Here is a 288358-nt window from a genome sequence, read left to right on the forward strand (position 1 = left end):
ATAATGTTTCTTAACTCTGAGGATAAAAAGACCTGAAATTAGATGCACTTCACATACTTTGGTAATCTGCCCCATATTCTGCGCCATGATGTGGGATATATATTGCTAATTCGGTGATTATTTCTTTCGGGGAAAACGAACTTTGAAAAAAGCACAGTTACAGATAAGTGACAACTTCTGTGCTCTATGAAGAGAACCTGATGATACTGCTTGGTGAAGATGTCAAGGGGATTTAATCAGTTATGGAGCCTACCCTTCAGAGCGATTGATTTTGGGAATCCCAAATCACATCATCTCTGGTCATTATTGACATATCAATCATCACTATGATGTTTTCTTTTTTTCTGCTGGAAGCAACCAAACTGGAAAGTACCATGTAAACATCAGCGAGCTAAGAAAAGCTTCTTGAACATTCATATGAAAGTCATTTTGAAGTAATTAAGACAAGAAGACCAAGTTCTAAGTATATCAGAGACTCCTATTTTATAATTTATTCCTTCTTAGCTAGAGCCTCAGAATGGCATTGTTGGGTTGAAGACTTCTAATACTCCTAATTTTAATAAATGCTGTCAGATCAATTTACAAAAAGTAATTCATGTTTCTTACCAGGATATATTAGAGTCAATATAATGTTTTAAATACTTGCTATTCAATGTGTGATCCAAGGACCAGCAGCCTTGGCATTACCTTAAAAGTTGTTAGAAGTGCAGAATCTTAGCCCTACTCAAGTCTGACTCAGTCAGAATCTGCATTGTAATAAGATCCCTGGGTGATTCACATATACTTGACTATTTGAAAATTTCCATTTTTAATCACTTGCAACCTGTGTTAAATTGACAGGGGTTGTATTGATGAAATATCTTCTCTGGAAGGAGAATTAAGAAATTGGTAACGGTAATTGACTCTTGGGTGGGACATTGTGGGACTGGCATAGAGAACTGAGATGGAAACTTGCTCATCACCATACAGTCTCATAAGCTTTGAACTTTTCCATGTGCATGTATTATCTAAATGAAGAATATTTAAGAACACCCTCTTACAAATTTAACGACTACTTTCCACCCACAAATCTCCAGGGACATGGTTGCCCAGTGGTTCCACGTTTATTCCTCACACACTCCTGCTGACTTTGTCATGTTAGTGGCCTCCAGTTTAACAGCATGATGGAAAAGAAAAACTTTCCAAGCCACACAACTTGCTTTTTGAGGATATGAAAATGTAATGATGTCAGCAGGGGTTTATCTGACAAGGGAAACCTCGACAGGGCAGACAGTGAGTCAGTGTCATGGGGGTACCTTTGAACTTTTTCTGTAACATCCCCATAGTCTGAACTGTGATCATCACCCCAGTGTTCATGTTGCAATAGTATACAATTCCCCCACAAGAGAAAATTGCACTTAAAGTGTTGTGACTGATTTAACTTCTTGAAATACAAGAATTCTTGGGTTTATTGTAAATCAGAGAGCTGGAAAGCTGGTTTGGAACATCTCAGTTTCAGAGTTCACACTGGATCTGCTGGCACCTGGATGCCTGCAGGTTTCAAGAAGAATGGGAGGCAGCTTCATCTTGGGAGGTTAGAAATGGACCATCCTCACTGCCCTCTTGGTGCCTGGAATCTTCTTGTGACAAGAATCCCCTTTTCCCTCAATGATCCATTGTATATAGTGCAATGTGTTTTTGGGAAATGTTTCATACAGGCTACAGTGAAAATATATGGAAGTGTTAAACAGACTCTGAAGGTTAAAATAAATCAATCTTTTAAATCTAGTTTCTCCAGATTTTCTCACCTTGTGGGTCTAACTGGCTTTATAATAAGCATGGTAATTTAAAGTTCTCTGGCCCTTGAATACACCTACTCTCAGGACCACCAGCCTCCTGAAAAATGTTGCCCAGGTATTTTGGAGAACTTTTGGGAGGGTGGTGGTGGTTTTTACATATGCTCACAAGTAAACCAGGTGAGCCACCAAAAATTATCCATTTCTTACTTTTCACTGACTTTAGCCCCTTCCTCTGAGCATCACCACTCTTTTCAGGAATTTCTTTCATTTTTTTTTTTGCAGACAGTAAGTCCAGAAGGCTTCCCTCATGGCTTAGTTGGTAAAGAATCTACCTGCAACGTAGGAGACCCCAATTCGATTGCTGGGTCAGGAAGATCCGCTGGAGAAGGGATAGGCTACCCACTCTAGTATTCTGGCCTGGAGAATTCAATGGACTATAGTCCATGGGGTCACAAAGAGTTGGACACAACTGAGTGACTTTCACTTTCACAGTAAGTCCCCTACATATGCACAAATTCTGTTCTGAGAGTGCATTCGTAAGTTCAATTTGTTTGTAAGTTCGACAAAGTTAGCCTGGGTACCCAACTAACACAATTGGCTATATAATTCTGTACTGTAATAAGTTTTAACACTTTTCACACAAACAATACATATATGGAAAACAAACACAAAAAATAAAACATCTTTAATCTTGGAGTATAGTACCTTTAAAAGTACAGTCATATAGTACAACAGTTGGCCTACAGGGACTGGCACACATGTTTGAATCTTTGAAAGTTTGCATCTTTGAAAGTTTGCAACTTGAAGGTTTGTAGGTAGGGAACTTACTGTATCTCCTTTCTTCTAGTGGGCATCTGTCTCCAGATGTATCTGGGACACTGGAGTCCTGGCAAGTGTGGGGAGTGGGAGGGGTTGAGGCTGCAGGGTTTTCTTCTTGAGCAAAGAACTTAGTCTTCTTTCGGTGTTATTCTCCCTTAGAGGCCCTGTGTCCCAGGGTTCTTGTGAAACAGCCCTTTTAGCTTGTCCTTACAGTTCCCTCTGTCTTGAGTTCATGGCCATTTCATTGTTATTGAACCTAGTTTCTCTAGCTCTTTCTATGTTCCAGGTACATTTTTGTCTTAGGATTTTATCTTCTGCCAATGGGTTTCTGCCTCCCAGAAACCCAAGTTTATGTTGGGGTTCCTGCTTTATCCTCAGTGGAAACTCTACGTTTCCTCGTGAGAAACAATGGTTTATTACCAGGACCTTTCTGGGATTTGGCTCTATCCTCAGTAGAAACTCTAAGTATCCTCATGAGAAACAATGGTTTATTACCAGGACCTTTCTGGGATTTGGCATCTAAATAAGAGGTTTCCATGGCCAAACAGATGCCACCTACTCCATTCTCTAGGAGCTTCTGGGATAGGGGGCCATCCAGCTGTTCAGTTCTGGGTTCCATGGGAAGGCCAGTTCTTCCTACTCTTCAGCCACTTCTCTTGCCCTCTCTAGCATGGAAGTGGCGATGTTCCATCCTGTGTGGGAGAGAACTGCCTCACTGCCTCACAGAGAAGCTCAGGGAGAAGAGATTGTGCTCTGTCCTCCGGGCCCATGGTGCTTCAGAGCTGCTGCTGCATGTTCAGCTCAGTGGTGGGGATGTTTGGTGTTGGTGGGTGGATGCGTGGGTGCTGGGGTGGAGGTGAGGAACCAGAGGATGGGAGGAGAATGGGGGAGTACCTTTGCCCACAGCGCCCCTAAAATTCATAATGAGCTTTTCAAAGCATAAGTTTTATTTTTATACAGTATTATTTAATTTCCTCAAAGAGTGAAGGTGGTGGCAATAAAAGGGGACAGGCTGACATGGTGGGCATGGAGAATACCTCTGACCCTGCTCTTCTGTCTTTGGGAATTTCTGTGAAAAGAAGGGGGTGCCTTACAAAGTGAGTCTGCAGCCAGTTTCAGGAGAGACCCACAAGCTGTGGTTTCCGGAACGACAGTGTGATCACAATTGATACCTGCATTGTAGTAATCACCACTTCAGTGGCCTTGCCTGTTCCTAGACATAGGGGGAGGGGTGGCGACAGGAAGCGGTATTGGTTCTTCCATCTAGATTTAGTCTTGCAGGTGAAGTTGAGAGTTAGGTAAGAGGTGCATGACTAAACCACCCCCTAATCAAAAGAACCTGTGGGCAAATGCTGGGGAGGATGGCTGGAGGCTTTGTGTGCTTCTTCTCAGGCCTGCCCTAGTTCACCACCTCCAGGTCTCGTCAAGGCTCAGCCTCATCTATCTCATGCATGTTTCTCTTCCACCATTCCATGTCTAGCATGGATAGGAGATGCAGGCAATAAGAAGATGGGCTGCAGAGAGGGTTGTACCTCTGATTGCGGTCTAACCCTGCATGCCTAGCTCAGGACTTGCAGAAGGACCAGCTGGAGAACCTTGGTCACTTACTGTCTTCCTCCTTCAGATTATTTTATCTTTTCATCCACATGGTTGGAGTGTCCACACAAGCTGGGTGGGACTGTGTCAAGGCGGCTGTGTATGGTTGGGCAGTTTCTGCACTGTGAAAATGCAACCAGCTGAGAGAGAATGGGGCCTGGGCTCTATTAGCCCTGAACTAGGCCTGCCATGAAGCTGTGTCAGGCTGCAGGAAGGGATGTCTCCTGCATGGTGCCTGGTGGAGAGTCAGATGAAGGTGCTGTCACGAGTTAGTGGTGGCCCTGGGTGTAGGGTTTAATGGAAACTGTGAAGCGTTGAGTTTGGCAGCAACCTCCATTCTTGCTGCCACAACCAATCCTCTGATGCGCTTGAAGAGACTACCTCTAGGAATTCTGATGGTGGAAAGCTGAGGCCACGGACCACACACATGGCTCACGAGGGTAATCATTTAGCTTATACAAAATTGGCCCACACAATGTTTTAAACTATTTGAATTAACAGTCAATATTTATAATGCAAGAGATTTTGCATTCGGATCGGAATTCCTGCCTTCCCATGGCACAGCCAGGGGGCATGTGGTTGCAGGCAGTTAGGGTGTGACCATCCTCACCGTGCCCCGTGGGCTCTCCAGCACTGAGGATGAGACTTCACTGATGCTTATTATAGTACTTGTGCTCTGTTTCCTTGTAGTAGAATTAAGAGACAAGTGAAATCTACCCTGGGCTGTCTTTGAAAAGCGGGAACATTAAAGGTAGACTAAGAAGCCACTTTCAAAAAATTCTGTTGACGTACTTTTTAGATACCTGCCAAGTCCCTCGGGCATTTGTGATTGCACCCTGCACTGTCATGTGAAATCATCTCATAAACACATAATAAAAAAATTGGAGAAGTTCCCCGAAAGCCCATGCTCCTTCACTGGGCTGTTACATTAAGCGCCTAGGCCAACAGAAGCAGCTTGGCTTATCATGACTCCTCTTCAGTGGAGTTTAGGTTGGGAGGTGTGTTTGGGGGATTTACCTGTCGCTCTGATGGCAGTTGGATGGCATCACCGACCGGATGCACGTGAGTTTGAGCAAGCTCTGGGAGTTGCTGATGGACAGGGAAGCTTGGCATGCTGCAGTCCATGGAGTTGCAGAGTCAGACACAACTGAGTGACTGAACTGAGCTGACCCGTCCCTCTGCCCTCAGTGTTTGTCAGAATGGAGGGTTTTCACCCTCTTGCTGAGCTGCGGGGCTAGCTGATGAGTGGAACACACAAGTCCAGGTCAAGTGTCAGATAGAAAGATACTGTGGTCAGAAATATGGAATCTAAATGGTGGGGCGGGGAAGGACAGAGAAAATTCAAACACAGGCAAGACAAGCCAGGTGGCCACAAAAAAGTCAGGTATCTAGGTCAATGGTGTCAGATTTCATAAGCCAAGTCCCCTGATGGCCAAGTTCTGTTTGTAGGGAGGTGATGCTCAAAGGGCAGAGGGCTGAAGAGACCAGTTCTTAGCTGAGGGGACCACTGGGAATTTGACACCCGTGTTCATACCTTGTGTTGCCTCTACCCGACCCACACATGGCAGAAAAGTAGTGTGGTCCAAGGGTCAAGGGCAAAGACCCTGAAAACTGATTCCTTCCCTGCCAGGTAGGAATCCTAGCCTCTTAGCAATGCAAGTTCTGTGAGCTCCTTCCCCTCTTTGCCCTTTATTTCTCCTGTTTTATAATGAGGATAGGTACATATCTATTTTATAAGGTTACCTATAGAAGAGAATTGAGTTAATTCTTAGAAAGTGCTTAGAAGAGTGGCTGGCACATGTCAAATACCCAAGAAGTACTTATTACTACCAGCTTGCTGTCTTTCCCACCTACCTTAGGAAAATGCAATATTCAGAAACATGGTTATCAGCTTGGAGGAAGTCACGCTCTGAAAGAAATGAGAGCAGCGTATATTTAGAGTCACTCCATTCAGAAAGGAGATGTGAAGTTCTCCTGGAGAGTGAGAAGTTAGGAGATGGCTTCCTATTTGGGGCACTCTTCCTGCAGACACTTGTGCAAGGAGCCTGGTGGCAAAGCCTCTCCTTGATTTACAGGAGCTTTACCATGAAAGGGGCTCAAACGGTGGCAACATGGGTGGGAGAAGACTCAGCCCTCGCCTGCGGGAGGGCATGGCTCGGTTTGCCCTATGCAGAGCACAAGGATGCTGTGGTTTCAGCCTGGTTTGTGGGGGCACAGCCAGGTGAAGCTGCTTCAGACAGAGCTCAGTGTTGCTGTCTCCCTGCGGTTAGCATGAAGTGAGCAAAGACACAACTGCCTGTGCTTGGTGCTCAAGAGCTCGGGGTGCTGCTTTGAGCCCTGTGCGGCCCTTCTGGGGCTTTGAACTGTGGCCACAAGACGCTAGTGGCATCTTTTTCCAGATTTGTTTTGACGCTCACTCAAAAACAAGATTTCACTCTGTCCTTCTGACAAGAATCTGACAGGGAGTGTGCTTGTAGATTTGTTTAGCCTGGCGCAACAGACTCTCTGGTGATGCCTTGAGCAATGGAGGATGCTCTACGTCTATGCGCAGAAAACTTTGGAGGCAGAAGAAGCTGTTCCAACAGGCAATGTAAATTTGTTAGTAAGTCCAGTTTGCCAGCAAAGTAGAAGAGGAGACAGAATAAGGTGCAAAAGGTGTTGGATGTAGGAAGTCTTTTGTTTAGAGAAAAAAAGGAGTAGGAATGGGGGAGGGGCCTGAAGGAGCCCAGATGGCGGGGGTTGCTGGGCTGATGTGCTTGGAGTTAGACTAGGCTCCCAGTGCTAAAAGGAGCTGACTGTAATAGAAGTCCTGGCTCTCATTAGTTTCCAGAGTCCTTCGGCCTCTAGCAGATGTACCCTGATGTCAGGCAGCCTCCCTTCTCCAGAGCTGCAGGGGGCCACTTGAAGAGGAAAGTGAGCCTCCTATTACACACACACACACACACACACACACACACACACACACACACACACAAATAATACTGACAAGATGAAATAGGTTCTCTCCACAGATCTAGAATATGGAGCATATAAGATTATAGGAGGGCTTCCTAGGTGGTGCAATGGTCCAGAATCCACCTGCCAATGCAGAAGGTCCAAGAGATGTGAATTCGATCCCTGGGTCTGGAAGATACCCTGGAGGAGGAAAATGGCAACCTAGTCAAGTATTTTTGCCTGGAGAAAGGAGCCTGGTGGGCTACTGTCCATGGGGTCGCCAAGAGTCAGACATGACTGAGCATGCATCCAAGCAAGATTATGGGAATATCTTTACTGTAAAAAGTTACTCTCCACTTGCTAGAATTTCTGTTAAAGGAGACATTCCTTGTCATTCATTAATCCGTTTCATATTTATTGAGTATCTAATATTTATTATCTCATATTAATAAGTATGAGAAATGTTGAGGGAAGCTGTGTAAAATTGAGTAGAAAAAGATGATAAGCATAGAGAGATAGAATCAGACTCTAAATAACATCCTAAGAAGTGTGGAATAACATCGCAGAGAAGGCGATGGCACCCCACTCCAGTACTCTTGCCTGGAAAATCCCATGTATGGAGGAGCCTGGTGGGCTGCAGTCCATGGGGTCGATAAGAGTGGGACACGACTGAGCAACTTCACTTTCACTTTTCACTTTCATGCATTGGAGAAGGAAATGGCAACCCACTCCAGTGTTCTTGCCTGGAGAATCTCAGGGATGGGGGAGCCTGCTGGGCTGCCATCTATGGGGTCGCACAGAGTCGGACACGACTGAAGCAACTTAGCAAGCAAGTAAGGAGTCAGGGGGAAGGTTTTTCAGCAAAAATGAGATGTGCTTAAGTAAGGATTCAGGAAGATTATTTTGGGAATTATGTAGAGGCTGGTTTGAATGATGGAGGCTTTGGGAGAAGATATGAAAATAGGGGGTCAAATGAATGCTATTTCTAGAGTCTAGAAGAATGATTTGGAGGGATTTTGAAATAGGGTGGTGAGTGGGCATTGAAAGGAAAGGAGAGATGTGAGAGATGTTTGTAAGAAGTGATAGGTAGCGGGAGGAGAATGAGAAGGGAAGGATGGAGCCCCAGTTCTGAGAATGGGAGTCATCCTTCTGGGAGATGGAAATTGGGGTAGTACAGCTGAGGACCTGATTCAGTAGAAAGAGAATTGCAGTCAGGGTAGGTCAAAGGGGTCAAATTCTAAGTTCCTGTCACAGCCGTCAACTTCCCTGCTTCTTGGTGCCCTTCATCTGCCAACACTTCTTGTAATACGGAGCTTGTAGTTTCTCATTGTCAGCTGCAATCTGCCACTAGTATTGACCCATCCTGGGGACCACAGAAAAGCTACCTCAGCTGGACAGCTTTTCAAATAGTTTGGAGATGGCTCCTTTGTCCCTTACATTGGAAGCTTTTCTACTTAAGGCTAAAGCTATAGGGCTTTGAATTTCCTCCCTTCTGAGCATATGTATCAGTTCCTCTGCACAAATAAATGGTGCATGTATTCAAGTGTGTGGCTACAAACTCTACACAGAATTGCAGGTGAGGTCTAACCAGATCTGATCAGAGGAAAATCAGCATCTGCCTTCCTACCACTGATGCTCTGTGGACACCAGATTATTTGGGGGACTCATCACACAGCAAATTAGATTCAATTTACTTTGACTAAAAACCTTCTGCTTTTTATTTTTAAACACTGATAGGTCATACTTCCTCTATCTTGGGCTTGTGCAATTGGATGTTTGTACTCCAGTTGAGCAAACTAGGTAAGACAATGGCTTTGGGGGTTCTTACTGGGTTCCTAATCTATAATTTACAAGCTTGTGACTTTGGGAAAGTTATAGGATCTCTCTAGCTGTTATTTTCATTATGTATAAATGTCCATCTTAAGAGTACTTACTTCACAGTTATGAGACTAAGTAAGATATTGCCTGTAAAGCATTCATCACTGTGCCTGACTCACAGAAAATTTTCAATAATAATATTAGCCATTATTATCTATTGTTACCATTATTGATCTTCTAATTTTGTTATTGGCTCCTCTTTTTCTTATTAAACATGTATGTGTGTGGGTATGCTCAGTCACGTCCTACTCTTTGCAACTCTTTGGACTATAGCCTGCCGGGCTACTCTGTCCGTGGGATTTTTCAGGCAAGGTTACTGGAGTGGGTTGCCATGGCCTTCTCCAGGGGAGCTTCCTGACCCAGGGATCAAACTCACATCTCCTGTATTTTAGGCAGATTCTTCACCCACTGAGCCATCAAGGAAGCGTATTAAGCATTATTTAACTCAAATTTCTTCAAACATTGTGCCAACCACAAGTATAATTCATATGAATTCTCTCTCTCTTTGATTTCTTTGTTGAAGGTTTGTATCACAGAAGTGAGTAAGACAGACATGGTCAGTTTCTCCTGTATCTAACTAGTCCCAGTCCACTGAGGGAGAGGGAAAATGAATAATTCACGTTATGAATCTTCTGTGTTCACTAAACTCACTCCACCATCACACATTCACTTGTCATTCAGTCCTTATTTGTTTGCCTTGTTCCCAAGGATATCATGAAGATGTCACGGATAACCCTGTAAAATGCCACATTCTTATCCAGAGGAGAGCAACTAGGATAAGACTCAGATTCATCTCATAGGAGCAAGAGTTGGAGGACAGAGTATTATTTAGAGCCAAAAAAGAGGAGATAGTATAAATGTAGATACTGAAGAGGGTGACAGTTTGGTGGGTGAGTTGGATGAGGATGGAGAGAAGGTGGGCCTGGGTGGCATGAGCATCCAAGGAGGCCAGTCTTATGTTGGCAGGAAATGATCCTGGAAGTAGCTATTTCAGGCCATGCCAATACCTCCTTGACCTATAATTTGTAAGAAATGGTAGTCCCCTTTCATGTTTTTCCCATTAATTAATCTAAAATACCAATTTTTTGTAAAGAGAAGGGAATGGATCTTTGAAATAAGTGGACATGGACAGCTAGGCAAGAAAGAGGAAGCTATCCAATCAGGGGAAGAAAGAGAATAGAAACTATGGTTAAGTAGTGCACTTCCCCAGCTTCTCTGCCATCATTCATGTTAGATGTGTGGAAACCAATGGAAGTGGTGAAGGAGGCATTTTATGCTTCTACCATAGGTTAACAGTCATTCTGCTTCCTTTACCATCTTTTGCCCAGCTGATCCCTTCACTGAGATATCACTAGTGCAATATTTATTTTAGAAGAGAACAGCATCAGCCTCCCTTCCTTTTCATAGGAAATGCTATAACATTATTTTTTTAGACAGTTTTAAAATGGGTGATCCCTGGATTTTGTCATCTAACTTACAGCAAAAGTGCAGTGATGTACATCAGAACCATTGTCTGGTAGAAAGGTTGGCTCAGCTGTTCATCATGTGACAGATGGCTTCTTAAAGGCTGGCTTTTCAAGACTGGTGTTTGGGTTGAATGTCCAGAGTCCTGAAATGGACAGCCTCCTTTGGGAGATTTAAAATCAAATGAACTCTTTAGTTTTGAATTAGATGAGGACTTGCAGGGGAGCACAGGTTCTATCATGGGAGAGGGCAGACGAAACACCAGGGCAGATGAAAAACCATGAGTTTCCAAGGAGGGAGAGTGAAGAGCCTTACTGCCTCAGGGTCCCGAGACCAGGACACATTATGTCACCTTTTAAGTGGACAATATCCTTGTACTATATGGTAGGATTACATTGGAAACCATCTTCTAACACCTTGACAACAGAATACAAGAGCATATGTTAGAGATGAATTTAATAGGGTTATGTGAAAATACCTGTACTTTAGTTTTTTTTTTTTAAATGTGGGCTCTGTTAAGATAAGTGAAAAGGTGATTAAAGCACATGAAACAAGGACTTAGAAGTTTTAGTTACTTGTAAATTTAAGTCATCAGTTTCTTTTGGTCATCACAGACTCCTGGCGTGTGTGTGTGTGTGTGTGTGAGTATGTGTGAGTGTGTGTGTGTGTGAGTATGAGTGTGAGTGTGTGTATGTGTGTGTGTGTGTGTGCACGTGCACATCCATACACAATGGGTTTGACACTCTGGGGTGGATTAAGAGGGATGCCATGGTGGTGTATCCAGAAGAGAGCAACCCAGATCAGAGACTTCAGAGACACCTCAGGAAAGCAATAGCTGGGGAACATGGTGATGTGGAAGGCAAAAGCGATACCAGATGGTTTGAAGATGGTTGGGCATTCACTAGAATTATGAGACCTGAAAGGCCCTCGGGGAGAAGAACTCCTGGAACATTCTGGCAGAATCCCATGCAGCCTCTGGTTTGAGTGTGGAGTTCCGCCCTTGCCTGCTCTGGAACCTGCACAATGCAAGAGCTCTGTTTACATTCATCTCTAGGTCATCTTCCTCCCCCAGGTCCGCTCAATCCCGATGATGATCGGAGTCTCACATGGCGGCAAATGCCAACCTGGGAGACCTTTGTGGGGGTTGCTCTCCCACTGTTTAGATGAGATAATGGGCCTCAGGAGGGGAATTCTGCCATTTCCTCCTTCACACTGTGCAAGAACATTATTACGGCAAGAAATTATAAGGAAATAAACAAGGAATTGCTACAGAGCCATTGTCTCTGCTTTTCATTTCTTTCCATTGCCATATAATGTTGCCTTGTCTAGTTCAATCTTTAATAAAAAGTGGATTAGTTGACTGCCTGCATCCTTGTCACAATATGTTATTTGTTTGAATCCTATTTGCGGATACTCTTCCATTTCCTTCTCTAGAATAACTAGAACTACATTTGAACCAACTAAATTGAAATTGTGAAATCTTTAGCTGGGTTTCCTCTCCACCTCCCAATCTTCTGTATCACCACCCCTACCCCCATAATCCTGAAGGCAAGGGTTCTGGGAATGGAACTGACAAGAAGCAGATTTAGGCAATGTGTCACTCTCCAGAAATAGAATACCATTCTCACTGGTAATTGAAATCGTCTTTGAATCACTCAGTTTTAGTGACCAGTCAAGATGTGATCTGCCTACACATTCTGCACAAGTGTATTCTAATGCAACTTAAAGTTGGCTATGCTTTTAGTCTTAGGTTCGGGAACATAGCAATAAAGAAAATTCACAACATCCCTGATTTCATGGAACTTAAACCTAGTGGAGTGATAGACAAACAAGAGTAAACATACAATTTATCAGTTGTTGATAAGCGCAATGGAAAAAAAAATTAAAGTGGGTTTGAGATGTATGGGGATGGTAGGTTATTTCTATTTTGTATTATGTGTTGAGGGAAGGCCTTACTGACAAAGTGTCATTTGAACAAAGGCCTGAAGGAAACTGGGACAAGCCATGAAGATATTTGGGAGAAAATCACTCCAGGCAGAGAGAAAAGCAAGTGCAAAGGCCTTGAGGTAGGCATGTGTCCTCTGTGTTCCAAAATAAACAATGCATACTTGTTGCTTATGAAGAGTGAGCTGCGGGGAGAATAGTGGGAAATGAGATCAGAGAGGCAGCAAGGGGTAAGATCCAGGTGAGGACCTGGATGAACCTCTGCACGACATGGGACTCTAATAGAAGGTTAGAGCAATGGGGTGACTTGAAGGCTCCCTCTCCTTGGCTTGGATATGTTGAGTCTGTGATGATGATAAGCCATCCAGGTGGTAATCAAGTCCACAGCAAACTTCTCTCTAGAAGTTTGGATTTCGGGGAAAGAAGATGGGAATAGAAATTTCAACTTTGGCCTCATAAAGTCTTGGAAAAGGATGAGTCTTCCAGGAATCGGCTGTGGATAGAGGAGGCTGAGTGCTGGGGCCTTCAACTCTTAGGGGCTGAATAGAAGAGGTGTGTGTGAGGTCCAGCAAAGATTCTCAGAAGAAGTAGCCAGTGAGGGGACCCAGAAGGGTTTCAAAGAGGCACAGCCACTGAAAAGAGCATTATTGTTCACTTTGCGGAAATATGGATGGACCTGGAGAAGGCAATGGCACCCCACTCCAGTACTCTTGCCTGGAAAATCCCATGGACGGAAGAGCCTGGTAGGCTCCAGTCCATGGGGTCGCTAAGAGTCAGACACGACTGAGCAACTTCCCTTTCACTTTTCACTTTCTTGCATTGGAGAAGGAAATGGCGGCCCACTCCAGTGTTCTTGCCTGGAGAATCCCAGGGATGGGGGAGCCTAGTGGGCTGCCGTCTATGGGGTCGCACAGAGTCAGACACGACTGAAGTGACTTAGCAGCAGCAGCAGAGGTTGTCACACTGAGTGAAGTAAGTCAGACAGAGAAGGAGAAATACTGTATGACGTCTGTTATATGTGGAATCTAAAAGAAATGATACAAATGAACTTATTTACAAAACAGAAACGGGCTTGCAGACTTAGAGAACAGACTTATGGTTGCCAGAGGGGAAGGGATAGTTAGGGAGTTTGGGATGGACATGTACACACTGCTATGCTTAATGGATAACCAACATGGTCCTTCTGTATGGCACAGGGAACACTGCTCGATGTGGCAGCCTGGATAGGAGGGGACTTTGGGGGAGAATAGATATATGTGTGTGTGTGGCTGAGTCCCTTTGCTGTCCACCTGAAACTGTCACAACATTGTTAATGGCTATATATTAATAAAATAAAAAGCTAAAAAATACAACAAAACAAAATCACTTTCTTGAGATAAGTATCACTGAATTAGATTCACTCATTTACACAAGTAAAGACTATCATTGTACATCAATCTCTACAAGACACATATTCTATTAATTAAGGACTATGCATAGACAACAGGATCGTGACTATACCAGCAGCTGAGACAACAGCCTTTTCTTTGACTGGTGAGACACACCTTGGGATTTTACGGAGCAAGAACTATTAATACAAACTGTATGAAGCCATGCTGCCCTGATTTGAGCTTTGGGAGAATTTTTAATGTATTTGCCTAATGCAGATACTTCTCACAGGGACACATCATGACGTAAGTGCTTGTTTACTTTTGAAAATACTGTTTTGGTGTCTTCTGTTTTCAGAATCACTTCAGAATGCATTCCTTCTTACTTTGGATTTTGGCTCAGAAATTTAAGGTTTATTACAGAATATTCTTTGAATTAAGGAAGGAGGACTCCCTTTACAGTGCCCCTCATAGGCTGGTAGGGGCCATTTCTTCACTTACAATGACAATGTATACAACAAACACCATGTTTACATGGGTTGTTTGGAAGATTCATTGCCACTCCTGTGCCTTCATTTCTTTTCCTCTGTAAGTCTTGAAGGAGACCTCTCTTCATCACTTCCTTGTACATGCTCACTCCTTTGGAGAATTATCTTAACATCCTAAGAGAAGAGATTCAAAGAGAAGTTACAACTCTTAATAAATGAATTAGAAGTAATGATTATTAATAATATGGGTTTCAATATGTGGCAGGATTAAACAGTGAGTTTTTATTTTTTCCTTTGAGAAAATTGTTCTCTAGTGTGAATCCTGCCTTGCAACTTATTAATTTTGCCAATGGAAAGATATCAAAGATCTTAGAGACTTCATTTCCCCATCTAGTAAGATCTAATAATAGAGATGTCTTATTAGATTAATTAGATAACATTTGTAAAAGCAATTACACAGTTCTTGTTTAGTTGCTAAGTCATGTGTGACTCCTTTGTGACCCCCTGGACTGTAGCCCACCAGGCTCTTCTGTCCATGAAATTCTCCAGGCAAAAATACTGGAGTGGGTTGCCATTTCCTTCTCCGGCAATTACACAGAGTTTGGCACAAAACGGGCAAGGCAAAACATTATTTCCCTATTAATCAATAAAAAACAATACTCATCTTCTATTAAAGGAAAATTCTAATGCTAAATTAATCATGTTTACAGATTTGTAGACTTTTAGAACAGCAGATTATTTTGAGGCAGGGAATTATCCCGTTTTTTTTTTTTTTTAATATTAGGGATAGAATGATCTGTTTTTTGTCCACTTAAAATATCCAACTATGCTACATTTTAAATCACAGATGTTTATAAAATAAATTTAAGATATTATCACAATGTATTAATAGAAGGGGTTCAGTTCAGTTCAGTCGCTCAGTCGTGTCCAACTCTTTGCGACCCCGTGAATCGCAGCACGCCAGGCATCCCTGTCCGTCACCAACTCCCGGAGTTCACTCAAACTCATGTCCATCGAGTCGATGATGCCACCCAGCCATCTCATCTTCTGTCGTCCCCTTCTCCTCCTGCCCCCAATCCCTCCCAGCATCAGGGTCTTTTCCAGTGAGTCAACTCTTCGCATGAGGTGGCCAAAGTACTGGAGTTTCAGCTTTAGCATCAGTCTTTCCAAAGAACACCCAGGACTGATGGACTGGTTGGATCTCCTTGCAGTCCAAGGGACTCTCAAGAGTCTTCTCCAACACCACAGTTCAAAAGCATCAATTCTTCGGCGCTCAGCTTTCTTCCCAGTCCAATTCTCACATCCATACATGACCACTGGAAAAACCATAGCCTTGACTAGACGGACCTTTGTTGGCAAAGTAATGTCTCTGTTTTTCAATATGCTATCTAGGTTGGTCATAACTTTCCTTCCAAGGAGTAAGTGTCTTTTAATTTCATGGCTGCAGTCATCATCTGTAGTGATTTTGGAGCCTAGAAAAATAAAGTCTGACACTGTTTCCACTGTTCCCCCATCTATTTCCCATGAAGTGATGGGACCAGATGCCATGATCTTAGTTTTCTGAATAGAAGGGGTACTAGCTAGCATAAGGCGAAAATGTAAAATTACATTTATTCAGTTTCCAGGTTTTTTTTTTTTTTTTTAGGGAACTATTCAAGAATATAAGTTTCTTTACTTCAGAGCTGAGTTCCAAAAGTTTCTATTTGATTGTAGTCATTTTACTCATGAAAACATGAATTAGTTCGGCATCTGAACAGAGCCCTGCTGAGTGACACCCACATGGCTGTATCAGTCACTGCCAGGAAACATAGTGAATCATTTTCTTGAAGGAGCTTGTTCTTTAAAAATATAGATCTCCCACAGCTGAAGGGCAATCTTGGGCAAGTTAAGTGAAAAATAACAGCTGCTTGCCATTGACCTTTCTCGTCCTACCCTCCACAGTACTTACTGACAGGTCTTCTTTGCAGAGAATATTATTTGTAACAGCTATTGCTGACTAGTGACTATTTACTTGGGGATTAAGGAATGAGTTGACCTGTGATTATTTGACACTCCATAGCATGGGGGAAAATTATAAGCTCTAGATATTTCAATCAGTCTTGGCTAGATTTATGGCTGAAATCAAGGGCCATAATTTTAAGTAACAGTGGAGAAAAGGCTGAGAGAGTCTAGAAATGTTTGGCATGGGTGCCTCGAAAATGCAAAGCGCTGAAGCAGCCATTGTATTTTGTTATAAACATAATAGAGGCGGTTGGAGTGTATCTTAAAGTCAGATACCTTGAAGACTGTGTCCCCTCCAGGTACATTTATATTTATAGGTCCTTTGCCCTCATGTACTCAGGTCCTGACTCATTTGTTTCTAAGAAATTCTCCTGTGACATTCTGACTTTAACACTGAAAGATTTATTTTTATCTCCTAGTGAATGGAACCCTTGATATTAAGGCTATCTGCTGGATGTACAGGTTTTGTTAAAAGAGACTCACATTTTATGCAGCATATGTGTGCATCACTAGAAACTACCTTTGGTGAGTTGGTGCAGAAAATCCAATGTCCACTTACACGCGTAAATCTACTTATTGGAGGAAATTGACTTTCTTCACTAACCACCCAGTGACGGTGTCCTCAATGATCTTATTATATTTAAGCAAAGCATTTTCTTAAGAATTTAGGAACCTTCCTTGAAAATAACCTCTCTATATAAAAATCTGTGAAAGAAGAAGTTAAATAAATGAGCTTGAGTTGAATAACTATAAAATCCAAAACAAAATATGGATCTTCTGAGTTGTATTTGACCACATGTGGATTCCTGGGACTTTGGTTTGGACCCCTTGTCATCATGACACTCTGCAGTGAAAGTCTCCTTTCTTTCCAGAGAGCAGACACCGAACTTGGCAGATGAAATGCCGGCTTTTAGTTCACCTGTGAATATTTTGCATGGGTCAGAATTATTTCTTATGCACTGCAACCACCAAGAGGCCGGCAGTAATAATAATAGTAATAAACATTACTCTGTAGTGTTAGTCACTCAGTTGTGTCTGATTCTTTGCCATCCCATGGGCTATAGCCTGCCAGGCTCCTCTGTCCATGGAATTCTCCAGGCAAGAATACTGGAGTGATCCAGGGGATCTTCCTGACCCAGGAATCAAACCAGGTCTCCTGCATTGCAGGCAGATTCTTTACCATCTGAGCCACCAGGGAAGCCCCTACTATGTAGTGAGGGCTTTCTGTCTACCAAGTACGGAGCTGAGCACTTTGTATGGCTTAAGTCATTTACTCTGTACAAGGACCTTGAGAGGCATGTTTGAGAATTAACCGTATTTTACAGAGAAACCAAGGCACCACGGGGTCACTTGCCCAAGGTCACACAGTAGCTATGAACCCAATCAACATGGCTCCTGAGTCTGCTCTCCTAACCACAAAGCCAGGCCACCTCTCCACAGGAGCAAAAAATAACACGTATCAAAATAATTACCCAAACTGGTCTTTTTCATATGTATTTTAAAATGTTTGCTAGTTCCAAACACGAATCTTGTAAACACAGGGCTGTTGGGTGACAACCTTTACTTCCCACTGTTTATAACAGCAAACAACATTTTAACCCGAAAAACCACACTCTAGTTTTTGCTCTACTTATCTTGAAAGATCTTCAAACAACATCACTGTGGTTAAAGTTCATTTTAAAAATGTGATCTATTTACTTGCACATGGATATCTGGAGCAAAAAAATTGATGACAGGATGAGAGTGTTAGTAACTAAGTCTTCAGAGATTTTTTTTCTTTTCCTTTCTTCCTTTTCTTTATTTGCTTAGTAAAAATGAGAATAGAGCATCTTACTGGAAAGGGAACCTCTTTCCTTTTCAAGCATCACATTTAGGTTTTTCAGGTCAAAGGCTCAATTCTCGTCGGAATGGTGCCCCGACTAGATTCTAGCAGGTGGTTCAATGTCCTCTCTTCAGATTCCAGGGTGGAGTGATGACAGGGAGGAGAGATGAAGGACCAGGACGGGGGAGGTTTGAAGAAGCTGACTTTGCAGAAGCGCCCTGGCAATGAAGGAATGAACCACTGGACAGCTAGACAGACTGACAAGCTCTCTTTCTACTATTAGGGTGTCAGGTGACATTCATACTCTGAAGCTGGAGGTCAGAACAAGCTCCAGCTGTGGGGTGAGGGTGGGGGGAGGGAGGGCAGGTGCTCTCAACCCAAGGGGTCTGTGCACCAAGCAGGATTTGGGGAACGTGAAGAGATCTTTTTGGTCATCAGTGCATCAAGGTGCTCCCGGAATATAGTGAGCAGCAATTCAGAATGTCAGACGTTCTGCCATGCCAGAGTCGGTCCTGTGCTATTCAAAATGCCAGGAGTATTTCAGCTGGGGTGCACGCTGATAAAACTCCTTGCTAAATAAGAGAAATGCACAAAGTAATAAGAACCCTGCTGACTCCAGCTTTCCCTGAGGATCAGAATCCATCTTCAGGGGATTGATCTTCGAAGGCAGTCAGTCATCTATTGCGGGAGTTTTTTCTTCAGGAACGTGCCAGATAGAATCGTCTCTGCAAAAGTCAGTAATAGTTAGACATTCTGGCCAGAGTAAAAATGTTCCCCAAATCATCCTGACTTTGCAGGGAGTTCTTCTCCCATAATAGGAGGAAGTGATGGTGGAATCATTTTAGGGTCCTAGTTGTTGTTGGTAAGATAAGGTAAACCCTACTGCACATTATTCTAAGGAGCTGAAAATTATTTTGCTGGTTTAAAATGGGGGGTTTTTTTCCCTGAAATGTGGAACAGAATGTGTAGGATGAAATGCAGTCTAAAGAGATGGGCTTCTGGAACCCACCTCACATAGAATGGTGGTTGCTCAGATGACAGAAAAGGCAGGGATATCCCTCAATTGGTGGACTGCCCCCATCCTGCCTGTGACAACCATGCACCCACTCACCCACCTCTCTCCACCTCTTTGTCTAGTTCTGATGTGTGCTGTTCCCACTAAATCCAGGGTGACACTGATTTATCCTATTCTCATCCTAAGTGGGGAAGAAAGCTGGTCTTTATGAGTGAGAGTAGGAGTGTAAGATGCTAAAAAGGAACCTGTGACATATGGGTTTCATTGTGAAGAGTAGACGTTTGTGGGATGTATGAGACAATTACTTGGAATATTGCCAACCACATATCCAAGTATTTTGGGCCTGTTTAAATAAAGAGACCCAAATAATTTTACAAAGAGGATGGTTAATTGTAAAGATATAATGATGTGATATTGTTAAGAGGGCTTCCCTGGTGGCTCAGTGGTAAAGAAACCATCTGCCAATGCAGGAGACACGCGGGTTCGATCCCTGGGTTGGGCAGATCCTCTGGGGAACCCACTCCAGTACTCATGTCTGGGAAATCCCACGGACAGAGGAGCCTGGTGGGCTACAGTCCATGGGGTCACAAAAGAGTAGGGCATGACTGAGCAACTAAGCAACAACAACAACGATGGTTAGAGATAAGGAAACATTTCAGTTCAGTTCAGTTGCTCAGTGGTGTCCAACTCTTTGCGACTCCATGGACTCCAGTACACCAGGCTTCCCTGTCCATCACCAACTCCCGGAGCTTGCTCAAACTCATGTCCATCAAGTCGGTGATGACATCCAACAATCTCATCCCCTGTCATCCTCTTCCTGCCTTCAATCTTTCCCAGCATGAGGATCTTTTCTGATGAGTCAGCTCTTCACATCAGGTGGCCAAAGTATTAGAGAATTCAGCTTTAGCATCAGTCCTTCCAATGAATATTCAGGACTGATTTCCTTTAGGACTGACTGGTTTGATCTCCTTGCAGTCCAAGGGACTCTCAAGAGTCTTCTCCAATACCACAGTTCAAAAGCATCAATTCTTCAGTGCTCAGCTTTAGATCACTTGCATCTTATCAAAGTGAAAGTGCTTTTATCAAAAACTCAGCTAACTCTCTGTAGTCCAATAAACCATTAGCAGAAGCCAAATAGGGAGACTGCATGCTATTAAGTGTGTGAGGCTTCTGAGAAGGTTGTAGCAACCTGCCACATTCTGAAAGGTGGTCACCCCCAGCCTTCCGTAGCCCTAGCTGTTGGGGACCCGGCACTTGCCAGGTAGATGCACATTCAGCATGTGTGGTTGATGTGCGAGGTGATGGTGTGAGCTCTGAGCCCCAGCTCTTCCTCTCTTCCTTCCTTTATTCTGCTGTCTTGGTCCAGCCTCTCTGGGTTTGGTCCTCAATGTTCCTACCCTGAACAGTTTCTCTGATGGAACCCTTATCCCTTCTTTCAGAAACATGGTCACTGGATGAGTTACAGCAACAATGTGTACTGTGATGAGAGTTTGGTGAATAAATCAGCGCTTGGCTGGGGATCAGGGTCTCCTTTGTTCTCTTGCGCAGGGGGATTCTATTCCCCATGCTCTTCAATCATAGGCCAGGGTCATTCGATGGCTGGAATAATGCAAAACATGAATATAGCCACCCATCCAGCTTTTACTGCCATTTACCTCCAGCCTTCTGTGGTAGACTCAAGGCCTCAGAGTCCTGGTGGAGCAGCTCTATGGTATTATCCCTAATATTGGCAGGCCTATTGGTGGTACTAATCATATTACGCATATACTGGTAGTGCTAACTATCATGGTACCCGTGTACTGATAGTCACTTCTACTCTGCCTGAACTCACTGCCTTGCGGTATTGAGGGCTGGCCTTTTTGGCCTGATGCTGTTACCAGCTTAGCTTCCCGAGACCCTGGTCTAGCCTAGTCCAGCTTCTTCCCTCCTTCTCTTCCTCCACGCTTGTTTTATCCCACCAAGCCCTGAACCTGAATTCAACCACGTTAAGACAATCAAGAAAAACAGTAATGATGAACCTATTTACAGGGAAGAAATGGAGACGCAGACATAGAGAATGGACTTGCGGACACAGTGGGGGAAGGAGAGGGTGGGAGAAATTGAGAAAGTGGCATTGACATATGCATGTGTAGATATGTGTATCATGCGTAGAGTAGATAGCCAGTGGGAAGCTATTATATAACAGACAGCCCAGCCTGGTGCTGTCTGATGACTTAGAGGGGTGGGATGCGAGGGGGGAGGGAGGCTCACAAGGGAAGGGATATACATATATATATATGCATATATATTTATATATTATATATATATAACAATGCAACATTTATAAAGCAATTATCCTCCAATAAAAATAAAATAAAATTATAATGACAATTTTAAAAAAGACTGTATTAGGATCTTTGGGTAATACTCACAGGGATCTTATAATCTGGATAACTTGAAATCAGGTCTTGAATAAAAGGATGCTTCAGAAGGACAGCAACTTCAATTGGCTCTAAGTTCTTGGAACCTAGGTCCTGAAACACTTTTATGAAGTTCTTAAAAAGAAAAAAAAATAAGTTAATTAAATCTATGATCCTGATGATGCTAAAAATGATTTTATTTACTAAAGGAATCATCATAATTTCTACACGTTGAGACATTTCAGGAGAAATTCTACGACCATACACTCAAAATTGATGGAAATTTTCGTGGGTATAGGTTGTCTCTTTAATGAAAGAATCCAACCAACCTCTAAATAAATGTTCTCTAACTTTTGGTGGCTGGCAAATCTGTTAGCGTCCAGTACTTCATTTCCTCCTCGGAACACTTGGAGTAATGTTTGCATGGAAATCATTTCCGTATTTGCATTTTCAGGGATTTCTTCTTCCTTTTCCTCCCCATCCTCTTGTAATTCCCTTTCCTCACTCATAAAGTTGTCCTCAAGTTCAGGATATTCCTCAATGGGACTCATATCAGTAAAGGAAGAGGTCTGTGGAATTAAATAAAGAGAAGATGAAGTCTTTCCAGTAATAGAGATATTTAGAAAACACCAATTTCATCCTGAACTTTTCATGCCTCGAGATGGTAATGCCTACTGGCATGCTGCAGTCCGTGGGGTTGCAGAGAGCTGAACACGACTTAGCTACTGAGCAACAACCGCAGACTAGCTAAACAAAGTCTAAAGATAGAATTTGCTAGACAATAAGACAAGTCTTTCTTCCTTCTCCAACTCAGAAACAACTTCAAGAAGCAGCAAAAGTGGTTACCAACTGGGAAGGGTGGGGGAAGGTAAATTAGGAATTTGTAATTAACACATACACATGAATATATCTATAAAATGGATAACCAATGTCCTACTGTATACTCAATACTTTGTAATAACCTATGAGGGAAATGAATCTGAAAAATATATATGTATGTATAACTGAATCACTTTGCTGTATGCCTGAAATTAACACAGCATTGTAGATCAATTATACTTCAATAAAAAATAACAAAGTAAAAAGAATAAAAAGAAAAGAAGTAGAATATGCTGGCTGCACTGGAAATCATGTCAAAGTTCTAGACCAATTCTGCTGGTACTTGACAGAGGCCTTAGTGTGGGGTGAGTTTTATTTACTTTCATACATGCTTTTGCTTATCACTCTTTCAGATATACAGTGCGTACTTGTACTAAGTCCCCTCAGTCATGTTCCATTCTTGGTGACCCTATGGACTGCAGCCCACCAGGCTCCCCTGTCCATGGGCTTCTCCAGGCAAGAATACTGGGGTGAGCTGCCATTTCCTTCTCTAGGCGATCTCCATCCAGGGATAGAACCTGCATCTCTCCTGCAGTCAGGTTCTTTACCACTAATGCCACCTGGGAAGCCCCAGATACATTGTATTACTCAATAAAAGAACACTGAAATGAATTGTGTGACTTCTGTCAAACTTTTACACATGAATCTAGATTTTGGACAGGATTTGCTTTGGAAACTGCAGTCTAGAGGTTGTGGCGGGTTAATTTCTCAAGTTTGATAAATTCTGAGAAACTTTGGGGCCTTTGTGTGGACACTGGATGTTAAATTCAATGAGGCATTCAGAAAGTAAAATAGAAAACAGATTGAATACAGACAGATTGGGATTCATATTGCTGCTCTTTGAAACTTGGCCAAGAGCCATGAATTTAGATGCTGGCATTCTGAGCATGGGAAAGAGTAAATTGTTTCTGATATCAGAGAAGGCAATGGCACCCCACTCCAGTACTCTTGCTTGGAAAATCCCATGGACGGAGGAGCCTGTTAGGCTGCAGTCCATGGGGTCGCTAAGAGTGGGACACGACTGAGTGACTTCACTTTCACTTTTCACTTTCATGCATTGGAGAAGGAAATGGAAACCCACTCCAGTGTTCTTGCCTGGAGAATCCCAGGGACGGGGGAGCCTGGTGGGCTGCTGTCTATGGGGTCGCACAGAGTCGGACACGACTGAAGTGACTTAGCATAGCATAGCATAGTTTCTTATGTATCAAAAGCCTGAAAAATATTGCCTACCTTTTGACCCAGTAATTACTGATCTAGGAACTGATTCTAAAGAAATATTCATGTGCACCAAGACTTTTGTATACGGATGTTCATTCTGTGTTACTTAACAGCAAAAATAGAAAACCTATGATTCCAACAACAGGGAATGATGATAGTATCGGTCTGTGATGGAATGCTGTGCTGCTGTGAGCATTTTAGCTTAGAATGATAGTGAAAATGACAGTGAGAAAACACTCATGGGATAAGTGCAAAAGGGAACAAAATACAAAAAATAAACACACCAGGGTCCTCATTTCCTTATATATCTAATACTTATTAATGAAAATGAAGAGAAACAGATAAAGAACTGACAGCAGTTACTACCTCTGATTGGTCAAACAGGTGACTACTTTTTACTTTATTTTGTACTTTTCAAGTTCTCTACAGTAGATTTGTATTTATAATATTTATTGTAATAAATGTGTGTGTGTGTTTCTAATGATGAGGTAATAGATATTCAATGATTTGCCATGAAAAAATGAGTGTTTTCAGAATGTTGACTGGCCCGATATCATAGAACACCTGAGGGCTGGTTCTCCTTTATTCTGAGGAAGGAAAAATGCTAATTTAGGCTTAAAATTAGAAGAGGGTGCCATTGCCTGTACATACTCAATTCAGTAGAAGCATTAAGTGCATAGATCATACAAGTTCTTTCCAAACAGCCACTGAAGCCCCATGTGTAAAAACACTATACCAGGGCACAGAATTAAGCCTCCGGTCATTGTAAGCCCCTCTGAAGGATGTGTAGGGGTGGAGGGTGGTCCAATGGATATAGGTTGCATTTGGCCTAGTTCTGTGTGGTTACCTTGCTTTAGTTGAGTTTCTGTATCCTTTGCTAAATTAGAAATTTAATCTAATCTTGAAGTTCTTGGAACTGAACATATCTTTCTATCTACTCTTCCTTGTTTATCTGTCTACCTATCCAATTAGCTTCTTCTCCATTTTAAGCAACTGCAATATTGATTTACTTGGCAGAAATGTGAAACTGACTTTTTTGTCTCTACCTAGGAAGCTTGGGCGAAGTAGGCAATGGCACCCCACTCCAGCACTCTTGCTTGGAAAATCCCGTGGATGGAGGAGCCTGGTAGGCTGCAGTCCATGGGGTCGCTAGGAGTTGGACACAACTGAGTGACTTCACTTTCACTTTTCACTTTCATGCATTGGAGTAAGAAATGGCAACCCACTCCAGTATTCTTGCCTGGAGAATCCCAGGGACGGGGGAGCCTGGTGGGCTGCCGTCTATGGGGTCACACAGAGTTGGACACAACTGAAGCGACTTAGCAGCAGCAGCAGCAGCAGGAAGCTTGGGAATCATCACACTGGCTTCCCATCAATAATCCCCTGGAGAGACAGAACATTGAGTGTGGTGAAAAGAACAGTGTTGAGACATAGAATGTCTTGCTGATAGTATGAAGAATGAATGAATTTCTATTCAGACAGAAACTGTAGGTGAGCACATGATGAACTGGGATGGATGAGCAGGCGATACCAAAATTAAAGAGCAAGAACCTGGTCTCTCTTCATCATTTCTGGAACTAGAGAGGGCCCAAAGTCTCAAACCCTTGATATTGTCATCATGGGATAAATGGATTTTTTAAAATTTTAGCCAAAAAATAACAAATTAAACATCTGAATGAAGAATGTCATTCAAATGGCATTATGTCATTAGGTCTTATTAGGTCAGAAGATATTTTATAAGCATTTGCTAGTTTTGCTCTTTAAGGGGTTGGACAGAATAGATTTAGTGATTCGGTGGGAAGGGAGGGAGTGAAGGGAGGCCAAGATCAGAACCCAAGGAGCCAGCTCAGTCTCCTGGCGGGGCTGCAGGGTGTGCACGGGAGGAGGCGCTCTCCAACAGACTGCGATTGTGGATATGGATGGGTGAACAAAACCAGACACGCCGGTTTGGAGAAAAGCCAGGGCTTCTGAATGAGCAATTATTAGAGGCATCAAAACTCTGTGTGAGTCACATTATTGTCTAAGCAGCAGGCAGACTGTGGGGCTGGCAAGCACTTTGTCACACTCTCAGAGGCAGCCCTTGAGGACTCCCAGCAACATGTCCTTGGAATGGTGCCTGAGTGTGCATTTCTACCATTCAATCTGTTTAGTTCCCCACATCTCAGAGGCAGAACAGAAGGTCAGTCCTCCAGACTAATGTCAACAAAGCATCAAAGAACAGAATGGGAGGATCATTTAAGTTATTTGAACCCCAAGGCCTCAACCCACCTGTCAAGATGCTTTAACAAGACTCTCAAAACGTGGGCAGTTCAAGCTTCTAATTTACTAAATTACAATATCATAACCCCGAATCCCACAGGCCAGGATGAACAAACATCAACTTCTTTGATGTTTCACATTGACTAGTGCCTGCTCATGAGTGCTTGGCTCTCGAGCTTCTTTTAAACTACCCAAAGAAGCTGTGGATTTAAACAGGAGGTCTGTGCCACACTGAATAAACCAGCATGTAAGGAAGAATACAGTGAGGAAGAATGAAACATCGGGGAGATTTCCAGTTGTTTATTTGGAAAGGAAAAATCGAGATCTGATTAAATGTCTTGGGAGTAAACACAGACCTGTTAACCTGTTAGAGGCATTGTTTCTGAGCAGGCTCATTTTAACTTCCTGGGATCAGGTTGCCCAGGAAACCAGAACACAGTTGGAAAGGGCACAGAGAGGCAGCAGGATAATTGGAGGCAGGATGGTGAGAGCTAGGAGGAGGCAAGAATCGGGAAGGCGGTGGCTCCTGTATGCCAAAAGCTCCTATGCTTCACTCCCAGCCAGGAGCAGGCTTGTGTGTGTGGCATGTGACAGACCTGCCCCCACCCTGGTTTCTTCGCTGCTGTGCAGTGGTTGTGGGAGAATTCTTGCACAGTGTCCTTGGACTTCAAAAGAGTTCTTAAGAGAAGTAACCCAGGGAGCTGCTTCCTGGGCGAGCTCCGGGGTCAAGGCCAGAAGGGATGCAGACTCTTACGGTGCTTGTGCTAGCTGGCCTGGGTGCTACCCATTCAGACAGCTGTCTGTTGCTATGGCAACCGTTCTAGCACAGGCTGCCTTTTCCTGGTTTTTCTGGTGACTCAGTGTAGCCTCCGGGAGAAGGAAATGGCAACCCACTCCAGTATTCTTGCCTGGAGAATCCCAGAGACAGAGGAGCCTGGTGGGCTGCTGTCTATGGGGTCGCACAGAGTCGGACACGACTGACGCGACTTAGCAGCAGCAGTGCAGCCTCCGAATCTGCTATTACTTCTGCCACTTGAATGTCTGCTCTCCTCTTCTGCCTCAGAGACGGGAGTCCACCCCTTCCTTCTCTCTTCCTCTCTTTCTTCCCTTTTACCAACACTCATGGAGAACTTGTTATGTGCATTGCTGAGCACTTGCTACTTCAGAGGACGCAAAGAGGGGTAACAAGTTGTCTCCAGTGCACAGTAGAAATAACAGCAGTAGGAGTCACTAGATAAACCACCCCCTGCTTGCATTACTAGCCCTGCTTCCCTCCTGTGCTCCCTACAGTCTGTTCTATATGGGCATCCGTTTTAAATGAAATGACGCTGCTCCAGTGCCTTCTTATCTCATCTCTTGGCACAGCCAAAGCCAAGGTCCCTCCAGGGGCCTCAGAGTCCTCTCCTCATCACTGTCCTTTCCTGCTGCTCTCCTCCAGCTCAGTGCTCTGCAAGTGCTGACTTGCGGTTCTTTGGCATGCACCAGGCACGGCCCCACGTGAGGTCTTTTGCATCCACTGCAGTCTTCATTTAAATGCTCTTCCTCCAGAGGTCTATCTGCCTGGCTCTCTTGCTCACCTCTCTGGGCCTTTGCCTATAGGTCTTTGCACAGAGACACCTTCTGTGAAGACCCTATTTAACACTGCAACTCCTTCCCAGACTCCTGCATTTTTCCCTATCTTCTTTTTCGTCTGTGGCATTCATCACCATTTGATTTAGCCTTCACTTTACTTGCTTTATCCCCAGGTCAAGGGTAGTTCCAAAGTCACCAAGGTGCTGGATAAGTAATTGAGTAAATGCCTGGGTGTGTGGCATGGTTCTGTCTTGCCAGAAGGGATCTGAATATAAATGGGGCCCAGGTGAGGGAGTGCTCAGTGTGTCGGGGGAGCTTCATGAATGAGCTGGTGTAGGAAATAGGCCTTGGATACTGGAGAGGCCTTGAGCCTTTCGAGATGAGCCGGCAGGTGCTCCAGGTGGAGGGAACAGCAAGAGCAAAGACACAGAGGGGGCAAAAAAGAAGGCACAGACCCCTCTTTGGATCAGTAAGGCCCCATGCTAATCTGTCTTTTATCCTGTGTTCCCTCTGTGTTCGGGCCATCATTCCCTCGTCCTCCCATTCTTTATTGTATGGTGAAAGTGAAAGTGTCAGTCACTCAGTTGTGTCCTCTGTCCATGAGATCTTCCAGGCAAGAAGAGTGGGTAGCCATTTCCTTCTCCAGGGGACTTTCCTGACCTAGGAATTGAACCCGGGTCTCCTGCATTGCAGGGAAATTCTTTACAGTCTGAGCCAACAGGGAAGCCCTGTATGGGTATGGGCAACTGGATTTGTAACCCTTGCAGATCACAGGACTACACAAAGGGTATAATTTACAAAGCTAATAGTGAGTTAATTGTTCCACTCAATGAAATGTGTTTACTGAGCTCTATAGCAGTAATTCAGGTTCAGGAATGCAGGTTTGAGGATGCAGAACAAGACAGATGGCCCTTCCCTGACCACCGGGGGCCCAGAGCCCAGAATGGAAGCTGACCATGTAAAGCAGTTATCTGTGAGGGTTACTGTGAGGCGGGAAGCGCAGGGAGCTATGGGAACGCAGGCAGGGTGCTGCCACCACTCCAAGTCAGGGAAGGTCTCCTAGAGGACAGACATTTCATAGAGATCTCAAGGTAGGTCATGATCCATGCCAGAGATGGGTGAAGGAGGCGCAATCCATACCGAAATGCAGAAACACCCCTGCGTGTGTGCGTGCTAAGTCATTTCAGTCGTGTCCAACTCTTTGCGACCCCATGGACTGTAGCCTGCCAGGCTCCTCTGTCTATGGGATTTCGCAGACAAAAATACTGGAGTGGCTTGCCATTTCCCCCTCCATGGGATCAACCCAGGGATCAAACCCGCAGCATCTCTGTCTCTTCTATTGGCAGGCACGGTCTGTATCACTGGCGTCACCTGGGAAGCCCTGGGAAAGCGGCAAAAGCAGTTCCAAGTAAAGGCAGACGGCATCTGGCTTGTCATCCATGTGGGAAAATGTAAGCGGCCCTCCTATGGTCTAGGAAGACAGCATTCCCGAGTGGGAATAACAATAACTCGTTGCTGAGCTTTGCGTTGTTGAGTCAGTGTTAATGCTGCATTGACAGAGCACTGGGGTGAAAAGCCCTGAGCTGTCAGCTTCCTAGATAATAGTCCAGCCTCGCCCTGGTCCTGATAGAAGGGGAGGAGTTCCTCCTGGCCATCTGCCCAGGGCTGACATTTGGAGATGAGAGGGTCTATCTATGTCTTTTGGGATGTGAAAGCTATCATAGGAGCTTCCCATTTTTACTCAGAGAACCCAGCATATTTTTTGTATGAAAGGAAAAGAACTGCGGCTGGGATATCTGAGGAGTCTGGACGCATAGTATCCCTCTGCCCTCCGTATCCACAAAGAAGAACAGAGGAAAGTGTTCCACCATGAGGGCCACAGCTCCCCTCACAAGGTCTGATGCAGACTAAAAAGTCAGAGCAGTGGGCACCTCATAAGTCAGTACCCTATTCTGAGACTTTTCTATCCGCCCTGCCCCCCAACAAAGCCAGGGAATGTTAACCCTTTATAAATCTACGGTGGGATGTGAGGTTTTATTGGACATTAAGGCTTTCTGTCCTTGGAGGCAAGTGACACAAGGATTGCCTATGCACCTTAGGTGCCCGAGTTTGGGCCTGAAACCCTATCAAGTGTTACAAACCTGTGGTATATGTTCGAAGGTTGAACTTGTTTTACATAGAATTTCCACACGGTGTGACAAACAGCCTGGATGAATACCCAGTTCATTCTCATTTATCAGGATTAGCACTTCATGCAAAATAAAGACTGTCCCCGACAGAGCAATTTTGGTTCCACCGAGAAACTTTGAGCAAATTTTGGATTTTACTACCAAAGCATTTTTTTTGGAGTGTTGGCCCCAAGTTCTTAATCCAACTGAGTAAGGCCAAGTCTATCCAAGACCTAATAAAGCAGTGTGTGAGGAAAAGTTCAGAATCTTCTGGGATCCCCTCCAGACCCCAGCGCTAGTCCATTTCTGGAACACAATTACCTTTTCTGCAACAGGATGAGGCATTTCAATTGGCTGGAAGACGTGAGTCCCAATGGCTACGCTGAGGGCCCTGTAGACCCCTTCTGTACTGTCTGGATGGCAAGCAAAATAAAGCAGCATCTGCGTGTAGTCAAGTTGGGGTGGATCCTTCTCACAGTCAGCAAACAACCTAAAGAAAAACTGTCACACAAAAAAGAATTTCAGCCAGAGAGAGAACGCAAACCATCGGGTAGAAAGTGGATGCACGGGCAATGAAGAATCTCTCCAGGGGTTTTGGAATAAGGTCATTTTCTGAGGACTGAATTACTAAAACTAACATGTAATGAATGGTATTAACTGAAAAGTAAGCTAAATATTAAAAAAAAAAAGTAGGGCTCTAAAAATTCTGATGTTCTAATGAGGTAGGTGAACCTGGAGCCTATTAGACAGAACGAAGTAAGTCAGAAAGAGGAAGACAATATCCATGTGTATGTGTATACACGTACATATATATATATATATATACAGGAGACACAAGAGATGAAGCTTTGATACCTGGGTCAGGAAGATCCCCTGGAGTAGGAAATGGCAACCCACTCCACTATTCTTGCCTGGAGAATCCCATGGATAGAGGAGCCCTGTGAGCTACAGTCCATGGGCTTGAAGAGACAGATAAGATGCGTGTGCTAATTAAAGTGGTGCATATTAGGTAGAAAAAGAGAGCAAGGACCCGTCTGTCCATCCTAGAGGAAGAGTGTGCTCATCACTGAATACCAGCTTTTTCAGCAAGTCTCTCCCACAACCTGAATGACTGAGCTTCCAGTCAGTTCTAGACGCATTGGCTCATGCATTTGACAGCATGAAGAGTTGGTGCTTGGGGATCTAATATCATCCTCTGGGGCCCGGCAAAGCCCAGGCCAAACCTTGGGACATACAGGCCACACCTAAATACCTAGGGACTTCTGTTCCGGGAGGCGACTGGCTCTTCTCAAACATGTGTGTTTAGTAAACTTTTAAAAATGTAGCCTCTAATTAAGTAGATGGTTCTGGATGTTTGTGGGAGACCCCCATTTGATTCCTGGGTTGGGAAGATACCCTGGAGAAAGGGTATACCCACTCCAGTATTCTTGGGCTTCCCTTGTGGCACAGCTGGGAAAGAATCTGCCTGCAATGTGGGAGACCTGGGTTTGATTCCTGGATTGGGAAGATCCTCTGGAGAAGGGAAAGGCTACCCACTCGAGTATTCTGGCCTGGGTTGCAAAGAGTTGGACACAACTGAGCGACTTTCACATTTTCTTTCTTTCTTTTCTGGATGCTTAGTAGATGGCCTAAGTTTCTTCATGTTTAGCAAGCTCCTGGGTGATTCCGAAACTGCTAGTTCTGACCTACATTTTGAGAAGCAAGTATCTAGATCTAGAGATAGCATGTCATTCTTTAAAAAAAGTTTTTTAATTGGAGTATAATTGCTTTACAACTTTGTGTTGTTTCTTCTGTACAATGTGTGTCAGCTGTATGCCCTCTCTCTTGAGGCTCCCTCTGACCCCTCCATCCCACTCCTCTAGGTCATCACAGAGCACCAAGCTGAGCTCCCTATACTACACAGCAGCTACCCACTAGCTATCTGTTTTATACATCATGTCATTCTTTATTACTAGCAATCCTTACAACTATTAGCAAATTCAATTAGACATCCATGACAAATTGGAAAAATAAATTCCTGATATTTGACAAATCTAATGCAAATTTAAATAAAAATAACTTTAATAGGAAAACACTAAAGTCTAAAGCATAGCACACACTAAACTTCATAGCATAAAGTTATGCTATGAAGCAGAAAAGAATTTTTGAGGTCAATGGGCTCTGTAAGCTCAATCATTCAGTCCTACCTTAATCAAAAGTTCACTGAGTATTTGCTGCAATCAGGCACAGAGCCAGGCTCAGATGGTCAAGCAGCCTTAGATTTTTCAAGAGTCATGATTCAGCTTTTGGGTTCCTTCAGGACCTTGTATTTATTTCCTCTTCCCACTTGTCACTGGAATTCCTCAGGGATTTCCAGCAGGACGTGGGGTAGAAGGGTGTTGACACCAATAGATAACCATGGCATTGTCCTTTCATGCTTATCTTCCATTTCTTTCATATGAATCCTTGACGTTTAGTATTATTTCCACTGAAATGCTCTTGAAAATGCTATGTAGGTGCAACACATTATTTCTATTAACAAAGAGGCTGAATATGATATATTGAAGGAAGATGTGAAAAAATAAAGTGAACTGATATGTGAACTCCTTCTCTAATTACACAGGCTTGATTTTAAATCAGTGGATGAGACATGTAAAAAAGGTAAGGCCTGCTATATTCTTAAGATCATTTAAAATGTTGTTATGGGAAGAATTCTAAGAAGGCTTTGAAGTTTCCCACCCCCTGGAGTACATATATATACGTACATGTGAATACATATACATTGAATACATCAGGTCAGATCAGATCAGTCACTCAGTCGTGTCCGACTCTTTGTGACCCCATGAATCGCAGCATGCCAGGCCTCCCTGTCCATCACCAACTCCCGGAGTTCACTCAAGACTCACGTCCATCGAGTCAGTGATGCCATCCAGCCATCTCATCCTCTGTCGTCTCCTTCTCCTCTTGCCCCCAATCCCTCCCAGCATCAGAGTCTTTTCCAATGAGTCAACTCTTCGCATGAGGTGGCCAAAGTACTGGAGTTTCAGCTTTAGCATATGTACATACATATGTGCATACACATGAATACATAAGTACATTGAATACATATCTTGTATAACCCCTTCCCCTTGAGTGTGAAGGATTTTAAATTTGATGAGAAAGTCATTCCCAGGAGTAAAGGCAAGGAGATTCTGCAGACAATTAAGGTACTTAATCAATGGGTTTTGAGTTAATCAAAAGAGACCCCAAACTTGGGCCCTGATTTAATCATGTGAGGTGTTTTAAAAAGGACTGTTTTTAAGGAAGGTCTTAAGGCAGAGATTAGGGATTTGAAGCCAGTGAGATGCTCTCCTGTTGGTGAAGAAGCAAATCTCAAACTGTAAAAAGGCCATGTGGCAGGGAATAGGCAGCCTCTTGGAGTTGCAGTTCTCAGTCCTATAAGATAATTCTGCAGCAGCCAGTCCTGGAACCAATCAACCCTGTGTTTTGATGGTAGAACTACCTAGGCTTCCTAAAGGATTGGATGTGAGAGTTTGAAAAAAAAAAAAAAGGAAAAGAACTGGGGATGACTCTAGGGTTTGGGGCTGCCCAATAGAAAGGTCAGAATGTCCACTGACCAAGAGGCCGAGGGCTCTGGGTGAGGGCAGGGCAGCAGGGTGGGGAGATGGGGGGTCAGGGACGCAGACTCGGATGCGGGAAGTTGGAAATGTCTGCTAGAACATCCAAGTGCAGAGGTCCAATAAGCAGCTCTGTTTAGGAGTCTCATGTTTGGGAGAGAGGTTTGGGGTTGAAATAGACTCTTGGGATTTGTCAGCAAATAGTATTTCAAAACACAAGTCTGGCTTCAACAAACGATAATAGTCCAAGGTCCGCTGCACGGGGAAATGGAAGACTACTTCAGTATTTCTGAACCCCATAAACAGTAGGAAAAGGCAAAAGAAATGACACCAGAAAATGAACACCCCCGCCAGGTCGGTAGGTGTCCAACATGCTCCTGGGAAGAGAGGAGAAATAGCTTCAGAAAGAATGAAGAGGCTGGACCAAAGTGGAAATGACGCCCAGTTGTGGATGTGTTAGGTGGTGAAAAAAAAGTGATGCTGTAAAGTATGATATTGCATAGGAAACTGGAATGTTAGGTCAATTGTAAATTCCAAGGTAAACTGGAAGTGGTCAAACAGAGATGGTAAGAGTGAACATCGACATTTTAGGAGTCAGTGAACTAAAATGGATGGGAATGGATGGATTTAATTCAGATGATCATTATATATACTACTGTGGGCAAGAATCCCTTAGAAGAAATGGAGCTGCCCTCATAATCAACAAAAGAGTTCCTAATGTAGTACTTGGGTGCAATCTCAAAAATGACAGAATGATCTCGGTTCATTTCCAAGGCAAACCATTCAACATCACAGTAATCCAAGTCTATGCCCCAACCACTGATGCTGAAGAAGCTGAAGTTAACTGGATTCTATGAAGACCTACAAGACCTTCTAGAACTAACACCAAAAAAAGATGTCTTTTTCATCAGAGGGGATTGGAATACAAAAATAGAAAGTCAAGAGATACTTGGAGTAACAGGTAAGTTTGGCCTTCGAGTACAAAATGAAGTAGGCCAAAGGCTAACAGAGTTTTGCCAAAAGAATGCACTGGTCATAGCAAACACCCTCTTTCAACAACCCAAGAGACAGCTCTACACATGGACATCATCTGATGGGCAATACCAAAACCAGATTGATTACATTCTTTGTAGCTGAAGATGGAGAAGCTGTATACAGTCAGCAAAAACAAGATCTTGAGATCACTGTGGTGAGCCATCAATTTCAGTGAGATCATCAGCTTGTCATGTCGGAAGATGTGGAGAAGAGATTATGACCAAAAAATGTGTGAATCTGAGCATGATGAATTAAACTGCCTTTTCTCAGGATACTCCTGTAAATTTTTTACAACACTTGGTATTGTGTGGCCAGCTGGGAAGCCAGGACGTGGCTGAGCCTCATCAGTTATAAGGAAGTGCACTGTCACTGTGAGGAGACAAGGATGTGACTGCAACACACACGTGTCTCAGGGGTCCTTTTTTGGATGTAAAGAGACCTTTCACCCAGTGCCTGGGACTCATCAGAACTCATGGACAGTGACAATGACCTGTATCCAGGAGCCCTGCCAGTCCTGGATCATAGAGAATACAGGTGACAAGCAGGAGAGCTGGGTGTGGCCCTAGACTTAAGCCCTCTTCTTAAGCCCTCTTAAGACCATGCAGAAGCCCTGGCAGGTGAAAGAACCTCCAGTTCAAGGTCCTACGGTGATTCCTGGCAGAATTGGAACATAGCCCAGGGTTCCTGACCCTTAGAATTCCTATTTATGGGGTGTTTTCCCCCAATTTGGTCTTTACTATTCTAATAATGGCCAAAAAGTAAACTTATTATTTTGTTTTATGTTTTCCCTTTGTGCAACTTCTTTAGGATGTTAACCATTAAGGGTTGTTTCACCAGGTAGGGTTAGCATGGTTAGCTTCTGTTTAGTTGACACTTACATAGGGCCTACTGTGTGCTGATCACTGTTCTAAAAGGGCCACATATATGAACTCATGCTGTACAACAACCCCAGCAGCAAAGGATGAAAATAAAACCACGGCACAGAGAGGTTAGGTAACTCCATCAAGACCTCACAGCTTGTCAGCCATGGCATCTGTGCTTCTAGTCCCAGTTGAAGGGTGCTGAGATTTATGTAATGTTGAGCATCCAGTCTGTGGGACAGAGAGGCATGGAAAATTCCACTCCCTTCTGCCCTCTGGACACTACACACACACTCTCACACACATCTGTCAGCCATCCTTTGCCCCATTATTGTTCAGCTGCCAAGTCATGTCCGATTCTTTGCGACTCCATGGACTGCAGCATGTCAGGCTTCCTGTCCTTCACCAAGTTTGCTCAGACTCACTCTCCATTGAGTCAGTGATGCTCTTTAACCATCTCATCCTCTTTGCCACTTTTTCCTCCTGCCCACAATCTTTTCCAGCATCAGGGTCTTTTCTAATGAATCTTCCCCATAGAGCACATCTTTCTCAGACTTTGTGGTCCTGCCTCTACCCTCCCCTGCACACTTTGTTCCAGCAGTTTGGGCAGCAGCAGATGGGAGCCATACTCCTCCTTGGCACCCAGAGGCCTTTCTGGCTTCCCTGCCTTGCAGTCCTTAGGGCTGACCAGCATAGGCTGCCTCCTGCTTTCAGCAGCTCCATGAGCAACTGAAAGGCTCTGCTGTGATGGACATTTCTAACAACTTCTCGCAGAAAAGGAAAGTGCTTTGTACTTGACATCCTATTCAGACTACTGGCCTCTTCCCACGGAATGAAGAACCTATTTCTATATAGATATGCTTTCCAAAGCTTTACAGGAGAATTGAACTCAGTCCTCGAGTTATAAAACAATCAACAACAACCAAAACAAAAAGCTGCCCCACAACTGCCAGCCTCATGTTTTGAACTTTTTTGGTAACTGACCCCTTTCTTTCACCTGCTCTCCTGCTAGCATCTAGCAGAGATGCTTGAAATATGCATCCAATGGAAGAGAATTGCTCATTTTCATGTTACAACAAGTTGTGTTCAATTTTGCATTGTAATTTTACACTAATGGCTGGCTGAATTGATTAATCAATACACATAGCTTGCTGTCGTGTCTGAATCTACCGTTCAATGTTTCTCATATCTTATCAAACTTCATTGTGTTGGATATAGTTTCATATTTTTAACATTTATACTGAAGTCAGAATAGTTTTCAGATTTTAAGATCTTGTATACTATTGTGGCCTCAGGGATAGAAGTTAATGATAGAAGTTAACGGCCAAAGTGTTCGTTTAGGATTTTCCATAACATGATATGAAAAGCCCAAATGAATTTTTTGGCCAACCCAATAATGATGATAATATTTTTGATGATAATAATAATCTGATGGGTATGCAAACTCTTGGAATGTTACATGAGTTAGTCAAAATCAAAGAGAAATGAACGAAGGCACATATGGGTAAAAGGCAGTTCTTATCCAAAGCTTTTACAATTGTAAGGACCTTTAGTGAAGAATATGCTCAGTAACAGCTGATTTGCTAGATGAGAAAAGTGAAGCCCAGAGAGCTTAAGGATATTGTCCAAGATCACACAGGGAGTTAACAGGAGGACTGTTTAAGATTTGACCCCTGCCTCCTCTCCAGACTTCTCTGTACTGCAGCCTCATACTCAGTTGCTTGGTCTTGTTTGACTCTTTGGGACCCCATGGACTGTAGCCCACCAGGCTCCTCTGTCCATGGAATTTTCCAGGCAAGAATACTGGAGTGGGTTGGGCATTTCCTTCTACAGGGGATCTTCCTGACCCAGTGATTGAACCTGAGTCTCTTGTGTCTCCTGCATTGGCAGGCAGATTCTTAGTCACTAGTGCCACCTGGGTGAATATTAAACTCTACACTTTGGGAATACATTAAAGGAACAGGGGATGGGGATGGAGTCTAAGACTAATTACACAAGAAATTGATCAATGTTACTGTGATATGGTGCCACATACACATTTTAAAAAAGACCTCAGTAATTACCTCTATAAGATGCTCCTGCCTATTGAATGGCAGGGGTTCAAGAGGATTTTCTGGAATTTTGATATCTTCGTCTCCTGTAAACCACAGGCCAGCCTACACAAAAAACAAAAATAAGAATCATTAAAGTTATGCTGAGATATAATTGTTGCTTTCAGAGCCACAGAGGTTGAATTGATCTTTGCAAGATGTCTAGAGCAGAGGTCCACAAAGTAAGGTGCAGAAACCATGGGGGTGCTGAAGCAAATTCTAGAAATTCCATTCATGTGTATGAGATCTCATTCTTTTGTAATAATTTTTTAAAAAATTGATAATGTATAGAATGCATTAGTGCAGTAGTACACAGGAATGATTTATAAATGAAAACCCACAGGCCAGGGCACCAGCTGCACTATGATTATGCTGTAACTATTGGAGTGTGCAGTGAAGCTTGGAGGTCCTCACCCTGGATGTGGATGGCACAGCAGTATCGTGGCTCAGACAATAAAGAATTCACCTGCAATCAGGAGACCTGGGTTCGATCCCTGGGTGGGGAAGATTCCCTGGAGGAGGGCATGGCAACCCACTCCAGTATTCTTGCCTGGAGAATCCTATGAACAGAGGAGCCCGGCAAGCTACAGTCCATGGGGTTGCAAAAAGTTGGACATGACTGAGTGACTAAGCACACTCTGCTGGTGTCTGTGTCCTCCGTCACACTGCACGTGTCCTGTCCATGTTTGTATATGTCTTGGAGCCTAGTGTCCTGCTGGGGCAGGTTGTTGGTGTTGGAAATCTTGGCTGAGTGACTGACTGACTCAAGAGCTCAAGGACCGATTTTGGAAAGACAGCACTTGTCCTCAGCCCATGTCTGACACTAATTACCAAATCCCTTGATTGCTGTCTGGGCATGCCTTGCCCCTCTCCCCCTTTCCCCCACCCCACTGCTCCCATGCTGGTGTAGAGCCCTGTTGCCTCCATCATGAGCTGCTCCAGCAGCCTTTGAGCTGTCTTCATTTCCAGTCTCTCTCTTTGTTTCAACTTAGACCATTTGACTACCAATTTTCCCTAAACTTGATTCTTGTCATGTCAGCCTCTACTCAGAACCATTTCCTTTTCTTGCTGTTTTGCTCACATCATTCCTCCTCCAGGTGATTACCTGTCCACCAATGTCAACCTGCTTATCTCTCCAGACCCAGCTTAAATTACACCTCCTCAGAGAGGTCCTCTCACCTTTGTTCTCTCCTCTGAACTCCAGTTTGACTTGTTTATATCACACATTTGGGCATTCAGTATGTTTTGGGTTGCCTCATTCATATTTGCTATTGAACATCAGGTATTACTTCCTTGGGTTCAAAGAATGTGTCTTGCCAAGCTTCCATATGGCAAATACTTCCTTTTGTTCCTAGGTCTTGCTCCCTTGCTGTCTTCCACACTGACAACCTACCCTTGGCACTGCCTACTGCCAAGAACCATTGGCAGGTCTAATCTGACTCTGGCCTATGCTTTGTGCCTTCTTTCCTTCCGAGAATTACCTGTGCTGGGAGAGAAGGCTGGAGTGGTGCTGGGTAGCTTATAAGAGGATGCAGCCTCCAGAGGTGGAGACTGGGTTTTCATTTAGAACAGAAGAGTGCTGGGTGGGAGATTCTGGCCATGCATAAGCGTGTGAGGGAGAAGATCCAGGAGAAGCTAGGGTCCATCATGGGCTCAAGGTTTGAATGTAAGTGCTTTGCTTTGCCCAGTGGCTAAACTGTTGACAGTAAGTATCACTCCATGGGGGCTTCCCTGGTGGCTTAGATGGTAAAGGAACTGCCTGTAATGTGGGAGACCTGAGTTCAATCCCTGGGTCAGGAAGATCCCCTGGAGAAGGGCATGACAACCCACTTCAGTATTCTTGCTTGGAGAATTCCATGGACAGAGGAGCCTGGTGGGTTACAGTTCATGGGGTCAAAAAAAGTCAGACATGACTGAATAACTAACACTTTCGCCTTTACTTCACCACTCCATGGAGAATAGAGAGATGAGGAGCACAGTTAACATTCATGCTTTGGGACATGATGGAGTGACAAAGCTCAGAATTACCTCCTGCCTAAAAAAATAAGAAAAATGAAATATATGTGTTTATATATATATATATATAACAATTATTTCAGACATTAAACAACAAGCAACACAGGATGGTGATTCCTGAAATAAGGAGAACAATGAGGAGCCCAACTATGGTTCAGTCTACAGAGCCAGGGGAGGCATCCAAATCGAACTGGGATGTCCTGCTGGGCTGAGAAGATAGACTTGGATTTGAGGGAAGGGCAGCTTCACTGGTAGCTCAGTTGGTAAAGAATCTGCCTGCAGTGTAGGAGACCTGGGTTCCATTCCTAGGTTGGGAAGATCCCCTGGAGAAGGAAATGGCAACCCATTCCAGTATTCTTGTCTGGAGAATTCCATGGGCACAGTAGCCTGGCAGGCTACAGTCCATGGGGTTGCAGAGTCAGAGACGACTAGCCACTAACAACACTAACCACTATGATGACTATTAATAGAATTTTCAGGGAAAAACACTAGAGGTGCACAGAAAGAGAAGGTGAGCCCTAGAGATGTGCAGAAAGATCTCCTCAAGTCTTGGCTGAGAGCTGACTTGTGCAGATGTGTATGGAAAATACCAGAAGTGGGAGAAAGAATCACAGGAAGGGAGTAAGTTTAACAATTCCTAAAACTTACATAGGGCTGGGACTATATTACCACCAGGGAAAATGTGACCACCAGGCAGGGAAGGACCTTCTGATGCATAAGGTATTGAGTAGTGTCCCCAGGAGGATACTGCCTGAGTAGTGGGCCCAGAATGTTGTTATTTAGTGGTTCAGTTGTGTCTGACTCTTTTGTGACCCCATGGACTATATAGCCTGCCAGGCTACTCTGTTGATGGGATTCTCCAGGCAAGAATACTGGAGTGAGTAGCCATATCATCCTCCAGGGGATCTTCCCAACCCAGGGATCAAACCTGTGCCTCCTACATTGGCAGGCAGATTCTTTACTGCTGAGCCACCTGGGAAACCAGGGCCCAATTAGCCCTACGATAAAAGGCTGTTTTGGACCCACCCTTACCAATCTTAATGTAACCTTGAAAGGATAAAACTGATTGCACATAACATTATTGCATGCCCAATAATATTTAAAGGCATATAAAATTGGGCACTCAGCCATATAAAATTTGTAACATGTGGCATTCCATACAAAGGCATTCAAAAAAGCCAGAAAATATAACCCATAGTCAGAAGAAACATCAATTAATAGGAACAAACACAGCAATACATAGATGATAGAATGAACAGACAAGGATGTTCATTTAGGTCTTCTAAATAAATATGCAGAGTACATCATAAGAAACGCTGGGCTGGAAGAAGCACAAGCTGGAATCAAGATCACGGGGAGAAATATCAATAACCTCAGATATGCAGATGACACCACCCTTACGGCAGAAAGTGAAGAGGAACTAAAAAGTCTCTTGATGAAGGTGAAAGAGGAGAGTGAAAAAGTTGGATTAAAGCTCAACATTCAGAAAACGAAGATCATGGCATCTGGTCCCATCACTTCATGGGAAATAGATGGGGAAACAGTGTCAGACTTTATTTTGGGGGGATCCAAAATCACTGCAGATGGTGATTGCAAGCCATGAAATTAAAAGACGCTTGCTCCTTGGAAGAAAAGTTATGACCAACCTAGATAGCATATTCAAAAGCAGAGACATTATTTTGCCAACAAAGGTCCGTCTAGTCAAGGCTATGTTTTTCCTGTGGTCATGTATGGATGTGAGAGTTGGACTGTGAAGAAGGCTGAGCACCGAAGAATTGATGCCTTTGAACTGTGGTGTTGGAGAAGACTCTTGAGAGTCCCCTTGGACTGCAAGGAGATCTAACCAGTCCATTCTGAAGATCAGCCCTGGGATTTCTTTGGAAGGAATGATGCTAAAGCTGAAACTCCAGTACTTTGGCCACCTCATGTGAAGAGTTGACTCATTGGAAAAGACTCTGATGCTGGGAGGGATTGGGGGCAGGAGGAGGCGGGGACAACAGAGGATGAGATGGCTGGATGGCATCACTGACTCGATGGATGTGAGTTGGGTGAACTCCGGGAGTTGGTGATGGACAGGGAGGCCTGGCGTGCTGCGATTCATGGGGTTGCAAAGAGTTGGACATGACTGAGTGACTGAACTGAACTGAACTGAACTGAAATAAATTTCATTTGTTCAAGGAGATAGAGGGAAAAATTGCATATGATGAAGAGAGAAATGAAGGATATAAAAAAGATCCAACTTAAACTTCAAGAAATAAAAGTATATTTCCAATGAAAACACACTGGATTGTATTAATCACAGATTTGGTGCTACAAAGGAAATGATCAGTGAATGGAAAAAATGGAGGAGTCGAAATGAATACAAAATAGAATTAGAGAGAAAATAATGAAAAAAATAAATAAAAGAATTCAGGATCAGCAACTTTGGGACACACATGTGATTGGATTTTGAAAATGGTAGTGGGGGGAGTATGAAAAAAAACTTCTGAAAAATTTCCAAATTTGACAAAAACTACAAACCCACAGATTCAAGAAGTTCAGTGAGCCCCAAACAAAATAAATGTGAAGAAAACCACACTGAGGGACACAATAATCAAATTGCTGAAAACCAGCAAGAAAGAGGAAATATTAAAAGGATTCCTTTTCATCCGCAATTTCTCTACCATCAATTACGTATCCAGTTGTTTCAACACATAGGAATTTCCCCTGATTTTTAAAACCAAGAATTCATTCGGTCACATAAAAAAAAATATAATAGATGTATTTTAAAAATTAGAAAGCTGTTTCAAAGTATTTCACACAATAAGAGCGCCAGAGAAGAAAGAACCTAATTAGAGAACAACTTGTGCATGTTAAAAAGTTGCCCAAGAAAATTTTGCCGTGTGAAATGGTACACGTGAACTGTAGGGTTGGGTTTAAATTGATCAAGCAGGGTTTAGTCAACCACATCCTGCCCCGCTGGATAATCAGGGGATTTCTCCTTGAAATGTGGAAATGTCCCTTTGTACTCTCTTGCTAAAATATGGCCAAGGAATTTGAGGTTTACTTTTCCTTAGAATAAGGGCTGTGCTGTTTGGATCCTAGAACATCTGACTCATTAAACCTGTGATAACATGCATTCTTACTGAAAGAAGGTGAGTCGAGAGAGTTCGCCATCAAAGAATTCAGCGTGAGTGTGACTAGACACCCACACACGAGAGGCCAGCGTGTCACAGCTGCCTGAGGGCTGGGAGCAGAGGCAAGGCAGTTTCACGCTCGCGTGGCTCAGCCCAGGTACACAGTCAGAGCAGCTTCACAAACCCTGTGTCTCATTCCATTTTAGAAGCTGGGGAAGTCAACACATTCTCAGGTGGCAGTTGTGGTGAACGTGCAATTAGTCAAGAAAAGAAAAAAATAAAAAATAAAATAAAAAGCAGAGTAGAGAGTCTATCTCTCTCTCTTTTTCTCCCCCCAGGGAACTTCATTTCAGCAATGCAATTGTACTATTTGGCTATTCTAAGGTGACATTTTCCACAAATCATAACATTGCTGAAGCAGCTGTTTTGGCAGTCCCATAAAAGAACTCTGTATTGCGGTGTGATCTGGCAAGTGCTGGGAATATGTAAGTCACATGGGGAATCAAGTAGGCCTCTCCAATGGCTTCTTTGTCGTGGGCTTTCTGAGGAGTGGGCACTGGGTAGGCCAGGGGCGAGGGAAGAGCTCAGAAATCAACTGCTCCCAGAACCCAGGTGGTGTTCTGATATGTGTATTTGAGTTTCTGTTTCATGCAGCAGTCAACTTTCTCTAAGAAATTCACACCTTTGGTGAAGGAGCTTTCTGGTTTTACTCAGCACTTGTTGGTACAAATTACCAACACCTATGTTCAACTCATGTTTATGCAAAAAGATGTTTAAATGGATATCCTGTGTTCACTGGCACATACTGCCAAGAGTGAAGGTTGGTACTTTCGTGACTGCGCGCTTGTTAAAACCCTAAGCCAACAAGTTTTGCTCTGCTGTTTGTGTTTTTACACAAAATCATCTTTAGAAGTTGTAAGTCCAGGTCCAGGACAGTGAAAGAATTCACAGATTGCTCTACTTGGGAAGTAAGTCAGCCCGGTCAGTTATGTGTCTTTGTTCATCAGCCTTGAAGAACCTCTTCAGTGTGCCAGTGCTGTCTCCGCTGGCTCAGCTGTCTGAGTGTGGGAATGTCAGGGTTGTCTATGAGCACGTCATCCATTAATTGAGGAAGAAAAGAGAAGCAGGAAGAGATGTGATCTTTCAGTGGTGAAATACACAGGAGATACAGGCACTGAGAGATTATCACCCTGATTCAAAATCAGCACCTTATGAACCTTTCGTGTCTACCAGCTTTGCGAAGTGGTGGGCACTAAGATAAATTTCTTTGCTGTTGTTCAGTTGCTCAGCCGTATCCCATTCTTTTGCAATCCCATAAACTGTAACCTGCTAGGCTCCTCTGTCCATGGGATTTCCAGGCAAGAATACTGGAGTGGGTTGCCATTTCCTTCTCCAGGGGATCTTCCTGATTCAGTGATTGAAGCCGGTGTCTCCTGCATTGGTAGGCAGATTCTTCGCCACTTTAGGGAAAGCTTGAATTCCATTAGCAGACACAAATTAAGTCATTTACACCCTTCTTGGTTATGGTATTTCATTCTAACTCACTCTCTTCTTACTCAAACTTCTCAAAAGATGAATCGACTGTCTTATCGTCACTTCCTAAAGAACAATTTATTCCATCAATCCTCTGCAATCTAGATTCTGTACTCTCTTCAAATTGTTCTGGTGAGGGTCACAGTTATATCCTATCTGCAAATCCATTGGCCAGGTACCATGTTACTGGATTATCCATCACTTTACTCACTTCTCTCGGGTGATCTTATCCATTCATAACTTCAACATTTGCCTGACTTCTGCATCTGCCATATCAGGTGGGACATTTCTGCCTGCATTTCCCACAGACATTTCAAAGTCAACTTGTCAAAAACCATCTCATCATTCAGCATGCTCATGATCAAAGGGAAAAAAAACCAAAAACCTGCCCTTTCCCTGTCTGTGTTAGCTGTAACTGTTGTTGCGACTCGCAGAGTATTGGGTATTGGGCATTGGGCTGATTAAAATCTCTGCAGGCGAGTCTAATGAAAAGCCAAGGTTAAGAACTTGGGAAGAGGACAATGATGTTTGCTGTGATTTCTTTAAGAGCCCTTAGCTCTGCAAGCAGTTTGGACTTTTTCAGACCCTCCCTTTCCCAGGGGGTGAAGTGGGGGTAGGTGGGAGCAGACTTCTGCCTAGGACCTGGGCAGTGCCTGTGCTGCCTCTGGGAGCCTAAACATGGGCCATAAGACCTGGCATGGTGAGATCAGGGAGTAATATACTTCTTAGGTCAAAAGTACTCTGATAGGATTAGTGCCACCAGGGGCCAGGAGTGACCTGCTTATACTGTTCGTAAGTGACGGTGCCCAGCTGCTCCGCATCCAGGGCCTTGAACCTCTGCAGGGTCTCCAGAAGCTCCTCCTCCAGGGGGATGGGCCAAGGCAGCGCTACTACTAACAAGAATTTCCGCCAGTCCACGGACTCCGAGTTTGTTACCAACAAAGATGCTAACTCCTGCAACTAGAAGAAAACAGGAAATGCCATTGGGATATTTGTATGATTCTCTTGTGACATTCTACCTGCTTGCATTTCATAGTGACAGGTTCTGGCAAAGGAGGTAAAATTTTTAGCTTGGTTAATACGGTCAGAGCTGACTTGCTCCCTCAGGTCCTATGAAGCAATCCATGCCAGACAGAACCTAGAGAGTGTTTCCATTTTTGCTTCCTTGACATTTGTGGGTTTTGCTTACTGTTATACAAGGAACTGGATTTCCCAGGTGGCACTAGTGGTAAAGAAACCGCCTGCCAATACAGGAGACGCGAGAGATGTGGGTCTGATCCCTGGGTTGGGAAGATCCCCTGGAGGGCACGGCAACCCACTCCAGTATTCTTGCCTGGAGAATCCAATGGACAGAGGAGTCTCGAAGGCTGCAGTTCACGGGGTCACAAAGAGTCAGACATGACTGAAGTGACTTAGCACACACGTATGCACACAAGGAATTAATGTTTGTGACCATAGTACACTTCGTACCTTTCCAACAGAGGTGGAATAAAGATGATATGAATGTGGGAGGGCTCGACAGCTTGTAGGGAAATATTCTTTAACCGTCTTGTTTTCTTAAGGAGAAGAATATGATGAAAGCAAGCCTGAATCATCTACTGTTACTTGTTAGGATCACTCCATCTGGTAGTAATAGATACTAACTCATTGGCTGACCCTCACAGTCTCTGTAAAGTTTCACTGACTGTCAGCATCATCACTTGTTTTCAAATACTGTGCCTGAACATACTACATGTCTTAACTTGAAGTTCTTTCATTGGTTTATTCGAGTTTATTGGCTGCCTACAATGCGAGAGACCCGGGTTTGATTCCTGGATTGGGAAGATCCCCTGGAGAAGGCAATGGCAATCCACTCCAGTACTCTTGCCTGGAAAATCCCATGGATGGAGAAGACTGGTAGGCTACAGTCCATGGGGTCACAAAGAGTCGGACACGACTGAGTGACTTCACTTTCTGCTAAATGTCAGATACCGTGAATGGACTGGTTATTTTAAAACTATTGACTTATCAATCAAAGAAGAGAATTCTCAAGGCTTGAAACCCAAACAAAATTGAAGCTTACTTCAGGTTGAGTGAGGTTCATCCAACTACTAGGAAAGTTGTTTGTTCCAAGGTTCAGGGTTACCAAATCCAGCAGAAGGTCAGCAAATGCTTTATTTCCTATTATACCTACAATACAAGGAGAAATATTTTTTGGTGTTATTATATGATCTGTTTCTTTTGCTAAAAATTGAATAAATAATGGATATTTGTATAATCATTTTATTTAAAACTTCAACCTTTAGAGAAACATTAGACATTTTGAAAATACAAAAATATTAATCAATTTTCCGATTCTCTTTCATGGTTGTTTCTCATCTAAGTCAACATGTCTTTTTTGGCTTAGTGATAACTCATTCCAGACTGGGTAAAATACTGAGACTTTATATTTTGGTTTGGAGTCTTCTTTGACCTTTTATTCAGAATAGGTTGAATTAAAAAATAGTTCATTATTCCTATTATTATTTATATTATTAAAATGAATACTATTATTATTTACAGTAATATTCGTTATTCCTGTTAGTTCCTAGTGTAGGCCACTAGAGTACAACACTTTGGCAAATATGGGATAAAGGTGTTTCAAACGCATGCATATCACCACTGTGATCAAAATAACACATTTATCCTCATTTTGCTTTTTTTAGATCAGAATATATTCGTTTGGGTTAAATTTAGGGATATTTGAATTACTAAATTACTGGGTTGGAAGTGCTAATTTAGTTATTTAATTGGCTCAAACATTCTGATATATTTTATAAAAGGTCACTAATATTTCGAAGGCTTTTGCTCTTAAACATGAATCTACTTTACTATGAGATATTTGTTTAGTCTGTTGCTTATTTCAAATTTCATGCACATGCATTAAAAAAGAAGTAGGAAAGCAAAAATAAGTGTTTCTGCTTAAAATAATGTCTAACTCCCATAGCAGAGGTACCTTCTAGAGCCAGGAGACACTCCTACATGTATTAGGGTAACTGTCAGGTCCAGAGTATACAGCTATTCTTCTTTGTTTAGGAATAAAAAGAGTGGAATAGGTGTAGAGTCTCACATTTTTCTTCCTATATCTAAGTTTTTAGCATCTCTCAAGTCCAACATGAATTTTATTAATAATTTCCTCTAACCTTTGGGAAAATGTAGTAATCATTTTAAAATTTCAGTAGTTCATATAAAATACACAAGGTTCAGATCTGGAAGGTAATTTTCTGTGTAGCAAGAGTAGAATATTTCTTTCTTTGATGCAACTGGCCATTCAGCAGGTTGTTCAGAAACAGATTCTCTATCCTTTTTGACCAAACCTGAATATCCAATTTTATAGAAATGAGAATAACTTCCCCAGGTAGTGGAATTTTTGGTAAAATGAGCTTTGTATGATACTACATTGGTTTTCAGATAAGTTAGAAATAAATCATTCATCTTCCTTAAAATGAAACCAGAAATAAACTCAATTGAAACCATGAAGAGGCTCAAAGTATTTAAAATTTCTGGTAGATTTGTAAAATAGTTCCACTGTCTCTAATATCTATGGCACAAGCAAAGTGTTCTAAGAAAATACTTTCAGCTCACATAGATATTATTTATCTGGGGACTTTAGTGTGAAATGCAAAAACTATTTTGATCTTTGGCCTTGTTTCTTAAATGATCAAGGCATATAATAATATGACTTTCACATATAATGCAGTAATAGAAATGGATAAGCTTACAAATTTTGTTTACAGATTAAAAAAAAAAGAAGTTCTTTCCAATTGGCCCTAAGTTACTTATCTAATGCAGCCATCCATTACAATTATCCAGAAAAAAACAGTTAATTGTAAGCCAGGCCTAAAGGCACTCTTGATCATAATTATTGTCCGGTTACCCTTAGAATAACTCTCAGAAAGACGACGACAAGATAGTACCATTGCTTAGAAGTATACACTTCACCCAAAGAGTGTGAAAGAATGTGCGAATATAGGACTAGAATTGGAAGGTTTGGATTTTTGCTTTGTATGTCTGGATGATGCCAAATGCCTTTTGTGTTTGATGTGAAGACTGGTGACTTTTAAATTTCAGGTTTTTGAAAACAGTTCTTTTTGCTAGGATCAATGATGAGGTCGATATTTATCACATTACTAGTCACTTTCCCCAAGGCTTTCTGAGTTTGATGAGCAATCTGAGTTAGGTCTTGTGTCCTCAGTTGAGGATGGTGTTCTTGTATTCCATAAATGAATGGCTTTCCTAGGGTCAAAGTTGTTAATGTCTGGAGAATTCAACTGAATGATCAGGAGATCCGTCATGCTGTCAGCCTTGACCTTGGCATGCATTTGGGACCTGATGCGCTTCATCTGACTAAAGCCGCGTCCTGCCTCAGCTGAACTTGCAGGCAGGCTTAGCACGAGGTCAATGAGTGTCAGGATGTTTGGATACTTGTGTAAATAAACAGAATTCACAAAATCCCAGGTCAGTTTGCGAATGTTCTGAAATCTAGGAGAAAAAAAATAAAAACTGTGAGAGATGGAGACTCCTAAGTTTTACCCCAATATTTATAAATCAACTAGGTTACTTATGCTTACCTAGAGTAGATCTCCAATTTCAACATGCTCCATTCTGTGTCTACTTGGTCAATTTTCACCTTGGCTGCCTCTAATACTGGTTCATAATGTGCAATCAGGATGGCCACCTCTTTTTCTCCAAATTCTGCAATCAATATGCCAAAGAAAAAGTCACACATCTGACAGACATGTGTACAGACGATCAAAGAACAACAGAATCGGAGCCAGTATTCATGGGTTACCTTGATTTATTTTTGCCGGCCACAGTTTAAAGCTTCCAATCATGGTTGCCTTCACCACATCTTGGTTGGCATCTCTGAAACAGCCTCGCAGCTTCTTGATAAGATGTGTTAAAACCATGTTTCTCACATCAGAAATGTTTCCCTTTCCTCCTAGGCAGTTACCATGAAAGTGTGTGACTGAATCCACCCCACGTTCTTTCGGCCCTGGTCTGGGAGGGGGGAAAAAAAATGCCCCAAGAGATGATTACATGCAAAAGCTTCTGGCAAATGGTTTCCCAAGTCCAGCTGTCTGGTTTTGATAGACTCTCAGATCATCCTGGACTCCTCACCTTGTCTGATAGATTTGGAGCATTTCCAGTGTTGACTCTAAGGTGGCAAATATATCAGCAATTGAGGAATTTCTGTTCTGACTGACGTGGGACAGTATGCTAAGGACATTGACGACATCCAACAAGAAATGGACAAATTTGACGACGTCTGCCTGGAGGAGAGACTCCAGGAGTTCTTTGGCTTTCTGATGACTGCTGTCACTTCTGCTTTCTTCTGCCTGTAATACAGGTTGGGAATAAAATAGTGGTTTATCTTTCTCAAAATTATCTCAAATTGCTCAATAAAAGTATTTTTTTTTAAATTCTGAAAATCTGAAATAGTACCATATTTCAAAATTACTTACTGAATGCAGCTGCTGGACAATTGCTGGATATCCCTTGAGAAAGTTCTGGAGGGCAGTCTGCAATCCCTGAAGCCACCTCTGGCCGCTGACTTGAGAGGGCATCGCAGGTCGAAGGTGGAGGCCCTCGAAAGCAGTTAGCAGAGCACTCCTGTGAGCAGGAGAATCGTGATAGAAGCAGTACATGCTATGAAGAAGGTCTTTCACAAGGTTGTAGAGGGGAACGTTCCGGAACACCGCCTGGTAAGATAGTTCGAGGTGATGGGCAAAGCAGTAAACAGGCAGCACACCTGGCTGGATTTCCCTTAAAAGCAGGGCCACCTCGCTGCTGTTTTCTCCCTCTGAACCCGGAGCTCCATCACTTCCAAAACCCACCAGTTTCTTTGCCCAGTCTTGGTTCGACAGCCGAAGTTGAAGATTTCTCTCTAGAGTTTTCTCGATGGCATGTTTTATCGCCCGGGGCTCCTTCTTCTCCACGGTCTGTACCCCGACGATTTGGCAGTGCACTCTCCCTGCGCGTGCAAACTGCACATATACGAGTTGAGCTTCCTCAACTGAACTGGCTGCAATCCCATCACTGAGGACGGAGAAGAACTGACTTTTTTCTAACTTCTCTCTTAGAGCTCTCCGTTCCACTTCAGCAATAAAGTACGTAAAAGTTCTGGCCGATTTACTGGTTCTGAACACCGGGCCAATATCAACTCCCTTCATATCGTCCAGCGAACACATCCAGAGGAAGTCTTTGAGGGGACGTCCGGTTTTGGCGATGGCGTGGCAGGACCGGAACAGGTTCTCCACCCTGCCGAGGGTCACCTTGCTCATGGTCCTCACCATCAGCTCCGTGGTTGCTCTGCTCCCTGGAGAACCACTCGTGGCTTCCATGAGGGACGCCTTGGCGTGAGGCTCGCTCAGATGATGCGCGTTGAGAAATTCAGTCCTGAAGTTATCCGTGCCATAAAAAAAACTCACCTGATTTCCCTTTGATATCACTCCATGTTTACGACACAGGCCACAGAACATAAGATTTAGTATCTCATCGTATACAAGCCAAGGGTATTTTTTAAGCCAAATTTTCAAAAATTGATTGTTCTTCTTTGGGAGGTAATGGTCAAGCTTCCGAGGCCTTTTCTGCTTCTTGGTGAATCCACTCACATCGTCTGGAGGATCCCTGCCTTTAAAATAACTCCATGTTGTTATTTTAAGTAATTTCTGATGCCTACGGGCAATTTTAATTCCTGTCCCCCTCTCTGAACTTATTATTTCTAGAACAATCCTAGGGAGGGCTTCCCACTTACCAGGCATTTTGAGTAGTGCTCCAAGTGCTTTGTATCATTTACTTTTCATCACCCAGTATCCCTATTTTATATAGTTAAGAAAGTGGGTCAGTTACTAGTACTGATAGCCAGTTTGTGGATTAAAAAAGCTAAGGCACAGAGAGGGTAATTAATTTGTCCAGTGTCACAGTGGCCATCCATGGTGGAGTTGGGGTTAGCTAGCAGGTGGTCTTACCTAGCCCCCCACTGTTACACACTACATATTACAGGTTTTTCCTGTGGGTGAAGGATGCTATGGTCTCCTTCTCCCTAGAACCTGTTTCTCCAGGCAGGAGAGGGGCATGGTCTTTTGCTGTTATTGCCTTCTCTGGGTGAAAACACAAGAATCACAGGATACGTAGGGCCTTGCCTCTGCAGGGTTTGCTTTGGACACCTCTCCCCTCCCGCCTCAGCTCTACTTTCTCTGGCATTGGTTGGCTGCTACAAATAGGGGGTCCTAGTGGGAAGCTGTTGTATAGCGCAGGGAGCTCAGTTCAGTGCTCTGTGATGACCTAGAGGTGGGTTGAGTGAAGGGAGGGTGGGTGTGGAAGGGAGGCTCAAGAGGGAGGGGATATGTGTATACTTATAGCTGATTCACCTTATTGTACAGCAGAAACCAACACAACACTGTAAAGCTATTATCCTCCAATTAAAAATAAATTTTAAAAATTTACTGATACTAAAAGAAGTTATACAGTTTAGATTTTACATTTAGATCTATAAAAAAAGGGGGGAGGGCATCCTTCCTAGATTATTTTGCAAAGGAGTTGTACCTCATCTTTTTCTTTTCCCTTAAGGTCTAATTTCTGACACTCATTTATCTGCCAGAGAGAGGAATATGTATTTATCTGGACAGAAGGACAAAATAATTAAAATCACACAAAACTCCTAAAATACATTTCTTCCTAAAGGCAGAGAGCCTAGACCAACATCTCTCTCTCCTCCTACAACTTCTGTGAAACTCCTGGTCATGAGATTACATTGTCCTATTTCACAGCACAATGAAACTTGGAACATGTGCTTGTGTGACTTGATACTAAAATGACTCATGTTGACACACACACTCAGTGTTTGCTTCAGGTTAAGGCTTTAGGGTCCCAGGCTTTCCCTCCTCAACAGACAGAACCACCCTTCTTCTGTGCTTTGTCACGTGCCAGATGACTGCTAAGCACTAGGGAGATGTTCAAGAAAATAAATCTCCTTTCCTAATTGATCTTTTGGATCTCATGTCTCTTAACATCTTTAAATTGAAAACCTTTGTCAGTCTGCTTCTGTCTCCTACTTTATTGGCCTCTAATTTATATTTTGCCTTTTAACCAATCCTTTTGCAATTGTTGTTGTTAAAACAAATCCTTATTTATGTATTTATTTTTAGATCCTAAATTTTCCTGTTTTCATTTAAACCTAGTCTCCTTATAGCCGGGACCCACTGCCTCCACTATCTTTCGTGCAGGTTGGGTAACTTTCAAGCTTCCCACACTAGACCCTTAGCGCCATGCTGGCTGCCTGCTCTACACACGAGAGAGTTGGTGAATACATGAACAGCTGCGTGAAAAAAGCAGACTCTGGCTGTTGAATGAAAAGACTAACTTTCACTACTAATTTAGCTAGTTTTCATATCATTAGCTTTCTGGCCAGATTTTCCAGAAATGCTATCTTGAATTCTGAGCACACACTTTATCACTGGCCACATGTAATTCTCCGGCTTCATGAGACTACATTCCCCCTGAAGAGACACCTGGAACTGTGCCCACAGACTATTCTACCAGGTCCAAAGGCTTCTAGATTTACTACTGCATTTCTGTGATGTGACTCGAGCGAGTGGAAGGAGTTTCCAGGCTGAGTGCCACACTCCTTCTTGCCCTAATCTCTAGGACTTGCCACCTGCTTAGATATTCCTGTTAATAACATCAATCCTTTCTTCTACCTTTTCTAAGAAGCGTGAAAGTGTTGGTCGCTCAGTTGTCTCTGACTCTTTGCGACCCCATGGACTGTAGCCCACTAGGCTCCTCTGTCCGTGGAATTCTTCAGGAAAGAATACTGGAGTGGGTAGCCATTTCCTTCTCCACTTTTCTAAGAAATTTTTCTGTATTTCTTGATTTGAGTAAATGTCAGACTAATTTACTTTTCAGATCAAAATAGGGAGCTTATTTCTCTGCAAAGTATAGTGTCATAGTTCTAGAATTTTCTCAGACACTAAGCCTGGGAAAACCCACACAACTGTCTAGTTTCTCCTTTCAGGGAATCACCAGGTGCCCTTACTCTTGCTTCTAGGTTAGCTGAGGCTTTCTAGGGAGACAGTAGTGTCTGCTGCTCTCAGATACAGTCATCCTCCCTCCAATCCAATCTCCACATCCTTTGGCTCTAAATGTTTTTGATAATTCTCTCCATTGTGGCCTTTGGGGGCAGCCTGAGGCTTCACGTGGGCTTCCCAGGTGTTGCACTGGTAAAAATTCGCCTGCCAGTGCAGGAACTGAGGGTTGGGAAGATCCCATGGAAGATAAAATGGCAACCCACTCCAGTATTCTTGCCTGGGAAATCCCTGGCGGGCTATGGCCCATGTGGTTGCAAAGAGCCGGACACGCCTGAGTGACTGATCACACAATCTTAAGATTTCACAGCCTGACCACAAGCTCTTTGTGGCCCTCATTTCCTGGCTTGTCTGTTGCCCATTCCCTAAATAGGTCATGCAACTTCAAAATCTCAGTGTTGATTCCATTTTCTCCTGTGCCTAGAAAACTCTGCCCCTGCTTCTCTTCCTGGAAGCTTCTGCCAGAAGTTTCCCATGGACTACATCCTTTGCTGACCCACACAGGAGAAACAACTACTTCCTCCTTGGATTCTTGTAAAAACCACGGAGCTGGGTGATGGAGCTCGGCCACTACAGCCTAGACTTCCTGAATTTGTGCCCCGTCTCTGAGACCAATCATTGACTCCCAGGGTCTCCAAGAGGGCGTTGAGAGGGACACTTGTCATTTTTTAAAACAAAGTTGCAGGCCTTGAAAAACTAAGCACTGCCTCTCTTGAAGAAGGAGTTGAGGGTACAGAATTTGCTGAATAGTGTTTCTCTGGATAGCCTCTGAGCAGAAATCAAAATAACTATGAACCAAATCTCTATAAGATATTACATCAAGTACTGATGAGCTTACAAAGAAAAGGAGTCCTTATGGCTTAAGTGGGGACACTGGAACATTGCTAAAGTGTTCTAGCTTCAACAGACTCCAAATTGCTTGCATTGGAGAAAGACTCTCTTTCTGATATGCTTAGCACTTGATGTTTGGACAGGATGTAACTACCCAGAGCTCACTCGGTACATAGCTGAATGTTTTTGGTTTGGAGGCTTACAGTCCCCAGGGAGCTGCATACCTCAGGGTTCAGTTCCACCTGGTGTTGTGAATTTTCATTTCTTTCTTTTTTTTTTTTCTGGAATCGTTCTAAGATAACACTGTGTTCCTATGTGTTCTGTCACTTAGTCGTGTCTGATTCTGTGACCCAATGGACTGTAGCCTGCCAGGCTCCTCTGTCCATGAGATTCTCCAGGCAAGAAATCTGGAGTGGGTTGCCATACCCTTCTCCAGGGGATCTGGGGAATTGAACCTGTGTCTCCTGCGTCTCTTGCATTGCATATGTATTCTTTACCCGGTGAACCACCAGGAAATCTCTGAAGGTACCTCTTAGGGCATGTGCACCTTCAGGATACCGAGCTTACATTCTGCGTAATAATACGCAGAGTTTGTATCCATATTGCATAATGTTATATATTACATAAGAATATAACATTACTGTAATTATATTATTAAGTGATAATGGCTTATATCACACCTGAATTGCACATCCAGTGTGCCAGACACTTTTAAAGCACTTTATGAGCATTAATTACTTTAATGGTCATAACAGTGAAATACCCCATTTTTCAGATGAGGAAAGTGTGACAAAAAGAGGTTAAATAATTTGCTCAAGATCATATTACAGTCATTTGACATGAGGTGGAGTTGGAAAGAGCTGTCTGACTCTTCTTACCCACGGATGGGTCTTCTTCCTCATCCAGCCATGGGTAAGAAGTGAATTAACGTGAAGATGCTTGAGTAGGGGCTGACACACAGGGCTCGACACCATTCCAATATTGACTTCTGTCATAATTCAGAAAATATCCACAAAATCCATTCTGTGCTGGGAGTATGCTCATAGGAATGATCCCTGGGACAGGCAGTAGAAAGAAGGTCCTGAAGATTCAGGCTGTCTTACTGACTTAAGCTGCTCCTAAAACTTTAAGTATAGATCTTTGTTGGATCTTTGTTGGGTGGTAATAAAAATGTTAGCATGATAAGTCCTTTAATTACATTTTGCATAATTTTGTATGATTATCACATATAAGATCTTTTTTTTCTGGCATATTTGTGACAATCAACAAATGGTATTTTATGTCTAATTACTGCCTTTATCAAAGGAGATTTAGAAATATGACACATGCCTAATTTGATGAGGAAAGCAGGGCTGAATAAAAGCATGACAGTATATTACACACTTTTAATTTTCTGTTATTTTCAGTAAGCACTATCTTAATGACTTAATTTTCATGTGGATAACCAGTACTCAGCAAAAACTCTTTAAGCTTTAGTTCTTTCTATTAATATTTTGATACTAGTTGTTCACAAGTATTTATTCAGTCACTTGTTTTAATGAAAGATTATCCATTTCACTCAATAATTTTATTTATGTAGCATAATTAAATGTAACAAAGTGTAACTTAATGACATTGATAGCCCTTGTAAATTTGCTAAAATACTCTTACGACGGGCCTAGTAACATAATGATTGTTACGTGCAAATATGTATGACTCTTATGACGGGCCTAGTAACATAATGATTGTTACGTGCAAATATGTATGTTTTTTTCCTAGAAAAGATTCATCTATTCATCATATTTTAATATATTTCAGTGAGCTTGATGCTTGCATCTTAGATATCATAGGTTGCATTGGACTATGTGAAATAGTATAAGAAAATGCTCACATTTCTTGGCTTAGATATAACAGCAATTTTCAAGTTGAAGCAGGAAGTTTTGTAAGAGCCCACATTTGGAAAGTTACTACTTTCAGCCAGTTGCTCTATATTTTCAAAATGGTTATCACTTCAATTAAGAGGGTCTTTTGAAATTGTAGATTTTTAGGGTAAGTGTCATGAGAGGTATCCTAAAAGATTTTCTAATTCTTGAAAGGAATACAACAAAAACTTCATGTAAAAAACAGATCAATGTATATCTATTAATAATCATTAATAACAATTAATGAAGAAGAAAGACTTAAGTCAGAGAATGTTTTGGGTGTCAAAGGAACTGGGAGAAAGGGCGAGTGGTAATTAACTTCTAAGATGTCATCAGAGAACCTCTAATTCTGTGACTCTGGGATACAGGAAATAGAATGATTATTATTTTGTCTTACCTTTTATACATGAGCAAAATGACAACAATGAATATTATTTCTGTTGATAGACCGCCCGAATCTGCTGTGTTTCACATGAACTTAAAAAGTGCCATATGCAACATATATTTTTTCAAATAGTATAACTGAGCTAATAACAAAGAAAGGGTTTAAACTTTTTGCTTATAGACCGTAACTCATTTTGAACCATCGAGATCTCCAAATCCCATGGTATTATATAGCTTTGTCAATTCTGTGTCAATTATAACTGTTGTTCTTAAATCTGGATAATTCTCCAGCACAGATGGTGGAGGTGGTTCCACAGAAAGAGTTGGTCTCTGTATGTGTTTTCCTGCAGTTCATACAACTGGGGAAGGAGAAGCAGAGAAGTCCCTGACCTTTCCATGAGCATCTGTACTCAAGCCTCATAGCTCCATGGTTTCTGGTGACTGTTCCCCCAACTTTAAATATCCTCTGTATCCTTGCCATCTAGTCACTCTTTACTTCTTTCAGTTCCTCCCTCCAAGCTGTTTTTCTGCAGTTTCCCTGACCAACCTCTTTGCACACTGATTCTCCCTTGTTTGCATTCTTGAGCACTTTGTTTTTTGTTTTGTTTTGATCAAGTTCAGATTTTGTTTTGGAAAGAATCTATATAGAAGTTTATATTTTCTTCTTCTTTGGATGCCTTTTCAAATCATGCTCTAAGTCCCTAGGGCAAGTGGTTTTCCTTTTACATCTACTTTTATACATACATACATATATATATATATATGAAGGAAATGGTAACCCACTCCAGTACTCTTGCCTGGAAAATCCCTTGGACAGAGAAGCCTGGTAGACAACAGTCCATGGGCTCGCAAAGAGACGGACACGACTGAGCGACTTCACTTTCATATATTATATATAACTATCTCCTTCTTCCTCTACCTCCCTTTCTTTCTTCTCCCTCCCTTCCTCTTCCTACCATACTTTGAGAACTGTTGTACCCTACCATACTCTGAAAATAGACAGTGTATCAGTTGATATCTTTTGGTCCAGTTTCTAGTGTTAATCTAAGACATACACATGTCAAGTTATAACTGATATTTGTAATTTATTTATTTTTTTACTTTTTGGCCACTCCTTGCGGCAGGAGTGGACCAGGGATTGAACCAGCGCCCCCTGTAGTGAAAGTGCAGAGTCTTAGCCACTGGACCACTAGGGAAGTCCCTGTAATTTATTTTTAAACTTTTAGTTGAAATGCAAACTCTTGATTTTGAGGTTGGAGCCAAGAATGTTTTACGGCTATTGTGATGAATGTAAAGTCTCTTCTGAAAGGGACTATGTGTGGTTATAATTTTCCACCTACTCAAATGTCCCCCAAAACTTTAAATTTTGACCTGCTTCCAGTCACCCTCATTTAGAATTAAAGCAAATTATATTTCATATTTGAATTTTTATAGCTCTGTCTTATTTTATATATAAATAATAGTCTGGATAAAATAAAAAGCAAAAGCAACTTTGAAGAAGGAAATATGTAATAAAAAGACCTTGTAAGCCCACACAATGGCAAAGAGGCTGGAATCTGCCTCACTGAAGGAATTTCATGTGCTGGCTCTATAAAATTGAGTTTTTTTTTTTTTTTTTTTTCTTCTGTAGCTGCTGATGGCCATACTTTGGGGCCTTCTGCTCCCTACTCAAATGCTGCCAACCTGAGTTGCTGTGCCTTTATATCCTGGAGGTGTAGACCCACTCAAGCTGATTAGATGAGGTGACACTTCCCAGGGTAGGGGACTACCCAGGGATACAGTGGGTACATCTATTTCACCCACTGGGCTTAGCAAGGAAGTCTTTAGGCTTAAAGTAAAGCAATACTCTCTTGACTAATGAGATCTAATGTGGTTTTCTGGAAATACTGAACTTAAAAAAAAAAAAGTGAAGTACAACCATCATGAAAGTGAAACTGTGTTAGTAATGGACAAAGGTCAGCTGACTATTCTTAGGAAAAGCAAATGATTTTCTAGTAAGTAGGAGATTTTGGAAGACAAGCCTCTTTATGTGAGGCAACTTGGTTCAGTGAGAAGGGACAAGACCTTTGAACCTGAAGTGTCCTGAGGGATATGTGACCATAGGCAAGTTCTCAACTGCTCTGCCACTCAGTATCCTGACCCATAAAACGGAGATGATGATCCTCCATGTTCTGTCTGAATTATGTGTGCTGTCAGTTGATGGCACTCACTGCTGAATATCTATAAGTAGAAACATCCAAAACTTAAAAAAAAAAAAAGCCTGTGTAGGTGCTAGAGTCATAATAATAAAAGGTGAAGGAAATCAAGAATTTGTGTGCAGAAAATAATGTGTCCACTTACATGTGAACAGATTAATTAATCAATTGATTAAGCAAGTATGTGTTCACAAAGGTTCTGCTCTTGGTCTACAAAACATTGCAGGAAAAGGCATACATAAATGGGAAGTTCTCTACTCCCTGGTCTCCCTCCCTAGACTAGTTGGGGAACATAGAAACATAGCTCATAATCCCAGTAAATTCCCAATGAAACTTAAACTTGAAGGATGCATGAAGGCTGCTTCTCAACTACCAGATGAAGTAATGCTCATTGCCAAATGGCTACCAGGGGCAGGGAGAGCAGGAGAGGAGAATTATCAGGGATGAGAGTCGCCATACCGCCAAAGTGTTAGACACTGTTTTGCTCTGTTTAATTCAGATCTATGTTGTATGAAGCAAATACTAGATAAACTAGAATGAAGCAAGGGCTCGTTTCAGCACCACATGACCACAGAAGGCTGTTTTACTTGTGGACAGGTGATTGCCTTCCTGGTTAACCTCAAACTTTTTTGTTTTTTTTTTGTCCTCTTTTCACAATAATCACTTTTCCTACCTTTGGGCGCTATATCTAAGAACTGATCCCGGAGGTTGTCCAGCTGCTCGATGGTCAGGGTGCCGTTTTCCTCCTTTTCCACAGGTGGAGGGCGTACCGGAGGAGGTGGATCTGGAAAGACTTTGATATCGCCATTAATGAAGAAGTCTTCTTGGTCTAAATAAAGTTCATTCTGAATTTTGGTTGATGTTTCAATGTGATAGCGAGCTACCCCAGTTAGTTTTTCCACACTGAAAATGGAAACATGAATAGGTTTATCCTCATTGAAAATACTATCAGATTAATAGTGTTTTCTTCTTAGACATACACAAAGAGTTAACACATTAGAAAATATAGCTAAGTTAGAAAATTCAGTCTGCATGTTTAAAAATTATAATTTATTCTCAAGTCCATTTGTACAAAGGCAGGGTAAAAATAAATAAATATAGATTAGAAGTAAAATATATGCTCATTACCGGGCTAATAGTCCCACATTTTATACAAAACTGAACAAAAAGAGATTCCATTAAAATGATTTTACTAGTATTAGGCAAGATTATGTCAAGAGATATATTTCATTCTAAATATAGACCAGAATAAGGTTATATGACAGAAAATCCTGTAAAATATGACTATTAGTATAACACATTTATTTGGAATGAGGACAAGTTGTGTGTAAAGTGAATTAAAGTTGATAATGGATTTCAAGAAAAGTGGCTTTTCTCCAACTTTATATCAAGGAGTTTGATGTGACCTAAGACCCATTTGACAGAATGGACTCTGACAAGATAGCCCGTTGAAATTGCTTTCCTATGTTTATGGAGAATAACGTTGTTGGTATTGTTTAGTTGTGTCTGACTCTTTTGTGACACAATGAACTGTAGCCCACCAGGTTCCTCTGTCCATGGGATTCTCCAGGCAAGAATACTGACATGGGTTGCCACTACCTTCTCCAGGGAATCTTTCTGACCTAGGCACTGAACCCACATCTCCTGCATTGCAGGCGGATTCTTTACCACTGAGTCACCTGGGAAACCTGGTGAATAGTAATTCCCAGCTAAATCACATGGTATAAGCAGTCACAGTTTGGAGCGACTGTGGTGCGGTGGAAAGAACCCTGGAAGCTGAGCTCTCATCGTACACCTTCTCCAGCCCTGGGTCCTTGAGTTAGTGATTTAAGCTCTCCAATTTCCTCATCTTTGCAAGGGAGCCCAAAATACATAACTCCATACCTTATGGTTATTAATGTGAAATCACATAGAGCATGGATTTAGGTTTTCCTAGGGATTATAGTTAGGAGAAGGCAATGGCACCCCACTCCAGTACTCTTGCCTGGAAAATCCCACGGATGGAGGAGGCTGGTAGGCTGCAGTCCATGGGGTCGCTAAGAGTCAGACAGGACTGAGCGACTTCACTTTCACTTTTCACTTTCATGCATTGGAGAAGGAAATGGCAACCCACTCCAGTGTTCTTGCCTGGAGAATCCCAGGGATGCCGGAGCCTGGTGGGCTACCGTCTATGGGGTCGCACAGAGTCGGACACGACTGAAGCGACTTAGCAGCAGCAGGGATTATAGTTCGGAGAAGGCAATGGCACCCCACTCCAGTACTCTTGCCTGGAAAATCCCATGGATGAAGGAGCCTGGTAGGCTGCAGTCCATGGGGTCGCTAAGAGTCCGACACGACTGAGTGACTTCACTTTCACTTTCATGCATTGGAGAAGGAAATGGCAACCCACGCCAGTGTCCTTGCCTGGAGAATCCCAGGGACAGGGGAGCCTAGTGGGCTGCCATTGCACAGAGTCAGACACGACTGAAGTGACAGCAGCAGCAGCAGAAGCAGCAGGGATTATAGTTATGGGTCTAACTAAAGGATTTACGGGGTCGCAAAGAGTCGAACATGACTGAGCGACTGAACTGAACTGAAAGGCTACTTTAAAGGCCAGAGAAGTTTTATACAATAACTAAAATATCACTGTAATACAGAAAGAATCTTACATCTTGCAATAAAGATTGAACATGGCAGAAAAGTGCATATTTAATCTGCTTTTATATAACTCTGCTGCTGCTACTGTGTCACTTCAGTCGTGTCTGACTCTGTGTGACCCCATAGACGGCAGCCCACCAGGCTCCCCTGTCCCTGGGATTCTCCAGGCAAGAACACTGGAGTGGGTTGCCATTTCCTTCTCCATTTATATAACTCAGGAACACCAAAATAAACCTCCCCCCCAACAACAACAACAAAAAATCGTATTAGTCATTTTCTTTCAAAAGACAATCTTGAATTTAATTCCAGTACACTGTATTTGTGAGGTATTTGTGAGTGCCCATATAGTAGGTATCATCTAGGTACTTTCTGCTTGATGGCGTTTGTGGGTGGGGCAGAGAAGGGGCACTGGGTTAGGAGGGACGCCAAGTGCATGCAGAGACCCAGCCAGAACCAGGGTATCAAAATAAGTGCGCCATCTAGTGGAAAGTTATGAAGAGTACCCTCAAAAGGAGGGTAGGGTAAGGAGAAATGCCAGGAGAATGAAAAGTGGGATTTGAAGTTGAAAGAGATCTGATAGGTCTCCCTATTCATTTTTTCTTGCCACTTGAGGATTTTTGCAAGAACCAAAACCAAGAGCATAGCTGAACAGTACTAGGTTTTCATTTCTTGTGGCCATATTCAGGTATCAGAGAGAGACATACACACAGAATCCATCTGAGAAATAGGCATGTCAGATAAAAATAAGCATTTACACTTAGTAAATGTGCCACAAGGATGGGCGCTGTGAACCCTAAGAATGAAGAAGGTATGCTTTCATTTGTAAGTGGCAGGCAGAGATCAGGACTGTACATCACTGTTCTATGAGTTAAGCATGATGGCAATGAGGTGACCAGGCTGAGGGGTATGTCTGTGCGTGTGTGTGTGTGTGTGTGTGTGAGAGAGAGAGCTACTTAGATACAAACAATGAAGCTGAGGATTTTACAACAGAACTTTCACAATGAGGCACGCACTGGAGAAAACAAACCATAACAACCATCTTCTAGCTGGCCCATGTTGCTTCTAAGAACACTTGCCGTTTGTATTCTATGTATGCCGTGACTTCCAACTTATCAGTAAATGTTTATTGCAAACTGTAGTATGGCCCAGAATCTAGCAGAAACCTCTAGAAGAGCCTGGTTGGAGTGTTTTCTTTTACAGATGAGGCTTGTGGGGTAGGAGGTGATTAGGCGTGCTGTAATTTGTGGACAAGGAGAGAGTTCCCATCTCTTGGTCTCCTGACTGTTGAGGGCGTTTCTCTCTGCTGAGCTGCTTTCTTACACCTTTCAGGGGAGAATTAAGAGGATGAGATGCTCTCTAAGGACCTGTACCTCCCCATAAAGAACAATGATCGGTCACAGGTCTGTTTCTGCTCTAGACTACAGTTCTGTTCCTCACTAGAAATGAGGATCTAGAAAGTCTTTAGAATCTAACAGAAAAGTAAATTGGCTGTCACAAGGCAATCAGCCTAACAGGGAAAGCATTCCTGTAAATGCCTTCTCCATCTCCTGCTCACTGGCCCTGACTAATAAGAAGCCTGGCATTGGAAAGATATGAAACATTATATCATGTCTAAAGAATAATTTTAAATTGCTTATATGTTTACCTTGTACACTAAGGTCCTCATGGAGCAGTGGGAAAACCAAACTATCATAAATAATGTGCAGTAGTGCCCTTTAATACATGACTTAACTGTGGTTAAGAAGCAACACAAGTGTATAGGTGATTTCCTAAAAGGTCAAAATTCTATTTATAAATGCAATTCACATTTGTAAACATCTTAACATTTTTTTGGTCAATTTTGGTCTTCAGGCATTAGCAAAGTAAATACTCAAAATACTTAAAATGTCATGCAGTTCTTTACCTGGCCATTTCATTCAAGTACCTCTCACCGAGCCACTTTTCCATGAGTCTATATACATCAACCGCCTTTATTACTAACTCTTCCAGGAAAGCCAATGCTTTTACCTTTATCAGTTCAAGTCGGAACTGTGTAGCTATCTCTATTTAAAAAAGAGAAATAAAGATGTTTTTAATGTATTACATGGCATGAACTTTCTGATAAACCAAATTCAATTTTGAACCAATTATGCTTTAGTTTGTGGAAATTTTGGCACATCTTTGATATACCAAGATGGATAATTAATAACCTATCCACCTTGGAAACAAAACAGCATGTGGTAGAGTCATTTGACAGTTTACTTAAACCAAAATTGTAATTCAATTTTACATATAATTGCACTTTGTCATATACCATTTGATAAATTGGAATGGGAAAACAGAAATAGATAATTTCTGAATTTTAAAAAGGGGGAGGCTAACTATGTCTCTTGATCTCTCTTCTTAGAACCTTGGGGAGACGACACCATATTCTTCAGCGGAGGTGAGAGGAGGGTGAAGCCCGTGGTCCCAGGGCCTATTGATATTCTCGGCACACGGTGAGGTCTGTGATTTCCCTCTAAAATATCTGTCCAGTCTTTCTTCTTTGCTTTTTCTATTGCCACGTTTTGACACTGATTTATATCTCGCCTCCACTACGGCAACCACCTCCACCCTGCTTTCTCTAAGTTCCCTTCCCCACCTCAAATCCAAATCCACCAATCCCAGAGTGACCTGTCTCACCTGCACACATGCTTCTGAGCACTTTCTGCCCAGAATTCTTTACTAGCTCCCAGTTGCCATAAGGGAAACGGAACTTTCTGGGCAGCGCCTATGTGACCCTCCACCTCCCAGATCCAGAATGTGCCTCAGACTCCACAGCTACTCCCCTTCGGTGGGTCGCATAGTTCCCCTCCCCAATCTGTGCCCCCATTGTCCCCTGCACACATTTCTCACATTCTTCTTGTTCAGCTCAAGCATGAATTCAACCGCATGGAAGTCTTTCTTGACTTCCTGCTTGTGCCCTTTGTCCTGTCCACCGAGCTCCAATATCACAACATATTGTAAGTGATCATTTGCAGTTCTGTTCCTATTTTTTTTCTTTTGATGCTTTGTGTTTGTGTATATATGTGTATATTTTTTTCACCTACTGTAGGACTGGCATACAGTAGAAACTCAGAAAACCTTTATTGTGTAAATATGTGAATTAAGCCACACTAGGAACCACGTACGCAATGAACTGAAGGATGACATATACTTAGCCACTGAAAGCAGATGTGGGAACAGGCAATGTGACAAGCATGTGTCTTGACTTCCTGTGTTCAACATCCTTCAGATTTTACTCTTGAAAATAATAAAGCAGGTGGTAGGATGATGAAGAGAGGGGAGAAAAGGAGAGAATCAAAGGATGGAAAGTATCTTTAGTAGCTAATCGTCATTGAGTAGTTAATGGGTCCCAGCGTATCCAACACTGCATTTTTACAGTTTTGACATCTAGTATATTGACCATGGCTTCTTTCCAATGAGGATACTTTGGTTCAATTTCTTGATCTTTTCAAATTCTGTTTTGAATTGTATTATAAGACACTTGGAAGAGCCAGGAGGAGTTTATGTTGTATAAAATTGTCGCTCTCCATAGAGGAGGCCCTTGAATGTTATTGATACGTCACTAACTCTTCCATGGGGTCTACTCCCAAGAGCTCCCTTTCAGGACTGGTTAACCTTTAGTCAGGGTTTACTTGCCTAATGAGATGCCTAAATTATTCTTATTATATTATAGAAGCATAACCTTAAGCCTTCTTTCAGCCTATAAGATCACACCAACTTTAAAACATTGCTTCTCTTTTTTGACTTTGAGATTTTAATTACTGCTGATTGCAGCCATGAAATTAAAAGATGCTTACTCCTTGGAAGGAAAGTTATGACCAACCTAGATAGCATATTCAAAAGCAGAGATATTACTTTGCCAACAAAGTCCGTCTAGTCAAGGCTATGGTTTTTCCAGTGGTCATGTATGGATGTAAGTGTTGGACTGTGAAGAAAGCTAAGCACCGAAGAATTGATGCTTTTGAACTTTGGTGTTGGAGAAGACTCTTCAGAGTCCCTTGGACTGCAAGGACATCCAACAAGTCCATCCTAAAGGAGATCAGTCCTGGGTGTTCATTGGAAGGACTGATGCTGAAGCTGAAACTCCAATACTTTAGCCACCTCATGCAAACAGTTGACTCATTGGAAAAGACCCTGATGCTGGGAGGGATTGGGGGCAGGAGGAGAAGGGGATGACAGAGGATGAGATGGCTGGATGGCATCACCGACTCAATGGACATGAGTTTGAGTGAACTCTGGGAGTTGGTGATGGACAGGGAGGCCTGGCGTGCTGCGATTCATGGGGTCGCAAAGAGTCAGACACGACTGAGCGACTGAACTGAACTGAACTGAACTGATGCTCTCCTAACCTCTTCCCAAATTCCCTTTTTGAGATCCCAGCAGACAATCATACAGTAGTCAGATCTAGTTTTCATATGGTTGCATGAAAACAGCCAAATGAGTGTTATGCCTTTCAGTCAGTTTGCTTGTGCTTCATAGACACAAAGTCAGCCAAGGGCTGCTTGCCTACTGGTCTATTTTCTACTCAAAATATCATAGTTCTTTCTAATTGCTACCTTCAAATTGCAGGGCAGCAAGATGCTCTTCCTTTATTCTGAGCTTCAGTTCGTTTTTCACTTCCACTTCCTCAGTCTCTTCTGCTGGCAATACTACAGGAGCAGCTTCTGTCATAGGTGGGGATTTACCTGAAAGGGTAATGAATTATGCTGAGTTATCTGCTAATGGGCAAGTACACACACAGGGTCTTGGATAAAATGCATACAAAGTGGAGTGTGTAGAGCTATACATGTCTAGTGATTTGGGAAGGAGAGACCCCGGGCCACACAGTGTGAGTGATGAAACATTAATAATCCTTCCTTGAGAATTCTCCATGTGGTATCTGGCTGGACACATATAAAAATGCCCCATTCATGTAGCATCATGGAAAGGTGAGATATGTGGCTAGTGCAGACATGATCACAGACTCCAAAGAGGGTTCAATTTAGAGTTTGGGGACAGAAATTAGCAAACCCCAAGATTGTGCTGGCCACCTGGAGAAACAACAGTCTTCAAAGGATATTTGCACTGACCAGTGTTCCCCAGGTCCTCATCAAGAAAGACCAGAGAACAGCCTCATGCAGATACAGTGGAAATGTAGCCTATGGTCAAGAATCTGTAATTCACTTCATTTAAAAAAAATTAATTTATTTATTTTAATTGGAGATTAATCACTTTACAATATTGTAGTGGTTTTTGCCATACATTCACATGAATCATCCATAGGCGTACATGTGTTCCCCATCCTGAACCCCCCTCCCACCTCCTTTCCCATCCCCTCCCTCAGGGTCATCCCAGTGCACCGGCCCTGAGCACCCTGTCTCATGCATCAAACCTGGACTGGTGATCTATTTCACATATGATAATATACATGTTTCAATGCTATTCTCTCAAATCATCCCACTCTCGCCTTCTCCCACAGAGTCCAAAAGACTGTACTTTACATCTGTGTCTTTTTTGCTGTCTCGAATATAGGGTCATTGTTACCATCTTTCTAAACTCCATATATATGTGTTAATATACGGTATTGGTGTTTTTCTTTCTGGCTTACTTCACTCTGTATAGTAGGCTCCAGTTTCATTCACCTCTTTAGAACTGATTCAAATACATTCTTTTTAATTGCTGAGTAATATTCCATTGTGTGTATGTACCACAGCTTTCTTATCCATTCTCCTGCTGATAGACATCTAGGTTGCTTCCATGTCCTGGCTATTGTAAATATTAGTGCTGAAATGAACATTGGAGTACACGTGTCTCTTTCAATTCTGGTTTCCTGGCTGTGTATGCTCAGCAGTGGGTTTGCTGGGTCATATGGCAGTTCTATTTCCAGTTTTTTAAGGAATCTCCACACTGTTCTGCGTAGTGGCTGTACTAGTTTGCATTCCCACCAACAGTGTAATAGTGTTCCCTTTTATCCACACGTTCTCCAGCATTTATTGTTTGTAGACTTTTTGATAGCAGCCATTCTGACTGGCATGAGATGGTACCTCATTGTGGTTTTGATTTGCATTTCTCTGATAATGAGTGATGTTGAGCATCTTTTCATGCGTTTGTTAGCCATCTGTATGTCTTCTTTGGAGAAATGTCTATTTAGTTCTTTGGCCCATTTTTTGATTGGGTCATTGATTTTTCTGGAATTGAGCTGCAGGAGCTGCTTGTATATTTTTGAGATTAATTCTTTGTCAGTTGCTTTGTTTGCTATTATTTTCTCCCATTCTGAAGGCTGTCTTTTCACCTTGCTTATAGTTTCCTTTGTTGTACAAAAGCTTTTAAGTTTAATTATGTCCCATTCGTTTATTTTTGCTTTGATTTCCATTACTCTGGGAGGTGGGTCATAGAGGATCCTTCTGTGATTTATGTCAGAGGGTGTTCTGCCTATGTTTTCCTCTAGGAGTTTTATAGTTTCTGGTCTTACGTTTAGATCTTTAATCCATTTTGAGTTTATTTTTGTGTATGGTGTTAGAAAGTGTTCTAGTTTCATTCTTTTACAAGTGGTTGACCAGTTTACCCAGCACCACTTGTTAAAGAGATTGTCTTTTCTCTATTGTATATTCTTGCCTCCTTTGTCAAAGATAAGGTGTCCATAGGTGTGTGGATTTATTTCTGGGCTTTCTATTTTGTTCCATTGATCTATATTTCTGTCTTTGTGCCAGTACCATACTGTCTTGATGACTGTAGCTCTGTAGTATAGTCTGAAGTCAGGCAGGTTGATTCCTCCAGTTCCATTCTTCTTTCTCAAGATTGCTTTGGCTATTCGAGGTTTTTTGTATTTCCATACAAACTGTGAAATTATTTGTTCTAGTTCTCTGAAAAATACCTTTGGTAGCTTGATAGGGATTGCATTGAATCTATAGATTGCTTTGGGTAGTATACTCATTTTCACTATATTCATTCTTCTGATCCATGAACATGGTATATTTCTCCATCTATTTGTATCATCTTTGATTTCTTTCATCAGTGTTTTATAGTTTATCAGTTTATATATAGGTCTTTGTTTCTTTAGGTATAGTTATTCCTAAGTATTTTATGCTTTTTGTTGCAATGGTGAATGGAATTGTTTCCTTAATTTCTCTGTTTTCTCATTGTTAGTGTATAGGAATGAAAGGGATTTCTGAGTGTTAAATTTATATCCTGAAACTTTACTACATTCATTGATTAGCTCTAGAAATTTTTTGGTGGAGTCTTCAGGGTTCTCTATGTAGAGGATCATGCCATCTGCAAACAGTGAGAGTTTTACTTCTTATTTTCCAGTCTAGATTCCTTTTATTTCTTTTTCTGCTCTGATTGCTGTGGCTAAAACTTCCAAAACTGTGTTGAATAGTAGTGGTGAGAGTGGGCACCCTTGTCTTGTTCCTGATTTTAGGGGAAATGCTTTCAATTTTTCACCATTCAGGATAATGCTTGCCGTGGGTTTATCATATATGGCTTTTATTATGTTGAGGTACATTCCATCTATTCCTGCTTTCTGGAGGGTTTTTATCACAAATGCATGTTGAATTTTGTCAAAGGCTTTCTCTGCATCTATTGAGATGATCATATAATTTTTATCTTTCAATTTGTTAATGTGGTGTATCACATTGATTGATTTATGGATATTAAAGAATCCTTGCAACCCTGGGATAAAGCCCACTTGGTCATGATGTATGATCTTTTAAATATGTTGTTGGATTCTGTTTGCTAGAATTTTGTTAAGGATTTTTGCATCTATGTTCATCTATTGGCCTGTAGTTTGCTTTTTTGTGTGGCGTCTTTGTCTGGTTTTGGTATTAGGGTGATGGTGGCCTCATAGAATGAGTTTGGAAGTTTACCTTCCTCTGCAGTTTTCTGGAAGAGTTTGAGTAGGATAGATATTAGCTCTTCTCTAAATTTTTGGTAGAATTCAGCTGTGAAGCCGTCTGGACCTGGGTTTTTTTTTTCTGGAAGATTTCTGATTACAGTTTTGATTTCCATGTTGTGATGGGAAAATCTGTTAAGATTTTCTATTTCTTCCTGGTTCAGTTTTGGAAAGTTATACTTTTCTAAGAATTCGTCCATTTCCTCCAGGTTGTCCATTTTATTGGCATATAGTTGCTGATAGTAGTCTCTTATGATCCTTTGTATTTCTGTGTTGTCTGTTGTGATTTCTCCATTTTCATTTTTGATTTTGTTAATTTGATTCTTCTCCCTTTTTTCTTGATGAATCTGGCTAATGGTTTGTTTATTTTATTTATCTTCTCAAAGAACTAGCTTTTAGCTTTGCTGATTTTTGGTATGGTCTTCTTTGTTTCTTTTTCATTTATTTCTGCTTTAATTTTTATGAGTTTTTTCCTTCTACTAACCCTGGGGTTCTTCATTTCTTCTTTTTCTAGTTGCGTTAGGTGTAGGGTTAGGTTATTTATTTGATTTTTATCTTGTTTCTTGGGGTAAGCTTGTATTGCTATGAACGTTCCCCTTAGCACTGCTTTTACTGAATCCCATAGGTGTTGGGTTGTTGTGTTTTCATTTTCATTAGTTTCTGTGCATATTTTGATTTCTTTTTTTTGATTTCTTCTGTGATTTGTTGGTTATTCAGAAGCATATTGTTTAGCCTCCATATGTTTGTATTTTTAATAGTTTTTTTTCCTGTAGTTGACATCTAATCTTACCACAGTATAATCAGAAAAGATGTCTGGAATGATTTCAATTTTTTTTAATTTACCAAGGCCTGATTTATGGCCCAGGATGTGATCTGTCCTGTAGAATGTTCCGTGTGCACTTTAGAAAAAGGTTAAATTCATTGTTTTGTGGTGAAATGTCCTATAGATATCAATTAGGTCTAACTGGTCCATTGTATCATTTAAACTTTGTGTTTCCGTGTTAATTTTCTGTTTAGTTGATCTATCCATAGGTGTGAGTGTGGTATTAAAGTCTCCTACTATTATTGTGTCACTGTAAATTTCCACTTTCATACTTGTTAGCATTTGCCTTACATATTGTGGTGCTTATATATATATATAGTATATATATATATATATATATATTTGTAATTGTTATATCTTCTTCTTGGATTGATCCTTTGATCATTATGTAGTGTCCTTCTTTGTCTCTCTTCACAGCCTTTATTTCAAAGTCTATTTTATCTGATATGAGTATTGCTACTTCTGCTTTCTTTTGGTCTCCATTTGTGTGAAATATCTTTTTCCAGCCCTTCACTTTCAGTCTGTATGTGTCCCTTGTTTTGAGGTAAGTCTCTTGTAGACAGCATATATAGGGGTCTTGTTTTTGTATCCATTCAGCCAGTCTTTGTCTTTTGGTTGGGGCATTCAACCCATTTACATTTAAGGTAATTATTGATAAGTATGATCCTGTTGCCATTTACTTTATTGTTTGGGGTTTGAGTTTATACACCTTTTCTGTCTTTCCTGTCTAGAGAAGATCTTTTAGCATTTGTTGAAGAGCTGGTTTGGTGGTGCTGAATTCCCAGCTTTTGCTTGTCTATAAAGCTTTTGATTTCTCTATCATATTTGAATGAGATCCTTTCTGGGTACAGTAATCTGGGTTGTAGATTTTTCTTTTCATCACTTTAAGTATGTCCTGCCATTCCCTCTGGCCTGAAGAGTTTCTTTAGAAAGATCAGCTGTTATCCTTATGGGAATCACCTTGTGTGTTATTTGTTGTTTTTTCCTTGCTGCTTTTAACATTTTTCTTTGTGTTTGATCTTAGTTAATTTGAGTAACATGTGTCTTGGGGTGTTTCGCCTTGGGTTTATCCTGTTTGGGACTCTCCGGGTTTCTTGGACTTGGGTGGCTATTTCCTTTCCCATTTAGGGACGTTTTCACCTATTATCTCCTCAAGTATTTTTTCATGGCCTTTCTTTTGTCTTCTTCTTCTGGGACTCCTATGATTTGAATGTTGGGGTGTTTGACATTATCCCAGAGGTCTCTGAGATTGTCCTCATTTCTTTTAATTCTTTCTTCTTTTTCCCTCTCTGTTTCATTTATTTCCCCCATTATACCTTCCACCTCACTTATCCTATCTTCTGCCTCAGTTATTCTACTGTTGGTTCCCTCCAGAGTGTTTTTGATCTCAGTTATTGCGTTATTCATTATTGATTGACTATTTTATTTCTTTTAGGTCCTTGTTAAACATTTCTTGCATCTTCTCAATCCTTGTCTCCAGACTATCTGTAACTTCATTTTGTTTTCAAGATTTTGGATCATTTTTACTATCATTATTCTGAATTCTTTTCCAGGTAGACTCCCTATCTCCTTCTCTTTTGTTTGGTTTGGTGGGCATTTATCATGTTCCTTTACCTGTTAAATATTTCTCTGCCTTTTCATCTTGTTTAGATTGCTGTGTTTGGGGTGGCCTTTCTGTATGCTGGAAGTTTGTGGTTACTCTTTATTATGGAGGTTCCTCCCTGTGGGTGGAGTTGGACGAGTGGCTTGTCAAGGTTTCCCAGTTAGGGAAGCTTGCATCACTGTTGTGGTGGGTGGAGCTGGATCTCTTCTCTCTGGAGTGCAATGAAGTGTCCAGTAGTGAGTTTTGAGGTGTCTATGGGTTTGGTGTGACTTTTGGCCACCTGTATTTTAATGCTTAGGGTAATGTTCCTGCGCTGTTGGAGAATTAGCTTGGTATGTCTTGCTCTGAAACTTGTTGACTCTTGAGTGGAGCTTGGTTTCAGTGTAGGTATGGAGGTTTTTGGATGAGCTCTTGTCAATTAATGTTCCCTGGAGTCAGGAGTATTCTGGTGTTCTCAAGTTTTGAATTTAAGCCTCCTGCCTCTGGTTTTCAGTCTTATTCTTACAGTAGCCTCGAGACTTCTCCATCCATACTGCACCGATGATAAACCATCTTCTTTTGAAGATAATGGGCTGCCTTTATGGGTGTCTGGTGTCCTCTACCAGAATTCAGAAGTTGTTTTGTGGAATTTTCTCAGCGTTCCAATGATCTTTCAATGAATTTGTGGGTGAGAAAGTGGTCTCCCTGTCCTATTCCTCCACCATCTTAGGACCACCCCCCCTACTTCATTGTTTTTTAACTAGTACTTAAGTACGAGTACTTCAGAGATAGTCTATGAGAATTAGAAAATAAGGATTTGCCAGTGTTTGCCTGAGAATGTACCCATAAGAAATGGCAGTGTGATTCTAGCTGCAAGCCCAGCTTATACAATTCTGCTGCATCACTTCAGTCGTGTCCGACTCTGTGTGACCCCAGAGACGGCAGCCCACCAGTCTCCCCTGTCCCTGGGATTCTCCAGGCAAGAACAGTGGAGTGGGTTGCCATTTCCTTCACCATATACAATTCTACTTAGTTCAATAAATCTTTCTTGAAGTTCTGATCTCAAGGGGTTCAAATTTTGGGAAGAAGACAAATATTAACAAAGAAATTGTAATTAGATGTGTTGCATCTTATTTGCAGTAGTGGATGTGAGTATAAGTTACAGATGAAAGAGCCCTTAATCTCTCTGGGTTTCTGTATTAGCATCTGTAAAATTAGGAAATTTGACCCAACTAACTATTCCATTAAAGTAAATTGAATCATTTTCTTCAAATGCTGATTATTTCCTTTATGTTCACCGTTTGAGACAAATGAGGGTCACAAGTTCTTAATTGTAGTGCTACTCTTTCCTCTGTTCCAGGGGCCATCACCTCACGCTTCCCTCATCCTCAAGGCTTTGTTGTAACTCCCACTGTAGATACCTGGATGGACTCCACCCAGGAAGCACTTCCTACTTCCTCAGATGGAGTGAGATGACTGTGCTCCCCAGGGACCTCTTTTTCCTCTTTTTCCTCTATCTTAAAGAATTTTAGGCAGGAAGAGGCCTCCAGGAGGTTAAGTTAAACCTGAGATCTGAATTAAACCTACGGGCATGGCAACCCACTCCAGTATTCTTGCTTGGAGAATCCCATGACAGAGGAGCCTGGTGGGCTACAGTCCATATGGTCACAAAGAGTAGGGCATGACTGAGTGACTAACACTTCCTCACTTTCACTTCAAGCCTGAAATTTACACACACAGAACTAGCTTTTGGGCTTCCCTGGTGGCTCAGCGGTAAAGAATCGCCTGCAATACAGGAGATGCAAGAGATGCTGGTTCGATCCCTGGGTCGGGAAGATCCCCTGGAGAAGGAAATGGCAATCCACTCCAATATTCTTGCCTGGAAAATTCCATGGACAGAGGAGCCTGGCAGCCTACAATGGTCCATGGGGTTACAAAAAAGTTGGACACGACTGAGTGACTAAACTACCACCTGTTGCTTGTAACCCTCTCTTGATTAAGGCAGCTACTATCAGTCCCCTTGCACATACTTTTCAGATTGCACAGTGTCATCTTGGGGTTCTTTTCACATGTTTTAAACTGTCTTTGAGATTTATTTCACCCTGAATACACTTGGTTATGTGGATAAACAACTTAAAAGGGGCTGGCATGGAGAATGTTTGCCAACTAACATTCAAGCTTACAGACACCTGAGTCTCTAAATAAAACCTAATGAACAGCATTCTAGTAGCTCAGAGGCTCATGTGCCTGGTTAAGTGCTTATTTTCCACCAAGGAGAGGTTAAGCATCCATGGTTCTGGATGCTAAAGCTGCGAATACCTTTTCCTTTTTTGTCCTCTTTTTTTTTCTTGGGTGGTGGTGGTGGTGGCGGAGGCTCCTTTTTCACTTTTTTATTTGCAGCCGCCTGAGGAAGTTTTTCTTTTGTTTCTGCTGGCTGGTTTTCTTTTTCTTCTTCCATGAGCCTCTGGTGAATTTCAGCAGCCACCTGGTTGTATAAGAGCAATACTTCAGTACATGCAACATTTATGAAAGATGATAACTATTTGGATTGAGTCATCACCCAATGTCATTGAAACCTCCTTTTACTGAAACAACCATGCCATGTATTAAGTCTTTACAGAACACACTTTGATGTTTCACTTAAATGGGAACCTGTCTCTGTCCTGAGATGTGGCTTCCTGAGGCCATCTGTGTGGCAGCCACTCACTTTCTCAAGCCCTGCCTGCCATGTGTCTTTCTGTTTCCTCATTGCTGCCTCCAAACCTGGAAAGCTTCAGAGTCGTGCAAGCATTTCTTTCTCAATCTCAGACCTATGGATTGAATGCTCACTATTTTTCCAAGTTATTTAACTTATATGCAGAGTTCAGTTCAGTTCAGTTCAGTCACTCAGTCGTGTTTGACTCTTTGCGACCCCATGAATCGCAGCACGCCAGGCCTCCCTGGCCATCACCAACTCCCGGAGTTCACTCAGACTCACATCCATTGAGTCAGTGAAGCCATCCAGCCATCTCATCCTCTGTTGTCCCTGCCTCCTCCTGCCCTCAATCCCTCCCAGCATCAGAGTCTTTTCCAATGAGTCAACTCTTCACATGAGGTGGCCAAAGTACTGGAGTTTCAGCTTTAGCATCATTTCTTCCAAAGAAATCCCAGGGCTGATCTCCTTCAGAATGGACTGGTTGGATCTCCTCGCAGTCCAAGGGACTCTCAAGAGTCTTCTCCAACACCACAGTTCAAAAGCATCAATTCTTCGGCGCTCAGCCTTCTTCACAGTCCAACTCTCACATCCATACATGACCACTGGAAAAACCATAGCCTTGACTAGACGGACCTTTGTTGGCAAAGTAATGTCTCTGCTTTTCAATATGCTATCAAAGGTTGGTCATAACTTTCCTTCCAAGGAGTAAGTGTCTTTTAATTTCATGGCTGCAGTCACCATCTGCAGTGATTTGGGAGCCCAGAAAAAATAAAGTCTGACACTGTTTCCACTGTTTCCCCATCTATTTCCCATGAAGTGATGGGACCAGATGCCATGATCTTCGTTTTCTAAATGTTGAGCTTTAAGCCAACTTTTTCACTCTCCACTTTCACTTTCATCAAGAGGCTTTTTAGTTCCTCTTCCCTTTCTGCCATAAGGGTGGTGTCATTTGCATATTTGATGTTTTTGATATTTGTCCTGGCAGTCTAGATTCCAGCTTGTGTTTCTTCCAGTCCAGGGTTGCTCATGATGTACTCTGCATATAAGTTAAATAAGCAGGGTGACAATATACAGCCTTGACGTACTCCTTTTCCTATTTGGAACCAGTCTGTTGTTCCATGTCCAGTTCTAACTGTTGCTTCCTGACCTGCATACAGATTTCTCAAGAGGCAGGTCAGGTGGTCTGGTATTCCCATCTCTTTCAGAATAGAGTACATTACATGGAATGCCAGGCTGGATGAAGTACAAGCTGGAATCAAGATTGACGGGAGAAATATCAATAACCTCAGATATGTAGATGACACCACCCTTATAGCAGAAAGCAGAGAAGAACTAAAGAGCCTCTTGATGAAAGTGAAAGAGGAGAGTGAAAAAGTTGGCTTAAAACTCAACATTCAAAAAACAATGATCATGGCATCCGGTCCCATCACTTCAAGGCAAATAGTGTGGAAACAACGGAAACAGTGACAGATTTTATTTTTTGGGCTCCAAAATCACTGCAGATGGTGACTATAGCCATGAAATTAAAAGACACTTGCTCTTTGGAGGAAAAGCTATGGCCAACCTATACAGCATATTAAAAAGCAGAGACATTACTTTGTTAATAAAGGTCCGTCTAGTCAAAGCTATGGCTTTTCCAGTAGTCATGTATGGATGTGAGAGTTGGACTATAAAGAAAGCTGAGTTCTCAAAAATCGATGTTTTTGAACTGTGGTGTTGGAGAAGACTCTTGAGAGTCCCTTGGACTGCAAGGAGATCAAACCAGTCCATTCTAAAGGAAATCAGTCCTGAATATTCATTGGAAGGACTGATGCTGAAGCTGAAACTCCAATCCTCTGGCCACCTGATGCAAAGAACAGACTCACTGGAAAAGACCCTGATGCTGGGAAAGATTGAAAGTGGGAGGAGAAGGGGATGACAGAGGATGATATGGTTGGATGGCATCACCGACTTGATGGATGTGAGTTTGAGCAAGCTCTAAGAGTTGGTGATGGACAAGGAAGCCTGGCATCCTGCAGTCCATGGGATCGCAAAGAGTTGGACATGACTGAGTGACTGAACTGAACTGGACTGATTCTTTCAAGTTCCTGTTATCTCTTGGCTTTCAATCTGGGGCATTCCCCTAAATCAGTGTTTCTCAATCTTTTTTTTTTTTTTTTTAACATTTTATTTAATTTTAATTTTATTTTATTTTTAAACTTTACAATATTGTATTAGTTTTGCCAAATATCGAAATGAATCCGCCACAGGTATACCTGTGTTCCCCATCCTGAACCCTCCTCCCTCCTCCCTCCTCATACCCTCCCTCTGGGTCGTCCCAGTGCACCAGCCCCAAGCATCCAGTATCGTGCATGGAACCTGGACTGGTGACTCGTTTCATACATGATATTATACCTGTTTCAATGCCATTCTCCCAAATCTCCCCACCTTCTCCCTCTCCCACAGAGTCCATAAGACTGATCTATACATCAGTGTCTCTTTTGCTGTCTCGTACACAGGGTTATTGTTACCATCTTTCTAAATTCCATATATATGCATTAGTATACTATATTGGTGTTTTTCTTTCTGGCTTACTTCACTCTGTATAATAGGCTCCAGTTTCATCCACCTCATTAGAACTGATTCAAATGTATTCTTTTTAATGGCTGAGTAATACTCCATTGTGTATATGTACCACAGCTTTCTTATCCATTCATCTGCTGATGGGCATCTAGGTTGCTTCCATGTCCTGGCTATTATAAACAGTGCTGCGATGAACATTGGGGTACACGTGTCTCTTTCCCTTCTGGTTTCCTCAGTGTGTATGCCCAGCTGTGGGATTGCTGGGTCATAAGGCAGTTCTATTTCCAGTTTTTTAAGGAATCTCCACACTGTTCTCCATAGTGGCTGTACTAGTTTGCATTCCCACTAACAGTGTAAGAGGGTTCCCTTTTCTCCACACCCTCTCCAGCATTTATTGCTTGTAGACTTTTGGATCTCAATCTTTTTTGTTTGTTTTTCATTACTGATTGTTTTTATGTCCATTTCTCCTAATTACATTCCCCTCCATGAAACCTGAATACTGAAGAAGTGTACCTGCCCATGTACGTTATGTATGTCTGTGCTTTGTACATAAAGTTAGTGAGAATCTGTCTTGTTCTTCAGTCAAGTTTTGGGAGTCCATGCCCTGTATTAACTGGGCTCACCGACACTTGAATCCTGGGCTCCCATTCTATTCTAACACTAGACATCATCCCAGGAATGTACAGTGTTCATGGAGGATGACCTGTCCCCCAGCTAACCATATTGCTGGTTCTTAACTTTCTCTCCCTGGGAGACTTTGAGCTTCTCTCCATATCTGTACCCTCCTCCTTTCACTCTCACAGATTTCCTGGTATAAGAGATTAACTGTGTGGTCACAACAAAACAGCTGATGAATGGGGTGGGGTGAGCTGCTGCTGGGACCCTCCCTCTCCCTGTTCTGTGGGCCTCAGTAAAACCTTGTCTTGGGGCTTGTGCAGCTGTGGCTGTGCCTGCAGTTAGAAAGATCGAAACTTTCAAACCATATTATCTTCCGGATACATGCCCAGGAGTGAGATTGAATTTGAGAAAGTATATGTGTTAGTAGCTCAGTTATGTCTGACTCTTTGTGACCCCATGAACTATAGGCCACCAGGCTCCTCTGTTCATGGAATTCTTCAGGCAAGAATACTGGAGTGGGTAGTAGTGAAAGTCACTCAGTCGTGTCTGACTCTTGCGACCCCATGGACTGTAGCCTGCAAAGTTCCTCTGTCCATGGGATTCTCCAGGCAAGAATACTGGAGTGGGTTGCCATTTCCTTCTTCAGGGGATCTTTCTCATCCAGAACTCAAACCCAGGTCTCCTGTACTGCAGGCAGAGTATGTGTATATATATATATATATATATATATATATATAACTTTGCTGCACACCTGAAACTAACACAGTGTTGTTAATCAACTATGATCCAAGGTAAAATAAAAATTAAAAATAAAATAAATTACAAAAGAAAGACTAGACCTGCTAAAATTTGTCCAATGGCTACTGGAGAGGTGAAGGGCATTTATGGGTATCAAACTGAGAAATGAAAGCTGAGACAAGGTTTTCAAAGTTTTCTTTCTCCCTTTCACACACACATGGTGTGTGCCCCACACACCATGGGGGTGGTAGGAACAAATGGTTGAAAACTTAAAATCTCAGTAAGGCCATCCACGGAATTTGTTTATAATGTTCTTACTGTGTCCAAGTCTGATGATATTTCTGGGGAGAATTGGGTTAGGGTCCTGGAGGAGAAAGGGGAAGTTGTATAGAGGTGAACAGAAAGATGAAAAAGGCACAATCTACTGTTTAAGCGCAGGCGGCTGCAACCAGCGCACTAAGCGTGGCTGAGAGGAGCTACCCCACGTCCGAGGTCAGGGGCAGAAGCCGGGAGGACCCCATGCCCGAAGGGCGGAGGCCAAGAGGAGTTACCCCACGTCTGAGGTCAGGGGCAGTGGCCGAGAGTGCCAGGCTGCGACGGCGCAGGAACGGTCGAGAGGAGCTACCCCTGAGGTCAGGGGCGGGGCTGGGAGGAGCTACCCCACGCTCCAGGCCAGGGGCGGCGGCCAGGAGGACCAACCCCACGTCCAAGGAGCCATGGCTGTGCGGGTGCAGGAGGGCCTAGAGGAGCTATCCCACATTGAAGGTCAGGAAGGGCGGCGGTGAGGAGATACCCCTCCTTCAAGGTAAGGAGCAGTGGCTGCGCTTTGCTGGAGCAGCCATGAAGAGATACCCCACGCCCAAGGTAAGAAAAACCCAAGTAAGACAGTAGGAGTTGCAAGAGGGCACCAGAGGGCAGACACACTGAAACCATACTCACAGAAAACTAGTCAATCTAATCACACTAGGACCACAGCCTTGTCTAACTCAATGAAACTAAGCCATGCCTGTGGGGCAGCCCAAGATGGGCAGGTCATGGTGGAGAGATCTGACAATGTGGTCCACTGGAGAAGGGAATGGCAAACCACTTCAGTATTCGTGCCTTGATAACCCCATGAACAGTATGAAAAGGCAAAATGATAGGATACTGAAAGAGGGACTCCCCAGGTCAGTAGGTGCCCAATATGCTACTGGAGATCAGTGGAGAAATAACTCCAGAAAGAATGCAGGGATGGAGTCAAAGCAAAAACAATACCCAGCTGTGGATGTGACTGGTGATTGAAGCAAGGTCCGATGCTGTAAAGAGCAATATTGTATAGGAACCTGGAATGTCAGGTCCATGAATTAAGGCAAATTAAAAGTGGTCAAACAAGAGATGGCAAGAGTGAATGTCGACATTCTAGGAATCAGCGAACTAAAATGGACTGGAAAGGGTAAATTTAACTCAGATGACCATTATATCTACTACTGCAGGCAGGAATCCCTCAGAAGAAATGGAGTAGCCATCATGGTCAACAAAAGAGTCTGAAATGCAGTACTTGGATGCAATCTCAAAAATGACAGAATGATCTCTGTTCGTTTCCAAGGCAAACCATTCAATATCACAGTAATCCAAGTCTATGCCCCAACCAGTAATGCTGAAGAAGCTGAAGTTGAACGGTTCTATGAAGACCTACAAGACCTTTTAGAACTAACACCCAAAAAAGATGTCCTTTTCATTATAGGGGACTGGAATGCAAAAGTAGGAAGTCAACAAACACCTGGAGTAACAGGCAAATTTGGCCTTGGAATATGGAATGAAGCAGGGCAAAGACTAATAGAGTTTTGCCAAGAAAATGCACTGGTCATAGCAAACACCCTCTTCCAACAACACAAGAGAAGACTCTATACATGGACATCACCAGATGGTCAACACCGAAATCAGATTGATTATATTCTTTGCAGCCAAAGATGGAGAAGTTCTATACAGTCAGCAAAAACAAGACCAGGAGCTGACTGTGGCTCAGATCATGAACTCCTTATTGCCAATTCAGACTTAGATTGAAGAAAGTAGGGAAAACCACTAGACCATTCAGGTATGACCTAAATCAAATCCCTTATGATTATACAGTGGAAGTAAGAAATAGATTTAAGGGCCTAGATCTGATAGATAGAGTGCCTGATGAACTATGGAATGAGGTTCATGACATTGTATAGGAGACAGGGATCAAGACCATTCCCATGGAAAAGAAATGCAAAAAAGTAAAATGGCTGTCTGGGGAGGCCTTACAAATAGCTGTGAAAAGAAGAGAAGTGAAAAGCAAAGGAGAAAAGAAAAGATATAAGCATCTGAATGCAGAGTTCCAAAGAATAGCAAGAAGACATAGGAAAGCCTTCTTCAGTGATCAATGCAAAGAAATAGAGGAAAACAAAATGGGAAAGACTAGAGATCTCTTCAAGAAAATTAGAGATACCAAGGGAACATTTCATGCAAAGATGGGCTCGATAAAGGACAGAAATGGTACGGACCTAACAGAAGCAGAAGATATTAAGAAGAGGTGGCAAGAATACACAGAAGAACTGTACACAAAAGATCTTCACGACCCAGATAATCACGATGGTGTGATCACTGACCTAGAGCCAGACATCCTGGAATGTGAAGTCAAGTGGGCCTTAGAAAGCATCACTACGAACAAAGCTAGAGGAGGTGATGGAATTCCAGTTGAGCTATTCCAAATCCTGAAAGATGATGCTGTGAAAGTGCTGCACTCAATATGCCAGCAAATTTGGGAAACTCAGCAATGGCCACAGGACTGGAAAAAGTCAGTTTTCATTCAAATTCCAAAGAGAGGCAATGCCAAAGAATGCTCAAACTACCGCACAATTTCACTCATCTCACACGCTAGTAAAGTAATGCTCAAAATTCTCCAAGCCAGGCTTCAGCAATATGTGAACCATGAACTTCCTGATGTTCAAGCTGGTTTTAGAAAAGGCAGAGGAACCAGAGATCAAATTGCCAACATCCACTGGATCATGGAAAAAGCAAGAGAGTTCCAGAAAAACATCTATTTCTGCTTTATTGACTATGCCAAAGCCTTTGACTGTGTGGATCACAATAAACTGTGGAAAATTCTGAAAGAGATAGGAATACCAGACCACCTGATCTGCCTCTTGAGAAATTTGTATGCAGGTCAGGAAGCAACAGTTAGAACTGGACATGGAACAACAGACTGGTTCCAAATAGGAAAAGGAGTACGTCAAGGCTGTATATTGTCACCCTATTTATTTAACTTATATGCAGAGTACATCATGAGCAACCCTGGACTGGAAGAAACACAAGCTGGAATCTAGACTGCCAGGACAAATATCAATAACCTCAGATATGCAGATGACACCACCCTTATGGCAGAAAGTGAAGAGGAACTCAAAAGCCTCTTGATGAAAGTGAAAGTGGAGAGTGAAAAAGTTGCCTTAAGGCTCAACATTCAGAAAACAAAGATCATGGCATCCGGTCCCGTCACTTCATGGGAAATAGATGGGGAAACAGTGGAAACAGTGTCAGACTTTATTTTTTGGGGCTCCAAAATCACTGCAGATGGTGACTGCAGCCATGAAATTAAAAGACGCTTACTCCTTGGAAGGAAAGTTATGACCAACCTAGATAGCATATTCAAAAGCAGAGACATTACTTGCCAACAAAGGTTTGTCTAGTTAAGGCTGTGATTTTTCCTGTGGTCGTGTATGGATGTGAGAGTTGGACTGTGAAGAAGGCTGAGTGCCAAAGAATTGATGCTTTTGAACTGTGGTGTTGGAGAAGACTCTTGAGAGTCCCTTGGACTGCGAGGAGATCCAACCAGTCCTTTCTGAAGGAGATCAGCCCTGGGTTTCTTTGGAAAGAATGATGCTAAAGCTGAAACTCCAGTACTTTGGCCACCTCATGTGAAGAGTTGACTCATTGGAAAAGACTCTGATGCTGGGAGGGATTGGGGGCAGGAGGAGGCGGGGACAACAGAGGATGAGATGGCTGGATGGCATCACTGACTCGATAGATGTGAGTCTGAGTGAACTCCGGGAGTTGGTGATAGACAGGGAGGCCTGGCGTGCTGCGATTCATGGGGTTGCAAAGAGTCGGACACGACTGAGTGATTGAACTGAACTGAATGTTTACCTTCAAAGAAGTTTGCTGTCTTGTGGGCAACACAGACCAGCGCTCAATTCCTGCGCTCTCCAGATCCCTGCTGCAGAGTCCCACCACGCTTCACAACTGTGCATCGGCATGTAACTGTCCTCAACTGTTCTGTATGTTAGTCACTTAGTTGTGTCTGACTCTTTGCAACCCCATAACTGTAGCCTGCCAGGCTTCTCTGTCCATGGGATTTTCCAGGCAAGAATACTGGAGTGGGTTGCCATTTACTTCTCCAGGGAATCGTCCCGACCCAGGGATCGAAACTGGGTCTCCCACATTGCAGGCAGACTCTTTACCATCTAAGCCTCCAGGGAAGCCGTCAACTGTTCTATGGCTGTTAATTCTCATCTCCACTCTTGAAATGGGCTGAGAGTTCCCAAGAGCTAAGTCAGCCCTGCGTCTTTGTTTTATCCATAGCTTTTAGCATCTGTGTTAATACTCATAGAAGATGCTCAGGAAAGGCTTACTGATTGACAGGACTTCTTTTAAAACAACCATATGCTACAGAATATATCCACAGCTTCTGGCGCAGTGGTCAAGAATCCATATGCTAATGCAGGAGCTATAAGAGATGCAGGTTCTATCCCTGGATCAGGAAGATCCCTTGGAATAGGAAAAGGCAACTCGCTCCAGCATTCTTGCCTGGAAAATTCCATAGACAGAGAAGCCTGGTGTGCTACAGTCCATGGAGTCATGAAGAGTTGGGCATGACTGAGTGACTGAGCACACACACACACCCACAGCTCTTTCGGTATTAGCGGAACATCGAAGGGATGCAGAAAGGTTTCACAGAGCAAGGCAGTTTTTTTTTGGTGTGTGTGCATGTGTTTTTTTAATCAGATGCTCTTTTGATAAAAATGAATTTCATGATATATACTGTACTTTCAAATTCTTGGTAAAACTGTTAACATTCTCCCCTAAATTGCAAGCAATTCATTTTTGAATCCGTTCTTGCAAGGCACAATAAGTTAGTAATTTCCTTTAAAATTGGATTTTTCTCCTCTGTAAACAGCCTTGTGATAATGGTGACGGTGATTATCATTATCTGCATTTTCCCAGTCCACTTCCCTCAAATACCTCTGGGTCTCTTTCAAAAATTAACATAATTCACAGTATACCTAGTAATCTAGCTTGTAAGGCTGAAGAAACTCTAGAAATAATGCTTTGACATAGTGGGCGTTAAACATGACTAGTTTCTTTGAAATCATTGCATACCTGCTAATTAGAAGAAAGTTCTGCTAAAAATTAACATAACACACTAAGTGGATAGCTCTCAGTAAAGCTGCTGTGTACAGAAAAAGCCCAGGCTAAAGTGCTGTTATTTCAATTGCCCCGATCTCAGCTGGTCCTGTTCTCCCTGTATCACTTTATTGAATCAAGCCTTTCTTATTTGAAACTCAAAGTTCTCTTGTGTGTGTTAGTTGCTCAGTTGTGTCTGACTTGTTGTGACCCCATGGACTGTAGGGGTCCAGACTCCTCCATCCATGGAATTCTCCAGGCAAGAATACTGGAGTGCATAGCCATTCCCTTCTCTAGGGGATCTTCCCAACCCAGGGATCGAACCTAGGTCTTCTGCATTGCAGGTGGATTCTTTACTGTCTGAGCCAGCAGGGAAAGTTCTCTTACAGTCATTTAATGTCAAAATCATTTGGAAGTCTACTAGAAATATAAAGGGCTTCCCTAATAACTCAGTTGGTAAAGAATCCACCTGCAATGCAGGAGACCCCAGTTCGATTCCTGGGTCAGGAAGGTCCACTGGAGAAGGGATAGGCTACCCACTCCAGTATTCTTGGCTTCCCTTGTAGCTCAGCTGGTAAAGAATCTGCCTGCAATGCGGGAGACCTGGGTTAAGTCATAAAATCAGGATTCAAATGTAATTATTGGGAATATTAATTACTGAACCATCCTTCCTCCTATGCTTTCTGTATGGTTTTCAAAAATCTGCAAGCAAAGTAGTACAGTTTTAAACAAATATCTTAACATAATGATCTATTATATTTAGTTTCCAAAAAACTTTCATATTCATTATTTCATTGGATCTTTTCAATCATTCAAGAAAGGCTAGGTAGAATGTCTCCCATGTTACAGATAAGGAACTGAAGACTCAGAGAGGTTAAGTGATTTTCCTGAGATCACACAGCTTAACCAAGAGGTGTGGCCAGGGCTCTTGGTGCTGTATGATACTAAGAATCTAATATTTTAAAACTTATTTTCCTAGATAATTTTAGTGGGATGCATAAGACTTATAAATTATATTTATGTTCAATTAAATGAAGAATAATAATTAATCAACTTCTCTTTTTAGAACTTCTAGATCTGGTTTCCTACTCTCTGGTGCTTGGTGGTTGTGGTCTTTGCAGGCTACAGCTCATTGCCACTGCCATCAGTGTCACTAGCATAGCAGCCGAAGCATCTCAAGAATGTACTGAGGACTCAATATTGTGTTAGATGTGGGCATTATGCTAGGTGTAGCAGACACAGAAAGTTTTAGAATTGTTAAGTATTCAGGAAAACATTAATGAGATAAAAATTATAAACAATAACCTAGACAATAAGAGTCAAGAGTAGGAGAGACAATAACTTCTACCAGGATTGGAAGAGCATATAATCACAGAAGGTTTGGGCTTCGGGAAACAGACAACTGATTGGTTGGTAATGAAGGTAATACTAAGACTTAAAGAAAGTGTAGGCTGAATTCCTGACTTAAAAAATCTGGCCCTATTGGGTCCCATTCTTAAATGGCAAATTTGGCCTCTCTGTTTCTCTTATTTCTTTTAGGAAAAAAAAAAAAAAAAAAACTTCTGGGAGATATAAATGTATATTGTGAACATTGTGTAAACTTTATATTCATAGCATATTACCAACTTTGGAATTCAATGAATGGGTGTTACTAAAAGAAAATGTAATAACCAGCATTGCTTACCATGTGAGATATCGCCAAAGAAGACTGCTGCCACGTATCCATCACCATCTTCTCATCAGCCTCAAAGTTTAACTCTACACTTTCCAGCGTGTAATCGATCTTGCCCTTCAGGATGCTTTTTGTTTTTGGTTTGGATAAAGCTGACTCTGGAGAAATGGATCTTCGAGGAACCAGGGGAATTCTTTGGAAAATCAACAAAAAAGAAATATAAAGACTTTAACAGAATTCTAATTTTGTGGCCAAGCAACTCGGTAAATTCTGTTCTCTTGTTCTAAGAAGAACCCTTTAGATGGAGAAAAGACTATGAAAGGCTGTATTCAAGTTTTTATGATCCAGAGACTCTTATTAACAAGAGGAAACTAGAGACAAGCAATGCTAAAACATAATCTTTAGGACTAATTCTTGGTAATTATGAGGAAGGCAATTTTATGAAGAAATTCAATTTTGGAATTTATCTGGGATATAAACTTCTGACAAGGAATAAATCAGTCATGAAAAAGCAAATCAAATAGATTTGAGCATCACTTCTTTAATATGACTAGCACTTGGCTTCCGGAAATGAACAGTTAAAAGCGGGATATATTATAATAGATGTGAGGTCTGCAAGGGGTGTCTCACCGAGGTTTGAGAGCTCCAGCATCCCTCCCCCCACCTTGAGAATGGATGATGAACTGTTTTGCAAAGTGCTGTGAGAACACAGAGTTAAGCTTTCCCCCTGCTCTCAACCATATTGCTGCTGCCCCTGTGTAGAGATTTTAGAGCTGCCCCTGGGAATATCCAATCCCTGAAGGATCCCAGGATCTCAGAGGCCAACTGCAGGCAGTGATCCACAGATCAGAATGCTTACTGTGACTGGGATCCTGCTCAGTGATAGAACATAGGAAGGGCTTTCAGCGTGGGCAGAAAGGAGCTCTCAGGATGCCTTGGCTAAAACTTGAGAAGAGCAAGCATTTAGCTTGGCAGACTCAAGTTGCTGGGGAATGGAGCAGTGATGCAGAAAGCTGGCTGTGAATTTTTGCAAATCACTGGCTTGGTCATGTTTTGAAGCATCAGATGAGGTTTTCTGAAGCTGGCTCTTTGATTATCACAATGTTTGGAATTTTGACAGTACACAGTACCTATGGAGGCCATGTGTTTATGACTCAGTACCCACCTACCCACAAGGCCAGCTGACACTTCAATAATCAAGTAATGCTCAGTCTCAGTCACTGAGACATATTAGATTCATGTGCCTAATCAGTTAAGGTAAAGGTTGTGTGATTATCTCTAGACATTTAAGATGGGGCAACAGGCATTTCTGAACACCTTGCTTTGGAGGACTGCAGTGGCAGCATATCATTTGAAAAAGGAATCTGGGTTTAGAATTCATCTACTGAGAAAAATTCTGGTCTAGCCAGTTCTCTCACTATCAGTAGATATTTCAGTAGATATTAACTGGGGCATGTCCCTTGACTTTCTGAGGCTCCATTCCTCTTGGAAGAATACAAATATAATAATAATATTATTACTATTGTTTTTATACATTATTTGTTATTAGTTAATACCATTATTATTACTATTAGGTTGTTGGAGGAATAAAATAGACAAACTATGGGAAAATGCTTGATGATGTGCTCATTTCCCTACACATGTTAAAGAGACTGGTTGACTGGTTGGTTGGCCGGTTGACACATCCATTGGCTGAGAGTTCCAGGAGATACTTACAGCAGTGACTTGAGGTTGAGATTGGTGTAGAGTAGTTTTGCAGAAAATAAGAACTGGCTGTTCTTTTGCTCATCTCATTCTACTAACCAACATTAACAGCTTCCCCATTATGCCTGCCCTGCTATTTTGTGCTAAGAACAAAATGCACTGCTACTGGGGACATTGAAACTTGGCCTCTCTTGATGACTCTTGATGGTTCATATATCTTTGGAAATTTTCTTATTGTTTTTAATTGCAATGTTCTCTTTCAGCACTGGCTGAGTTAAAACATTGATCTTGTATTTGAGTCAAAAAGAGGGTACAGACTTTCCTTTTTGTGTTTTCTTGCTTACGCATGGTCCTGACAGGGACATGATGGGACTAGATGGAAGAAGCCTACAGAGAAATGGGCCTCAGATCACTGTGGAATCCTGTTGTGCTCAGGCCATTTCAAATTCTTGATGGCATAAGGGAGGGTAAAACAAGAGGTACTCACAATTACAACAGTGCATGTGAGGAAGAATAGTTCGTTGTCATATTATGCAATAAAGATAAGAGTTACCACTTATCGAGAGTCACTGGGACTAGGTTCAAGTTTTCTGACTCTCAGACAGAGAGTCTATGTTCTGCTCTATGTTCTGAGGATTTCATTTTCTGCAGTTTTCATAACCACCCTACTCTTACAGATAATGAAACCAAGGCTTAAGAGAGTTGGGGGTGACTTTTCCAAATAAATTGTTTTAATTTACTTACATATAACTAGTAATTGGCTAAAAATGTAATCTTCATTCTACCCTTACCACCAAGTTTATTTTCATGCTGGTGGGAATCTGATGTTAGATCACTAAGAAGTTTCAGTCTCACAAAGACATAACCACATAAGTTTGAGTCTTTACTGTTTCTCAGTTTCCTATACTGTAAAAGAAGACACATAATGCCTTGCAGTTTCATTTACATGATATCACACACAGACACACCCATGCACACAGAACAGCATGGGACCTTTCATAAAAGTGGTAGAGGGTCATGATCCCTTACCAGAAAGCCTTCTGGTCAAAAGTGTTTCAGAATTCAGAATTTGTGTATACTATATATTCCCTACTATCCCCAGCAGTTTGGTGGAAGCACTCTATTACAAAACACACTATATCTCTGCAGCAAAAATGAGTAATCAATGAGTAGATAAGTAGAATGAATAATGCATATCAATAGTCTTTGTCAAAGTTAGAAAAGAAATTCAGTTTTCAGACTTTTTTTTTTGGATTTTGGATTAGCAGATACAGGAGTGTGGTTTTTATAATGGTATTCAATTTAAAATCACAAAGCTTTATGTTCAGACTAATTACAGTGCGACATGATAGTCTACCTTACCTAAGCTGGCTTTCCAAAATATCTTTACTATCCAGTTGGACCAGTGGGACTCGAGTGAATCTCTTAGTGTCATCCATTGGAATTTTACACTCCATGGCCCTGTAATAATCTTGCAGGAGTCTCTTCGTATCTTGGAAACGGTTCAGTTCTGCCTTTAATAGCAAATATGAATGTTAAAACCCAAGACAGAACAAGATAATCTGCACATATTTTCCATATAAGCTCTGTAAACACTATTTAAAAACAGTAGGTTGAAATCAGCTTTCTAGAAACTAAGAGAAGTGGTTTTAAGTGTTTAAGATTTCATAAAAATTAAAGAAAGTTGGTGAGTTTGCATTCTCTGTACTTATTGAATATGAGTCCACTTAACGAGATGACATTTCCATGTCTCTTAATAATGTTACAAAAGATAGTATGATGTCTGAAGTAGCACATATTAGTCATTATTTTGACATTAGGAATTCTTTGTGCCTTATATTCAACCAACCAATACATTAACAAACATTTGAGTGTGTTTCATCATACATAACACATTAGTTGACTTGGTAAATACTAAAAGTACACAGAAAATACATAATATAAATACATATACTGCTATAAAAGAACTGGAACACAAAATAAGACTAGGTATTGGTCCTGTAGAACCATGAAATGTAGCTGCAGAGAACTAACAAATGGTGAGGTGAAGTGATAACGAATAGTTTTTTTCTCACAATTTCCATTCCTGCTCAACATGAACAGAAGGGAGGTCACTCCTCCAAGCTCAAAACGAAATGCTTCTGCTAACTTTGCCAGTAGACATCTTGGGGGACAGGAAATGGAGAAGCACAGAGGAGCATCAGTTATTCCTGAGTGACTCCCTCCCAGCAGGTCGCCTCTGTTTGTGGTAATTGTGACATGGATGTGCAGTGAGATCCTGCACATTGTCAATTACACAAACAGATCATGAGTTTTCCAACCTGCTCTCCTACCAGATGTCAGACCAGTGGGCATATCGGTGCTTCTCTCTGGTAGTGTAACCATGACCTTCAGTCTTTGCTTTTATTAGTAGGGCTACTTAAACCAGTTCAGTTCAGTTCAGTTGCTCAGTCAGGTCCGACTATTTGTGACCCTGTGGACTGCAGCAAGCCAGGCTTCCCTGACCATCACCAATTCCCAGAGCTTGCCTAAACTCATATCCATCAAGTCAGTGAGGCCATCCAACCATCTCATTCTCTGTCACCCCCTTCTCCTTCTGCTTTCACTTTTTCCCAGCATCAGGGTCTTTTCCAATAAGTCAGTTCTTTGCATCATGTAGCCAAGTATTGGAGCTTCAGCTTCAGCATCAGTCCTTCCAATGAATATTCAGGACTGATTTCCATTAGGATTGACTGGTTTGATCTCCTTGCAGTCCAAGGGACTCTCAAGATGGAAGCTCTTATGCAGATGTATTCCACAACAGCTAGTTAATTATAGAAAGCATCTTTTCTAAAAAGAACAAAACTCAACTGGTGTTCAAAGCCCTTTGCTGAACCTAACTCAGGATATTTATATGGGCTTCCCTGGTGGCTCAGATGGTAGAGTCTGCCTGCTATGTGGGACTCTGGATCGATCCCTGGGTGGGGAAGATCCCGTGGAGAAGGGAATGGCTACCCACTCCAGTATTTTTGCCTGGAGAGTCCCATGGACAGAGGAGCATGGCAGAATATTTATAAAGGGGTCCCTATATTCAGCAACCAAGTAATGTTGTCATATATGTAATAAAACATCAAGGAACAGTCTTGTACTGCCATACTGAGTTTGGAAAAAATAAATGTCTGCTTTGCATTGTAGTCAACAACAAAAGACAAGGATAGTTTCAATAGATTTGTTTTTGATACAGGAAAGGAGGGGCCAATCTGATCCTAAAAAGTTGCTCTCTGCAGTATTAAACTTTTCTAGCTAAATAACTGAAATAGGAAAAAATTCCTTTGGTTAATTCTATACTGTAAATAAAATTACCATTTATATATTAAGATATCATAAGATATGAAGAAAACCTATGACCAACCCAGACAGCATATTAAAAAGCAGAGACATTACTTTGCTGACAAAGGTCTGTCTAGTCAAAGCTATGGTTTTTCCAGAAGTCATGTATGGATGTGAGAATTGGACTATAAAGAAAGCTGAGTGCCAAAGAATTGATGCTTATAATGTGTGGTGTTGGAGAAGACTCTTGAGAGTCCCTTGGACTGCAAGGACATCCAACCAGTCCATCCTAAAGGAAATCAGTCCTGAATATTCATTGGAAGGACTGGTGCTGAAACTGAAACTCCAGTACTTCAGCCACTTGTTTCGAAGAACTGACTCATTGGAAAAGACCCTGATGCTGGGAAAGATCGGAGGCAGGAGGAGAAGGGGATGACAGAGAATGAGATGGTTGGATGGCATCACTGACTCGATGGACGTGAGTTTGAGCAAGCTCCAGGATTTGTTGATGGACAGGGAAACCTGGTATGCTGCAGTCCACAGAGTCACAAAGAGTTGGACATGACTGAGCAACTGAACTGAACTGAACTGATACTCAAGAGAATCTTCATGATACCACATTTCCAGTGTGTGGCATGCAAATGTATTAATAAACCCAATTTGTACAAATTGGATATTGACAAATAAATTTGGGGAACTGAAGTATTGTGAGGCTATACAAATTGTTAGTTATCAAACTATAAGCATTATGGTTTAATAATGCTTACCAAATTAGCATTATTTGTTAAATATATTTAGAAATCAGGAAATTATTTCCTCCATAACTTAGAGAACCGACCTCTTTAGTTATGATTAAGATTAGTAGGTCCTATTTTATATAATTGGTATTTCAGACAGTGCTGGTATCCATGCCTCAGACTAACCCTGTTATATTATTTTATATAAAATATTAATTTATTTTTGGGGGACATAATTTGACTAATTATACAGCTAACTATGAATAAGATGCCATTGTACATCCACAATACCCATATAAGCAGAATTAAGATTATTTTCACACTTGTGATAGCTAGTAAATCATTCTTTCTCATTGTTTCTGTCTTCATAGAATCTCAGTTTTGAAAGCGAACTTAGAAATCATCTTGCATAGCATTTTCTAAAATTTGTCTTGTACAAACCTTGTCTTCAATTCAGTTTAGTTGCTCAGTTGTGTCCGACTCTTTGCAACCCTGTGTACTGCAGCAAGCCAGGCTTCCCTGTCCATCACCAACTCCCGGAGCTTGCTCAAACTCATGTCCATCAAGTTGGTGATGTCATTTAACGATTTCATCCTCTGTCATCCCCTTCTCCTCCTGCCTCCAATCTTTCCCAGCATCAGGGTCTTTTCCAATGAGTCAGTTCTTCGAAACAAGTGGCTGAAGTACTGGAGTTTCAGTTTCAGCACCAGTCCTTCCAGTGAATATTCAGGACTGATTTCCTTTAGGATGGACTGGTTGGATGTCCTTGCAGTCCAAGGGACTCTCAAGAGTCTTCTCCAACACCACAGTTCAAAAGCATCAATTCCTTGGCACTCAGCTTTCTTTATAGTCCAACTCTCACACCTATACATGACTACTGGAAAAACCATAGCTTTGACTAGACAGACCTTTGTCGGCAAAGTAATGTCTCTGCTTTTTAATAGGCTGTCTAGTTTGGTCATAGCTTTTCTTCAAAGCAGCAAGTGTCTTTTAGTTTCATGGCCATAGTTACCATGTGCAGTGATTTTGGAGCCCCCCGGCCCCCAAATAAAGTTTCTCATTGTTTCCCCATCTATTTGACATGTCAATTTTGTCTTATAGACTGTTAATGAGCGCCACTTTGGGGATAAAACAAAGAAAAACTTTGCAACATCAGTTTCAGAAATCCTGGGTTGGCACACTCAAAGAGTTTCTATATTGCAGAGCATCTTGATAATAATAATATGTCAATATTTTTGTTAATGTCCCAGCAAGAAGGAATGGTAGAGTACATAGCCCTTCCCAAAGTCTTTTGACTCAAGTCCTTGTTTTGTGAAACATCTTGTAGGAGTAGTGTTCTACAGAATCCACCTTGGGAAACACTTATCTAGCCATAAACCCTTGAAAACTTTCACAAAGATTTTCCTCCCCTTCACAAATATGCACAAGATTCTGCTCATGGGCTCCTGGACCAGCAGCTCAAGGGCCTGCAAAGTCTGTTATTTGATGGACAGTTCCAATCATTAGGCTCTTTTTTCACTTACTGAACTGAAATCTACTACTCTTCTGTAGTTTACAGCTTTGTTTTTTCCCTTTTTTATAGGATTCTGTGAATCCATGCAGAACAAGGCCTTTTCTGTTCTATTGGCTAACCTTTAACTATGGAAACACTGATGACAAACCAGTGGTCAGAGGTACTGGCCCAGGAGTTAGACTCCCTGAGTCCAAATCCCAGTTCTCTCTTGACTGGCGTGTGGCATTGGTCAAATTACTTCATCTATGTTTGCCTCGGTTTCCTCCTCTGTGAAATGAGCATTAAGATAGAATGTACAGCCTAGGGTTCCTGTGAGGGTTTAATGTATTGCACAGGAAGAATCCTTAGAACTGTATCTGGCACATACAGATTAAGAATTTAATACATATTAGCCTTTATTTGCTCTCCTTTCCTTTACCCTCTTTTCCCCCACCCCTAGTTGGTTTTAGATGTAGATTCTGTATCTCAGGGAGAGTCTGAAAGGCAGGTATTGTGGGGTATAAGAGTTATGCCATTTTCACAAGAGGTGCATAATTGCTTGGACTTCTGGGAATGATTTACAAAAATTCTCTAATCCCTTTCCCTTCACTATTGGATTTCTGTTATTTCTACCCTAAGCTTTTGACACACCTTTACCAACATTCAATGTCCGTTTACTCAAAGTGGTGCCCCAGGGGTGTCACCCCAGCGGGTTTAGGCTGCTGGGTGTCTCGCCTTCATATGCAGCACAACCCATGTCTTGCGGCTCTCTCCTGCATCCCAGAGCCGGCAATCAGGGAGGCAGCTCCTGTCTCTTAGGTTTCTGCTTCCAGTGGTCCATGATTGTCTCTTGGAGTGCTGGAAGTCCTCGCCTTCAAAGTCACTTGTTGAACAAGGATTTACTGAACACCTCCTGTGCACAGCTCTGGCGAGCCTCAGCTAACTATCCTCTTTTCTGGAAATAACTTCTCCTGTAAACTAACAAGTTTAAGACCTGTAAGGTACCCTTTTCCACTGTATCCTCACTGCTATTTCTTAGGAAAGAATACTCCTGTAAACACAGCTTGATTACCAAGATACCCTTCATATTCCCCTCAGTGTGAAGAGATTATAAACAGGTTTCTCCCTAACTCCAGGCTCCTGATCTTCCTTGTCTGAGAGTATTTACTTTAGGAAACTTGTCTTTGTAAGCCTATTCTCTGTCACTTTGAGATGTAAATCTCTTCAGATCTTTCCTCAGGTTCTAGGAACCAGAACTGTCTCTGTCAAGGACCTGGGAACCACCTCTTTGAGATGGCATCATATGAAGTGAAAGAAGCAGCCCTAGGTCCCTGTCCTCTGGGAGGAGAGGAGCCTGACTTAGGAAGACATCCTGCTCCAAGCTGTAAAACTACTTGCATCAAGAAGAGAGGAGAAAGTTTACTTTTCCTTTAGGTGAGGCCAGTCGAGAAACACAAGTTGCCCATGACACCCCACCCCGCTCCAGCTCTTAGAAACACTCCAGCCCTTCTTCTTGGGAGAGCTGGGTCTCCAGACTTGGTAATGGCACCCCACTCCAGTACTCTTGCCTGGAAAATCCCATGGATGGAGGAGCCTGGAAGGCTGAAGTCCATGGGGTCGTTGAGGGTCAGACACGACTGAGCGACTTCACTTTCACTTTTCACTTTCATGCACTGGAGAAGGAAATGGCAACCCATTCCAGTGTTCTTGCCTGGAGAATCCCAGGGATGGGGAGCCTGGTGGGCTGCTGTCTATGGGGTTGCACAGAGTTGGACATGACTGAAGTGACTTAGCAGCTCTCCCCTATTGTTGACTAATTTCTTGGGATGAAATCAACGTGTGCCTCATTAGCTGGTCCAGCATGATTCATTATTTAAATGGATGCAAAAGCAAGTTAATCAGGTTGTTCTGATGAATGGTCTGTGTTGCCAATCTGAACATAAATGTTTTTCAGGAATCAAGTGCCGGCTGAGACTGATCCTGCCCATGTTCTGTGGCAAGGCTTTGGGTATCTTCTGCGGGGGGCTGGTGAGGTAGTGACCCAGGACAGACACCATCTCTGCTGTCCCCTCCACAGCTCCAGGCCACCTGGAAACAACTGGTGAGGTGTCGCTTGAGATGTTCCCAGTTCTGGTGTTTGCTTGAAATGGTTTATTTCAGCTGAATTCCTTGGCAAGTTGGGGCTCAAGCCTGGGTCGGGTGCTCTGAGTGAAATGAGCTCCAAATGGCCCCTTACATTCCCAGAAGGGTGGTTAATAGGAGGGCTGTAGCCATAGAGGGCAGAGTCTGTGTCATTCTGACCAGCCACTCTTACCTGCATCAGTGAGAAGAAATGGTTCATGGCAATTCCCGTCGAGTCCTGCAACCAGCTCTCGTTAATGATGTCCAGACGCTCCTGCTCTGCTTCTTCCTTGCGGGCATCGCAAATGTCCCACAGGCGGTCCCGTAAATCCTGAACACAGAGAAGCAATGCTGTGAGGCTTCAGAATCGCAGCTTGGATGACCTCCATGTAATGAAACTAAAATCCTTTGCCTGTCTTAAAAATGTGCCTGAAGAAGATTTAGATCTAATGCATTCATGTATTTTATCCTTTTGCTCAACAAATCTTTATTTTGCTTCTACTCTGTCAGGTCCTCGCTTTCTAAGACCCCCCTCAGCATACCCTGTGCCCATATTTAAACCCGCTGCAGTTCACTTTCTTCATGGGGGGGCTATGGTTTCTGTATTCTAATCCTTCCTCACAAGACTTCTTTGGTTGAAAAAAGACCTCTCAGGGAATTTTGGAGGAAATGGTGTATTGTTGATGGAAGAAATCTGCAGCTCTGTGCAATCCAAGGACATACATAGGCTTGTTAATGAATCATGGGTGAAACATGTCATTCATCAAGAAATGGTGTTTGAACTTAATCTGAAGATAAGCTTTGTACTACAGAGTTAGCAGTAAAATAAAATCTTTTGAAGATCCCATCTCTGCCATTTACTAGGTCCGGAACAATAGTGATGATACCTTTCTGTGTGTGTCACTGCATTAGAATAGAAGTCAGTGAACTTATATTGACTCAATGAATGCCTCCCAACAAACTTAGGTACTCTTATTATCTTCCTTTTGCAGGTGAGGATCTGAGTCAGCTACAGAGAGGTTTTTTTTCCTAAAGTCACCCTATGAGCAAGTGGTGGAGTCAGGATATGAGCCTGTGGGCTTGAGTAAGATGTACCACTAGATTAGGGCTCAGTTACTTGACCTGTGAAATGGGGATATTGTTTACCCTTTGGATGTGCTATAGTCAGCCTAAGCCTATAAATCACTTTGATCCCTGGGTTGTGGAGATCCCTGGAGGAGGGTATGGCAACTAACTCCAGTATTCTTGCCTGGAGAATTCCATGGACAGAGGAGTCTGGAGGGCTACAGCCCATGGAGTCTCAAAGAGTTGGATACAACTGAAGTGACTTAGCTTGCATAAAGCACTTAGCACAGTATTCAGCACACAATAATTTCTCAATTATAAACACTATCATAGAAATTCATAAAAATAAAACATCTGTTTAATAAAAATCCCATTAATAAAATATATGTAGCCCAATAAAACTTGACAGTTTTCATAACATTGATAATTTATTGAATGTTAACTGTGCATTGGGCATTGTGTTTAGTGCCTGACATTGATTACCTCATTCATCCCCACAATAACCAAGAGAGAAGTTCCTGATGAGAAATTGTATGCCCAGAGTGATTAAATCACTTGCCAATGGTTTCAACGTGGTGAAGTCAGGAATTCAAGAGCAAGAAGTTTTATTCCAGTATCTACAGAGAGTTTTATTTCTGTGATGCTGTGTTTATGGAACACTTAGCGTTTTGGTTTGTTATCTTGTGGGGGCTTCATGTGAAATGAAAAGATCAATGCCATTTTTATAGCTGTGTGGTCATGGCAGAAGAATACACTATTATTTAGAGCTGATCTGGGTGTCTCTGGGGTCTTTCCACAAATGCTATATTGGACAGTCAGTGAGGACTGGCTTGTACTCCCCACACATTTATACATTTTTAAAAAGACAGCAGAGGAAGCAGGGGACTTGTTTCTAGCTCTCATTCTGTTTCTGACTCATTTGGAGGTCTTAGCAAGTACTGTTATCTCTGTAGTTTGGTTTTCTAATGGTATTAAGGATAACACGATAGCAAAGCCTCATCATTAACTTCTCAGGATTGAAATGAAATAAGCCAAGAACAAGGACTGTTACCCCAAATAAAGAGGTTAACTACTGGCAAATAGGATTATGGTTTTGTCATTTAAAATTTTTGTTTAAGTATCTAATTTGTGTACAATAAACAAACGGTACTTCAGGAATTAGGGGGAAAATGCTCATAAGATATTTTAAGTCCCCAAACCTTCTCATTCTATTAGCAATCATCTTATTAATCTGGGGCAAGAGTTGATAGGAGGGCCAGCTTTGTGAATAAGTAGGAAACAGGAAAAGGCAGATATGTTTTAGGATTAAGAACAGGTGCTTCAGTACTGGGGCATTTGTTAATTCAATACCTGCTTGATAGAACCTACCAGCACCCTGCTCATCCAAGTTACCGTCATGCCTTCACTTAACTTCAATGGCTCCCCAGTTGGTTTCCCAGTGGCTCTTAAACACACCAAGCATCCTCCTCCTCTAGTGCCTTTGCTTTTCTCTCTGCCTAATACACTCTTCCTCCCCAGATCTGCCTGGCTCATTCAGTCTCTCCTTTCCTGAGTTTGCTCAAATATCACCTTCTCAGAGTGGGCCTTTACACAACCACTGGATACCAAATAGTACATCAGTGTTTTTTCCTCCAAGCTCTTTGTCCTTCACCTAGCTCTTACCAGTGATATACTTGCTGTACATGTATGTGTTTATTGCTTATTCTTTGCATTCTGGCCCCCAGAATGTAAACATCCTGATGTCACAGGCTTTTTTTCCACTGTTCAATCCCTAGCCCCTGGAACAGTGCTGAGGCCCTGGTAGATGTTCAATAAATATTAACAGAGCAGATGCATGGGCCATGGGGTAGAGCTTGGCAATTTGTTGTTGTTGTTGTACAAATAAACATTGAGACTATAATCAGATTTGACCACTAGTAGCCTATATTTAGGGCTTTTCCTGGTGGCCCAGATGGTAAAGAATCTTCCTGCAATGTAGGAGACTCAGTTTGATTCCTGGGTTGGGAAGATCCTCTGGAGAAGGGAATGGCAACCCACTCCAGTATTCTTGCCTGGGAAAGCCCATGGACAGAGGAGCCTGGTGGGCTTCAGTTGTGGCAAGGGAAAGAATTCCCCTGACAGGAAAAGGCAAGAGACAGGAAATGTAAGAAATCAAAATCAGGCTTCTTACACATCAGAGGATCTTTTCTAAAGCATCAGGGTAATATATATACATATATACTTAAATGTATACTCCATTTATGAATTTATGAAAATCTGCCTGTCGACCAAGTACCAGGCACTGTGCTTGCTGGAGATACAAAAATGTATAAGATTTGGTAGCTTCCCTCAAGGGATCTATTCAATAGAGGCAACACTTCAGGCTTTCTGGAATGTTCCTTCATTCCCCTTCTCATTGACATCAACCAACGATTTAATTGCCTCCAAGACAGGCACATACTTAATACCAGACTTGGTATTAATACCATACATTCACATGCTTACATGACCTGACAAATTGCTTAAGAGTGTACAAAATAAATAGAGGCTGGAATGATCTTAGATCCCTGGCCTTGACTCCTCCTTCCAGAAGCATGGACCATTGGATTCTCACTCTGAACTCAAAGTGCTGAAGAGCCACTGCTCTTGAAAGTCAGCAGGTTGATGTTCAAACCATTTCCCTCTTCATCGTCACACCTCATGAAAATAATGAGGGGATAAATGAGGCTTTTGCAGCGGGAGGTTTGAGAGTGTGGAGACCTGGGCCCCGTGAGTCACAGATTCCCTTACATTCACTCTTTGGTGCAGCTCAGCCTTTGTTTCCTCATCATCCCACAGGTCGTCAGGAAGGGAGTTGAAATCCGCCTGCCACTGAGACACGAAGTCTTGCTTGTGGTCTGGACGCCTCAGAAACTGCTGGAAGCCTGTTCTGTAAGGCATTGGGGGAAGGAGACAGAGCTTACATGTCCTTGCTGTAAACTACATGACTGGAACGGTGGGAACTTTACTTACCTAATATCATATAAGTAAGCAAGTACGGCATGCTGGTCTTCTCTCAACTGCCTGAGTACTGTTTTGATGGAATTTATATAGGAATTTTCTATCAGTTTCCAGTATGGTACTAAAAATGATGGTATTTCCTGTTAAATGACAAAGCATAAAAATCATAATTTCAAAGGGCAAAATGCTTCTGTGCAATTGAGCCAAAGGGCACTACTAAGTGGGAGATCAAGATACAACTGCACTGGGACTTCCCTGGTGGTCCACACTCCCAATGCAGGGGGCCTGGGTTTGATCCCTGGTCAGGGACCTAGATTTCACATGTGGTAACTAAAAGATCCAGCATGCAGCAACTGAGAGCCAGCACAGTCAAATAAATAGTGCACTGGGACGACCCAGAGGGATGGTATGGGGAGGGAGGAGGGAGGAGGGTTCAGGATGGGGAGCACATGTATACCTGTGATGGATTCATTTTGATATTTGGCAAAACTAATACAATTATGTAAAGTTTAAAAATAAAATAAAATTAAAAAAAATAATAAAAAAATAAAAACTCTGTAAACAATTAAAACAAAATAAATACATATTTTTTAAAAGATGCAACTGTGGCTACTTAAATGATCCCTGTGCAACTTCTAGCTCCTCCCCCAGTTAATTCCTATTTCAAACCATTCTTCATGTCTCAGCTCAGACATGTTTGTTTCCAGAAATCCTTCCCCAAACCCACAAGTGTATAGGGTCATCCTTCATCCCCTGAAGTTCAGATGTCCCACTTGAGCACCCTGTACTTCTCCCTTTAGAGCACTGATGGCATTAGTTGTAACTGCTTATGTTATTTGTCTATATTCACCTCTAAAATGGCAATCTCATAAAACCAGGAAGAATGGTTATCTTATTCACTGCTGAACAGTTTTTCCTATAATTAGCACGGCATCTGGGGCATGTTAGGTGCTCAAGAAATATTTATCGAATGAATGGATTGAATGATCACAGACATCTTATCTTGCCTAAGTTGGAGAACATCTATGGGCTCATGTCACAGTGATTGGTGAGTTATTCCTCTGAATTCCCCCTTGAGGTTTCACATTTGCTTTAAAGTGCACCATGAAACTCATAAAGTTTCTTTTATGTTATCTTTAATGAGGCAAATCAACCATCAAAACCAAGAGATAATGAAACAAGAAATAAAATTGAAGATATTTATTATATTTAATACAAACTTTGTATGGTAGTTATTCCCTTATTGGCTGTGCATTTGTTAGTCAGGGAACACACACATGGGCCTTGGAGGTCATTTGGGCTAATTTCCTCTCCAACTGAGAAATGACAAGAGATCCAGGGGTAGATTATCCAGTCTTCCTGTGGACCTGATTGATTTCAAAGCAACCCCCCTCCAGGTCACACTTGTGTTGGTGGAAAGTTCTTCCTGTATTATTCGCCTTCCTGTAGTTTCTACTTATAAGCCCTAGCTGTGCCTTTCAGAGGACAGGCTGCATTCATACTGTCTTCCCTGTGACAGCCTGTTAAATATTTAAAGATGTGAGAGGGGAGATGTAGGCTGTCATTCAGGATGAAACTTGCTTAATTTTGTATTCCTGGCATCTGAAAGAGCATTTGCAAATAACAGGTACTTAACAAACGTTGATAATTGAATAGACTCAATTAAACCCAATTTATCATCAGTTAAATTTTTAAGAGCCTGGATGGCTCAATCTAGTTCTATTTAATTTAATTTTATTAATATTTTATTGGGGCTTTCCTGGTGGCTCAGGCGGCAAAGAATCTGCATGTAATGCAGGAGACCGGGGTACAACTTCTCAGTCAGGAAGATCCCCTGGAGAAGGGAATGGCTACCCACTCCAGGATTCTTGCCTGGAGAATCCCATGGGCAGAGAAGCCTGGAGGGGTACAGTCCATGGAGTTGCAGAGTCAGACATGATTGAGCGACTAACACTTTCAATATTTTATTGGAGTATAGCTGATTTACAATATTGTGTTAGTTTCACATGTACAGCAAAGTGATTCAGTTATATGTATATGTATCTTCATTCTTTTTTAGATTCTTTTTTCAAATAGGTTATCACACAATATTGAGTAGAGTTCCCTGTGCTACACAGTAGGCCCTTTATGGTTATCTATCTTATATATAATAGTGTGTGTGTTCAACTCAAACTTCTGATTAATCTCTCCCTCCATGTATGATTCTGTGTTCAACCATACCTTAGTATTTCATTTATCTAAATTAAACATTTACAGTTCTTTCAATGCTTCTCTCATATCATTTTAACACCTTTCTCCTACATAGATTCCCTTCTGGTTTCCAGTTTTGTAAAAATAATCTCTCCTAAAAGATATGGTATCCAGAGTGGTGCTTAAGTCCATTTTACATAAGTCCACTACTAAACCTCAGAATTCCCAGGTGACTCAGGGGTAAAGAATCCACCTACTGATACAGGAGATGTGGGTTCTATCTCTGGGTCGGGAAGATCCCCTGGAGGAAGAAATGGCATCCCACTCCAGTATTCTTGCCTGGAAAATCCCATGGACAGAGGAGCCCGGCAGGTTATAGTCCATAGGGTCACAAAAGAGTCGGACATGACTGAGCATGCACCCACGCATGCACACACCAAAACTCCCTCCTAGTGACTTCAAGACATTAACACTCAGTGCGTGGAGAGTTACCACCCAGGAATGGACCTCATTGAACTAATATCCTGCTCACTGCTCTCATTTATCTACAAAAACTTCATAAGAAATTGTCAAATACTATTTTGAATTCAAAATATACTATGTTTATGATCCTTCCCTGACCCACCAACCCAACCTTGCTATCAGAGAAAAGGAAAGGGCCAGTTCAGCAGGACTCAGGCTTAGTGAACCTATCTGAGATTTGTGTGGTTATTTTGTATGTTATAGGTGCTCAGAAGGCATATGTTTAATAATTCTCTTTTACATTTTGTCAGGGATTAATCTTTGGATCACTGGTCTTGGGCTTTCCTTGTGGCTCAGACGATAAAGAATCTGCCTGCAATGTGGGAAGACATGCTATTAAATCTCATCTGCCTTTAATTAAATATTTAGGCCTTTGTCCATATCTGATCTTCCAGATTATACTGTATCTTCTGTGGATTTCTGTGAGTTATTGATAATGTCTATCTGTAGTTTCTTTAATTCTCTAGGATGTGATTTTTCTGGGTCTGGGGACTTGAGGTTATGTGCCGTGACTAGATGCTAAGACCTGTCCTTTCCAATTAAATAATCTTCTCTTCATTGACTGAAGCATAATAGGAAATTGGGTAGCCAAGGCAAGTATCCCCCAAGCTTGAGAAGCTAGAAAGCAAAGACCCCTCACTCCACTGCCTCCTTGGTTTTCTCCACACCTTCCTTGTGTCTGGCAAAGGGGGAAGGACCCAGGTTCCCCTCGAACTTGGTTGCTGCCTCCCCCTGCAAGAGCCAGATGTGGAAGCAATAACTATCTCTGTGTCTTTCCACATGCCTATTGAAGTACATCTGGGGTCCCTGGAAGGCCTGGAACTAGGTTTACCTGATAAAGTGTAGGAAGAACATATATATATATATATAAAATTGATTATGCACATACATATCTATTTTATTGATTATATGAAACTCAAATTTTTTAACTGGGCATCTGTCTTTCTTCTCTGTTTGCAGGTAAGCTCTGCAGCTCACATGTGAGAAGCTTAGAATGGAAAAGGAGCAGAGGAGAGCATGTGGCCTGCTTTGTTTCCAGGTTCTAGGCTACTTCTGGTCACAGCAAAAGGAGTACTCTCCATGGTGTCACTTAGGTAACTAGAGGTCTGGGCTGTATATCCTTCTGTCGTCCCTACAGACTGACTCCCCATCCTTCACGCTTCACCCTGCTTGGTGCCCTGGGAGGCCAACTCACGTAAATTACTTCAGGAACCTCCCTTACCTTCCTCCCTTGCCTTCCTCCTCCCAGGCAGGGACTACAAAAACAGAAAGGACATGAGGTCTGGTTAAGTGTTTCCCTGCTCCTCTCTGCTGGTCGCTGCAGGGGGCTGCATCCTCTGGGAAGGCCACAGCCCTGGCAGGTGGTTCTCTCTGTGCACAGGTCTTCTTGAGGTCTTCACCTGTGCTCCCTGTCCTCACCTTCTCAGGCCAGGAGCGATAATAGCTCCCATTGGGGGTAACAATCTAACTCTTGTAGATTTCCTTATTTATTGACTACACACACACACACACACACACACACACACACACACACACATGAGCTTCCCTGGTAGCTCAGTTGATAAAGAATCCATCTGCAATGCAGGAAACCCCAGTTCGATTCCTGGGTCAGGAAGATGCCCTGAAGAAGGGACAAGGTACTCCAGAATTCTTGGGCTTCCCTGAAGAAGGGACAGGGTACTCCAGAATTCTTGGGCTTCTCTGGTGGCTCAACTGGTAAAGAATTTGCCTGCAATGTGGGAGACCTGGGTTCGATCCTTGGGTTGGGAAGATCCCCTGGAGAAGGGAATGGCTACCCACTCCAGTATTCTGGCCTGCAGAATTCCATGGACCGTATAGTCCATGGGGTTGCAAAGAGTCATACATGACTTTCACTTTTTCTTTCATACACACACACACACATCCATATATATATATATATATATATATATATATACACACACACAAACATATATATGGGCTTTCTGGTGGCTCAATGGGTAAAAAATCCACCTGTGATGCAGGTGATGAGGGTTCGATCCTTGGGTCAGGAAGATCCCCTGGAGTAGGGCATGGCAAGCCACTCCAGTATTCTTGTTTGGAAAATTCCATGGACAGAGGAGCCTGGTGGGCAGCAACCCATAAGGTCATGAAAGAGTCGGATATGATTGCAGTGACATAGCACTTATGATTGAAGTACATAGCACGACATAGCACTTATATATATATGTAAGTGCTGTGTTGCTTCAATCATATCCGACTCTTTATATATATATATATATATATATATATAAATATAAATCAGCCTTTGTTCAGCTGTCTTTAAATCATCATCTGCTTTCTGCCAGGATCCTGACTAGAAGATCTCATACAAGGGAAGCTTGCATCTTATCTCAATGTAAATGTTTATTTTGTACTCCTTTTAGTTCCCTCTTGTCCTCTATGAATTTATTTCTCTCAAGGGCATCAGGGTTTGGAGTTAAGGATTAGATTTCACTATTTTTGTCTCTCACTGTCCAACTCCCGCCCAATAATATCATTTTAATTTTATCTCCGTCCCATCAACCACTTCTGTATACTGCTGCTATGACAGTTTTTGAATATATTTAGTTTTCAAAGTAGCTACTATTTGGCTGAGTGATATTAATTATACACATCTATATTAATATCATATAAAGTTTTAATCTTCTAATATTTCCTGTTCTAATCTCCCCGTCAATGCTAATTAATTAACTCTTCAGAGCTCTATAAAGAATCTCTAACACAGTTGTCACTGTATTTGACTCTGTATTGAATGCAGTGAATTATTTTACATCCTTCTACCCTCCTCCAAAGGGTTTATCATTTAACTGGGGAGATAAAGAAGATGTTTCCCTAGGAATGCTCAATAATAACTGCAACTCATGGCTGGGTCTCAAGTATCTGGCACAGATCGTCAGGGCTGAGAGCTCATAAGAGTCAAAAACCATGGAGGACTGAAATTAAGAAGACAGGGACTAAGTCGTTCAAAAAGTCTTAAAAGAAAGGCCATTCTGTGTAATTTTCCCAAGATGACTTATTTATTTAAGCAGCCCATCTACTCAGTGTTCTGTATGGAAAGGAAATCCCCAAAAGAGGGGATATATGTAAACACATAGCTGATTCACTTTTCTATACAGCAGAAAATAATATAGCATTGCATAACAACTATACTCCAGTAAAAATTAGTAATAATCATTTAAAAAGCAGCCCAGTTTGCCAAGGTGACAACTGGGCTTTGCAGCTGTCAGAGAATGAAGAACCAATTTAAGCTTCAGGGCTCAGCTGGACATCCCCTTGACGGATTTATTAAGGAGGTCAGGCCAGGTAGCTCCCTACTCATTTATGAGTTGAGTTAGCTTCAAAATTTTCCTTCTATTTCTGAAAATTCAGGGGTTAAACTTCATATGAAAGCCTTATGATGTGGGTATGAGAGCTGGGTTGGAGGGCTGTAATTTTCTGGGTCTGTGTTCTGGGGAAGCTGTCTTTCCAGAAAATTGCATCTCTGCTCCTCCTTGGGGAGAAAATTGGTCCTCACAGAGACCATTTACTCTCCTGATTGCGTCACTCATCAGCCGCTCAAAGCATGACTCAGAAACTTGAGGGTGCAGAGAAAAACATGAAATGTGGTTCAATGAGTATTCTCAAATGATCATCTCTGCTTTTTTGATAAATACATATATTATCAGCCAAGAAAGGCCTTTTGGATGGTGCAATGTGAATCTTACCATAAAGAGGAGAAAGAAGAAATTCTACTAGTTTGAGTCTAAACTGCCATACCTCAGGAATTGGTTCATTTACATACACCCACTCTTCTGATCCGGGCTTCGATGGGGCTGGCACTACTGGGACCGGTGAAACATCTGTAGACTCGGCAGGTGATTTCTTGAGTGGAATCTTCCCTCCTAGCGATTTTCCTCTAGGAGAACCTTCAACATGCATATTAAATCATGAAATTTCAAGGATATGGATGGGGACAGATTCTGGTGGAGGATTAAATTTATGATTGCCATGAGCTTCATGCAATTCATTAACTGCTCTTTAAGCAACTTTGGGCAGACTTATCAAATCAAAAACAAAAAATCTCATTCTCTACAGCCCCTAAATGTACCAATGATACCAACAGCAGGTTTTTTTTTTTTTTTTTTTAAAGCAATACTATACTTCTCTTGTCCAATTAGCTGTGGAAAGCAACTTGATACTTCATTTTCATCTCTGTCCTTGCTTCTACAATGAACACATGGTTTTTACAAAGTTAAGACTCCAGAGAAAAGTGCAATTTACTATTGCAAAAAACTGGCAAATTGAACTATCACCCTGAAAAAGAAAGAGGGTAGTCACAACAGGAGCAGTGTTCTTGTTTACTGAAACCCAGGAGAAATTGCCGGGAGAAAGGATGCTGTTATGAGTCGGCTGGAGTCAATAAGGGGTGCAGGGGAGGAGAAGAGGTATTGTAGCTCTTGAATAGTTCCATATTCCCTGGATCAGACAGAGGGTTTCTAATCAGGGAAACTATATTTCTTACTACAGTCAGGTTGTATGGATGAAGGCAACCTCTGTGCCAAAAACCTGGCTGAATTAAGGCATAAGGCGGTGGGGAGAGGGGAGGGAAGGAGAGAGGGGAGGGAAGGAGAGAGGAGAGGAAGAGTGAGAAGGGAAAGAGAGGGGAAGGAAGAGAAGGAGGAAGAAAAGGAGGTTGGAGGAGCAGAAAGAGAGGCCTCATTTCAGCTCAGAATCCAGAAAGGGCATGCGCTATCTGAGAATATCAAGGGGGAATTCAGGCCAGTGAAGTGGTACCCATGTGGTCTGAAAGATCTTGTGACTGATGAAACTACCTTAACTCAGAAAGCACCTATATTTCCTTAAAGGATCAAAGTTATAATTTAGGAATTCATTCAGTTTAAATTTCACTTACTTTCAGATATGTTAAGATTTTAGATGCAGTTTATAAATGCCTATAGAATTTGCAGCACTTTCTTTCCCCAAAATATATTTCTTTAGTGAATATTATTTAATGATATGCTGTTTAGGAAAGTAAATACATCTTCCATTTTTATAATAGTTTAAAATATATGGATTATAAGTAGAGGAGAAATTGTCAATTATGTACTGTGGACAGTTCAGTGCTAAAAACAGTACTGCTATCTACAAGTTTAAAGTTTGTATCTAGATTTTATTTTAAATTAGAAAAATTTAAGAACATCTTTATTCAGGTAATAACCAAAAATGTTCATAATTTGAGAAATGTTTCTATATGGTAATTTTTAAATTCTCTGACCTGAGTTTCTAGTAAAATATGTGATAACACTACTACTTTAAGATGAATTTTTCTAAGGAGAATTTCTAAGGATAACTTTGTAATTATGAGATTGGAATGAGTTTCTTTTTCTTCTTTTCTTACATATCATGATCATTCAGTGAAAACTAAGACAGCCAGGAAGTATTTTTGAACCACTGTGCTTTGATCTTGTTTAAATTTTATCTAATTGTTTTAAACAATCAAAATGCTAAGAGGAAAAGATGTGAATGAATTAAAATGTATTGGCATAGAGAGTGAAAATAGATATCACATTTGAACAAAATCTATCAACATCTCGAGTTTACAAAAGGCAGTCCTTTTAAAGTATTACTCATGTGACCACGTGAAGGTTTCCATTTCTAAGATGTTTGCTTTCATTGGAGGTTGAATTGTTGAGTCCTCAGGGCAGCCATTCTTCTTTCATGAGAAGTTTGAAGGGTAATCTGTTCTTAGCGCATGGTAAAGGCAGATTTTAGCAGTTTTTAGTCCAGTTATTAGAATCTAACTGTATCATGCAGAAGCCCATGGAGTGAGAACAAGTAGATAAAACGAGGTATAAAAGAAAAACAAAATTTTACAACGTGAACATGGGATTTGTTTAATGATTTTATCTGTGAATAAATAGTCAAAGTTGAAACAGCAGAGCAACAGATTTGAGCAATGATAATAACATACTAGGAGCTCAGGAAAGGTAAGAAAAAAACTTCATCAATTGAAGAAAGGAATTTAAGAAAACTGGAACACTTTTACATTAAGTTGGCACTATTCAGTGAATTAAGATTGTAGGAAGGAGGATAAGATGTAAAAAGTCTGATTTTTTTTAAAAAGAAAGGCATTTTTATTACCTTTCAGTCTTAAAACATGCCCTAGTAGAATCAGATTTAATTAAGAACCTCACTGGGTAGAAACTAGAAGATTGGTTAACAGTGACAGCTTCCTTATTGTTTTTGCTTCAGCAAGAAAACATTTCATTGTTAACATATGGTGCTAATAGTTGCCTGGGCTGCAAACATTGGCAAATGAAGTAGAGACTCAGGATGCCTTGGATAAATGAAAATTTTAGCTCTGAAGCAACGTGGCCAGGAAGAGAAGGGTGTCAGTGTTAGGTAAGGAGCCAGATATGGGGCATGAACCAGCTTATTCTCTAAATCACTACTGAGAAGCTATTTTGGAAGAGTTTTCTCTCCTTGGTGTCCTAGAATTCATGTTGTTTCTCTGTGTGGAGCTCAGTTCAGTTCAGTTTAGTTGCTCAGTCGTGTCTGACTCTGAGACCCCATGGACTGTAGCACACCAGGCTTCCCTGTCCATCATCAACTCCTGGAGCTTACTCAAACTCATGTCCATTGCATTGGTGATGCAATCCAACCATCTCATCCTCTGTCATCCCCTTCTCCTCCTGCCTCTAATCTTTCCCAGCATCAAGGTCTTTTCCAATGAGTCAGTTCTTCGCATTAGGTGGCCAAAGTATTGGAGTTTCAGCTTCGGCATCAATCCTTCCAATGAATATTCAGGACTGATTTGCTTTAGGATGGACTGGTAGGGTGTCCTTGCAGTCCAAGGGACTCTCAAGAGTCTTCTCCAACACCGCAGTTCAAAAGCATCAATTCTTTGGCACTTAGTTTTCTTTGTAGTCCAACTCTCACATCCACACATGACTACTAGAAAAACCATAGCCTTGACTAGATGGACCTTTGTCGGCAAAGTAGTGTCTCTGCTTTTTAATAGGCTGTCTAGGTTGGTTATAGCTTTTCTTCCAATCAGCAAGCGTCTTTTAATTTCATGGCCGTAGTTACCACGTACAGTGACTTTGGAGTCCCCCCAAAAATAAAGTCTCTCACTGTTTCCACTGTTTCCCCATCTATTTGCCATGAAGTGATGGGACCAGACGCCATGATCTTAGTTTTCTGCATGTTGAGCTTTAAGCCAACTTTTTCACTCTCCTGTTTGACTTTCATCAAGAGGTTCTTTAGTTCTTCTTCGCTTTCTGCCATAAGAAGGGTGTCATCCACATATCTGAGGTTACTGATAATTCTCCTGGCAATCTTGATTCCACTTTGTGCTTCATCCAGCCCAGCATTTCTCATGATGTGCTCTGCATATAAGTTAAATAAGCAGGGTGACAATATACAGCCTTGACGTACTCCTTTCCCCATTTGCAACCAGTCTGTTGTTCCATGTCCAGTTCTAACTGTTGCTTCTTGACCTGCATACAGATTTCTCAGGAGGCAGTTAAGGTGGTCTGGTATTCCCATCTCTTTCAGAATTTTCCACACAGTCAAATGCTTTGGCATAGTCAATAAAGCAGAAATAGATGTTTTTCTGTAACTTTCTTGCTTTTTCAATGATCCAGCGGATGTTGGCAATTTGATCTCTAGTTCCTCTGCCTTTTCTAAATCCAGCTTGAACATCTGGAAGTTCAGGGTTCACATACTGTTGAAGCCTGGCTTGGAGAATTTTCAGCATTACTTTGCTAGTGTGTGGGATGAGTGCAACTGTGTGGTAGTTCAAAAATTCTTTGGTATTGCCTTTCTTTGGGATTGTAATGAAAACTGACCACTGGTCCTGTGGCCACTGCTGAGTTTTCCAGATTTGCTGGATATTGTGTGGAGCTGGAGATGTGAAATGTAGACTACTATAAAGTAATGAGGACTGGTTATTTGGGATCACATATAGGACCTGATTTTAGTATAATTATAATCAGTGATAAACACTGGGAACTCCTTAAGTCAACTTTGCAAAGGATTCGCCTTTCTGCCCACAGTCTTTGATAACCTGATCTGGAATCAATAATTATATCCCACATTTATTTAGTCCCATGTACTCTGAGCTGGATCCTGTTTTTTTTTTTTTTTTGTATATTTACTTATTCCCTGCAATAGCCACAGGGAAATACTTTTACGACCTCATGAGGGAACTGAGACAAGCCAAGGTCAAGTTGTCTGTCCTTAGTCACTTGGATGCCACTTAGATGGTAAACAGGCAGAGCTAGAATCTCAGTCCAGGCAGGCCCACTCCAGGGTCCATGCATTTGACTATCATATTTGATTGCGTTTACTGTTTATTGATGTAATTCATGTTCAGAAGTGTTCATTAGTTTGATATTTAGAAATCTGCAAGTTTTAGAGTTGTCCTTTTAATACTATTTACTTGGTTTATAAATTGATTTTAAGACTGTTCTATTTGCATTATAATTGTTACAATTTAATTTTTCTGCTTGTAGTGAAAAATCTATTAAAAGTTCAGCCTGAGAAATCAATTCATTGAAAGGCTAGATAATAGAGTATAGATAATATTATTTAATTCATTTAAATTAGATGATGGTGTTAAGGAAAAATCCAAGGAAGTTCTGACCCTGTGGAGAGTTAATATGGAGTGTAGATTGCATTCACCAAAGTGTGAAGAGACTGACTTTCCCTTCTCTCAGATTAATGATTCCTAACAAAATATTACCTTATTTATTTTGACTCTCAATTTCCTCATCTTTGAAGGAAATGATCATTGCTACTTCACAGGTGGTTATGAGGATTTAGTGAGATTATACATAAAAATGATCTTGCATAGTGCCTGGCATATGGTAGGCATTCTACAAGAGGTAGTTTGTTGTTATTTTATTATTATGAATTATATTGTAAAAGGAGAATGTTGAATTTTGCCATCTGAACCATGATTGTAAATTGATCATCAACTTTCTAATGTGTGGCATCAACTTTCAGATAAAACCTAACATGTTTTGCATTTATTCTAAAATCTATTAAGGTTTTGTATGTAGTAACACATACTGTTCCCTGTTTAAGGTCCAAGGTCATTAAAAAAGAGTATTTTAGAAATTAATCCTAGAAAAGCTTAGGGCTTTTTACTTCTGTGTCAAAGTATTGTTAAACACATGTTGTTTTTTAAATTGTAATCCACCTTAAGCATTTTGGGAACCAGGACGTATTCTATATAATACATTAGAAATAACAGAAGGTTTCTTATATTCCAATGGCTAAAATTGAGCAATCAGTCTTTGGCATCAACATGGTAGTTCTTCAACTTTAGTGAGCACCAGAATTCCCTAGAGGGCTTTTTAAACTACAAATTGCTTGGCCCCTCCAGGAGTTTCATATTCAGTAGGTCTGGGGTGGGACCAAGTATCTGTTTTTCTAAAAAGTTCCCAGGTGATGCAGATGCTACTGATCTAGGACTGAACTTAAAGAACCACCGTGTTAATAGATGATCTAGGGATTTCAATTCCATTTCACTTTCATCTTTTTTTCCCTCTGTTCTTACATGTCCTTAAAATGAAATGTCATTAATGCTTATAACATTGACAAAATATTTACAGCTAAGTGGCTTGGCAGCACCTAAACTATGAGTTAAATCAGAAGGCTAGCACTGGAACAGTCCCAGTACTAATACATGTATTAGTACTAATACATGTATTAGTACTAATACAGGTCGACAGAACTAAAGAGGACGAGATTTCCAAGCATTTATTTATAGAACTCTAGTCCTAAGGGGGGCTTCCCCGGTGGCTCAGATGGTAAAGAATCTGCCTGCAATACCGGAGACCCAGGTTCAGTCCCTGGGTCGGGAAGATCCCCTGGAGAAGGAAATGGCAACCCATTTCAGTATTCTTGCCTGGAGAATCCTTTGGACAAAGGAGCTTGGTGGGCTACAGTCTATGGGGTCTCAAAGAGGCAGACATGACTGAGCAACACTTTCACTTTTTAGTCCCAGAGGATACTCCTCCGAGAGAGTTCTGCAGTCACAATGTTTTGAGATATTACATAGTGTGCCTCCCACTGCCTTAGAGATAGATGATCACAGGACATACATATCTATATCATCTATCTCCGTGGAGAGTAAATATATTTTAATTTGGTGTAACACAGCATTTTTCTGAAATTGGTTGATTAAGGAAAACTCTTCAATTAGCCCTTATGTAATGCCTCCTAGTTAAGGTCACAGAGTAGAAAAGTCCTTATTTTATGAAGGAATAAAATAGGGCCATGGCAGATGGTTGAAGATAATAAATTCTTTAAGAATACCATAAATACAATTGCAAATGGCATTTCAGTGTCAAGAGTAGCAGGGAGAAGGGTAGGGATTGATCTGATACGCAGGGAAAAATAAAGATGAGTCAAAGATGCCAACAACAGGAAACAAGGATAAATTTGAAGGAAGGAAAAAGGAGGTGGCTCCTCAAGCCACGCTTTCAATATAATTAATTGGTATCAAATAGCTTGTGAAGTAAACAGTTAACCAATTAATAGCATTCAGCTCCCAAAGGTATTAGTTCCAAATATAAAGAATTAAAATTACTAAGACTTCCTCTTAATGAAGTAAATCCTGTTATACATGCCAAAACAACAGTACTTCTATGTAGAAGAAAGACTTCTAAATCTTGATCAAGAGTTCATCTATTTCAAATATTATTCAATATAGTAGAAACTATGTTTATGGAAATAGAAACAGACTAGTAAAATAAAAGAAAAAAGAGTTCTTGAATTTACTTAAACTCAGCTAACTGCATGATTTAAATGGATGTATATTTTGCTGGGTGAAGTTGTATTTGCTTATGGTTTGTTTGAGTATACTTTTACCTAGATGCTCTCAAAGCATGTGCATTATTAGGTCTAACGATGATTTGGACAGGACTGGAAAAGGTAAGTTTTCATTTTAATTCCAAAGAGCAATGTCAAAGAATGTTCAAGCTACCGTACAGTTGTGCTCATCTCACACACTAGCAAGGTAATGCTCAAGATCCTTCAAGCTAGGCTTCAGCAGTATGTGAACAGAGAACTTCCAGATGTACAAGCTGAGTTTAGAAAAGGCAGAGGAACCAGAGATCAATTGCCAACTTTTGTTAGATCATAGAGAAAACAAAGAAATTCCAGAAAAAACATCTACTGCTTCATTGACTACACTAAAGCCTTTGACTGTGTGGATCACAACAAACTGTGGAAAATTCTTAAAGGGATCTGAAAACCAGAGCACCTTACCTGTTTCCAGAGAAACCTGTATACAGGTCAAGAAGCAACAGTTAGAACCAGACATATAACAAAGGATTGATTCAAAATTTGGAAAGAAGTATGTCAAGGTTGTATAATGTCACCCTGCTTATTTAACTTATATGCAGAGTACATCATGCAAAATTCTGGGATGGATGAATTACAAGCTAGAATCAAGATTGCCAGGAGAATTATCAACAACCTCAGATATGCAGATGATACCACTCTAATGGCAGAAAGCAAAGAGGAGCTAAAGAATATTTTGATGAGGGAGAAAGAGGAGAATGAAAAAGCTAGCTTAAAACTCAACATTTAAAAAACTAGGATACTGGCATCTGGTCCTATCACTTTATAGCAAATAGAAGGAAAAAAGTGGAAACAGTGACAGATTTTATTTTCTTGGGCTCCAAGATGCCTGTCGATGGTGAATGCAGCCATGAAATGAAGAGATTCTTGCTCCTTGGAAGGAAAGTTATGACAAACCTACACAGCATATTAAAGAGCAGAGACATCACTTCACCAACAGCTGACAAAAGTCTGTATAGTCAAAGCCATGGCTTTTCTAGTAGTCATGTATGGATGTGAGAGTTGGACCATCAGGAAGGCTGACGACCTAAAAATTTATGCTTTCAAATTGTGGTGCTGGAGAAGACACTTGAGAGTCCCTTGGATTGCAAGGAGATCAAACCAGTCAATCCTAAAGTAAATTGACCCTGAATATTCATTGGAAGGACTGATGCTGAAGCTGAGGCTCCAATACTTTGGCCACTTGGTGTGAAGAGCCCACTCACTGGAAAAGACCCTGATGCTGGCGAAGAATGAGGGCAGAAAGAGAAGGGGATGACAGAGGATAAGATGGTTAGATAGCATCACTGACTCAATGGACATGAGTTTGAGCAAACCCTGGGAGGTAGTGAAGGACAGGGAAGCCTGGTGTGCTGCAGTCCTTGGGATCACAAAAAGTTGGACATGACTGAGCGGCTGAAAAACCACAACAATGCATAAGTATATTTGATTTCTATTTTTGATGATTCTGTGCAGATCCTTCATTTGCTTTTGCTGATCACAATGAGAAAGTAAGGGATTCATAATGTAAATGTGGAAACTATTCTCCTATTTGTAAACAGGTGAGAGAAAGCATATAAATTATAGCCAAAACTCTAGCTAAATTTTTAATCTCACCAATGTTGACTCACAATGACTAGTTACATAAACCTATCAGGTTATATAATCAGAAAAGGGTGAGATGCTTTGAGAATCATGGATATGCATTTTTGAATGCCAAAATAGAGATCCTTTTAAGCCATCATTTTGTGAACATTGTACATTCTTGGGCTGCTATTGCATTGGCAATCTCTAATGAAAAAGTAAGCAGTGGTACATCATGACAACCCCCTGAGCATGTACTCTGCAGAAGTCAACTGGGTGTGTCCATAACTGCATTCCAATCTTTGATTTGTTGCTGTAGCAGCTCCAGGGCTTTTCTGGTGGCTCAGTGGTAAAGAATTCACCTGCCAATGCAGGAGATGTGGGTTCGATCCCTAGGCTGAGAAGATTCCCTGAAGAAGAAAATGGTAACTCCCTCCAGTGGTTTTGCCTGAGAAATTCCATGGACAAAGAAGCCTGTTGGGTTATAGACCATGGAGTTGCAAAGAGTCAGACACAACTTAAAGACTGAGCAGGCACGCATGTAGCAGCTTCAACACTATTGTTGTTTAGTCACTAAGTCACAATTGACTCTTTTGCAACACCACGGACTGTAGTCCACCAATCTTCTCTTAGGATTTCCCAGGCAAGAATACTGGAGTGGGTTGCCATTTTCTTTTCCACAGGATCGTCCCAACCCAGGGATCGAACCTGTGTCTCCTGTGTTGGCAGGAGGATTCTTTATCACTAAGCCACCTGGGAAGCCCAGTGGCTTCAACATACAATGCAACTAAATATGCTTGTTAAGAGCCTGGCATTTCTTCTGCCAACTATCAATTATTTACAAAATTGTATCCCCCTTATTTCACAGAAACAGTTAAGATAGAAAATAAATGAAACTAGATCAGGAAAAATACAACCTAAATTAGGAGGTCAAAGCAGGGAGAGGAATTAGAAAGCAGACTCCAGGATATAGGTCCTTGCTTAGAAACTAAAATCTTAGATGCTAATTTGGTTCTGAATTTCTAGACAGCCAATATAGAAAAGGCAGTGCTATCATTTAGAGGTACTAATTATTTAGCCATGTAGAGGAAGAAAAAAATTTCAGTCCCTTTCTTCTGAATGAAATTTCCCACCTAGGATTTTACACAGAGGCCACTGAATGATGTAATGGGCATACTATCCCTTCAGAAAATGAAATACCAGGTTATTATTAGTATAATGAAAGTTTCATCTCCACTGCTGTTGTGTTGAGGACTTTAATCAAAGAACTTATCAGTGAAAGCAACTTCATGGAAGCTTTTCAAGAAAATATGGTTCAGCATGTAGTTTTCTGATGGCATAATTTAGCCCAAGGATAACACTTATAATATCTATGATGATTGAATATTCTGTATCTTAGATATCAGAGAAGGCAATGGCACCCAACTCCAGTACTCTTGCATATTCTCTAAATTATTCCTCACAAGCATCACTTTCCTCAGCAGGACCTTTGCTGAGCCAGGCTACAGAAAGACTGAGGTTTTCTTTGGCAAGAGTTTATGATTTACAAATGCCTGAAAGAAGGGCCCAATGTACATTACTACATAAATATCACTATTTTCACTGAGAGTTATAAAATGCAGAATTCTATTTAATCATATTTATCTTAATCTGTACCTTTTCTTTTGAGTGAAGTTTCACTTTTCTTCCCTTTTCCTTCCTGAAGAGGTTCTCGATTACCAGGCGGGGGTTCTAAACAAAATTTAACACATAAATATCATTTGTGATTTTTTCTGATAGCTGGTTTATGATTTGTAAGCAATCAAATGTGATTTCTCAAAACAGCTATATTTGTGAACTGCCTAAAATGGCTAAGACCTTTACTGTGAGTTAAAATTAATCTGAAGTTAGACTATGGATTGAAAATTCTTGAATGACAACCCTGATAGGACTATTCTATTTTGTGACATTGAGAAGTTGAGTCCTAAGTTGAACATCAGCATTTGGTAGTGAATTTGTTGTTGTTCAGTTGCTAAGTCATGTCTGACTCTTTTTGTCAGACATGGACTGCAGCACGGCAGGCTTCCCTGTCCCTCACCATTTCCCAGAGTTTGTCCAAATTCATGTCCATTCTGTTGGTGATGTCATCCAACCATCTCATCCTCTGTCACCCTCTTCTCCTTCTGCCTTCAATCTTTCCCAGCATCAGGGTGTTTTCCAATGAATCAGCTCTTGCCATCAGGTGGCCAAAGTATTGGAGCTTCAACTTCAGCATCAATCCTTCCAATGAGTATTCAGGGTTGATTTCCTTTAAGATTGACTGGTTTGATCTCCTTGCTGTTCAAGCGACTCTCAACAGTCTTGTCCAGCACCACAGTTCGAAAGCATCAATTCTTCGGTGCTCTGTCTTCTTTATGGTCCACCTCTCACAACAGTATGTGACCACTGGAAAGACTATAGACTTAACCATACAGACCTTTGTCAGCAAAGTGATGTCTTTGCTTTTTAACACACTGTCTAGGTTTGTCAGTGAGTTTGATTATAAACTCTTTAATGCAACATACATGCAGAGTTTTAAAAGTTAGTCACAAGTACATTGGAAGCAGATGGCTCTATTTGTATTTGGAGATAGTTCACTGAAATGATTGTTATACAATAAGATGACTGGATCTATAATAAGAACGATGCCAAAACACTTTGAAGGAGAGTTAAATAAACCATTGTTTTGATATGGCACATTCTTGACCTCATACTTGGTTGCCTGTGACTTTCACCTTCCATTGTGCCTTGACTGTAACTTGTAATACAAAGGATTGTTTGGGAATATATACATTGGATTGCCTAGAATCTAATTAAAAGACATGCTGGAAAGGGGGAAATGGGAAACTGATGACCTGGAGGTCAATGAGATTTCCCAAATAATAATTTGGTCTTTGAAAAAATCACTACATCCCACATAATTCACCAAACAGGGTCAGTCACCTTTCTCCGTTTGCCCTAGGTTACAGTTTGTCCCCCTCGTCATAAGGATGCACATATCGGGCAATTTAAATGTCTGTGATAGAGTTTGTCTGACCTATTCTTCGTATTTAGAAGTGACAGTTATAAGAATGTGTAAATGCATAACATATCACTTATGTTTAAATATCTCAGCTCCAAAAACAAAGATTCCACAGAAATAAGACAACCTCTTTTGTTAATCTCTATAAAAGGACTTTTAAAAATCCAAATAGTTAAATAGTTAAACACCAAACTCATTCATAAATAAATAAATACAAAGGTTTGAATTAGTTTTTTTTTTTTTTTAGAGGTAAGGTTAATAAAAAAAAGTCTAGATAACCTCTTAGTACCTTTAATAACAATACTCTGGGTAACCAACATTTTAGCTCCAAACTTTAGCAGAAGGCAATAGAAAAGGGGGTGAAAATAGGGACACCTGAGATGCTGAACTTACAAAATATTGTGAGCAAGTCTAATTTCTGCTGGGCATAGCATGAATTCTGCCTCTTTGAAAAACTTATTTCCAAAATGTATTCTGAAATCTCCAAATATACTCTTAGCAGCATGGATAGCACTACCATGCTTTGTCACACTCAGAACTTTAGTTTTAAATTACATTCTGACATTTGATAGTGGACTTGATAATAAACCCTTTAATGGAACAAAATTGTGAAGTGTTAAAAATTTAATCTCAAGTGTACTTGAAGAAGATAAAAAATTCAGAACTGTAAAAAATTAATAAATAGAAATCACAATTAAACAGAGTTGAGAAACCAAAAGGGGGGATCTTTGGCCCTAAGAGGATAGTATTACCCAACAGGAGGAAGAAAGATTCCTCTTCTTTCCTGACACGGATTCAGCCAATGAAAAGCCATGGACTCATGGGGTACTATGGACCTTCCAACTTCCTTTTCCCTCTATAGAAGCATTCTCCTTCCCTAGTCATATGAGGACTTATATAGGGCTTGCCATAGTTGCAGACCCTGCATTATCATTCCCTGCTAATTCTGAATAAACCCACCTTCACTGGAGAAATATCTGACACTCTATTCATTTCAGGTCAACAAACCCATATACAGTGTAGAACTGTCAGTTCAGTTCAGTTCAGTCGCTCAGACATGTCCGACTCTTTGGGACTCCATGGACTGCAGTACGCCAGGCTTCCCTGTCCATCACCAACTCCTGGAACTTACTCAAACTCATGTCCATTGAGTTGGTGATGCCATCCAACCATCTCATCCTCTATCATCCCCTTCTCCTCCTGCCTTCAGTCTTTTCCAGCATGAAGGTCTTTTCCAATGAGTCAGCGCCAAAGTATTGGAGTTTCAGCTTCAGCATCAGTCCTTCCAATGAATATTCAGGACTGATTTTCTTTAGGATGGACTGGTTCTATCTCTTTGCAGTTCAAGGGACTCTCAAGAGTCTTCTCCAACCACAGTTCAAAAGTAACAATTTTTCTGCACTCAGCTTTCTTTATAGTTTAACTCTCACATCCATACATGTCTACTGGAAAAACCATAGCTTTGACTAGACAGACCTTTGTTGGCAAAGTAATGTCTCTGTTTTTTAAAATGCTGTCTAGGTTGGTCATAGCTTTTCTTCCAAGGAGCAAGTGTCTTTTAATTTCTTGGTTGCAGTCACCATCTGCAGTGATTTTGGAGCCCCCCCAAAATAGTCTCTCACTATTGTAGAAATGTATTTGAGCAAAATGACCTTTAGTACTCAGTGTACAATGCTTCCTTCTTTACCCCATTTCTAACTTGGTTTTTTTTTTTTTAGTAAATCATTTCTCTTTTCTTCTCAACTGTTAAAGAAAATTGTAATTGGATGTTTGCTTTGGGCTTGTTCAGAAGTCTCTGGCTTTCAGTTCTGAAAATGTGTTCTTTGAAAACCACTAAATTTTTTAATATAAATATAAATAAACCTGCTGGGAACTTCCCTCCATAAAACCACTTATCCCAGATTCCCCGAGCTGTAAGGGCAGTGTGACCTGTGCTGTGGCACCATCAGCATCTATTAGCACTGAGATCTCCTCACAGTGATGCCTTGCGGTTGGAAGACAGTAATTAGGCCTCTGGGGGTGAACACTTCTGTGCATTTTATTTTATTTCTTTTTTAAAATTTATTGCTTTTAATTGCAGGCTAATTACTTTACAATATTGTAGTGGTTTTTGCCATACACTGACATGAATCAGCCATGCGTTTTAAAAGCTCAGGCAGTAGCCCTGCCCTTGCGGGAAGAATGAGACAGATACATACAACCACTCTTTGAAGCAACAACAGCTTTATTATTCCTCCAAACGCACAGTATTCAACTATACAATTTTAAATTCACAAGCAAACTTAAGAAACTTAGAAGACTGCTACAGATTGGTTTCAGGGAATGGCTCCAGTACATAGAGACTCCTAGTCATGAGGCTGAGGTGAAGAAAGGGAGGGAAGGCCATGGTCTTGGGTTTGAGGCCTGGGTGGACAATGCCAGGCCCCACTGAGCCTCTGTGGAAATTGTCTTCCCCAGTTAAATAGCATTTTTAAGGTTTCCACTAGTCCTCCAGACCTCTGCTTTGTTTTTTAAAGGGAGATACTATGTATGTTTAATGAAAGGCTTTGTGCTTCATTGTTCATATGATAAAAACATTTTTGTGTATCTTGTCTTTAGTTAAGTCCCATTTTGTGGAATATAATGGTCTTTAGCAGACCATCATAAATGTTATTAAAGTTTTCAAATTTATTTGTTTAATATAAGTAAACTTAATTTTGAAAAATCAGACCCATCTCTGATCTCCATGAAGAAGAAAGATTATAGTCTTTAGAAATGCAATCATGACACAATAACAAGCAAACCTAGGTGGACTTGGTAACTGCACAGCTGACCACTTACGAAGCCAAAACCAGAAAATAAGTCACGTTTGTTTCATATACACAGCACTAAGTTGATCCTGTCACGCTCCCAGTATCATACATGCCAACAGTTGAGCATTTCACTTTTGTCATTATATATTCTACCATTTCATGGTCCATAGTGCTTAAGGATACAGAAAGAACTTAAGCTAAAAAATATCTCTCTATAAACTATCCATGTATGCTATATGTTGTAAAGATACAAGTTTACTGAGATGTCGGGAGCTTGTTTCTAGCCTTTTATAATTGCATAGCACAAAAGAATAACAGTTACATATGTATTCTAGCCTCTAATGGATGCTGTTGATTTGTTCCCTTATTCTTGTGGGCAACTGGTTATGTTCTCATTTTGGTAAGGAGGTCTCAGTGTCCATAAACTCAGCTCTACCACTCCAACAAACAGAAGTCTGTCCCCTTGATCTGCTCTATGCTCCTTATGGTTATTCTGTCTGTGCCTCCCCTTCTCTTGTCTGTGGTCTTATTCTAATCAGTAGATCTGGGCATGAGGATGCCCACACAGAGGGATCCCACTTGGTCAGGTACCTGCACTTTGGGACAGCTGTGCTCTCAGCTACTGCTGCCTCTCCACTTCATCTGAGCAGACAGCTTCCTTTCACATGACTGATGCTGTTCAAAGCCTGACTCTGCTGCTGCTGCTAAGTTGCTTCAGTCATGTCCGACTCTGTGTGACCCCAAAGGCTGCAGCTCACCAGGCTCCCCTGTCCCTGGGATTCTCCAGGCAAGAACACTGGAGTGGGTTGCCATTTCCTTCTCCAGTGCATGAAAGTGAACGCTACTGATAGATAAATGGACTGGTACTATTATTTACAATTGCTTTCTAAGTGAAAATGAGAAACCTGTAGACAGGGTTAGCAATCACTGTCAGTCACCTGATGCTTGCTTTCCTTTCGCAGCAGGAGTTTTGGACCGCTCCTGTGGAAGGTGGACTTCTTTCTCTTTCTCTGGTTCCAGAGGGGGAGGAGGAGGAGGAGGAGGAGGGGATGTCTTCTCAGTCAGGGAAACTTCTTCTTTTCTCTCAGCTTCCTTTTCTTCTAATTTCTTTTTCACTTCAAACAGGATGATAAGAATGGATCTTTATTAGCAACTCCAGACACCTACTATTTCACATAAACTAAGATAAACCTAACTTAATATAAAATTGCTCTCACTGAATTAAGGCTAAATTCATGTTTTAAATTATCCAGTCCTTAAAGCTGACATTTGACATCATCTCTGTCTGGTTAGAAATACCATTTCCCCTGCCTCTGATGGAGATGGTGATGACGTGTGTGTGTGTGTGTGTGTGTGTGTGTGTGTGTATCTATAGCAGGTAGAAGACTTGTTGATAGGGTGCCGACTTTAAAACTAACAATCTAGAATTAGCTAATATACTGGGATAGGAAAGTAAAGAATTACGTCAAGTTTTCTAGTGGATAAACGAGGTGAAAAAAGCCTAAAGAGAAGGTGAAGGGCAATATGACAGAAGAGGTGAGGATCGGGAGGACACAGAAGGGAACAGAAAGGCATGCGGCACCAACTTCTAGGGGTAAATACATATAAAGCATTTAGAATGGTGCTCAGTACTCAAATAAGGCTTAACAAAATTCATCCATTCATGCACTAGCTAGTTATTCAATCTCAGTTGTGCCCTGAAGGAAAGGAAGCCTTATAACAATAAGATAAAACTATGCCAATACTGTTGGGTTCCCAGGTGGCACTGGTGGTAAAGAACCCATCTGCCAATGTAGGAGACATAAAAGACACAGGTTCAATCCCTGGGTAGGGAAGCTCCCCTGGAGGAGGGCATGGCAACCCACTCAGTGTTCTTGCCAGGAGAATCCCATGGACAGAGGAGCCTGGTAAGCTATGGTCCATAGGTTCGCAAAGAGCTGGACACGACTGAAGGGACTGAGTATGCATGCGAGCCAATACCATCAATAGGTAAAACTATAGCAATACTGTAAATAATAGTAATACAAACAATGCTAGGCACAGTTGTGGCTGCCAGAGATACAAAAGTAAAACAAAAGAGAAAAATCACTGCCTTGTGAAGCTTGCAAACCATAAACATGAATAAAGTAAGTCACATAAGAAGCTGGAAGGTGGTAAGTGCTCTAGAGAAAGTACGTAGAGCAGAGGGAAGGGCGTCAAGTGCTGTGGGGCAGCTTTTACAGTTTGTTTAAATGGCGTGCTTTGCAGGGTAGACCCACTGAGGAGGTGGCTATTGAGCAAAGACTTGAAGACATTGAGGGAGTGTGCATTCCAGGCAGAGGAGACAGCTCTGGGGTGTTTCTGGATTGTCTAGGCTCCTATAATTGTTAGGGCCCTTTGCCCTTCTGGATTCAGGCTCACCTTACCCAGTGTGCCCTTCCCACCCTCCCTGACTTCCCAGGGCTCCACCCTGGAAATGCCCACAACTTTACCCCTGTACCAATGGCAGTGGATACCTGCACCCTTGTATGGCTATTTCTCCCATTGCCCTCAGATCGTTCTTTTCACCTTGGCAAGATAAGGAGGATTTGTTTTATTGGATTTTTTTTCAACCTGGAAATTAATGTCTTTTCTGATTATGAAAGTAATATATAATTATTGCCTTTAAAATTCAACAATGTAGACAAATAAGCTGAAAGAGAAATTTCTTGTTAATTCTCTTCGTCCTCCTTCTTACCTCCTCATCAAAGACTGTATTATTGTTAAAGAGAAAACCATAAGCCCAAAATGGCATCACTTGTGCTAAATAAATAAAGTCCATGATACCAAACCTATACTACCTGCCTCAGTTGCAGTTTCTACCTTCCTCATAATTTTAATCAATCAGTTTGGAATTTTCTGGTTGGCACCAATGAGATGATCTGTCATTTGGCCCTCTCTATATCACCTCCCCTCTTTATCAAAGAAGAAGAATCAATCTGTGTGGCAAAGACCCCTGCAGTTCCATTCCCCCAAAAGATGTCCTGGCCCAAAGTAACCATTTTTTTCCCCTTTTGCTAAAGACTTCCCTGTTCCACCCTCGTGTCCCTCGTGTCTATGAAAACTTCTACTTTTTACTTCCCTTCAGAATGTTAGATGGGACACTGTTTGGTCAGGAATAGTTGAATAAAGCAAGTTAGAGCTTCAGATTTCCTGGGTTGAAGTTTATTTTTTTATTAGCATATACTGTCACTATTTTCTGTGCTGCTGCTGCTGCTGCTAAGTTGCTTCAGTCATGTCTGACTCTGTGCGACCCCATAGACGGCAGCCCGTTAGGCTCCTCGTCCCTGGGGTGCTCCAGGCAAGAATACTGGAGTGGGTTGCCATTTCCTTCTCCAATGCATGAAAGTGAAAAGTGAAAGTGAAGTCTCTCAGTCGTGCCTGACTCTTAGCAACCCCATGGAATGCAGGCTACCATGGACGGAATTCTTTTCCGTCCATGGGATTTTCCAAGCAAGAGTACTGGAGTAGGTTGCCATTGGCTTTTAATAATTGTTGCTGTTGTTTTAATTGCTTAGTCATGTCTGACTCTTTTGTGACCCCATGGACTGCAGCCCATCAGGCTCCTCTGTCCATGGTATTTGCCAAGCAGGAATACTGGAGGGGGTTGCCTCCAGAAAATCTTCCCAACCCAGGGATAGAACCCATGGCTCCTGCATAGACAGATTCTTTACCACTGAGCCACCTGGACAGCTCAAATTTAATAATAGATATACTTTTAAAAACAAAAAAGGGAAAATTTAAATATAACCTGATTTTTCCCACTTAACAGTATATTATGCTTATTTTAAAACAGCAGACTGTTCATAGAAGTACCATATCCTTTTATTTTTTGTTTTTAACTTAATTAGGATGTTTAGTAACATGGACTAGGTAAATATTTATTATTTTAATGACAAAATATTTGTTAAAAATAATGAACGGATTGGAATGTAAATCTTAAATAAGTGGCAGTGGATTCTGTTCATGTAATAAGTGACTGGAATATAAAATCTTTAGGAGAATGTTGAAGTGATTCTGATAGCTGGAAAAAACACTGATTCAAATTTCTAGATGTTTGAAGCTACAGTTCAGTTCAGTTCAGTCGCTCAGTCATGTCTGACTCTTTGTAACCCCATTGACTGCAGCATGCCAGGCCTCCCTGTCCATCACCAACTCCTGGAGCCTACTCAAACTCATGTCCATTGAGTAGGTGATGCCATCCAACAATCTAATCCTCTGTTGTCCCCTTCTCCTCTCGCCTTCAATCTTTCCCAGAATCAGAGTCTTTTCCAATGAGTCAGTTCTTCGCATAAGGTGGCCAAAGGAATAGAGTTTCAGCTTCAGCATCTGTCCTTCCAATGAATATTCAGGACTGATTTCCTTTAGGACAGACTGGTTCTATCTCCTTGCAGTCCAAGGGACTCTCAAGAGTCTTCTTCAACACCACAGTTCAAAACCATTAATTCTTCAGTGCTCAGCTTTCTTTATAGTCCAACTGTCACATCCATATATGATGACTGGAAAAACCATAGCCTTGACTAGACAGGTCTTTGTTGGCAAAGTACTGTCTCTGCTTCTTAATATGCTGTCGAGCTTGGTCATAACTTTTCTTCCAAGGAGTAAGCGTCTTTTAATTTCATGGCTGCAGTCACAGTCTGCAGTGATTTTGGAGCCCCCCAAAAACAGTCTGTTTCCCACCCCAAAATAAAAACTGTTTCTACTGGTTCCCCATCTATTTGCCATGAAGTGATTGGACCAGATGCCATGATCTTAGTTTTCTGAATGTTGAGCTTTAAGCCAACTTTTTCACTCTCCTCTTTCACTTTCATCAAAAGGCCCTTTAGTTTTTCTTTGCTTTCTGCCATAAGGTTGGTGTAATCTGCATATCTGAGGTTATTGATATTTCTTCCGGCAATCTTGATTCCATTATGTGCCTTATCCAGCCCAGCATTTTGCATGATGTACTCTGCATAAAGTTAAATAAGCAGGGTGACAATATACAGCCTTGATGTACTCCTTTCCCCATTTGCAACCAGTCTGTTGTTCCATGTCCAGTTCAAACTGTTGCTTCCTAACCTGCATACAGATTTCTCAAGAGGCAGGTAAGGTGGTCTGGTATTCCCATATCTTTCAGAATTTTCCACAGTTTGTTGTGATCCACACACTCAAAGACTTTGGCATAGTCAATAAAGCAGAAGTAGATGTTTTTCTGGAACTCTCTTGCTTTTTCAATAATCTAGCAGATGTTGGCAATTTGATCTCTGGTTCCTCTGACTTTTCTTTTTTTTTTGTATTTTATTATTTTATTTTATTTTTTAACTTTACAATATTGTATTGGTTTTGCCATATATCAAAATGAATCCGCCAATGGTATACATGTGCTCCCCATCCTGAACCTTCCTCCCTCCTCCCTCCCTATACCATCCCTCTGGGTCATCCCAGTGCACCAGCCCCAAGCATCGAGTATCATGCATCGAACCTGGACTGGCGACTCGTTTCATATATGATATTATACATGTTTCAATGCCATTCTCCCAAAGCATCCCACCCTCTCCCTCTCCCACAGAGTCCAAAAGACTGTTCTATACATCAATGTCTCTTTTCCTCTGACTTTTCTAAAACCAGCTTGAACATCTGGAAGTTCATGGCTTACGTACTGTTGAAGCCAGGCTTGGAGAATTTTGAGCATTACTTTACTAGCATGTGAGATGAGTGCAATTGTGCAGTAGTTTGAGCATTCTTTGGCATTGCCTTTCTTTGGGATTGGAATGAAAACTGACCTTTTCCAGTTCTGTGGCCACTGCTGAGTTTTCCAAATTTGCTGGCATATTGAGTGCAGCACTTTCACAGCATCATCTTTTAAGATTTGAAAGAGCTCAACTGGAATTGCATCACCTCCACTAGCTTTATTCATAGTGATGCTTTCTAAGTCCCACTTGACTTCACATTCCAGGATGTCTGGCTCTAGGTGAGTGATCACACCATTGTGATTATCTTGGTTGTGAAGATCTTTTTGGTATAGTTCTTCTGTGTATTCTTGTCACCTCTTCTTAATATCTTCTGTTTCTGTTAGGTCCATACCATTTCTGTCCTTTATTGAGCCCATCTTTGCATGAAATGTCCCTTGGTATCTCTTATTTTCTTGAACAGATCTCTAGTCTTTCCCATTCTATTGTTTTCATCTATTTCTTTGCACTGACCACCGAAGAAGGCTTTCTTATCTCTCCTTGCTATTCTTTGGAACTCTGCCTTCAAATGGGTATATCTTTCCTTTTCTCCTTTGCTTTTTGCTTCTATTCTTTTCACAGCTATTTGTAAGGCCTCCTCAGAGAGCCATTTTGCTTCTTTGCATTTCTTTTTCTTGGGGATGGTCTTGATCCCTGTCTCCTGTACAATGTCACGAACCTCTGTCCATAGTTCATCAGGCACTCTATCAGATCTAATCCCTTGAATCTATTTCTCACTTCCATTGTATAATTGTAAGGGATTTAATTTAGGTCATACCTGAATGGTCTATTTGTTTTCCCTACTTTCTTCAATTTAAGTCTGAATTTTGCAATAAGGAGTTCATGATCTGAGCCACAGTCAGCTCCCGGTCTTGTTTTTGCTGACTATATAGAGCTTCTTCATCTTTGGCTGCAAAGAATATAATCAATCTGATTTCAGCATTGACCATCTGGTGATGTCCACATGTAGAGTTTTCTCTTGTGTTGTTGGAAGAGGGTGTTTGCTATGACCAGTGTGTTCTCTTGGCAAAACTCTGTTAGCCTTTTCCCTGCTTCATTCTGTACTCCAAGGCCAAAGTTGCCTGTTATTCCAGATGTTTCTTGAGTTCCTACTTTAGCATTCTAGTTCCCTATAATGAAAAGGACATCTTTTTTGGGTGTTAGTTCTAGAAGGTCTTGTAGGTCTTCAGAGAACTGTTCAACTTCAGCTTCTTCAGCATTACTGGTTAGGGCATAGACTTGGATTACTGTGATATTAAATGGTTTGCCTTGGAAATGAAGAGAGATCATTTTGTCATTTTTGAGATGGCATCCAAGTACTGCATTTCTGAACCTTTTATTGACTATGATGGCTACTCCATTTCTTCTAAGGGATTCTTGCCACAGTAGTAGAGATAATGGTCATCTGATTAAATTTACCCAATCCAGTCCATTTTAGTTCGTTGATTCCTAAAATGTCGACATTCACTCTTGCCATCTCCTGTTTGACCACTTCCAATTTCCCTTGATTCATGGACATAACATTCCCAGTTCCCATGCAATATTGCTCTTTACAGCATCAGACCTTGCTCCCATCAGCAGTCACATCCACAACTGGGTGTTATTTTTGCTTTGGCTCTATCTCTTCATTCTTTCTGGAGTTATTTCTCCACTGATCTCCAGTAGCATATTGGGCATGTACTGACCTGGGGAGTTATCTTTCAGTGTCCTATCTTTTTGCCTTTTCATATTGTTCATGGGGTTCTCAAGGCAAGGATACTGAAGTGGTTCACCATTCCCTTCTCTGTGGACCACTTTTTGTCAGAACTCTCCATCATGACCCGTTCGTCTTAGGTGGCCCTACAAGGCATGGCTCTTTGTTTCACTGAGTTAGACAAGACTGTGGTCCATGTGATTAATTGGTTAGTTTTCTGTTATTGTGGTTTTCAGTCTGTCTGCCCTTTGATGGAGAAGGATATGAGGCTTATGGAGGCTTCCACATGGGAGAGACTGACTGAGGGGAAACTGGGTCTTGTTCTGATGGGCCATGCTCAGTAAATCATTAATCCAATTTTCTGTTGATGGGTGGAGCTGTGTTCTCTCCCTGCTATTTACCTGAGGCCAAACTATGGTGGAGGTAATGAAGATAATGGTGACCTCCTTCAAAAGATCCCATGCATGTACTGCTATGAAAGTGAAGAGGAACTCAAAAGCCTCTTGATGAAAGTGAAAGAGGAGAGTGAAAAAGTTGGCTTAAAGCTCAACATTCAGAAAACGAAGATCATTGCATCCGGTCCCATCACTTCATGGGAAATAGATGGGGAAACAGTGGAAACAGTGTCAGACTTTATTTTTGGGGGGCTCCAAAATCACTGCAGATGGTGACTGCAGCCATGAAATTAAAAGACGCTTACTCCTTGGAAGGAAAGTTATGACCAACCTAGAAAGCATATTAAAAAGCAGAGACATTCCTTTGCCAATAAAGGTTCGTCTAGTCAAGGCTATGGTTTTTCCTGTGGTCATGTATGGATGTGAGAGTTGGACTGTGAAGAAGGCTGAGCACCGAAGAATTAATGCTTTTGAACTGTGGTGTTGGAGAAGACTCTTGAGAGTCCCTTGGACTGCAAGGAGATCCAACCAGTCCATTCGGAAGGAGATTAGCCCTGGGATTTCTTTGGAGGGAATGATGCTGAAGCTGAAACTCCAGTACTTTGGCCACCTCATGCGAAGAGTTGACTCATTGGAAAAGACTCTGATGCTGGGAGGGATTGGGGGCAGGAGGAGAAGGGGACGACAGAGGCTGAGATGGCTGGATGGCATCACTGACTCAATGGACATGAGCTTGAGTGAACTCCGGGAGTTGGTGATGGACAGGGAGGCCTGGCGTGTTGCGATTCATGGGGTCACAAAGAGTCGGACACGACTGAGTGACTGAACTGAACTGAACTTATGTACTGCTACACTCACTGCCCCCAACCCAGCATCAGGCCACCACTGACCCACGCCTCTGCTGGAGACTCCTGGACACTCCCAGGCAAGTCTGGGTCAGACTTGTTGAAGCTACAACCTAGACTCAATTTGTTTTTGCTTTTCAATCTCAACTCTAAAGGTTACCTTCCTCCTCTCAGCCTAATTTCTGACTGTCAAAATAACATGTTAAGCCTTTTATATAATATATTTGTTTTGTGTGAAAGTTTCACATGGATGTTTTGGGGGAGTGGACATTTAGATGTGGAAGCTTGTCTTTCTAAGTGTGAACTCCTGGGTTCCCAAGGTGATCGCGGCTTACACTTATGCACTATTTCGGTGTCAGTTCACTGATAAATCATAGTAGTTAGGTCACAAATTTGGGGATGGGAGAAAGTATTCTACCAAGACAGTTTTAGAACCTTTGTGATATTGATAATTTTGACTATTTTTTATTATACCAAGAAATTACAGTTGTCAGTGAAGTCAAGTATGATTGATAAACAAAAGGGTAACATTTCATTTCTTCCTAAGCTCACCAAAACCACACATTACATTTTTGTTACATAAACTCAAAATTATAAAAGAATTGTAATTACCTTTATTCTCTTTTTTCATTATTTCAGTCATAAACATTTCCTTTACTTTTTGGCACAATGACTGTTTATCTACTTCAGCATTGATTTTTATCAAAATGTTTTCTGGCTCTGTAAACCACTGCTCCAATGAAGGCCAGTTGTCCAGGAAGCCTACAATTCTGCAAAACCCAAATATTATATGAATATAATATCATGAATTATATGAATATCACATACTGAATATGTGAATATCACATACTGAATATATCATATATATCACACATCACATATGAATATCACATACTGATTGAAATGTTGAAGTAATATTAAGCATGATTTATCTAATGTACATGATGAAAAAACCAGCTGCCAATATATCTGAAAAAAGCAACTTTAAGAAGTCTACAGGCAATGAAATACATCCACTTTAAAGAAGACATCATTTAATGCCAACTAGCCATATGTTTTGAGGTATAGGAAAGAGTAAGAGAAGATTTGGAAATTCTACCATTTCAGGAAACTTTTGATGTGGGTTTAGTTTTCTAAATGAAGTTCTAAGGAAACATCACCTGTACTTATAGTAGACTGAGTACCCTTCTCCTGGCAGCTATAGCCTGAGCCACATAGGTTATCTACTTTTTCATAGATAGAGAAGTTCAAGAGACCCTTGAGTAAGTGTCGATGGTGGTGGTGGTTTAGTCAGTCACTAAGTCATGTCTGACTCTTGTGAGTCTACCAGACTCCTCTGTCCTTGGGAATTTGCTTTACTCAAACATACTCTTGGAATGAGTTTGGTCCTCTGAGAGTAGATAGGCTTCATGAATCAAATTCCTCTTTGTTGCCTCAACTCATGTTTTCAGAGTTCTCAAGTTTTCAAAACATTGTTTAATTTTGTCTAATTTTTCTTCTCCAATGAGCAAACTGCATACAACCAAAAGAATGCTTATTAAGCATCATTTAATTTTAGTTTTAGAACTACACTCTATAATCTGATGCCTAGATCTTTCAAATTCCAAGATCTTCATTGGCATTTGTTGAAAGAGAGCTGAATTAGGATTCCCTCTAATGAACTTGTAAGTTCATGTAGCCATAAAGGGAAATGTTGCTTGATTTAATTCTTTTTTTCTGTGACTATGATGACTTATACTCTGAATATAAAAGCTAGCACACAAATATTTCACTCAATATCAAAGCTACTTAGTTTTGTTTTACCTATAAAACAGTGAACGCTAGGAAATACATTTTCCCCCTAGATCTGATGATTCTAAAGTGACTAGTTGGTAGTTTGTTCACAGGGCAAGAAACAAGAAGACAATGAGTTTTAAACTAACCTGTGCTGTATTTGATCTCTTAAATTCTGGTCCTCATCTGTATCTTTGTTTTTAGCAGCTACACGCTGATTGATATCTTCAAGAGGAGTTTCACTTGAAAATGCTTCAGCTATGATATTGAAATTACTTAATTAGACAATCTGCTACACCAATCAAAGTTGCAGTAGCACTGCCAAAATATACTGATACAAAAAAGCCAAATGAATATGGTCTTCCTCTTTGGCTGAATATTAATTAAAATGTTTAACAAAATACTGAAAAAGTAAAGTATAGTTTTGAGGTCAGAATTCAAATTTCCCTTAGAAATTAGGAGAAGGAGGTAAGATACAACATTTAAGAGGAGCTCTAGTTTCAAGGTAGAACATCTTGGGATTGATCATGAAGAGAAGGTACTGAAAAATGATGGTTTGTCATAAATAACAAACAAGGAAATCAACACCATGATGTAAAAATTAAGGATGAAATAACAGGGTAGCCATAAAGTCAAATATGCATGTTATTTGTCACAATAATTTATCTTTCTAGACTTTATGATTTTTTCCCTGTAGAAGAGACAGAAAGGAACATACCACAGGAGACTGAAGCCAAAACCAATTTCAACTCCTCTGATTGAGTCCTAGCAAGGATTAAGGAACAATGTCCAGAATACTTATGAATTCAGAATAAATGGAAAATCATAAAGAGGGAAAGAAAGCCTTGAACTAGGTTAAAAGGAACTAGATTACTCAGTTAATGCAAGAGAACACTGAAGAGCAAATTAATAGCACTCAAGAAGATGAAGACCCCTCACAGGATACAGCAATCAATTGTCCTCCATCTATATTCATGATACAAAAAGAGGAAATTAGTTCACAAAACAGAATATGCTTTTAGGTTATTCAGAAAACCCAAAGATGCTGACGACAATGAGTGATGGAAGAAGACTGTGGGAACTATCATGAACCATCCATGGTCACTAGCTCATTGTTGTCAAGGACTTCAGAACATGTATCAGCATTCTTCTCTTCCCAAACTGCACCCAGGCTTTGGACCCTTCCTCTTCTCTCCACGTCACTAACATGGCCATATCTTGGATTTTTTGATCACCTCGAAGGGCTCCACCTCTGGAATGGCCCCATCTCTGCAATATTAATGATCTATACCCTTATCTATACCCTTATTGTCCTGCCAGCACTCCTCTATAGTTGATGAGTTTCTATGACCCATCCCCCTAAATTTGTACATCGTTTTCCCCAAATTGACAAGCACTATACTGACTTGATTTTATTATTTTATTATTTTAGCAAACCTGAGTTGCACGGTTGAACATTTCAACTTCTCTCCCTCATCTGACAACTTCAGTTTATATCTTTCTGCTGCACCAGCCTTAGATGATATCCATCTTTCTTTTTGACTTGTAACCTCACTGACTCTCTGGCTCAAAAATCAGCTGAGCTCTTTCATATAAGTGTACCCTTTCCTAAAACAGGGTGGGAGGCAGACAAAGACAGAGATGAGAAAGAGACAGAGAGGGAGAGAGAAAAGGAATACAATAACAGTAATGCTAAAAATATCCTGTTTCCATTGTTCTTTCCTTTTGTTCAGAGACAAGTTTCTTGAGAGGTATCTATATTCACACTCTCCACCTCCTCACCCCCATTCACATTCTGTTCCATAGCAATCCATCCTTTCCTGTCCCCCACTCCATTGAAACAGCTCTCCTCCTGGTTATCAAAGACATCAACCCAATGGAAATGTTTCAGTCTTTGTCTTACTCGATTTATAGGTAAAATTTAGCACACAGTTCTTAAATGTTTTTACACATATAGTCAGCCCTCCATATCCATGGAGTCAAAAAACCACAGATTGAAAATATCTGGAAAACTAATTCCAGAAAGGGCCCAAAAGCAAAACTTGATTCTTCCAGGTGTAGCAACTATATAGCAGTCACATTGTATTAGGTATTACAAGTAATCTAGAGATGATTTAAAGTATACAGGAGGATGTGCATAGGTCATATGCAAATCTCATATAATTTTATATAAGAGACTTGTGCATCCTTGGATTTTGGTCGCTCAGTTGTGTCTGTTTGCGACAGAGGACTGTAGCCTGCCAGACTCCTCTGTCCATGAGAATTCTCCAGGCAGGAATACTGGAGTGGGTTGCCATGCCCTCCTCTTGGTATCCAAATGGGTTCTGGAATTAATCCCCTGTGAATACTAAGGGAAGACTGTAGTATATTATTTTATATCCACAACAAAACTTGTAAAGTAGGATTGTGATTCTAAAATTGGCCCCAAATGGCATAGTTTATAAATGAAAGACCATTGATTCCAGTTATCTCACTCCAAGTTCTGAATTTCTTTTTAAATTTTCAAACTGCTTATTGAACTATACCTTCCAAAAGAATGCATACGTGAATATACAGCTCAGTGGCTTCCCAAACTGAAAATAGCATAAATAGCACCTAGATCAAGAATCTTGAAAGCAAGTTGGATTGCTTTGAGTTGTGGGCTCTGTTCTGCCAATAAACAGCCATGGATTGGCAGTATCTTCACCAATCCTCAGATATCCTTGAACAAGAATAGGAAGTTAGCTGAACACCCATCACTACTGTCAGTATAGTCCCTACTTCCTTGTATGGAGAGAAGTAAATTCTCCCTTTTGGAATTTGATGGACAGCATTCAGTGTAAAGCACTGTGCTCAAGAGCTGAAGTAGTATCTAATGGTTTTGTCCTTTTATTTAAATAAACAGTGAAAGGAAGATCTCAAAATTATACCAACTCAAAATAAGGAAGAGTCAAGTGCTCATGCTTTAAATGTCCACCTATAAATATAGGAGGAAATGATTCCCTAAGTCTCTCTTAGCCACAAATGTCATTATATTAGTTGTAACAGCAAACATATTGTACATATACAGTGTACAATAACATCATCTAATTCTTTAATTAGTGAGGGAATCAGCAAGGTATTACAACTAGTTCAAATGAAAATCTGAATAAGACGTATTCACAGACAGGAATGATAAAATAGATGGTAATAGATGAAAAAACTGGTTACTATGTATAGAACAATGTCATACTTGAAATTATCTTTTTCAGCATATAGAAATTAACTATCTTAATTGAATAAAATTCATTTGTATGTCTATGGACAAGAATCATTTGAATAACCATCAATTTCTACAATTTATGGTTATAGAAGAGATGAGTTAAGCCAGTGAAAGGTACAGAATCCTATGAAACCAAATACGCCAAGGGGTCCCATAGACAATACTCAGTCTTCTAGTGAAAGAATATCCAATAATCTTGTGTTCATTTCAAAGTCTTCCACTGTTTTTCCCGATGTGTTTCCTGATGTCCTGCCACTCTTGTTCCTGATGCATGTACCAGATTCGCTCGGTTGTGTCCGACTCTTTGCAACACCATGGACTGTAGCCTATCAGGCTCCTCCGTCCATGGGATTTTCCAGGCAAGAGTGCTGGAGTGGATTGCCATTTCCTTCTCCAACTAGATTCTATACTCAGTGTTTAACATTTATCTCACTTAATATATGTGAGACAATAAGAAATGTATATTTGGTTTTTGTCTCCTGACACAGAGCTTTGAAAACCCTTGTAATTTCCTATAGCGGTAAAAGGAGGGTTTTTATATTATTATTATTATTCATAATTAGCCTCTTTCAACCTTATCTGAGTTTATGCCAAAGAGGTGACTCTTGGGACGGTGGAGCCCTTCTGCCTGAGCAACCAGCTGACCACAGAGTAGAAATTTCAGTCCTAACCCCAGGTCTCTAGGGATGGGAAGAGGCTAGAGGCTGATCACCAATGCTCAGTTATACAGTCAGTCATACCTACATAATGGAACTCCCACAAAAACTCTAAAGAAGGGGTTCAGAGAGCTTGTGGGTTGGTGAATGCATCCATGTGCCAGGAGTGTGTCACATACCAGACTCCACAGGGGAAGGGCCTGAGCTTGGAATTCTTCCAGACTCTGCCCTGTGTACCCCTTCAACTGGCTGTTCATTTGTATCTTCTACGTCAGTCTTTACAACGAAACAGTAATAGTAAGTAGAGTGCTTCCCTGAGTTCTGTGAGTCATTACAGGTAATTATAGATAATCTATCAGACCTGAGGAGGGGTCATGGAAACCCCTAATTTATAGTCAAGTCAGACAGAAGCGTGGGTAACCTGGGGATCCACTGCACTGAGGCAGACATCTGAAGTGGGAAGAAGTCTTGTGGGACTGAGCCAACTGTGAAAATCTGTGATAACTCTGGGAAGTTACTGCCAGGATTGAATTAAATTCTAGGACACCTGGGGGAGGAGCCAAGATGGCGGAGGAGTAGGACGGGGAGAACACTTTCTCCCCCACAAATTCATCAAAAGAGCATTTAAACGTCGAGTAAATTCCACAAAACAACTTCTGAATGCCGGCAGAGGACATCAGGCACCCAGAAAAGCAACCCAACTCTTCGAAAGGAGGTAGGAGAAAATATTAAAAACAAAAAAAAAGAGACAAAAGAGGGAGGGACGGAGTTCCGTCCCGGGAAGGGAATCTTAAAAAGAGAGAAGTTTCCAAACATCAGGAAACCTTCTCACTGCCGAATCTGTGCCGAGCTTTGGAAGCACAGAGGGCAACATAACAGGGAGAAAAAATAAATAAACAATTTAAAACTTGCAGATTGCGAGCCCTACAGTAACTCCCCCAGCAGAGAAGCAGCGCAGACGCCTGCATCCGCCATTAGCAAACCGGGGCTGGGCAGGGAGGCGCGGCGTGGGCTGCATCGCTGAGAGTAAGAATCTGGCCTGAATACCCTGAGCGCTATCTGAGCGAAATAATTTGGGCTAGCAAACCAGACTGTGGGATACCTACCACGCGAAAAGCCAGCCCTAACCTAAGACCGCCAGGCCCGCGCACGGAACAAAGGACTGAACAGAGATAGCCGGCTGCAGACCTTCCCCCTCCGGTGACAGGCAGCCAGAGCCGGAAGGGGGCAATCGCAGCCCCAGAGAGACATTATCTATAAAATTGTAAGCAGGCTTCTTTGCTAACTAAAACTTCTTGGGGGTCTGGACGGTCAACATCTGCCTGAGAAGGTGCGCCGGTTTTACATCCAGATAACCGAGTGGCGGGGAGGCGATAAGTCGCAGCATTGGCGCTCGCCTGGGAAGAGCAAATTGGCGCTCGGACCTGGGAAGAGCACAAAACGCAGGCCCAACTGAGTCTGCGCCTCTGAGGACTACCCGAGTGCCTGAACCTGAGCGGCTTGGACCTGGGAGGTGCATGCAGCCCAGGGCCAGCCTCGGATTGTTCCCGGAGGAACAACCTAGAGTCCGAGCAGTGTGGACAGGGAGGCTACACGCGCCGTGAGCAGGGGCAGACCCAGGGTGGCTGAGGCACTGCGAGCCCACGCCAGTGTTATTTGTTTGCAGCATCCCTCCCTCCCTCCCCACAGCGCGACTGAACAAGTAAGCCTAAAAAAAAAAAAAAAAAAAAAAGTGTCCTCCACCGTGCCCTTTGAGTCAGGGCAGAAACCAGATACTGAAGAGACTAGCAAACAGAAGAAGATATAACAGAGGGAAACGCCTTGGAAGCTACAGGCAATAGATCAAAACCCTGTGGTTACTACGGACTACATAGGAAGGGGCCTATAGATCTTGAGAAATATAAATCTGACCAAGGAACTAGCCAAAAATGAACTGAACCCACAACACCCAAAAAAAAAAAAAAAAAAAAGTCCTAGATATATTTTTATTATTTTTACGATCATTCTTTCTTTTTTTTTTTTTAATTAAAAAAAAAATTTTAAGTCCTCTATTGTTCCTTTAATTTTCACTTTTATAACCTATTACTTTGCAAAAAAAAAAAAAAAGACCCTATTTTTTTTCTTCTTCAGCAAACTTCATATATATATATTTTATAATTTTTTGACCTTGTTTTTTTTTGTTTGTTTTTGTTTTTTTCTTCTTTTCTTTAGCATTGTATTTTTGAAATCCCAAACTCTACTCTAGATTTTTAATTTTCGCTTTTTGGTATATGTTATCAATTTTGTACCTATAGTTTTTTTTTATATAATTTCTGTGACTTTTTTTTTTTTTTTCTTCTTCTCTGTTTCTTTCTCTTCTTCTTTTATATAACATTGTATATCTGAAATTCCAAACTTTACTCTAGATTTTTAATTTATGCTTTTTGGTATTTGATATCAATTTTGTACCTGTATTTTCTTTATAATTTTTGTGACATTGTTCGTATTTGTTTGTTTGTTTTCTCTCTTTATTTTTCTTCTTCTTCTTTTTTTTTTTTTTTTTAACATTGTATTTTTGAAATTCCAAACTCTACTCTAGATTTTTAATTTTTGCTTTCTGGTATTAGTTATCAATTTTGTACCTGTACTTTCTTTATAATTTTCGCGACCTTGTTTGTTTTTGTTTGTTCGTTTTTTCTCTCTTTCTTTTCCTTCTTCTTTTCTTTAACATCGTATTTTTGAAATTCCAAACTCTACTCTAGATTTTTAATTTTTGCTTTTATGTATTTGTTACCAATTTTGTACCTTTAAGGACCCAATCTTCAGGACCCATTTTTCACTAGGGAGTGAGATTACTGGCTTGACTGCTCTCTCTCCCTTTGGACCCTCCTTTTTCTCCACCAGGTCGCCTGTGTCTCCTCCCTAACCCCTCTCTACTCTACCCAACTCTGTGAATTTCTGTGTGTTCCAGACGGTGGAGAACACTTAGGGAACTGATTACTGGCTGGATCTGTCTCCCTCCTTTTCATTCCCCCCTTTTATCCTTCTGGCCACCTCTGTTACCTTCCTCCTTCTTCTCTTCTCTGTATAACCCCGTGAACATCTCTGAGTGGTCCAGTTGTGGAGTGCACATAAGGAAGTGACTACTGGCTAGCCCACTCTCTCCACTATTGATTCACCTCATCTCATTTGGGTCACCTCTAACTCCCTCCTCCCTCTTCTCTTCTCCATGTAACCCTGTGAACCTCTCTGAGTGACCCTCACTGTAGAGAAACTTATCATCTTTAATGTAGATGTTTTATCAATGGTGCTGTATAGAAGGAGAAGTTTTGAAACTACTGTAAAAATAAGACCGATAATCGGAAGCAGGAGACTTAAGTCCAAACCCTGACTCCAGGGAACTCCTGACTCCAAGGAACATTCATTCACAGGAGCTCATCAAATGCCTCCATACCGACACTGAAACCAAGCACCACACAAGGGCCAATAAGTTCCAGGGCAAGACATACCAAGCAAATTCTCCAGCAACAAAGGAACACAGCCCTGAGCTTCAAGATACAGGCTGCCCAAAGTCACCCCAAAACTATAGACATCTCATAACTCATTACTGGACATTTCATTGCACTCCAGAGAGAAGAAATACAGCTCCACCCACCAGAACACCGACACAAGCTTCCCTAACCAGGAAACCTTGACAAGCCACCTGTACAAACCCACACACAGCGAGGAAACACCACAATAAAGAGAACTCCACAAACTGCCAGAATACAGAAAGGACACCCCAAACTCAGCAATTTAAACAAGATGAAGAGACAGAGGAATACTCAGCAGATAAAGGAACAGGATAAATGCCCACCAAACCAAACAAAAGAGGAAGAGATAGGGAATCTACCTGATAAAGAATTCCGAATAATGATAGTGAAATTGATCCAAAATCTTGAAACTAAAATGGAATCACAGATAAATAGCCTGGAGACAAGGATTGAGAAGATGCAAGAAAGGTTTAACAAGGACCTAGAAGAAATAAAAAAGAGTCAATATATAATGAATAATGCAATAAGTGAAATTAAAAACACTCTGGAGGCAACAAATAGTAGAATAACAGAGGCAGAAGACAGGATTAGTGAATTAGAAGATAGAATGGTAGAAATAAATGAATCAGAGAGGATAAAAGAAAAACGAATTAAAAGAAATGAGGACAATCTCAGAGACCTCCAGGACAATATTAAATGCTACAACATTCGAATCATAGGGGTTCCAGAAGAAGAAGACAAAAAGAAAGACCATGAGAAAATACTTGAGGAGATAATAGTGGAAAACTTCCCTAAAATGGGGAAGGAAATAATCACCCAAGTCCAAGAAACCCAGAGAGTACCAAACAGGATAAACCCAAGGCGAAACACCCCAAGACACATATTAATCAAATTAACAAAGATCAAACACAAAGAACAAATATTAAAAGCAGCAAGGGAAAAACAACAAATAACACACAAGGGAATTCCCATAAGGATAACAGCTGATCTTTCAATAGAAACTCTTCAAGCCAGGAGGGAATGGCAAGACATACTTAAAATGATGAAAGAAAATAACCTACAGCCCAGATTATTGTACCCAGCAAGGATCTCATTCAAGTATGAAGGAGAAATCAAAAGCTTTTCAGACAAGCAAAAGCTGAGAGAATTCTGCACCACCAAACCAGCTCTCCAACAAATACTAAAGGATATTCTCTAGACAGGAAACACAAAAACGGTGTATAAACTCAAACCCAAAACAATAAAGTAAATGGCAACGGGAACATACTTATCAGTAATTACCTTAAACGTAAATGGGTTGAATGCCCCAACCAAAAGACAAAGACTGGCTGAATGGATACAAAAACAAGACCCCTACATATGTTGTCTACAAGAGACCCACCTCAAAACAGGGGACACATAGAGACTGAAAGTGAAGGGCTGGAAAAAGATTTTCCATGCAAATAGGGACCAAAAGAAAGCAGGAGTAGCAATACTCATATCAGATAAAATAGACTTTAAAACAAAGTCTGTGAAAAGAGACAAAGAAGGTCACTACATAATGATCAAAGGATCAATCCAAGAAGAAGATATAACAATTATAAATATATATGCACCCAACACGGGAGCACCACAGTACGTAAGACAACTGCTAACAAGTATGAAAGGAGAAATTAACAATAACACAATAATAGTGGGAGACCTTAATACCCCACTTACACCTATGGATAGATCAACTAAACAGAAAATTAACAAGGAAACACAAACTTTAAATGATACAATAGACCAGTTAGACCTAATTGATATCTATAGGTCATTTCATCCCAAAACAATGAATTTCACCTTTTTCTCAAGCGCACATGGAACCTTCTCCAGGATAGATCACATCCTGGGCCATAAAGCTAGCCTTGGTAAATTCAAAAAAATAGAAATCATTCCAAGCATTTTTTCTGACCACAATGCAGTAAGATTAGATCTCAATTACAGGAGAAAAACTATTAAAAATTCCAACATATGGAGGCTGAACAACACTCTGCTGAATAACCAACAAATCACAGAAGAAATCAAAAAGAAATCAAAATTTGCATAGAAACGAATGAAAATGAAAACACAACAACCCAAAACCTGTGGGACACGGTAAAAGCAGTCCTAAGGGGAAAGTTCATAGCAATACAGGCACACCTCAAGAAACAAGAAAAAAGTCAAATAAATAACCTAACTCTACACCTAAAGCAACTAGAAAAGGAAGAAATGAAGAACCCCAGGGTTAGTAGAAGGAAAGAAATCTTAAAAATTAGAGCAGAAATAAATGCAAAAGAAACAAAAGAGACCATAGCAAAAATCAACAAAACCAAAAGCTGGTTCTTTGAAAGGATAAATAAAATTGACAAACCATTAGCCAGACTCATCAAGAAACAAAGGGAGAAAAATCAAATCAACAAAATTAGAAACGAAAATGGAGAGATCACAACAGACAACACAGAAATACAAAGGATCATAAGAGACTACTATCAACAATTATATGCCAATAAAATGGACAACGTGGAAGAAATGGACAAATTCTTAGAAAAGTACAACTTTCCAAAACTGGACCAGGAAGAAATAGAAAATCTTAACAGACCCATCACAAGCATGGAAATTGAAACTGTAATCAAAAATCTTCCAGCAAACAAAAGCCCCGGTCCAGACGGCTTCACAGCTGAATTCTACCAAAAATTTAGAGAAGAGCTAACACCTATCCTGCTCAAACTCTTCCAGAAAATTGCAGAGGAAGGTAAACTTCCAAACTCATTCTATGAGGCCACCATCACCCTAATACCAAAACCTGACAAAGATCCCACAAAAAAAGAAAACTACAGGCCAATATCACTGATGAACATAGATGCAAAAATCCTTAACAAAATTCTAGCAATCAGAATCCAACAACACATTAAAAAGATCATACACCATGATCAAGTGGGCTTTATCCCAGGGATGCAAGGATTCTTCAATATCCGCAAATCAGTCAATGTAATACACCACATTAACAAATTGAAAAATAAAAACCATATGATTATCTCAATAGATGCAGAGAAAGCCTTTGACAAAATTCAACATCCATTTATGATAAAAACTCTCCAGAAAGCAGGAATAGAAGGAACATACCTCAACATAATAAAAGCTATATATGACAAACCCACTGCAAACATTATCCTCAATGGTGAAAAATTGAAAGCATTTCCTCTAAAGTCAGGAACAAGACAAGGGTGCCCACTTTCACCATTACTATTCAACATAGTTTTGGAAGTTTTGGCCACAGCAATCAGAGCAGAAAAAGAAATCAAAGGAATCCAAATTGGAAAAGAAGAAGTAAAACTCTCACTATTTGCAGATGACATGATCCTCTACATAGAAAACCCTAAAGAGTCCACCAGAAAATTACTAGAAATAATCAATGACTACAGTAAAGTTGCAGGATATAAAATCAACACACAGAAATCCCTTGCATTCCTATACACTAATAATGAGAAAACAGAAAGAGAAATTAAGGAAACAATTCCATTCACCATTGCAACGGAAAGAATAAAATACTTAGGAATATATCTACCTAAAGAAACTAAAGACCTATATATAGAAAACTATAAAACACTGGTGAAAGAAATCAAAGAGGACACTAATAGATGGAGAAATATACCATGTTCATGGATTGGAAGAATCAATATAGTGAAAATGAGTATACTACCCAAAGCAATTTATAGATTCAACGCAATCCCTATCAAGCTACCAACAGTATTCTTCACAGAGCTAGAACAAATAATTTCACAATTTGTATGGAAATACAAAAAACCTTGAATAGCCAAAGCGATCTTGAGAAAGAAGAATGGAACTGGAGGAATCAACCTACCTGACTTCAGGCTCTACTACAAAGCCACAGTTATCAAGACAGTATGGTACTGGCACAAAGACAGAAATATTGATCAATGGAATAAAATAGAAAGCCCAGAGATAAATCCACGCACATATGGACACCTTATCTTCGACAAAGGAGGCAAGAATATACAATGGATTAAAGACAATCTCTTTAACAAGTGGTGCTGGGAAATCTGGTCAACCACTTGTAAAAGAATGAAACTGGACCACTTTCTAACACCATACACAAAAATAAACTCAAAATGGATTAAAGATCTAAACGTAAGACCAGAAACTATAAAACTCCTAGAGGAGAACATAGGCAAAACACTCTCCGACATACATCACAGCAGGATCCTCTATGACCCACCTCCCAGAATATTGGAAATAAAAACAAAAATAAACAAATGGGACCTAATTAACCTTAAAAGCTTCTGCACATCAAAGGAAACTATTAGCAAGGTGAAAAGACAGCCTTCAGAATGGGAGAAAATAATAGCAAATGAAGCAACCGACAAACAACTAATCTCAAAAATATACAAGCAACTCCTACAGCTCAACTCCAGAAAAATAAACGACCCAATCAAAAAATGGGCCAAAGAACTAAATAGACATTTCTCCAAAAAAGACATACAGATGGCTAACAAACACATGAAAAGATGCTCAACATCACTCATTATCAGAGAAATGCAAATCAAAACCACTATGAGGTACCATTTCACACCAGTCAGAATGGCTGCGATCCAAAAGTCTACAAATAATAAATGCTGGAGAGGGTGTGGAGAAAAGGGAACCCTCTTACACTGTTGGTGGGAATGCAAACTAGTACAGCCACTATGGAGAACAGTGTGGAGATTCCTTAAAAAACTGGAAATAGAACTGCCTTATGATCCAGCAACTCCACTGCTGGGCATACACACTGAGGAAACCAGAAGGGAAAGAGACACGTGTACCCCAATGTTCATCGCAGCACTGTTTATAATAGCCAAGACATGGAAGCAACCTAGATGTCCATCAGCAGATGAATGGATAAGAAAGCTGTGGTACATATACACAATGGAGTATTACTCAGCCATTAAAAAGAATACATTTGAATCAGTTCTAATGAGGTGGATGAAACTGGAGCCTATTATACAGAGTGAAGTAAGCCAGAAGGAAAAACATAAATACAGTATTCTAACGCATATATATGGAATTTAGAAAGATGGTAACAATAACCCTGTGTACGAGACAGCAAAAGAGACACTGATGTATAGAACAGTCTTATGGACTCTGTGGGAGAGGGAGAGGGTGGGAAGATTTGGGAGAATGACATTGTAACATGTAAAATATCATGTAAGAAACGAGTTGCCAGTCCAGGTTCGATCCACGATACTGGATGCTTGGGGCTGGTGCACTGGGACGACCCAGAGGGATGGTATGGGGAGGGAGGAGGGAGGAGGGTTCAGGATGGGGAACACATGTATACCTGTGGTGGATTCATTTTGATATTTGTCAAAACTAATACAATTATGTAAAGTTTAAAAATAAAATAAAATTAAAAAAAAAAAAAAAAAATTCTAGGACACCCAATTGGTGTTTATTAAGAACTGAAGAACTGGGTGGTAGGGAAAACCCATACACCTTTGGTGTCAGAAGTGTTGTGAGCAATGAAACAGTTTCCCTTTAATTATCCAGTAATAATGCAATGAGCCATTCTATTATATATATTGTGAGATGGAGGTTTAGAAGAAAGAAAGAATTAGCTTTCCAAAGGTCAAATGCCTAAATAACTTGCAAAGCTAAGAATGTGTGCTCTTACTCATAACTACTTAATTTATGGAATAAAGTGATATTTTCATCTTGAAAGACTATTTGACCTCATGATGTAAGGACTTCAGTCAATTGTAACTGCTCCTCAGTTAATACACAATCCAAGGGAAGGATGTTAGCAATCTTTGCTTGTAGCCCCAATGTGGTTCATGAACTTCACTAGAGTAACACATCAAGATATACTAAGTAGCCATGAGAAGCTCCTTCATTCATGCAAGTCTCAAAGAGGGCACCTCAGGGCCAGGGGAGCGGCCAAGTTGATGGAAGGGTTGAATGAGATGCTTTCAATCACCATGGAATTCTCTACTAGCTTCAGGTTTGGGCTAGAGTGTTGAATACAGACAGAGCAGGAGGCAACTAAGCTGTGCTAGGTAATTCTTTGGAAGTCAGAAATGGATTCTTTATTATCCACTTACAATTGTAAATGGGAATATTCACCATTTCAAAGAAAAGTAAAGAACTCTGAATTACATAAAAGGACATTTTTAGAAAGGTGTCCAGCTTACCCATGATGTCATTCATGCGATTCAGTGAGGAATTATCTGAAATGTCTAATAACATGACAAAATCAAATGCAGAAGGGGGAAGAGGCACTTCTTTGGAAGCTGTAGGGTCAACAGCTAATGTGGATGTGCGTGATTTCTTTCCCTCCAGTTCTATGAGGTTTCTGTTGTAGCCTGTGAGTGCTTCCTCCAGAAGCTTTGCTTGGTATAATGTCATTGGAAAGCCATCCAGGATCCAGCCTTTATACATAGGTATCTGACTAAATTAAAGAAAGGACAAATAATTAATAGTTTGATAGATACAAGTCCCTTTAGAAATAATAACACAATGAATCTTGCCTTTATCTTTCTTTCAACTTCACATTAACCTCTTTCTGCATAAATTTTACTTCTTTACAGCCAAAATTGGGCTTCCTGGTGGCCCTGATGGTAAAGAATCTGCCTGCCAATGCAGGAGCCACAGGAGACTTGGGTTCCATCCCTGGGTTGGGAAGGTCACCTGGAGGATGGCATGGCAACCTACTCCAGTATTCTTGCCTGGAGAATCCCATGGACAGAGGAGCCTGGTGGGCTACAGTCCATAGGGTCGCACAGAGTTGGGCATGACTGGAGTGACTTAGCATGCACACACAGCCAAAATTAGGCTTCCTATTGTACCACAAACACTGCCTTGCTCAAAATCCTTCTGTGGGTCCCTGCTGCCCTCCAAATCCATTCCAGAAGCCACAACGTGGTATTTAAAATGAACTAGCCACAACTTGCTCCCCTTTAATTTCTCTCTCACAGTTTTGAACCATTCACTTTGAACACACCAATCTCCTCGCTGTTACGTGCATATAAATAGTACTTTCTAGCTGCGTTCATAGGCTGTTCCTCTTTAGAACATCAATTTCCTCATTTATACAGCAGGATAACATAACATACCTCACAGGATGCTGGTGAGGATGAACTGAAATAATACATTTTAAGAACTCAGCACAGAATTTAGCATATGGTGGAAACTCACATCGCCAACCTGGAAGGTTCTTCCTACCCCACCCAATCCAGCATGGAGTCATAAGAGCCTGATCTGAACTCCTTTGGATTCTCATTCACTTCCTCACACAATTGGTTAACTCTTACATTTCTTGACTTAGAAAAATTCAAGTGTGTCTTCTTTATCTCAACTAAATTCTAAGTTGCTGAAATGTAAGGATCATTTCTTCAGTTTTTGCATTCAATGTCATATCCTTTAAAGACAATAGGTGCTCCATAAACTATTATTTTAGTTCTTTAAATTGGAACACAACTTCAACTTTGCTCTTGCAAAATCCTTAAATTATGTACAATTACGACTTTGACTTTTGGGTGAAAAATTATAATTTCATTTCTTTCTCCATTAAAACTCATTTAAACACTTAGAATTCCCTTTCTAAAGGTTTGGAAGTGTGTTTTGGTGCCTGTGTATGATCCTTCTGACAGTGTGGCAAGGAAGGAATGGGAAAACTCAGGTTCAGAGAGGTTTAATTAATTACTTGTTCAAAGTCACACAAGTGCAAGTGACCCCAAATCTAGTGATCTTTCCATAGTATTAAGCTGCCTTCAGGTCACTGCTTCTATTACTCCAATTAGGCTACGAAGGGCAAGGAAAGCCTGCATTTTGCTTTTATGACTTTTTTAGAGCATGGCAAACATTCTTCAGAGAATGGGATTGTTAATTCATTGGCCTCAGTCTGAGAAGAAACTTCTTGAGCACTTTACCAGATCTGAGGAACCTTCTCCCACCTCCTGTCTCAGGAGCTACTTCAAGGGGAGGAGGAGGCCAAGGCATGCTTGTCAGACTGTAGTATGAGGACACCAGACGACAGGGAATGAGGAGACTTCCGCTTTGGCTACGCCACTAACCTGTCATGTGACTGGACTGCCCAGCTGAACTGCCACGTGCCTTCCTTTCCTTATCGAAGAAGGATGCACTTGGACTAAATGGAAGGCTCTCAGGCTGATGGCAATTCTCTGAACATGTCTCAGGTGCAGAGAGGATGGTGGTAGTGGGAAGGTAGCAGAGTTCTGAGGGTGGGGTGTAGACACTCCAACTCCATGGAAACCAAAGCTAAGATCCATTTTAGAGCTGATGCTCTTCATTTGCAATTTTCTTTGAATGATGAATGCCATGGCTAAGACATGTTTTATTCCAGTTTTTGAAAAATGCTACAATTGTTAGAATGAGATCCCTTTCAGCTTTGGGAATAGCATCCCTGTGGCCAAGTTTCTTCAAAAAAGCAATCAGTCCAAGATATATCGCCACTGAGAGGCAACTTAAACCTTGAATGAAGCCTCTTAAGGAAACTCAAAAGGGAGAGTCCATTGCAGACGCCCAGGAAAAATTCTCCAAAGCCTCCTGTCTTCATTCTCTTGGTCATAATGTTTCCCAAGCAGCACAACCCCCAACCCCTCACCCACTTGATGCTCTGCAAAGGTCTTTCACACGAGCCTTTTTTCTTTTAGCATCCTGCTCTGCCTCATTTCTTTATTGCATGAATTAATTAACTGAGCCGCTATGGCTTTTTAAAATTTCTCTCTTTTCTCAATTGTAAAGGAGGGCTGAAGAGAATCTTTTTTCTCTTAGAAAGGAGGAATCACAAAATTATAGCCTATTTAAATTTTTTTCTTTACCCTATCACATATCACCTCTGTGCTATGCATATGCTATTCCTTGCCTGTGCAACCTCTACTTTCTCCTTGCCTTCCTACCCTGCGCTGCCCGGCCTTTGGACCCCTGGGGTCACTCTCTCCTCCAGAAACACAAAATGAGGAAACACTTTGACCCAAGGCCATATAGTTAGGGTTTCTCCTCTCCCAAACCTGTCCCGTGCTTTTCCAATTGTCTAATTTCTCCTTGAATTCCCCATACAGAATAGAACTTGGGACTTCCCTGGTGGTCCAGTGGTTGAGAATCTGCCTCCCAGTGCAGGACACACGGGTTCCATCCCTGGTCAGGGAACTAAGATCTCACATACCCTGGGGTAACTAAGACTAAGAATCACAAGGAAGACCCAGCATAGCTGAAAAAAAAGAGAACAGAACCTAACTTGAATTCCCATCTGGGTGAGTGAAGTCAAGTTTGAAAAAGGGAGGAAAGTGAAATACAGGCATGAAAATCACAAAATACATCTTTTTCTTTCTGTATGTATTCATTAGATATTAAAAATTAAAATGACTTCTATATTATTCTTTATAAAGCTCTACCTGCTAATATATTAAAAGACATAAGAAAGAAATTGTGGTACATAGATACATACTTAATGGCATTTACCATGATGCTGACTAGCAATATATCAGATATGCTCTTTCCTTTCTTCAGCAGCCTTTCTGATTTTGCACCAAGCTGAGCACGCACAGTGAGCTGTGAAAATAAACAAGGGATGGTAGGGAAGAGCTCATTTAAAAGCCAGATTCTAAATATCTGGAGGGGAAAAAAAATTAAATGGTCATGTCCTCTGGTGAAGACACTGATCCTTTAGTACAATTCTGGAATCCAGCAAGCAGTTAAGGAAAATGTATATACAGATGTGGGAGCTCCTCCTCTAGCTCCTTCCTTTTCAAGATCTTCCTCTTTAATTCTTAGTTGCTCTGGTGTCCCCAGATTTCATCCTCTAATATGTTAAATCAAAGAGATTGGGGCTTTCGGCTTGAGTTCTAGTCACTCATGCCACGAAGAGGGAGCATGCCTTCTGGGGTGACCTGTGTAAGCCTGACTTTTGCCCACTGAAGTTCTCTTCTATCAATGGTCAAATCTGATATATTTCTTCCTTTTCCCTTGTAGTTTATTATAAGATGTTAAATATAGTTCTCTATTTTACACAGTAAATCTTTGTTGTTTACTTTATATACAGTAGCATACATCTGTTAATCCCATACTCCCACACTATCCCTCTCCTATCTTCCTCTTTGGTAACCATAAGTTTGTTTTCTAAGTCTGCAAGTTGTTTCTGTTTTATAAATAAACTCATTTGATAGAATATAATATTTGTCTTTCTCTGACTTACCTCACCTGTTATGATAATCTCTAGATCTTTCCATGTTGTTGCAAATGGCATTATTCCATTCTTTTCTATGGCTGAATAATACCGTTTGCTTTTCTGATGCCTGATTTTGGCCCTCAGATAGTTAGCCTTTCTATTTTTTCCAGCATTTATATTGTTAGATGAACAGAACATCCCAAGCGTCTATCCTGAACTCGGCCACTAGAGTGAGCATTTTATGAGTCAAATGATACTATGTGCTAGTGTGCTCAATTCTTTGCAATCGCATGGACTGTAGCCCACCAGGCTCCTCTGTCAATGGGATTTCCCAGGCAAGAATACTGGAATGGGTTGCCGTTTCCTATTCCAGGAAAACTTCCCAACCTAGGGACTGAAATCGAGTCTCTTGTGTCTCCTGCATTGCAGGCAGATTCTTTACCTACTGAGCCATCGGGGAAGTCTCTATTTAAACCCTGCAAAGACTCCCCTGGACTCTCAACGTCCTCATCATGGCCTCCATGACCCTAGCTGACCTGATTCCTCTCCCTTCCTGCTCACCTCTCTAACCTCCTCCCTTCTCTTCCCCTACCTTGCTGCACAAGCACCTTTCTGCCTCAAGGCCATCACTCAGCTCTTCTGGTGACCTGAAATGGTTCTCCAGAGCCAGTGGCTGATTCTGTCAATCGTCTTTCAATCTGTTTAAACCTCACTCTCTCAAAGCCATCTCCCTGACTCTACTTTTTATTTTCAGGTGACATCATCAGCATCTGCTGGTTCATATAAACTCATTTACATATGAGTTTATGGTCCCTCTCTTTTAGACTGTAAACTCCTTAAAGTTTGGGAGCCCTGTCACTTTTGCTCACTGATATACACTCCCACCTCAGATTATAAGACATGGAACAAAGTATGCCCTTAGCACTGAATTGAATGTGGAACACAGGAGATTTGTAATTCAATAAATGTAAATATAAAAATATATTTAGTATTTATGCTAATTTATATTCCAAAAATACAGAGAAAAAATTATGAGTTCCTTTTGATCATTTTCTCTAAACTCATTTTTCTCCCTATATGTCATCATGTTTATAGCTTGGTGTATATTCTTCCAAAACTTTTTCTATCTTAAAGCAGTTTTGAAATCTAAAATATTACAAAATTGATTTCCTTGGGGGGGGGAAACAATAAATTAAAAAATATACTTTTATTTATTTACCTTAATTATATTTTATAAAATCCCACTTGATTAATCTGACCATTCTATTTGACCATTATATTTCCATATATAGTAAAGCAATCCTATATATGGAAATATTAGTTTTCATTAAAAGCAATAGTTGGCAAATTGTTGTAAACATTTTTTCAGGGGTTAATGAAAAATTTTTCAGAGTCACCAATAGGTCTAAGGATAAATTCTGGAAAAAATTTAAAGGTAAAGAGATTGTGAAAGAAATAAAAATAATAAGTGGTAAAGAAAAACACATCAATATAAATTTGGTATAAGTCTAAAATTTTTAAAAGCATGTGTTTACTTTCTTACCAGGAGCAACTGAAAGCAATTTCCACTGCTTTAGATGCAAACTATATTAAAGATATAAAAAATATCAAATAAACTCAGGTTTAATATTTCATCATCAGGTTTAAGCCAAAGAGGAGCATATTGCTATTTCATATGAAAATGAAAATGCTACGAAAAGGCTATGAATCACAACACATTTCAATATGCTAGTAGCCAAAATTAGATTATAGTACTTACTTCAGAGAAACTATCACTCGCTACGACTTCTTCAGCTTTTGCTGCTTTTCTAGCATCGGTATCTAGCAATGGAAAAAGTGATGAGAATATACTCCGGTACTGACAACTAACAGCCATGTTAGTATTTGACCATCTGTGGTTTTGGACCTACGGGTTATTGGATTTAGCTGTGTCTGAGATACGCAGAGGAAGGAAGTAAAAGCAGCAGCCCAGCATGGCATTTACCTTCATTTCACAACATTAAATCCTGGCCACTGTGTGGTTCCGTGTTTTCTACTTGTTTTCTTCCAGTGTGGCTCACTCATAACAATATCATTAGAAATACTTTAGTACAGTTTCTCTTCTTGGAAAACGAGCCAAAAATATAATTAGTTAACTATATCTTTACTTTCCTGTATTCTTCCCTGGAGAATCCCACAGATAGAGGAGCCTGGCAGGCCACAGTCCATGAGGTTGCAAAGAGCTGGACACGACTAAGTGATTTTCACGTTCACATTACTTTCCTGGGTTGTCAAATTATAGGTAATAAACATGTCTGAAGGTGGAAAATTCTAGAAGTCAGAGATTTTTTAGTTCAATTCTATGTAAAAAATTAGTTTTCAGAGTCTTTTTATAATTTACTGGACTTTCATAATCAGATCAGATCAGATCAGTCACTCAGTCGTGTCCGACTCTTTGCGACCCCATGTATCGCAGCACGCCAGGTCTCCCTGTCCATCACCAACTCCCGGAGTTCACTCAAACTCACGTCCTTCGAGTCAGTGATACCATCCAGCCATCTCATCCTCTGTTGTCCCCTTCTGCTCTTGCCCCCAATCCCTCCCAGCATCAGAGTCTTTTCCAATGAGTCAACTCTTCGCATGAGGTGGCCAAAGTACTGGAGTTTCAGCTTTAGCATCATTCCTTCCAAAAAACACCCAGGGCTGATCTCCTTTCGAATGGACTGGTTGGATCTCCTTGCAGTCCAAGGGACTCTCAAGAGTCTTCTCCAACACCACAGCTCAAAAGCATCAATTCTTCGGTGCTCAGCCTTCTTCACAGTCCAACTCTCACATCCATACATGACCACAGGAAAATCCATAGCCTTGACTAGACGAACCTTTGTTGGCAAAGTAATGTCTCTGCTTTTGAATATGCTATCTAGGTTGGCCATAACTTTCCTTCCAAGGAGTAAGCGTCTTTTAATTTCATGGATTTTCATAATAGAATGTCATAAAATACTTAACAATAGTTTAAAAATCAATTAGAATTATCCTGTAAGAAACAAATAACTGAAACAAGGGACAGCTTATATTTTTTTAAAAGACAGGAAACTTGGCCTCTCTGGCAGAATTGCCTGCTCATAATAAACATGCATGTTGTCCAAGGTTGATGGCTATTATGGTGATGGTACTGTGCTTAGTTGCTCAGTCGTGTCTGACTCTTTGTGACCCCATGGACTGTAGACAACTAGGCTCCTCTGTCCATGGGATTCTCCAGGAAAGAATACTGGAGTGGGTTGCCATTTCCTTCTCCAATGGTGATGGTACAGAGGGACCAAATTTTATGCAATGATTAAATATGGCAAAGCCTTAACTAGCACAAATAGAAAACATATTCAAGATTTAAAATTGTTTTCCTTCAGTGGTTTTACCAAGGATCTGTAGGACTGAAGCCCAGATCCCAAGGAAGATAATGTTTTGTTGGGTTTGAGAAGCTTGGTTCTATTTGCTTTGCACAAGGCTGAGAATAAATGTTAACTTTTATAATATCTGAGGAACCACTGTTGAGTGGGTGGATGAGACAGAGCCACAGCCTCCCTTACCATGGGGAACAAAAGCGGCTGCGAGCAGACAGCACAGTGGTACACGCCCACCTGCGGAGGTGAGAAGAAACAGTAACTGCTGTCTCCCTGCAGAGCCAGGAAGAGTGACGATGATTTGGCCTGGCTGTTTTCAAAACCACAACAAAACTGAGCAACTACTTGAAGGGATGTGAGAAGATTCCTTTGAAATTGTCGTCTCTTATCGCCAGCGGCAGACAGTGGCTAGGGACAGCTGTGTTGATCTTGTCCTGTCTGTCTTGTGACCACTTAGACGATTGTGTAACCCTCCCCATCTCTCCTCTCTTGTCCTGAAAGCTGGTTTGTGCTCACATCCATGTGCTCCTACTATTAGTCTCACTTATGTAAATGATGGATGATTTGTTTTGATATCTTACTTACCAAGTCTGGTTTTATCTTCTTTTTTTGGTAGTGCTTCAGCTAAAGATCCATCTTGCACGTCCTTTGGGGAGGAAGTACATGCCTGCACACATGGAGAGATTTTAACATTGTCAGATTTTAATAACATTCTTGATTTTACTTCTGTAAGTAAGGTTTACAACCATGGACTCATTAATCTAAAACATTAATGATATTAGGAAGAACTGAATGAGTTCTGGAAATGAATACAATTTGATGATAATTGTACTTAGAGAAACACATAGTAACCTGTGGTATAATCTGTCTATCAGCTGGTCTTCAGTTTCTATGTAAAATACACAACTGCCATTTGGAAAGGATAATGGGAGCTGAGAAAGAGGTAGAGTTTGTGGAAAACCACCTTAGAAAGATCAGACCTAGAGGGTCAGTTATAGCCATAATGAAAATAAAGAAAAAATATGTACATTATCTATTACCTCATCAATTAGAATACAGAGTACCACAACACAGAAAAAGAGGCAGCCCACAATGAAGAAAAACCCTCCCAGTTATTTTCAGAATCATGGTTAAATGCTATTTTCCTTGCAGCTCATGCAAATGACCTGGATTAGAGTCTCTGTTAATTTATTCAATTTCAGAGACAGCATAAGGTAGGGAAAAGAACAGTGGATTTAGAATCTGGGATTCCTCAAAGCCTAACCATCAACAAGCCTCTGATGCCAAATGAATCAATTCATGCTTAGAACTGCTACTATTTCCCTTTAAAAGAGCAGCTTAGACTATATCTGGTGCTGGAGAAGACTCTTGAGACTCCCTTGGACAGCAAGGAGTTCAAATCAGTTAATCCTAAAGGAAATCAAGTCTGAATATTCACTGAAAGGACTGATGCTGAAGCTGAAGCTCCAATAGTTTGGCCACCTGATGGCAAAGAGCCAACTCATTGGAAAAGACCCTGATGCTGGGAAAGATTGAAGGCAGGAGGAGAAGGGGACAACAGAGGATGAGATGGTTGGATGGCATCATCAACTCAATGGATTTGAGTTAGAGCAAACTCTGGGAGATGGTGAAGGGCAGGGAAGCCTGGCATGCTGCAGTTCATGGTGTCACAAAGAGTCAGACATGACTTAGCAAATGAACAATAACAAGACCACATCATAATTCTCAACATGGGGCCATACTCTCCAAGTTCCTGCCCTAGACTCTTTACGTAATAAGCAAGATGCAACACTGATGGAAACAGTAATGCAAGTAAACCATAAGAAAACTTCCCCTACCAGCCACCCCCCAAAACTGAGATGTATTAGTCTAATCAGAGGTCTGCAAACGACGATCCCTGGACCAAAATAGGCTGGTTGTTTATACACAGTCCATAAGCATCACTCCAGGGAATAGCACTGCAAGGCGTCCCCCTCGCCATCTGTCTGCTCCTCTCCAACACCTTCCTTGGCTGCTGCCCAGGACCCGCACTGGGCTGCATCTACAAGACGGGGACTTGCTGCTGGCCACTGCCAAACTTTCAGTAGTGGAATTCTACCCTGAGAGCTGATCACTTCGTGAACTTTCCCAAAATGCCAACGTCTCACCCCTCCCCCAAGCCCTTACAGTTGAGCCTTCCACCCCCTTACCTTACAAATGGACATGAATTTGAGCAAACTCCAGGAAATAGTAGAGGACAGAGGAACCTGGCATGTTGTAGTCCACGGTGTTGCAAAGAGTTGGACACGACTTAGCGACTGAATGAACCCTCTTACCAACCAGTGGCTCTTTCTTCAGGAGAATGCCTGAGCTGATGGTAACTGAGCTCAAGTCTAGCCCACCATACTGGATGGCCCACCTAGGTAATGATATGTGTGTGTTTGTGTGTATGTATTAGGACAGTAGGGATGGGGGTTGAAATTTTCTTTCTTGTTATGTAAGTATCCATGTAATATATCCTTGATGTTGCCTCTGGGCCCATAAGACTTAAAATATTTACCGTCTGGACCTTTACAGAAAACTCCGCCAACCTCTAGTCTAGAGGATCTCTTAGATGCCATCCAGCTGGAAATCTCTAATGTATGAGGCACAGAGAAGAAAACTAAAGCCACACTTGCCTGGTTGTCCTCATCACTCTCTTGCCTAACTGGTAAAGCCTTTTCTTCAGGTGCTTTCTGAAGTCCGTGGGCCCCGCTGACACTTTCTTTGTCATGAAATGCTTGGATAGCTTCTTGAACAAGAGTGTCAATAGAAAGTACCTGAATAGGAAAGCCTAAAATACAAAAGATTATTTTATGAATAGCTTTTCATTTAGGAAATTGAATCTTTGTTCTTCAGTGCTGGCTTCAAACTTAGAACATTCTCTTTAGGGTCTCCTAGAAATGTTTTTTGGATCAAGATTTTTTTTTTAACACTGTGGTAAAATTCACCTGGGGCTTCTCTGGTGGCTCAGTGGTAAAGAGTCTGCCTGCCGATGCAGCAGATTCAGGAGGTGTGGGTTCAATTTTTGAGTTGGGAAGATCCCCTGGAGAAGGAAATGGCAACCCACTCCAGTAATCTTGCCTGGAAAATCCTATGGACAGAGAAAACTGGCAGGCTACAGTCCATGGGATGGCAAAAGAGGTGGACACAACTTGGCAATTAAACAACAACAGAAATTTACATGACGTAAAATAATCCCATTTTAACCCATCTAAAAGATACAATTCAATATTACGGTCATTTACAATGTTGTTCAATCATTATATCTTTTTTCCAGAAATTCTGATCATCCCAAAGGAAACCCTGCATCAATTAAGCAGTCACTTCCTATCTCCCTACCCTTGACCCCAAGAACAAATTGCTTTCTGTCTGGAGATTTGCCTTTTCTAGACATTTTATATCCAAGGAATCAAACAATATGTGGTCTTTTGTATCTGACTTCTTTCACTTAGTATGATGTTTTCAAAGTCCATCCATATTGTAGCACATAAGAGCACTTTACTCCTTGTATGACTGAGTAGTATTCCATAGTATGGATATAACACATTTTGTTAATGATTCATTGGTGATGAACATTTGGGTTGTTTCCACCTTTTCTCTATCATTAATAATGCTGCTATGAATATTCCTGTACATGGGATTTTTTTGGGGGGGGGGATAACCTGTTTTCAGCTCTTTAGAGTATATACCAGTGGTGGAATTACTGTGGTCATATAGTAATTATTTAACTTATTGAGGAATCACCAACTATTTTTCCATAGTGGTTACAACATTTTACGTTCTCAAAAGCAATGTATGAGAGTTCCAACTTCTCTATATCCTCACCAACACATATTTTCCATTTCCTAAAAAATTATACTCTTTGGGTGTGGACTGGTATCTCGTTGAACTTTTGTCAGGCTTTAAACAGGTCTATTTAACATCTCAACATGACCTACCAGTCAATACAGACTGATCTTAGTAAAAATTTTGAATTTTCTAGTAAAAACAGTAATCATTGTTCAGCTGCTCAGTCATGTCTGACTCTTTGTGACCCCATGGACTGCAGCACACCAGGCTTCCCTGTCCTTCACTGTCGACTGGAGCTTGCTCAAACTCATGTCCATTGAGTCGATGATGCCATCCAACCACCTCATCCTCTGTCTTTCTCTTCTCCTCCCACCTCCAATCTTTCCCAGCATCAGGGTCTTTTCCAATGAGTCAGCTCTTTGCATCACGGGGCCAAACTATTGGAGCTTCAGCTTCAGCATCAGTCCTTCCAATGAATATCCAGGACTGATTTCTATTAGGATTGACTGGTTTGATCTCCCTGCAGTCCAAGGGACTCTCAAGAGTCTTTTCCAACACCACAGTTCAAAAGCATCAATTCTTCTGCACTCAGTTTTCTTTATGGTCCACCTTTCATATCCATACATGACTACTGGAAAAACCATAGCATTGACTATACAGACCTCTATTGGCAAAGTGATATCTCTGCTTCTTTAATATGCTGTCTATGTTTGTCATAGCTTTTCTTTCAAGGAGCAAGTGTCTTTAAATTTTAAGGCTGAAGTCACCATCTGCAGTGATTTTGGAGCCCAAGAAAATAAAGTCTGTCACTATTTCCATTGTTTCCCCATCTATTTGCCATGAAGTGATGGGACCAGATGCCATGATCTTAGTTTTTTGAATGTTGAGCTTTAAGCTATGTTTTTCACTCTCCTCTTTCACTTTCATCAAGAGGTTCTTTAGCTCCTCTTTGCTTTCTACCATGAGTGGTGTCATCTGCATATCTGAGGTTATTGATATTTCTCCCAGCAATCTTGATTCCAGCTTGTGCTTCATCCAGCCCAGCATTTCTCATGATGTACTCTGCATATAAGTTAAATAAGCAGGGTGACAATATACAGCCTTGACATACCCTTTTCCCAATTTGGAACCAGTTCATTGTTCCATGTCTGGTTCTAACTGTTGCTTCTTGACCTGCATACAGATTTCTCAGGAGGCAGGTAAGGTGGTCTGGTATTCCCATCTCTTGAAGATTTTTCCACAGTTTGTTGTGATCCACACAGTCAAAGAAGCAGAAGTAAATGTTTTTCTGGAATTCTCTTTCTTTTTCTATGATCCAATGGATATTGCCAATTTGATCTTGGAAAATTTTGAGCATTACTTTGCTAGCATGTGAAATGAGTGCAATTGTGAGGTAGTTTGAACATTCTTTGGCACTGCCTTTCTTTGGGATTGGAACTGAAAACTGATCTTTTCCAGTCCTGTGCCCACTGCTGAGTTTTCCGAATTTGTTGGCATATTCTATTTAATTAGCTTTTCTTTGATACTACTCACTTATTAACAACAGTAATAGGTAAGTATTATCAAAGAAAAAATATTAAATAGATGGAAATCTGTGATTTCACTTCTAATTGAAAGAACTTCTAGAGAAAAAGCCAAAAGTTCATGAAAGGGAAATAACTCAATTGATGTGAAGGATGAAAACATTTATAATTTTAAGTCTATATCTTTTCTATTTGTAACAAGTTATTATTTTCATATTTCATCTATTGGAAAATTAAGTAAACTCTGTGATGAAAGGTTTAAGATATTATTTCCCTTTATACTATACATCATCCTTATATAGCAAGCTCATAGATCCAGGTTTCCTTGGGACAGTTCTGATTCATGACTCTATACTCTTAAAAGTGTCTGCTTTGGACAATAAGTTATGTGATCACTTTATTACAATATTCTTAATGCTAGAACTTCCCAATGTATTAGCAGATTTTCATGTATGTTTTCTACAGACAGAGCCATTTGCAGCTATATTCACTGTAAATAGAAATCAATAAAGGGGAAAAAAAAGAAAATAAATTTTACTTTTCTCTAGAGCCTTTAGAGCAGTAGTTTTTCCACTAAAGGTTTTCCCCAACAAGCATCCTTTTATAGCAAATGAAGGTAACTCAGGTACTGTAGATTCAACTTGAGGAGGAAGAGAACTTTCAATTAGTCTGTGAATCACATGGCCCAATATGCAATTGTTGGAGGGTGGTAAGTTTTCAACCATTTCTTCTGGTAAGGCCCATTCTCCAACCATGTTCTGTAAAAATAATAATAAAACAAAACAGAAATATTCTTAAAAGTGGAATTTAAGCATGTAGGAAACTGAAAGTAAATACAGATGATAAGAAACAAAAGTGAATCAGTACTTTAAATAGTTATATTACATAAATAAATAATAACATAATACTTTCATATTAGTGAAAAATAAGCTTCCCATATAGAAATAAAAAATAAATTCTAAAATACTTAACACTTTATGAAAGTAGACATATTGACTTGAGACAAATTGTAATGCAAGTTGAATATTAAGACACTTAAATTGATGTTATCAGTAGATAGATAAAAGACAGTAAGAGTTATTTGGCTACTGTATGCAAATACTAAACTTATTTTTAAATATTTTAAAGATACATAAAAGAGAATTTTCATGAACAATATGTTGTCTTCTGAGTTTCCTATATTTGTCTTCCAGTTTCTTTAAGTTTCTGGCTTAAATGATCAAACAATTAGAGGAAAAGTAAAACAGACAAAACAACAACTATACAGTTCACATTCTCTGACTTCTGTGCACCAAAACCAGAAATAAATTTTATTTTTAATAATTAAACATTGCCTTTCTGAATGATTCTTAATGAAAAATTAAAACTGTAAACATTTGTAAATAACAGATTGATAAAAATATTAAAATGACAGATTTATTTTAAAATATGAGACGAGTGCACCAGCCCCAAACTTCCTATATCCTGCATCGAACCTGGACTGGTGATTTGTTTCTTATATGATATTATACATGTTTCAGGATGGGGAACACATGTACACTTGTGGCGGATGCATGTTGATGTATGGCAAAACCAATACAATATTGTAAAGTAAAAAATAATAATAATAATAATAAAAATGCAAAAAAACAACACAACAACCAAAAATATGAGATGAAATCAAGCTGTAGTTAGAGGAAAACTCATAGTCCCTTAGCTTAAAATGCTTTGATCTAAAATAAAAGGAAGTGGAAATAGAACTGCCTTATGATCCAGCAACCCCACTGCTGGGCATACACACTGAGGAAACCAGAAGGGAAAGAGACACGTGTACCCCAATGTTCATCGCAGCACTGTTTATAATAGCCAGGACATGGAAGCAACCTAGATGTCCATCAGCAGATGAATGGATAAGAAAGCTGTGGTACATATACACAATGGAGTATTACTCAGCCATTAAAAAGAATACATTTGAATCAGTTCTAATGAGGTGGATGAAACTGGAGCCTATTATACAGAGTGAAGTAAGCCAGAAGGAAAAACATAAATACAGTATACTAACGCATATATATGGAATTTAGAAAGATGGTAACAACAACCCGGTGTACGAGACAGCAAAAGAGACACTGATGTATAGAACAGTCTTATGGATTCTGTGGGAGAGGGAGAGGGTGGGAAGATTTGGGAGAATGGCAATGAAACATGTAAAATATCATGTAGGAAACGAGTTGCCAGTCCAGGTTCGATGCACGATGCTGGATGCTTGGGGCTGGTGCACTGGGACGGCCCAGAGGGATGGTATGGGGAGGGAGGAGGGAGGAGGGTTCGGGATGGGGAACACATGTATACCTGTGGTGGATTCATTTTGATATTTGGCAAAACTAATACAATTATGTAAAGTTTAAAAATAAAATAAAATTAGAAAAAATAAAAATAAAAATAAAATTGCTTGAAGAATAGAAAAAAAAATAAAATAAAATAAAAGGAAGGAAAATAAATGAACTAAGGTTGAAAATAGGAAAAAATTTTTTTTAAATAACCAGAAAAGTACATGGAGGAAGAAAATCATGATAATGGAGATTGATAAATTAGAGACCAATACTATTCAGATATTTTTATTGATATAATTCTAGAACTTATTCATATTAATCATAATGAAATTGCTACCAGTTATGCACAAAGGTGAAGTATAGCAAGTATCAATTTTGTAACATAGGAAAGGCGGTAACAACAGATTTTAAGGAGACTTAAAAATCCTTAAGAAAATATTACATACAACTCTACTATGATAAATTTGAATTTATTAATGTGTGGTAAAATGATATTTTAAGAAAGTACAGATGATTAAAATTAATTTAAAAGGAATATTTGTAAATATGAAAGGCATGAAAGAAAGAAAAACATTATTGAAGAACTGTATCTAGGAAACTTGATGACACTGCTAACAGAAAAAAAAATTTTTTTTTCATTTCTTAAACAGAAATTTAAATGTTATTTAAAAGTCTTCTGAAATATGGAAGAAGAAGATAGCTTTCCGGTTTGCTTGGTGAGACTAATGTAACACTGATACTAAAAAGGTATCAAAGATCATTGACAAAAACAGCATCCAAAAAAGAAAATAACAAACCAATCTCATTTGCAAATATACTGCAAGAATCATGAATAAAATACTGACAAAAACCAGCCTATATTAAGACAAAACAATTATATTAATTGACATTTACTACACATTCAGTATATCCCATATACTGCTGTTTTCATGAATTATTTCTAATGATTCTCACATAACTCTTACATAAGTATAATTATCTTGCCAATGTTGCAGAAGAAAACCCTGAGAATTATAGAAACTAAGTTATATTTGTCTATGTGTGTGTGTGCTCATATACTCAGTCATATCTGACTCTGTGACCCCATGGACTGTAGCCCACCAGGATCCTTGTCCATGGGATTTTTCTAGGCAAAAGTACTGCAGTGGGTTGCCATTCCCTTCTTCAGGGGATTTTCCTGACTCAGGGATCAAACCTGAGTCTCACGTCTCCTGAATTAGCAGGTAGGTTCTTTACCTATAGTGCCACCTGGGAAGTTCATAGTCACAATAAATAGTAATGGCAGAGCTTAGTAAGGACTCAGGCAGACTGACTGCAGAACATGTGCTCAAAACCTTTATACTATATGACTGAATACAAGTTACTTCATGAATATAAGGAAGGTTAAAAATGAGAAAACCTATCATATATCACAGTAATAGGTTAAAATACAAGCATATGATCATTTTGACCAAGAAGCATCTGATAAATTCAAAATTCATTTCTGATGAGAAAAAAAATTAAACAAATTTCTTAGTATGCTACAAACTGAAGATGAGTGGCCTAACATTTTTTACATATCTTACCAATATGTAACGATGAGCCAAAGTGAACAACACATTTTTCTATTAAAGGTAGGAATAAGGAAAAGATGTTCATCATTTACATTAATAGTCACATTATTCTGGAAGTTCTAGCCAATGCAAATAAGATAAAGAAAGAAGTAGAAAATTAACATATCTACAAAACACATTCACAGACACAGAGAACAGACTTGTGGTTGCCAAGGGGGAGGCAAGGGAGGGAGGGAAGAACTGGCAGTTTAGGGTTAGCAGATTTAGCAGATGCAAACTAGTATATACAGGATGGATAACTAATAAGGTCCTATTGTACAGCACAGGAAACTCTAATCAATAGCCTGTGATAAAGCATAATGGAAAAGAATATGAAAAGGAATGCACATATATTTATAACTGAAGCATTTTGCTGGACAGCAGAAGTTAACACATCATTGTAAATATCAACAAAATTTTAAAAAAGAAAAGAAAAAGTAGTAGCGCTCCTAGAATTAGCAGCTGAGTTCCTGGTGCAGAGGTAGCTGGTACAACCTGAATTTCCAGTGCTCTGTGCTGGTGACAGTCTTCTCATCAGATCTTGCTGTGATGGTTTTGGTAATTTTCCTTGGAAGTTTAACCTTGAGCATGGTTCTTGAATTTAACCTACTGAGTCACTGAACTACCTAACATATTTTGGATATTTTTTCTGCTTACTTAGCATAAGTCAACTTTTTAAATTGCAGTTAGAAACTTTGACAAAAATAATTGGAATTGATGAGAAATATATAACATAAGCAGTCTCGCATTTCTACTGACGAGTGTAAGAAAAATGACTTGAATAAAGAGAAATTCAAAAAAGTCCAAAATTATAAGCCACTTAATTCTTCTCCAAAGTAATCTGATTTAATGTAATGAAACAAAAGTGTTAGTGCTATTTATTTATTTTTCCTTAAGGATATCACAAATGGTTGTAAAGTTGAAGCATAAAAAGAACTGTACAGATAAAAATATGTACTTAAAAAGGAAAGAAATGTGGGTTTGTTGCCTAATCAGAGATATTAAAGCACTTATTAATAACTTATGAGGACTTCCTAGGTGGCGCAGTGGTAAAGAATCCACTTGCTAATGCAAGAGATGAAAGAGATGTGGTTCAATCCCTGGTTCGGGAAGATCCCCTGGAGGAGGCATGGCAACCCACTCCAATATTCTTGCCTGGGAAATTCCATGGACAGAGGAGCCTCGTGGGCTACAAGTCCATGTGGTTATAAACAGTCAAACATGACTGAATGAGTACTCAGTGCTTTGTACTCTTGTCAATTCCTTCATCTTTGTATGATAACAATATCTATTTCACAGGGTTGTTATAAAGGTTGAGTGAAAGGCCTGTGTGACCACTGACTTTGAATGCTTGACTATTAATAGAAGTTCTCCTGTTGCTGCTTGAAGCACACATGGTAATACCCTTAAGGGAGACAGCAGCCACATTTTTGCCCAACAAGAAGTGCACTGTAATCAGAAAGGCATGCGTCCTCACAAAGGGGTCAGAATAAAGCCCTCTTCCCTCACTGGTTAGTTGTAGAATGTGGTCAGACACAATGGGATAGAATGTTGACCATGAAGAGAACTGAAGGCTTAGGTCAGGCAGAGGACTGAAGCCTGACCAGTGGAGACGGACAGATTGAGGATTTGGTAGAACATATTTTACAGCATCACCTTAAAAATACAGTTGTGAAATTCCTAATAAGACTAAAGATAAAGGGTAAGTAAAGGGAGATGTGTCAGGTTGGACTAAGAACATGATGAGAGAAAAGGAAAACTGAAAAAAGAGGGAAATTAGGCCAGAATAAAGATGACTAGTTCAAGGACAATGGCTATGAGCTAAAGAGACTTTGTTTTTGAAGGTTCTTTTTTTTTATTCCCAATTCCCAGAACCATGCTGGAACCTAATAGGCATTCAATACTTATTGAATGAATGAGTGAATCAATCAATTGTAGGCTCAATATATGTGAACGAAATAAATGAGTGAATACATGGATATGGCCTCTTATTAATTTTGATTAAATACAAGGATGACTTAGTTCTCCAAATAAGATAGACACAAGCCAACCTAAAATCTAGGATAAGATCAGCAAGAGCCACCCTCACAGATGGAAGTTAACAAGAATCCACAATGCATGAAACTAGCTAACCCTGGAAGCGTGTGTGGAAGCAACAGCTTGTAGTATGATTTCCAAAGAGCTTCTCCGTTAAACCAAGGCATCCTTTTTCATGGCAGCAGGAAGCATCTCAGTTAAAATGTACTAAATTATAAAGAATTTATAAAGTGGGACTTTGTACGAAGTTCTGCCAGAGATTTTTACAGGGTGCTGAGGCGGGGTAAGGAGCAGCCTGACTGAATGAATAGGTAAGGTCTGCTCTAAGGCAAGCTATTATGATCTGGTTAGTTTCATTTTCCTAACTGGATATTTGTCTTGGGTCTCACAGATTACGTTGACTCAGGGTATTCCACGTGACTGGCAGATAATAAAAGTAAGCTGCAGAAATTCTAGCTCTGTTTGTGGCAATTAACTTCCAAGCCTTTCATCTGAGTCCTGGCCTGTTCCAGTTCTGCCTAGCTTCCAGTCAGAAAGCTAGCTTTCTGATGTCTGGCTTCATCTCCATTCTCTAGTCTGGTTCTTACTCAATCTCAGCTTTGATCATTGGCCTGCTCAAAGGACTTGGCTTGATCCCACCTTTGTCTCTTCCTGTTTCTGACTGCTTCAGGTAAATTATCTTGACCACCTTTGTTCCAGCTCAGAACTCAATGAGCCCTGGAGCTAGTTCTCATGGCTGACCTTCTGTTCAGGTCTGTCCTGTCTCCTACCAGAGGGAATCAGATATCACAGAAGCACATCTATTATTATGGCAACATGGAAAGTCTAGTAGCTGCATTCCAGTTACTGTGCTTGGAGGATCTGGCACTCAGTAAGACACCAAATTCCACAGGGAAGTACTAAGGTACAACCTGGTAGCTTTTTGGAGCCTCTGACCTTTGCCTTGCTGTCCCAGACTTTCTCCTCCAACCACCCCCAAACCCTGAGGGAATCTGGAGGAACTGCTTATGTTTGTAATTCAGACTTTAAAGTTTCTTATAACCACCCCCAGTTCTCAGAAGAAGAAAGGGTCGTTGGGTATTCTGCCAGATGGGAAATTCAGCTCATGTAGACTGGCAACCCTACAGGGCTTGACTACTGTGTGGGACCTATTTGAGAGGCAGGTTCCTATCAAAGATGGGAAAGATTGGTGGAAAAATGGATGTTGTGCTCTTTTGCCTCTAACAAGGAGGAAGAAAAGAGGTCCAGTTAGGTGATGGGCAGCTCAATCCTGACCTCTCTTCCAAGAGCTGTCATGTAACAGGCTCTGTATCAAGATCCAGTTCCAAGAAGAACTCAGAACAACCTGAAAAGATGAGTTGGCTGAGTGAGACTGGCAGCCTTTCTAAGGTCACCTGACCCCCAGTCAGGTCAGAGTGTGGTCAGATGTCTGGCTAAGACTTCCTGCCAGACAGACTGGCCCTTGACTTCCAGATGAGGCAGGGGCATGGTGCTGGGCAGCTCTCACTGACTGATGTTGGCATGGGTGCACCTCCGGGGAGAAGGTATGCCACCACATCCCTCTAAGCTAGATTGCTCAGTCTGGACCACATCTTATCTGTGGCCAGGAAGTGCAAGTGTCACCCATGGTAACAAAGGAAAAGCAGATGTTATCACAGCTTCACCTGCTCTGCTCAGCTGAAGACTGTTCTGGCTAGAAGCAGCACTGTGAATAGCCAGTGCCTTCCTATCAATTGATCCCATGGTTAATTCTGGCTCATTAGGAAATTTGAAGAACTGGTTCTGATCCTATAATGGCTTTCACTCAGAAGCCTGCCCACTTCTGTCCCAGAGGCAGTCTTCCCCAGTCTTCTCCAATATTATACTATGGAAACAGACATGTTTACTTCTAGCCTGTCACAAAAGAAGACCCAGGATAACAACATCCATGTACCATCCTTATGGTTATTTTTGGAGGAAAATTCAGACAAGATTGAGTGCGTTTAGGGTGATATGGCTGTAGATGGGAGGGAAGGAGGAAAATTCAAATTGGCTATGGTCAGTCACCAACAAAGTGACAAAGACCACTGTCAAAGCCTACAAGCCCACATGACACCTCCCTATGCAATCCAATAACTCTAGCTTCTGACAAGTTTAGAAATTCAGCAAGCTCAGCAGCTGTGAGCCACAACAGGCTTCTTTTTCCAAAATTCTGAGCTACCAATTACTTGTAAGTCATGCAGCTGGAATCACTGGGCTGATACTTTGTCTTCAGGTTTGATTACCAGGGGTAACTGAGATGAAGCCACTCTAAGAGATCTCCTGTTCCAGACACATTTCAGTTTTACTGAAATGCAAGGACAAATCAGAGGTGAACAGCAGGCAGGAGATTCTGCTTAGCAGTCTGACTCCACATACGCAAAGTGACCCACTGAGATCATGGGAAAGAATACCTTATTTGCCCCGAAATGACAGGCTCCCACTACTGGTTCATTCTGTGTCCTGGCGAGCCAGATGGCCCTCCAAGGCATTGAACGTGACACCCTGGGAGTTGCAGCAGCTGTGTAGCTAGCCTAGCACTTTTCAAAGCTCAGTTGCCTGAGTCTAAAACAAAATAAGAATAAAGTTACTTCATTTCTCCTGATGTCCAAGTGCCCTTGGGACAGCATCACAATGGACTTTGTATCAGATCTCTCTTTGTGCTACAAACAATTCTGGTGGTGGTGACTACCCTCATGAAAACAGTAATCTTCATTCCTTAGATGCTCAAACTATGCTCTGTTCATCATCAGAGAGGTGGCAGTCTCCCTCCAGATCACTTTTTTACTAAAATCTATGGTCTTGCAGACCATAGAACTTTTCCAGAGGCCTCTACATTGGAATTCGCCCATCTGTTGCCATTGACCAGCCAGGGACAGTCAGACAGGCCTGGTTAGAATTTCTCAAATGTCACAAAGCATGGAGACACTATGACTTGCTCTAATCTTGTCACTGCAAAATTCACACGGTTTTTCCAAACAGCATACCTTCTCTCATAATAATGACCACTGTCACTCTATTTTCATGTTTCACTACTAAACATTGATATCTCAAAGAGGTGTGAAAGTGCTAGTCGCTTAGGTGTGTCTGACTGTTTGTGACTCCATGGACTGTAGCCTGCCAGGCTCTTCTGTCCATGGGGTTTCCCAGGCATGAATACTAGAGTGGGTTGCCATTCCCTTCTATAGGGAATCTTCCTGACCCAGATCAAACTCAGGTCTTCTGCAATGTAAGCAGATTCTTTACCATCTGAGCCACCAAAGAGGTATACAACACTCCAAAATAGCTTAGGAATAGCATTTACCAATGAATGAAAGGCTACTGTAGGGTCAGTGTACTCAAGGATATGGCTGACAGACCCTGGTACTGGATAGGAGTGGTGGAGTAAGGCATCATTTGGATGGAAGTTTCTCTAGTCCTCAGCCCAACACATCTGCCCAACACCAAAAGTCAAAGACTTTCTTGGATCCATTAAAGTTTTTTGAGGTTACTAACCCCACTGTGTTCTGGCTATATTTATCTACCAGATCCCTAGAGCTATCTCTAAAATACTTGATGGGAAGTCTGAGCAGTTGATTGAAGAGAAGTTGGACTTGTGGTACAGAAGTTGGATCCTATAGTTGTCAAAGTAGGCAAAGGATGAACAAGAAAATCAGGAAGCCGAGGGAAGATTTTCACCACCTTGTCTTGGCTGGTTCTAGATGAGAAGGAGCCAGGGGCAGAATTAGATTCTCCCTATTTTATGTGATCCAGAGCAAATAACAATGAATGGTGAACTTCATATCAGTCACCCAGGGCTCTTCTTTCTGGCTATGTCCTTCTTACTCCTTTTTCCATCCTACTTCTATATAGGTACCAATTCTTTAATTTTGCAAATCATTTCCCTATTCTGGTCTAATGCCTTGATCTTGTTACCTGAATTCAACTGCTCCTACCATGGTTTTCCAATGAACTTAGTTTGTCTTCAACTCTAGTAATTTGAAGCTAAATACTCTGCCAGTGGTAGCTCAGATGGTAAAGCATCTGCCTACAATGTGGGAGACCCAGGTTAAATCCCTGGGTTGGGAAGATCCTCTGGAGAAGGAAATGACAACCCACTCTAGTATTCTTGCCTGGAAAATCCCATGGACTGAGGAGCCTGGTAGGCTACAGTCCATGGGGTTGCAAAGAGTTGGACACGACTGAGTGACTTCACTTTCTTTTCACTCTACCAGTGACCCAGGCTCCCCTTCCATTACATAATACACATACCCCACAGGCACAGTGCCAGACTTCTGGCCAAGCCTATTCCAGTCATCTGAAGTTCTTGGCCCACAATAGTGGGGGTTAGCCTTCTTGGGGCTAAGCCATCTATAGGTATACTTTTGAAAACTAATACAATGATTTTTTTGCTTTGTGAGTTAGTATCAGTACACTTGATGGTCATTAATGAGTATTCTAGGGCATAATTGTGATTCTACCAGGACACAGCTACATGATGAAGCCTAGTCTAGAAAGCCTTACCATTTGAAGAGAAATTTAGAGAGTTGGGCTTTCTTGATAGCTCATTTGGTAAAGAATCTGCCTGCAATGCAGGAGACCCAGTTTTGATTCCTGGGTCAGGAAGATCCACTGGAGAAAGGAAAGGCTACCCACTCCAGTATTCTAGCCTGGAGAATTCCACAGTCTGTACAGTACATGGGGTTGCAAGGAGTTGGACACAACTGAGCAACTTACACTTCACTTAGGTAGTTGGAGGCAAAAATTTAAGCAAAGACAAAAGAACATTACAGCTATGAAATGCATACGGCAAACATGAGAACATTCTGTTCAGTAACAAGCTTCCTTCTTGGCTCCTATTTTAGAGGTGGATCATGATTCTGGTTATCTACTTTGGGAAATGTTTGTATTTTAGCAGGTTCCTCTGATGCATCCATTCTTGTCTTCAGCACACATGATAATATGGGGCATCAGGTACAAAGGCTGGCAGAATTGTTAGAGCACAATGCCCCGGCAGAAAATCTCCCCTCCCATCATATAAGCAACTATTTACTCTACCTACTTAACAGTCACATATATTCTTGCATGTTTGAAACTAAAAGATAAAACCATCATAATTTCATAGTCAGAAGGTAAGTCATTAAGACTTATTTCCCAGAAGGGCACAAAAGAGGCCATGAAACAATTTCATTTGAAACCAGGGATTCTTTTTTTTTTTTTTTTTTAATTAGTTTTGCCAAATATCAAAATGAATCCACCACAGGTATACACGTGTTCCCCATCCTGAACCCTCCTCCCTCCTCCCTCCCCATACCATCCCTCTGGGTCGTCCCAGTGCACTAGCCCCAAGCATCCAGTATCATGCATCGAACCTGGACTGGCAACTCGTTTCTTACATGATATTTTACATGTTTCAATGCCATTCTCCCAAATCTTCCCACCCTCTCCCTCTCCCACAGAGAAACCAGGGATTCTTTACTTAACTAGTAAGTTTGCGCTTTGAGACATTTTATAAGTGTCTTGAATAAACACATATGTAATGGACTGAATTCTGTCTCTCCAAAATTCATATGTTGTGTCTCTCCACTGTAATGGTATTTGGAGGTGGGGCCTTTGGGTGGCAGTTAGATTTAGATGAGGTTAAAGAGGAGAGTGCAAAAGTTGGCTTAAAACTCAACATTCAGAAAACTAAGATCATGGCATCTGGTCCCGTCACTTCATGGGAAATAGATGGGGAAACAGTGGAAACAGTGTCAGACTTTATTTTGGGGGGCTCCAAAATCACTGCAAATGGTGATTGCAGCCATGAAATCAAAAGACGCTTACTCCTTGGAAAGTTATGACCAACCTAGATAGCATATTGAAAAGCAGAGACATTATTCTGCCAACAAAGGTCTGTCTAGTCAAGGCTATGGTTTTTCCAGTGGTCACGTATGGATGTGAGAGTTGGACTGTGAAGAAAGCTGAGCACTGAAGATTTGATGCTTTTGAAGTGTGGTGTTTGAGAAGGCTCTTGAGAGTGCCTTGGACTGCAAGGAGATCCAACCAGTCCATTCTAAAGGAGATCAGTTCTGGGTGATCATTGGAGGGACTGATGCTGAAGCTGAAACTCCAATAATTTGGCCACCTCATGCGAAGAGTTGACTCATTGGAAAAGACTCTGATGCTGGGAGGGATTGGGGGCAGGAGGAGAAGGGGACAACAGAGGATGAGATGGCTGGATAGCATCACTGACTCGATGGACATGAGTTTGGGTGAACTTCGGGAGTTGGTGATGGACAGGGAGGCCTGGTGTGCTGCGATTCATGGGGTCACAAAGAGTTGGACACGACTGAGCAACTGAACTGAACTGATAAGGGTGGAGGCTCCGTGACAGGATTAGGGTCCTTTGAAGAAGAAGAAGAAGAGAGATCAAAGTTCTCTTTATGTCTCCTCTATGTGAGGACATGACAAGAAGGTGGCCGTCAGAAATTCAGAAAGAGCGTTCTCATCAGGAAATCAAATCAGCTGGAATTTTGGTCTTGGATTTCCCAGAACTATGAGAAATAAATCCCTGTTGTTGAAGCCACAAAGTCTACAGTATTTTCTTTTGGTAGCCTGAGCTAATACAATGCATATCTTTAAACATACACACTCAAACAACACAGCAACCACAATTAAAAAAAAAAGACCTCTTCACATGACCTTAAGACTCATCTACTAAAATCTATCACTTTACTTCAGTCAGTTATCCAGCAACACCTCCTGAGTAACACAGGCTTCAAACTGATATTCAGCTCACAGGAACAAATTCACTCAGTTGGGTTCTACTCTTTGTGACCCCAAGGACCATACAGTTCATGGAATTCTCCAGGCCAGAATACTGGAGTGGGTAGCCTTTCCCTTCTCTAGGGGATCTTCCCAACCGAAGGATTGAATCCCGGTTTCCCACATTGCAAGTGGATTCTTTACCAGCTGAGCCACAAGGGAAGCCCAAGAGCACTGGAGTGGGTAGCCTATCCCTTTTCCAGCGGATCTTCCCAACCCAGGAATTGAACTGGGCTCTCCTGTATTGCAGGAGGATTCTTTACCAACTGAGCTATCAGGGAAGCCTGATTAAATACTAAACCATAAAAATTTGGGTTGTTCACTGGGAAGTCAGAGAGCCACACAAGAGCTAGGCTGGAGAGTCCGCTGTCAAATGCCAAATCTAAAGAGCCACTGGATAAACAACAAAGGCTGGAGTTGGAGAGTAAGAAGAAGTTAGTATTTGGATAGTGCCTTTGGGCCAGATAAGTCAGATGAAACTTATATAGGAAGACAGACCTCCCCATGGCTCATTTAGTCCCACAACCCTATTTCCAAGTGGGAAAAAAAAATCCAGTGATAATAAGTTCTATTGTATAAATAAATTTGGGGATATATCTGCAGTAGTGACAAGAATATGAATGTTAAACCCTAACATATACAGCTACATCTTAAAGTCTAGTTAATGTAAATCATGAGTCAAAGTGTTGCTGATAAAAACATTCATTACAACACACATTGTAGGGTTAACCTAACAACTACAGCAAACTCAAGAGATCATTAAATAGCAATTTTCATTGAAAACAAAAATAACAGCAATGAAAAACTATGACCAGCATCAGACAACACGGATGCTGTGCTGGACACAAAATATCCTCCTTCCAAATTGTAGGAATTCCAATTACACCTTGCTCTTGGGCATGCACAGTAGAGCCCTCAAATTGCCAAGTGCTTTGTGGTAGGGACTTCTTAGAAATATCTGCATCAGCAGGAAACCATGGCCATGAGCTAAATTTAGTTTGAATACCCAGTTATAGTAACTCAAACTCATTCAGTAGCTAATTGCTAATAAGCAGCTTATGTTAAAATGAAATACTATGGACCTGTGAGTCCTTTGCCTGTAAGAAGCATGGAAGGGATTTGCATTTGGGGGAGTTTGGGGTTTACCAACAGTAGTCCACCGAATAACTGAGAACCAGTGGCTGCTGTGTGAGGGCCGTGCTGTCAACTGAACTGGAGCAGTTGCGCTCTTGGCTTAGCCTGTTGTTCATGGTCCATAGGATTTTGGACTCCTCCCCACTTTCCATTAAACAACTGTTTCTTATCCTGTAGTGGTTGCTTGGGAATCCCAGTAGGGTATGGCTCTATGAGGAGGCTTCTGCCTCCCTCTTAGGAGAGATAAATTATATTTTTGGCCACACCATTCCTGGTCCAGAGTTCTCTCACATGTAGCCATTCTAAGAAGAGAGTATGATGATTGGGAAATAATGTGAGGAAAAAGGAGTCAAATTTTTGGTGGCTATATATGACATGGACATGAGCAAAAAATTGTTCTTATGTTAGTTTCTAGGTTCAATATTTACATTTTTTAAAAAACATGATAGCTTTCTCTAACCAAGTTTTAAAAGTATGATCTCAAAACCAGGAAGCATCAGTTCTATACAGATGGTAGATACTGGTGTTCAGTTGCTAGCTGTGTCTGATTCTTTGAAACCTCATGGACTATAGCATGCCAGACTTCCCTGTCCTTTACAATCTCCCAGAGTTTGCTCAAACTCATGTCCATTGAGTTGGTGATACCATCCAACCATCTCATCCTCTGTCACCACCTTCCCCTCCTGCACTCCATCTTTCCCAGACTCAAGGTCTTTTCCAATAAGTTGGCTCTTCGAATTAGGTAGCCAAGGTATTGGATGGATGGATGGTGGATTATAGGCGCTAATAAAATATGCTAAGAATGTAAACTTTTTGAAGATCAATTTTTAAGCTATGCATTTGGCTGAAGGATTAAAAATTCTGAGCAAAGTTAGCACTTTGCCAAAACTGTTCCATGTTTATTAAGCCACATGTGTTGATCCCCTGTCTCTTGTGAAAGACTATTTAAGCCAGAGGATAAGATCGTTGGATGGCATCACTGACTTGATGGACATGAGTTTGAGCAAGCTCTGGGAGTTGGTGATGGACAGGGAAGCCTGGAGTGCTGCAGTCCATGGGGTCACAAAGAGTCAGACATGACTGAGCAGCTGAACTGAACTGAACTGATTTAAGCCAGATAATGTATTTTCAAAGTTGAGACATTTATTTTTTACTTAAATGCAAAACATTTAACAAGTATCTGAAGAAATGAAAGTTCTAATAATAGGGAATAATAAAGGACTGTTTACAATACATCCGTTAACACCCGTATATGGTATAGTTTCTATCACAAAGTCAAAAGGAACACAGTATATAAACACGTATCAGATATTCTAAGGTAATATTCACTTCCAGGACAACAGAAAAATCCAGAAACAAAATACATTGCATTATCAGACGTTCACATACTCCTAAAAAATGTTTATAATTTGCTGCAAAAGAAATGTACCAGCTGCTTCAGGATGTGGCTAAGACAAGCATGTTCCTGTGGTAACAATTTCCCAAACAAGAAAAAAAGTTAAAAAGACAAGTTTTTGCTAAGCTGCAGACTACCAGGTCTCTTGATTTATGAAAGCAACAAGATAGATCTGGTTAAGAAATAATTCAGAAAGAAGTATTTCATGAGTCAGCAAAATCTGTCAAATAAAATGACTTTGAATCTACAATGGAAATAAATACCTTCACATAGGTTGAGAATGTCAAAGAATTTTATTAGGGAGCATTGTATTTTAGGTTGACATACTAGATCTAGAATATTCTGCTGCTGCTAAGTCGCTTCAGTCATGTCCGACTCTGTGCGACCCCATAGACGGCAGCCCACCAGGCTCCCCCGTCCCTGGGATTCTCAAGGCAAGAACACTGGAGTGGGTTGCCATTTCCTTCTCCAATGCATGAAAGCGAAAAGCGAAAGTAAAGTCGCTCAGTCGTGTCTGACCCTCAGCGACCCCATGGACTGCAGCCTTCCAGGCTCCTCCGTACGTGGGATTTTCCAGGCAAGAGTACTGGAGTGGGGTGCCAAAATTCTATGACCATGCAAATAAATATGAACATATATCCTATGAGGTTCTGGTCAATCCTTAATAAGCAATTATTTTAGTGAGATGTATATATAGACTTACCCAATTAAAATATGATATACATTTAGTTTCTCATAATAACAACAAAGTCTCTCTCTTTATAAAACGCTTATCTTCTTTTAATATTTTCATATTAGTGTTATTTTACACTTTGCCCTGTTTATTGTCACTCATTCATTTTATTTGTGCCTTCTTTCAATAAACATTGAGTATTTGCTAAATATCAGGAAATGATTGGGTCAAATTATCTTTTTTTTCCATATTGTACTTACTACCCTTCTAAAACTCATTCAATCATATTTCTCCAGAACTTCTATCCCATAGCTATTTGTTTCACATCTTTCCTGCTAAAGGTGAGATGAAGTGGGATAGGGAGGGCAGGGTGGTCAGGAAAGAAATTAGTACATATTATGTGCTTTCATGGAGAAGGCAATGGTACCCTACTCCAGTACTCTTGCCTGGCAAATCCCATGGACGGAGGAGCCTGGTGGGCTGCAGTCCATGGGGTCACACAGAGTCGGACACGACTGAGCGACTTCACTTTCACTTTTCACTTTCATGCACTGGAGAAGGAAATGGCAACCCACTCCAGTGTTCTTGCCTGGAGAATCCCAGGGACGGGGGACCCTGGTGGGCTTCCGTCTATGGGGTGGCACAGAGTCGGACACGACTGAAGCGACTTAGCAGCAGCAGCAGCATGTGCATTCAACATGTATTGTACTTGGCTAAGTGTTTAACACATATTATCTTAAACAAGTTTCGCAACAACACAATAAGATAGTCATATTGGTATCCCCATTTAATATATCAGATATGAAATCAAGACTCTTAGCACTTAAGGCCTCATAGTTAGCAGTTGGCAGTGCCAGGAATGAGATCTCAGTCTGGTTTATCCCAATGGTCTTTCAGCAGCTCTTTTAAGAAGCACAGCTGGCACCCATATTAAAATAATAAAAAAAAAAAACCACTGAATCAAATTATTGAATAAAAATGCATCTATGTCACTCAAAAACTCAGATCTTCTCCCCTCTTATTTTCCTCTAAAAGCAATATGCTATGTAGATAAATTACTAGGAAAACACATTTAACCAGGGGTTTTGAAGCAAAGGTAGATAGCTCACACAAAGAAAACTGCTAATGAATAAATTAAAAACTTCAAACTTCTGAAATCCACCTATTGCATTATGCTTAGTTTTATTTCAGACCACTCTCCAATATTACTGGAAGTAATAGATAATGGATTATGAATAGGCTAGGCATTTAAGTTATTACTATAAATACAAATTAAACTAAGGGAACACAAAACACCCCATTTTATTTAATAGAGATGAAGAGAAATAATATCACAAAATTAATGCTAAAGCAATGGCATTTATTATGTTGCATGCTCTTTAATTATTCCACATTGATAGGTACCTTATATTCTTCATAATCATTGTTATCTAGCAAGTTCCTTTTCTCCAGTTCTATAAGGTGTTCTGCAGAGAGCTTAGTTGGTAAATGTCTAAGAGAGGCTTGCTCATATATGGGTTTTCCATGAAAAAACAGTTCCTTCCAATCATGCATCAACTTATATGGGATCAGGCTACAGCAACAAAGGAAAAAAAAAAGGTTGAGATAAATCAATGGTTAGTTAAATACACATCTTAAATCTTAGCCTTTCTATTACCATGTTCATTTCCCAGGGTCTGCTATTTGAGGCCAGAGGTTCCACTTACTATGACATTCCTAACAGCCAGTAAAATGGCTGAAACTTAGTAGTATGAATGAATGAATGTTACCTAAAGCCAAACTTGCTTTGACTGTGCACTAAAAGCACACTATATCTAAAAATAATGACCACTAATCATAAAACTTAGGTTCTTTGATTTCCAGCTGTGATACTAAATGGCTGTACAAGCTTTGAATATCATTTAACTGTTCCAATATCAGTGTCCTCTTTTGCAAAATAGACTAAATACTTTCCAAGGCCCCTTTAATATGATAACTAGTTTGCATATTTGCAAGTAATTGTAACAGAAAAATCCAAGGTATGGTGGCTTTTATTGTCACTGAACATCTGGTAACCTTCGCAATTATTTTTCAGTACTTTTTCTATTTAAGTCAGATGAATGACTTGGAGGTAGTCAGGACAGAGTAATCAAAAAATAGTTCCAAGAGGAACAAAATGTGCAAAAGAAGGAAAGAGCCTAACATAACTCAGATGCATTTCTCTAAAAATAGTGGGACTAGAGCTTGAAATTACAACCTAAAAAGCTGTATTTCATCGTGAGACATGCTACAACATGCATAAACCTTGAAGACATCATACTAAAATGAAATAAGCCAGATACAAAAGGACAAATATGATTTTACTAATATGTGGTACCTAAAATAGACAGATTCATAGAAACGGAGAACAGAACAGAGGTTACAAGGGGCTGGAGGGAAGGGGAATGGGGAGTTATTATGTAATGGGTACATCACTTCAGTTTGGGATGATGAAAAAGTTCTGGAGATGGATGATGGGAATGGTTGCACAACAGTGTGACTGTACCCAATGCTAGTGAACTTTGAAAGGGTTGGAAGTCACTTAAAAAAGGTTAAAATGGTAAATTTTATGTTGTGTATTTTTATCCACAACAGTAGTTTTTCATTAAATGCAAACCTCAAATATATTTTGTTTTCCATTAATAAAATATTTATATTTATTAGAGATTACAGAGATATGAAGTTTTTAAACTAATATACTCAGGCACAGAAAAATTCTAACATAAGAATTATTAAAATGGCATGGGCTCCTGCGTTGAAGGAAATGACTAACAACTTATATATTGTCAAAAACTTAATGTGGCAATTACTGAATCAATATTCTCTTATCTGAATATTGATAATTTTGTTAAGTCTTAACAAAAGTCAGTTCATGTAAGAAGTCTGATACCAAAAATATCCCTGTGCTCTTGGAAAAAAAAAATGTTGATAACATCTTGTTTAGGAAAGTACAGAGAGAATAACGTTATCTTGACAGTTAGTAGTAGAGACTAAAAAGATCTTAACATATATGTGTAAACACTGTATTGACTTGCAAGTAAAAGACACTTAAAAGCAAATGACCCCTTCAAAGTTTGATATTAATGCTCCTGGAATTTTAAAATTTTGTGTATTTTTCATTAAAATAAAAATGACTTAATATAATCAATGTTCTCTCAATATTAATTTTCACAAAGTAGGATTTAGAGAGTAACAGAAGTCAGACTAGTATACGACTCTACAAAATATTATGATAGTCAAAAACAGTGCACACAGGAAGTCCTCACCTTACTAGTTAAGTTTGTGCTCTGTAAGGGGATTTTTAGGTCACCTATTTGACACAGAAATAATCCTTCTATGGGTGAAAAGAAAACTCAACGTTGCCCCTAGGACAGGTGATTACCGTCTAGCTCCTTTCATGCTAGCCCCCAGCCAGCAGGGATGAGACTATCTCCACAGCCTCACCCAACAGAGGCGTTCATGGAGCAGGTATGTGAGAAACCCGCTTCTCACAGTCTCCTTTCCAGTCTCTACCACGGGTGGCATTCTCTGACTGGCAGCTGTGTGATTCTCTCCTGATGTGATCACAAGGTGTTCTCTCTATATGCATCTTTTCTATTTCTTATAAGGACACCAGGCATCTTTAATCAGGGCCCCACCTTCCATGGGTATGACCTGATCTTAAATAATCAGTGAAGACTATCTCCAAACAATGTTACACTCTGGGATATGGGGCGGGTAGAATTTTTAATATAGCTTTCTGGGGCAGGGGAACAATTCAACCCATATATAAGCACTTCTATATTGCTTTTTAGACACAAAATTTCAAAGTAAAGGCCCCTTAAAAACTTATGCTATTAATAACTCTGGAAATTTCATTTTATATATTTCGTTTTTACATTCAGTTTGAACTCTCCCTGGTTTTTGGTATGATGCACGGCTTTTCTTTTTATTGAAGTCTGCACATTTTTGGATCATGCTATGACACTCTGGATCGTGAATAAGCCTTCTGTTCTAGCTGTTTTTTTCTGACATTGCTTGAGCAAGGGAAGGAGAAGGGGCCATCATGTTACTGACCAGTGTGGACAAAAGTCCCCATGTGGACTTCCTCATCACCTGAGGGAAGGGCATCTTTGTTGCTGATGAAGGAGGTGGCAGTTCTGTCCCCTCACAAGGTCTCTACCACAGTGGGGGTGGCCTTGTGACCACCGGGCGATGGTGAACGTCCTGAACCTCCCTTGGCTCCTCTAACATGACCTTCATGGGGAGGGAGCAGTGGTCAGTCGTGCCTGGTAGGGGTGGAAGTCCATGCTTCCTACCTGGCCTCTGGGATTGTACCCTGGTGGGGGTGATGGGGTCCCTTGTTACAGTCTTGTGAGGGTGGAAGACAGGCTCCCTCCTTGCCTTTGCTGGCCGAGGTGGAAGTGGGACTACATTTTTCTTGCATGTGATAGTTGGAAAAGACTGGTTATCGTCTGAAAGTTTTTCATCTTGCTAGGCTGCTCCTTAACTGACTAGAGACAGCAGGTTCTTGTTGGGTCTATTTTTTGTCTACACCATTAGTATCTCTGTTTCCAGAATATTCAGTTCCAATCTGGGATGTGTGAGGCAAAAAGAGAAAGAACTGAGGAAGCTCGTTACAGAGTCCTGAGGTCATCAGCCAGTCCCACTTCTTCCTTCCATCTTCAGAGCCTTCTTATGCTTGTTTCATTCACAATGTCCAGGGTTTTTCATTGTACTTAGTGGGAGAAATAGGGAAAGGGGCATCCACTCCATTTTCCCACAGTAGAACAAGATTTCTGTTTATGTTTTAATTTTGAATTATGAGCTTTTACTTAGGGAAACCAAGCTGCACTTCCCCCACTCTGAATTATCTTTTTATGTTTTTATATTTAACTCTACTATATTCTATTTTTTATTCTATTACTCTGTTTTTATCTTATTACTCTATTTTTATCATCATAATGCATTGTATCACCTTTCAATTTTTAGTCTTACTTTTCTTTTCTCAATCTTGTACCATTATAGTTTTATTTTCAAATGTCTTCATCATTATGTTATTGCATTTAGTAGTTTTTATACAGCATTATGTCAGAAACATATTTTTGAACTGTGGTGTTAGAGAAGACTCTTGAGAGTCCCTTGGACTGTGGGGAGATCAAATCAGTCAATCGTAAAGGAAATCGGTCCTGAATATTCATTGGAAGGACCAATGCTGATGCTCAAATACTTTGGCCACCTGAGGCGAAGAACTGACTCATTGGAAAAGACCCTGATGTTAAAACACCAATACAGTATAATAACACATATATATGGAATTTAGAAAGATGGTAACAATAACCCTGTGTACGAGACAGCAAAAGAGACACTGATGTATAGAACAGTCGTATGGACTCTATGGGAGAGGGAGAGGGTGGGAAGATTTGGGAGAATGGCATTGAAACATGTAAAATATCATGTATGAAACGAGATGCCAGTCCAGGTTCGATGCACGATACTGGATGCTTGGGGCTAGTGCACTGGGACGACCCAGAGGGATGGTATGGGGAGGGAGAAGGGAGGAGGGTTCAGGATGGGGAACACATGTATACCTGTGGCGGATTCATTTTGATATTTGGCAAAACTAATACAATTATGTAAAGTTTAAAAAAAAAAAAAAAAGACCCTGATGTTGGGAAAGATTGAAGGCAGGAGGAGAAGCGGACGACAGAGGATGAGATGGTTGGATGGCATCACCGACTCAATGGATATGAGTTTGAGCAAGTTCCCAGAGTTGGTGATGGACCGGGAAGCCTGGCGTGCTGCAGTCCATGGCGTCACAAAGAGTCAGATAAGGAGCAACTGAACTGAACTGATGTCAGAAACATGGCTGTCAGGGTGAGAGCAGTGGAGAAAGTTCCTGTCAAGTCCAGAGGTGATGGGATTATCTCCCCATCTTCTATTGACCCTGAATATCATGGGGCCTTCATTCTTTTCACTGTGGGTTTTCAAGAAGATCTCAGTCTGGATAACATCAAAAGTGTACAGACTTAAGTGGAGTGCCTTATCCTTTTGGTTTTGCTGAGATCTGCCGTGATAGCACTCCCCTTCAGCTTCCAGCAAAGGACATCACAAGAAATTGGTCTCTGAAGCCAGATGCCATATTTGCTTAAAAGCTGTTGCTGAGATCATTCTCCACAGATCCACTACACTACTTGTATCTTAGCTGGGGCCACAAGAGAAAACCATTTTTCTAAATTGAGAACCAAGAAGAGTGATGTATTCTGTAAAGAGCTAGAAACGGAAATTAGACATCATATGACAAACTGTGTTGCTCTTTTTGCTTTTTCCACCTGGAAGCACAGATAAAATTTGCAGCTCAGTTGCAGGAACTGGCTATCTACTGACACCTCTATAACTATGTTTCAACGTATTCCTTGTTTTTAACTTTCTACTTTATCTGGCAGTGCTGAATGGCTTGCATGATCTCAGTTCGCCAAGCAGGGATTTAATCCAGGCTATGCCAGTGAAAGCCCAGAATCCTAACAGCTAGACAACCGGGAAGTCCTATCCTTTTGTTCTGATTTTGGCATACAGTGTATTCTTAATATTTTCTCTACTGTTAAATGTTTCCTTACAAATAGGTCGACTCCTTTTAGAAAGAATGTGCAATGAAAAGTGATTTTGATTAGTAAAACAAAAAACTTTAATTTCAGTCTTCTAGGAAGTTCCTAATATCTTAAATAAATTATTATAGTCATCTTTATAAATTATAGAGAATTTAGACACAAGGTTTAAATGTTAAAATACATAAATACAAATTAAATCAGGCTAGTAACTGGGTGAAATAAGTCTGTAATCAAGGTATTCTGGACCCCACTTCTTAGTCTTTGAAGAATAATCACTGTCTCTCTTTACTCATCAATTTAGTGCCACAATCTTACTCTTTTCTCATTTTCTTTGGTGTCTCTATTGTATTAACTATAAAAAAACAACACTTACTTATTTGTCAACAATCGATAGTCTGCCACCTTAGTGGACAAATCAAGTATCTGATCCAAAATTTCTGCACATATCGAGTAATGCTTTTCGTAACGAGCTTGAGCTCTTTCTATGGCGATCTGCTCATGAATTTCCTTATCTCTGAGGGCTTGTTCTTCAAAATCAATCTTGGCTTGTCTGGCTAAAGCCTGAGAAGGAAAAGACATAGATTTTAAAGATTTGATTTTGTATTGGGGTACAGCCAATTAACAAACAATGTTGTGACAGTTTCAGATGAACAGCAAAGGGATTCAGTCATACATATACATGTATCCATTTTCCCCCAAACTCCTCTCCCATAAATCACCATAACTGGACAGTGATTCAGTAAAAATAATGTCATCATTTCAATACCAAAAAAAAAAAAAAACTCTAAATAGAATGAAACCTCCTTTTATATCAGGAAAATGATAAATCATAAGAGAGTACTTTCTCCTTAATACATTAAGTACTAAATATCATGGTAAAGACAATTTATTAGAAATAGTTCACCCTTAGCTTATGTTATCAGCAAAACCTAGTGCAGAGAAAAGTATTCTGCATGGATTAATGATAAATTAGATCTGAAGTATTTAAGAAGTCCTGAGTTCATGGGCTGCAAAGAGAGTTGGGGGTCACAGAGAAACAGGCAAGTTGTGCAGGGCACCAGGCATAGTCGGCCCCTTCGTGCCCATCTCAGAAGACAAATTAATCTAACATATCTACTCTGGCTAATGCCCAATGTCTTTTAGCATGAGACTTATGGAATACTGACTTATACTTAGAAAATACTTTGGAAATTCCCTGATTATACTGGCTTGAGAATATCATACATTTGCCAACAAATGTTAAATGTGTTTAGACAATGAAGCCTTCTGCTGTTACAGCCTTAATAAATTGATAAATTCATAAAGACATGTATTTATATAGAAAGTAAGAAAATATTTAAATGGTTTGGCATCACTCTCTGCTTGGTTTGCATTCTTATTTTGTTTAGGGAACCCTTTCCTTATACCAAGTAAAAGGCCAAACTTGGCACAACCAAATGTTTTCAAATAGTTATACCAACTCCTTGAGAAATTCAATCATGTGCTGACATGCTCCAGAAACAAGACCTGCCTCCCAGTGTAACCTACCTCCCAAGATAACCCAATGAATGTACAGTGGTGGTTAATGTGGGCCTAGAGGAGCTGTGGTTGAATTCAAGCCTCAGTTTGTACAGGGATCAAGTCCTAGCTGCGGGCATGGCATGAGTGCTCAGCTGCTGGATTGTAGCTCCCCAGGCTTCTCTGTCCCTGGGATTTTCCAGGCCAGAATATTGGGGTGGTGTGTCATTTCCTACTCCAAGTGATCTTCTCAACCCAGGAACCAAACCCGCGCCTTCAGTGTCTCCTGCATTGGCAGGCAGATTCTTTACCACTGCACCGCCTGGGAAGCCCCACTAGCTACGGGACCTGGGCCAAACTGAAAGCTCCTACATCTCCATTTCTCTACTGTGAGGCCGGGATGGTATAAAGACTTGGCATGAACAGAAATTAACTGTGAGAGCAAATACCTTAGTCACAAGGGGCGAAATACATGACAATGGGCTGCTGCTGTCCACTGAATCAAAGGGGAGCTTCATTTGTTTTGCTGTTGCTGCTTTATTTTGTTAGTTTGCTTTATTTTTGCTGGGAAAGGAGTTAGCTTAGGTGACCTCTAAGGTAGATTCTGAACATTTGGCAGTTCAGGAATTACACTAGTACTTGTTATTGTTGCTGTATTGCTTCATAGGCCCTGTTGTCATGGAGAAAGCACCTGGTTTAAGCGTAAGTATGCTTACGGCATGCTTCTCAAAGTGTGGAGGGAAGAGAAATCCAAGAGTCTAGGAGAAGTCAGGTGAGACTTTATGGAGCGAGCCAGTGAAATGGGTTGTGAGGTGGGTTTATTGATACTACAAAGAGCCTGGAAGGCATGTGGAATATTTAGGATGCTATGGAACTCAAACCTCAGGAGCCCAGGAATTCCTTCTGCAGGAACAAAGCAGCTTCCTCTCAGTTCTCCTCCCTCCCTTCCTCTCTCCTCACTCTCTCTTTCCTTCCAGGCCTTTCTTCCTTCTTTTTTAGCCTCAGAGTCTGCTATTTCTACCCCTTTCTCCTCCCCCATGCTAAACCCACCACAATTTCCGGTCCCATCACAGCAAAGTGGGTTGCAGCCCTAAATAAAGAAGGAAAAGGAGAAAAGAAATCTGTGGGAGGCAGTAAATCTCAGTGGTGATGAGCCTAGACTCTGAGAGCCACTGTGCTCTGGCTTCTCCACCAAGCTGTGCAACTTTGAGCTTTCTAAGTTTCATTTTCCTGACGTGTGATATGTAGACACGAGCAGTGTCCACTGCCAATGACGCTGTGAGAATGATAATGCACGAGATGAACACAACTCAGTGCTGGACTCAAAGTGAATACTCACAAGTGGTAAACATTACTGCAATGAATTATTGATAATAATAGCAGGTGGCACTGAAATTTGAAACCAGGAACCGTTTTAATTAAAATAGAATTGATGCCCAGTTGCCTTCAAAAAAGAGATCAGCATATTTAACTTAAAAGCAAAACCAACTCCTGATGGTCAGAAACATGAAATTCTCTCTCTCTTTCTTCCTTTCCTCCCCACTCCCTACTTAGGCACCATGCACTCCTACTGCAAGAGGTAATACATTCAAACTGTGAAAACAAGTTATCTCAGAGAGAAGGGTGCTGGGGAGGCAGATACCTCAGCTTTGGGAAAAAGTAATCATGTAAGAGAAAGGGATGTGAATTTTTTTTTTCAGGGGATTCAGAGCCTCACAATTCTGACCACCGAGGCTCTGGGAGACCAAGTGTCTCAATCATCTGAAGTGAGTTCAAGTCAGGTAAGGAGAGAACAGGTCATGCTGCTTACCACAGTGAGAGCAGTCCTGCTCCAAGAGACTAGGGCTTTGCTATTCTTAACAGAATTAACTAGGCTTGTGAAAAAAATATATTTAGTAAATAGGCACTTATTTCTCATGTAAGCAAATGCCACAGAATCCATTCAAGTTTACTCTTGTCAAAGAAGAGAAATGAAACAATCCTCCAGATAATTCACCTCTTGAAGACACTTGAGATTATGCAGGTCTAATACAGGGGGCATGGCTCCCTGCCCTCCTCCTAACGTTTCGGCTATATCTGTTCTACAAAGGCAAAAGCACTGGTCAGTTTCCTGACTCTGGGGAATAAAATAAAAATTGCCTAATTTTGACACAAGCTGCAATTCATTTTCATGGAATATCACAGTGGAAATCATGATCAGCATGGTTTATAAAGCAAATTTATATTGATTTATACATAAAGCATTGCCTTCCTATTTTCTGTAAGCTTTTCTCTTCTGCACAGCCTGGTTTTATGAATAGTTTATGACAGTAAAGACAAGCTCTCTAAAATGCTTCCCATATAAGTTTTATACTTCTTCAATCAAATCTGGATGAATGGATTGTATAAATTTGAAACAACCTCAATAGGAAAAAGATAAGAAGTGATCCATATAAATCCCTTGATAATATAAATCTATTTTGGTTATTAAAACTGTAATACATATAAAAATAAGGAAGATGCTAATATATCAAATAACTAAAAGATTAGATACTTTGACTTTCAGAGCTATAGAGGACCTCAACACAATGATACACGTTGGCCAAGAGCATACCTGGCACCCATATCTTGGCTCTGTAACCATTCTCAACTACATTGAACCAGGGTCCCCAGTAAAAATGGCTTGTTCTAGTTCTGAGGAAAAAAGACTACAATATGGGCCTGGGAAATCTTGTTTTACCAGAAAGCAAGGTATTGCTTATTAAAGACTCATGGTATCTTATAAAAAGGAGGCAGCTTGAAAATGCTCCCATTTCCTGAGAAGAGTATCCATCTAGAATAATGAACACTAATAACATCCCAGTAAACTTAGTGGATTTTAAAGAAAAAGAAAGTCCTTTATGCATCTAAAAAACAATAGTAATGACTCAAGGAGATGAAACTTAGATTATCTGTTTTTTTTTTTTTTGGACAGCAACACTTAATACCTGAAGAAAATGGAATAAAGTGTTTAAGATAGTCAAAGGTAGAAAATGTGAACTAAGGATTTTATACAGGGCAAAACTGACTCGTATAAAAGGCACATATTGTTATCAATACACAAGCACTCAGGGAATAGTGTTCCCATGAGCAGTTCTTGAAGAATCTACTGGAGACCTTCAGACAACCAAAAAGATCAGAGAGACGTGGACACAAGGACTGGTGGTGAGTGTGAAATATTTGAAGAATCAAGACTGAAGGGAGAAAGCATAGTATGTGGATGTGCACTGTTGGTGTAGCTGTACAAAAGTAAAAACAGGGAGATAATAGAGAGATCATATAAAAAAACTGACTCGTGAAATGATTGGCACCTAAATGGAGACCTGTTTACCTTGACGCGGTAGAAAGGATCAAAAGAAACCTTAGAAAGATTGCTAAGGGAGGTATTGTTTACCGCTTCTCGATCAAGAGCATCCTGGAAGTCTTTAAGCCGTCTTTCCTCATATTGTTTTTCTCTGAAAATTCTGTTTTGCCACAAAACTTCCTTTTCGTGCCGAACATGCATGAGCTGCACAGCGATCCTGCGTTCCTGCTGGGACTGTCGCATCAGCCGGTTGATCAACTGCTCCTCCCGATAAGCCTCCTAGAAGCACCATTGCAAAAGCCAGTCATTTGTCAAGGCCATGTCCACTTTTGCTCAGCCCACTGAGCTGAGAAGCTTACACATACATTATGTGTAAAAGGCATAGTATTCACCTGCATCAGTTTTTGCCATTTGATTTCAAGTCAAACATGGCAAAAAATTCAAGCTATAAAAATGAAAATTTCCACCAAGGGTTATATAATTTTGGTATCCAGAAGCATATGGTCTTGCAACTCAGTCATCTTAAATGATGATTACTTCCTTTAAAATCTGATCAAAAATAATTTAGGTAATTGTTTTCAAGGTTTTATAAACAAAGGCTAACTCTCAAATTTCAAGTATGTTTTCAGAAACTTGGAATTGTGCTCTATGCACTCAATATAAATATTAGTGATAAAGACAAATGCAGACATTGTCTGGCTGAGAATGGCAGATCTGATAAGTTCCTGGCAGGGCCATCTCAATTTCTACGTGATAAGATGGGGAGACTGGAGAAGAGGCTAAGAGGAAATGACCTACAGTTTACCTTAGAAAACCTGAGAGTGGTTGTAACCTGAGAGAGAAACTAGATGCACTCGTCCCTTGGCTATTTTAAGAGAAAGAAGGGGAACAAGCATTAACAGTGGAAGAAGCATTAAACTGGCAATCGGAGGCCTTGGTCACTGCAGCTCCACCTCTACCATTGATTGGCTGTGTGGCCTTGGGCAAGTACCTTGGATTTTCAGGGAGTATTTCTTGACAGGTGAAATGAGGGGTTTGGGTAGAAGATGGTCTCCAAGGCATCTTTAAGTTCTCTCAGTCTGTCTAAACAGAGACACCATGTGGAAGGAGGAGGTAATTAAACTTCTCCAGGGAGAAGACTTGGAAGAACATCTACATGTCAGTTGTCTATTTAACACTAGATGGTAAAGAATCTGCCTGTAAAGCAGGAGACCTGGGTTCAATCCCTGGGTTGGGAAGATCCCCTGGAGAAGGGAATGGCAACCTACTCCAGTATTCTTGTCTGGAGAATTCCATGGACAGAGGAGCCTGGTGGGTGCAATCCATGGGATCACAAAGAGTCAGACACAACTGAGCAACTAACTCTTTCACTTTCAATCCAGTTGTTTAGGAATAAAATCTGGCATCACTAACGACAGTGTTTCAGATTAAGGGAGAAATACTATATATATTTTCAGAATCAAGATACAAACAACAACACTCTATGGAAAGTAGCAAAACTTGAACTTGGGAACTATATAAAAATGTAGATTAAATAAAAGTTCAATTGAAAATAAACATAAATTTTTTTTCTATTAGTAACATATCAAATAAAAAATAAAATCATGAACAACTTTGAAACCTGTTTCATCTAGTTATAACATTCTAGAAGTTTTAACGTTAATAATTTGTTGCCTGTGTTGCCAGTGGAGGTCAGGCAGAATGTAAAAACGACTATAGGTTCTTCATCTTTCTTCATCCATAGCCTTGCAGTGCTATCCTGCAGATATTCCCATCAAAAAGCAGAATCTATTTCGCCACTTCTTAAATGGGTAAGGGGTGGCCTCTGACTTGAACTGGCCAATGGGACATTAGTGAACACAAAATAAAATGAAACAAAACACTTGGGGCCTGAATTAATTCTCCTGTGACCTCTGCCACTGTTACCATATTTTCTGCTCAGTTAAAAAATGAGAAACCATAGATGGAGAGATACCAGCCTTCTCAGTTGGAACTGATGAAACTCTCCCAAGTCAGTCAGCCTCAGCCAGCCTCTGAGACAGGACAAGTAAGACCAGCAAAGGCATACAGCTGATCCCTGCCCAAGTTATCTACCACATTTGGGGGTGGTTTGTGATGGCACAGTCAAAGCCATATTTATTAAAAGTATAGCCTTGATTTATTATTCCAAGTGAATTCTATACTTAATGTGGAGTATTAATGTGGAATATATTTGGCTGTGTTTATATGGCAAGGCAATTTGGTTGTTGAGATGAGAGCTGGTCATTCTGATCCTTATAAAAACTGGGCTGGTTAGATAGGTCTTGGCTATTGCTTAGATGACAACATATTGTGATTGAAAAGGAAAGCAAAATTACTGTTGAATGGCTGAGTCAATGTTACATATATAAAGCTTCAGTATGAAGAACCGTCAACTGTATTAGGACTTGTACTAAACAGTTGAGTGGAAAAGATTTTTTTGTTCCATTGTACAAGTAGTTCATGTTTTATGTATAGACTTTTCCTCAAAATTTCATTAGAATTTGGGACACATTTTCTCACAGAAAGAAAATATGTTATGCTTAGGTGTTCAGGGAAGCCTATAAATGTGTGTTTAACCCATAATGTACATGAAATAGTCTATATCTGCAATGAATAAAATAGAAAATAATAGAAGTCACATTTCTCTTTTAACTATATATAATTATATTTGGGGAAGATGTATACATATACACAATCCAAAACATGCTCAGTTTGATTGTCACGACCTCTGCCTTTCCCAAGAGTTGGAGCTAGGAGCTAACTCTGGTGCATATCATTGCTTTAATTCTCTAAATATGTCCGAGTAGCTCTCTTGGAGGACAGTGGCTTCACCAAACACAGAGAAGAAGCAGCACAGAGATGGAGTTCCTTTAGTGGAAATATTAGTCAGAGAATCAACTTTATTCAGTGTCCCTTAGGTTGCTAGATCCCTGAACAGATCTCTAGCTAGAGACTGAAAAAATCGAAGCTGTGAACATTCTGGTAGAAAGTGACGGAAGCCAGAAAGCATTTATTCATCCAGTTTTCTAAGTAATATCTCTAAGTAACATTTTCTAAGTAAATGTCAGTCCTGAATTACAAGCAAAAAAGTAGAAAGAAAAAACCTAGCAGCCAACACACAGCTGTTTTATAATATAAATGAAAATGTGTTCAAAATCTCACTGCTCGTTAATGAAATGTGAAATAGGTAGTTATTTTAAAAGCTACTTTTTAATCATCAAATTTTCATAACCTGTAATTCATCTAATGAAAAGAGTGACTATCAAGCTGGCTGAGCAAAATATTAATAAATGTGAATTCAAAGTAAGAAATTACCTTTCAGCACAAAGAGATGGCAGAGTTATTCTTTGAATTTTTCACTGAAAAAGGAGTGACTCTATCAGAGTGACTCTGATACTGGATAAACAGTATTACTTCTTCATATGTCTAAGAAGCCTGGATTTCTCTTCAGTTAACAGAACACCACTGAGTAGACCAGATAGATGTAATTAGGTGAATAAAAGAAGTGCCTTCAAATGGCCCTTCATATTTCAGACACACAGATTTGTCCTACTTACATTCACAACCTGAATCACCTTCCTCCCCGTCTGTTCTTACCATCTTCTGTATCATAGCTAACGACTCCTCCATGCACTCGGCTGCCCACGCCAGACACCTGGCTGCTCATCCCACTTTTCACTTCTCCATGTCTAAGCAGTCAGTTTTTCTCATTGATTTTACTTCTCAAATAGCTCCTGAAGCCACTCCTTTCCATCACTACTGCTACTACTCTAAATGTAAACTGGAATAATTCCTTACCTGGATTACAGAAACAGCTATAACTTGGACATCCTCCTGTCATCTATTTTTAAAAGTGAAGCCAGACTGACCTTCCTAAATGTCAGTCTGGTCTGTCACTCTTGTTCCCCTTTGCACTCAGGATCAGATCAGATCAGATCAGTCGCTCAGTTGTGTCCGACTCTTTGCAACCCCATGAATCGCAGCACGCCAGGTCTCCCTGTCCCTCACCAACTCCCCGGAGTGCACTCAGACTCACATCCACCGAGTCAGTGATGCCATCCAGCCATCTCATCCTCTGTCGTCCCTTTCTCCTCTTGCCCCCAATCCCTCCCAGCATCAGAGTCTTTTCCAATGAGTCAACTCTTTGCATGAGGTGGCCAAAGGACTGGAGTTTCAGCTTTAGCATCATTCCTTCCAAAGAAATCACAGGGCTGATGTCCTTCAGAATGGACTGGTTGGATCTCCTTGCAGTCCAAGGGACTCTCAAGAGTCTTCTCCAACACCACAGTTCAAAAGCATCAATTCTTCGGCGCTCAGCCTTCTTCACAGTCCAACTCTCACATCCATACGTGACCACTGGAAAAACCATAGCCTTGACTAGACGAACCTTTGTTGGCAAAGTAATGTCTCTGCTTTTGAATATGCTATCTAGGTTGGTCATAACTTTCCTTCCAAGGAGTAAGAGTCTTTCAATTTCATGGCTGCAGTCACCATCTGCAGTGATTTTGGAGCCCAGAAAAATAAAGTCTGACACTGTTTCCACTGTTTCCCCATCTATTTCCCATGAAGTGGTGGGACCGGATGCCATCATCTTCATTTTCTGAACGTTGAGCTTCAAGCCAACTTTTTCACTCTCCACTTTCACTTTCATCAATAGGCTTTTGAGTTCCTCTTCCCTTTCTGCCATCAGGGTGGTGTCATCTGCATATCTGAGGTTATTGATATTTCTCCCAGCAATCTTGATTCCAGCTTGTGTTTCTTCCAGTCCAGCGTTTCTCATGATGTACTCTGCATATAAGTTAAATAAACAGGTTGACAATATACAGCCTTGACGAACTCCTTTTCCTATTTGGAACCAGTCTGTTGTTCCATGTCCAGTTCTAACTGTTGCTTCCTGACCTGCATACAAATTTCTCAAGAGTCAGATCAGGTGGTCTGGTATTCCCATCTCTTGAAGAATTTTCCACAGTTTATTGTGATCCACACAGTCCCTCTTTACAGCTTATAAGGCCTCTGATGGCTTGGCCTCTGGGCCAATGTTATCCTGCCAGATAACATTTAATTTGCTAAAAGCCCTGAGCCATCTATACAATATTCTCTCTGAAGACACACTTTACCTTCCACATCTCTACCTCTGCTGGAAACTAACTCCTCACCCTATACCCAGAACCACTCCCATCTTCAATTGTCTAACTTCAACCCTCCCTCATGCTTCAGTGCTCTCCTACTCTAGAAATGGTCTCTGAGGCAGGCCAGAGCTGGACTTTCCTCTCCTCACTTTCATTGCACCTCCACACTCCAATGTAGTTGGTTGTTTACAGATCCCCCCCAAACAGCAAGCTCTGTGAGAGCAGGTTTCCTGTTATTCTTGTTCACTGTTGTATCCTAGGCCTAGGACAAGTTCCAGAGCATAGAAGAGATCCAGTAAATATGTGTTCAATGTAAGAGTTGATCAGTGATTCTCAATCCATAGCTGAATCAAATCACCTGGAGGGCCTATTAACACAGATGATGGGCCCCAAGCCAGAGAGCTGTGATTCGAGTTTCTGACTCAGAAGGTCTGAGGTGGGACCTAATTATTCACGTTCCTAAAAGTTTCCTGGTGATGCTGATGCTGCTGGTCCAAGGGCCACACTTTGAGGGCCACTGGAGTAGATCAAACTGACAGGTCTAATGAATTTTCCATGTTTTCATTTAAGTGCTCCCTTTTTGATAGTATCAATTAATATAGAAAAAAAAACTTGAAAAAATTCAGTATCCTTTCATGATAAAAATTCTCAACAAATTAGGTAAGGAATGTAACTCAACATAATAAAGGTCATATATGAGAAGCTCACAGTTAACATCATACCTAAAATATGATGCTAAAAGCTTTTAGGTTTTCACCATTCCTCAAACATAAAAATAAGACAAGACGTCCACTCTCACCATTTCTACTGGTACTGGAAATCCTAGCCAAGGAAATTGGAAAGAAAAAGAAAAAACAGGCATCTAAATCATAAAGGAAAAAGTAAAATGTCTCTGTTTGCAGATGACATGCTTTTTACATACAGAAAACTCTAGACTTTCACACAAAAAAATGTTAGAACCAAAAAACAAATTCAGTAAAACTGCAGGACACACAAAATAAACATATGAAAATAATTCTTGTTCCTACACACTAACAAAGAATTATCTGAAATGGAAATAAGAAACCAATCCCATTTACAATAGCATAAAAGTTAAAAAAAAATATGTAAGAATAGATTCAACCAAGGAGGCAAAAGATCTATACACTGAAAACTAAAAAACATTAATAAGAAGAGCTGAAGAAGATATGAATAAATGAAAAAGATGTTCATGGATTTGAAGAACTAATAACATTGAAATGTCCATAATACCTAAAGTGATCTACAGATGCAATGCAATTCCTAACCAAATTCCAATAGCATTTTCACAGAAATACAAAAACAATCCTAACATTCATTTGGAGCCAGAAAAGACTCCAAAGAGCCAAACCAGTTTGGAGTAAGAAGAATATCAAGCTTCCTGATTTCAAAATAAATTACAAAGCTTCAGTACTCAAAATAGTATGGTATTGAAATAAAAACAGAACTATAGGAAAATGGAATAGAATAAAGAGCCCAGAAATAAATCCACATATGTGCAGTCAATTGACTTTCAGTAAGGGTGCCAAGGCTACACAATGGAGGAATGTTATAGATGTCTCTATAACACATGGTTCTGGAAAAACTGGATATCCACATGCAATAGAATGGTACTATACCCTCGTCTCATACCACGTATAAAAATCAATTCAAAACGGATTAGAGACTTACACATAAGATCAAAAACTATAAAACAGAAGCAAATGTAGGGAAAAACACATCTTGACATTGGTCTAGGCAATTAATTTTTTAATCTGACCCTAAAAGCACAGGCAACAAAGTACAAATAGATAGGGAAGAGTACTATTTGCAAACCATACATGTTGGCTAATATCCAAAATATACAAGGAACTCAAACAACTCGATAGCCAAAAACCAAACGCCTGGATTTAGAAATGGTCAAAGGACCTGAAAAGACATTTCTCTAAAGAAGACAAACAAATGGCCAACAGGTATATGGAAAGGTGATCAACACTCCTAATCATCAGAAAATGCAAATCAAAACCATCTGTTAGAGTAAGTTCAGTTTAGTTGCCAGGTAGTGTCTAACTCTTTGCGACCCAAAGGACTGCAGCACACCAGGCTTCCCTGTCCATTACCAACACCTAGAGCTTGCTCAAATTCATGTCCATTGAGTCAGTGATGCCATCCAACCATCTCATCCTCTGTCATCCCCTTCTCCTCCTGCCTTCAATCTTTCCCAGCATCAGGGTCTTTTCCAAGGAGTCAGTTCTTCGCACCAGATGGCCAAAGTATTGGAGTTTCAGCTTCAGTATAAGTCCTTCCAATGAATATTCAGCACTGATTTCCTTTAGGATGGACTGGTTGGATTTCCTTGCAGTCCAAGGGACTCTCAAGAGTCTTCTCCAACACCACAGTTCAAAAGCATCAATTCTTCTCTGCTCTGTGTTCTATATAGCCCAACTCTCACATCCATACATGACTACTAGAAAAACCACAGCTTTGACAAGACAAACCTCTGTCAGTAAAGTAATGTTTCTGCTTTTTAATATGCTATCTATATTTATCATAGCTTTTCTTCCAAGGAGCAAGGGTCTTTTAATATCATGGCTGTAGTCACCATCTGCAGTGATCTTGGAGCCCAAGAAAATAAAGGCTGTCACTGTTTCCATTGTTTCCTCATCTATTTGCCATGAAGTGATGGCACCAGATGTCATGATCTTAGTTTTCTGAATGTTGAGTTTTAAGCCAGCATTTTCACTCTCCTCTTTCACTTTCACCAAGAGGCTTTTCAGTTCCTCTTCACTTTCTGCCATAAGGATGGTGTCATCTGCGTATCTGAGGTTACTGATTTTTCTCACGGCAATCTTGATTCCAGCTTATGCCTCATCCAACCCAGCATTTTGCATGATGTACTCTGCATATAAGTTAAATAAGCAGGGTGACAATATACGGCCTTGAGATACTCCTTTCCCAGTTTGGAACCAGTCTGTTGTTCCATATCTGGTTCTAACTGTTGCTTCTTGACCTGCAAACAGATTTCTCAGGAGGCAGGTAAGGTGGTCTGGTATTCCCATCTCTGGAAGAATCTTCCACAGTTTGTTGTGATCTACACAATCAAAGACTTTGGCATAATCAATAAAACAGAAGTACATGTTTTCTGGAATTCTGTCGCTTCTTCAATGATCCAACAGATGTTGGCAATTTGATCTATGCTTCCTCTGTCTTTTGTAAATCCAGCTTAAACATATGGAAGTTCACAGTTCACATATTTTTGACTCCCAGCTTGGATAATTTTCAGCATTACTTTGCTAGCATGTGAGATGAGTGCAACTATGCAGTAGTTTGAAAATTCTTCGGCATTGCCTTTCTTTGGGATTGGAATGAAAACTGACCTTTTCCAGTCCTGTGGCCACTGCTGAGTTTTCCTAATTTGCTGGCATATTGAGTGCAGCACTTTCACAGCATCAACTTTTAGGATTTGAAATAGCTCAACTGGAATGTCATCATCTCCACCAGCTTTGTTCGTAGTCATGTTTCCTAAGGCCCACTTGACTTCACATTCCAGGATGTCTGGCTCTAGGTGAGTGATCACACCATAGTGGTTATCTGGGTCACAAAGATCTTTTTTGTATAGTTCTTCTGTGTATTGTTGCCACCTCTTCCTAATATCTTCTGCTTTTGTTAGGTCCATACCATTTCTGTCCAATTTTATTGTGTCCATCTTTGCATGAAACGTTCCCTTGGTATCTCTAATTTTCTTGAAGGGATCTCTAGTCTTTCTCATTCTATTGTTTTCCTCTATTTCTTTGCATTGATCACTTAGGAAGGCTTTCTTATGTCTCCTTTCTATTCTTTGGAACTCTGCATTCAAATGGATATATCTTTCCTTTCTTCCTTTGCCTTTAGCTTCTCTTCTTTTCTCAGCTATTTGTAATGCCTCCTCAGACAACTATTTTGCCTTTTTGCATTTCTTTTTCTTGGGGATGGTCTTGATCACTGCCTCCTGTACAATGTCATGGACCTCTGTCCATAGTTCTTCCAGCACCCTATCAGATCTAATCCCTTGAATCTATTTCTCACTTCCACTGTATAATCATAAGGGATTTGATTTAGGCCATACTTGAATGGTTTAGTGATTTTCCCTACTTTTTTCAGTTTAAGTCTGAATTTGGCAATAAGGAGTTCATGATCTGAACCATAGTCAGCTCCCGGCCTTGTTTTTGCTGACTGTATACAGCTTCTCCATTTTTGGCTGCAAAGAATATAATCAATCTGATTTTTGTATTGAACATCTGGTGATGTCCATGTGTAGAGTCTTCCCCTGTGTTGTTGGAAGAGTGTGTTAGCTATGACCAGTGCTTTCCCTTGGCAAAACTCTGTTAGCCTTTTCCCTGCTTCATTATGTACTCCAAGACCAATTTTGCCTGTTACTCTAGGTATCTCTTGACTTCCTACTTTGGCATTCCATTCCCCCATGATGAAAAGGACATCTTTTTGGGGTGTTAGTTCTAGAAGGTCTTGTAGGTCTTCATAGAACTGTTCAACTTCAGCTTCTTCTGGTTGGGCCATAGACTTGCATTAATGTGATGTTGAATGGTTTGCCTTGGAAATGAACAGAGATCACGCTGTCTGAGTTTGCACCCAAGTACTCTTTTTTTAACTATGAGGGCTACTCCATTTCTTCTAAGGGATTCTTGCCCACAGTAGTAGATATAACGGTCATGTGTATTAAATTCGCCCATTCCAGTCTGTTTGAGTTCACTGATGCTTAAAATGTTGATGGTCACTCTTGTCATCTCTTGCTTGAACACTTCTAATGTATCTTGATTTACGGACCTAACATTCCAGTTTCCTATGCAATATTGTTCTTTACAGCATTGGACTTTACTTTCGTCATCAGTCATATCCACAACTGGGCACTGTTGCAAATTTCTGTTAGAATCAGTTCAGTTCAGTCGCTCAGTCATGTCCGATTGTTTGCGATCTCATGAATTGCAGCACTCCAGGCCTCCCTGTCCATCACCAACTCCTGGAGTTCCCTCAGACTCACGTCCATCGAGTCAGAGATGCCATCCAGCCATCTCATCCTCTGTCGTCCCCTTCTCCTCCTGCCCCCAATCCCTCCCAGCATTAGAGTCTTTTCCAATGAGTCAACTCTTTGCATGAGGTGGCCAAAGTACTGGAGTCTCAGCTTTAGCATCATTCCTTCCAAAGAAATCCCAGGGCTGATTTCCTTCAGAATGGACTGGTTGGATCTCCTTGCAGTCCATGGGACTCCCAAGAGTCTTCTCCAACACCACAGTTCAAAAGCATCAATTCTTTGGCACTCAGCCTTCTTCACAGTCCAACTCTCACATCCATACATGACCACTGGAAAAACCATAGCCTTGACCAGACGGACCCTTGTTGGCAAAGTAATATCTCTGCCTTTCAATATGCTATCTAGGTTGGTCATAACTTTCCTTCCAAGGAGTAAGCGTCTTTTAATTTCATGGCTGCAGTCACCATCTGCAGTGATTTTGGAGCCCCCAAAAATAAAGTCTGATACTGTTTCCAATAGCTATTATCAAAAAACATAAAACAAAAATGAGATAAGTGTTGGCAAGGATGTGATGAAAATGGAACCCTTGTAAACTGTTGCTGGGATGTAAGCTGGTATAGCCACTGTGGAAAATAGTATAGTGCTTCCTTTAAAAATTAAAAATAGAATTACCATATGACCCTGAAATCCTACTTCTGGGTACATATCCAATGGAAATGAAAGGAGATGAAATCAGTATCTCAAAGAGATGTTTGCAACCCTATGTGCACTGCAGCACTATTCACAACGGCCATGATACAGAAACAATCTAAGTGTCCATTGGTGGATGAATGGACACTTAAGTGAGTATAGATATGCATGTCACATTTTCTTTATATATAAAAATATTATATATATATATACACACATAAATATATATATATGTATATATTTATATCTAGAATGAGCTTTCTAGGTGGTGCTAGTGGTAAAGAACCTACCTGCCAATGCAGGAGGCATAAGAGATATGGATTCAATCCCTAGGTTGGTAAGATCCCCTGGAGGAGGACATGACAACGCGCTGTGGGCTATGGTCCATAGGGTCAGACACAAATGAAGCGACTTAGTACACATGCATGCATATATAGAATATGATCAATCTTAAAAAAGAAGAAAATCTTATCATTTGTGATAATATGTTTAAACCTGGAGAACATTACGCCAAGAAAAATAAGCCAGACATAGCGAGACAAATATTACATAATCTTACTAAATGTGGAATCTAAAAAAGTTGAATTAAACAAAAGCAGATCTTAAGTATTTTCACCAAACACACACACAAAACTGCTAACTTTTTTTTTGTTAAGGTGATAGGTGTGCTAATTAGTTTGATTATGGTAATCATTTCACAATGCATACATATATCAAAACATCAATTATATACTTTAAATATATACAATTTTTATTTGTCAATTATACCTCAGTAAACCTGGGACAAAAAGTTCTCTTTTTCCTCTAAAAGTAATACATGGTTGCCATAACTTTTAGATTCCTATTTTGTCAGTATTTTTTATTGTGGTAAAATATATGCAATATAAAATCTACCATTTCAACCATTTTTAAGTGTACAATTCAGTGTACAATTAAGTAAATTCAAAACGCTGCATAAGCATCACCAGATTTTAGATTCTTTGCTAAGTGTTGTATGTAGTTTTTTTCCTGAGTGTATTTGCCGCCATGGTGTGAAGATGAAACGCTGATTCAGAGTAGCACATAGCACATACATAAGATATACATAAGAGTGTATAAAAGACTGTATTCTGTAAAAATTTCCAGGACTTTTATTTAATCAATAACTACACATCTTACCTCTTGGGCTTCATGAGCTATTAACTGATCCATTAAGAGTCTCCGCCGTCTTTTCTCCCTTTGCTCTCGTGCAAAAGCATCTTCTTCAAGGCGTTTTTGGATTTTTTTAATGTAGTCATCATCTGAATAAGTGTTTAATAAATCAGTGGTCGTCTGGCCTGCTGTATCTAGAGAAGTCTTGGATGCACTAAGAACAATAGTTTTTATTTAGATTTGAAAGTACAACTCAATCACACACCACTACTTGTGACTATAGAGGAAGACCTCAGGGGATGGCTCCCTTGGGTGCTCTGTTCATTTATTAATACAAGCATTAAAGCAAATATTAGAACTTCAGTGTTCAATTTAAAATATAACTTATAATGTTATTCAAAAGACAGGGAAACATTATTATGGTATTCAGGGATTAAACAGTCATCAATTCTCATACAGACAGAAGCGTTTTTATGAAAGCATAGTTAATTCATGTTTAACAAAGTAATAATCACACATGTTCTTTCCTAATCTGAGTACATACAGTTTTATTAAATCAAAGATCAAACCCATTTACATAGTTGAATCAAAATTCTTAAATTATAATTAGTTCTACTTAATAATCACATATTTATGGCACAGATCATATTTTATTATAGTTCATTATTTCTATATTTGCTGCTTCCAGCTGAACTCTGAGCAAAGAAAAGTATACTATTTTTACTTTTCTATGTACCCATGCCTCACAGTACTGACATGTAGATGATGTTTGCTAAATTTCAAATCATATGCTACGAAGCACTATACAAGTATAATACAATTTCAAAAAAATTACACACTGAAATTCTGGTTATTTTATCAGCAGGTGCTCAACCTTTGATTGTATTCTGTCAACTGAGAGTCGTTCAACAGAAATTGTGTAGCTAGCAAAGCCTCAGGAAGATCAAAGACAAATTTTAACTTTATTTACTAAGATTTAGTATAATTCTTATGAATATTAATTAATGAAATTAATATGAATTTATGAAAGTGTAGCATAACTTTTTTAGATCCTTCATCAAAATTCTTATTATATTTTTACTTAAATGTGATGTTTAAGAGTCTGCCTTACACTGAGCATGGGTTAATAGGTCTCCCTCAACATTGTGTTTGGCTGCTACCAATATACTTAAGATATTGATTCTCCTTTGTTCACCAATCAGTCTATCCAACCATACATATACCCATCTTCTGTCTTATGCCAATCAAGGCCTGAAGAAAGTTACATGATATTTTCTTGAATAAATATTCATTTTATGTGATGTGGGTTTCTTGAGGGCAATAATTATGTTTACTTTATATCTGTTTGCCAAGCCGCCATAGAGTTAGTAATTGTATGAGTGTGAATTATTAGTGATAGGAACCTTGGTTAAATTCATGTGTGTGTTAAAAAGCAGTTGTTAGAAGGAAACTAATGTAAATCTATGACTCGAAATGTCAAGTTACAGCAGCCAACAGCCTCAGAAAAGAAACAAAGAACAAAAAAGCAGGTGGCATTTACTATTTGTTTTAAAAAATAAAGAGTATACGTGAGGGAAAAGCAGCAATGGTTGTTCTTGCATTGCTCTCACTGAGCATTCATTTCATCCTTTAACAAAAGAAACGACAGACTTTGAAGTGACATCCATGAAAAAGTGTTTTGGGAGCAGGCTTTGAAAGAGGCAGCTGCAGAAATTGCTCCTTAGGTCACCCTAAAAGATGATTTTAGTGCTTTTTGCTATCAAGTAGTGTGAAATTTCTGGAAGAGTCCAGAAGATGCTTGATTCTAAGCTAAGGATTCAGAATAACTAAAGAAGTAGTGGTCAATAACAGGGATTAAGAAAGGCCATATTGTACCATAGCTTTTTTGTTTCTTTAAAAGTTTGCTCTCGGCCAGTACCTCCCAGCATTTTTTTATCTGGGGGTCCATCAGAGGAAATGCCCTTTGTGAAGTGTACTGGAAGGGATTTGGAGTCACCGCTGGGGCTGCTCACATTCAGAGGTGACCGATCCAGGGACTCCAGGGACCCCAGGCCCTATCCTTCTGCTCTGAGAAGTAAGCATGTCCATATCTCATGGGCCCTGGTGGTAAATCTCTGGCAAGACCAAGTGGGGGTTTCTGCAGAGAAAGGACTTGAGATAGACACTGTCATTTCCCTCCCTTTTCCTTCAAAGCAGAGCCCCAGTTTTATTCAGGGAAACAACATACTCAGATGAAGACTACAATTCCCAGTCTCCCATTCTGCTATATTATGGCCATGTAACTGAATTCTGGCCAATAATGTGTATGCAGAAATGTTACGTGGGCATTCTGGGAAGGCTGGTATAAAGAACTATTTTAGATTGGAGATACCCACTTTATGCCTGGGGCTTCCTAGGTGGTGCTAGTGGTAAAGAACCCACTTGCCAATGCAAGAAACATAATGAGATGTGGGTTCAGTCCCTGGGTCAGAGAGATCCCCTGGAGGAGGACATGGCCACCCAATCCAGTATTCTTGCCTGGAGAATCCCAGGGACAGAGGAGCCTGGCGGGGTGCAGTCCATGGGGTTGCAAAGAGTCAGACGTGACTGAAGCAAATTAGCATGCACTTTTTGCCTGTCCTCCTTCCTGATATTGGAACATGGGCCAAATGGCCAGGGGCCTAGAAGCTATCTTACATTGTGAATGTGAGTCTAAAGACAAAAGCCACATTTCAGGACAGTGAAACGAAAGGGAAGATTCAGTCCTTGATAACCTTGGGGCAACAACACATACCCTTGGCTGCTTACATTCTGATTTCTGTTACAAGAGAGAGAAAAATGCTGCTGCTGCTGCTGCTGCTTCAGTCGTGTCCGACTCTGTGCGACCCCATAGACGGTAGCTCACCAGGCTCCCCCGTCCCTGGGATTCTCCAGGCAAGAACACTGGAGTGGGTTGCCATTTCCTTCTCCAATGCATGAAAGTGAAAAGTGAAAGTGAAGTCGCTCAGTCGTGTCCGACTCTTAGCGACCCCATGGACTGCAGCCCACCAGGCTCTTCCATCCATGGGATTTTCCAGGCAAGAGTACTGGAGTGGGGTGCCATTGCCTTCTCCGGAGAGAAGAATACACCCATCTAATTCAATCCCTCTGGTTTCCAGGTTTCAAAGCTACCTTAGAGGTCTAAATTCAGAACAGGCTGGGGAAGCAGTGAAGATCAGAGTGAATGTTTGTGCGGGTGTAATCTTTCAAATATTTAACCACTGACATGGTGATGACACTAATTAATCCAAATAGATGCTGATGTAGGGAGTGGAAGATGTTGGCATATTGGTGTTAATCCTGGTTTGCTAACTGTGTGGAAATCAAGGGGTCCCAAGAAAGGAGTGGAAGGTAGAGCTACAGAGAATGCCATTCACTAAAAGTATTTCAATATTTTAAGATGGTCATTTTGGTAGACACCATCCGTTTGTCACTCCAGAGCATGAGACTGGTGAGATGAGTGAAAGAATTAAAAGAAATGGAGTGATTTCATGGGCCAAGGTCAGGGAGGGTGTGGAGGGGTTCAGATGGCAGCTGCAGGGGAGAGTAGGCTTGGGCTGTGGTTATTTTAGGAGTCAGGGAAGCACAGATAAACATGAGCAGGGCTTAGAGTAGGGCATCAGGAGTTTCTGCAGAAGGAAGGAGGAAAGGCAATTAACACATACATTCCGCATTCTACTTCATTTTCATTCACACCTGACTTCCTCACCATTTCTTCTTTCAGCTTAGTCTTATTCCACTTCATTTGACTCTATTCCCTTTCTTCAGAAATATTAATATGGAACTGAAGTATATAATTTGTGTCTATTTTTCTTCCTTAACGGAGATTTATTTCCTATTCTATAAAATGTAAACGAGTAGACTTTGGATAGTTTCCATGAAAAAATGCAGAAGAATTCAAGCTGCTTCTATATGTGCAGTTCCTCGTTAGCTGTTTTCTGTGAGTCAGTGACCCCTGATAGGAAACAAAAGTGGAGAAGATCTTTATCTTTAGGCAAAAGAAGCCCATTAACCAGGCGCTTTCTGTAAAGAACCCACTGAAACTCTTAGTGATATTTTGTTGACACTCATTCAGCAGTTCTTTATTGCTGGTCCCTGTGCTGAATGCTGAGGATGCAAGGTGAGAGCAGCTAGAGTCTAATAAAGGCAGTGCGGTGAAAAATGTAAACGGATAGTAACTTGGAAAAATGTTAGTGAATGTTTAAATAGTATGTGTGATAAGTATAGCATAGAAAAAAAAATTAACCTCACAAACCATAATAGCCACTTGCCTTCTTGATATTTACAAAATCGTTAATGAACAACTAATCTGAATTTTATCTCATTTATCTTCCTTAATATACTCTCTCAATGAAGACTTTACAAAGTGAAAACATCCTTGGAATAGCTATTTCAGGTAAACTGCTTCTAAATATTCAAAAGTTAAAGTAAAATGAACTTTTTTAAATAAAAATCAAATTTTTGATTATTAAAATAATTTTAACTCACCTTTCTTTTGCCTGGAGATCCTTTTTTATTAATGCTTCAAACTTCTTAATTTCATTGGCCACATCCTTTAAAGAAAATTCATCAATTTTTTACCTCTAAATATATTGAAACTTTTTCATTTATCACTTTCATTCAAATTTATTAAAAGTGATATGTACTAATAATTCAAGCTAGTTAGGATTTCTATATATTCTAGAATATTCTTCTATTCCAATTTGTTACTTTTAGTGTAGGCTAAAGTTACCTAAAAGAAGGTGAAAATTGCCTAATCTGAATTATTCAGTTCACAATTCTAGCTCTGACAGTACATCAAAAGACATTTAATAGGAAAAAAGATTATCAAAAAGTTAGGATGTGCACTTTTAATTACAATTATTTTAAATGAGAATAACTCCGGGAGTTGGTGATGGACAGGAAGGCCTGGCATGCTGCAGTTCATGGGGTTGCAAAGAGTCGGACACGACTGAGCAACTGAACTGAACTGAAGCATTTTTAGGATATAAATATTTCTTCAAAAATTATCTTGGGTGTTTTAAACATTTCTTTTGTACTCCTATATGTACTATTAATTTGCTGTTGGAAAGTTAATTTTAGCTGATCTGCCTACTGCAAATCCTTTTTCATAAACTTTAATCAATTCAAGGAAACATAAGAATTAAATATTTTTACTAAAATGGGGTCAGAAAAAAGCCTCTGTGGGTAACATTTTTAAACTCTAACTATAGGATTTTAATATTAAAAATTAAGTGTGAGTTAAAATAAAATGCAATGGATTTAGACTTCAGAGTGATCTGCCAATCTTTGCTTTATCAGCATTGTGAACTTGGGTAAAACATGCCAATTTTCTGAGCCTCAGTTTCCTTATCCAAAAAAATGGGGAAAGCAATACCCTACTTAGAGAGTTGTTTACAAATTCAAGACAATGAGAAGTGCCCAACCCACAGCCTGACATACAGCAGATGATGAATAAATGGTAGCTATTATCTTAAGTTAAAGGGGAGAATATCACTAACAATCATTATAGCAGCGTGAAGTATAGATTACAGGAATTAGTATCAAAATGTACAGATAGTACTGCTCCCCCATGAAATATAATGAGATTGTATCCTATATGGATGACTGATAAGTCTAAGTAATAAGATATATTTATCAATAGTATATCTTAAATCTAAATATAATGAGAGCAAGCAAATTGCTTAACATTTCTAGGATTCATAGAAAGACAGTGCAACATGGGGAGGAAGTATCCAGGAAAAGCAAATAGTAGCAATGGCACATACATGGTATTTTGGGTACCTAGACTGGCCCCTGTTGTATACATGGGTGTCATGACCCATCACAACAGCACCCACTCTGGCACAGTTTGCTAGTGATCACAGAATCCACCACATAAGAGTCCACACAGGTATTCTCATTTAACAGCAGTTTGTCATCCATATCCTAAATCTATATTCTCTGTTTCTAAACAAATAATGGACTAAGATGGATTGGACATGCATGCAGTGCAGGTGTTTTAAATGAGAAGGGACAATGCCAGACGTAATTTGAAAAGGAAGTAGGAAGTTCAGGGAAGTTTCTCTCTTAGGGAAAGATCATCCTTTCATTAAGATAAACACAACACAATGTTAAAGGATTATCACTTACCTCTGCCTCTTTTTTCTTTTTCATTAATTTTTGGGCATCAAGGGTTTTCAGAGTACGATTTGATGTGGGTTTAGGAATCTGTATGATAGCTGCTTGGATTTTGGCCATGATTTCATTTTGTCGTCTTCTGCTCAAGCGTTGCTAAATATTCCATATACATAAGTTTAGTTATTCAGTTTATCAGAATAATATGCAATGTAATACACTCACAGGTACACAGATATGTAAATTTTCCATTCAAATTTTCTAAACTCAGCATTAACTGACGGACTAGGTAACATTAGGAAGGAAGTATCAAAATAACTAATTTTGAAAAGTATGATATTGAAACACAATTTGGGAGTCCCTAAATTATGCAGATGGAATGTGTCTATTTTCATTATGGGTGGTGATACTAAAAGGCTAATAAAGGCATCCCCAATATGAAAAATGAATGTAATTCTTTCCCAGTTCCACCTTCATGACCTGCCTAATCATGGAAAGAAAAAATTCAATCTGGGACATGTGTCTAGGATGGCTCCCAACATCACTTAATTATTAGAGAAATGCAAATCAAAACTACAATGAAATATCACCTCACAACAGTCAGAAGGGCCATAACCAAAAAGTCTCAAAACAATAAATGATGGAGAGGGTGTGGAGAAAAGGAAACCTTCTTACACTGTTGGTGGGAATGTAAATTGGCACAGCCACTATGGAGAACAATATGGAGGTTCCTCAAAATACTAAAATAGGACTACCATATGACGCAGCAATCTACTGCTGGGCATGATCCAGAGAAAACCACGCACTCCAATGTTCACTGCAGCACTATTTACAACAGCCAGTACATGGAAGCAACCAAAATGTCCATCAACAAAGGAATGGATAAAGAAGATGTGTTATGTATCAATATATACAATGAAATATTACTCAGTCATAAGAAAAGAACAAAATTGTGTCATCTGCAGAGATTTAAATGGATCTGGAGACTGTCATACATAGTGAAGTAAGTCAGAAAGAAAAAAATGTTATGCATTAATGCATATATGTGGAATCTCGAAAAATGGTAAAGATGATCTTATTTGCAAAGCAGAAATAGACGCACGGATGTTGAGAACAAACATATGAATGAATTGAGAGACTGCAATTGACATATATACACCACTATGAACCTACTGTATAGCACACAGAATTCTACTTGGTGCTTTGTGGTGACCTAAATGGGAAGGAAACCCACTCTGCTGTACAGCAGAAACTGATACAGCAGTGTAAAGCAACTATACTTCAATTAAAAATAATAATCAAAGGACATTTAATGAGTATTTTCAACGCTCAAAGCATTGTACTAGGCAAATTTTTTTAATTGGAGGAACTAAAAATCTTATGAGGTCATATGACAGGTAAATAATGAAAGTCAATAATATCAGCAAGAGGTGGTTAACACCAAAGAGTGAGAATTACCTGTGCCCTAGGAGTTCCCCAGAAAGAGTCTATGTGTACTGGGAAGGTTGCAGAGTAGATGGAGGGAAGTTTAGGGGAAGACAGGAGAGGAGAACAGTGAGCTTGGGTACGAGAGAGGGAAGAGCAGAAATAAATGAGTCCTATTCAATGACACGGAGAAGGCAACGGCACCCCACTCCAGTACTCTTGCCTGGAAAATCCCATGGACAGAGGAGCCTGGTAGGCTGTAGTCCATGGGGTCGCTAAGAGTCGGACACAACTGAAGCGACTTAGCAGCAGCAGCAGCATTCAATGACAGGCTGCCAGTGGAATAACAGAAGAAAGACAATGCTGAGGGTTATGAAAATATACAGAAAGACAGGTTGAGACTGTTCAGTGAAAAATTTTGAATGCTAGTCAAATCAAGGGGCAAGATATTTGTAGAATAGCTTCCCAGGTGGCTCAGATGGTAAAGAATCTGCCTGCAATGCAGGAGATCCAGGTTCAATTCCTGGGTTGAGAAGCTCCTCTGGAGAAGGAAATGGCAACGCACTCCAGTATTCTTGCCTGGAGAATTCTACGGATAGAAGAGCTTGGCAGGCTACAGTCCATGGGGTTGCAGAGTTGGATACAACTGAGCAACTAACAAAACACAACATATTTGTAGAATAGCAGGTTTCTGAGAAGAAGCAGCCGACAAAAGTGGAATTGAGGGTAGATTCTCCTAGCAGTTGATTAAACTCTAGGAGACAAGCCTGAAGATCAGAGATGCATTCATAGGTTGCAGCAGGAGATCTGAGTGGATACGACAGGGGTATAGAAGAAAAAGAGCAGGCCTAAGACGCACAAGGAACTAGGAGCAAACAGAATTTGATAAGTTACTGGCGATTAGTGGATAGGATGGAGGGAGGCATCAACAATGAATAAATGGAAAGAAAAGATAAAACCTGAATAGGGACAATAACATAATCAGGGACATACATGCTTTAAGGGGCTTCTTTGAAAATGCAACATCTTTGCCGTGTCTCTTCAGAAAGCTTTATATTCTGATATGTTTATAATTTTTCTTTATGTACTTACATCTCGAAAAGCCTCGCTTTTCATGTTTTGAACTTTTGTGCTCATCAGGGGCTGCACAGTTGGCATTTCCACTCCAGTCTGAACACCTTTCTTTTTCCTCTGGAGAGCAATGTACAGCTGATATAAGAGTTTCGTGGCAGCCCCAGGCTTCTCTGTGATGATATTGTGGGCCACATTCTGATCAAATTGCACACCCAAAAGGTGAAGTGTGGGCTCCAAGCGAGAAAAATTGTTAAGTTTGGCACTGGAAATCCTAGGCATTAAAATATTTCACATAATAAGACATTGAGTTAAAAGCAAACAACAAATATCAGAGGATTTTCATAACCAAATACCATGTTCTTTTAAATGTATCAGTCCTTGCAAAAACCACTTAATCCTCTAGACAGATTGAGATTTTGTCTATTGCCCTAGCTCCATGCATTTATTTCTCTTGATTGGCTAAACTAAAACTGATTACTTTCGTATACTCTTCTACTTAAATAGATACTAGAATTTCTACAGGAAGTCAGTACAAAAACATACCTAAATGTCTTCTTCGAAATGGAAAAACTTAACTGTAGTTTTGGAAAATATTTTACTCAGAAGACAAAACTTCACTTTAAATATCCATTTCTTAAATTGGTATCACATGAAAATAACCTTATTTTCAGTGATGACTGAAAGTGATGACTCTCACCTTTATCCTCTCAGGCATTATCAGAAATCGTTACACAATATTAGCCATACAACTAGATGAGTCATGAGGTCATCACTGTATAGTTTATATTACTTCTTCAAAAATCACTAAAGACTTTCTAAAATATATGTATTGTTGAATCATCTATTATCAAATGCTCACATTTTAGAAGAACTCATTAATTCATTATTAATTTACTCTCCCAACTATACCAATAACTTATTTAATTTAATAAATGTTTATAAAATTATTAAGGTCTTACAAAGATGAATAAGACACCCTGTCCTTTAGCAGTTCATAGCAGGAAAACAAGTGTAGTAAGTAGTGATAAATTAATGCAACTGTTGTAATAAAGGTCTCAAATGACCAAGGGCCATCAATAAGCCTATGGATACAGCAGCAGAATAAAAGCAAAAAGATGTTAGATGCATTTTCAACTTTTGTGCCTCTCGTATGTTCAAACTGGATGCAAATGTCAATTTTATCCACTGGCACATTTTCTCTTTACTTTAACTTTCAAACATCAGTGACATTCTTTGATAGAAAAAAATATACTGAATATACTTGAATATAAGTCAAAGTCCCATCTTCTCCCTGAAAAAAGAGGATACCTTAGAACAGAGGGAGTTGGCAGAATTTCTAATATTATAGGGTTACTCACTCAATAACTTTATTTTAGACTATAAAACTATTTGGGGAAGATACGATGGCCTCTGCTGAATTTTCAGAAGCTGAAAGAGATCACTTAGCACTTAAACTTTTAAAATTTTATGTTTAATTGGAGGATAATAACTTTACAATATTGTGATGGTATCTGCCACACATCAACAAGAATCAGCCATAGGTATACATGTGTCCTTTCCCTCTAAAACCTCCCCCCACCTCCCTCTGCATCCCAGCCCTCTAGGTTGTCACAAATCATCGGCTTTGGGTTCCCTGTGTCGTACAGCAGATTCTTACTGGCTATCTACTTTACATATGGTAATGTATATACTTCAATGCTACTTTTTCAGATTATCCCACCTTCTCTCTCCTCCACTATGTCCAAAAGTCTGTTCTCTATGTCTGCATCTCCATTGCTGCTCTGTAGATAGGTTCATCAGTATCTTTCTAGATTCTGTGCGTGCGCACGTGTGTGTGTGTGTATGTGTGTGTCTGTTAGTTGCTGGGACTGTAGGCCACCAGGCTTCTCTGTCCATGGAACTCTCCAGGCGAGAATACTGGAGTAGGTTTCCATTCCCTTCTCCAGGTCTAGATTCCACATATATGCATTAATATACGACATTTGCCTTTTTCTTTCTGCCTTACTTCACTTTGTATCCCTGGTGAAGGAACCAGCAACCCACTCCAGTATTCTTGCTTACAGAATACCACGGAGAGAGGAGCCTGGAGGGGTACAGTCCAAGGGATCCCAAGAGTCAGACACAACTTAGCAACTAAACCACCATTTTGTTTAACAGGCTCTAGGGTCATCCACCTCATTAGAATCGACTCAAATGCATTCCTTTCTATAGCTGAGTAATATTCCATTATATATATGTATCACAATTTATTTATCCATTCAACTGTCAAGAGACATCTAGGTTGCTTGCATGTCCTAGCTATTGTAAATAGCACTTAACACAAACTTTATATACTGTCATACTGTTTCTAGTATATTATTTCTCAAGAGATCTCAAGCAGTGATTCTAAACTTTTTAAATCATATATACTATCCTTTGGAAATATGATGAGAGCTATGAAACCTTTTCCCCAGAAAAGAAAACACACATCCATGCATATACACAAAATGTGTAGGCAATTTTGGGGTATTTGTAAATCTTTTAAAAATCTAGCCTAAAAGTGCCTACTAACTGTAAAGGAGGCGGGGTGGGGAAAATAAAGGAATGATTTATAAATATAAATAAAGAAGCCAGTGCCATAGAAAGGCCAAGGCAACAAACGTATTGACAGAAGACACTGAATTCCTTTTCCAGTCATGTGGTATAACTCAGTGTCCTATTTCCTCTATTTGGTCAAGTATATTTAGCATGGCATGCCACATTGGCCAAACTTTAAATAAAGTATTTTAAATCGATAAAAGATAAAACAGATCTTAGAAGGAATGAGAAGAGATAAGGAATGCTACAAGGCAATCTTATCAACAACAAAAGTAAAACATTTTTTTAGGTCTTCTCATGTCATGTCCAGTGTCGCAATTTGTTTTCCCACAAATGACCTACAGTTTGAGATAACAAACATTGACCTAAAATGATTAGGGTACTATATAGACCATGCTTTGAAGAGTGTGATTGTGAGACAGGATGGTCAGGTCAATGACTTGCGTTCACATTCCTTGGATGGGCACCTGACGCCCACTTTTGATCTTTCACCCCAGTTCATCTTTTCATGTCCTGCTTATCTCAGGAGTTTGTATGTTTTCTCCACTACACTTACGTGCAAAGATATGGCCAGAGGGACACCTTTTTGAGGTTTTGCCTTTGACATACCCTTAGGCTTCAGAGATCAGAGGCACCATAATTTGGGAAGGAAAATCCAAAAGCAAACACCATTCATTTCCAAATTTTATCAAAATTTAGCCCTGTGCCCAATGAAAGTAAAGCACACTACCCTTCCTCTTACTTGTTTTACACAACCTCCAGAATGCAGTGTAGCCTGCTAATACTAGGGTTCAGTGACACGGTAGGCTTCAAATGGCTTTTATGGTCTGGCCGAAGTGTCCAGGTGTAATAGTACTTCTTTCTGGAAGCTTTTAATAATATATATTCTAAATATCCAACCAAAATTTTGGGAATATAACTGGTATGTAAATGGATGGAAGTCCACTCTTGTTATAATGTATGCTCAATCAGTATACCATGATAATCAACAGTTGTTTTTAAACCTAGAGAAACCACTGGGACATTTTTGCTCTGGAGACAGAGCATATGATGTAAATGCTGACCCTTGAGGGGATAAAGAATGTGTTCTGGGAAAAGCCTTCTCGCTCTCTACCTGCAGTCCTTATCTGCCAAGGGATTACTTGTCTCTTCTCCTCCTTGACACCTTGTACGGGAATACAACTCAAAAGGTCATTAGAACAGGGATATCCATGCTCCTTTACTTTTTATTTTTTTAACTAATCTGCTCATTTCTCACCCTCTGAGTTGGACTACATATATCCTAAAACAGAATTCTTTCAGAGTTAGATGAGTTATTCTTAGGATGAAGTAATTTCCAAAGCAAGTTAACTTCAAGTTATGTGCAATGCAGATTTAGTTTACTGTTTACATTTTAAACTAAAGAAAATAAAAATATTACACAAAAATCCCCAAATCATGAGCTCTGGCACTAGACAGCTGTTTAAAAATTAGGCTTTACAAAGAAGGGTCCTTTTCCCCACTGAATAATACAAAGCTCAGATGCATGGATTTACTGATTTTTGTCTTCTTTAGAATATCATGTGCCCTAGAAAAACAGTGGGTTGTCCTAGGAACTAAAGGTTGATAGTATTTGGTTGTTAAGACAAATAGATCCATCTCCCCATGTTAAGAAATATGATGATGCTCAGTGGAACAGAAAGTTCATCCTTTGCAGTAAGTGAAGGGCAGGGCTGCAACACAGGATGATACTCAGGACATATACCTATGCAGAGGCAGGAAAAGGTGTGAAATCTACCGTGGGGTCAGCTTGCCAAGCCCAGGACCTTGGCATGAGGCAGCTTCATCCAAAATGGGGCTTTTTGTTCTTTGCACAAAGGCTATCCTATTCACTAAGACCTTTTTGCACAAGGGCTTTCCTATTCACTAAGACCTGTGTCTTTTTGATTACCTCCATCCATATGGGTCCCTATTTCTATTTCATGCAAAGGCCTTCCATGGTCTTGCTAACAAGAGCCAACTCAGTACACATGAAATACTGCATGCATGATCTGACTAGTATGGTTCTTTTAAGTTTTCCATACCTAATTCAGAACCAGATACACTTTCAGAAGTCAGTCATTTTTATTCAATTAGAGAAACACGATGGTGTGCCTGCAGTGGGTCAGGGACAATGCCTGGAGCACAAAGAATAAACATACTCTGCAACTTTGAGCATCTTTGCAAAGTAGTTAAGACACAAACATTCATATATTCACTCATCATATATGGTTTGGGCTCCTTCAGGTGGTAGTAACTCTGATAAGAACTGACATATAAATAAAACATATACCTTAAAGTAATAAAAAAAGGGATGTCTGAAGTGTTGTTGAAACAAAAAGAAAAAAAAAAAAAACAAAGAGGAAAAGGAAATTAAATCTGCTGGGGAGAAAACAAAGAGTCTAGAAAAGGGTGGATTTTTAGCTGAATTGAATGAGTTTCTCAGGGTGAAAGTGAGCAAAGAATGATATCTAAAGGTTCAAGGCATAACAAAAGCACATGACATATTTGTGGACCAAAGTTGCTTACGTTAGAGCTACAGACTGGTGGAAAACATGACTGGAAACAGTGGATGAGGGTCACAAGGGAAGCATTTTGTAAGAGAAGCCTTGAGAAAGAGAAACTGGAATACCTAAAGCTTTTTAAGCTGATGGAGGAAACCCCACCTAAAGATGTGGGTGTAGAGTTCTATCTGCCTATGGAGAAGTTCAAACAAGGGGCTTAATGCAGGACTTATAAGAATATGCAGCCATTCATTAATTCAAAAAACATCTACTGAAAGCTAAACATGTGCCAGGCCCTTTTAGCCCTAGCGATGCAAAGAAAAATAATTCATACTACAACTACAAAATCCTCTGAAGGTACAATGTGCAACTGAAAGAGATACAAACAAAGAAACTGACAACAAAGTGACCAATATTATAACAACTGTACAAGATAAGTTTATAACTTTCATGAAGGGATAATAAGTAATGACACCAAAAATGGATTGGAAACCTGGTTACACAGAGATCATCACAAATCAATCTGTGCATATGAGAACTCGTGAGAAAGCAAAAAAGAGAAAAGAAAGGAATGTACACTGACTTACCTACCCTGGAAATCTTATACCTTAGAGGCTGATCCTGGCTTCTATTGGAAGGGAGGAGATTCAGGTAGAAGCAGAGTGGGCACAAGGCTAGAGGATCAAGAAGAGGAGGCAACTTGGTTTAAGCAGTGAAGGACAGTGTATACCTTGCTCTTGAGGAAGAGATGTGAGACATGAAGAGTAGGATATGCACTAGAATGTTACCTAGTACCCTAGAAGCTTAAGAAATTGTCAGGGATTAGCACAAGAGGCTAACTTGGTCTAAAAATATATTTACAATCCATGGCTTCTCTTGAATTACACTATCATTACCTGCACAACTAGCATAATCTGGATTGTGAAAGAATGACTCACCTCTAGAATGGAGGTACTAGATTTCTTTTCCTTAAACTCTTGCAATGTAGGTAATGCTCAATGGAGGTCTACCACCCCAAGGAACCAAAAACTAAGAAATACTTGAGTGGGAAATATCAGGTTAAAAACACTATGGATATGGAGCAGGATGTCACGAATGGCAGAGTAAGGACCTCCAAAAATCTATTCCTCAAAAAGACAATAATAAAACTGACAAAATTAACTTCTTCATAACAATAATAAAACTGACAAAATTAACTTCTTCATAACTCTAGAAATTAGCCAAAGGCATGTAACAATATAAAGAAAATTTATTCAAGAAAAAAACCTTAATCTCAGTAAGAACAGAGAGCTTTTAGTCATTTTAACTTGCCCTATTCCCATTTCCTTCTTCCCAGCTCTTGAAAATCAGTAGCCTTGCAGTAAAATCCAGCAGCCTAACAGCCATCTGAGAAGACAGGTTTGAAACTCCTCAAGAAGTTCTATCCTCAGAACACTGTCATTATTTAACATAATTTAGAGCTCAATCACTGCCTTAGGTAGCTGTGATCTTTAACAGTTGCCACTGATTGCTTTTTGCTAATACCGTGGGAATAGGGTATTCCAAATGGCAACCCACTCCAGTATTCTTGCCTGGAGAATCCCATGGACAGAGGAGCCTGGCAGACTACCGTCCATGGGCTCACAGAGTCAGACACAACTTAGTGACTGAACCACCACCACCACCACCTAAGGCAGTAATACCACTGGTGCAAACAAAAGCTGCCCAAAAACTTAAAAGGAAGATAAAAGAATGAAATATCCACTGGGAGGAGAAGGCAATGGCACCCCACTCCAGTACTTTTGCCTGGAAAATCCCATGGACAGAGGAGCCTGGTGGGCTGCAGTTCATGGGGTCGCTAGAGTCGGACACGACTGAGCGACTTCACTTTCACTTTTCACTTTCATGCATTGGAGAAGGAAATGGCAACCCACTCCAGTGTTCTTGCCTGGAGAATCCCAGGGACAGGGAAGCCTGGTGGGCTGCCATCTCTGGAGTCGCACAGAGTCGGACACGACTGAAGCGACTTAGCAGCAGCTGCAGCATCCACTGGGAACTTTGAAAAGCTCTGATACATTCCTGGGGATTGGAAGGACCATATGTGCCGAGGTCCAGACCCGGCTGATCCAGGGTATTCAAAGCGGGGACGGCATTGGCGAGAATCAGGATACAATAGCTTCAATTAGATATTAATTAGAGATATAAAGAGTACTAGAATTAGGATAGCTCAGTAGGAAAATTCAGTGGAGAAAAGAGGCTGAGTAGCTTGGTTTACGCGGGAGACCGATAAAACTTCAAGACAAGAAGTTTGCACCACTTACGTAGGCCGCAGGCATCCTTCCGTTCTCCCGAAGGAGAGGAGACACTGAGGCCTCCCCAGTCGGATATTAGAAGCCCAGGCATAATTAGTAAGCATGGCGGGTTCCGCGCTCCAGGTGGAGACTCAGCCAGAGTTTGAGAGAGAGAGTGACATGGGGAGACCAGTCTTTCGAGGAACTGATCCCAATTCTTTTATTTTCCATGGTCTACTTTTATACACAGAGATGTTATGCAAAAATCACGCGGGGTCAGCAGTCCTGACTTTTATCAAAGTCAGGTGCTTCATACAAATGTATACAGAGGTCTTAGGGGTGTTACATCATCTTCTGGCCAGGGGGCCTGCTGACAATTTATGACCCTCTCCTTGTGACAGCGGTCAGTCAACCAGGACACTTATTTCTCCAGGGGTGATTATTCTTAAAACAGACGCCACCTTCCAAAGGTACCAGATAAAGTTACATTCCTATAGGGTGAGGGTGTAGTGGGTTTTAATTCAGGAAAGAATTTGCTTAGCCTAAGGTCTAACGTGATTAATATCAAAGGTTAATACTTATTTCTTCTATATATTCATTAATGTGTATAAGGGCAGGGGATGTGGAGACTTAGCAACAAACATTGGCTCAACAAATGAAAAACCCTTCACCAATACAATTTCTAATCAGCCCACTATACTTATACTAATGGTTTTCTAACTTTTCTAAGGAACCTGTTTTTAGAAGATTTAAAGCATCTCGTGCCTCTCACGGTTGGGAGGCTGTGAGCAATTACATGTGGCCGGACAAGCCTGTCAGGCAGGCTAGAGAACCTTCAGAGGAGTTTGTAGGTTAAAACACTCTTGTCACGCCCAGGAGTTTTTATTAACTGGGCCTCTAAGTTAACTCCTTCTCCGAAAGAGGTGGTGGGGGACAGCCCCCCGTAAAGTCAGAGGTGTAGGTGAGAGCACAAAGTAGTAAAGTAGGCAGGCTCTGGTTTTGGGGGTAGATGCTCGAGGATTTCCAGGGGGACTCCTGAGGCTCGATCCCGCCTTTGCGTATGTCGAGCCTCCTTCCTCATGACCTTTGCCACGGGCAGAGTGCCTCCGGCCGGCTCCCCACACACATGCATGTGTAGGAATGTTTGGATACCCAGGAAAGATAGGAGGAGGCCCAAATCTCTCACTTTTGGCTGACCTTAAGCTCCTGTACAAGCAGGAAGTAAAGGTTAAGGCAGAGTTGTAAACTGTGAAAGCACTGAAGATATACCTCAACAAACTCAGCATCAAACAAGGAAGATTTATCAATTCAAGATATTTTAAAATATCTCCATTTATTTGCTGAGCTCTGTTCACTAAGCTAACCAAACAGAGTCTTCAGGTGCTAAACACAACAGGGAATACAGATTTTCCAAAATAGTCCAAGAGAGTCATTAAACAAACAAAAAGTAGCAGCAGAGCAACAACAAACAGCAACAACAACAAACCCTGGGAAGGTGGAATAATCTGCGTTACCTCACTGTATTATTTTAGATGTCTGTTTTCAACAATTATGAGACATATAGAGAAATAGGAAACACTGTTCATACCTAGGGGGAAAAGGTCAGTAGAAACTCTCTGAGGAAGCCCAGATGTTTAAATTATTAGATAAAGACCTTAAGTTGGCTATTATAAGTGTTAAAAACTAAAATAATTCAGTTTTAAAAAATTATAAAAGAAAGTATGAGAATAACATCTCAACAAAAATAGAGTATCAATAAGGAAATAGAAATTATAAAGATGAGAACCCAGTGGAATTCTAAAATTAAAAAGGATAATAACTGAGATGTAAAAAGTCACTAGAATAGCTCAACAGGACATTTGAGTTGGCAGAAGAAGGAAGCAGTAAACTCAAAGATAGATCAATTGAAACTATTCACAGGGGTAACAAAAAGGAAAAAGAATGAAAAATGAACAGAATCCCCAAACACATAAACTCATTCTAATCATGAGAGAAAATTTCAGACTAATTCCAACTGAGGAGCAATATCAAAATACTTGACCAGTTTTTAATTTTTCAAAACTGTAAAGATTATCAAAAACAAGGAAAGTCTGAGAAAATGATATCCTGATAAGATATTGGAACAAAAAAGACATTAGATAAGAATCATAACAAATCTTTGATAAAAAATGTACCATACCAATATAAGATGACAACAGGAGGGAAAACTGGATGTGAACAACATGGGAAATCTCTGTACTATCTTTGCAACTTTTCTGTAAACCTAAAATTGTTCTAAAATAAAAAGTTTAGTTTTAAAAATCAACAAAGCTCCCGAGACCTATGAGATACCATCAAGTACACCAACATACACATAATAGGAGTCCCAAAAAGAGAAGAGAGATGAAAAGAAATGAGGAGAAAGAACTTTTGGAGAAACGAGGAGCAAAAGTTTCACAAATCTGATTAAACGCAGGAGTGCAGGATTATGGAAGCCATTAAAATGGAGCCCATCTAGAGATGAGGTCTTGCAACAGCCTGTAACTTTTTCTCCTTTGTACGCCTGGGAAAATGACGTATGTATACGTGAGGAAGCGGCAAGTTTCATACCGATGGTGTGCTTGCCTGGTTTAGGTTTGGAAGGAATCTTGTGATAAATGGTTCCTTAATATTAACTTTGGAGGCTAAATCCATCCAAGTGCCAAAGGAATTGACCTTTTATAAAATAAAGAATAATCTCACTAACCTGCTTTCTGAAAAGTCTGCAAAATCATCCTGAAGTGCAAACTTGTGCAAAACTTCTCCAATTAGATAGCCACTGGAAAATGCCTTTGCAAATGACTTGGGACCTGATTTTTAAAACACAGAGATAAAAAAGTAAATATAATGCTTTACACAGAGCTTATATATTTTCAGTATGTACATACAGAGTAAAATCCCATAATTTAACTTGAACTCAGAATGCCATCAAAATAGTTCTGAAAATATCTTTCAATAATCAGAGGAAAATACTGAATTTTAACTTAATTTTAGGTATCTTATAAAGATCCCTGAATAAATGTGGGTCAGTAATTGATAATATATGATATTTTGAAAGAAAAGACAACTTCTGATCACACCAAACCAAACACAACCAACAAAATATATAACCTTAGATCTAAAAACAAATCTTCAGTGTATTTTATAAAATTATGCTCTAATACTTCCATTATCAATACAACCTGTGGATGATTTCATATTCTTGACCAAGTGAGGTACAATCCAACTTCTTTAAACCTCAAAACTTAATTCTAACCTTTATGCAATGGAAATTTTACAAAAGTCACCTGCACCTTCTTAAATAAAGCCTACTGAACATAATCGATTTTCCTTGGGCTTCCCTGGTGCCTCAGTGGTAAAGAATCCACCAGCCAATGCAGGAGACATGGATTCAATCCCTGATCCAGGAAGCCCACATATCTCAGAGCAACTAAGCCCATGCACCACAACTACTGAGCTCATGCTCCAGAGCCTGGGACCTGCAACTATTGAACCCATGGGCCTCAACTACTGAACCCATGGGCCTCAACTACTGAAGCCTGTGTGTCCTAGAGCCTGTACTCTGCAATAAGAGAAGCCACTTCATTGAGATGCCTGCCCACCACAACTAGAGTAGCCCCCGCTCATCACAACTAGAGAAAAGCCTGTGAAGCAACGAAGACTGCTTCACAGTACAGCCCAAATGGGGTCGCACAGAGTCAGACACAACTGATGAGACTTAGCAGCAGCAGCAGCAGCAGCATATTATAAACAAGATTTACGTTGGTGGTTCTGTGGTTTACTCCAGTATAGCTGGTGTCCTGTACAATGATGGAGGTGGCCCCGAGGAAGACAGGTTTTAGAGCTAGAGATATCTATGCTGAAATCTTGTCTCTCCTTTTAACTCGCTGTGCAACCTCTGACAAGCTGCTTAACCTTCCTGAATTTCTGTCCCATCCTATCTATATCTATCTTGGTGAGCTGTTTTAAAGATTAGAGACAATATATGAGAATTTCTTGGTATCATGCCTGCCACAAAGTATGCACATAATGATGAGGGAAGGAAAAAATATTAAGTGTAAAACAGAATTTGCTTTCTTTAAAAATGTCCTTAGTTTGGGGTCACTTATATTTTTCTTATGAAGGATATAGGGGTGCTTGGTATTCAAGAATGATATTCAAAGTTGATACATAATACATTATCATAGGACAAAGCCATCATCTCTCAAAGGATTTCAAAACCCTCCAAAAATCTTCAGTGTGTTTCTATTAGAGTCCTTTAGGCAACTGCAATATTAAATATCTATTAAATGTATACATTATCACAGTATCACAAACTCATTCATATGGAATTATCCTCTTTTATCTATTTGACTATTAACAAGGTGGCTAGCTGCAAAAGAAGTTAGAATGATTTCACGATTCGTAGAGCTGGTGCTTGGTGTGTGATTGCACAGAGGTGAGGGGAGACCTTACTCAGAAGACTTTACATCATCATAAGGCTCCTGCATATCTGACACCAGCCCACAATTTTGCCCAAAGCTTCCCTAGTATCTGCTCTCAAAGTATTTTATGCTTTAATAATACCCTAGTTCTTAGGTAAAATCAATATAAAGTAGCTTAAAAAGATGTCAACAATTCTCATTGATTCTGTTTACTCAGGGTGAGTTCCTGAACTATCTAGCATTAGAATCTTTTGACTCTGCCTTCCAGCATCATGGGGCTTCCCTAGTGGCTCAGTTGGTAAAGAGTCTGCCTGCAATGCAGGAGACTTAGGTTCGATCCCTGGTCAGGAAGATCCCCTGGAGAAGAGAATGGCAACCCACTCCAGTACTCTTGCCTGGAGAATTCCATGGACAGAGAACCTGGCTGGCTACAGTTCATGGGATTGCAAAGAGTCAGACATGACTGTACAACAAACATTCCTTTCCTTTTCCAGCATCATACACCAGTAGTCTTTGCAGCAACTGAAATCCAAAGAGCTCCTTCTGCCCCTAAAGGCAGAGGTGTGCCTTGTCCTCCCGCTGAGTCACTGTTGCTTTCCCCTTCCCTGTGGACCCACCACTGCTGACCTCCAAAGCTGTTCCCTGCTTTTCGGTTGCCACCACTGTCCTTGCTGTGCCATCTGGGCTGCTCTGGCTGTGCCTTGCACCGCTTCTGTCTGTTGTTTTCTCTGTTCAGCTTCTTTCCCTTTTTTCTCCCTCTAGCCTGTCCCTATTCTTAGTTTTCTGAAGTGCCATTGTCAAACTATGGAATCCTATTAAAAATCTAAAGACTACTACTTTGCATTCAGGAGCTGCTGCTATATCTGGTGATTTTGTTCTCCTACTCTCTCTGGATTTTGCATTTTTGCCTGTTGCTCCTGTTGACAGAAGACCTGAAATCTAATCTGCGAATAACTGGGGAATAACTGTATCCTAATCCATCACACTCAACTTATCAGGCAAATGGTCTGTAGCAAACTCATAGCTACAAAAAGGTCAGGAGAAAAATAAAATCATAATCTACTTCCTTTGAAATGGCAGGACTTCTTAATAAGACTATTCTGATATGGATAAAATAGAGGCATTTTGGCTATAAAGGTCAAAGAAGAATAGCAAACACATTATTTCACTGTCAAGTAGGCTACTATAAATAAGTTTGAAAACCTGTTTTGCAGCTCTGTGTGCATTAGACACTTTCAGTTTTTCTTTTTTCTTTTTTTCCTGTGCTACAGGAATACAGAAGAAATCAGAGAAAAGCTATAGGAAGCAGCAAAAACAACAGAGAGAAAACACGTAGAAAAAAATGGAGAGAAAAAAGAATACGTGCAAGAAATTAGATGAAGAAAAAGCAGATAATCTAGGAATATATAGATTAAAAAGTATGAGAAGGAAGATAAGAAGCCAGAGAGAGAAAGCGAAATGGAGAGAGGTTAGGGGAGAAAAACAGTAAGGAAAAAAGAAAACACAAAGGAAAGATTTTTTTTTCTTTTTGCTTTATCAAATTTTCCTTTCCAGTAAATGTTCCGGAATACCACAACTAATGATGGACACCTCTGTAAGTTAATTTGCACTCATCACTGGAATTACCTAGGGGAAATAAAAGGTGGATTGACTCCAGGATAAGGAACAATGAAGAATGTGGGAAAGAAATGAACCACAGGAGCTCAGTAACAATCTTCTCTCTGGGCTCTGAAATGATCTACATCTGGAAAAATGTTGTTCAGTAACAACTCAGCCACACCTCCAGCCTTCCAAGCCACAGGTCTGATCCCATTCACTAAAGCTTTCAGTTGCAGAAATCTTTGATGTGAGCTTTTGTGAATTTTCTGGGACGGAGGGCAAAGGGTCTATGTGCTTTTCACCTGAGCCAGCTGGAGAAAAGACAAAAGATAAGCCTTCTACATTCCATACGGTAATGCGGTCAGCACAGGCTCTGGAGAGAGAAATATTCTCTGGTTTGACTCTTGGACCATTTATAAGACCCTGGACTTTGGATAGTTACATAGCCTCAGTTTCTTCTCTTTAAAAGAGGGAGAGTGATGGGTTCTACCTCCTGACAGTTGGTTTAATTAAATGAGATAATTGATTAAATGAGATAATGTAAAGTGCTTAGCATAATTCACAGCCTATAGTAAGTGCTCGGTGATCACTTTTATTATTATTGAAAGTGTTAGCTGCTCAGTCACATCCAATTCTTTGCGACCCAATGGACTGTAGCCCGCTAGGCTCTTCTGTTCATGGAATTCTCCAGGCAAGAATACTGGAGTGGGTAGCCATTCCCTTCTCCAGGGGATCTTCCCAACTCAGGGATCAAACCTGGGTTTGTAGTGTAGGCAGATTCTTTACCATCTGAGCCACCAGGTGCTGCTTCCTAATTTAAGAAAACATGTTATATCAATTACACAATTCATAAGCTCAGTAATATCCTCAATGACAATAGTACGGGGCTTCCCACGTGGTGTTAGCGCCAATAAAGGAGATGCCAGAGCCAAGGCTTTAAAGCCTGGGTCAGAAAGATCCCCTGGAGGAGGGCATGGCAACCCACTCCTGTATTCTTGCCTGGAGAATCGCACGGACAGAGGAGACTGGTGGCCTACAGTCCATAGGGTAACAAAGAGTTGGACATGACTGAAGTGACTTAGCACGCATGCATGCACTCACACATGCAATGACTATAGTACAAAGATCCTTATTTAAAGATAACTTAAAACTTAGATAGCAAATATTTGACCCTGTCCTTAAAGTCAGATACAGACCTACTCTTGGGTCCATATAAACGATAACACTCTCCCCGGTCTGGGGAAGCACATATAATCAAATGTAGTTGATTTTTACAGCAAACCATTAAAGGGAAGGAAATAATGACTGAACATAGCCTCACAGCATTTGTGGTCAAGTTTTGCTACCAAATAACTAAAGAGATTTGGGGATGTGGGGGTCGTAGATGAGGGCCTATAGACCTACATATTCTATCAAGTGGCCTTTGTTCCTCCTTTACTAGAAGAGCAAAGACCTAGCTCAGGTTATCAGCAACATTTAAAAAACCAAACAAATTTACTTTCATTTGAGAGACAGAAAAGCTGCTGCTGGTGGCTGGGCACTGGCCTGACCCCATTAGGCCCTGGTATTCCTAGAAGCTGGGCCAGCACTCATGGCTAGACTTTGGCCTTCTCCTGCTGGCCATAATCAATTTCACAGCACACCAAGACGAGACAAGATTACTCAGTGACCCTGATGGACTAAGACAAAAACAAAATCCCTCTATAAACATGTCTGAACTCGGAGTGAAATAGTATTGTCCAAAACACAAAAAATGACCAAATGTCACCCCCCTATTCTGCCTAATGTGAGTGGTTGCTACTGTTTTTCCCTCCTTGCTTTGTTATCCCCACTTCCATTAACAGAATAGGTTATTCTGGTGTCCTTTTCTGCAAGATGAATTGGTGCTGTGGCTTATAAAATCATCAGAATGCAATGTCTGTTAGCATGTGACAATTTCTAAGAAGTTGCTTAAAGTAATAAAGCAGAGCCTCTGAAATCACAAAAGTGAGGATCAAAGTACCTAGGATGACCTTCCCGAGATGAACAAATCCATCAAGTTCAGCTAAAAATAATACTTTACCCTACTTTTGCCTTACTCATGCATCCTCATATAATAAAATATTTACTAGGTGCCTATTATGTGGCAGGCATCATAATAGGTATTCTTCTAAAGTGAGAGACACAAAAGTTGTTGAAATAATATTATCTACTTCCAGATGTTCAAGCTGGTTTTAGAAAAGGCAGAGGAACCAGAGATCAAATTGCCAACATCCACTGGATCATGGAAAAAGCAAGAGAGTTCCAGAAAAACATCTATTTCTGCTTTATTGACTATGCCAAAGCCTTTGACTGCGTGGATCACAATAAACTGTGGAAAATTCTGAAAGAGATGGGAATACCAGACCACCTGACCTGCCTCTTGAGAAACCTGTATGCAGGTCAGGAAGCAACAGTTAGAACTAGACATGGAACAGATTGGGTCCAAATAGGAAAAGGAGTACGTCGAGGCTGTATATTGTCACCCTGCTTATTTAACTTATATGCAGAGTACATCATGAGAAATTCTGGGCTGGAAGAAGCACAGCTGGAATCAAGATTGCCAGGAGAAATATCAATAACTTCAGATATGCAGATGACACGATCCTTATGGCAGAAAGTGAAGAGGAACTAAAAAGCCTCTTGATGAAAGTGAAAGTGGAGAGTGAAAAAGTTGGCTTAAAGCTCAACATTCAGAAAACGAAGATCATGGCATCTGGTTCCATCACTTCATGGGAAATAGATAGGGAAACAGTGGAAACAGTATCAGACTTTATTTTTGGGGGCTCCAAAATCACTGCAGATGATGACTGCAGCCATGAAATTAAAAATAGCATATTGAAAAGCAGAGACATTACTTTGCCAACAAAGGTCCGTCTAGTCAAGGCTATGGTTTTTCCAGTGGTCATGCATGTATGGATGTGAGAGTTGGACTGTGAAGAAAGCTAAGCACCGAAGAATTGATGCTTTTGAACTGCAGTGTTGGAAAAGACTCTTGAGAGTCCCTTGGACTGCAAGGAGATCCAACCGGTCCATTCTGAAGGAGATCAGCCCTGGGATTTCTTTGGAGGGAATGATGCTAAAGCTGAAACTCCAGTACTTTGGCCACCTTATGTGAAGAGTTGACTCATTGGAAAAGACTCTGATGCTGGGAGAGACTGGGGGCAAGAGGAGAAGGGGACGACAGAGGATGAGATGGCTGGATGGCATCACCGACTCAATGGACGTGAGTCTGAGTGAACTCCGGGAGTTGGTAATGGACAGGGAGGCCTGGTGTGCTGCAGTTCATGGGGTCGCAAAGAGTCGGACACAACTGAGCGACTGAACTGAACTGAACTGAGACCTAGATAGATGATAGGCACTGTGGTAGATATTTTCCACTTGTAATATCATTTGATACTTCCCAAATATACAGTAATTATTATTATTACCTCTCAGGGTATAAAATCGTGACTAAAGATTACTGTTTCTAGTTTGGATACTAGAAAATCAGGACTTTAGAGATACTAAATTTTTCAATTCAGTTTCCTATTTATTGATTCTTTGTTACTCGTGATAACGATGTCTGAGACTATTGAAACACAAATACCCACAATAAGGTATCTATAATTTTCAATATGACCCCACCCAGAATCCAAAAGAATATGGACTACTTGTATATCAATTTTTACAATGAATCGGATGTATACAGTACATGGAATTTGAATGCTCTACATTTGTGGAGAATGTTTAATTATGACATTCTGATGCCAACTTCCTCTTACAGTGAATTCATAAACATTTTGTAAAACAGAGGCAATGGTTAGGCTTGAAAATAACTGAGAGTCTGTAAAGACTTTTACAGCAAATCTCTTAGTAACATTATTCTATATTGCTTATTTTTTATTACAAAAATAATTGCTTGAATTATTTTCTATTGAACAACTTTTGGTATTTTAAGACATTTCATTAACATACGTCTAAGCATTATTTTCCAGGACAAATGGTCTAGTTAAACTTAACTCACTGGAGATCCTTAGCTTTAGTAACATAGATCTGAATCTTCATATGTTGAGACTAATCAAACCTCCTGTGACTCCCAGAAACCTCATTAAGTGGAGGGAGACTGTTCTTAACTGAGGATCATTGGAATTTATTTTCTTTACTGCTGATATTCAGGGTCATCCAGGCAACACAAAATTCAATATGAGATGCTTTATCCAAATTGATTTCTACTTTTCAAAATAATCCAGAGATCAATCAGCTTTACCTGCCTCTCTAATGACTAAACCATTACTGAGTCTCACCGAGGCAGCAATGCATGCACTTGGCATTCTCATTCTGTTTGCTTCGTCTCAGGAAGCAACATGTGGACTGAACTACTTCTAAACAAATCCTAATAACTCCACCACTTCCATTTAACCATTTAACCATCTGGTTGAATTTCTGTACTTCTTGTGACTTCAACTGAACAAGAATCCTCCTTAAAAGGAGCTCAAATGAATATCTTTGGGAGGGTTAATTTTTAAATAGTAAATTCCCTAAGCATAAAGTCAAATGTATAATACATCCTAAAAGCACTAGTCAAAGATCTAGCTCTAAATTCTAGTTCTAGGACTTACTAGATGGATGACTTAGAACAAATTACCAAGCTTTCTCAGCCTCTTTTACACATCTGTTCAATGGAGACAATGTCTCTTAGGACTCTTTTAAAATCTCAAATATGAAACCCTATGTAAAAGGCTTAGCAAAGGGTCTGGCGTAAGAATCTAAGTGCTCAACAAAGATTAACTTTTATTATTATTATTATTTCATGTATAAATTTCATTTGAGAAAATAACTCTTAGGTACTCCCCTGTCCCAGCAATACTTCAAGATGCTTACTATATTTCAACTAAAGTATTAAGCCTCTTTTTCTCCTACATTGTCATGTGACATTTGATCTTTTTTTGATTTTGCATTTGTAAGGCTATACTGAATTTTACTTTCAAATTATGAAGGCAATACAAGCAAAACATCAAATAACACAGATGTATAAAGAAAAGCTAGCAATCATCTCCTTTCCAGGGTAAGCAATACCAATACACTGGCTTATATGCTTCCACATCTCTCTCTATGCTTACACAAAGATTAAGAGTCATGTATATGTCAACAGTCCAGTATATGCCTCGCCACACTTTTCTCTCACATATCCTCGTGCAAAATGGTATTATATTGGTTCCAGTAAGTTTTAATTTTGTTTTTCACTTGACAAAATTACATGAGCACATTTTAGGTTAAAAGTTAGAGTAACTAACTCATTTGCTCTAACCACTGCATGATAAACCATAGCATAAATACAGCATCATTTACCCAAGTGTTCTATTATTGAAGCAAATTTATATTGTCTCCATTTCTTTTCTTTTTGCCCCTACAATCCATGTGGCAATAAACATCCTTGTTCAAATGTCCTTACACATTGGTGATTTTATTTTTGTATGATATTTTCTAAAAAGTAAGATTTAGCATTTACTGTGTGTCAGGGACTGTTTTAAATGCTTTGCATTTATTATCTCATTTAATCTTAACACTACTTGATGAAGTATTATTATTTCAAGTATTATAAAATTTAGGTAAATAAATTGCTCACAAGCACTGGCTAGTAAGTGTGAATAAGTGATTTTAACCTCAACAGTCTGGCCTCCAAATCCTTGCTCTTAACAGGATGCTTATCCAGAACTTGCCCAATTATTTTCCCCAGAAGTTGCATCCACTATGGTCCTTCCAAGAGAGTTCCTATAAACTGTTTTAAGTTTTCCATTGTATACCACAGAATGGCTTATCTAATGACAGAAATCAACTGGCAGCGTGCTTCTTAGGCGCACAGATCCTATCTTGTCTGTTTCCAAACACAGTTGAGTGCATTCCCTATAGTCTGAAAAGCATTTTACAACAATGATTTAGGTAATCTCAGGAATTGTCTCTCTCTCCTTTGACTCCTCTTAGCAGTTGGGATCAAGAAATGAATATGTATTGCTAGTGAATGGGATGCAGAATATATTAGCTGTCTCTGGTAACAACTTCCAGCTTTACACTTGGGGAAAGCAGACATCGGAAAATTTCCATTTATAGTTTATGCTATTTAAATTCTTTAAAAATCTTCAGTCTTGGGACTTCCCTGGTGGTCCAGTGGTAAAAACTCAGCACCTCTACTGCAGGGGGTAGGGGTTCAATCCCTGGTCAAAAAACTCAGTTTCTGCATGCCTCTAGGTGGGGCCAAAAAATAAATAAAATCTCGTCTTTTAATCTTCAGGGAATGAAGTAATTCTTCCTCCTCCTTTCAAAACCAAAACTCCTCAAACTGATTATAATTAAGAATGGCATATTACTGTTTTTAGATTTCTTGTAAGTTTTATTTACTTTTCTCAAAAGTGTTTGAATATGCAACAGAGTCTTGTGGACTTGAGCAAAGAATATGGCTTTTATTAATCAAGTAAATGAACCAAAGTAAACTCAGCAATCTGTAACTGCTTTTCTTAATAAGAGTATACCTTAAGGCCATGATACTACATTTTGGCTCCTATGGTGAGAAAGAAATAAGAAAAGAAAAATGCTAACACCATCCTGAGATAAGCATCATATTTTAGATAAGGAACAGTCAGAGACACATGGGATGATCATGGACTCCTGGGGAAAAAAACGTACTGTGTGGGTGGCAGTTTGGCAAAGAAAAAGTCTGGGTTTATGCCTCAAGAAAGGCAACTGGAGTGAATGATGGTTGCTCAGTTCGTGTCTGACTCTGCGACCGCCTGGACTGTAGCCCACCAGGCTCCTCTGTCCATGGAATTCTCCAGGCAGAATACTGGAGTGGGTTGCCATTCCTTTCTCCAAAGGCTACTGCAAATGCTCCAAATTGAAAGATCCTAGTGCTGATAACAAACACTTAGCAGCTGCAGAAACACTACTGGTTGAGCAAATGCTGTGGATGACTTAAGACTGAGTTGGCATTATTGCCCCTCTGGAAGCAAGTTGACATTATGCAAGAATGCTTCTGGGAAAAACAGATTGAAATGATTTGGCCTGCAAACCTCTTGCTTTGAGCAAAACCATACCAGTTGGAAAATGAACTCTTGATTAAGAAACAAGAAAAAGAAGTTGAATGGGGTATAGTGCTATTATGGAATTACTTGGTTGTTACAAAAGTTGTCAGCATGTAAAACTGCGTCTGTGGTTGTGGGATTTAGGAAATTTGGATGACAACTTTATGGCTGGGATAAATTCAGGTTAGTGAAGAAGTCAGCTTTGGGAAGAGTGAAAAGTGGTCAGAAGTAGCGAATGTGCACATACTGAGTTAAAACGGCTGAAATTTGTAAATGTTAATATATTCTGCATTAACTCATTTCACACACAGCCCTTTATACTGGAGGGAACACACTGCGAGAAGGTATTCTAACTTGTCCAGGGGCACACAACTAATAGGGCGGTAGCTGGCTTTCAGGATTCACATTTCGCTGGTTTGCCAGCACACCACGCTTCTGAGAGTGTGAAAGGAGCAATGTCAGGGCTAGACTAAAGAGTCCAGAAAGTTCTTCTCTCTACTGGAGCAAGGGCGCCGTCCCTATAGCCTCAGAACCGTGGTAGGTCAGAACCCGCGGGGCTGGGACCACCGTGATGATGGGTAACTCAGAGCCGAGCTGGGGAGTGGAGAAGCCAGGCTCCGCGGTGGCTGAAGTGAGCCAGAGCGGCAGCTAGCCTACCCCGCCAGACTCCATCAGCTCGCCTCGTTCCAGGCTCCGCGCCCCGTTCGCCCCCGGTCCGCTCGCCCCAGGCTGTGTCACTCACTCACGGTCTGGGACACCTTCAGTTCCTGGTTGAGCCACTGGCACAGGATCTCCGACATGGTTAGGCCTGTGCCTCCCACCGCACGCAGGTGCCAGGAACGCGCGGGAAACCTAGCCCGCCTGCCTGCCCGCGTCCTCCGGTTGCCAAGGGCGACCCGTTGCTAAGGAAGCGTATTCAGGCCGGAGCTAGGGGAAAGGCTGGGAGAAGAGGGGTGCCAGAGCTCAGCCCTGGAGGACAGAAAATCGTGGCTTGCCCCCTGCTGGTAGGTAAGACCGAGACGTGCGCAGGGGCGGTGGGCTTCAGCGGGCTTGGGGAAAGCGGTGGAACGCTATTAACACAACAGCCGGGAGATGTTAGCAGGGTTGGTGTGTGGAGGAGGAGAGGCAAGGGAGCCTCTCTAAAGAAAGAATCTTGATTGAAGGGGAATTTTTTTTCTTCCTGTTTGCCTCCTAAAGAAACTTATGGAAGCCCCTGCTCCAGTGACCTCAGTTTTGTCTTTAACTTACAAACTGCCAGTTTTAATTGCTGTATTATATGCAGCCATGAAATTAAAAGACGCTTACTTCTTGGAAGGAAAGTTATGACCAACCTAGATAGCATATTCAAAAGCAGAGATATTACTTTGCCAACAAAAGTCCTCCTAGTCAAGGCTATGGTTTTTCCAGTGGTCATGTATGGATGTGAGAGTTGGACTATGAAGAAAGCTGAGCGCCAAAGAATTGATGCTTTTGAACTGTGGGGTTGGAGAAGACTCTTGAGAGTCCCTTGGACTGCAGGAGATCCAACCAGTCCATTCTAAAGGAGATCAGTCCTGGGTGTTCATTGGAAGGACTGATGCTGAAGCTGAAACTCCAATCCTTTGGCCACCTCATGCAAAGAGTTGACTCATTGGAAAAGACTGGAGGCAGGAGGAGAAGGGGACAAGAGAGGATGAGAGGCTGGATGGCATCACTGACTCGATGGACATGAGTTTGAGTGAACTCCGGGAGTTGGTGATGGACAGGGAGGCCTGGCATGCTGCGATTCATGGGGTCGCAAAGAGGTGGACAGGACTGAGCAACTGAACTGAACTGAACTGATGGGCTACTCAGACAGGGACTGAATAGGGCTTATACAACTTTTAGTCCCAGACCTGGTAGAGGTCCTGACCTGTAGCAAGCTTTCTATACTTTTTATTGGTGGTGGTGACAGAACCAACATTTAGGGTAATTCATATCTTTATATTGTTTCGAGAGGTGAGTGTTTAATGAACTTCTTTTCTGGTCAGTTTTTTTTTTTTTTTTTTTTTTTTCCTTTCAGGTATTATTTTAAATTGTATTTTGGGAAAGACTCTCACCTTGACCAAATCTGAGTCAGAGTCCTCTGAGCCCTCTTCTCCCTGAGGTCCTACCTTGAACTCTGTCCTTGGCTCCTTTGTCAAATTTTGGCAAAAATTCTGCTGGATGAGTTTAGTGAAAATCCTCCACCCTCCATATCTGATCTAGTTCCCTGTCCCTCACCCTTGATACCTGATCATTCTGGCCTGTTTTCAGCAAATATCCTGTCTAGTCAGTTTCGTCTTTAACTCTGATGTTTCTTTGTAGTAGTTTTCCATCCAAAGACCTCAAATGCACTCCTTGGCTGTAAATCCCCACTTTTCCTTATTATATTCAGAATTGAGCCCTATCTCTATCCACTATTGCAAAACCCCATTGCAGTAGTCCCCTCAATAAAGTCTTTCTTATAGTCTTTAGCAACAGTAAGAAACATTCTCCTTTAATAATTTCTAAAAGTTTAGATGGAATAATGGAAAAATTACTTACATATATAATGTGCTTAGTCACTCAGTTGAGTCTGACTCTTTTTGACCCCCATGAACTGTAGCCCACGAAGCTCCTCTGTCCATGGGGATTCTCCAGGCAAGAATACTGGAGTGGGTTGCCATGCCCTTCTCTAGGGGATCTTGCCAACCCAGGGATTGAACCCAGGTCTCCTGCATTGCAGGCAGATTCGTTACTTTCTGAGTCACCAGGGATGCCAGTATATATAATAGTATACATATATATATGTGTGTGTGTGTGTGTGTGTGTGCACATATGTGTGTGTGTCTCACAAAGATAAGTAATTTCCCCCAAAAGCTTGAATTCATCAAATTATTTTAAACTGTAAGAATGATGACAGTAATGTCCTAATAGGTGAAATTCTCTTAAAATTAATCTGAAATTGATCTGTGTGTCCTGATTGGATAAAAGTTAGTACCATTTCTCTGCTGGCTTTACTTAACATTGAAATCTCTCACCCGATGAGAGTTATGCCTGACTCTTTTTGACCCCCATGAACTGTAGCCCACGAAGCTCCTCTGTCCATAATTACAATGGGAATAACTACAATGGGAATTCTGAGGGAGATTTATTGCCAATAGAATTGGAGCCTGATACACTTGATATGCATCATATTAGAGTTATCCAAATTCAAATGGTTGTATTCTAAATAGCCTGTTTAGCTTGGGGGATGTATCTAATAAACCTTTAAACATTAGAAATATGTCATCCCTGAAAATGCTTCTAAAAGATGAATACCTGCCTAGAAATGACCTCCAAGACACTCCTGTGGCTAGTCATCCCAGTTGTACATTTAAACTGAAGACTAGTGTTACACATTAAGAAGTTCCAAGCTTTAATTTCAGTCTGTAGAGCCTGGGGGATAGAAACTATTGTTTTCTAGATTGCTGAGAAAATTGCTTGTGGGGAAGGATGTAAATGAAGGCACATCAAATTCCACAGCTGCACCAGAATAAAATGTCTGACCTCATAAGGTGTCCATCAGTTCAGTTAAGTTCAGTTGCTCAGTCGTGTCTGACTCTTTGTGACCCCATGAATCGCAGTATGCCAGGCCTCCCTGTCCATCACCAACTCCCAGAGTTCACTCAAACTCATGTCCATCGAGTCGGTGATGCCATCCAGCCATCTCATCCTCTGTCGTCTCCTTCTCCTCCTGCCCCCAGTCCCTCCCAAAGCATCAGGGTCTTTTCCAATGAATCAACTCTTCTCATGAGGTGGCCAAAGTATTGGAGTTTCAGCTTCAGCATCAGTCCTTCCAATGAACACCCAGGACTGATCTCCTTTAGGATGCACTGGTTGGATCTCCTGCAGTCTTAGGGACTCTCAAGAGTCTTCTCCAACACCACAGTTCAAAAGCATCAAGTCTTCGGCACTCAGCTTTCTTCACAGTCCAACTCTCACATCCATACATGACCACTGGAAAAACCATAGCCTTGACTAGACGGACCTTTGTTGGCAAAGTGATATCTCTGCTTTTGAATATGCTATCTAGGTTGGTCATAACTTTCCTTCTAAGGAGTAAGCATCTTTTAATTTCGTGGCTGCAATCACCATCTGCAGTGATTTTGGAGCCAAAAAAAATTAAGTCTGATACTCGTTCCACTGTTTCCCCAGCTATTTCCCATGAAGTGATGGAACCAGATGCCATGATCTTCGTTTTCTGAATGTTGAGCTTTAAGCCAACTTTTTCACTCTCCTCTTTCACTTTCATCAAGAGGTTTTTTAGTTCCTTTTCACTTTCTGCCATAAGGGTGGTGTCATCTGCATCTCTGAGGTTATTGATATTTCTCCCGGCAATCTTGATTCCAGCTTGTGCTTCTTCCAGCCCAGCGTTTCTCATGATGTACTCTGCATAGAAGTTAAATAAGCAGGGTGATAATATACAGCCTTGACGTACTCCTTTTCCTATTTGGAACCAGTCTGTTGTTCCATGTCCAGTTCTAATTGTTGCTTCCTGACCTGCATACAGGTTTCTCAGATATATGCTATTATTCCCACATCAGAGCAAATATTTCTGTACCATCTAGAGGAGCTGTTTGTTTATTGCTTATTGTTTTGTTTCAGTTATTTGTAGTGTTTGTCTTTGGAACTCAGCTCCAAACAACATAATTTGCCAATGCAATATTTTGGAAAAGAAGTTTATATACAGAAATTAGATAAATGAAGAAGAGATACAAAATTAAGGCAAAGTTTTTTCTTTTCACCAAAAAAAGCATGTTTCGATTCCTAAAGTATCCAACTTGAAAATGATCTGACATTAAAATATTAATGAAAAAAATTTGATCTATTGTTGAAACACATGCATTTTACTGTGTGTTTTTTCTCGAAATTGCTAGCTTAGTTAGTATTCCAATTTTACCATTCAATCAATTGAATTTCCATTGAAATCCTAACTCTGGATAAGGTTTGTAGCACTGCTTATGTTGTTATTTTTCACTAATATGATTTATGACTTGGTTTCTGCGTGTATAATCCGTTGGGAGAGGAGATGATTTTTAAAAATGGACAATTTCCCATCTGTTCTTGAGATGGCACCCTGATTGTTTTTTAATTGAAAACTTTAGGGTATCTGGAGCTTGCATTTAATTGCAACTATTACAGCCAGTTTAAAACTTAATTTAAAATTTATTTTTAAAGCATTCTTTATAAATCCTTATTTCTCCTTTGTAAATAGTGAAGTATGGATTATAAAGAGTTATTTTGACACCCCAAGTTGGGTTGAAAAGTGCTGCTGTGTACTGAAATGAAATACACCTTATTTTTTTTTTAAAAAAGAAGTGTAGCATTTTTTCAGAATAGAATTTTACACTATCAATAAAGCCCAAGCTTTGAAACCAGACACACCTGGCCCCAGTGAAGAGCTGACTCATTGAAAAAGATCCTGATGCTGGGAAAGATTGAAGGCAGGAGGAGAAGGGGACGACAGAGGACGCGATGGTTGGATGGCATCACTGACTCGATGGACATGAGTTTGAGCAAGCTCCAAGAGGTGGTGAAGGATAGGGAAGCCTGGTGTCGTGCTGCGGTCCATGGGTTGCAAAGAGTCGGACATGACTGAGCGACTGAACAACACCACCTGGCCCCAGATAACTGCTCATGATCTGATGGGCTCTTTGACTTTGGAAAAACTACTAACCCCTGAGGCTCATTTCCTTATCTGTAGAACAAGGGCATTAATATTTGTTTGACAGACTTGTGAGAATTAAATGAGAAATTGCACATATTAATGTCTGGCTTATGGTGGATGCTAAGCATTTCTTTCCTTTTCTCCTAAAGCTATATAAATTTTTCCATTACATGGCTAGTTGGCTTAGTTTTAAATAGTTTGGACATGTTTATAGCATTTCAAGAAGTTTTTGAGACATTTGTTTCCTAAATCTGCTTTGATTTTATTAATGACTAATTCAATGTTTATATATACATAAGTACATACATACTGAAGGATTTTTAGAAAATCTTATGTGGTCTTCTATGTGTGTGTTGCATGCATTTCTTCATTTCTCTCTCATCACCTTAAGATCATTCTCTCATTCCTTCTGCTCAGCCTGTTTTACAATGCCTTTGCTCATTTTATATTAATTAATTCAACAAATATTTTCCCAGTGTCCACAATAAGCAGCCAAGCTAGATTTCCCTGTCCCTTCCCCTCTAGTCACTCTCTGCAACCAGTCAAGCTCATATTCCTTCTCTATTTTGCAACTCAGACACTTCCCATTAATTTAACTAGAGCATCATTTACAGACTGTGCGTTTTGACTTCTTAAAACGCAATTTCTAAGATGGATCTAAACATAATTTCTAAGATGGATCATGCTAGAATTCTTTATAAACGAAACAGTGAAGAATAAAACAGAATAGAAAATATCAGAGGGCATTTCATGAAGGAGGGTTAATGTGAAATGAGGGTGGAAACAAGGGTGGAAACATTTTTGGAGTCACTGTCCTGGAGGATAAAGACCCCACTGGAGGCTATTTACAATACAGCCTGAATGCAAACTTAACTGTGAGCCACAAATTCCCTTTGCACAGCTTGCACACATTTCTTCACTAGATCCCACTTTTCTCATCTCTGCATCTTCTTTTGGCAAAAAAAAAAAAAAAAAAAAAAGAGCAACTTTCTATCTCAGCCAATCCTTAATTGAGGACCCAACTCATCAGTTACCACCTTCACAAAACCTCCTACTCTCTCCATCTCCCTAATTCCTTCTCTCTTCTGAAAGCTCAAAATAAGTGCTTTCCTTTCAACTTCCATCCAAGACACATACCTCTTACCAACTACCCACAGCTTGGCCAACGACTCAGTTTGGCAATATCTTCTACAAGTCTTTCTCAACACATTTTCAAACAAGTATTGATTTAGGTTCATATTATTTGTGTCAAATAGCAGTCATGCTGTTAAAGTTTAATTCTGTTTCAAAATTCTTTAAGTCTTTTCTATTGAAGCAGATATAACCTTTTATTTAATGTGTCATATTTTCCAGGCCCACATGATTTGTCTTATATATCGATTGGCTTTCTTAAGCAAACATTTAAAATTCAATCTTAAAGAGCAATCAGATTTGAAACAAAATCAAATTACAAAGAAAACAACATGAGACAAAAAACTAGGTACCTTACGAGAAAAAGTGAGTGATATGTTCTAAGACTGAGATAAACCTAAGTTCATTTATCAGAATTCTTGCTTTAATTTCTTACATATTGAAGTTTTCAGAAAAGCCAAACCACCCTTTAGTATCTTAAATTTAGGGCTGTGAATTTCTGTTTTACTTTTTCCTTACTCAGAAAAAAGTTAAATATTACTAGAAAACCTTTTTACTTTTGCTGAATGTGATCAAATAAATATACATTTCTCCATATATTTATCCAGTAAATATACATTATACATGCTGCTGCTGCTAGTCACTTTAGTCGTGTCCGACTCTGTGTGACCCCATAGATGGCAGCCCATCAGGCTCCCCCGTCTCTGGGATTCTCCAGGCAAGAACACTGGAGTGGGTTGCCATTTCCTTCTCCAATGCATGAAAGTGAAAAGTGAAAGTGAAGTTGTTCAGTCGTGTCCAACTCTAGTGACCCCATGGACTGCACCCTACCAGGCTCCTCTGTCCATGGGATTTTCTAGGCAAAAGTACTGGAGTGGGGTGCCATTGCCTTCTCTGAAAGAAGACATACAGATGGGCAAAAAGCACATGAAAACATGCTCAACATCACTAAATATTAGAGAAATGTAAATCAAAACTACAATGAGGTATTACCCCACACCAGTCAGAATGGCCATCATTAAAACATCTACAAATAATAATTCTGGAGAGGGTGTGGAGAAAAGGCAACCCTCTTACACTGCTAGTAGGAATGTAAATTGGCCCAATGATTATGGAGAACAGTATGGAGGTTCCTTGAAAAACTAGATATAGATCTAGCATATAATCCAGCTATCCCGTTCCAGGCATATATACAGAGAAAGCCATAATTTGAAAATATAGGCATCCTGTTGTTCATTGGAGTATTGTTGACAGTAGCCAAAACATGGAAGCAACCTAAAAATACATCAACAGGGGAGTGGATATTGATGTGATATATACAATGGAATACTACTCAGCCATAAAAAGAATGAAGTAATGCCATTTGCAGCAACATGAATGGACTTAAGGATTGTCACATTGAGTGAAGTAAGTTGGACAAAGCCAAATGTCATATGATATTGCTTATATGTAGGATCTAAAAAAAATGGTACAAATGAACTAATTTACACAACAGAGGCCAGAGTCAAAGACGTAGAAAACAAACTTATAGCTGACAGTGGGGAAAAGAAGGGAAGAATAATTTGAAGATTGGGATTGACATATATACACTGCTGCTGCTGCTGCTAAGTTGCTTCAGTCGTGTCTGACTCTATGCAACCCCATAGATGGCAGCCCACCAGGCTCCCCCGTCCCTGGGATTCTCCAGGCAAGAACACTGGAGTGCGTTTCCATTTCTTTCTCCAATGCATGAAAATGAAGTGTCAAAGTGAAGTTGCTCAGTCGTATCTGACTCTTAGCGACCCCATGGACTGCAGCCTACCAGGCTCCTCCATCCGTGGGATTTTCCAGGTAAGAGTACTGGGGTGGGTTGCCATTGCCTTCTCCAATATATATATATATATATACACTACTATATATAAAATAGATGACTAATAAGGACCTACTGTGGGTTTCCCTGGTGGCTCAGAGGTAAAGAATCCGCTTGCCAATGCAGGAGACACAGATTTCATCCCTGGGTCAGGAACATCCCTGGAGGAGGAAATGGCAACCCACTCCAGTATTCTTACCTGGGAGATGTCATGGACAGAGGAGCCTAGTGGGCTACAGTCCATGGACCTGTGAAGAGTCAGACACAACTTAGTGACTAGAACAACAGCAACACAAAGGACCTACTGTATAGCACAGGGGACTCGACTCTATATTCTGTAATGAGCCATATGGGACATGAATCCAAAAAATGTAGCTATATGGATAACTGACTCACTTTGCTGTACACCTGAAAGTAACACAACATTGTCAATCAACTATACTCCAATAAAATTATATATACACAAATATATTTAATCTTATTTGTCATACCCCTAATAATAAAAGCAAAAACTGGCAGAACTAAAGGGAAATCAAAATTATATAAAATTAAAATGAAAAGTATATACAATTATAGTTGAGACTTTAAAACTTTACCCTTAACAATTGATGAAGCAGAAAAAATTTTCTTTAAGTATATAGAAACCTTGAAAAACACCATATCAATCAAATTAATATAACTGATATTTATAAAACAATTTGAAAGGAAGCATTCATTGAAGGCTGATTACATAGTAATACAACTAGAAATAGGGGTGGTATAGATTAGGTTGACTCTAATGACTTCAAAAATCACATGGAGAAAATTACTTTTAGTTTTTCTTCCCACTGTGAATCTATATTGTCATCATGATGCATTAGGTTCTCTACAGTTGAGCTCTCATTGTTTTTTCAAACTACATCTAATCACATTTTTTATTGGTACCTTTTCAAATAAGTTATCAAGAATTTCATAATCATTTTCCTAGATTACTAGAGAAAAGTTTATTGAATTATTTAATATTTTTATATCAAAGGAAATAGTGATGTTAATTCTATAGGAAATATGGGATTTTCAATAGAATATAGAAGGAAAGAAATATGATAGCAGAATTTCAGTCATATGTGCACTTCACAAAATAAAATATAACTATATTATAGTTACTTCCCTATTAATTATTTGTTTATTTTTATCTTGTTTTATCTTTGTTTGCTTTTGGTTTTGTGGAGGGAACTTATCTGAATTGACAGAGAAATAACATAAAACTAAATTTCTTTGTAATGGTTTATAAAACCAGAATGACAATTCCCTTTCATTTAGCAAGAATGAAGGAAGGATGTGTGATCTATGCTCCAAGTGTGATTGCAATTTCCAGACTCTTGCATGAGAAACGCTGGGCTGGAAGAAGCACAAGCTGGAATCAAGATTGCTGGGAGAAATATCAATAACCTCAGATATGCAGATGACACCACCCTTATGGCAGAAAGTGAAGAGGAACTCAAAAGCCTCTTGATGAAAGTGAAAGAGGAGAGTGAAAAAGTTGGCTTAAAGCTCAACATTCAGAAAACGAAGATCATAGCATCTGGTCCCATCACTTCATGGGAAATAGATGTGGAAACAGTGGAAACAGTGTCAGACTTTATTTTTTTGGGCTCCCAAATCACTGCAGATGGTGATTGAAGCCATGAAATTAAAAGACACTTACTCCTTGGAAGGAAAGTTATGACAAACCTAGAAAGCATATTAAAAAGCAGAGATATCATTTTGCCAACAAAGGTCCGTCTAGTCAAGGCTATGGTTTTTCCTGTGGTCATGTATGGATGTGAGAGTTGGACTGTGAAGAAAGCTGAGCACCGAAGAATTGATGCTTCTGAACTGTGGTGTTGGAGAAGACTCTTGAGAGTCCCTTGGACTGCAAGGAGATCCAACCAGTACATTCTAAAGGAGATAGGTCCCCGGTGTTCTTTGGAAGGAATGATGCTAAAGCTGAAACTCCAGTACTTTGGCCACCTTATGTGAAGAGTTGACTCATTGGAAAAGACTCTGATGCTGAGAGGGATTGAGGGCAGGAGGAGAAGGGGACGACAGAGGATGAGATGGCTGGATGGCATCACCGACTCGATGGACGTGAGCTTGAGTGAACTCCGGGAGTTGGTGATGGACAGGGAGGCCTGGCTGCTGCAATTGATGAGGTTGCAAAGAGTGGACATGACTGAGCAACTGAACTGAACTGAATATTTTAAAAGCATATTTGGAAAACAATGTAATGTTGCCAATTTTCTTTTTTGTTTTTTTCAAGTAAGAACCTAAATACAAATACTGCATCTTTTCTGGCCATTATTTCACATGAGAAAGAATATTTTACAAAAAAGAAATAGAAATCAGAAAATTTGAGAATGAAGAACCATACTTTAAATTGAATAGACTTTATGAAAATCCCACAGTATGTCATCAGAGACTTGTGAATGTCTTTATAATTTGGACCTACTGTTGCCAAAACTCTGTTCCAGAACCTGACACTTAGGTACCTCTTGAACATGGATCCCTAATCTCCATGGTGTTTGCAACCTTTCCACGTTGGAATGTTCAAGACCTGTGAGATGGGGTGTGTGTGTGTACACGTTAATGGAAAATTATCTGTGGATACTTTTTTCAAGCCTTAGCCCGTTTCTTTTTGTTTTTTCTTTTTGGAGTATTAAGTATCTTTCTATGTCTTCCAAAAGAATAAATACAGGGTTAAATGTTAGGTGGGAGATATTTTTAAGGCTACCTGAAGACTACAAGGTTTCATAGAATTTGAAGGTCTTCTATAGAGTTTATTGACACCACAGCCACAAACTCTGCTGGAGAATTCCGCATTGTAGGAGACAATTGCCTATAGCAAGTCAAATCCCCAAGGAGAAAACAATGGCTTTCAGATTATGCACCCCTTGGGAGACAACTGAATTCTTATAGTACTAAACTGAAGGCTAAATCATGCTATTTTGAATTGCATCAGGAAGTCCAATCCTAAGTAAGACCTGTACTTGCTCTGGCTACTAGCAATTTCCGTGCCATATTCTTACGTATGTGTTCTAAGCATGTGATTAAACTGTCAAATCCTCCAGAAGTCTGAGAACTCTGGCAAGAGTCAGACCAAAGGGATCCAGACATTTAAATGAAGCATGAAATTAACTTCAATTTTCTTACTTTAGTTATCATCTATGGTATTTCAGCGAGTTAATACAAGGTCTTCAAAAACTTTATTTATTCCAAACCACTTATCGGTGAGGAAGTCAATAGTGATGAAATTATAATGCAAATGCATCCATATTTGTTAAGCAATTGATTTTTTATGCCTAATTAGTTTCTGAAAAGTGGAACTCAGTGTTCAAGTACTTAATTTGATATATCTACCAGATGGATCTCTTTTATATTAAATTCCTACTGGTTACCAAATAATAGCTATTAAAGATACTTAGGGTATCTCCAAAGACAAAGCAGGATTTTAACAGCATCAGGAAATTAATGATTGTAATGTATGCTAGAAATGTGATGAAGTGGTGACCAATAATTATATTAAGTTCCACTGCTTTGAAAATAGCATTATTTCATTAGTCAAGGTTGAATTTTTATTCTGACACGAGGTTCATGAGGACAAGTCTAGTGCATATGAATTTAAGTAATTTGGCAGTCAAAATGGAGATATTCTGTATCAGAAAGTCACATCCAAAGAATGGATTCTATCTTTGATTCTTCATGCTAGCTCCTAGCAATTTCCATATTATATTCTTGGATATGTGTTTACATACATATATATATTTATATATGTGTGTATAAAACCTTGCATAAAAAGTGGAAAGATAAGAAAACACTGTGCTTATTTCTAGTACAGGTTGAAAATGCATTAGTATCTGGAAGCAAAGAATAGACTGAAATTATGTAAAAAGATTGTGAAAATATAAGTTCAATGTTCCATCATATAACTCTAAAAACTGCTTTTATTTGAGTATTTGAAATTTTTAGAAATCAGGAGCCCTCTATTAACCCAAAGGCCATTGGAAACTTGAGGGATCACATCTTATATCTTATACCACTTACACTGTAGGTTTATGTGAATGTCTTGAAAGAGATTAGCAGAAAACAAGATTCAGGAAGTTGTTGATGAGCTGAATATAATGAAAGGGGTATTAAACCTGGAAATGGAAGGCAGAACTAATGAAAGAAAGAAGGAAAAGTACAGACAAACTTTTATCCCTTGCAAGGTTTACATAAGATTAAGTCTGGGGTCAAGAGATGCTATATAAGGGGAAAATCAAACAAATTCTGAATAAAATATAATATTGTGCTTAGTTGCTCAGTTGTGTCCAACTCCCTGTGGCCGCATGGACTGTAGCCCACCAGGCTCCTCTGTCTATGGAACTTTCCAGCCAAGAATACTGGAGCTGGTTGCCATTTCCTCCTCCAGGGGATCGTCCCAACCCAAGAGATGCAAGAACTTGCATCTCTTGCATCTCCTGCATTGGCAGGCAGATTCTTTACCACTAGCACAATCTAGGAAGCCCAAAATATAATATTGGGACTCCCAGAATTGGTATCCACTTTGAACAATCATGAATGACAGCATGATGTGAGGGGAAGGTAGCCAAAAGAACCTTCTGTTAGGGAATAGGCAGAAAAACTCAAGGATGAATGATGTAATATATGTCTTTCTCGTTATAGACAAGTTTGCAACATGCGGCAAGAGAGGGAAAAGTCAAGAACCGAATGGAGAAAAAGCTGTTTTTTTAAAATTAACCCAATTACAATTTGATGTTGACTTGGTATTTTTCTCAGATGACTCATGTTATGGAAATAGCTAATGAGGGAGAAGGCCAAAGATGAAAAATCTGATATGGTGATTTTCTTTCACTAAAAATATCAATCATGTAATTATTATCAACAAAAAATGCTAAGTAATTGAATTTTTTATGTAATATGAATCCTTGCAACTCTTCACTGTTTCTTTGTGAATGTACCAACTGACCATGCATTCCTCTCCAAACTTACAAACTTATTGGCAACACAGAACCCAGAGATAAGTTTAACCAAATTTAGCATTCCAAAGCTTCTGCAAAATGGAAGAACAGAATCTGAATCCTTGACATAAATTCAGTTGCCTCAGAGTACTCCCTCACGGCTAAAAGATTTCACCTACCACCTCAGAGAAATGCTGAGAAAACTAACTTGATTTTTGAATATTTTTCATCTTTCAGAGATTTGGTGATACAGGCAAAGTCATCCAAAAACAAACAAATGGACAACCAAAAAACTCCCAAGCTTTAGGACAATTGTATGTATCAGACTTTCATTTATACAACCTGTGTGGTGCTAGAACCGAAATAAAAAAATAACATAAAAACACATGAAAGGCACTAAAACATGATATAATCCAACTATAGGACATTTTGGAACAGGCAAAACTATGGAGACAGTATAAAGATCAGTGGTTGCCAGGGTTTGAGGGGAGGGAAAGATGAATAAGTGGAGCACAGAGGATTTTGGAGGCAGTGAAAATACTGATACTATGATGGTGGATACACAACATTATGCATTTATCAAAACTCCTTCTCAGGTGGCGCTAGGGTAAAGAACCCACCTGTGCATGCAGGAGACTACAGAGATTCAGTTTTGATCCCTGGTTAGGGAAGATCCCCTGGACGAGGAAATGGCACTCCAGTCCAGTATTCTTGCATGGAAAATTCCATGGGCAGAGGAACTTGGTGGGTTACAGTCCATGGGGCCTCAAAGAGTCAGACATGAGTGAGTGCGAGACTGAGCAGATGTGAGAACAGAGACAATACAATGCAAAAAATGAACCCTAATGTAAACTAGGAACTGTGGGTGATTAAAAACAAACAAAACCACAAACAAAATAAACTCTTTTCCCACAAAATATGTACTTGGAAAGTAACCAGTCCATGTCCACATGCTTTGTTGCTCAGTTGTGTCTGACTCTTTGCGACCCCATGTACTGTAGCCTGCCAGGCTCCTCTGTCCATGGGGATTTTCCAGGCAAAAATACTGGAGTGGGTTGCCATGCCCTCCTCCAGGGGATCTTCCCAATCAAGGGATCGAATCCAGGTCTTCTGCATTGCAGATGGAGTCTTTACCATCTGAGCCAATCAATGCATCGGAAACAAAATCACAACACAAATTACAAAATATTTGAAACGGAGTAGCACTTAAAGAACTACATATAAAAAACTATAGGATGTAACTAAAATAATATTTACCAGAAAATTTGTTGCCTAAAATAAATATCTTAGAAAATATAAAGTTTGGAAATCAATGAGTCTAGGCCTTTCTCAAGAAATTGGAGATTAGAAATAAGTTATTTTTTAAAAAAAGAACAAACTAATGTGATAGGATAAAAATTATTTTTTAAAATAGATTTGATCAAATCAGAAGTGTGCATATCTATAAAAAGGTCTCTGTGACTGTGAATTATTATAGTTATTTAAGTGTAAGGAGGTAATGGAAACATATTTGATCTACTTAAGATCTAGAGATCTGTTTTCCAGTTCTTTTCATAGAAAAGACTAGATATTGTTTCATTTATGGTTCACTTTGCTCTTCTGGACCTTAATTATTTAATTAATATGAAATGAAGAATTTTGAGAAAAAGTCACGCCTAGCTCTTCTGGGATTCTGCTTTTCCAGGACCTTTGTGGAGGCAATACTCTGCCTAATATAATATTCAGTATATATAGTGTTGTTATCATGTGAACCACTAGTGTCTGCTCGGGAGCCTGGAAACAGAAACAGTGAGTTATGTTACGCAGTACACAACATTCTTATTATGGCCAGTAGTAGCAGTGGTTGTGGTGGTAATGGTAGCAGTGCAAAATTTATAGTAAAGATGACTCGCTGGCTACTATTATTTCCTTTGTGTGGTCACAATTAGTTCATAACTAAATTCTCAGCACTAACATCAAACTCTCCCCTCTTTACAACATTTTCAGTAAAATGTAAAAGTCTCTTCCAAGACACGTTATATTAATAGAAGTTCCAAATTGCTCCTACGTGCTCCGAGGACAAAGTGACTGTCAATTGTCTTGTTAAATCAGTGTCATGTTCACTTACTTAAGGAGATTCTGATCTGAAAAAATAATAAGGCAGGCTGTTTCATTTCTCTTACAAGAAGAATAAACATTTTTTTCAAAGTTAGAGAAAATTTCACAGTGCTTTTTTGCTCACAATGTAGAGAATCTTCCTTCACTATTTCTTGCTCCTTCCCTTTTGCCATGCTGTAAAAAGGATGAATTGGCAGTTGGGAACAGGACACCAGGGAACCTACTTTTTCTCCCCTCCGTTCTCTTGTAAACCAATGTCTGTTCTCTGTAAACCAGTGGTTCTCAAAGTGTGGTCAGAGACCCTTGCAGGGCATCAGAATGATTTTCCTAGTAATTCTAAGTAAGACGTTACTTTCCTCTTTCCTGTTCTTTCTCCCATGGGTGTACAGTGGAGTCTTCCTTAGCTGTATGACATGCAATGTGGTGTCCCAAGTGCTGCAGTGGTGAAGAATCCGCCTGCCAATTCAGGAGAGCTGGGCTCAATCCCTGGGTCTGGAAGATCCCTTGGATTAGGAAATGACAAACAGCTCCACTAGTCTTGCCTGGGAAATTCCATAGTCAGAGGAGCTTGGCAAGCTACAATCCGTGGGGCCGAAAAGAGTCAGACACGTCTGAGCAACTGAGCACATGACAAGTGATGTCACAACAGTCTGAATATGGAAGCAGACGGGAGAATATTGCTTTCTTCTATCAAACTAGAGGTTAAAAACATTTACATAAATACAAAATAATGCCATTCTTCCTATAAAATATTTCTGGTTTTGATCACATATTTTTCATAAACATTATTTTTGTTAATATGTCAAGGGTTTTGTTATATATTAATGTATTATACATAATTTTAATGTATTTATTTATATTCTTATATAAATAATTATGCTTCAATTAAACTAATATAATTTATGTATATATTTATTATATATAATGCATTTAATATATTTTGAGGCATGTTCATAACTAATGTATATTATGTGAATACTTTAAATTTGCATTTTAATTTCAAAGGTAGTAAATATTGATAGATACTAATCCACATGAGCAAAACTTCTTTATAAAGTTGAAGAGTTCCTGAGATCAAAAATTTGACAACTACTGCAGTAAGTATTTCCTTTGGTAGCAAAGAGGAAAAATAGAAAGCAAATGAATCTAAAATCCAGAGAAAAGGACGAGAGGCACTTAAATGCTCAACTAACCCCAAAGAAGAAGATAAAGCACTTGGAAAATCTCCCCCAACCTCCATAATGGTTTAGACTCAATGTAAGTAACAAATAAGCTCTTTAATTCAAAATCATGTATGAAGGACTTCCCTGGTGGTCCAGTGGTTAAGACTCCACACTTCCACTGCAAGGGGCATGGGTTTGGGGAACTAGGATCCCACATGCCAGGTGGATGAAACAACACTGAATATTCATTAGAACGACTGATACTGAAACTCCAATACTTTGGCCACCTGAGGCAAAGAGTCGACTCATTTGAAAGGACCCTGATGCTGGGAAAGATAGAGGGCAGGAAAAGAAGGGGACAACAGAGGATGAGATGGTTGGATGGCATCACCGACTCAGTGGACATGAGTTTGAGCAAACTCCGGGAGATGGTAAAGGACATGGAAACCTGTTGTGCTGCAGTCCATGGGGTCACAAAGAGTCAGACTGAGTGACTGAACAACAACAATAACATTAGCCTGGGGTGAATAAAATGAAGGGAGAGTTAAGTAAGGATAAATGGTAAAGTGATCAAGCTAGACTCTAGATTTTCAATGCCGTATAATGTATTCTTACTGCTTATCTTAAAAGATGATATTTGCTTAGTGCCCCATGCATCTATGTATCTTAAATGTCTGGGTTGTCATATATGTGGTATCTGTGTATATGGTTTAAAGATTACTGTTCAAAACATGCTGCCCTGTCCTTCAGTCCTGGATGGAATGGTAGTATAGGTTCAGAGCAGGCATCTGCAGTCAGGCTTGGGAGGTTGAATCCTAGTCTTTCAAGTTACTTAATTTCCTTGTCTATAATATGGGGTTAATAACAACAGCAGCTCTGCCATGGGGTTGCTGTCATAATGATAATATTTGTGACTACTTGATAAATGTTTAGCACAGTGCCTGGACCACAGTGGGTTCCCTATACTTGTTGGGTTAGCAAGTAAGTGAAACCAGAGCTGGCCAGGTTAAATGCCAGGAAAAAGCAAGGGCCTAGGCTGTGAAGCAAACATAACATGACGTGGGGGGTGGGGGTCGGGGTGGCCGGGAAGGGAAGGATGGGCGGCGGTGCAGATCAGAATGAGTTGCTAAGTAGGGAAAACAGACAGCAGCCTCTGGGGTTAGAATGATTGGGTGTGGACAGACCCAACAGCAAGTCATCAAAGCCCAAGGAACAAAAGAGGCTTTACATGACAGAGATATGCTCAGTTGTTTCAGTCGTGCCTGTCTCTTTGTGACTCTACAGACTGTAGCCTGTCAGACTCCTCTGTCCGTGGGATTCTCCTGGCAAGAATACTGGAGTGGGTTGCCATCCTCTCCTCCAGGGGATCTCCCTGACCCAGGGATGTAACCCAAGTCTCCTGTGTCTCCAGCCTTGCAGATGGATTCTTTGCCACTGAGCCACTGGGGAAGCCCAAATAAGAGGGAAGGGACTGAGGGAAAAAACTGTTGCTCCCAATATACTCTCATGAGAAATGTTTCACAGAGATTGAGCTTGGTGTGAAGGACTGCAGGGGAAGAGACACAACCCTCTGAACCCAAACATCTAGTCTTCCAATTGTAAAAAATTGCCACCACTTCTTGATGGCATTATATTCAAATCATGCACATCACACCATTTTCTGTTACTATATCATTTCCAAATTCTGTCCTAATGTGCTGAAAAATGTATTTGAAATATTCTGAAGTCCAAAGAAGAGACTTTTTAAAAAGTCATGCCACATTTCTTTTCCAGGGAAATTTTAATTAAATTTGAAAAAAGAAAACTTTAATTTACTCTGGCATTTATATTAATCCATTCTAATTTCATTAAGTAATCCAAATGCTTTTGAAAACACCCTTATTGTTTAATACAATAGTTAAATTTTAATTAAGTGTGCTATTTATTTAACTACTCTTGTTCAAAAATAGGGTCTTGCCAACATATATTAAATGTATAATTCTCAGTTTGGCGCATATAGTTATTTACATATCGTTTCAAACAACAACTTGTAACCACTGTGTATTCAGAAATAAATAATGGACTTCATATTTTAACACCAGACACAATTTAGTTTCCTATAATTAAAAATGTCACAATAGCTAAACTCCAGATTTGCAATGGAAATTCTTTTGTTTCTGTGAAACTTTAGATAGTTGGGGTAGGAGGAATTATTCTCCAAGCACAAAGTGCCTATCGCTTTTCCACTCAAATACAAGGTCAAGTCACCATGTTGTAGCCACGCATTCCGGGAAACAAAATTCACTCAGAAGGACAATGCAGATAGTGCAGTGCAGTTTATTACACCGTCAGGCCCAAGGCAGAGTCTCCTCTTAGCCAAGGACCTGGACCAGTTTTTTTTTTTTTTTAATTTAAATTTATTTATTTTAATTAGAGGCTTGTGAAAACCTTATACACGCTAAGTATACGTGCCCAAACCCACCTACTCAAATTCTTTGCAACTAGTCTGAACAAAGGAAAAGAAAGATACAATCAAAGTTAGCCCATGATTAGTATGCCTTAAACCCATGATTTGTATGCCTTAAGAATAGGTAGTTAACAGTGGACAATTATCAATAGGCCTGTGGTCATACCCCAATAAGCATAATAGAATTTATGATTCTATTCAGTTACACTGATAATTAGTGTATTCTTTTAGGCGATGGGAGAGCCTAGGTACGAGCCCTGAGACTCTTCCATCCAGGGAGTCTGGTTTTCCAGTTGGTATGTCATTTTCATAGATACTGGGCATATCGCTCAAAGTCCATAGTCTGGCCCAAGATGAAGTCCTGATTTCAAGATGGAGCTTGTTCTGTCTGTTTCCTCCTGCAACCATCTTTAAGCTTATCATGTAACTCCAGAATAGCAGTGGTAAACTTTTAGAGAAAGATTAAATTTCTAGTATGCACACTTCCAGTAGTAAGGATCCTGTAAATGTACAGGTAATGATTATAATGGGCACTCTTTTTCTAGGAACAAAGTGGAGGAGCATGGTCTTTCAGAAGTTTCAAGACAAGTTCTTCTCAGTGGTATTATATGAAGAAATGCTGAGGCTTTGTATGCAATACTAGGAAGTGGCTTGTCTTCCTTCTATTCCTCTTTAAGAACAATGTGAAATAAATATCCTATATTAATGCATATATGTGGAATATGAAAATACTTAGTATAGATGATCTTATTTACAAAGGGAAATAGAGACACAAATGTAGAGAACAAACGTATGGATACCAAAGGGAGAAGGGTGGGGTCGGATGAATTGGGAGATGAGGACTGGCAAATATGCACTATTAATACTATGTATAAAAGATAACTAATAACCTACTGTTTGGGTAGGGAACTCTACTCAGTGCTCTGTGGTGATCTAAATGGGAAGGAAATTCAGGAGAAAGGAGGTGTATACATAGAGCCAATTCACTTTGCTGTACAATAGAAACTAACACAATATTGTAAAGCAACTAAACTCCAATGAAAATTAAAATAAATAAATAAAACAATTGTGTCCCTGTTCAGGAATTCAAAAACCCCAAACTGTCTTTGTCCAACAATTAAATATTGTTCAACAATTAAATTTTGAAAGTAGACTATAAAGAACAGTAGGAAAAGTTAAATATGTATATTTGTTTTTGTTGGGAGATTCATTTGAATTGAATACTTGTACTTTTAAAGTGACATCTCTGCTGAGAATTTGTGAAGTATTTTGTATGTGTAAATTTTTCAGCAACCTCTGGATTGAAACATAAGAAATGCAAGAATTATGTGGGTTATGGGCATGCCCCTGATTCTTTTAAGAGAAAACTTTTCTAGAGAGTTCAATAATGAATTTGTAACATCTGAGGATAGTTAGTTTCTTTTTTAAAAGAATCTTTGAAAAAGGTTTCTGGGGTGAATAAGTCTTTTCCATCTCCTTCTATCCATTGGTTGCTCTTTTACTTGTCTCCTCGCCTTGCCTGAGGGGTATTCATTCATTTATTCAACAAACATTTTATAGGGTGCCTAATCTATGGCTCTGTTTTGGGACTGGTTGACAGTATTGAACTTTACCTAGGCCTGGAAAATAGGATTCCCCCTGACAATAGTGAGGATCATTGAGAAGATTTGCATGTATGCAGTGAGACCTAAAGAGTAAAATTCTTGTCTTCAGGTTCAGAAGCAGTGAAACCCAAAAGTGAGTTCCTCTGCTGAGTTTATGATTAACTTCTCTATCCAAAACATTATTTCCTTTCTTGTCGCATTCCTATTCCCCTCAAGATTGACAAATATCAAAGAAAAGAGGGGATAGAAATTGAGAAGGGCCCCATGGAGCCTTCCTAGGACACAATACCTTTGTGTCTTACATTTCACGTTTGTAGAAAGAAGTATTAGTCTCCTAAGCCTTACTTGACTTCCAAAGATCAGACTTAAGCAGTTACTAATTAGGGAAGTGAGGAAATGCAGAAACAATAGACAAGCAGTCAAGCCAGGAAAGAAATGATTGATTAAGCAATAGTTCGGCAGTAGAACTTCCCTAATGGCTCAGACGGTAAAGAATCTGCCTGCAATGTCAGAGACCTGAGTTCGATCCCTGGGTTGGGAAGATCCCCTGGAGAAGGGAATGGCAACGCACTCCAGTATTCTTGCCTGGAGAATCCCATGGACAGAGGAACCTGGCAGGCTACAATCCATGGGGTCACAAAGAGTCAGACACAACTGAGCATTAACACACAGCAATAAAACAGAATCCTAATTCCTCAAGGGGTATATGAAAGATGTCTGACCCAATCTTTGAGTTGCTCTGCAGAAACTAAGATCCTTCCCCACCACCACCCAGGTGGAGGATGGTGACTACATGTTGACCATAAGTATGTAGACTCCAGATTGGAACCAGATGTTTGATGATTAAGATTCCTGAAATATCACCCTGTTACCTCTTAACCTCACCACCAGCCAATCAGAAGTCCACCAACTGCAACCCTCATCCAAAATGTTGCCTATAAAAAGCCTTTCCTAAAAGTCACTGGGAAGTTCAGGTGTTTGAGCTTGACCTTCCCATTCCTCTTTGCTTGATGTCTTGAAATAAACACTGTAACTTCCTTCGTCACAACCATGTCAATAGACTGGCTCTTCTGAGTGGGGGGCAAGCAGACCCAAGTTTGGTTCAGTAACAGTAGTTCAAAGCCAAGGCTTTTGACTTGCAAGGGTCTACTATATATATATATATATATACATGTATATATATATATACACACACACATATATACATATATGTATATACATATATATACATTTATTTTATATGCACACACATGCATATGTATATATACACACATGTATACATATGCAATTCAGTTCAGTTTAGTCACACAGGTATGTCCGACTCTTTGCAACCCCATGGACTGCAGCATGCATCTTCCCTGTCTATCACCAACTCCCAGACCTTGCTCAAACTCATGTCTGTTGAGTCAGTGATGCCATCCAACCGTCTCATCCTCTGTTGTCCCCTTCTCCTCCTGCCTTCAATCTTTCCCAGCATCAAGGTCTTTTTCAATGCATCAGTTTTTCACATCAGGTAGCCAAAGTATTGGAACTTCAGCTTCAGCACCAGTCCTTCCAATGAATATTCAGGATTGATTTCCTTTAGGATTGACTGGTTTGATCTCCTTGCAGTCCAATGGACTCTCAAGAATCTTGTCCAACACCACAGTTCAAAAGCATCAATTCTTCAGTGTTCAGCTTTCTTTATGGTCCAATACATACGCAATATATGAGTATATATATGTATATGCATATATATATACATGTGCACATATGTATGTATATGGCTTTCCTGGTGGCTCAGATGGTAAAGAATCAACCTGCTATGCAGGAAATCTGGGTTCAATCCCTGGGTTGGGAAGATCCCCTGGAAAAGGGAATGGCTATCCACTCCAATATTCTTGCCTGGAGAATTCCATGGACAAAGGAGCCTGGTGAGCTACAGTCCATGGAGTCACAAAGAGTTGAACACAACTGAGCAAATAACACACACACGTGTATATATATACTTATGCATATATGTGTGTATATATGTATAATGTGTACATATGTGTGTGTGTGTGTAGCTTCCCTAGTGGCTCAGACAGTAAACAATCCACCTGCCATGCAGGAGACCCCAGTTTGATTCCTGGGTTGGGAAGATCCCCTGGAGGAGGGCATAGCAACCCACTCCAGTATTCTTGCCTGGAGAATCCCCATGGACAAAGGAGCCTGGTGAACTATAGTCCATGGGGTCATGAAGAATCGGACATGATAGAGCAACTAAGCACAGAACACATATATGTGTATGTGTGTGAGTATATATATATATGTGTGTGTGTGTGTGTGTGTGTGTGTTTATATCTCAGATCCTTGCAAGTCAAAAGTCTTGACTTTGAACTACATATAGATATATGTGCAATATTGTACCTTGGCCACAGATAGTAGATTGGAAAGAAGATAGGTGAGATGCCAGACAATCTTGCCACTACAGACCAGAAAGAGGCCTTCCTAGCTTGGTGGCTTAAAGGGGATGAATAAGGGAACACAAGCAGGATAGTCCCGGTATCCTGCCCCTCTTTCTCATGCCTGGGGTTGAGTCACTGTGTGTGAGTAAGGTAAATGATAAAATTGTTGCATGGGTTTGGGAATTTGTGATCTGAAAGTATCTCACTTCTTTTGTGAGGCCCACAAAAATTCCAAACTTCTCAGAGTTAGCCTCCTTCTACTCCAATCTGTTCCCTCACACCCAAGCATGCTGCAGCAGCCATAGAAGAAAAATGGAAGCATAAAATGTCCAGGAAGAGAGTGTTGAGACCCTACCTACAATATACACAGCCCAAAAAAGAGCAGAAAAATGAACAAAATTTCTCCCCAACTTCTGTGAGTTGGAAGGAGGTGGCTGAGCGTGAGCTGCAGTGGGGAGTGGTCTCCTGAAGTTGAGGAAAACACAGTTCTTCTCAGACTGGTTCCTGGAGAGCAGAAGGGAAGGAGCTGTTACAGCATATGTACTGAGACTCACTGGAGGAGACCAGCTGAGACAGATGCTGATGAGCATGCACCAGAAACCTCACTCCCAGTGATAGCAGGAAAGCACATGCATGACAGCAGAGGAGTCATTTATGGGAGAAGAGGGCCAAAGGGGACTAAAGGAGGCTGACCTGACTTCACTGAGTTTATACCTGAAATAATAGAGGCAAAATCTATTTGAATTGACCAGACTAGGTTTTCTATGAAATACAGTCTTAGAGGTCAAGCTGAATTTGTGGTCTGAAATATCACACTAGTTCCATTATTTTATAGTATTAATTACTCAGTATTAATAAGTAGTGAAACCACTCAGCAGTAGAGTACTATTTCTCTGATTCTGTATTTTGTTTCCTAGAATCTGGCAGAACACCACTGGTACTGATGTTCATCTCTTTAATTTGGGGCATTCAATAAACCTCTTCTCTGGCTGTTAGTCTTTTTGTGTCTTTATCATCAACATTCCCTTTGAGTATCCTTTCATGTCAGCCAGAAGTTGACCTGTGTTCACTAGTCATAGAGAATAAAAAGTTCAATCATTGCACCAGTATTTCACTGTACAGCTCCAAGGGGAGACACTTACATTGATTTTATGTAAATGGCACTTTCTTATGTTGTGCAATGTGAATTTCATCATTCATAGGGGGCCACTCTTTAATGACCTGGTTATATTCCCTTCTACCAAGTATGTTTCTATGCATACTTCAAACTTTTTGTAAACACATTTTAAATCCTCACTTAATAATTGTAGTACATACACCATAATAGCTCCAGAAACAATGAAGCAGCTGGCCTGAAGCAGAAATAATCCTCAGTTGTGGAGGTATTGGTGGTGAAAGTAAAGTCTGATGCTCTAAACTAATACAATTATGTAAAGTTTAAAAAAAAAAAAAAACACCAATATTGTATAGGAACCTAGAATGTTAGGTCCATGAATCAAAGTAAATTGGAAGTGGTCAAACAGGAGATGGCAAGAGTGAACATCAACATTTTAGGAATCAGTGAACTAAAATGGACTGGAATGGGCAAATTTAATTCAGATGGCCATTATATCTACTACTCTGGGCAAAAATCCCTTAGAAGAAATGGAGTAGCCCTAATTGTTGAGAAAAGAGCATGAAATGCAGTACTTGGGTGCAATCTCATAAATGACAGAATGATCTTGATTCATTTCCAAGGCAAAACCATTCAACATCAAGCAATCCAAGTTTATGTCCCAACCACAGATGCCAAAAAAAGCTGAAGTTGAATGATTCTGTGAAGGCTTACAAGACTTAAAACTAACACCAAAAAAAAAAAAAAGATTCCCTTTTCATCACAGGGAATTGGAATGAAAAAGTAGGAAATCAAGATACTTGGAGTAACAGGCAAGTTTGGCCTTGGAGTACAAATGAAGCAGGACAAAGGCTAACAGAGCTTTGCCAAAGAACACACTTACCATAGCAAACACTCTCTTTCAACTACTCAAGAGACAGCTGTATACATGGACATCACCAGATGGTCAATACCGAAATCAGATTGATTCTATTCTTTGCAACCGAAGATGGAGAAGCTCTATACAGTTGGAAAAAACAACATCTGGAGCTGACTGTGGCTCAGATCATGAGCTTCTTATTGCAAAATTGGGGCTTAAATTGAAGAAAGTAGGCCATTAAGGTATGACCTAAATCAAATCCCTTATGATTATACAGTGGAAGTGATGAATAGATTCAAGGGATTAGATCTGAAAGAGTGCCTGAAGAACTATGGATGGAAGTTCATAACATTGTACAGGAGTCATTGACCAAAACCGTCCCAAGAAAAAGAAATTCAAAAAGGCAAAGTAGTTGTCTGAGGAGGCTTTACAAATAGCTGAGGAAAGAAGAGAAGTTGAAAGGCAAGGGAGAAAAGGAAAGATACCTCACTGAATGCAGAGTTCCAGAGAATAGCAAAGAGAGATAAGGAAGGTCTTCTTTAATGAACAATGCAAAGAAATAGAGGAAACAATAGAATGGGAAAAACTAGAGATCTCTTCAAGAAAATTGGAGATACCAAGAGAATATTTCATGCAAGGATGGGCATGATAAAGCACAGAAATGTTAAAGACCTAAAAGAAGCAGAAGAGATTAATAAGAGGTGGCAAGAATACACAGAACAACTATACAAAAAGGAACTTAATGATCCAATAATTATGATGGTGTGGTCACTCATCTAGAGCCAGACATCCTGGAATGTGAAGTAAAATGGGCCAGAGAAAATATTACCATATACAAAACTAGTGGGGATGATGGAATTCCAGCTGTGTTATTTAAAATTCTAAAAGATGATGATAAAGTGCTGCACTCCATATGTCAGCAAATTTGGAAAACTCAGCAGTGGCCAGCCACATGACTAGAAAATGCAAGTTTTCGGGGGGCGGTCCTAAGATGGTGGAGGAATAGGATGGGGATACCACTTTCTCCCCCACAAATTCATAAAAAAAAAAAAAAAAAAACATTTGAACGTTGAGCGAATTCCACAAAACAGCTTCTGAATGCCAGCAGAGGACATCAGGCATGCAGTAAAGCAGCCCATTGTCTTTGAAAGGAGGTAGGAAAAAATATAAAAGATAAAAAGAGAGACAAAAGAGGTAGGGACAGAGATCCATCCCGAGAAGGGAGTCTTAAAAAAGAGAGAAGTTTCCATACCCCAGGAAACACTCTCACTGACGAGTCTGTGGTGAGCCTTGGAACCACAGAGGGCAACATAACAGGGAGGAAAAATAAACAAATAATTAAAACCCACAGATTACGTGCCCAACGGTAACTCCCAGTGGAGAAGCAGTGCAGATGCCCGCATCCACCACTAGCAAGTGGTGGCTTGGCAGGGAGGCACAGGCTGCATTGCTTAGAGTAAGGACTGGGCCTGAATGCCCCAAGGCCAATCTGAGGGAACTAACTTGAGATAACAAACCAGACTGTGGGATAGCTACCCGGGGAAAAGCACTAACCTAAGACACTGCCAGGCCCACTCACAGAACAAAGGACTGACTAGAGCTAGCTGGCTGAAGATCGGCCCGTCCCCCACCAGAGGCAGGCAGGTGAGGGCATCCAGAGCCAGAAGGGGACAATTGTGGCCCCAGAGAGGCATCATCTATCAAACTGCAAGCAGGCTTCATTGCTAACCAAGACTTCTTGGGATTCTGGATGGTCGACATCCACCTGAGAGGGTGCACCAGCTGTACACCCAGAAAACCAAGCAGCAGGGACGGGAGAGGTGATAAGTCTCAGTGACCACACTCGCCAAACACCTGGTCACCTGAGCTGCTCAGACCTGGGAAGGGCACAGAACGCAGGCCCAACCGAGTCTGCGCCTCTGAGGACTACCTGAGTACCTGAACCTGAGCAGCTTAGACCTGGGAAGTGCATGAAACCCAGGGCTGACCTCAGACAGTTCCCGGCAGAGCAACCTAGATCCTGAGCAGTGTAGATAGGGAAGGCATACACGCCGTGAGTGGGCACAAACCCAGTGTGGCCGAGACATTGTGAGCACACGCCAGTGTTATTTGTTTGCAGCGTCCCTCCCTCCCCACAGCACGACTGAACAAGTGAGCCTAAAAAAGTGTCCACCACCACCCCCTTGTGTCAGGGCAGAAATTAGACACTGAAGAGACCAGCAAACGGAAGAAGCTAAAACAGAGAGAACCACCTCGGAAGTGACAGATGGAGAATTCTTGAGGCTACTGTAAGAATAAGACTGAAAACCAGAGGCAGGAGGCTTAAGTCCAAATCCTGAGAACACCAGAGAACTCCTGACTCCAGGGAACATAAATCAACAGGAGCTCATCGAATGCTTCCATACCTACACTGAAACCAAGCACCACCCAAGGGCCAAAAAGTTCCAGAGCAAGACATACCACGCAATTTCTCCAGCAACACAGGAACACAGCCCTGAGCTTCAATATACAGGCTGCCCAAAGTCACTCTAAACCCATTGACATCTCACAATTCATTACTGGACACTTTTTTGCACTTCAGAGAGACGAAATCCAGCTCAACCCACCAGAACGCCGACACCAGCTTCCCTAACCAGGAAACCTTGACAAGCCACTCGTCCAACCCCACCCACAGTGAGGAAACTCCAGAATAAAGAGAACTCCACAAACTGCCAGAATACAGAAAGGACACCCCAAACTCAGCAATATAAACAAGATGAAGAGGCAGAGAAATACCCAGCAGGTAAAGGAACAGGATAAATGCCCACCAAACCAAACAAAAGAGGAAGAGATAGGGATTCTACCTGATAAAGAATTCCAAATAATGATAGTGAAATTGATCCAAAATCTTGAAAACAAAATGGAGTTACAGATAAATAGCCTGGAGACAAGGATTGAGAAGATGCAAGAAAGTTTTAACAAGGACCTAGAAGAAATAAAAAGAGTCAATATATAATGAATAATGCAATAAATGAGATCAAAAACACTCTGGAGGGAACCAACAGTAGAATAATGGAGGCAGAAGATAAGATAAGTGAGGTAGAAGATAGAATGGTAGATAAATGAAACAGAGAGGAAAAAAGAAAAATGAATTAAAAGAAATGAGGACAATCTCAGAGACCTCTGGGACAATGTTAAATGCCCCAACATTCGAATCATAGGAGTCCCAGAAGAAGAAGACAAAAAGAAAGACCATGAGAAAATACTTGAGGAGATAACAGGTGAAAACTTCCCTAAAATGGGGCAGGAAATAATCACCCAAGTCCAAGAAACCCAGAGAGTCCCAAACAGGATAAACTCAAGGTGAAACATCCCAAGACACATATTAATCAAATTAACAAAGATCAAACACAAAGAACAAATATTAAAAGCAGCAAGGGAAAAACAACAAATAACACACAAGGGGATTCCCATAAGGATAACAGCTGATCTTTCAATAGAAACTCTTCAGGCCAGGAGGGAATGGCAGGACATACTTAAAGTGATGAAAGAAAATAACCTACAGCCCAGATTACTGTACCCAGCAAGGATCTCATTCAAATATGAAGGAGAAATCAAAAGTTTTACAGACAAGCAAAAGCTGAGAGAATTCAACACCACCAAACCAGCTCGCCAACAAATGCTAAAGGATCTTCTCTAGACAGGAAACACAGAAAGGGTGTATAAACCCGAACCCAAAACAATAGAGTAAATGGCAATGGGATCATACTTATCAATAATTACCTTAAATGTAAATGGGTTGAATGCCCCAACCAAAAGACAAAGACTGGCTGAATGGATACAAAAACAAGACCCCTATATATGTTGGCTACAAGAGACCCACCTTAAAACAAGGGACACATACAGACTGAAAGTGAAGGGCTGGAAAAAGATATTCCATGCAAATAGAGACCAAAAGAAAGCAGGAGTAGCAATACTCATATCAGATAAAGTAGACTTTAAAACAAAGGCTGTGAAAAGAGACAAAGACGGTTACTACGTAATGATCAAAGGAGCAATCCAAGAAGAAGATATAACAATTATAAATACATATGCACCCAACATAGGAGCACTGCAATATGTAAGGCAAATGCTAACAAGTACGAAAGGGGAAATTAACAATAACACAATAATAATGGGAGACTTTAATACTCTACTCACACCTATGGATAGATCAACTAAACAGAAAATGAACAAGGAAACACAAACTTTGAATGATACAATAGACCAGTTAGACCTAATTGATATTTATAGGACATTTCACCCCTAGTGAAGGTGAAAACAATGAATTTCACCTTTTTCTCAAGCGCACACAGAAACTTCTCCAGGATAGATCACATCCTGGGCCATAAATCAAGCCTTGGCAAATTAAAAAAAAATTGAAGTCATTCTAAGCATCTTTACAATGCAGTAAGATTAGATCTCAATTACAGGAGAAAAACTATGAAAAATTCCAACATATGGAGGCTGAACAACACGCTGCTGAATAACCAACAAATCACAGAATAAATCAAAAAAGAAATCAAAATATGCATAGAAATGAATGAAAATGAAAACACAACAACTCAAAACCTGTGGGACACTGTAAAAGCAATGCTAAGGGGAAGGTTCATAGCAATACAGGCATACCTCAAGAAACAAGAAAAAAGTCAAATAAATAACCTAACTCTACACCTAAAGCAACTAGAAAAGGGAGAAATGAAGAACCCCAGTGTTAGTAGAAGGAAAGAAATCTTAAAAAATAGGGCAGAAATAAATGTAAAAGAAACAAAAAAGACCATAGCAAAAATCAACAAAGCTAAAAGCTGGTTCTTTGAGAGGATAAATAAAATTGACAAACCATTAGCCAGACTCATCAAGAAACAAAGGGAGAAAAATCAAATCAATAAAATTAGAAATGAAAATGGAGAGATTACAACAGACAACACAGAAATACAAAGGCTCTTAAGAGACTGCTGCTTCTGTTGCTAAGTCACTTCAGTCATGTCCGACTCTATGCCACCCCAGAGATGGCAGCCCACCAGGCTCCCCTCTCCCTGGGATTCTCCAGGCAAGAACACTGGAGTGGGTTGCCATTTCCTTCTCTAATGCATGAACGTGAAAAGTGAAAGTGAAGTTGCTCAATCGTGTCTGACTCTTAGCGACCCCATGGACTGCAGCCCACCAGGCTCCTCCGTCCATGGGATTTTCCAGGCAAGAGTACTGGAGTGGGGTGCCATATATGCCAATAAAATGGACAACTTGGAAGAAAAGGAGAAATTCTTAGAAAAGTACAACTTTCCAAAACCGAACCAGGAAGAAATAGAAAATCTTAACAGATGCATCACAAGCACGGAAAGTGAAACTCTAATCAGAAATCTTTCAGCAAACAAAAGCCCAGGTCCAGACGGCTTCACAGCTGAATTCTACCAAAAATTTAGAGAAGAGCTAACACTTATCCTACTCAAACTCTTCCAGAAAATTGCAGAGGAAGGTAAACTTCCAAACTCATTCTATGAGGCCACCATCACCCTAATACCAAAACTTGACAAAGAAGCCACAAAAAAAGAAAACTACAGGCCAATATCACTGATGAACATAGATGCAAAAATCCTTAACAAAATTCAGGTAATCAGAATCTAACAACACATTAAAAAGATCATACACCATGACCAAGTGGGCTTTATCCCAGGGATGCAAGGATTCTTCAATATCCACAAATCAGTTAATGTAATACACCACATTAACAAATTGAAAAATAAAAGCCATATGATTATCTCAATAGATGCAGAGAAAGCCTTTGACAAATTCAACATCCATTTATGATAAAAAAAAAAAAAAAACCCTCCAGAAAGTAGGAATAGAAGGAACATACCTCAACATAATAAAAGCTATATATGACAAACCCACAGAAAACATTATCCTCAATGGTGAAAAATTGAAAGCATTTCCTCTAAAGTCAGGAACAAGACAAGGGTGTCAACTCTGACCACTACTATTCAATGTAGTTTTGGAAGTTTTGGCCACAGCAATCAGAGCAGAAAAAGAAATTAAAGGAATCCAAATTGGAAAAGAAGAAGTAAAACTCTCACTGTTTGCAGATGACATGATCCTCTACAGAGAAAACCCTAAAGACTCCACCAGAAAATTACTAGAACTAATCAATGAATATAGTAAAGTTGCAGGATATAAAATCAACACACAGAAATCCCTTGCATTCCTATACACTAATAATGAGAAAATAGAAAGAGAAATTAAGGAAACAATTCCATTCACCATTGTAACGAAAAGAATAAAATATTTAGGAATATATCTACCTGAAGAAACAAAATGCCTATATATAGAAAACTATAAAACACTGGTGAAAGAAATCAAAGAGGACACTAATGGATGGAGAAATGTACCGTGTTCATGGATTGGAAGAATCAATAGAGTTAAAATGAGTATACTACCCAAAGCAATCTATAGATTCAGTGCAATCCCTATCAAGCTAACAACAGTATTTTTCACAGAGCTAGAACAAATAATTTCACAATTTGTATGGAAATACAAAAAACCTCGAATAGCCAAAGCAATCTTGAGAAAGAAGAATGGAACTGGAGGAATCAACCTGCCTGACTTCAGGCTCTACTACAAAGCCACAGTCATCAAGACAGTATGGTACTGGCACAAAGACAGAAATATAGATCAATGGAACCAAATAGAAAGCCCAGAGATAAATCCACACACCTATGGACACCTTATCTTTGACAAAGGAGGCAAGAATATACAATGGAGAAAAGACAATCTCTTTAACAAGTGGTGCTGGGAAAACTGGTCAACCACTTGTAAAAGACTGAAACTCGAACACTTTCTAATGCCATACACAAAAATAAACTCAAAATGGATTAAAGATCTAAACGTAAGACCAGAAACTATAAAACTCCTAGAGGAGAACATAGGCAAAACACTCTCTGACATAAATCACAGCAGGATCCTCTATGACCCACCTCCCAGAATATTGGACATAAAAGAAAAAAATAAACAAATTGGACCTAATTAAAATTAAAAGCTTTTGCACAACAAAGGAAACGATAAGCAAAGTGAAAAGACAGCCTGCAGAATGGGAGAAAATAATAGCAAATGAAGCAACTGACAAACAACTAATCTCAAGAATATACAAGCAACTCCTGCAGCTCAATTCCAGTAAAATAAACTACCCAATCAAAAAATAGGCCAAAGAACTAAACAGACGTTTCTCCAAAGAAGACATACAGATGGCTGACAAACACATGAAAAATGCTCAACATCACTCATTATCAGAGAAATGCAAATCAAAACCACAATGGCGTACCATTTCACGCCAGTCAGAATGTCTGCGATCCAAGAGTCTACAAGCAATATAAATGCTGGAGAGGGTGTGGAGAAAAGGGAACCCTCTTACACTGTTGGTGGGAATGCAAACTAGTACAGCCACTATGGAGAACAGTGTGGAGGCTCCTTAAAAAACTGGAAATAAAACTGCCTTATGACCCAGCAATCCCACTGCTGGGCATACACACTGAGGAAACCAGAATTGAAAGAGACACGTGTACCCCAATGTTCATCGCAGCACTGTTTATAATAGCCAGGACATGAAAGCAACCTAGATGTCCATCAGCAGACGAATGGATAAGAAAGCTGTGGTACATATACACAATGGAGTATTACTCAGCCATTAAAAAGAATACATTTGAATCAGTTCTAATGAGGTGGATGAAACTGGAGCCTATTATACAGAGTGAAGTAAGCCAGAAAGAAAAACACCAATACAGTATACTAATGCATATATATGGAATTTAGAAAGATGGTAACAATAATCCTGTATGCGAGACAGCAAAAGAGACACAGATGTATAGAACAGTCTTTTGGACTCTGGGAGAGGGTGAGGGTGTAATGATTTGGGGGAATGACATTGAAACATGTATATTATCATCAGTTCAGTTCAGTCACTCAGTCGTGTCCAACTCTGCAACGCCATGAACTGCAGCACACCAGGTCTTTCTGTCTACCACCAATTCCTGGAGTTCACTTAAACTCACATCCATCGAGTCAGTGATGCCATCCAGCCATCTCATCCTCTGTCGTCCCCTTCTCCTCCTGCCCCCAATCCCTCCCAGCATCAGGGTCTTTTCCAATGAGTCAACTCTTCGCATGAGGTGGCCAAAGTATTGGAGTTTCAGCTTTAGCGTCATTCCTTCCAAAGAACACCCAGGACCGATCTCCTTTAGGATGGACTGGTGTCTTCTCCAACACCACAGTTCAAAAGCATCAATTCTTCGGCGCCCAGCTTTCTTCACAGTCCAACTCTCAGATCCATACATGACCACTGGAAAAACCATAACCTTGACTAGACGGACCTTTGTTGGCAAAGTAATGTCTCTGCTTTTCAATATGCTATCTAGGTTGGTCATAACTTTCCTTCCAAGGACTAAGCGTCTTTAATTTCATAGCTGTAGTCACCATCTGCAGTGATTTTGGAGTCCCCCAAAATAAAGTCTGACACTGTTTCCACTGTTTCCCCATCTATTTCCATGAAGTGATGGGACCAGATGCCATAATCTTCATCTTCTGAATGTTGAGCTTTAAGTCAACTTTTTCACTCTCCTCTTTCACTTTCATCAAGAGGCTTTTTAGTTCCTCTTCACTTTCTGCCATCAGGGTGGTGTCATCTGCATATCTGAGGTTATTGATATTTCTCCCAGCAATCTTTATCATATGTGAAATGAATTGCCAGTTCAGATTTGATGCATGATACAGGATGCTAGGGTCTGGTGCATTGGGATGACCCAGAGGGATTGGGTGGAGAGGGAAGTGGGAGAGGGGTTCAGGATGGGGAACACATGTACACCTGTGGCGGATTCATGTCAATGTATGACAAAACCAATACAATATTGTAAAGTAATTAGCCTCCAATTAAAACAAGTAAATTTATATTTTAAAATTTTATTCAAAAATAAATAAGTAAAAAATAAAAAATCAGTTGAACCTAAAAAAAAAAAAAAAAAAAAAAAGTCAGTTTTCATTCCAATCCCAAAGAAGGGCAATGCTAAAGAATATTCAAACTACCATAAAATTGTGCTCATTTCTCATGCTATTAATAGTAAAGTTATGCTCAAAATCCTTCAATCAAGGCTTTAACAGTGTATGAACTGAGAAGTTCCAGATGTACAAGCTGGATTTAGCAAAGGCAGAGGAACCAGAGATCAAATTGCCAACATATATTGGATCATGGATAAAGCAAAGGATTTCCAGAAAAACATCTACTCTGTTTCAGTGACTATGCCAAAGTTTTTGACTATGTGGATCACAGCAAACTGTGGAAAATTCTTACAGAGATGGGAATAAAGTGAAAGTGAAGTCTCTCAGTCGTGTCCGACTCTTTGCGACCCCATGGACTGTAGCCTACCAGGAGCCTCCCTCCATGGGATTCTTCAGGCAAGAGTACTGGAGTGGGTTGCCATTTCCTTCTCCAGGGGATCTTCCCAACCCAGGGATTGAACATGGGTCTCCCTCATTCCAGGCAGACACTTTAACCCCTCAGCCAAGAGCTGGGAATACTAAACCCTAAACCACCTTACTTGTCTACTGAGAAACCTGTATGAGGGCCAAGAAGCAGCAATTAGAACCGGACATGGAACAATAGACTGATTCCATTGGCAAAGGAATATGGCAGGGCAGTATATTGTCACCTACTAATTTAACTTCTATGCAGAGTAGATCATGTGAAATGCTGAGCTGTTTGAATCACAATCTGGAATCAAGACTGCCCTGAGAAATATCAACAACCTCAGATATGAAGATGATATCACTCTAATGGCAAAAAGTGAAGAGGAACTAAAGAGCCTTTTGATGAAGGTGAAAGAGGAGAGTGAAAAAGCTGGCTTAAAACTTAACATTCAAAAAGCGAAGATCATGGCATCTTTTTCCATCACTTCATGGCAAATAAAAAGGGAAAAATTGGAAGCAGTGACAGATTTTATTTCTTCGGGCTCCAAAATAACTGCAGATGGTGACTGCAGCCATGAAATTAAAAGACACTTGCTCCTTTGAGGGAAAGCTATGAAAAACTTAGACAGTATATTAAAAAGCAGAGACATCACTTTTGCCAACAAAGGTCCACATAATCAAAACTATGATTTTTCTCCAGTAGTCATGTATGGATGTGAGAGTTGTTCCATAAAGAAGGCTGAGTGTCAAAGAACTGATGCTTTCAAACTGGGGTGCTGGAGAAGACTCGAGAAGATCAAGCCAGTCAATCCTAAAGGAATCAGTCCTGAATACTCATTTGGAAGGACTGATGCTGAACCTGAAGCTCCAGTATTTTGGCAACCTGATGCAAAGAGCTGACTCCTTGGAAAAGCCACTGATGCTGGAAAAGATTGAAGGCAAAAGAAGGAGGGTGGTAGAGAGTGAAATGTTTAGAAAACATCACGGACTCAATGGACATGAATTGGACGAATTCCAGGGGATACTGGAGGACAGAGCTTCAGTCCATGGGGTTCACAAAGAGTCAGACATGACTTAGTGACTGAACAACAACTGCAATGCCATAATTTACATAATTTCTTTATTTTTAATAAAAGTATTATGCTTACAAGATATTGCTATTAAAAACATAAACAGGTAAACATTCTCATGTATGATTATTTCTTCATACTTGAGTTGTTGCTTTAGGATAAATTCTCAGAAATAAGTCAAAGGGTATAGTTAAAAATTGTTTTCCAGGAATATTGTTTTGATTTGCTCTTCCATTAACTGAGTATGACAATGGCTTTTTCACAGTAACTTTGCCAGCATGAGAAGTCTCATTTATCAAATGGAAAATTGGCAGAGGTTAACATAGTGAGTGAACTGGTGGTTTAGACGCTAAGTCATGTCTGACTCTTGTGACCCCATGGACTGTAGCCTGCCAGGTTTCTCTGTCCATTAAATTCTCCCAGGCCAGAATACTGGAGTGGGTTGCCATTTCCTTCTTCAGGGGAGTGAACTGGAGGGAGTAAAATTTTATACATTTCAGGAGAGCAATTTGTCATTGTCTTTCTGAAATGATGCATGCAAGGACACTAGAAAAATTCACATTTTAATTAGTTACACCAATCACAAAAGCTTTTCCTAAGAAAAAATAGATAGCATGTGTAAAATGAGCATTTAAAATGTTAGTTGTGGTGTTGCAAAATAGTGGGGTAAAAGCAACGTACATAGGAATTATTGAAAAAATGTGGAATAACTGCTAAAGATAAAACTACATATAAAACTACTAAAGATGTAGAAGAACAATGGTGATGAGGTACTAAGCAAAATAATCATGTATCAGTAAAATAAAATTTTTGAATTTTTGAAAACCATATGTTGATTTTATTTTTAAGTATGGAAAGAGATACTAAATGTTAATAATGTGAGGTGTTTTTTGTTTGTTTTGTTTCTCTTATTATGTTCTTTTTTATATCTTTCTAGAATGATGCTTTCCCTGATGCTGGGAAGGACTGAGGTAAAAGGAGAAGGGGGAGGCAGAGGATGAGATGGTTAGATAGCATCACTAACTCAATGAACATTAATTTGAACAAATTCCCAGAGATAGCAGAGGACAGATAAACCTAGTGTATTGCAGTCATTGGGTTCACAAAGAGTTGGACATGACTTAGCAACTGAACAACATTAAAAACATCTTTGTAGAATATATATTTTAAAGAAAGGATGTATCAGATAAAATCCTTATTTCTAAGTCTATAAAATTATAATCATTGGTTCAAAAAGTTGCCAAAATTTATTATAACTAATATTAGCATTTAAATGCCCTTATTTTCAATATCAATCAAAGCCATTGTTATCAGCTTTGTTTTTATTCTCAGGAAAATGGATTTTCTTTCTTAATTCTACTAATATGTTGAATTATTTTGTATCATGCCTTTAACTGCAATTATGAGCGAATGTAATACTTTATATTTCACCTAATTAGTTTCATAAAACCACACAATATTCCCATATGTGAGTATTTCCATATGTTTTACCATTAATAAACATTAATTTACTTTTTAAAATTGAAAATTTTAAGATTTTTAAATACATTAAACTGTGTTGCTCTTGGCAGTCCATCTAATTAGGGAACGAGTCTCTGCCAACTCTATTTCCCAATATTTCCATCCCAGTCAAATCAAATTCTTGCTAAGTCAATCTACCCCTCTGGTGCTCCAGATGTGGTCTGTTAACCAGTGACGTGGTCATCTCCAGGAAGCTTTTGAAAATGCAAAATCTTCAGCCCCATTCAAGACCCATTCAAGTTTTCCAAATAATCTGTATGTACGTTAATATTTGAGAAGCACTGGGCCAGAAATGATGGAGAATAAATTCTTTCAATCTTCCTCCAGTTTTTTTTTTTGTTTGTTTGTTTTTGTTTGTTGGATGCTATTTAAACCTAACATTGGTGGTAAAAACAACTATTATAGTACTTTTCTGCCCAGCTTGAAACAAATTTTTGTTTTTTTGACTGACTAGGGTAAAGTGTAGCTACATAATTTCAAACCAAACAAATCAATACAAAGCTGAAGTTTTCCTGGAAAATAAAAAGGTGGGAAAAAAATCACAGACAATTGCTTAAGTATGCCTGTCAAGACTAGATATATTTTTCAAGTGAAAAGATTTCTTCTTTCTTTATCAGTCCAAAACATAGATTCCAGTACAAGCAATGACTACATCACAATTTATGGATGACATTGTCTGCTTCTAGGACTTCTTTCTGGGGAAAATGGGTTCTATCAAAGCTATGCTTTTAAAAGACATGAATATTTCAACCTTATATTTCAACCAAAATCAAAACTAAAACATAAAAATAACATGACACTATTGACCACTTATACTAAACACATCTGGTGGAAAATAATATCCCTGGTGTAAAAGACCACATGGAAAAAATTTCTCCTGGAAATCAATGTTAATAAAGCAATCTTTTCAATCTTTCTAAGAATTTCACTACCTTTTATACCTGTAAACAGAGTAGCAGGGAGAAAAACGACCATTTTCTTCCAATGAGCCCAGTGGAAATAATTACTCAATCTATGAGGAGTACATAGCTAAAAATTCTCTGAAACAAATGCTTCTACGATTGTTGTATCTTTTCTGAGAGGGGTTCTTGTGAGCATTCTAGAAGGTGGGTTTTAGATTGCTGATTGATATCAATAACCTCAGATATGCAGCTGACACCACCCTTATGGCAGAAAGAGAAGAGGAACTAAAGACCCTCTTGAAGAAGGTGAAAGAGGAGAGTGAAAAAGCTGGCTTAAAATCCAACATTCAAAAAAACAAAGATCAGGGCATCTGGTCCCATCATTTCATGGCAAATGGATGAGGAAAAAATGGAAACAGTGACAGATTTTATTTTTGTGGGCTCCAAAATCACTGCGGATGGTGACTGCAGCCATGAAATTAAAAGCACCTTGATCCTTGGAAGAAAAACTGTGATGAATCTAGACAGCATATTAAAAAGCAGAGACATTACTTTGCTGACAAAAGTCCATCTAGTAAAGGCTATGATTTTTCCAGTTGTCTTGTATGGATGTGAGAGTTGGACCATAAAGAAAACTGAGCACTGAAGAATTGATGCTTTTGAACTGTGGTGTTGAAGAAGACTCTTGAGAGTCCCTTGGGCAGCAAGGAGATCAAACAAATGAATCCTAAAGGAAATCAGTCCTGAATATTCATTGGAAGGACTGATGCTGAAGCTGAAACTTCAATACTTTGGCCACCTGATGTGAAGTACTGACTCTTTAGAAAAGACCCTGATGTTGGGAAAGATTGAAGGCAGGAGAAGGGAATTACAGAGAATGAGATGGTTGAGTGGCATCAACGGACATGAGTTTGAGGAAGCTCTGAGAGTTAGTGATCAACAGGGAAGCCAGGTGTGCTGCAGTCCAAGGGGTTGCAATGAGTCGGACAGGACTGAGTGACTGAACTGAAGTCCTTGACCAATATTTAGCAGGTTAAGATGTCATAAATTATTTGATATTTCTTTTTTCAAAAAGTAAGATCTAATGTGCCTCTCTTTGCAGCTGGCATGACCTTGCAACCAACAGAACTCAGGGAAGTGACACTTCAAGACTCACTGAAGTCCAGGACTAGATCAAAATAAACCATGTAACTTCTGCCTTGTCTCTGGGAACCCAGGCTGTCCAGATGCTTCCCAATGGGCCTCCCCTCTTGAAAGTCAGCTTCTACACAGCAAGAAGCCCAGGTTATCACAGAGGCCTTGTTCCACTGTTCTTAGTGACAGTCCCAGGTGGAAATCTTGTGGATGAGTCATTTTGACATTGGTTGCCATTAAGCATTCAGAAGGAATACTTTGGCCACCTGATGTGAAGAACAGACTCATTTGAAAAGACCCTGATGCTGGGAAAGATTGAAGGCAGGAGGAGAAGGAGATGAGAAGGACATTGTTGCTGTTGCTAAGACTGGACTGTAGAAGGAAGGTAACAACTTTGGGTACCTGGACCAATGAAAAAGCCAGGTACAGACTCTAAAGAAGATTACCTAAAAGATAAGCAAAGACTGATGAATGAGAGAATAAAAGTGCTGTTGCCTACTTTTGCAGAAGACTTTTTAAAATAGATATTGTTCTGTAGTTTGTTCCAGGGAATGTGTTTTCCCAAGAATATTAACATTTATTTTTGTGCAAACAAGCCAACTCTTTTCAACTACTAAATTACATTGGCTTATAATGCATAGAAAAGGAATTTCTAATTTGAAATTAAAATTTGTTGCTTAAGTGACAGGTTAGTTTTAGGTTACAGCTTGGTCTTCTTGAATTAAACTGTAACTGAATGAAATGTTAAAGACTCCAATCATTTCATACCATTTTTAACCAGGGAAAGCATCACTCAGTCACATCCAATGGACTATAGACCACCAGGCTCTTCTGTCCATGGAGCTCTCCTGGCAAGAATAATGGAGTGGGTAGCCATTCTGTTTTCCAAGGGGTCTTCCTGATTGAGGGATTGAACCCAGGTCTATTGCATTGCAGGCAGATTCTTTACCATCTGAGCCACCAGGGAATCCCAAAATAGATGGTGCCAAATAGCTAACAGATAACCAATCAATAGTATTCACCTCCCAATGGTATTAATTTCAAATAGAAAGAATTAAAATTACTAAGGGAAATCAAATCATCAACTTTACTCTGAGCTGAACTCTGCCTGACATCAGAGTATAAGAATCCCCCATAGAGCTGGAAAATCCAACTTGGGCTTAAGGACCAAGTGACAGTCTTTTCTGTCTAGTTCCCTAGGTCTCCTTTTAATCCTAAAGTAATGCAAGCTGTCCAGGGCCCAAGTGATGTTTAAAAAGAGCAGAGAGAAAGAATGATGACTAGGCCCTTAAGATAACTTATCATCCTGTCTCCTGTAAGCAAGAAAGTAGAGAGAACCAGAATGAGAGCAAGATTCAGGGCCATACCAACTTACATTATCTGAGCACATGTAAGCTGGAAGCTACACCGTATAGTCACTCAACAGTGGCCATGCCAACTGGGAAAAGTGGCTCAGTGGTATTAGCAACTCCAGTTATTATCACCTGTACCTCCCCATAGTCTCAGCAGAGTGGCAAGAAGAAAATAGGATAAAAGAGGCTTTCTCAATTTTATTCATGTGGAGAAAGTTCTTTTTCTTCCTCTTAAACTTGTGAAGCAAGAATCAGTATATGTATTGATCCCCCTCCTTCTCATCATCTGATAAAAGAAGTTAATAAAATCTAAATGGAATAACTGTGAAAATTAGGGAGTTGACATCTAGGACTATTTAAACTTCAGACATAGTTTCTTTGATTAAAATATTGATCCAATAATAAAAATCAAATAATATTTTTTGAAAATAAGCATATAAAAATGAGTAATTTTTTTTATCATAGATGGTTAACTATACCAATCATATAATGGAATATGATGTCCCAGTATTCACAGATTTGTCTGTTTTTACTTCTCAATATTTTCAACTTTGCAATTAAGTATACTTAAAGGTCCATCTAGTCAAGGCTATGGTTTTTCCAGTGGTTATGTATGGATGTGAGAGTTGGACTGTGAAGAAAGCTGAGCGCTGAAGAATTGATGCTTTTGAACTGTGGTGCTGGAGAAGACTCTTGAGAGTCCCTTGGACTGCAAGGAGATCCAACCAGTCCATTCTAAAGGAGATCAATCCTGGGTGTTCTTTGGAAGGACTGATGCTAAAGCTGAAACTCCAATACTTTGGCCAACTCATGTGAAGAGTTGACTCATTGGGAAAGACCCTGATGCTGGGAGGGATTTGGGGCAGAAGGAGAAGGGGACAACAGAGGATGAGATGGCTGGATGACATCACCGACTCGATGGACATGAGTTTGGGTGAACTCCAGGAGTTGGTGATGGACAGGGAGGCCTGGCATGCTGCAATTCATGGGGTCACAAAGAGTCAGACGTGACTGAGTGACTGAACTGAACTGAACTGAATGTTCAGTTTTGTCACACTCATTAATCCTTTACTTTTTACTTCATAACATTTATACAAGCATATAAGATCACAATGGGATGAAGGACAAGGAAAGTTTAGTCTCATAAATTTGACTAATGTCTTTGATTTCTTTCAAAATTCTTTTTCCTGTTTTATATATAAAACACAAGGTAAGCTTCTTGGTTACTCCATGTCTGAGTCTCTCCTCATCAAGATGAGAAGAAAAAAGCTTATCACTCCAAAATATTTATTGAAGATGTATTGTAATATTTTAAATAGCCCCTCTGAGGCAGTGTCAGGATGTTGAAAAGATGGATAGTTTGTCTTGGAACCTAAGCTGTTAGCAAGGTTATGCAAACAAGAGAATACTGCTCTCAAAATTCCACCCAGGGAAATACAAGGCAGAATTTCTTCCTTGTTACATAGTTTAATAAAATTTTCTTATGGTGAAGCATGTCTATGATATTTTACAATCAGCATGCATTTACTTTATTTACCCACTTACTGATTTCCATCTGTTTATTCATCCATTCTACATTTAAGAAGAATTTAAAGTCGTTTACAGTAAAAAACAAACAACAAAAAAAAATGGGAGAATCCATACAGTGGTAAGAAGCTTCATATTTAGTTAAAAGTTGAAAAAATCACATGGACATTGGGTGAAACTGAATTACTGCTGGATAGAATCAATGAAGCTCTCTGAATATCTACAGTCTGGTCCATATTGTAATAGTAGATGACCTCGCTCTTTCATCTCACTGAGAAAACGGAAACAATAGGAAGATAACTTCCGGTTCCTCCCCAGACCATGAATTATATCTGAACCTGTTTTCTGCTTTCCTTTGTGTTTCCATGGGCGACCATTCCCTCTCATCTCAGGGCAATTGCTGTTCTAGGGTCCTGGATGCCATGCATTCCTTTCATCTAGTGAAGGACTTGGTCCTGCAATTATCACACTCTCCTGCATCTTCTATTATTTGTTCCTTACTATAGGATCACCCTATTACACACAAATGCACTGTTGTAACCCCCATTAAAAACAAAAACAAAAACAAAAACAAAAACTCTTGATCCCACATTTCTCTTCCTTCCACTGCCATATGGCTTTGCTGCCCATACAGCAAAAGTTATTGAGAATTCTGTCTTTACAGGGATTTGAGGCAACTATTAAATAATACCTTGTTTCCTGTTCTAGTTGAGATCCAAATTAAGAGAGAAGCAGGATTTAGAGAAATTGAGACTGATGACAAAATGAATATGGGAGAACACAGCTTAGGTCCTCTAGTTATAGGCTATTTCTCTACCTCATTAGGCTGACACCCAGTCACTGGGTGGGACAAGTGTATGCCGCTCTGGCAAGGGCTGCCCCATTTACCTCAAGAGGGCAGAGAAGAACCAGTGTGTTCTGCAGATCAGAAGCTGCAGAGAGGGGGAAAGGAATATGGTGCCTCATCTGTGTTCTTTCCACAGTTGAGCATCAGATCAGCTCCTCATTTTCTGGGAAGGAGTGATGAGGCAGAGAGACCAGGAATGTGATTCCAGAGGAGACCTCTTTCTAGAGTCAAGAAGCAAAAGGAAGGAGGTTCCTTCCTAAATGCACCATGACCTCTTCTTTCAATGTTTCTTGAGTCTAAGACAATTGGCTTTCACTCCACTGGTCACCAACACTCATATTATCCAGTCCCCAGTGAGTGCCAACTTGTCAGTAACAGCCAGGTACAGATGGGGCACAGCTGCTGTGACATCATATATATGTGTTGTGTTGAGGCATGGGAGGACCTGCAGCAGCCTCTGCCTGCTTCCCCTTAGTTCCAATAAGGTGTGGAACAGATTCAGAAAGTTCTCCTGTGGGACCTCTGTGGGGCAGGGAGAAAGAGGGAAGAGAGGATGTAGAAAGTGATTCAGAATTAAATCAGGGTGGTTGGAATGGCACGGGGTGGGGAGGGGAGGCTCAGGGAGGGTCGAGGGTCGGGGGAGTTAGAGAAGTATGGAGAGATAGTAAGGCTAGGGAGTAGAGAGGCCAAAGTCTAGTGCAGCTGAATATCTGAAGTTCAAGGGAGGAAGATGGGAAGCACAGGCAGTAGGGACTTAGTTTCCCAGAAGCAATTGTCATCACAATTCTATCTTATGCTGAGAGCAGAATATGAGCCAAAGAGACTTGGGCAGCATCTCTAGCAGGGACAGATGCCAGAGCCCAAGGACCAACTAGAAACAGCAGAGAAGAGACACTTTCTTTGGAGCAGACAATTGATGGTTCTCTCTGTACCTAGACTCCATCTCGTGAAAATGCAGAATGGTCTCTTCTTGAAAGAGGCAGCAATAGTCTTCATAATGAGTCTAAACCTTGAATGAACTTCACAAGGGCTTTAAATATTCATTAAAAAAAATGACTTTAGCAGAAACTCAGATCAGATCAGTCACTCAGTCGTGTCCGACTCTTTGCGACCCCATGAGTCGCAGCACACCAGGCTTCCCTGTTTATCACCAGCTCCCGGAGTTCACTGAGACTCACGTCCATCGAGTCAACGATGCCCTCCAGCCATCTCATCCTCTGTCGTCCCCTTCTCCTCCTGCCCCCAACCCCTCCCAGCATCAGAGTCTTTTCCAGTGAGTCAACTCTTTGCATGAGGTGGCCAAAGTACTGGAGTTTCAGCTTCAGCATCATTCCTTCCAAAGAAAACCCAGGGCTGATCTCCTTCAGAATGTACTGGTTGGATCTCCTTGCAGTCCAAGGGACTCTCAAGAGTCTTCTCCAATACCACAGTTCAAAAGCATCAATTCTTCGGCACTCAGCCTTCTTCACAGTCCAACTCTCACATTCATACATGACCACAGGAAAACCATAGCTTTGACTAGACGAACCTTTGTTGGCAAAGTAATGTCTCTGCTTTTGAATATGCTATCTAGGTTGGTCATAACTTTCCTTCCAAGGAGTAAGCGTCTTTTAATTTCATGGCTGCAGTCACCATCTGCAGTGATTTTGGAGCCCCCAAAAATAAAGTCAGCCACATTCCACTGTTTCCCCATCTATTGCCCATGAAGTGATGGGACCAGATGCCATGATCTTCGTTTTCTGAATGTTGAGCTTTAAGCCAACTTTTTCACTCTCCACTTTCACTTTCATCAAGAGGCTTTTGAGTTCCTCTTCACTTTCTGCCATAAGGGTGGTGTCATCTGCATTTCTGAGGTTATTGATATTTCTCCCAGCAATCTTGATTCCAGCTTGTATTTCTTCCAGCCCAGCGTTTCTCATGATGTACTCTGCATATAAGTTAAATAAACAGGGTGACAATATACAGCCTTGACGAACTCCTTTTCCTATTTGGAACCAGTCTGTTGTTCCATGTCCAGTTCTAACTGTTGCTTCCTGACCTGCATACAAATTTCTCAAGAGGCAGATCAGGTGGTCTGGTATTCCCATCTCTTTCAGAATTTTCCACAGTTTATGGTGATCCACACAGTCAAAGGCTTTGGCATAGTCAATAAAGCAGAAATAGGTGTTTTTCTGGAACTCTCTTGTTTTTTCCATGATCCAGCGGATGTTGGCAATTTGATCTCTGGTTCCTCTGCCTTTTCTAAAACCAGCTTGAACATCAGGAAGTTCACGGTTCACATATTGCTGAAGCCTGGCTTGGAGAATTTTGAGCATTACTTTACTAGCGTGTGAGATGAGTGCAATTGTGCAGTAGTTTGAGCATTCTTTGGCATTTCCTTTATTGGGGATTGGAATGAAAACTGACCTTTTCCAGTCCTGTGGCCACTGCTGAGTTTTCCAAATTTGCTGGCATATTGAATGCAGCACTTTAACAGCATCATCTTTCAGGATTTGGAATAGCTCAACTGGAATTCCATCACCTCCACTAGCTTTGTTCATACTGATGCTTTCAAAGGCCCTCTTGACTTCACATTTCAGGATGTCTGGCTCTAGGTCAGTGATCACACCATCGTGATTATCTGGGTCGTGAAGATCTTTTGTGTACAGTTCTTCTGTGTATTCTTGCCATCTCTTCTTAATATCTTCTGCTTCTGTTAGGTCCATACCATTTCTGTCCTTTATTGAGCTCATCTTTGCATGAAATGTTCCTTTGGTATCTCTGATTTTTTTGAAGAGATCCCTAGTCTTTCCCATTCTATTGTTTTCCTCTATTTCTTTGCATTGATTGCTGAAGAAGGCTTTTTTATCTCTTCTTGCTATTCTTTGGAACTCTGCATTCAGATGCTTATATCTTTCCTTTTCTCCTTTGCTTTTTGCTTCTCTTCTTTTCACAGCTATTTGTAAGGCCTCCCCAGACAGCCATTTTGCTTTTTTGCATTTCTTTTCTATGGGAATGTTCTTGATCCCTGTCTCCTGTACAATGTCACGAACCGCATTCCATAGTTCATCAGGCACTCTATCTATCAGATCTAGGCCCTTAAATCTATTTCTCACTTCCACTGTATAATCATAAGAGATTTGATTTAGGTCATACCTGAATGGTCTAGTGATTTTTCCTACTTTCTTCAATTTAAGTCTGAATTTGGCAATAAGGAGTTCATGATCTGAGCCACAGTCAGCTCCTGGTCTTGTTTTTGCTGACTGTATAGAGCTTCTCCATCTTTGGATGCGAAGAATATAATCAATCTGATTTCAGTGTTGACCATCTGGTGACTTCCATTTATAGAGTCTTCTCTTGTGTTGTTGGAAGAGGGTGTTTGTTATGACCAGTGCATTTTCTTGGCAAAACTCTATTAGTCTTTGTCCTGCTTCATTCTGTATTCCAAGGCCAAATTTGCCTGTTACTCCAGGTGTTTTTTGACTTCCTACTTTTGCATTCCAGTCCCCTATAATGAAAAGGACATCTTTTTTGGGTGTTAGTTCTAAAAGGTCTTGTAGGTCTTCATAGAACCGTTCAACTTCAGCTTCTTCAGCGTTACTGGTTGGGGCATAGACTTGAATTACTGTGATATTGAATGGTTTGCCTTGTAAACGAACAGAGATCATTCTGTCGTTTTTGAGATTGCATCCAAGTACTGCATTTCAGACTCTTTTGTTGACCATGATGGCCACTCCATTTCTTCTGAGGGATTCCTGCCTGCAGTAGTAGATATAATGGTCATCTGAGTTAAATTCACCCATTCCAGTCCATTTCAGTTCTCCGATTCCTAGAATGTCGACATTCACTCTTGCCATCTCTTGTTTGACCATTTCCAATTTGCCTTGATTCATGGACCTGACATTCCAGGTTCCTATGCAATATTGCTCTTTACAGCATCGGACCTTGCTTCTGTCACCAGTCACATCCACAGCTGGGTATTGTTTTTGCTTTGGCTCCATCCCTTCATTCTTTCTGGAGTTATTTCTCCACTGATCTCCAGTAGCATATTGGGCACCTACTGACCTGGGGAGTTTCTCTTTCAGTATCCTATCATTTTGCCTTTTCATACTGTTCAGAGACTGAATCACCTCAAATTATCAGATTAAAGTTTGTTCAACTATTATGGAATAATAGGTACCAAACTTCCCAGGTGGCACAGTGGTAAAAATCCACCTGCCAATGTAGGAGGGACAAGAGACATGGGTTCCATCCTTGGGTTGGGAATATCCCTTGGAAGAGAAATTGGCAACTTGCTCCAGTATTATTTCCTGGAAAATTCCATAAATAGAGGAGCCTGGTGGGCTGCAGTCCACGGGGTTGTAAAGAGTTGGACAGGACTGAGCATTCACTCACACAAGAGCAAGTCAGCTCATTTATAAGATGTAAAACTACTCTTCTGTACATTTTGTAGAAATACATTCTGAGGCCTCTGTAACTGTATCTATCTCCTAGGTGAACAATGAGCTTAAATTATGCTTCTTTTTGTCAAGTTTTGTTTCAGAAAATAATAATGTCACTTGATAACCATGCTGCTTCATTTTAATATTGACAGCTGAGAAGTTGTAGCAGCTCAAACATAAACACAGATTTAATTAATGATGAAAAGCAAAGGAAATACAACTTTTAGCAGAAAATGACTCATGCCTGAAAGCGTGGGACCGTGAAAGTGTTCCATCAGTGACAGTGTTAGTCTCGTGACATCAGCTCTTTATTTAGGAATCTCACAAGAGAAGAGAAGGATTTTGACATGAATTTAGACTCATCTTCATTATGATTGAGAGGATGAACTTCTTCTTGAACCTGGACAGATATTCTGGATTTATACTGCATGGGAACAACTAATAAGAACTTAGAGTATTCCTGCTGTTTGGGGAGGAGTGTTGATTTCCTCGTGAATAATCCTACTGCATTGCCCAGGAGAGGCCCTGGGAAAAATTGGACTATATCACCACAGGAGATGGGTTAAAAACAAAGGCATTGCCCTGTGGGACCTTGAACTAGTTAGAAGGCAAGGGAATTCCCAGAGGTATAACTTATAACAAGGTGGTATGATTGTTAATTACTGGCAATTGCAGCACAAAAAAGTGGGGAAAAGATTTACACAATTAAGAAACCATTTTTATAACAGTGAGTCAGAGCTAGAGTTACAGAATGAACTCAAAATATAGGCGGCAGGGTACTGAACATGCGAAAATAAAGAAGATTTCCATTTACAGTTATCTTAAATGTAGATGCTAACTCACTTGTTTTTGCATATGACTACCTATAAAACAAAATTTTTAAAATGCAAGTAATGATGTAGTAGAATGCAAAAACAATTCAATTACATAAATTCATGCTGTTCCCTGATATTAAAATACAAATGATAATCTCTAAAAATATTTTGCCTATGTGTCTCCAACTCAGAGTTCTTTGGTATCTGATGAAATACATACCATGTTGTTATGTTAACTGCTACAAGTGAGCAAATACTAGTTAAGTCATACTGTGGGGAAACATATTTTTCTTTCTCTTTTAAGGAAACAACTGTATTTGCCCCATCTTTGATTACTCATAGTCCCACCTTTGCTCGTAGGATTAAACTATCCATTTGATCTTTCAGCTTCCTAACTCTTCCTTGAAAACCTTTTTTGTGCTTTGGTTTTTCATGCGCACTCATCAAACTGCTCTATTCTTCAACATGTCTATGACTTGATTCTGCTCATAGCATGTTCAAAGAAGGAACATCTTTACCTGGAAGAGGGGGCATTTGTCTTCAGTAATCATATCATTCACATTTGTCAATAGGGCTTACCTCTCATGTGAGTGAAGTTGTTGAGTGGCATCTTGATTCACAGAAAGTGTGCCATAGAGGGTGATTTGAATTCCTCTCCTGGATTCCTATCACAAATTAGAGGTGGAAGCATCATGCTTGCTGATGTTTGCACAGAAAATTTGAGGGAAAGGGGAATATGGCCAATGATATTACCTGTGTTTTGTTTGTTTGTTTTGTTTTTGGTGAAGCATCACAATTTTTTATTAAAAATTTTTCCAGTATTTGGCATGCTGCATTTATTTTTTTCTGTAGATGATTCTTACAGTATAATTTCTTTGTAATGTTGTATTATTCTCTGCTATACAATAAAGTGAATCAGCTATATGTATACATATATACCCACCCTATTTTTTCTAATGCAGAGTTAGGGGCTGAGATGGGAGAAAGCCAAAGGTCTAAGAAGATGGGGCAAATGAAATTCAGCTTGTCTGCATTTCTGGTTTATAGGACTTCTCAGAATGTACCTTGGAATTGATTTAGGCTTTCTGTAACAAATTTTAAATTGGAAACAAGATACACTAGGACTTGGGGAATGAATTTCAGAAAGTATTAGAACGTACATTTTTAGAGCCAGGTTTAAATCCTGACTCTGCCATTAACTGGCTCTGACTTTGGGCAAAGGTATTATTTGATTTTGAGAAATCACTCTAGAGAGAATGAAGAGATTGAGCCAAAGCAAAAACAATGCCCAGCTGTGGATATGACTGGTGATGGAAGCAAAGTCTGGTGCTGTAAAGAATATTATTGCATAGGAACCTGGAATGTTAGGTCCATGACTCAAGGCAAATTGGAAGTGGTCAAACAGGAGATGGCAAGAGATAACACTGACATTTTAGGAATCAGTGAACTAAAATGGACCAGAATGGGTGATTTTAATTCAGATGTCCATTATATCTACTACTGTGGGAAAGAATCCCTTAGAAGAAATGGAGTAGCCCTCAAAGTCAATGAAAGAGTCTGAAATGCAGTTCTTGGGTGCAGCCTCAAAAATGACATAATGATCTCTGTTCGTTTCCATGGAAAACCATTCAATATCACAGTAATCCAAGTCTATGCCCCAAGGACTAATACCAAAGAAGCTCAAGTTGAGTGGTTCTATGAGGACTTACAAGACCTTCTAGAATTAACAACCAAAAAAGATGTCCTTTTTATCATAGGGGACTGGAATGCAAAAGTAGGAAGTCAAGAAACACCTGGAAGCAAAGAAGAACTAAAGAGCTTCTTGATAAAAGTGAAAGAGGAGAATGAAAAAGCTGGCTTAAAACTCAACATTCAAAAAACAAAGATCATGCATCTGGTCCCATTATTTTGTGGCAAATAGATGAGGAAGCAATGGAAACAGAGAGTCTATTTTCTTGGGCTCCAAAATCACTGCGGATGGTGACTGCCACCATGAAATTAAAAGACGTTTGCTCCTTGGAAGAAAAGTTATGACGAACCTAGACAGCATATTAAAAAGCAGAGACATGACTTTGCCAACAAAGGTCCATCTAGTTAAAGCTATTTTTTTTTTCCAGTAGTCATGTATGGATGTGAGAGTTGGACTATAAAGAAAGATGAGCACCAAAGCTTTGATGCTTTTGAACTGTGGTGTTGGAGATGACTCTTGAGAGTCCCTTGGACTGTGAGGAGATCCAACCAGTCCATCCTAAAGGAAATCAGCCCTGACTATTCATTAATTATGGAAAATAATCAATTCTTCATATTGTAAAAGTCAGTTGGATTAGGTTTCTTGTGGGACAAATTCCTCTTAATAGATATATTAGCTCTATGAAATGGGAATTGAAATATCTATATCAAAGGTTTTGAGAAAAGAATATGAGATATAAGTGTAATATTTCACACAGCGGGTGTCATGTGCTTAGTAAATGTCACCATTGTTATAAGTAACATCAGTATTATTATTATCTCAGTATTTTCTAGGCATAGAAAATGTTTTCCTTCCTTTCTTCTAGGTTCTTTGACTGACCAATTACAGGCATACCTTGGTGATATGCAGGTTCTGTTCCAGACTGCCCCCACTAAAGTAAATATTGTAATAAAGTGAGTCACACAAATTGTTTGGTTTCCCAATGCATATAAAAGTTATATTTACCCTATACTGTAATCTATTAAATGTGCGATAATATTATGTCTGAAAAAAAAATAGTGTATATACCTTAACTAGGGCTTCTCTGGTGGCTCAGAGGTTAAAGCATCTGCCTGCAATGTGGGAGACCTGGGTTCAATCCCTGGGTTGGGAAGATCCCCTGGAGAAGGAAATGGCAACCCACTCTAGTATTCTTGCCTGGAGAGTCCCATGGGAGGAGGAGCCTAGTGAGTTACAGTCCACGGGGTCGCAGAGAGTCGGACATGACTGAGCGACTTCACTTTCTTTCTTTCTATATCTTAATTAAGTATACTTTATTGTTAAAAAATGCCAACCATTATCTGAACCTTGGGCAAGTCATAATCTTTCTGTTGGTGGAGGGTCTTGCCTCAATGTTGATAGATACTGACTAATGAGGGAGGTGGCTACTAAAGACTGAAGTGGTTGTGGCAATTTTTTAACATAAGACAACAATGAATTTCCTGCATTGATTGATTCTTCTTTTTAATGAATGATATCTCTGTAGGATGCAATACAGTTTGATAGCATTTTACCCACATTAGAACTTCTGTCAGAATTGGAATCAGTCATCTCAAACTCTGCTGCTGCTTCATGAGCTAAGTTTATGTAATATTCTAAGTCCATTTTTTGCCATTTCAACAATTATCACAGCACCTTCCTAGAAGTAGATTTCATCTCATGAAATCGCTTTCTTTGTTCATCTATAAGATGTAACTCCTCATCCATTGAAAATTTATCATGAGATTATAGCCATTCAGTCACATCTTCAGAACTTCTAGTTCTGCTGCTTTTACCATATCTATATTATTTCCTCTACTGAAGTCTTGAACTCCTCAAAGTCATCCATGAGGGTTAGAATCAAATTATTCCAAACTCTTGTTAATGTTGATATTTTTACCTATTCCCATGAATCATGGATGTTCTTAATGGCATCAAGAATGGTGAATCCTTTTCAAAAGGTTTTCAATTGCCTTTGCCCAGATCCATTGGAGAAGTCACTGTGGCAGGTCAGTTCAGTTCAGTTCAGTTCAGTCGCTCAGTAGTTTCCAACTCTTTGTGACCCCATGAATCGCAGCACACCAGGCCTCCCTGTCCATCACCAACTTCCGGAGTTTACCCAAACTCATGTCCATCGAGTCAGTGATGCCATCCAGCCATCTCATCCTCTGTCATCCCCTTCTCCTCTTGCCCCCAATCCCTCCCAGCATCAGGGTCTTTTCCAATGAGTCAACTCTTCGCATGAGGTGGCCAAAGGATTGGAGTTTCAGCTTCAGCATCAGTCCTTCCAATGAACACCCAGGACTGATCTCCTTTAGAATGGACTGGTTGGATCTCCTTGCAGTCCAAGGGACTCTCAAGAGTCTTCTCCAACACCACACTTCAAAAGCATCAATTCTTCGGTGCTCAGCTTTCTTCACAGTCCAACTCTCACATCCATACATGACCACTGGAAAAACCATAGCCTTGACTAGATGGACCTTTTTTGGCAAAGTAATGTCTCTGCTTTTGAATATGCTATCTAGGTTGGTCATAACTTTCCTTTCAAGGAGTAAGTGTCTTAATTTCATGGCTGCAATCACCATCTGCAGTGATTTTGGAGCCCCCCAAAATAAAGTCTGACACTGTTTCCACTGTCCCATCTATTTCCCATGAAGTGATGGCAGATAAGGTCTTAGAAAATGTTTTTTTTTTTTTAAGAAAATGTATTTTTTGAAATATAAAACTTGAAAGTCTAAATGACTCCTTGATCCATGGGCTTCAGAAAGGGTTTTGTGTCAGCAGGCATGAAAACAACATGAATCTTATTGTATATCTCTATCAGAGCTCTTGAGTGACCAGATGCACTGTCAATGAGCAGTAATATTTTGAAAGGAAGCCTTTTTTTCTGAGCAGTAGCTTTCAATAATGGGTTTAAAACATTCAGCAAATTATGTTGTAAACAGATGAGCTGTCATCCAGGCTTTGTCATTCCATTTATAGAACACAGATAGCAGATTTAGCATAATTCTTAAAGGCCCTACGACTTTTAGAATGCTAAAAATAAGCAATGGCTTCAGCTTAAAGTCACCAGCTGCATTGGCCCCTAACCAGAGAGTTAGCCTGTCCTTTGAAGCTTAATTTTTTTCTCTTGTTGTTAAAGTTCCAGATGGTGTCTTCTTCCAGTATAACACTGTTTCATCTGCATTGAAAATCTGTTGTTAGAGTATTGTTCTTCGTTAGTGATCTTGGCTAGATCTGCTGGATAACTTGTTGTAGTTTCTACATCAGTACTTGTAGCTTCACCTTGGATTTTTATATTATGGAGATTCTTTCCTCTAACCCCAGGAACCAATCTCTGCTAGCATTAAACTTTTCTTCTGCAGCTGCCTCGTCTTCATCAGTCTTCATAAAATTGAAGAGAGGACCTTGCTCTGGACTAGGCTTTGGTTTAAGAGATATTGTAGCTGATTTGATCTTCTCTTCAGATAATATCAGTGTATCAGCAATAAGACTGTTTCCTTTCTTGTCATTCACATGTTCACTGGAGTAGCACTTTTAATTTTCCTCAAGAATGTTTCCTTTCCATCCACAACTTGACTAAGCATATGGTACAAGATGCCTAGCACTCGGCCTGTCTCAGTTTTCAGCATGCCTTCCTCTTTGCACTTTATCATTTCTAGCTTTTGATTTAAAGTGAGAGACATACAACTTGTCCTTTTACTTAAACACCTAGAGGTCATTATAGGGTTATTAACTGGACTGATTTCAATATTGCTCTGTCTCAAGGAATAGGGAGGCCTGAAGAGAGGTAAAGAGATGGGGAACTGGCTGGTCAGTGAAACAGTAAGAATACACATAATGCTTATTATTTGCCATCTTTTATGTGTACATTTCATGACACCCCAAAACAATTACAATAGCAACTTCAAATAGTAAACAAGCCCAGGTTGGTTCCTGGGGTTGATTAATCACAGATCATCTCAAAAATTATAATAATTATGAAAAAATTTGAAATAGTGTGAGAATTACCAAACTATGACACAACGATAAGAAGTGAGTAAATGCTGTTGGAATAATAGTGTCATAGACTTGCTGGATATAGGGTTGCCATAAATATTCAGTCTGTAAAGACAAGCCAATAGTTGCAAAATGCAACAAAGCAAAGAACCACAGAATGAGGTATGCTGCTGCTGCTGCTGCTAAGTCACTTCAGTCTTGTCCAACTCTGTGCGACTCCATAGACGGAAGCCCACCAGGCTCCCACGTCCCTGGGATTCTCGAGGCAAGAACACTGGAGTGGGTTGCCATTTCTGTGTCCAATGCAGGAAAGTGAAAAGTGAAAGTGAAGTCACTCAGTCGTGTCCGACTCTTAGCGACCCCATGAACTGCAGCCTATCAGGCTCTTCCATCCATGGGATTTCCCAGGCAAGAGTACTGGAGTGGGTTGCCATTGCCTTCTCCCAGAATGAGGTATGCCTGTGATTAAATTTCCATAAGACAGATTAACAGGAGAAAAACAAATTTAATTCTGTATATATGGTAGCCTTACCAAAAAAATATGAGACTCAAAGAAGTAAACAAAGTCGGCAAGTTTTATACCTTTAAAACAATAAATTTGTGAAAATTTGGCAGGACAAATAAGTTTGGACTTGGGGTAGTAAATTTGTTAAGGAGTAACAGGCTTTGTGTAGCCTTAAATTCCCTATTTTTTATGATAAGGATGACTTTAACCCTTCTGGTGCAGGGAGGCTACCTTTCACATGAGAGAGTTACTTCTTGTTTTCAGGGGGATAGAAGAGGGTCAGAATGTTCTTCTTGAACCAGCTGTTTCTTAAGTAACTAATTAAAAAGAGACACAGATATATAGAACAGTCTTTTGGACTCTGCGGGAGAGGGCGAGTGTGGGATGCTTTGGGAGAATGGCATTGAAACATGTATAATATCATATGTGAAATGAATCACCAGTCCAGGTTCGATGCATGATACAGGATGCTTGGGGCTGGTGCACTGGGATGACCCAGAGGGATGGTATGGGGAGGGAGGTGGGAGGGGGTTTCAGGATGGGGAACATGTGTACACCCTTGGCGGATTCATGCTGATGTATGGCAAAACCAATACAATATGGTAAAGTAATTAGCCTCCAATTAAAATAAATTTATATTACACACAAAAAAATAATACTCACTATACCAAAATGGCACATTTGGGGGTGGCATAAAGTAAGAAATTTCAAAGCAGAGAGGCTAAAAGACTTGCCAAAAGTCACCTAATGAGCAAAAAATAAGGCAGAAAACAGACTCAAATTCCTAGCCTCCTACAGGACTTTATGTTTTTCCCTCATTGTGAGGCCTCCTATATTAGCAAAGTATTTTATTAAGTTACTATCACCATCAAAGACCTTACGTTTTTTTTTTTTTTTAAGAGATGACCTTTATTCAATTTAAAGCTTACTTGGCATCATCAATAAATGTTTCATTCAAAAGGAATGAGCAGAATCACTTTTGTATTTTAGGGAACAAGCCCAGAGGTAAACATATTTATTGAAAACATAAGAATGAATTTCCCCCAAAACAGAGTGACACATGAACAAGCCATATAAATAAACTCATTTTTATATATTTATTTTTAAATTGCTTTTTATTGGAGTATAGTTGCTTTACAATGTTTTGTTAACTTCTACTGCACAGCAAAATGAATCAACCATACATATACATATAGCCTAAGGACCCTAAATCTTACAGAGTTTCTTCTCTAAAATAATGACACACCAGCCAGTATTTGATTTAGCTGCTCCCTCCTTATAAGGCATTTGTTTTACTTTTCTAATACTCACATTTATCTTCATGTTTGCTCCTAAAAAAGCGGCAACACAAAATAAAACTCCCAAAACTCCATTTTAAGAGCTGGAAAAATTGAAAGCAAAAAAGAGTAAGGGCTGTATATTTTGTTTTTCCAGATAATAAATATTTTGTCTTTCTGGATGTCAACTCAATTCTTTTTTCATTTCACTGTTTTCTTACAATGAGAAAAGAGAAAGTATAGAGTTTGACCCCAAGGAGGGAGCATAGAAAATAGGAAGAGGTCATTCAGAGAACATTAGGGAAGAAGCCACCCCCATTTTCACCCCATTTGCTCCAATTTCCTAACATCTTCACAAATTGAAACAGCAGATAATTTTATTGTTCCTGGTGATGTCATGGATGTCTGGAAAAACTTATTCCGCATGAGTTTTTGTTCATAATAGACTGAGCTACTTTGATTTTTATGTTTTGCCCTGACCTTTTGATTTCAGGACAAGACTGGTTGTTAACTCGCACAGCATTTCCTAGCAGAGTTATGCTCTGCAAAGAAATGAAGCTTTCTTTGTCAACTCTGTGTCATTGTGCAGTGGAAATCATGAAATGTGGTATTATTCTTTAGTAGAGTCATCTCCCAAAGAAGTAATGTTCTCCCATTAAAAATTTAAAAATTACTTTAGAGACTTAGGGCATTGGAATTGCCTGAGAGTTAGACAAGCTGGAAAAATACTGTTTCTCTAAGATTACCAAGAGCTTTCTCACTTAAATAAAATAATGTATCCTCATCACAGTTTCCTGCAATTTCAGATTCAGGGTGGGGGAACCAACACAGAAAATGACTCACCAGTGCCCCATGCTGAGTAAATTATGGGAAGAATAAAATCTTCCTATAGAGCTGATCACATCCATTGATATTTGCAGTAGTTTGAATGATTGATTCCTGCAAATAACTCCATCTCAGATAACAGGTAAAGGTAATTTCAGTATTGCTATTTCCCTTACCAGTCTAGACATGGTTATGTGATGACACTGAAGCTGATGAGGCAGGAGGAAAGTCAGGGGGATGTGAGGGAAGGGATTTTCTGGGATGAATGAGATTGTATTTTAGGCCGAGTTCCCTAAGGAAGATCCTGAGATGTGGATTCTTATGAAATGTATGTACTGACCACACATACCTGGAGAGCAAGAACAAAGGAAGCAGAATGAGAGGTAGAAAACAGTTGAGCAAGAATGTGTTCTCAGTCAGCAAAGGGCTTCAGTTTCATCCAGTGGGAAAACCTGGAGCAAAACTGGATCCAAGGAGTTGATTTCACCTTGAGGTGAAGGGTGAAGGGAAATGAGTTCAAAGAGGTAGAGAGGAGTCACGTCATGGAAGGCTTTGAGTGCCAAGCGAAAGAGCTTGTGTGCGACTCTACTGATGAGAATCCAGAAAAAGTTTTAAATGGGTCAGATACAGCTATGAAATAAGCCCATTGTTGCAGATAGGAGAATGAATTAAAGAGGACATGACCAGAGTTAGGTAGATACATAAGAAATTTTATTGCCCAGATTTTAACCGATGCGAGACTGACTTATGACATAGCATGAAGAGTAATGAGAGAAAGAAAGATTTGAGGCACAACTTGGAAGTGAAATCAGCAACACATGGAGATTGACTAGAGCAGGGTTAAGTGAAAAAGAGGAGTAACAAGTAACATCCCAAGCTTCCTAGCTAGTGACTTCTGTGGCCCCTGATGAGACAATATTCAATAAAAGATAAAAATGACAAGCAGAGATGAGTTCAGTTTGGGAAGCCCAGTGTTTATGATATCTGTAGGGACATTTAATATTTTACCATGGAAATCTGAAGATTCATGAGGATAAACTTGGGCTGAAGATGCTATGCAGTTGCCATCAGAGTATTCACTGTAAGGGGCAAGCAAAACCAAAGGAGAGTCCAGAAGAGGTGGTTTGACTATTGCAGGCAAATAATGCTGTCCCTAAAAATGTCCATCTTGTAATCCCTGTAACCTGTGAATACGTTTCCTCTCATGGCAAATGAGACTTTGTGGACATGATTAGGATAAGGATCTTGAGATGGATTATCTGGATCATCTGGGCAAGCCCACTATAAACACAAAGACTCTTATAAGAGGAATGATGGAAGATCAGAGTCAGGGGAGTAGAGAGGTCTGAGAGAGAGATTGGAAAACCCTATGCTGCTGCCTTTGATGGTGGAATATAGGGAAACCAGCCAAGGAAGGCAGGCAGTCACTAGAAGCTGAGTAGGGCAAGAAACCAAACTCTCCCCTCAGATCCACCAGAGAGAATAGCCCTGTTTGTGCAGCAATTTGAACCTATTAGGACTGATTTTGGATTTCTGACCACAGTAACAGTAGGACAATAGCTTTGTGCTGAATTATGCCACTGTGTTTGTCAGAGAAGCAAATGGAGACTATTACAGATAACAGTGGCTTTGTGAGTCAGTTGACATCTATAGACTACAGTTAATTCTGTATGAAATAGCTACTCTGTGTCAATCCATAGCCTTTAGAAACCAACAGATGAGTGGACAAGAAAGAAACAGAAACAAATAATTGTAAATACAGTGTGAGAGGGGCTGAGATAAATGGATCTTCACAAGGGAATCATGATGTCAGAAATGGTGGTGGGGTCAATTCTCCCAAGGTTAAGGAAGGGTCCATCAAGGTGGTGTAGCTTAGTGATCCCTGCAAAATTTCCCTGCAAGGGATCCCTGCAAAAATTCTAAGATGATCTCTGAGATTCCTCAAAAAGGCAAAATTCTGAGATCATGGAATTGTTTTTCAATAGAGTGGTTAACTGCAAGACATCTTGGGACATAGGCAACCATTCTGGATTGAAATGATTGATTTCCTCAATTGTTTCTTCTCAATTTCTTTGACTCCACATGGTCCTTTGGGATGGTGATATTTGATATAGACTGTCATTCTTAAAAACACAAACAATTAGAATATATTATACTTATTTTTCTATTGAAGATAATTGCTTTATACTTTTTGTGTTAGTTTGTAGAATTTATTATACTTCTATCTTTAGTTATTGGTTTTAAAAATTTATCAGTGTATTAGTTTCCTACCAAAGAAACTGAATGTTTCAAAACAACAGTAATTTATTATCTCACAATTCTAAAGGCCAGACATCCAAAATCAAGGTGTTGGCAGGGCTGTGCTCCCTCTGATGGCCCTAGTGAACAATCCTTCTTTGCTTTCTCCAGCTTCTGGTACTTGGGGGTAACCTGCAGCATTCCTGGGCTTCTTGACCCACAATTTCAGTTTCATCACCAACTTCTTCCTGTGTATCTTCATGTTTTCATTCCTCTGTGTGGTGTTTGTCTCTGTGTCCAAATTTCTCTCTTAATAAGTACAGCAGTCATATGGGATTAGAGCCCACTTTAATGACCTTTTATTGAAACTTGATTGCTTCTAGGACTATATTGATGCTCCAGTGGTTAGAACTCCAAGCTTGCACTCAGAGTTGGATTTGATCCTGGGTCAGAGAACTAAGGTCCCAGTTCTCCAGTGGTTAGAACTCCAAGCTCCCACTCAGAGTTGGATTTGACCCTGGGTTGGGGAACTAAGGTCCCATATGCCACATGATGCAATCAAAAATAAATAAATAAATAAATAAAATTTAATTACTTCTGTAAAGACCCTATCTCTAAATTAGACATGTTTTTGAGAAAGTAAGGGTAAGGATTCAAACATAATTTTGCGGAGGGAACACAATTCAACTCAAAACAATTCAACTCATAACAATTGATGGCTTCAGTACATTTATACTTATGAATGGATTAGAAAGAGCTGGAATATTAACAAGCTGTTTGTCTTTTCCTTGGCAGATCAGAAAGTTTAGAGTAGAAATTTGGTGATACTAAATAAGAGTTGATGCTTTTGAACTGTGGTGTTGGAGAAGACTCTTGAGGGTCCCTTGGACTGCAAGGAGATCCAACCAGTCCCTTCTAAAGGAAATCAGCCCTGGGTGTCCTTTGGAAGGAATGATGCTAAAGCTGAAACTCCAGTACTTTGGCCACCTCATGCAAAGAGTTGACTCATTGGAAAAGACTCTGATGCTGGGAGGGATTGGGGGCAGGAGGAGAAGGGGACAACAGAGGATGAGATGGTTGGATGGCATCACTGACTCGATGGACGTGAGTTCGAATGAACTCCGGGAGATGGTGATGGACAGGGAGGCCTGGCGTGCTGCGATTCATGGAGTCGCAAAGAGTCGTACACGACTGAGCGAATGAACTGAACTGAACTAAAATAAGTAAGAACAAGAAGACAAAAGTCGGGAAAAGATATTCAAATTGTAACAAAATAATCATGTTTTATGTTTAAACATATTATTTCCTATTTAAATTTTAAAACAATTTTAAAACTCTTTTAGAAAATGGTTTTTGATACTACCCAAGATATTTTTAAGTACGAATTGTTTCATAAGGTAATTGGAATATGAAATCAAACTAAAAGAAATAACTGATGGATGCAGAATTTTTTTTTTTTTTCACATAAGGAAGTAAAAAACTTTATCCTGATGCCAGCAAGTTAGAGGAGGAAAAAGGGAAGAGATAATTGGTAACAGGAAGCTACTCTGATGCTTTACCTTCTGCAGTTTCTCCCACAAAAATTCAGAGAGGAGGAAGCTAAACTTTTAGGGAATGCATTTTTTCATCAAGAAGCTCTTAAAGAGGGTGCCAGTATGACAGTTCAGTTCAGTAGCTCAGTCGTGTCTGACTCTTTGCGACCCCATCAATTGCAGCACACCAGGCCTCCCTGTCCATTACCAACTCCCAGAGTTCACTCAAACTCAGGTCCATCGAGTTGGTGATGCCATTCACCATCTCATCCTCTGTCGTCCCCTTCTCCTCCTGCCCCCAATCCCTCCCAGCATCAGGGTCTTTTCCAATGAGTCAACTCTTCGCATGAGCTGGCCAAAGTACTGGAATTTCAGCTTTAGCATCATTCCTTCCAAAGAAATCCCAGGGCTGATCTCCTTTAGAATGGACTGGTTGGATCTCCTTGCAGTCCAAGGGACTCCCAAGAGTCTTCTCCAACACCACACTTCAAAAGCATCAATTCTTCGGTGCTCAGCCTTCTTCACAGTCCAACTCTCACATTCATACATGACCACTGGAAAAACCATTGCCCTGACTAGACGGACCTTTGTTGGAAAAGTAATGTCTCTGCTTTTGAATATGCTATCTAGGTTGGTCATAACTTTCCTTCCAGAGTAAGCATCTTTTAATTTCATGGCTGCATCACCATCTGCAGTGATTTTGGAGCCCCCAAAAATAAAGTCTGACACTGTTTCCACTGTTTCCCCATCTATGTCCCATGAAGTGATGGGACCAGATGCCATGATCTTCGTTTTCTGAATGTTGAGTTTTAAGCCAACATTTTCACTCTCCTCTTTCACTTTCATCAAGAGGTTTTTTAGTTCCTTTTCACTTTCTGCCATAAGGGTGGTGTCATCTGCATATCTGATGATATTTCTCCCGGCAATCTTGATTCCAGCTTGTGCTTCTTCCAGTCCAGCGTTTCTCATGATGTACTCTGCATATAAGTTAAATAAGCAGGGTGACAATATACAGCCTTGATGTACTCCTTTTCCTATTTGGAACCAGTCTGTTGTTCCATGTCCAGTTCTAACTGTTGCTTCCTGACCTGCATACAGGTTTCTCAAGAGGCAGGTCAGGTGGTCTGGCATTCCCATCTCTTGAAGAATTTTCCACAGTTTATTGTGATCCACACAGTCAAAGGCTTTGGCATAGTCAATAAAGCAGAAATAGCTGTTTTTCTGGAACTCTCTTGCTTTTTCCATGATCCAGTAGATGTTGGAAATTTGATCTCTGGTTCCTCTGCCTTTTCTAAAACCATCTTGAACATCTGGAAGTTCACGGTTCATGTATTGCTGAAGCCTGGCTTGGAGAATTTTGAGCATTACTTTACTAGCATGTGAGATGAATGCAATTGTGCGGTAGTTGGAGCATTCTTTGGCATTGCCTTTCTTTGGGACTGGAATGAAAACTGACCTTTTCCAGTCCTGTGGCCACTGCTGAGTTTTCCAAATTTGCTGGCCTATTGAGTGCAGCACTTTCACAGCATCATCTTCCAGGATTTGGAATAGCTCAACTGGAATTCCATCACCTCCACTAGCTTTGTTCATACTGATGCTTTCTAAGGCCCACTTGACTTCACATTCCAGGATGTCTGGCTCTAGGTCAGTGATCACACCATCGTGATTATCTGGGTTGTGAAGATCTTTTTTGTACAGTTCTTCTGTGTATTCTTGTCACCTCTTCTTAATATCTTCTGCTTCTGTCAGGTCCATACCATTTCTGTCTTTATCGAGCCCATCTTTGTATGAAACGTTCTGTTTTTATCTCTAATTTTCTTGAAGAGATCTCTAGTCTTTTCCATTCTGTTATTTTCCTCTACACTTTGCATTGATCGCTGAGGAAGGCTTTCTTATCTCTTCTTGCTATTCTTTGGAATTTGGCATTCAGATGCTTATATCTTTCTTTTTCTCCTTTGCTTTTCGCTTCTCTTCTTTTCACAGCTATTTGTAAGGCCTCCCCAGACAGCCATTTTGCTTTTTTGCATTTCTTTTCCATGGGGATGGTCTTGATCCCTGTCTCCTGTAGTATGTCACGAACCCCCGTCCATAGTTCATCAGGCACTCTATCTATCAGATCTAGTCCCTTAATTCTATTTCTCGCTTCCACTATATAATCATAAGGGATTTGATTTAGGTCATACTTGAATGGTGTAATGGTTTTCCCTACTTTCTTCAATTTAAGTCTGAATTTGGCAATAGGGAAATCATGATCTGAGCCACAGTCAGCTCCCAGTCTTTTTTTTTTTTCCCAGTCTTGTTTTTGCTGACTGTATACTGCTTCTCCATCTTTGGCTGCAAAGAATTTAATCAATCTGATTTTGGTGTTGATCATCTGGTGATGTCCATGTGTAGAGTCTTCTCTTGTGTTGTTGGAAGAGGGTATTTGCTATGACTAGTGCGTTGTCTTGGCAAAACTCTATTAGCCTTTGCCCTGCTTCATTCCGTATTCCAAGGCCAAATTTGCCTGTTACCTCAGGTGTTTCTTGACTTCCTACTTTTGCATTCCAGTCGCCTATAATGAAAAGGACATCTTTTGGGGGTGTTAGTTCTAAAAGGTCTTGTAGGTCTTCATAGAACCATTCAATTTCAGCTTCTTCAGTGTTACTGGTTGGGGCATAGGCTTGGATTACCGTGATATTGAATGGTTTGCCTTGGAAACGAACATAGATCATTCTGTCGTTTTTGAGACTGCATCCAAGTACTGCATTTTGGACTCTTTTGTTGACCGTGACAGCTACTCCATTTCTTCTAAGGGATTCCTGCCCATAATAGTAGATATAATGGTCATCTGAGTCAAATTCACCCATTCCAGTCCAATTTAGTTCGCTGGTTTCTAGAATGTTGACGTTGACTCTTGCCATCTCCTGTTTGACCACTTTCAATTTGCCTTGATTCATGATCCTAACATCCTAGGTTCCTATGCAATATTGCTCTTTACAGCGTCAGACCTTGCTTCTATCACTAGTCACATCCACAGCTGGGTATTGTTTTTGCTTTGGCTCCATCCCTTCATTCTTTCTGGAGTTATTTTTCCACTGATCTCCAGTAGCATATTGGGTACCTACTGACTTGGGGAGTTTCTCTTTCAGTATCCTATCATTTTGCCTTTTCATACTGTTCAAGGGGTTCTCAAGGCAAGAATACTGAAGTGGTTTGCCATTCCCTTCTCCAGTGAACTACATTCTGTCAGATCTCTCCACCATGACCCGCCCGTCTTGGGCCAGTATGACACTGGGGAGTAAATTGCCCATAGTCACAACTGCAGGGAACTTCAAGGGAACTTCCAAGTTGGACTGCTTCTCAGGCACAAGACCATCCTGCATCATCAGAGCATG

General features: G+C 40.2%; 1 protein-coding gene across 6 annotated transcripts; it reads right to left on the reverse strand.

The window, feature by feature from the left end:
- Positions 1-13760: 13760 nt before the first annotated feature.
- SPEF2 (sperm flagellar 2) lies at positions 13761-225395 on the reverse strand. 6 transcript variants are annotated; one of them, XM_070774770.1, is made up of 36 exons: positions 225232-225394; positions 214098-214200; positions 204022-204274; positions 201520-201660; positions 199876-199940; positions 195397-195583; positions 183466-183654; positions 178930-179117; positions 173356-173524; positions 156545-156764; positions 153331-153485; positions 151259-151340; positions 149056-149117; positions 146577-146680; positions 143302-143558; positions 129857-129965; positions 128547-128704; positions 120214-120390; positions 115100-115174; positions 104783-104931; positions 98306-98433; positions 98084-98222; positions 94443-94580; positions 87953-88104; positions 84899-85079; positions 73518-73683; positions 65480-65608; positions 62803-62941; positions 58936-59165; positions 45910-46016; positions 44625-44807; positions 37156-37248; positions 29923-30102; positions 21835-22074; positions 21518-21640; positions 13761-14442 (listed from the first exon to the last, which is right to left on the reverse strand). In XM_070774770.1, the coding sequence occupies exons 1-36, from the start codon at positions 225287-225289 to the stop codon at positions 14353-14355; spliced, it is 5319 nt and encodes a 1772-aa protein (XP_070630871.1). In that variant the 5' UTR covers positions 225290-225394; the 3' UTR covers positions 13761-14352. The 6 variants fall into 6 exon arrangements, with proteins under 6 accessions (XP_070630871.1, XP_070630873.1, XP_070630872.1 ...); XM_070774771.1 differs by lacking the exon at positions 13761-14442 and adding an exon at positions 17748-18816; XM_070774772.1 differs by lacking the exon at positions 44625-44807.
- Between the last annotated feature and the right edge of the window lie 62963 nt (positions 225396-288358).

The sequence above is a fragment of the Bos indicus genome, chromosome 20 (genome assembly GCF_029378745.1).
Source record: "Bos indicus isolate NIAB-ARS_2022 breed Sahiwal x Tharparkar chromosome 20, NIAB-ARS_B.indTharparkar_mat_pri_1.0, whole genome shotgun sequence".
Classification (NCBI taxonomy): Eukaryota; Metazoa; Chordata; class Mammalia; order Artiodactyla; family Bovidae; genus Bos; species Bos indicus.

Coding starts and splice junctions, on each gene's coding strand:
- SPEF2 (XM_070774767.1), bottom strand. CDS start 225,289: ATGTCGGAGATCCTGTGCCAGTGGCTCAACCAGGAACTGAAGGTGTCC. Junction 204,275..214,097: donor GCAGACTTTTCAGAAAGCAG/GTTAGTGAGATT, acceptor TTTAATGCCTAG/GATTTCCAGTGCCAAACTTA. Junction 156,765..173,355: donor ATGATTATGAAGAATATAAG/GTACCTATCAAT, acceptor TTATTTTTACAG/AACATGGTTGGAGAATGGGC.